This window comes from Halichoeres trimaculatus, unplaced genomic scaffold, assembly GCF_033239565.1.
Source record: "Halichoeres trimaculatus isolate MK-OKI-2021-1 unplaced genomic scaffold, fHalTri1.1 fHalTri1_scaffold_8, whole genome shotgun sequence".
Classification (NCBI taxonomy): Eukaryota; Metazoa; Chordata; class Actinopteri; order Labriformes; family Labridae; genus Halichoeres; species Halichoeres trimaculatus.
The window spans coordinates 24,981,993-25,234,510 of NW_027437186.1; the positions used below are offsets into that span (position 1 = coordinate 24,981,993).

General features: G+C 39.5%; 11 protein-coding genes across 15 annotated transcripts; 5 read left to right on the forward strand and 6 right to left on the reverse strand.

The window, feature by feature from the left end:
• Nucleotides 1-11,684: 11,684 nt before the first annotated feature.
• LOC141795493 (E3 ubiquitin-protein ligase NEURL1-like) lies at nt 11,685-46,836 on the forward strand. The gene is made up of 6 exons (XM_074676396.1): nt 11,685-11,962; nt 18,894-19,135; nt 20,143-20,464; nt 35,839-36,549; nt 42,083-42,256; nt 42,776-46,836. Exons 1-6 carry the CDS (start codon nt 11,929-11,931, stop codon nt 43,018-43,020), a joined length of 1,728 nt encoding a protein of 575 aa, XP_074532497.1. The 5' UTR covers nt 11,685-11,928; the 3' UTR covers nt 43,021-46,836.
• A 4,140-nt stretch (nt 46,837-50,976) lies between these two features.
• LOC141794872 (SH3 and PX domain-containing protein 2A-like) lies at nt 50,977-107,556 on the reverse strand. 2 transcript variants are annotated; one of them, XM_074675452.1, is made up of 14 exons: nt 107,201-107,556; nt 102,457-102,537; nt 95,468-95,543; nt 93,635-93,711; nt 92,660-92,751; nt 85,185-85,216; nt 75,546-75,674; nt 61,702-61,815; nt 58,962-59,045; nt 56,244-56,361; nt 55,806-56,134; nt 55,649-55,698; nt 54,559-54,678; nt 50,977-54,398 (listed from the first exon to the last, which is right to left on the reverse strand). In XM_074675452.1, the coding sequence occupies exons 1-14, from the start codon at nt 107,270-107,272 to the stop codon at nt 52,482-52,484; spliced, it is 3,291 nt and encodes a 1,096-aa protein (XP_074531553.1). In that variant the 5' UTR covers nt 107,273-107,556; the 3' UTR covers nt 50,977-52,481. The 2 variants fall into 2 exon arrangements, with proteins under 2 accessions (XP_074531553.1, XP_074531554.1); XM_074675453.1 differs by lacking the exon at nt 58,962-59,045.
• Nucleotides 107,557-109,906: 2,350 nt separating this feature from the next.
• Nucleotides 109,907-133,072, forward strand: slka (STE20-like kinase a). Of its 2 annotated transcripts, XM_074675449.1 has the most exons (19): nt 109,907-110,529; nt 114,671-114,835; nt 116,610-116,658; nt 117,165-117,314; nt 118,999-119,071; nt 119,410-119,604; nt 119,742-119,823; nt 120,236-120,367; nt 120,508-121,737; nt 121,842-121,972; nt 122,473-122,596; nt 122,861-123,040; nt 126,054-126,125; nt 127,176-127,305; nt 129,179-129,303; nt 129,394-129,588; nt 130,607-130,732; nt 131,205-131,318; nt 131,441-133,072. In XM_074675449.1, exons 1-19 carry the CDS (start codon nt 110,380-110,382, stop codon nt 131,585-131,587), a joined length of 3,570 nt encoding a protein of 1,189 aa, XP_074531550.1. In that variant the 5' UTR covers nt 109,907-110,379; the 3' UTR covers nt 131,588-133,072. The 2 variants fall into 2 exon arrangements, with proteins under 2 accessions (XP_074531550.1, XP_074531551.1); XM_074675450.1 differs by lacking the exon at nt 126,054-126,125 and having other exon boundaries at nt 109,908-110,529.
• On the reverse strand, nt 133,033-158,467 carry LOC141794873 (uncharacterized). Its single transcript, XM_074675454.1, has 56 exons — nt 158,050-158,467; nt 156,727-156,794; nt 153,471-153,518; nt 153,219-153,326; nt 151,070-151,384; nt 150,876-150,932; nt 150,746-150,781; nt 150,579-150,629; nt 148,559-148,690; nt 147,837-148,295; nt 147,658-147,741; nt 147,512-147,574; nt 147,268-147,423; nt 146,754-146,846; nt 146,622-146,666; nt 146,393-146,536; nt 143,946-144,614; nt 143,757-143,798; nt 143,639-143,656; nt 143,496-143,522; nt 143,321-143,383; nt 143,133-143,237; nt 142,994-143,047; nt 142,763-142,798; nt 142,597-142,650; nt 142,466-142,501; nt 142,347-142,382; nt 142,188-142,250; nt 141,595-141,630; nt 141,434-141,505; nt 141,303-141,329; nt 141,065-141,100; nt 140,945-140,980; nt 140,774-140,854; nt 140,612-140,647; nt 140,426-140,518; nt 140,066-140,137; nt 139,071-139,121; nt 138,887-138,946; nt 138,742-138,801; nt 138,624-138,650; nt 138,469-138,519; nt 138,264-138,347; nt 138,099-138,137; nt 137,850-137,957; nt 137,641-137,760; nt 137,443-137,553; nt 137,179-137,313; nt 136,986-137,096; nt 136,707-136,889; nt 136,140-136,289; nt 135,751-135,972; nt 135,005-135,169; nt 134,837-134,917; nt 134,277-134,360; nt 133,033-134,190 (listed from the first exon to the last, which is right to left on the reverse strand). The coding sequence occupies exons 2-56, from the start codon at nt 156,779-156,781 to the stop codon at nt 134,135-134,137; spliced, it is 5,436 nt and encodes a 1,811-aa protein (XP_074531555.1). The 5' UTR covers nt 156,782-156,794; nt 158,050-158,467; the 3' UTR covers nt 133,033-134,134.
• Nucleotides 158,468-162,272: 3,805 nt separating this feature from the next.
• Nucleotides 162,273-163,447, forward strand: sfr1 (SWI5-dependent homologous recombination repair protein 1). Its single transcript, XM_074676454.1, has 3 exons — nt 162,273-162,599; nt 162,764-163,120; nt 163,198-163,447. The coding sequence occupies exons 1-3, from the start codon at nt 162,504-162,506 to the stop codon at nt 163,384-163,386; spliced, it is 642 nt and encodes a 213-aa protein (XP_074532555.1). The 5' UTR covers nt 162,273-162,503; the 3' UTR covers nt 163,387-163,447.
• cfap43 (cilia and flagella associated protein 43) lies at nt 163,447-181,318 on the reverse strand. 2 transcript variants are annotated; one of them, XM_074676453.1, is made up of 38 exons: nt 181,208-181,318; nt 180,791-181,044; nt 180,543-180,639; nt 180,266-180,433; nt 179,939-180,071; nt 179,632-179,776; nt 179,387-179,466; nt 179,134-179,265; nt 178,913-179,026; nt 178,712-178,789; nt 178,424-178,572; nt 178,145-178,248; nt 177,406-177,555; nt 176,446-176,606; nt 176,153-176,317; nt 175,938-176,068; nt 174,028-174,172; nt 173,082-173,192; nt 172,387-172,464; nt 171,734-171,859; nt 171,535-171,639; nt 171,330-171,446; nt 170,626-170,817; nt 170,216-170,422; nt 170,000-170,086; nt 169,729-169,809; nt 167,298-167,426; nt 167,088-167,207; nt 166,840-166,947; nt 166,547-166,633; nt 166,382-166,470; nt 166,086-166,296; nt 165,810-165,922; nt 165,479-165,638; nt 165,183-165,347; nt 164,066-164,146; nt 163,830-163,980; nt 163,447-163,745 (listed from the first exon to the last, which is right to left on the reverse strand). In XM_074676453.1, exons 1-38 carry the CDS (start codon nt 181,234-181,236, stop codon nt 163,582-163,584), a joined length of 4,917 nt encoding a protein of 1,638 aa, XP_074532554.1. In that variant the 5' UTR covers nt 181,237-181,318; the 3' UTR covers nt 163,447-163,581. The 2 variants fall into 2 exon arrangements, with proteins under 2 accessions (XP_074532554.1, XP_074532553.1); XM_074676452.1 differs by having other exon boundaries at nt 179,387-179,469.
• Nucleotides 181,319-181,977: 659 nt separating this feature from the next.
• Nucleotides 181,978-221,424, reverse strand: LOC141794728 (uncharacterized). The gene is made up of 65 exons (XM_074675188.1): nt 221,318-221,424; nt 220,792-220,873; nt 220,376-220,525; nt 219,509-220,290; nt 218,194-218,386; nt 217,107-217,235; nt 216,897-217,016; nt 216,648-216,755; nt 216,354-216,519; nt 216,189-216,277; nt 216,015-216,103; nt 210,710-210,783; nt 210,010-210,056; nt 207,558-207,605; nt 207,306-207,413; nt 205,224-205,526; nt 205,033-205,089; nt 204,907-204,942; nt 204,740-204,790; nt 200,318-200,449; nt 199,461-200,069; nt 199,272-199,355; nt 199,095-199,157; nt 198,851-199,006; nt 198,120-198,164; nt 197,891-198,034; nt 196,902-196,976; nt 194,646-194,663; nt 194,498-194,524; nt 194,323-194,385; nt 194,135-194,239; nt 193,978-194,031; nt 193,754-193,789; nt 193,591-193,644; nt 193,473-193,508; nt 193,354-193,389; nt 193,194-193,256; nt 192,384-192,419; nt 192,223-192,294; nt 192,092-192,118; nt 191,805-191,840; nt 191,685-191,720; nt 191,511-191,564; nt 191,345-191,380; nt 190,975-191,025; nt 190,792-190,851; nt 190,647-190,706; nt 190,530-190,556; nt 190,376-190,426; nt 190,172-190,240; nt 190,007-190,045; nt 189,768-189,845; nt 189,559-189,678; nt 189,361-189,471; nt 189,097-189,231; nt 188,904-189,014; nt 188,596-188,792; nt 187,729-187,839; nt 187,442-187,593; nt 186,932-187,017; nt 183,746-183,967; nt 182,979-183,143; nt 182,811-182,891; nt 182,566-182,649; nt 181,978-182,479 (listed from the first exon to the last, which is right to left on the reverse strand). The coding sequence occupies exons 13-65, from the start codon at nt 210,041-210,043 to the stop codon at nt 182,439-182,441; spliced, it is 4,785 nt and encodes a 1,594-aa protein (XP_074531289.1). The 5' UTR covers nt 210,044-210,056; nt 210,710-210,783; nt 216,015-216,103; nt 216,189-216,277; nt 216,354-216,519; nt 216,648-216,755; nt 216,897-217,016; nt 217,107-217,235; nt 218,194-218,386; nt 219,509-220,290; nt 220,376-220,525; nt 220,792-220,873; nt 221,318-221,424; the 3' UTR covers nt 181,978-182,438.
• A 631-nt stretch (nt 221,425-222,055) lies between these two features.
• LOC141795315 (glutathione S-transferase omega-1-like) lies at nt 222,056-224,705 on the forward strand. Its single transcript, XM_074676150.1, has 6 exons — nt 222,056-222,220; nt 222,933-223,041; nt 223,154-223,376; nt 223,482-223,583; nt 223,760-223,866; nt 224,069-224,705. The coding sequence occupies exons 1-6, from the start codon at nt 222,193-222,195 to the stop codon at nt 224,217-224,219; spliced, it is 720 nt and encodes a 239-aa protein (XP_074532251.1). The 5' UTR covers nt 222,056-222,192; the 3' UTR covers nt 224,220-224,705.
• A 2,838-nt stretch (nt 224,706-227,543) lies between these two features.
• Nucleotides 227,544-232,039, reverse strand: itprip (inositol 1,4,5-trisphosphate receptor interacting protein). The gene is made up of 2 exons (XM_074676149.1): nt 231,905-232,039; nt 227,544-229,951 (listed from the first exon to the last, which is right to left on the reverse strand). Exon 2 carries the CDS (start codon nt 229,886-229,888, stop codon nt 228,284-228,286), a length of 1,605 nt encoding a protein of 534 aa, XP_074532250.1. The 5' UTR covers nt 229,889-229,951; nt 231,905-232,039; the 3' UTR covers nt 227,544-228,283.
• Nucleotides 232,040-233,298: 1,259 nt separating this feature from the next.
• On the forward strand, nt 233,299-234,820 carry LOC141794729 (cholesterol 25-hydroxylase-like protein). Its single transcript, XM_074675189.1, has one exon. It carries the CDS (start codon nt 233,299-233,301, stop codon nt 234,103-234,105), a length of 807 nt encoding a protein of 268 aa, XP_074531290.1. The 3' UTR covers nt 234,106-234,820.
• A 1,066-nt stretch (nt 234,821-235,886) lies between these two features.
• Nucleotides 235,887-241,383, reverse strand: fas (Fas cell surface death receptor). Of its 2 annotated transcripts, XM_074676020.1 has the most exons (10): nt 241,275-241,383; nt 240,742-240,842; nt 239,605-239,739; nt 238,867-238,984; nt 238,706-238,776; nt 238,529-238,624; nt 238,032-238,066; nt 237,851-237,875; nt 237,683-237,701; nt 236,564-236,736 (listed from the first exon to the last, which is right to left on the reverse strand). In XM_074676020.1, the coding sequence occupies exons 1-10, from the start codon at nt 241,340-241,342 to the stop codon at nt 236,703-236,705; spliced, it is 702 nt and encodes a 233-aa protein (XP_074532121.1). In that variant the 5' UTR covers nt 241,343-241,383; the 3' UTR covers nt 236,564-236,702. The 2 variants fall into 2 exon arrangements, with proteins under 2 accessions (XP_074532119.1, XP_074532121.1); XM_074676018.1 differs by lacking the exon at nt 237,851-237,875 and having other exon boundaries at nt 235,887-236,736.
• Between the last annotated feature and the right edge of the window lie 11,135 nt (nt 241,384-252,518).

Here is a 252,518-nt window from a genome sequence, read left to right on the forward strand (position 1 = left end):
TAAACCTTTCATTAAACCTTTCTCTGACAAAATATGACCTTTCTCACAGATATTCTGCCAGCACCACAGCCCCGCCAAGACTCCATCTTTTAACTTTTGCGTACACTGAACCACTGAGTCTTAATATTGCTGTCCCAGTGTGTGATTTGGCAGTGTGGTGAAAACAAAATAGGCCTGACAAAACAAAGAAGGGGTGCAAGCTTCAAAAACATTTGGCACTGTTGCATTCTTTCCTCTCATCAATCTCATCTCAGATCACCTTTGCTTTCTTTAGGAATCAAAATCAATCTGTATATTCCAAGCAAACCATCATCACCAACAAACTTATCTGTCCCTTAAGTTGGGATGCATATACTTTGAGGCACTCAAACTGTGCAAGGTGAAATCACACCATATTTTTATCTGAACCAAACTGTGCAGTCTCTTCTCAAAAAGTTCTGCAATTTTCCAAAGTAAACTGCTTTCAATGGTGCTTGACACTGCCCCTACCATTCCCATTGGTAATGCAAGGTATGATTTGTATCCATAAGGTTTAGTTAATGTGTTGATTCAGTAGTGTACTGAATGCCCTGTATCTATTCAAATCAGATGTAAAGTTAGATTAATGTTCTTACAAAGTTGGTGAGTTGAAACAGAGGAATAACAAGCCCACTAAGTGAAGGCTGCCAACTTGGCCAAAAAAAAAAAAAAAAGAAAGGAGGTTGTTGACTTTTTAATCTTTACAGCTGATGGAAAAACTACCTCCATATAATCCACATTAGGTCTAAAAAAAAGTGAATTAGAGGTTGTTATGGGCTTTGATGAATTTGTAGCCAATCACCTCTTTAACAGCTAGAAGTGACAAAATTTACCAATGTTTCTTTTGCATCACTTCACTTCTATCTCATGGACCGTTTAACCTCAGTGTTGTTGTATTGTAGTTATAATGCCGACTCATTCCAGTAGATGGCGGTAATTCACCAAAACCTGCCACCTGCTTAGATAAACAGCGCTAGTGCAGGGCATTGTGGGAAACAGTATGCCGGGTAGACTGATCCATTGCATACTGAGAAATTTTCCTTGACCAGCAGGACATCCAGGAATTTTTGGTATACTGCAGATTTAGCAAGTTTTCACATTCTACCTACGAAATACTGAATTTCGGTCAAAACAGTAGGCACTACTTGTGTAGTAGATGGTTTGGAAAACAGCCATCATCTTGCTCAGTTTGACTGCTTCCTCTAGTGTCTGGTTGCAGTATAAGTCAGAAAATCCATGTTTCTCACATCCAATTGCTGTGGTGATTTGAAGATATTGTTGGACTGTGTTGTGTTCAAGTCCTCTTTTTTCAGAAAAGTTTTGTTTTTCAGTAGTTATTAGACATTAAAAGCTGGATTTTTGCACCTTATCTAATAATTATTGACAGTCGCTGTTCTTGTGCAATTCTTTTGGGATTAGTAAAATACATCAGAAGGAAGAAGAGATTAGACTCTCAAAAGAAAACAAAATATTATTTTTTGTCATCGAGCTCTATTAGGATTCTCTCAGAGTCCCTCACAGTGCCTGTGAAGAGGCTATTTTGGTTCCAAAACCATAAATACTCATTGGTATAAATAGCGGAGCCATGCTTTCCATTCTATATACAGTCTATCTATCTATGGCAAGGGCCTGGTCACACTGGACATCCGTACGGCGCTGCTGTCACACTGCTCCAATATAAACCAAACTTACACACGATTGCTTCTTGTACATATGTCATCGTATTATAATACAACACAAGCATGGTCCGCCTACGTCATCATGAAGCCTCTGTTTGCAAGCAGCACGGTCTCATCAGAGCCAACATCCTGCTATTGTTTAAGATGACTGTCAGGTCAGCAGTCACAGTGATTATAGTGCTTATGCATGAAGTATGCCACCTCGAAGTAAACCTCTCTGAAGTGTGTCAAAGCCAAGGAAGTGTATGGTGCTGGAGCATAGTACACATCGGCCAAACATACTGAACTTTGGGGTTCAAGTTTGCTTGGGCATGGTATGGATGGCCGTGCTCTAAGGGAGTAATAGTTTCTTCTTGAGACCCATTGGTATAATATAAAAACATAAACAAGGGGTGTTATGCATTCCCATATTTTAACCATTGATGTAGCCTTGCTAAAATGATGAGGCATAACTATCTCCAAATGTTCATGACATCAAGGTCTACACAAAGCTCTGTCACTGACAGGCCTTCAGAGAACAGGCCAATCAGAAAGGAGGGAGTTTGTGGAGCAGGGGTGGCTTAAAGAGACAGCAGCTATTATAAAATGAAGAGTTTCGGATGGTGGCTGAAATGAGGGTTTTTCAGCTGTAAATCATGTAAAGTTATTAGAGGGATGGTGTAAAAACTGACAAAAGCACAGTTCCCTTCTTAAGATAAAAAACTGCATAAAATAGAATTTAAACTGACAACTCATCTGAAGGCACAAAACTTTTATCTGAAAAGGTCAGAAGCTTGCAGTCACAGGTTTAGGCAAAAAAAAGGTCAGCCAAGACAAGCTGCAGGACAGAACATTCACTTGGATCTGTATGCAACAACTGGCCTCTGATATAGTTATGCGGTAAAGCAGAAGTGCATGCTAATACTGACGGCAGGTTTATTAGGTCACTATAGTCACAAAGTCCTTTTGACTGTTTGGTGCAATGGCCTCCAGTGCATGCACACGTCACATCTCAGTATTATAAACCAGTAAGAAAGAAGTCAGAGAGAATAAAATAGTCAACCCCGGGACAGAAATTCAGGATGAAATCTGTCATTTTCTGCTCACTCTAAATCAATCAGAGCTCCAGTGAGTTTTTGAGCAATACCAGGCAAGTCAGCCTCCCCATATCCCAAACTGTTCACGTTAATGGGGCCATCTTTCTAGTCGGACAGAGAAAAAAAACATAAATGTCCATCAAATTTCCCTGAATACCTCATTATTTTCCACACTAACAGTGCGCTGCTGACAGGGTCTGGTGTGACTGCTGGCGCCTTTGAAGACAAAGCATATTCACAGAGGACAAAAGAGGGGATAATGACTGGACCCATGGCGCAATTGTTTGGCTGGAAGCACCTGATTATGGTTCATGAGTCATGTCTGAGAAATGTGATGGACATTTTATGCTGTTTTCGTGGCTGTAAGAGGATGGCTTATTTTGCTCCGGCAGCCTGAGAGAAGGCTGAGATGGAAATGTAGGAGCTAAATCAGTGTGTGTCTGACAGTTATTTGAATGTCACTGTAATTTGGTAAACATGTGGGTGAGAAGATGCAGATACATTTCTTGAACAGTGAGGCAAATTATGAAAAAGAAATAAAAGAATAAAACCAAGTGGGAACTTTTACAGGGCATCAGTCTTGAAATGATTAAAGCAGGGTTTAAGTAATCTAAGTCAACTTAAGTCAAGAGGAGTGATTCAACATTTCCAAAGAAATGTGTGTTTATGTCCGAAGTTGCTATTTAAGCCTCAGATTGAATTTTTTGAACAATGACAAAAAGGCTTTTTGTTTTTTGTTTTTTTGTTTGTCGTTATTGGGCAAATACCAAAAGGTATTCGTTCACTTTTTGTCACATAGCACTGTCAATGTGCACAAAACTCCCACACAAATTGCCAATAATGTAACAATGTATGACACACACAGATTGTGTACATGACTGCATGGCAGCTTGTATCACTTGCACACCAGCCCACTCTTTTTCTCTCACCTCTCCCAGCATAGTGGTGTTTCAGCATGTGTGCAGCTAACTTCTTAGCAAAGATGAGTTTACTTTTAAATGAGATTATCAGCACCAATATAACCTGTTACAGGTTATCTCAAAATGCTATTCCTTAGCTTCCCGATCGGGTTGAGCAGGACCAGATTGGTTTACGGCACATCTAGGTCTCTATGACAATACCACGCCAGCTGACAAAGTTTACAAGTGAAAAGACAGATCTGTGTCTATCTCTGCTTGAAAACGATTTCTGTGATTAATTTTGTAATGATGGTGGACACAGGAGCCTAACTTTTAGACAGAAACAGGACAGAGGAGCAGAAGAAAGCTTAACAGGAGAGTAATAGCGCACAGGCTAAAGGCTAACACAGGGGCTAAATTGTTTGCGATAATGTCCATTCCAACCCATATGCAGCAGTTATTCTGCAGTGGTTTGTTCAAACTTGAGAGTCTATCAATAAAATGAAGAGTGAGTTTACGTTAGCTCTGCTTGGTAGATGACTGGCAGGACATAGCTAACCAGGATTCACTAATGTTACACATAACAGACATGTCTTAGAGCACTTGGCTGCCAGCTGTGCTAAACATAAACAGCTACTAAACTACTTACAAAGTGACAGTGTTAACTTGTTTTCACATTAGCCTACAGATGTGTCGGAGCACCGGGCTGCCAATAGCGCTACATATAGCCAGGTACTACAACGTTTGCTTGATGTCACGTTTCAAACTGTAGCAATGTGTAACTGTACTGATAAATACCTTACCTCAGCCCGTTGTATCCAGTAAAAAGTTGCTTTGAACAAAAAATTTTGTTTCGATCCTTTCTCCATTTAATCCAAAAACAAACACACCTGGCTAAAAGTAATTTATGACAGTGTGTGAGACTCCAGGTCAGAAAGTGGTGAGACAGTCCACTTAAGATTGATCCTCCTCATAGATTCTTTAAATCCCTGCCCAGGTAGATTGTCTTAGTTCAGCTTGATGCATAAGTGCAAAAAGCACTTGGTGTGAATCTTTAGTGTAATGTATCAACATGTGGCAACACCAGGTTTTCCCAAAAACAAATCTGCTCCACAGTCCACATTACAGACAGAACACAGCACACAGTGAAAATAAGGTGGTCAAGTCACAACTCTTTAAGAACTATGCTGGGCTAATGTTTGGGCAAGCTAACACAATGACATTAGTTTGATTATGGGAGTCAACATTGTGCTAGCATATCTGCACCAGAACAACTGAGTAGCTTAATTAGCATTAATGAGGGAATTATAACACTAGCACTGTAGCTAAGCTTAATTTAATACGTTTTTTCGATGCTTATAGAAGAGAAGGCATATGCAGCTCCTATGGCAATTTTAGTTAAGTACATCTAGACAGGTACATCTGGACAGATTGGCAAAATAGAGGACAAATAGCGAGAGAAGATGAAACAAAAACAACACAAGAGGTGATGAACACTCCATGAGTGCCGGCTTGAAATCAACCCAAAAATGTGGCTGGCTGTAGACTGAGTCAACCCTGAGGGATCTTTGATGTTTTATCAGTGAGTTAAATGTGTGTCAGGGTTAGCGGAAGGGGCATGACATCAATTACACAGCTTCATCAGCCAAATCGCTACTGTGCATGACTCAGGATGTGACTGTGCTACAGTCCTTTCTAACGATATGACACATTTAATTGTCTTACAGAGATCCATTTGAACAAACTGTCCCTTTTGTTGGAGAAAATAAAAAAAGCCGACTCTGCCCTGGGGGTTTCAACTGTTGGAATGATCAGGGGGGATCTTTAGCCGCAGAGCTACCACTCTGCCTGAGGCCACACAGTTAACATATAAATGTGCATGTAGCTGTTGCTCCTCCAAAACTGGGTTTTATATGATGTGCAGAGAGTGATGTGAAAGTTATTTCTTCAAAATCCACTAACAAGTAGAACAGCATGAGCAGGCTCTCTTATAAACACTGTGACCAGTCAACATAAACTGTTTTTTTATATTAATATGAAACTTAAAACTTCAGACATGAAGCACTACATTAATTTTTTTCACATCTGAAAAGACTAATTTTGTAAATGACAGCTTCTCTGGAAAGGGTGTCAACAATCAGATAAACTCAACTCTAAATATTTTGACGCCAGGAACCAAGCTCTACCCTGTTGTCCTGCCTCTCAGTTAAAGCTTCATGGAAAACATTTGTCCTGAGTCAGAGGCATCTTGTGGTGTTGGGCACGTTGATCACATGTCATCTGCAATCAGTGTTAGGCAAAAGCAAAGAAACTGTGCGGTGAACTGCTGGTGTTACAGTAAAAGTAAAGAGATGCTTGTTGCTGATGATTTGAGAGATACAGTGAGGTGTTCATTTCCCCGTGAGTTAACACACGATCCCTGATGTCCTTAAACACATCATAATATCAGAGATAGGTCTTTAGTTCCACTCTTGCTGGATCACTGCTCACCATTGAGTGCCAGACTAAATAAAAATCAGACCAAGTTCATAAAGCTGTTATGTTCCTCTTTTAATATCAACAACCTTGAACAACTGTCTGTCAAAGTGCTGGGGTGAAGAAAATTCTGGGATAATGAACCAGAAACGTTACACATACCGATTTGCTCTGTGTAACAACTGAATTTCTGTTTGTTTGTCTGCATATTTTGGCACTGCGTGTGGAGCCCCTGACAACTGTAGTCCAAATTTTTTCTGCGAGCACTTTGCCAATAAATAAACTGTTTCTGGTAGTTTTAGATGAACGCTGTGAATACTTTCAAGCTGCAGTTTGCCTGATGACAAACTCATGATCAATGAACTTTTCCCTACTATCCTTTATCAGTCTACTATCACTTTCAGATGGTATTTAGCAACTTGATTTCACCTCTGATACATGCCTGCCGGGTGGGGTTCCTTCTCTGCAGACGCCCCCCTGTCGAGGATCATATGATGCTCTTGTGTTACTTTGTAATGTTTTGCATATGGCTCCAGGGCCAGGGTCCAAACTCTGAGCTGAATGGTGTTTTTGTTCAGCATGGATCTTCCCCGAAGAGAGAGCTCACGGCTGCCTCAAATGAGGTTGTCAAGATGTTCAAGGAGGCCCAACGCCAGCACACCCCACCAGGCAGCAGCTGCCTGCCAGGAGTCCATTGTCAAATATTCTACAGTAGGAGGAGATGTGAGCCTGTTTCATCAGGTAAACATAGTAGATGTAATAAAAAGGGAAAGGTTTAGAGCTATTACAGAAAACTAGATAATTATATTATTTAAAAGTGCTCAAACTGTAATAGTGTTTGAATTGAAGCATAATAAATCAGCTTTAAAAAGACACGTTTAGTTTATTAAATAGTAGCTGGTAGGGAAAGACTCTGCTGTCTCTGGCCACAGTGTCTGTTCTATGGGATTTCAAGTGTTTCTTACTGGAGAGTTGATTAAATTACTACAAGGAGGAGCAGTTACAACAATAAAACAGAAAATGATAACAGATACAACTGCAAAGCAAAACTAACTTTTAAAGAGACAAAAACAAAAACATAGACAAAGGCATGCAAAACTACTATGCCCTCAAATGTATCCTCTGTGGAGCATGTCCCAAAACTTAATTCACACAAGCTCAGTTGAGAGTAACTGGTTTCAACTCAGTCAAAGAGCTGACCATATAAATTTCTAAGTAGGAAAGGTGTTGAATCTTTGAATGCCACTCAAAGTAATGGGTACAAGTTATGTGACATCAGCTATGCCAGCTATCTAGTGTGGATTGTTTCACATCAGTTGAGCCAATAGGGTCTAAATGACAACAGAAAAGTGTCCATACTTTTTTATAGAGGTATTGGATATCTCAGCCCTGGATGTACATGACCACTGTAAGACACAAAGACATGAAGAATAGTATCAAAGTCACACACAACCAATGGTGCTAAAATGCCTTCTTGGGAGCTGTAATGCACTAGAGGGCCATATTGGGAGCTAAATTAGCACTTAAGTGTCATCTTTGGGGCCATAAAGCAAGCCCAAGTGCCCTCTTGGGAGCCATAACGTGCTAAAATGCCCTCTTGGGGGCCAAACCACCTGGTTGGTGAAACACACAAAACTGCCCCTTTGGCTGGTTTTAACACAATAAAGTGCCATCCTGGGAGGCAAAAAAAACATGTTTAAGTGCCCCTGAAAACACACTAAACTTAGTACCGTCTTCAGTGGTGAGAACTGCTGTATGTGCCTTTTTTTCTCCCTTTTCGCCCCTGCCCTTCAAAAAGTCTGTGCAGATCACAGCACACAACACAAGGAGTTGCTCATTGACACCAAATAAGTACTGCTATTTAACAAAGAAATACACAAAATTTATCATGCATTAAACAATCTGGTTGTTAAAAAAAATCAGGAATATAGAAAACTACCCCAGAACAGAATAAATTCTAAAAAATTGTGCAGTCTGTCTGGATGTATTGTGTGGTTGTCTTGGTTTTATCAGCACACAACTAAATATAATAACAATTATTTTTACAACTAGTTAAATTTACATCATGGTTTTTTTTTTGCGTCACTTGTGCGTAATTATATGATAAAATTAGACCAGAATCTTTGCCTTCCCCTTTCCTATGATTAATATTTCAACCGCTGGATATTTGGCAACCTTGTGCTGTGCATGATTTGAGGCATGCTGCTGAGATGTCACTGTAGGACACAACGCATCATGTTTTATCATTTCACAGGGAACAACACTTCTCCTTGTATTACAGAACAACCAGTCAGAGTTTGACAGCCTGGTGATCAGGTGGCACATCAAAATCCATTAAGCATCACTGTGATAGCTTCAGGGTCCATGCCATAAATCCCAAGTATTTTCTTCACACTTTTGCAATGAAATATTTTATTCATTTCAATCCACTGTGACCAATGAAATCAGTTTGACTGCCCTCCCTCAAAAATCAGCATACAAAACATTGCATAAAAAAGCCCCAGTGGTTCAGCTTTACCCTCATTCAGCAAATTGCTTACAGACAGTCGAGTTAACCGCAATCAGTTTGTGTAAACAGCATGAGAATATAGCTCATGCTACAGAGCCAGTACAGTGTCTCACAGGCCTGGCTGCCGACACCAGTTATGTAAACGCTCAGGCGACGAGGCAGGTCCTGAGAGTTCCCAGCTAAACACCAGGGTCACCGTGCCCATGCAAAAACTTTAACGCCAGACACTTCGGGGAAGCCCTAAAGGTTGTTTCCTAACCAAAAACCTATCCTTTGAGGATATGATATTCATGAAATCAGAACCCAAGCAAATTAACAGTCTGGTCTCCTTCTCCTGGCCCAGCCTCTGACCTCCAGTATCTCAGTGCGCCTGACGCCAGCGGTGACTCCGCCTGGTCATCGTGGCAACTTCACCGCCAAAACAACAAGTCATAGTGCATCAACATCAGTTTATCTTAGAAAGACTTCTATGTAGAGTAAAGGAGATGCTTTTGGATGAATGTAAACCCTCAGCTGTTGGAAGAAACACCCAGTAGAGTTTTATATCTATATTATTTTTCTTCATTTCCTCAAGATGAGGCCTTGAAGTGGATTTCAGCAGGTTTTTGATACACACACACACACACACACACACACACACACACACACACACACACACACACACACACGTATATATATATATATATATATGGAAGACCCTGCTGTCGAAATACATTTCTTCCTACTATTTCGTTTTCCTTTTGTTTTCTTTGAGGGATTATAGGATTATCTGAACTTCTTCAGATGAATGTAAATGCAGCGACACACTCACCAGTGTTTTGAAGGTGACAGAGGCTGTGTGAAAAGTGAAGTGTACAAATCAGTAATCAGGTTTGAACAACCAAGATCTAATTCAAACATATTTAACCAGCTTAAATTCAATTAAATCAAAACCTGTCAGTAAAGTTTTGCTACAGATTAGTTAAAGAGAACAGAATGAGATAATTATCGTGATGGCTTCCCCGCTGAATGCTTTGGTACTCTGGCGGTGCAGTTAGGTAGTACTTGGATCTACACAAGAGAGAATTAAAATCAGTCTGTGTTCAGTGAAACTGGCAGATGAATACTTAACCATATTTTTTCCTAATTAAGGTGATTTCTTCATTTTTGAGCTTTTTGATTTGTCAGAAGTCCATTTTCTGCTTGTATAGCTCTAGCTATAAGTAGCTGCATGACTGACTGTGTGATGCTTAGTTGCTCAGAGACAACTTCAGGAGAACAAACGGATCCTGTCGGTGCAGTGTTGTATAAATTCTGTACAATTAAAATGTTCTTCTGTCTGTTTTCTGACCTTTAGGCTGAACACAGCCCAGTGCATTAGCTGGCACTTGAAGTACTTGGAGCTCAGTCTATAAATGCAGACAGAGCCCTGGATCCTGTTGTTTCTAACCTGACAGGCCTGTGGTTTTAAATGAACTTAACAGCTGATTGTGTTAGAAGGACAGAGTATCTAAGGTCCAGGAACTGACCTCATATTAGTGTCTTTGGTGTTTTTGTTGCAAAAACTATGACATACAGCTACAGATTCATTTTAGCCTTGATATCCGATATGAGAGATTTGAATCCAAATCTACTGATCTTCTGAAATTCATTTTTAATAATGATATTAATGAGCTATAAATTCATACAGCTACTGCTTTGGTAAAACCTGTTTAAATACATTGTAAGAAAATTTCAAGTAGTGTTGATCAGGGATCCTCTTTGCAGGAAATTGTTTGTTATTCTGGGTTGAAGACTGTATTTCCCATAAGCACCCACACCCATGTTTAAGAAAATATTTCTCTTTTTAACCCATGCAGTTTGTTTATTAAGGACAGCGTGATGGTTAGGTTAAACAATGTCTAGAATTGTTATTACAAAAATGATCAACAGACAAGACTTTACATGACTAGTAACTGTTGACTAGCTAACAAAAGATAACCAGATATACTTGAGTACTACTCCCTGTCATAGATTGAGCATCATAATGTGTGCTCCCATGTCCTAACAAATAGCTGATAGACCATAAGAGCAGTGAAGCATTCTCATACAGGTATAAATACAAACTAATTTTGCACCTTTGCCAAGCAAATCTCTGGTTGCAAAGTTGCTGTTGTTGTTGTTTTATGGAAACATTTATTTTTTATGTTTTTATTTTTTGCTAATCCAGTTGCAGTATAAGACATGAGCATAAAATGTAGAAAGTAAACTAACCAAAAAATAGTCTAGTTTTTTTTTTCAATGTAGATAGTCTGACCACAGGCACAGAAATTCAGAATACATATATTTTGAAGAAAATAATCTTCCACCTGTTACCTCATTTTTTGAAGAGGTTGCAAAGAGGGATCACGAGTAGTGAGACTATCTAAAAAGAAAAACGGTCAAAAACTTCTCGGTGCTTTTAAACGGAATGCTGTTTGATATTCTTGGATGACCACATGTGCTGCTTTTCTGTGGTTTAAATATCGATAAATCAAAACTGAGTTTTTGCCTTTTGAACTTAACATGTGATAGATATTTCTGCCTGATGCTGCTGGGAAGTTTTGCTGTCTGTCCAAGATTATCTCTGCCAGTCATGTGAATTCAATACAGCAACAACAAACTGCAGCATGCACATTTCAAAAGTGAAAGCTGAGGGGTAAAGCAAACAGGTTCTTCCTTTCAACAGGTGGGGAGATAGAGAACTACCTCAACCTGTTTGATTGGACTGTCCGATAAGTTACTGGGGTTTTACGAGAAAGGGAGGAGAAAAAATTAGGAAGCAAAACTTTTGTCAGTGAAAAGTCAGACATTAAAAATGGTATGTAATGCAGCTAATTAAGCCCCCCGATGAATTAAATGTAAATGATAGTGGGAGAGAAGAGTCCTCGACGTGTCTATGCTAATATAATGGTAATTTAGTGCATATTGAGACTCTTAAGGACCTCTCTGTGGTAGCTACAGCGTTAATAGTCTCGGCTAGCTCCACCTCCACCACCACCTTTTATGCTAATTTCAGTGTGATCTGTGCACGGACAGGAGGGAGCCGCGGAGCTCTGTCTGTGTGCTGCTGCCTGCTTGACTGCTGCTGAATGTCGATGAAGCTTTTGGACACACACACAAACTCACACTCACTCAACCTGTCTGCTCGGGACTCCTATTTCTGTGAACGTCTCGGTGTAATGTCGCCGCTGCTGGGGATACGCGGCTGAACGTGAATCTCGTGGATCCAGCCGGTGCGTTGAGGAGAGGTGAACGCACCTTGCATCTTAGCCATGGGAGGTCAAATCACCAGGAACACCTTCTACGGTAAGGATAATGGCTTCACGGCTCGGGATTCTTAATTATCAGGGATGGTTGGTGATGGCTAAATTGAAGGATGATATCATGGAGTTGTGAGCGTGCAGCTTTAAGCCCGTGTGCATCAAAATAGTAGGCGTCCTGCATGGCAGCCTGGAATAAATGAGAAGTGAAAGTGTCTGCTTTAGCCAAGTTTTGCCACCTTCTGTAAGTCACGACCAGATTTGCATAAAGGGAAAATTTATGATGAGTATGTTTCCATAAATATTATCACGAAAATACAGCAACATGTCTAAAGTTATTTAAATAAAATGGAGACTGCACATAGAAAGTTAGAATTATAAGAGGAGAGTGGACCAAGTTAGCGCACAACTTTTCATCACATATTTGGCAGCTGTAACCACAACTTTACGTGTATATCACTGTGTGCATAACGTAAAACAACGTAAACATGTATCAGGTGCACAGTACGCTTCAATCTGAAGTAAATCAAATAATTTGTTGCGATATTTTGCCTTTGAAGAACCCAGTTGCCAGAATGGAAACACAATTAAGATTTCCCTACTCTTCCATGTAATATAAATTTACAGCCTATATTTATTAGACACTTTTAGCGTTTCTTTTTCTTCTGTTTTGTTGTTGGTTTGTTTATTTGTATTGTTTACTTCTTATCTTTACGTTTTGTTTACTTAAGAGACAATTCAAAAGTTTCTCCAAGCACACAAACTTTTGTCCAAGAGAGGAGTTTGCAGTTGAATTGCAACACTGGACAATCAGTTGTTTGGTTGACAGCCAGAAAAATCCCCTGCATCTGTTTTAACAATCAGCAAACTGCTTTTTGAGCAATAATGATATTAAAAAAAGACCTTTGGTCCATGTTTAATAAATGGGAGTATTTGCTTCTTTACTCTTGTTTGTAAAGCCATATGAATGATTGAAAGTTATTCATTTTTTGACTGGTGATTTAATAATTTAGTAGTAATATTTAAAGTAAAGTAAAGTTGTTACCTTTGGCTCTTTGTTTTCTGAGCAGCTATTGAAAGTTTTTTACACTCTGTAGTCTAAATACTGAGAAAATCAATGACAAAGTATAATCTCCTGATTAAATCAGACGGTAAACGTTTCTAAATTTGAGCCCTATAAGACACAATTTTACTAATTAATAACTGATGTTTGTGGGTTGATTAATTTGGCCAATGAAGGCATTTTGAAGTAACTGGCACTCTGATTCTTGCATCTACAAGGCTAATTTGAAAAACAATGCCTGCAGACACTGCAGGCAGCCTCATCGGCATGGTTGCTGGTTGCTCTTTAAATGCCGAACCAAATTAGAACAGGTTTTTCTCATCCTAACTGTCAGCACATTAAATCTGAAACAGTCTCTGGCTGAATTTTAATACAAATTTTATGACCATGTGTAGAAGTAAACAAGGTTAAATCATAAGCACAAATTATGTTCTGGAAACTCTAGCACAACCCAACATAGTTTTCTGTATCACAGATTGAATAAAACTAACTCATCTTGTTTATTGGATTTTATATGCGTTAAATATTTGATATAACTATTACGTTCTTGTATTTTGAAGTGCAAAAAACAACAACAACTTTGATGTTCAGTTCATGAATGTGGTGTGGATGGGTGAATGAGACTAGTAGTGTAAAGCGCCTTGAGTGGTCGGAAAGACTAGAAAAGTGCTATATAAGTACTTATCCATTTACCATTCATTAAGTACAAACCATCAACATACCTGCCCTGAAATATCGCCATTATCATTAGCAATTAAAAAACCTGATATTGGTCAACCACTGAATAGGGCTGCACGATTATCGCAATCGCAATCGCAATGTCAGCACATGCAATTATGTAATCGCAAAAGAGGATATCGCAATCGCAATCGCAATGTCAGCACATGCAGTTCAGATTTTTCTCCATGATAACCAAGCAAGTCTGTAGACTCATCATGACACAACTTTTTTTATTAAATCGCGAGCACAATCGCAATCGCAATATTGTCCACCTAATCGCAAATCGCACCTTTTCCCCAAATCGTGCAGCTCTACCACTGAACCATGGTATTCTTAAATGCAGTGTTTGTTGTCAATTGAGGTCCCCATTTGTGTTTTCCTTGTTTTTTTTTCATGTAACCCCTGCTTTACTGTCACATCAATGTATGGTGAAATATTTGTTCATGAAAACACACCAGTGTACATTTAGAAGACAACTTCCTTCTCTCTGAGAAAAGGACAGAATGGGAGGGTAGTAAGGGTTGAAGTTAAACAAGCTGCCTTGCATTGGGCACATGACAAGCTTGGCCACTGATAACTGCACAGGTGAAAGAGACGACGAGCTGCGGGTGATTAAAGTTCTCTCTGAGGTGTGGCCCTGTAGCTTCAATTTGTTTCAGCACATGCTTGACAATAGACTGACAGATGTGTTATCCCCACCCCCTGTTTATTTTAGCCTAAGTCTGTGTTAGAACAATAGACGCATCAAGTAGTTTGGTGTTGTCAATGGACCGAGCCAAGGTCTTGTTTTCATCTAGGACTGAAACGTGCTTCACTTTGGCTTATGGCACTGACTTACGAGAAACACAGCCACAACAAGCAACACTTATCATTCCTTACATTTCACTGTAAGAGCCAATAAGTGATTGTTTTTTTCTGGTTGACTGATTGAAAATTGAGCATCTGTTTGGAAACTTAAATCATCCTTTTTTTCTCAAAAAAAAAAAAAAAAGAAAGATAGAAAAAAAATCTCCTGGGAACAACTCATCAGAATTTAATTGTAGCATTTTGGTCGTCTGTTCTTAATAATTTTAAAAACTTGGATTATCATTACTGTTGGCAAACCTAAAAGCAGGACATTTGAAGACACACCTGAGGCTTTTCAAGTTGTAGCTGACTAATTAAACAACTTCCTAGGCCACAAAACTCTTCATTAGTGGTCAGAGTGTAACCCAGAAAGTTTCTTTAGGACACTTTGTGTGACTTTCAAGGTCCCCAAAGAGCAAAACAAGTTTATTTACAATGTTCCCCTCCAGACCTTCTGTCATGTCAATCACAGAGTGTGGTCCTGTCACTGGAGGTAAAAACTAACCAAAAAGAGTGATCCTCCAAGCATACATATGGGTAAATCTCTTTCATCTGGTTAATTTCATGATAAATCATTTTCCCTTTATTTATGCAGCAAATGTATTGGGCTGACACCAACAGGAAACATATTTTCAGGCCTTACAGATTTACTTATCAAATCCACCAAAGGGGGGACATTTTTGTAACATATCAGACGCACTTTGTTCTATTGGATGTTGTTTGTAAGGGCCTGTCTTGTGAAAGATAACCATCGAAGGCCTGATATGAAGTTGCACTTTTTTTTAAGTGAAGATCAAACAGGAGGCAGGTAAAGAGTTTAGGGGACACTGGACAGGAGTTTTGTTTGTAGCTTTATTTTTTATGACAGCAGAGGCAGTCAATTTGTGTGCAGAGATGCGTAAAGACCTATGACTCGTTAATCATTCCAAGAAAACTTTTTATATGTTTATGACAAAAGAGAAGAAATAAAACAACTTTATTTGACTTACAAAGTGAATCATCAGTGCCCTGCAGAAATGGTGTATCGCCATATTCCACTCTTTCACTTATTAACATGGTCAATGCTAATGATCTCCTTTTATGCCTGTCAGTAAAATCAAACAGATGACAATTATTTCCAAAAGTTTCTGGTTGAAGCTGATGTAATTTTTTGTTTTGTTTTGTTTTGTGTCCAGTTGTTGTTGTTTTTGTTTTTGACTTTCTGCACACATTTCCGCCTGAAGATGACAAAATTAAACCAAAGCGCATTGTTCATTTTTATTACCAGTTTTTTTTTCCTGCTTTGCCTCTCTCTGCTGACACTAGGATGGATTTCTAAGAAGCTGATTGGTAGCATGTCGCCAATAAACCTTTGTGGAGATTTTCACCAACAAATTTCCTCTTTTTTTTTGTTGTTGGTTAAACAGATGTGTAAAATGTGTTTTTTTTTTGTCTGTAAAATCTCACTCTTCACATCTGTCATACTACCTTTCTTTGAATGTGACAGTGCTATTATCATTGTTGACACTGATCTCTACATCTGGTGGTTTCAAAATAGAGTCTAAAATCAGCAGTGTTAGCTGTAACTAGCCCAACATTTGCATTTACTCCAAGTTAAACTTTTTATTTGTCTACAAGTTAACTTCATTCATAGGTTTAAGTAAGCCATTTGTCCTGAATTTAAAGCAATCAGTGCTAATGTAAAACAGAGTAAGAGAATGCAAATTATCAAGGTTTTACATTCTCGGTTCGATTAGATGGTCATAAGTTGTGAATCTGTCCCCAGTGGCTGGAGAGGTGTTGCGTCTGTTTTGTGACCTTGCAGGAAACACTCAATTCAGTCTCAGGCCTGGTTTTGATGGAGTACAATACAGCCCTGTTTTGTTTTCCCGAAGACATCACGTCTGACATGACATCATGTTTGCAATATGGTTGAAGGATTTGTTATGACTTCATTTAAGTCCACTGTTGTGCAAAGAACACAATTCAACATTGTTCTGCAGGGACAAGAGCATGCAAGGGGCCTAACAAATAGACTGCACTGAGCCCAGAACACTTGGCAGAGCCTCTCTTATTGTGAACCACAAGGAAAGACTCTTTCTGCTTTCTGCACAATTAGAGTGTCTACATCCAAGAGGGGTGGAGGCTTCAAACCCACACCTCTGCACTCATATCACAACAATAGTAGCCTGGTGTCAGAGGTCACATGTCAAGTCAGTGTCACGAGTGTTTGATTTGTCTCAGCGTACGTTATAAACCTCTCAACTCCCCAAGGCCACAAAGAGGAGGAAACAATAACCATCTCCAGCGATGTCTTTCTCCCTCACACAAAAACATGAGCAGTTTCTACCGTCCTCCAGATTTAGGTGTGAAAAAACAGGCACTTCTCAAGGACGAGGAAGTGTTAATTAGGCCAAATTTATGTGTTTAGCCTCCAGTCTTGGCACATTTCATACTTTAAGGCCTTTAAATGTCATTGTAGAGGACTCAAGTGCTTTAGTGCTTGATTTGATTACACTCGTACATTTTATCAAATAATTCTGCGTGACCCTGTCCTTAAATGTGATGAGAACTTAATTTGTGTGAGGAAATTCCTTCTCCACACCACCCCAGTGACCTTGGTGTGTGGGAGATGTCTTAAACACAAAGGGGATAGTTAGTCCTGATAAAAAGGAGTGAATCATGACGACTTTAGGCGAATTGTTTTTCAGTCTTAAACCCAAAAAAGACAAATGTGGTGTGAACGAATGATGTTCCGGCTCCATCATGAGATACTGTGGGATAGTGGGAGCAGTCATGATTCACGCATGTTCACATGGGAAAAATATTAAAAACCCTCCTGCACATGGTGAGTCAGATGTTCTCCTTTGGGTCTGCTCTTATTTTGCTGCTTCCTCTGACCGGCTTAGCAAGATTAATGTCTTTAAATCTCATTGAGCGATGGTAATTCTGTTTGGAAGATTTTGTGCTCTCTTTCATTTTCATTTTGACACGGAAGGTGGTTTCCTCTTTACTTGGTAGCATTAATATGAAAGGAATGAAGTAAAGTGATTATGCAAATTAGAATTCTGACAGGGTGAGCAAAAAGTGAAACAGGCAGACTTGTTTCATCCTGAAGGGGATGAAATTTGAAATGTTTTTGAGTATGAATTTAAATGTTAAACTGTGTGTTGACATTTCCTCATTCAGCTCTCTGTTTTCTCAGAGCTTTGCAGTTGCCACACTTAAAAACTAAATGACACAAGTGTCACAACTTTCAGCACTGCTACTTTTCTCACTACAGTTAACTGGTTTGGTAGCACTCAGCAACAAGAGATGCACTGACTTGCTGCTGCTAGACAGGATGTTGCGCTAAATTCCCTATCAGTGATAACTACCAAAACCAGCCTGAGATGATGACTAATGATTTTTCCTCAGTGTTTTTCAAACTAAAATAAAAAACAGGAACAAAAAGGCAGAAGTCCAGTGGCCCAGACGCTTCTCCACAGATTGATTTGATGTGACAAGCAAGACAACAGGATGTCTCCAGTATTGCTCTTACAATTGAGAATTCATGATTATGTTATGGGTTTTGACCAAACAGAATCAAGTATTCAACACAACAGGGTAAATTGTGAGAAGGCCAGATAATTATGAAGAGTATGGACAAGAGTCTGTGAAAACATGAACCACAGCTGGGAGTAACATGTAACAGCCATGCTTGGCTATTAATAGAGAAGCTTGAATAGACTGTATCAACCAGCTGAACATCCTAAGAGATCCAAAAGATTCATCTTTGCTGCACTTAGCTGTTAAGATATCTTTTTTCTTCTTCTTTTTCTTCATTTCCTTCTTTCTACCTGTAATAGTAAAAATGTGATCCTGTTTGGTGAGAAGCAAACTGTCTAAGAAAAACTTCCATCAGGATAAAACAGATATATTGATTATCATCTGAAACTATATCAATTTGCCTCATCCAGTTTCTTTCTTACACAACAAGAAGTATTTCCATCCTTGTCTAGTATGTTCTTTTATTCAAGGACATTTAGCTTGTTATTAACTTTGCACGTAGGTCTTTTGTGTTCACAGTAGGAGGAAGGTTGCACTGTGCTACCTTGGAAACTGGAAACAGGATCCAAAGATTAGATTATTTCAAACCTTTTTTTCTGAATTGGATGTTACAGGAGCTGACAGCAGGTCACATCCTGGAGTTCACCTCATGATGTCTGTGTTTTATTTAAAGTGAAGCTTGCTGTGCGGCACATGAGCTGATCTAATATTCTAATCTAATCTAAAATTTGTTGTTTTTTTCACTCGAAATTGTCAGTAATGTGTTTTCTATTCCCCACCTGTGGTTCAAGATAAGAAACTCCTTTTCTTTTCCACTTAGATTCTCTGAATGGCCCGTTTCCCGTCACATCCCACCGATGCCACCACAAGCCCAAGCGCTGCCTGCCCATCCAACCATGTGGGAGTTTGTCTGCCTTCCCCCTGCTTTTCCACCCCAGCACCAAGGGCTCACAAATCGTCATGGACATGTCTCATAGGACCGTGAAAAGACAAGCCAGCTTCTGTAACGCTATCACCTTCAGCAACAGGCCTATCGCTGTGTATGAGCAGGTTCGGCTGAAGGTAAAAAAAAAAAAAAAAAAAAAAAAAAACACGTCAGACATGTCCCAGTGAAAGCATTCAGAGCATGTTTTGGGGTTGTGATGTGTAAACAGTGAAAAGATAAAAAGAAAAGAAAAGGAAGTCGATCAAAAATCCCAGCATGCTACACAAAAAAAAAAACACTGGGTTAAAAATTGACCCAGTTTGGGTCAATACAGCACTGATGCAATGCTCAGTTCTCTCTGTTTGTTTTTATTTTTCATCTCCCTGTCTCCCTCTCCCTCACTCTATCCCCCGTCTTTGCTTTCCAGCTTTGATTTTCTCTCTTCCCTCTCTGCTCTTGTGTGGGCCAAAGCTGCAGCAGCTTAGAACAAGTTTCCACTTCACCTATCAGGCCATCTATGTCCTGATAGTGAGGGAGCAGGGCAAGCATTGCCATGTGAGGAGTAGTCTTATCTGGCACAGTTCAATGCAGAGTAAATACATGTTTGAAATAAGACAAAAATAGTTTGCAGGTGATAAAAATACCAAGGTTAGTAGTCTTGTTTGTCTGAAAACAGATATTTAGCTATGGAGCCGGATCAGCAACTATGCCATTGCTGGTCTGAATTCATTTACTGGTGATCTGCCAGGGGTTAAATTAAATTGTCTTTATATTTTCATTATTCATGTCATCATTTTATTTGGCACAACTTTTGATGTTCAAATACTTTGTGTAAAGGACCAATTACATATTAAATGAACGATTTCCTTTGGTATATGCTGTCATTTCTGTTTAGTGCTGATTAGCTAATATTAACATGATAATATACCCTAAAGTAACAAAGTTAAAGTTAAAGGAACACTAGCATATGAGCACTGTCATGTATGTGTGCTGACATTAGCATTTAGCTAATAGCTTTACAGCATGGCCCTGCTTTGTCCTTTTCTAGCTAATGTATACATTAGCTAATACATAAGAATGAAGTAAATAATGAATCTTAAGTTTACTGTCATTAACTGAAAATTTGTTACTGCATATTCTCCAGATCACTAAAAAGCAGTGCTGCTGGAGTGGTGCCTTACGTCTTGGTTTTACAACCAAAGACCCATCAAGGATAAACCCTGACACCTTGCCAAAGTACGCCTGTCCCGACCTGGTGTCCCAGAGTGGCTTCTGGGCTAAAGCCCTACCAGAAGAGCTGTCGAATGAGGGGAACATCATCTCCTTCTGGGTGGACAAAAAGGGCCGGGTGTTCTACCGGATCAATGACTCCAGCCCAATGCTGTTCTTCAGCGGGGTGCATGTCTCTGAACCTCTGTGGGCTCTTATTGACGTCTACGGGCTCACCAGAGGAGTCCAGCTGCTAGGTGAGTAATGCGGTCGGAACCTGAATCTTTCTAATGTTTTATTTTAATGTTTGGTTAATTTAATCGGTATTTGAGTCTTAAAAGAAATTATCAATAGTTTTTGATGGATGTCCTTGATGATCTATCGTAATATACTTTATGATCTTTTGATTTTCCATCAAGTGCCCTTAAGAGGTCAAATTTTATTGGTGTATTACTTTGTTCAGTGCTCAGTTAAACTAGTGAAGCTGCAGTCATACTGTCTCTGCAGCACTTTGTGTTCAGCTCTAAAATGCTGAACATGCTAAGCTAACACGTTATACCTAAAATTAAATTTGATCTGCTTTAAAATGCATTACTGTCAATGTACTAAATGAATGTAATCATCAGTTAGTCCCAAAGTCAGTAAGTGTTGTGTTGAATGTTGGCTACTGGTGTTTTTAAACCAATATTGTGCATATTTTATTGATTTTATTTAACTGATCCCACTCAGTTGAAGCTGTGTCAGCCAGTATCCAAATCTAGAAATCAAAATTGACATTGAAAACATAAGAAACTGTTTTGGAGCATCCTATTATACATTCCTGTTAGGACTCAGATCTGAACACTGAAAACAGGATCATTATAGCTTAGACTCTTAGTACAGTCGCTACAATGCTGCACCACTGGAAACTATTCTGCATCTGTTTTTTTTTCTTCATTTAAGTGGTTAAAAGGTGATGTTACACAGCTGCTCTACTTTTCCCACACTCTCCAAATAGCTCTGTGGAAAAAGATGGTGGGAGATTAGGAAGATTGTATAGTTACCACAGTCATTAGTATTAGAGAAATTTCCCTCAGGAGCTGGTTTCAAAATGTCTGAAATTTATTCTAACAAGTTCGCTGTGGTGTTTAAAGGGTCATTACATGAAAGAAATTAAGAGTAAACAGGTCCCCTCCGGTCGTTGGTCGTGGTTTTCTCTGCACTGAATCATCTGAAGTATGTTTGGATTGTAGATTGAGATGCATTCATGAAACACAACGTGTGTTTCAAACAGCTGTCTCCAATTTTTGGAAACAATATAAAACTATGTAAAATAGATAAATAGAAATCCTTGTGGATGCCTTAGCACTTATTTATAACTATTTCCTAGAATTGGATTGCCCCTCTCCAAAGAATAGAGGCTGTCATCACCCTTAATAAAAATAGAAGAGGCTCCCAAGTTGTGTAGATAGTGCCATTTAACCTCATTTCTCGCGGTGTGCTTGACAGCGAGAGGCGTGCTATCTCGTGATGGGCTGTTTGGTATCCAGCACCAGAGTGCAGCTATCTGGGGTTCACTGGCCTTGCAGTGCTGACCAGCACACAGCTCTTGTCGAGGAACAAGAGGGGTGTGCTGGTCACCCGAAGAGGACAGAGGATAGGAGGGATGATGTCAGGTAATGACATGTCCCGGGTGATTTTTCCTTGGCAGTGCAGCCAGAAGAATGTCTTACTCTGTGAATGCAAGTCAGGGTTCTACCTCATTGATCTGATCTCCCTGCGATCACTTCATTCACCTGAGGGGGGCTGTCAGAAAAACTTCTTTAAAAATAACATAATTTTGCCATTTTACCACTAAAAGCAAGATTTTCTTAAATGCAAAGTCAAACCTTGTGTACTTTTTAGCCTGTGAATGAGGCTAGAGTGCTAAATCCCACTGCTCCTTCACTGAGTTTCCCACATTGATCAACTTTATCCCCACATTGATGTCTTAAACCTAAAATCCCTAGCCCTCAGTCAACTGAAGGACCATTTGGCTATCAGCTGTCCTCTGTAGCCTGAGAGCGTCACTGTTTGAGAGTATGGTATATCTCAAAGACTCTGTATTGTCTTGGCTGTTGGCTGCAATTCAGCAAACACTTAGGCTCTGAAATATGGGCGGGTACATCAAAGTCTGCTGTTGTGAACTGGCACATGTGCGTATTTTCCCTTAACAGAGTGGTGCATTTTGATTCTTAATGATGCTTACACTACACTCCAAAATAAATGCTGCACCAGCTGATAAACTGAGCCAAATTTCACCTGTTGTGGCTTTGTTATCACACAATCTGCCCAGGTGGGAATTACAGCCTGCGCTGTTGTTTCTTTTGTCTTTTTGTTTTTTTAATACAGGAATCAAATGGAGCGTGGAGCTGTGAATAAGTGCTGTGAGGGGGTTAGCTGACCTTGATTTGGCTTTGTAGATAAATGCACTGAACACTTCAAATCGAAGGGAAAACAATTTGTCATAAACCCGCTGACCTGGCAAAGTCATGGTTTTTAAAGGAGAACTCTGCCAGTTTTTGCAAATGTCAATAAGCGATGCTACTTACAGAACTTAGGGAACTTACTTGACATATTTTTTTGACTATTTGAAGAAAAATGGACTACACAGCTCACTCCTGCCTGAACAGCACCCACTAGGTGGCCTCTGTAATAACAGGATATTAACATTAGTGTAAAACACTAGTAACCAACATTACAGCAATCCTTTAAGAACATACTAAAGTTATGTTTGCATTAAGAAAGAACATTAATACATTGTTCTAACTTATTTGCATATCCCCTTTTCACTCTTAATTAACACTTTGGGAGTGTAAAATGAGACACTATGTTGGATGCATTTAAAGGAGCCTTGAAAAGAGCTAGCCTTGAAACTTTGCAATTTCTCAACGAATTTGTAAATGCTAAAAATGCATCTTGCCCTCTCACAGTGTGGTCAAGATTCAAGTGTGTTTTGGTAATGGTAGCTAATGTAGCCCAGAGCTTTTAGCCTTAAGCAGAGATAAGAAAGCAACTACCAAAAACAACTGAGCTTGTTTTTATTACTCTAAAATTTATTTCTGTTATTTATTCACGTAATTTTGCCACATTGAAAGCTGACTTCTGCAAAATTGTTCTTAGCAATTTATGAAACTCTATGCTTCCCTATTTGGAAGAAACAGAAGGCAAAATAATTAAATTACCCTTAAGAAATCATGGGGTGATGAAAATGTCATCAGCATCAACTTGATTCGGCCTTGGTGTCCCTGAAATATGGCTGAATTACAACGTTAACCAGCATTTGGAAGATTGAGAAATGTTTGATAAGAGACATATTGATTGGCATCATGGGAAACATAGTATTCATGTAGTATTAATGGAATTGAACCCATATCTTTTAGTCTGGCTCCTGAGTCCCCAAGCTTTATGAAAGCACAGTGGTGGCAAATCACTGGAGTTCCCCCCTATGTTGAGACATACAGTAAATGTGTCATAATAGCAGGTTTCTTCCCTCCAAAACATTTGGCCATTGTTTCTTCAAGCAGAACCATTCTCATGCTGTGACCTCATTCTCCAGCTGACACAGTCATTAGCTCAGACCATACCAGCATTTACTCTCTGCTATTATAAGACCCATGTAGTGGGCATAACTGTGTCTGACTACATCGCCTCAGTGAATAGATGGATAAAAATCTGAATGAAAAAGCTGCTTTTATAAAGTGCAAATGAGGGACCTCCATAAGATTTGTGTCATTGTGGCACCTCCATCTATTCCCTGTCTCGCAGTGTACATGTCTAATCCGTGTTTTTAGATGAAAATCTCATCCTGCTTTCTTTGAACAGTAAAAAAAATCCCTTATGTTGAATCTTTGCTGCAGAAAATGCAACTTAAGGTCAGTTCTGCCGCAGTGTGGGACTCACTGCACATGACATACCTCACAGCAGTGGTTACAAGCATTGAAAATGATCACGTTGAAAGCTCAGATTTTCCCACTGATTGTCTGGTCTGCTCTTGTAAGTCATATAAAAACCCAAGAGCATATGAGTGTTTATAACATCTAAAAACTCTTCAAAGAAGAAAATGTCAGAATGATATGTTGACCTTTTTCCATTCAGTAGCAGTGACCTTCTTTGACATAGATCCAATGTAGCTTTCTGATGTTATTTTAGCCTGTGATAATGCCCATCAAACACATGCTCTACAAGATTCTCATACCGTTGTATCTGTTTGATCTTTAACTGCTCCACATGCTGCATTCAGGACTGAATCAAAGCTGCTTTACATCGCCACCTTCTCACTTGTGCTGTTTGTCAATGCAGCACGCTTTCAAACAATATTCCTATCAGGTCTGACTCTGATGTTTAAGGATCTTTTTAAGAGCGGTGTTGTTTCTTTTCTAAGCTGTTATCAAGGGACTGCAGTGCAGCAGCTAGCCACCCATGCAAGGAGTCAAAGGTGAGCCTGAGATCAGTGAGACTGCTTGAAAGCTGAGATGGCGTTGCGTAAGAGAGGAAGCTAAATTAATCTGCTGAAATCAAACTGAGCCTGAAGGGTTGTCCGCATCAACAATGCAACCCATGCAATTCAAGAAAGATCTGTCACATCACCACATTTATCCTAAACACGCAGCTATCAATAAAGACTGAAGTGCCTTGCTTTGGCTTTGTACTTAACAGCCTGTGCAGTTCAGAAAGTGTGGCATTGTGCTGAGACATACAAGCCCATAGAGAGGCTCTTAAAAGCCTCCAGTTATATTTCTGAAGCAAATTACAGTATTAAAGCACAGTATGTTAACACAGTCCTCTGTATTTATCTAAACAGTGGAATAAAGAATCTGGTTTAGGTCTGAACCATACACTCTGCTTTTTGAAAAAGTAAAGTTTGTGAGGTTTGTTTTCTTATTTTTCAGTAGTTAACTTTCCAGGATTTAAGTTCCATCAAGTTTGTTGTTGTAGGCAGAAATCAGGTCACTAAAAACTTGCAAGTGTTTCCAGTTTCATTTCCCTGAAGTGCGACACATATGGGAACGCCATATCTTTCTGTAGTCAGTAGAAAAGTTAACGGCGTTCCCTTAACACATGTATGGCTGCGGTCTGAACAGAGTTTGTTTGTTTATGAGACCAGTCCCGAGAGACCACACAGCATCCGGTGCTCTGTGCAGGTATGATGGATCTCTTCCAAGTCTGATAAGCAGAGCGAGTCAAAGGCAGCTTTTGATGGATGCAAGATGCTCTACTGGGGGTTTGTTTACTAGAGGTAGATGAGTCACTTAATCACTGACAGAGTGCTAGTGATCCGTGAGACCGGCGTCAGCTAACATCATCTGCTACCTGTCTCTCCAGTCATTACAGAAGAATCCAAAATGGCTGCCAGACTGTCAAGAGGCTGACTAGCTCTCAAGTGATTAAGAGGAGGGAGTTGACATCAATCATCCTGGTACATCACGTTGTGATGCATCAGGCCTGTAGTGCATCACGGTGGGGAAAAGCTCCTGGTGAAACATTTCACTTATGTTCCAGCATCAGATGGTACAGCAATGACAGCTGATGCAGAAACTGAGGCTTTTACAGACATATACAGTTTGCATGGATGTTTTATTCTTTTAACATTCAGAGGCATGGGTCAGTAGCTGTCAGAAATCCAGACCCTTTTAGTGAGTTCAAGTCTGGAATTTATCTCAGTTCCATTTGCAACATCATAAGTTGACAAAGACTTCAACATGACAGTCACATACAAGCCATCTACTCGTAACACAACATCACATCATTGAAGCCTCTCGGTACAGCTGATCTGGGATTAAGCTACATATTCATTCTGGGATTAACCTTTTTGAAACTTTAAACCTTGTCACACCTGTTTTATGGTTTCCTTTTGTACCAACTGCTTGATTGGCCAACCTTTACATCATGTTGTTTTATTGAATCTCTAATCAGCCTGAGTTATTTTTAGATATGCTTTATTTAAATACATTTGCATTGACTTGACTCATAGTTTTAGTGATTCCAGATTTTTTCCATCAATGGCCACAGGCAGGTCAACTTTTTCACTTATCATGTTAAATATCATGAGATCCATTGTCATCATTCGTTCATAGAGCTGTTGAGGTCAGTTGACTGTATTTGTTGACTCAGTGTTATTTGAAACCAACATGTTTCATAGCCAAATGCATGCAAATCACCTGAGACTGTTATCAATTGCAGCTGTGCTTTGTCCAGTGCTAAGAAGCAAAAGCAAAACTGTATGCATGATGTGCTCAAGATCACCATTATCCTAACATCATACTATCTTTATATTTGCATCTTTGCATCCTGTCAGACATTTAATGTAGCTAATATTTTGATTAAAGATGCTGCCCCACACACCCTTGGAAAAACACTGAGGGCCTTACTGTGTTATTTTACATCCTAACTCTATACATTCAATACTAGTACACTCAGTGCTCATGTTGCATAAAAACTGTCATATTAGTTTTAAACCTGCATTTACTTGACCAGTAAAATGTCTGAATTCAAGATATTAAAAGACAAGAATGTCACCTGAAGTACTTGTAAAGTAGAATTTAAATGTAAACTAATGCAATCTCTTTTGGCCCTCGGCCTCACTGCATCAGGCCACTCTCTTAGTGTCCAGATCCCATATGAATGTCCAGTTGTAACATAGATGGGAGCATTTCTTATATTATGCCTATATGGTGTAGCATTAGATCCATGCATTGGCTGACTAACTAATTGTTGCACCATTAAAGTGAGGCAGCTGCAGAATGTTATATGTCTTGAGGGCTTCCTGGAAAACCCCTAACAAATTCAAATTGCACATGCATTTTCCGCATAAACAGGGATAAAAATGAAAAATGTTGCCTCCTAAATCTAAATTTGCTGTTTATCTTGACATCATCATACTTCTTCTATTTGCATGTTTCGTCTTATATGGTATAGCACAAGCACAACGTTGGCCATCTTTAAAGCAGCCTGACAAATGTAATCTTCTGACTGCTTCAGCTCTGTGCAAGCATGCTTTCATTAGCCTCATGCTAACCATACTGGTCTGGTTTTGATAATGTCAACACATCAAATGGATCAGGGATTTTTTGTTGTTGTTTATTTTTGTTTTGTTTTTTGTTTAAAACACATTTTAGTAAAAAACTATGTTTTTAATGCATTGAAAAATGTAGTGTTATCTTAAATTAAATCAAAATGTAATGACCTGTTAATGTAATACTTGTAGTACTTATCATTCTTGAGTTATCAAACTATCTGTCTCAGTTTAAAAAAAATTACTGTAGCTTTCAGCTAGGTGATAGCTTTGATAATGGAAATACCATCACTCTTTGTTTTAGACCTGTCCATTCACTGAGGGACCCAGAGTTGACGTTGGAGCAGACATTTTATGGTATATTCCAAGGGAACATTTGTCTGTCACAGGGAATGTAGATGATTTGTATTCACCATTCAGATTGATCATTTACTAAAATCAATCCTCGTTTGAATCACTAACAAACACCCGTTTTTAAATGCAACTGAAACTGTTTATAAGGAGGTTAAGATCCCTGTACCTTCGACTCATACCTGTTCTGTTTCAAGATAAAAAGATAGACTAGAAATGCTGAAAAGAAAGGTCTCTGCTGCACAAACATGTTGAGTTGTCTGAACCTGATTGTGCTGTACTTTCCTTTCTTTGTGTCTATTTTAGTCTGTGTTCACTCTGTGTACCCAGCACTCACGCTCACTTGCTTCAAATCTCACTTATTGTTTCACTTGTCAACACGGATTATGTGGAGTTTTACAGGGCTTTGATTTGTGGATGAAATGGTTTTATATATATATATAGAGAGAGGGTCAGATAGGTACAGCCTGTCGAGAGTGCTCACATCACAATGACCGTACAGTCAGTGTAGGTGAAATAAGTGATTGTGATAGGATGAGGAGAAAATGAAAGCTGTAAAACATCCAATACGAGTCAAACTTTGGATTTATTTTAAACTGAATCTTTATTAATGCTGCGCTCATTACACCGTGTAGGCGTCGTCCTCTGTTGTTTTCACAGAGCTTCATAAGGGAGCAGAACTAAACCCTTTAGTTGCTTTTGATTGATGGAGACATGTGATAGGCCTGAAGGCTCTGATTACCCCAAAGTACTGCAAATGGATGTTGCACTAATGCGTTCGATTTCTGGTCTGCTGCTTTCAGCCAAATCCTCCAAAAACAATAAACTGGAAATTCAGCATGGTAATAACAATATGCAAAGTCATTAGTCAAAAGTCTGTCCTGAGCCAAAGGCAAACTGTAGACAGTGATGGGGAAATGCAAACAGATATGCTAAATGTCTCCACATTATAAACATTCAGTAATTTCCTTGAGCTGAATTATTTTGGCAGAATTAGTCTAAAATCATGAATCATACTAAAGCCTGTCACCATTATTTCTCTCTTGCCCTCTCTTTCTTAACACAGCCCCTCCCTGTGTGCTGATCAGGCCGATTCATCACATGAAAAGTGATCTTTTTTCAAGGAAGTGGACATTAAAAGCTGATTATAGTCGCATTAAGATTTTGCAAGACTACAGCTCTTATCCCAAGTTCCCCTCTTATGGAAATCAGGGAAGCCTGCAGCTTATGTTCAGGTCCAGCGACCAGCTAGGGCTGATGTTGATACCTTTTTTGGTGAAGTATTTTTAAGGCTGGATTAAGACAGTTGTGGTGCATTGCTTTGATAACCTAGTTCATTTTTTGAGTTAGGACTCTGCTCATCGTGTTTGTTCCTCATGCTGTAACTATAACTTTCTCAGCAACACATCTACCTTCCTCACTATGCCAAAGGCAGCATTACTGTGAATGAATACTAATTTTAGATGCATTTAGGATGAATATGATGAAGAGAAAGTCAAACATTCAAGAAACCTTTTTGACCACAGTTGCAAATAAAAAAAAACTTGGTATAGCAATGCATTAGATAATATCAAGCCAGACTGAGGACCCAATATGTTTTAACAAAGAAATCCTCAAGTGCCTGGTGTCAGTATGGCTATCTTGCTGCTCCAGACCATGTTTGAGCCTCTCAATCCCAAATGTTTAATATTGGACTCAGGCCTTGTTAGAGCCTCGATGTCCAAGAATAACCCAAAATGTAATTCCGTCAGTCAACTCACGTTTCAATTGTTTACTGCAGTAATACATTTAAGTTTGGCGCCCAGGCTCCAGCCTCATCACTCCTAGCAGAGAAGTTTACATAGCAACATTGAGGAGTGATGAGCAAAACATATTTAACACAATCCCTCCCGGAGCCTGCAGGTGGTTGCTGGGATGAAAAAATATGGAGCAACACGAATGCAGGGCATCAGAGGCAGGCAGAGGAAGAGATGGGAGATTATCAGTTCAAATAAACTGCCAAATTTAGAGGCAGAGTACGTGATTGGATGTGGATGTGCAAAGCAGTGCAGTTCAAGTTATCTGCCTGAACTAGCTTGCAGGCTCGCCCCATTAAAAAAAAAATGATAAAACCTAAAACAACTGGTCCAAATTGTAACAAGATGCTAAGCCCAAAACATAAATGTATGCCCAAAATGTAACAACTTATTTCATTTGTCAATGTAACAACCTGTTACATTTAAGGTATTTGATTATATTTTGGGTTCTGTTACATTTTTTATTACATTTTTGATCGTTACAAATTGGGCTCTGACGGGCCTTAATTTGGGAAATACTCAGATGTTGTTTATAGTTTCATTTTTACCAGCATTTACAGCTGTGTACAATGCACAACGTGGTGGTCATACAGAAACTAAATTATAGATCATTAATATTTTTTTTGAATTCTCACTGCTAAACATGCAGCATCTCAAAAAGGAGTTAAGTATTTGTAGATTATGTCAGAGGCACCATAAATGTTTCTAGTTTGTTCAGAATACATCTCTAGTCTGTTGACCTGCTTCCTATCCAGCAGAGCAACTGAAACGTTGAGGAGGCAGAACTCGTTTGGAAGCTGAAGGCTTATGCAAATCAAGTAAATCAAGAAAAAAAGAAGAGCAGAGGACTATCTAATCCCAAAACTTGAAACATCCACAGTTATGATGTTGGCAGCTCACCTTACCCCAGATTATAAGATGTCTTAAAACTCTTCAGCACACTGGCTGCCATCACCTAGATAAAAACAGTAGATGGAGGAAACCATGGTAACGCTGCCTCTGAGGCTGGTGTGAGTCAAGAGCAAAACAAGCCGCCAGGAAATGACTTTAGAAGACAAATAAATATAAGATTTACAGACTTGAGTTAATCTTGTCTTCATGGAATTTTTTTGTACTTACTGGGTCTACAAAACATTTGTTTGCATTCTTATTTGTAAGTTATTCAAGTCTAATTCATTGTGGATCACCCCCCCTAGCTTTGACCCAAAAGTAAACATCTTAGCGTTTGCATATGTCATTTATGTCATATTAAAATATAACTTGATTTTCAATTGGGTTAGTTGGCTATGATGAAATCTGAGACTTTGTTTAAACTCAAAGGCTGTTGAAAACCTTCGACCTAACATCTGCCAGCATGTACACATCAGGATTACAGTCTATGTATTCATAAGAGATCTGTTTCAAGTGATCTCAGGGCCTGGAATTTATTTGATTTGTTGAACCAAAATAAATGCCGCTGCACAAGGCTATTGTGCCTCATCTGGGATTTAATCGGCCCAGATGGAATCGAACAGATTTGTGGAGAAATCAAAATAGGAATCGTAATGAAGCCTGTCAGGTTTGGATCCTGGGAGCTGGCCTGTGCGGGGGGAATCCTTCAGAGAGGAAGCTAATCGCTTTCAGATGACCAGAGAGTCCCAGTGAAGACGGCAATATTTGTACTGAATTTTCTGAGTCTTAGAGAGCAACTGTGTCCATCTGGGTCATATTCAAAGAGGCTCTCTTGGCATGGATTAGTCCAAAACATTGAGATGAATTTATAATTGGAGAAATGTGTTTGGGATCACATCAAAAACACTGAGGGCACAGTGTCAACTGATGGACACTCTATAGATTCTCAAAACAAGAGGTTAAAAAGGGTCGTTGGCTTTAAAGTAGAGCCGTGGTAAACGTGCATTGGCTTTAAAGAAGCTTTCATCACTACAGAAGTGGCTTTTAAGACCTTGGAAACTTTGAGTCCATGTGACATCCCAAAGTGCTGAAGAGCTTGTTTTTAAAACGGCCATTTGTCGCCTCTGCATGTGCCATGTTCTGCATGTGATCATGATCCAAAACTCTAAAACATCTGGCACAAAACCAGAGACTTGATGTCTAAAAAACGCCACACATGTGCTAAGCTCCTGTTGCTCATGGCATCTCAGATACCCAAACTGTAGGGCTGTATCAATATCCAAACACTCTTGGAGCCTATTTAGACCCCACTACTTCACGCTCATGCAACTGTGACAAGGATACCACTCCTCAAAAGCTCATCGTTGTAGATTTCACCCTGCAGCCTGCTCCTTTATTTTTATTTTTTTTTTAACTGAAAGCTTTTCTGTCTCCTTTTTGGGACACACACACACACACACACACACACACACACACACACACACACACACACACACACACACACACACACACACACACCACCTGCCCACCATTCCTCTCCAACCTCCTTTTTCATGACAGATGACTTCACTCATTCTCGACAGAGCCCTAGATAGGCCCCTTAGGCATGCATACTCCAGGCAAATCCCCACACACACTATACACACACACATTCACAATTGGTGCTGCCGACCTTGTATAGAGGTTGCAGCCTTGCTAAACCCCAAAAGCCTCCTAATCCTGTTCCACTGGGGCCAAGGAATAAAGTGAACCCTCCCTCGTCTATTCAGTGCTATGCCTTTGTCAGATTGTGGCTAAAAAAGGCAGAGAATACATAAAACCCCAAAATTTAATGAACATTGTAGATCAGGATCTTCACAGAGTACAGTTACACAGTACATGCAGGCTTCTCTGATGTGCATTTCAAAACGAGGTGGAGCCGCTGTTTGTTTTGGCACTGTTACATCTTCAACGGCTTTTTAACTGCACTATGCTAGCTCTCTATCAGGCAAGTTTTCACAGTTTGAACAGGCTGCCAGTTTTTTTTTCTTTTCAGTTATATCCCGGACATCCTTCTTTGCTCATATCAGGTTTACTTTGCAAGGAACTGGTTTTTCTGGATCGCGCCAATGGTTTCTGTCCCTGAAGTTGTTGTTAAGCTTGTCTAAGGAGGTAAACCTGAAACAGGTGTAGGGATTTTCCAGAGATGTTTGTTTGGGTGTGTTCTTACTTCACAGAGCCAAGACATTCCTCTATTAAGAGTTGAGTAAGTCTGGCTTTTCTTTTAACATTGTAGCTGTGAGGGGGGAAAAATCAGAGCCAAGAGGTCAGCCATTGGCCCTTCAAATAATGTCAGTCTGGTATGTGTTCCTGTATTTAAAAGAGCTTTTCTCCTGAGATTGGGTAGCAGAGGCTATCCAAAGACCACTTACTGTTACAGGGGGAAATGACAGCTGTACGCTGAATCACGTTTTTAATACTTTCAAGCCTGGGAAAATAACTAAAAGTTTGCTCAATATTTAAAACCTGCTCCATCTTGAATTTTGAAATGTCATGACTGAATCGTCCCAGTATTTCTAAATGTTAATCCCAAATAAGTGTTGGATAAAGCTGGCAGTTTTGTTTTTTAAATGTACTGTGTTGAACAACACAACAGAAGAAAGGACAAGACTATACCTGTCTGTGTTTGACTAATATTTAAAGGTGTGAAAAGAAAGAGTTGGCTCTGTGTTAGCTGAATTAACAGAGTGTTTACACCCAACAAAGAGATAATAAGGTTGTTAGTGGTTTTATGTGTACTGTTGGAATAATTTAGGTCAGTGTTTCTGTTCTTTTAGACCTACACACCTTGAGCTCCAGGCATATTGTAACATAATAGATTTGTTCATTTAAAAAACATCAACCAGGGATCATGTAGTCATTGTAATAAGAAAATGATACAGGTAAATGGGAGTGTTAATCACATCAGTTGAGTGGGAAAAGCATTTGTACATCATGCCATCAGCCATTAGCTTTGGCTCTTCTGCCCAATAAGTTACAGTTTTAACCAGTTAGTGGCAACTCAATGCTACTCCGACCATTTGCTTTACAAGCTAATGTTTTACTTATTTATTTTTTAGCTTTAACGATCTCAAACAGTTAGCCCACAACTGTGTCACCGTATGTTGACACTAACCCAAACATCTCACACAGTTAGACATCACTTTTAGCTCAGGTAGCCACACTCAGGTAGCCCTGTGTCCTGAGTCTTAATAGCTATCATTTGCCAGTCATCTTTGTGTTGCTTAGCTTACTCAACTTATCATGCTAACAACACAAGCTGCGTAACATCCGGTAGGCTAGCTGTCATACTGAAAGGAAAGTCCAAAGAGCTCTAGTAGAGTTTCAACTTCCTCCACAAACACAAAACTTAAGCTACTTATGTGACCAAGTATTGTTACGGTCTGGATATTTAGCCATCTTTTGATAACAATTCTATTTCTTTGTCAAAAATGAATCAATCATGGGTGTGTTATGTTGTATAATGTAATTCTAAGTTGGTTTTGTTTTTGTTGACAAGTTGAGGTAACATGTTTTCCATATACCCCAACCACTACAAAGCAGTGCTTGAGAGTTACTGTTGTATAACATATAGCGAGTGTGGACAGGTTTACTGTGACTATTTCAGCCATGTCCCTGCTATGTGTGATGTTATGAGAACAGTTCTTAACCCCCTACATGCAGCCGTGCTGTGAATGTAACTGTACAGACATAAACACGTGTTCATCATAGGACACAGAGGATCACCAGAGGGCCTTGTGTGGTTCAAGCTGTGTAATCTCAATGTTTTACTGTATGTTTGTCATGTTTTCCTGGGGTTTAATGTGTGCTGTTGTATCCCTAAAACCTTTGAGACTAAACCCAGAGAGGGGTCATACATATTTATTTAGCAGCAGTCACTCTTTCAGTCGTTGCTGTTATTCCACCTTTTTGTGAGTGTTTATTTCATCCTTTTTTACATTTTTTATAAAATGGGGAAACTACTTCTGTGTAATGTCACTATTCTCTTCACGGCTTGTTTTGACTGCTGCACCTCTAAGTAGCCGAGAACTGCAGGAAGCCTTAAACACAAGCACAGAGACCATCTCTTGTATCTCAAAGCCAGCTAACTTTGCCTTGAAGATGATAAGGCTGCTAATAATACGAGCCTCATGCTTGGTTGTGGACACTCTTGACTGAGGAAGTAATTAAGTTCAAGCAGTTTATCAGTGGCTGGCCGGAGATGTGCTGTCTCTGTGTGATAAAGGGGAGTGGGTGAGGTATGCCCTTTCTCTCAAGTGTCCACCCCTCCTTCATATTTCATCCTCTTCTCCTCTGCCACACTCCCCTGATTCATCCATTTCCCATGGGGGGAAGCCCAGAGCAGATCGAGGCTAAGAGCCACACAACTCTTCCACCATGTCACCCCCCCACTCAAATGTCCAATCAGGCTAATTTTAGCCAGTGTTAAATTTGGAAGTGTGTCCCCAAGCGTGCCAGGATGTGGATCTAAGCATGTGCATGGAAAGATGTGTGCTCTATGTTTACTTTTTTGCAGTGATGTTCCCGTGTGGCGTCTGTTTTACAGTGAGCATAATTAGAATGCAGAGTGCTATTTGTGGGGAGTTTATAGCAAGGACAGACATGTGATACAGCTCTTAAAACACCTTTCATTGATAAGAAAATCTGCTACATTTACCATCCAGCACAGTTTGAGCGTATAGAGGAAGAATACAGTACATTAAATTAGTGCTGCTGAGACAGTCTCTTGTGTGGGCTCATTACAGCTATATGTGACTTATATACAATTTAAGTGCTTTAGAAAGGGACTGCACTTTCATTTAAGAAGTGCCTTATAAAACACTTATTCTGTACATTTAATAGCTCATACTGTTATCTGCATTTTTACACCCTGGGCTGGAGATTGTGGTGGCTCTCTAAAATGACTTCTAGTGAAATAAGAAAAGGAAAAAGATAAGTAGGTAAATATGGCTCTTATCTCAGGACCCCAAGCGAAAGACAGAGTGGGAGGATTGAACACAGCTGAGCTTTACTGTTTTGGAGCAGCTTCGTGTGCCATCTCTTGAACATTATATAAAGCTGTTATGTCTCTTTTGATTTCACTAGCCTGCAGCTACAGTTGGCCCCACTTAAGGCCCTGATACGTTTCTAAACATGTAAACATTGATGTATTTGTTCATATTGTTGGACGAAAAGCCTTAGTACTGAGGGTGCATTAGATGAATTAGTTATGAAGCAGAAGAGCTGGAAGCGATCATTTGTTTACAGTGACGGGGATGATGAATGAGGAGTGCACAGACAGTAAATGTAAAACAAACCAGTGTTGCAAACGAAAATACACTGAATACCAAGTGGGTTTATGAATTACATTTTGTTCTTTCTACTTGCAAAAATGCAGGAGTTACTGTGTGAGCCAAAGTCCAATAAAGGTATGATGTTATCCAAATAAAACTCACAGGGAAGCAGGTAGTAGGACATGGTGGGTTGATTCAGATTTATATGTTGCGGTTATATAAGAGTCCTTTTTTGTTCTTCTCCACAGACAGTGAGATGGTCCCTCTGGACTGCCTGCGTCCTCATTCTTTTACTGCCGCCCACCGGGCCTCCATTCAGCGAAACAGCGATGACCCTCGTCTCTCCGTCAGCCTGTGTGACCTCAGCCTACAGCAGCAGGAGGCACATCTGGAGGAAGATGATGAGGAAGAGGACCGGCTACAACCCTCCACGTCCTGCCATGTGCCCCAGAACTCTCAAAACTCTCAGCAGTGCTCACTGCTGCCCAGCCATTTGGACACTGATCTGCACTTCCACACGGTGCACGGCATCCATGTCACCACGCTGGATAAGCACACAGTGGCTCGACTCGATCACCGTGGTGATGAGAGGACTCTGGTGTTCACCAGCCGCCCAATGCGCTGCTCAGAGACCGTGTTTGTAAAGGTGAAAGCAGGTGTCACACGGCCTGGTTGTCTCTCTTACGGTGTGACATCATGTGACCCGGCCACCCTGAGGCAGAGTGACCTCCCATCTAACCCGGAGTCTCTGGTTGACCGCAAGGAGTTCTGGGCTGTGTGTCGGGTGGGGATGCCACTGCACAGTGGAGACATCTTGGGCTTTGTAATGAACGCAGAAGGGGAGGTCATGATGAGCCAGAATGGTGTCAGTGCAGGGATGCAGCTGTGTGTGGATAACTCCAGGCCTCTGTGGATGTTCTACGGGCTGCATGGGACCGTCACACAACTCAGGATTTTAGGTTTGTTCAGTTTTCTCTTTTTGTTAAAAATGAAAAATTTTCAAGGTCTTGGATCAGGTGAGAAATGCAAAGACAAGTGCAGTTCTTAAGAATTGTGGGAAAAAAAAGGAAAGAAACAAGGGATGAACTGGAAGAGTTCAAATGATTGTAAACTGTTCAATCTAAGGGGTATCTTCATCCTACTTAGATTCTTATGAGTTATTGTGATTTCAGAAATCCAGTTTCTAAGAAAAACTGGACTGAATCAACACCATCATACAGTAGTTCATTAGTTCACATTTACCAAATCTGAATAGATGTGACTTCTCTTGGTATACTTTGTCCACAAAGGGTGCCAAGGTTCGCACAAGCTGCAAGATCCTTAGATGTCCTTAGGCATTTTATGTTCAATATTAAGAAAAAATTATGTGTCTTTTGGGGGGATTTTTTGCAACCCTTGAGTCCACCTCATCTATGACGTTATTTCATTTTGTACTGGATAACCCTGGTCTTTAGGATCAAAGCTGTTTCAATCATACTCAAAGGTTTTTAGCAACATTAACTTGAGGTTTATCTGGACAAAATCAAGATCGGATTACCCGACTTAACCTTATTTTGTCATTCTTTTTTTCTCCCAACAACCTGATTTGATCCAATCTGATATCTTAATCCAATGTTATAGCTCTAATCCAATCAGATTGCTTGAGAACAACTGGGCCCTGGAGTGTTCTTTTAAATGTCCTGGACGGGAGTGTGAAAACTCATGGCCAAAGAGCCAAACTGAAGATTGAAGCCAAGGACCTTTATGCCGTGAGATCACTGTAATTTCTAACCACTGAGTCACAGTCTTCTTGAAACACAGTCTGTTATTTGACAAATTAAAACCCATCTTTATTTACTTTGAGTTACAAAAATTGCATCAGCAATGGAGGCCCCAGTTAAATGTTAAAAAAGAATCTACACAGTTCAGCAGTCCCTCATCAGCATTTCTGTTAGCAAAAGTTTGAATATTTTATTTAATTGTGGTTCCTGAAATTGGAACACGTTCCACAGATCTTAACAGGACGTGCTCTGGAACTTTCCATTCAGAAGTTAATGCAGTCTGTGATCCTTGAAAGACCTTTGGAGGCTGAATTCCCACTCAGCCGAGTCATGAAATACTTTCTGTCTGGGCTGCTCTGAGTTTTTATCAACTCATATATCGCTTGGGAATTTACATTCTGCCCCCACACTTTGCATATGAATGTTAACTTTGTATCTTCAGTTGAACTGAATTTCTGTCTGCGCCGTCTGATTCCTGCAGATTTCACATGACGATACCGCAGCTTTACCTGAAGGTACCCTGAAGTTAATCACGTCTGGTGTTTGAGATTCTGGCTCCTAGTCTGACTCACAATGAACAGAATTAGAGGATTTAATGGCAAACAGGTTCATGGGCTGGGAAAATTGTGGTTTGAAGCCAAGCAATGGATGAAAGTTTTGGTGTTTGTTTTTTTTTTCCTTTCCAAAACTTTTCTGGGTTAATTTTAAAAGTGAAAGTGAAACCAAGCATGTAAGTTCACCATGCAAATAATGAGGTGATGATCACAGCCCAACAATATGCTGTTAATGTGTGAAGAAATGGGTGACTCAGAGGATGTTAGTTGTCTTTAGAAGCTTTGTGTGGAAGAGATGCTTTTGTTGTTGTGTTCAGGACATTAAAGTATTCATTGAGCATTCAGTAAGTATGTTGAACCACTTTTCACAATGTTTTGAGAGTTTAAAAGACATCGCTGAAGTGGAAAATGTTGCTAAGACTTTATTTTCCAGGACATTTGGCAGCAGACATCTTAAGTTAAGTCTTAAATGAGCTTCACCGCATTTTGTGCAGTTCTGTGTTTGAAATATTTAGCATGACTCACTTAGTTTGAGGAGACCTACAGGTTTTAGAATTTCTATATTTCATTAGATAGATGTCAGACATTGCTTGTGTACTATATTACAGTGTCTATTGAAGATGAAGAAATGTATCATTCCCTATAAACTTATTTCATAGCAGAAACTGATATTCTGTTCACGCAAATTCCCTGACAATGGCAATGTGTTTGAATTTGTTTGTTATAATTTGTTTGTTCTCTAAATTCTGTTTCCTGATCATTCATGGATAACAGTTTCTCAATTTCCTCCCTTTCATGTAGTCAGTCAGATCCAGGCTGGAGAGGTTATTTCTGTCTTGCGTGGGCTCCCAGCAGCCGGCGTTATGTATCAGTAGGGGGGCTGTGATAGATCCTTATGATTCTCTCCATATGCATTATTAAAATGTAATTGCACAGAGGTTAGAGAAGCTGGGTTTTCCACCCACAGCCTGTTCCCCTAACACCAGTCCTTCCATCGCTTTCTGCACTTCATCTCTTCCTCTGCTCCCCGCACGTTCTCTTTCTTAAACCCCCCTCCTCTATGCTGATTCTTTTGGGGTATGAGCGTTCTCCGAGTCATTACCCACTCCAGCTGTGGGGAGTGCATTTGTGACGTCCCTGCTCACCCACTCGCTGCAGACACACGCCACAAGTTGCCATGGCAACATCTAGCCAGTGAGGCAAGTGACAGTTTGTCATGGCTGGGTGTTGCTGAGCTCGTGAAGTGGAACAGATGGGAGTCTGTTGCTCTCACATGGTCATTTTGTCCATGTTCTCGAAGAAACCAGGATTAAATAATTTCATTTTAAGTTTATGAAATCAATACTAGACTACAGCAGTCCTAAATTTCATCATCACCGTGTCTTTCAGTGTGTTAGCATCTGCTGTTTCTGCATGTGCTTAAAGCAGCTTTTGCAATATTATAATCATAAAAAACAACTGATCAGATTACTACGTGTTTGGTACAGGGGGCTGTCTTGGTGACAAGCAGAGAATAATCCCCTACTATGCAGCTTTCTTTAGCTTTAAGTATTAGATAAGATTATTTTCCCACATTTTGATTTACTGTGTACATTTTATATTAGAGCCCAACTGATGTGAGGCTTTTTAGATGGATACAGATACCTGCTCTTGAGGGGGGAACTCATGGATTATTAATACTGTGACAAATAAAGTGTATTAAAATGAAAATATAATTACAAATGCTTTAAGTGGGTACATGACTAGGCTAAGGTACCTCAAACGCCACTGGTTGTTAGAGACAGAGAGAGAGTAATTTAAGGAAGGACAGGGACTGTATAGTAGTTGGGTGTAGTCTCCGATGTTTCTGATGCAGTTTTCTGATGCAAGCCTTTCTTTGTCGGGTGCCATATTGAAAAAGCTTGACAGCTACAGGCTGCCCATCTGTCAGTCAAATCAGCCAGGGACAACAGGTGTGAGCTTGATAGCTCAAAAAATAACGAGTTGTGAAAAAATTTGCACCCCCTTCCTTCCAATATATACTCTAACTGAGCTAAACTGTGGCTCTAGTGTAAATCACTGTTCCCGTTTTGTGGTCTGGATCACCATGTTCAGCTGTTCTACTACATTCAACATGCTGTAGACAATGCTAAAAGTATTGCAATCTTTGGAGGGAGCCTTTTATGTTGATCACACTACTTTTTTGCTTACGGAAAACTGAAGGCTCCATCTGTGAACGGCCTTTATTAGTCACTGATAGCCGATGTGGTCTGGTCAATTCTCACCACTCTCAGGGCTATAGTTTAGGTCTTAAAAGCAGTTGATTTATGTCTTTAAAATAATCCTCTCAGGTCTCACATTAAGCAAGTAGCTGCTGCCCCTAGCGTTAGCTAACTTCTGTAATACCAGTTGTTTCTCCAGAGAGTTCATAAAGACTCATACAGAGTTTAAAGAAAAGAGAAGTTTGTATTAAAAAGAATCCCAACTGGATCATAATGTGTCTGCTGGACATAACAATAAGCACTTTCCCAGCAAGTTTGCCCTAAGGATGATGTTACTGTTGTGTTTTTAGACTCAGCCCTTTACAGGCCAAAAGAAACACAGAGGCTGGAGCAGATATCAGGAGAAAAAGAAAGAGTTTGATTGGGTGTGCTGAGGTTTTCTCTTTCTGATAAACAAGTGTTGAAAGCCACCATTCACATGCTCAACTACAAATAAGCTTCCTGCACAGCCTGCATATCTTAAGGTATTCACATTCTCATTCCTAGTGGTGCAGGCAGCAGTAAATTCATAATACGAGAGAAGATGAAAGGTCCCCTTGATGAAAGGGTACATGAATAGACATGAAGGTTATCCATATTTCCTTATTAGAGTTGACCAAGACATTTACTAACAGCCGGGCTGTCACATAGCTCACGTTAAGTAGGCAATGGAAGGTTGAGTTAATGCTACCCTATGCATTTAAGCCTGTGTATCCACTCTAAAATATGATAATACAAAGAATAAATGAATAGATGACTCTGAAAAAGTGACTGTCTCAGCAAAATGGTATAAACAAATTGATCCCTGCGTCAACCTTAAAAGCAAACTAATTATGGAAAGGTTTTTGTATAGGTTAGCATAAAGCACTTAGTTCTTGCATACTTTTAACTTCTAACTTGTTGCATGACTAAAAAAAGCCACTGCCTGAAACTAAGACAGCAGTGGTTGGAATGGTCTGAGGAAAAAGTATCAGCAGTCAGAGACATTATACATGTAACCTGAGTTATGCAAAAACTGTGTCCATTTTTGTCCCAATGACTGACCACAAATTTTTTCCAACAATTTCACACCATCTGCTGTCCTATTTTTAACTGAAGAGAAATTCAAGTGATCAAATTGTGGGCGAAGATGTAAACCCCGGTTTTAGAGTATTTGAGCCCCTGGGTGGCTGGTTGTGCCAAGTCAGCCACCAGTCTGACAGTGTGGTGTATTTCTGCCATGGTCAGTTGAAGGACAGTTTGTAAACAACAATGCCATGTGCCTGACGGGCTGACGAGATCAGGATTTGTCCATGGAATTGGGGTCAGTATTCTCAATGAGCTGCCAAAATGAAAACCGATGCCAGAGCCGGTGGTTTCGGGGTGTGGATGGGGACGACTTCTATGAGACCGACAAAGGGTAGTCCATGGAAGCATTTAGTACCCTTCCCAGAGGGATTATGAGCTCTGAAAGAAGGACAGACGGGGGTTTGGCATCTCTGATGAGACTCCACCAACTCACAAGCTCACACTCACCCACACACAGACGCTGTGAACACACAAGTCATCTGCTTGGTGATAGAAACGAGTTAATGTGATAGAGAGTGACAGACTGAGACAGTGAGGGATATGCAACAAGACGTCCTCGCACTAATTATCTACTTTGGCTAACTTCTCAGAGATGCAGTGTGAATACTGAAAATATTGGAGGCCCAGTTCCTGAGGCTTTTTATTTCAACCTTTTGAACACAGGAGTATCACAGCGTTGTCCTCAGCCCTTAATTCGACATATATCTATCTGGCTTCTGGTATAATCAGTGTTTTTACTACAGTTTCACTCCATGCTCCACTCCAGGTGTTGGAATCAATTCTAGCAGGAAGAAAAACTGTGTCAGCAGGTTCCTACTCTCGAAGAGAATCTTTATTGAGCTAATGCTTCGGTGTTTACTGTGTCTCCAGGCTCATCTTCACACCTAGACCTTCGAGGCCCGTCGGTTCCCAGCTCTCCATCCTGCACACCCAACACTCCCACGGTGCTTTGCAGCGGAAACTCTGACTCCAACCTCAACATGAACATCAACCTCAACTCAACCCTCAATGCCAACTACAACACAGTCTTTTCTTCATCTACAGGTTTGTCTTCATGATCCAGTTAACCTCCTCTTCTTTTCTGTCCTCTCTTCATCTTTCATCCCCCTGGGTTACCCCAGGGTGTTCTTCTTTTCAGAGAATTATGGTCATGTCATCATCCCAGCATTGTTTAATATATGAATTTGATTAAAGCGCTGACATGCAGGAGAGCAATAATCCAGCCAGAAGCACACAAACACAGACTGAACGCACAGCAAGACGTAAACTCTCAATTCACGTGTTTGCACATGAAGCAAATATTTACCTTGGTGATGTGAAGCAGTGATCCCTGACATCATTGCAGTCTGAAGCTGCAGGCAAAACAACAGGAAAAGTCTTGGCATATAATGTCGAAAGGAGAAGCGAATTGGATTACAGTCATGTAAAAGTTGTAGGACAGCTTGATCCGCAAAGGAAAACAAGAAGCAGGGTATTGACAGTTGATTTTCAAGGGGGGTAGTTTTTCATTTTGTCACTCACTCGAACCCACACCTCTAATGTGATTTTCTTTCACCACCTCAGGTACAACTCCAAGCTCTCCCTTCTCCAGCCAGCCAGAGTCCCCAACTTTTCTGTCCAGCTCTGGCTCTTGGAGTGACGAATGCACCATTTGCTATGAGAATGTGGTGGACACTGTCCTCTACGCCTGTGGACACATGTGTCTCTGCTATGCCTGTGGCCTCAAGCTAAAGAAGATGGCCAATGCATGCTGTCCCATCTGCAGGAGGACAATCAAAGACATTATCAAGACCTACAGGAGCACGTAGGGCTGTGATGAAAAACATGTCAAACAGTCAGGTTAAGCTCAAAAGTTTGTCAAAGCCATTTAGGACTTTTTAAAAGAGGGACACTGCACAAGTGAAACTCATGCTTGTTTCTATGTGCAATCTGGCTCAGGTACTCTACAGCAGGACTTTAACTCCATTATTTGAACATTTTCTATCTGAGGTACATCTTTTAAAGCTCACATTAGTTCCTACCTTTGATTCAGCAATGAGTCATCGGTTCATTAAGAAAACAGTGTGATCATTAGAAACCAAATATGTGCTACTTCAATCATTGCAGAAAGGACCAAACACATCACACTGACCCACTGTAGAATTGTCCAGGGACTTGGGATGTGTGTGTCTGGGAAAAGAGAAAGTAATCCAAAGAGACATTTGACCTACTTAACGCAGAGCAAAGGGATGCTAGCTCATGCACGAATGCCGGCAAATGACCATCGTCCACTGAAGCAAAATTCAGATCTTGTTGTGTCAAATGTTGGCAATGCCAAGTGGGGTCAACAGAAGCTTTACTTTGCAAAGTTTACCAAATTTATAATTTCTTTGTAGCTATTTGATGTTTCTTTGCCTACAGATGCTCATATTTATTGATCCCAGAAGCAAATACTTGCCATTGTTGGTCCCTGAGGAGCACAATTTCTCCAAGGCTGCAATAATAACAATAATACAAAAAAATCAAGGAAATGAATCCAGAGTTTCAATAGTCACTGCTTGTCAGAGATTACTGAGTTTAAGTGTTGTTAAGAGTAAGAACAATGTCTCTCTTGATCTGAAAGACAGCCAAGAAAAGATAGTTTTGTTGGAGTTTTCCTGAATGTTTCCTAAGGGCAATGAAGAATGAATAAAAGGGTAGCAAAGTTAATATTCGTCCCACTTCCAAAATAAACCAGTTTTGAAGGCAGAAAGAACTCGCTCAGACATAAAAATCACAGTAAAATGCCACAACCCGAAAGGGTAACTAAATCCTTAAAGTATGTGAAATAAATGAGGTGTATTTCTTTTTGGGGGGATAACTCGCTGCCTGCTGAGGTAGTTCGGTAAATTTCAAGCAGTGCGAGATTGTGCAAATTGTGAAAAAAAAAAGTGTTGTCACCGTAGAAGGTCACGCTTACAGCTGAATGAGCATGGGAATTAGCAATGAGGGAGCAAGGGAGGAGATCTGGGAGAGGATGTCATATGTTTGGGATGGAGACAGGGGAGGAAGGGCCACCTTTGCTATGCGTCTGCACATTGTTTCACGCAAAGAAAGTGTTGGCTCACTCATGCAAACCAGACACATCAGAGGTTTGTATGAATGCCTGTAAAATGTGAGACTTGAACAGTTTGTAAGTCCTGATTCCTGGCAGACGTCCCAGCTGTCTCTGGATGCTGTAATTGAACAAAAAGCATTGGAATAAACATTGGTGGGCAGAGGGTTATTTTTAAAATGCTGAAAAAGCACACAGGATATGTAATCAACCTTGTTCTCACTGTAAGAAATCCATAAAACAGCAAACCACAGATGGCTTCACATCTTCAGGTTACACACATCTCTTTCAAATGTACACTAAATAAGAATTTCATCTTTCAGTAATGATGTATTTCATTTCACAGTGGAAAATAGCCTGTGTGCAGTCAGCGACAGGGATTTTGTTTGTCATTGTAGGACATTGTGAGTATTTCTCTGCATATCAGTTTCTTAGTGCTGCTCTCTGTCAGTAAAAGCATACTCCAAGGACATTTTCTGTTGACTAATCTCATGCATTATGTACTGCTTTTGAATTGTTAAGAAGATTTTTTCGGGTGTTATTTTGGCCTTGCTGAACATTACGCAGTAATTTGTAAAGTACTACATGCTGATTTGTTATTTTCCAAGGTGTGGAAGCTTGTCATCTCACCACTTTGGAGTTGAAATTATCAGTTATGTTGTAAGTTTGTTTGGGTAACAGTAAGTTTCCGTATGTGCCTTTGAAAAGAGAAGTCTGGCTAAGGTCTGGTCTGCTAGGCTCCTCACTGTGAGAACCAGGACAAACACTGAGGTTAGCAATCAACTAAAAGTCACTCTCATGTGGTCGTGATGTGAGCTGGCATAACCACATAATCTATGTGTCATGTCTGACGATGAAATAAACATTTTTTGTAGCGTTCTGGGATTTTGCTTACTGCTAAGATGAAATGTTAAAGAACTGCCTTGTTCCCTCAGTCACTGCATTTTGTAATACTGGAATTTTGTTGCTCTGCCTTTACAGTAATACACTTTTTTTTTTCTCCGACCAAATCAGACTTGGCTAATGAAAATTGATAGAAAATGGTTTTGATGAGTGTAATATGACCTGTACATTATGAGGTTTATTTATTTTGTCAGTGCTACTATAAAGAAATATCACTGTTTGTTTGTTACTTATGGCTTAGTTAAGTGTCCAAAAAGTAGGACTTTTCTCTATTGTTGCATAGTTAAAGGTTATAGAAATGTTTGTACCCTTAGCGAGTCTGTCAGCTTAAACTTTTCTGAAAGGTTCGACATATTGGAAAATATGAACCATTACCAGCTGGAGGGGAGGGAATGTAACTCATAATTATTATGCTGCGTACAATTAGTTTAAATAGTATTTATTCTGGAAATAATGTAAATAATGTTATAACACATTTTTCTGATGGGAGTATTTTAACTTTTGATAACTTTTGTTGTTTTATGCTAGTAGCCTACTTTTACATTTAAAACACAGGACTTTTAGCCTACTCGTAGTGAAGTATTTTCGTATTGTGGTATAAGTGACGACTTGTACTAAAAGTATTTGATATTTTTATTGTGTTAAGTAACAATTTAATAGCAGTGTGACAATGTTGGGGATGGAGATTTATCGCCTGAACTTGATTCAGAATTCAACTGACACAACTAGCCAACTTAGCTGCGCATCTGCTAGCTAAAGAGCAAGAGAGAGGAGAATTATGACAACCTTAAAAGAGTGAGCTTGAATTCATAAGGCAGGACTGGACAGCAAAAAAGCATTAGTGATGCTTTTTTTCTGCATCATGTGTTGTAAAAATGACTGGTTGCTAAGGAGTAAGGTAAATTAACTTAAAAAGTCAGTGAGTGTCATGTTTGTCCACAAATTTGGTCTGCAAAAATGATCTGTTATTGCAAATAAAAGCTGAATTAGTAATTTTTCTTCTTCCAAACCTTTCACCTTCATATCTTTTTGAGATCTACAAGGCTAAACAGCCAACTTATATTACGTTAATACAAAAAGGTTGTGGTCCTTTATGAGCTTTAAACCAATTTTCCTTTATTTTCTGCTGCCTGTAAAAATCCCTTCATCCATAACTGTTTATTTTCTTAAACTGTTTTTAAAAAGTGAGATACAATATCTAAAAGGCTAACATTTAAAAAAAAATCTTTAGAGTACTCTATAGTGTAACCTTTGAACAATTGCTAGCTGCAACATGTTCATAGGCTTAATGCTAAGCTAGTTTACTGTAGTGACAACAAACTGGGTGAATAAGAGCTTGGTATTTTTTCCAGAAATCCTCCACCAGAAAACAAATAATAATTTATTTCCCAAACATGGTTTTACAAGCTGGTAAAATGTCTTTTGCTAGCATACGATTGCTCAAATTTTATTTGTCCTGCTTGTACATATTTAAATTGATCATGAATTTGTGTGAAGTAGCCTGTTAAGTTTTTTTGTTTGTTTTTAAGCGTAAAACTCTGTTTTTCAAATGTGACCAAATATTTGCAGTCACTGTGTTTGACGGACAAGATAAATTACTTCAAACTCCAGTACCCTGGGCCTTGGATTTATAACAGCTGTTGAAAACTCAAAAAGATTAATAATGTTCAGTTAGTTTAATAAAGTTCAAGTCTGAATCATTCGCTATGTGGCCCTATTGTTTTTTTTTTCACTTGAAATGTTATTTCACACCCAAAAAGCTCTGCCTCAGATGCTGAAGAAGCCTATCCCTTATCTTTTTAGTCTTTTGGCTTAAACTGAATTGAAAAAAGTCAAAACTGGCCATTTCCATTTCAACAGTCATTATGTTTTATGCAAAGTAAGTAACTGAAGTCAATCTGGCACAAACGCTGGAAAACGAGAAAACATTATTGCCATTACCTTTTCCCATAATGTACATTACACAAATGGTTGATGTAGCCTCTTAGGCAAGAAAATTCAAATTGTGCAACAGTTAGAGAACAAAATGTAGCCATCTTTTAGATGCTTAACATCCAACACAATCACTCACCACAGTAGTATACTTGACTAACACTCTGCCATATAGTATATGAATAACAAAGGCAAGGGCTTTTAGTAAACAGCTATAACTCACAGAGAAACTGTTTAGAGTCGCGGTATGTAGACCTGGCCAGCGTGAACATCATCTGTTATTTACTACCCTGCAGGCCTGGCTCTAATGCAGCTCTGTTTAATGCTGCACTCCAATACAGCCTATGACGTGCAGACATGAAACAGGCTGCAGTGGCGGCCGTTCATAGCCAAGTGCTCTTAGAGGTGAGGGGGAAACACACAGCCAGGGCCTGTTTCGGTGACATGAATACAGTATTTCTCTCTGCTGTCTGTGTACACATAGACTTTCCACTCAGACCTCTCAGTGAACCTGGCTGCAGGCCTTCTGAAGGCTTAAAGGCTTGGCAGTCTTGTTTGAGCTGTGTTGTGGTATCTCTTCTAGACAGCTATTTGGTCAAACAGACACTGTCAATTAAGGTATCAAATTTGTATTCCAAAAAAGCCAGACAGTATCGATCTGGAATTTTAACCAGGCATCACACAGTCAGAACTGGAGTTTGTTCCTCTGTTGCAGTTAAGACTTTAAGCTTTTGATGTTCAGCGTGATGTAAAATCTTTTTCTCTGTCAGACTTGCTGTGTCGAGGGACACACTGTGAGAAGGAGTGCAATTATATCAAAAAGTAGAACTTTGTTCATAGTCTCAAACATCAGCTGAGGGATCTCACCCATACACCATCTCATTACTGTGTTGATGGAAACAAAGGTGAAGGTTACTGGGGTGCTGTGCTCTATGTACAATGAGAAGCTGCGTGCTGCTGCCCTCCAGAGGCCATACACAACTACAGCAACTGCTTAACTATGCAAAACCATTAGCAATGTACTTCAACATTTTCAGGCACGTGATGCAGAATGCCCCTTTCAAGGGCTAATCTAATATATTTCTGCTTATTGATAATGCGAATTAAAATAGACATTTGCAGTGGGCAAGTATATCTATTTTAAACCTTTGAAAAGAAAAAAAATGCAGAAAAAAAGATTTGGCCCTAGAATTTCTACTGTTTCCGCACATCAGTATTTCAGACTGGTGTTCTTCTTACATTATTTTTCTTTCAAATTAAAACAACTTTTACACGCAAGAAATACCCACACGTTTACACAGAGCCATTTCGACAAACATGTTGCTACAATGATAAGCAGGCACACAAAACTCTGTTCCAGGCCAGTGAGTGCAGTATCAGTGTCGAGATCCCAGTAGAGGAAACAGCCAGTGGGATGGACATATTTCACATTAAATTCCTCTGGGCTGTATATCTTATTATGTTTCAGGCTCCAAATCTAATATATCAGCAATATGAAGTGTCTGACACAGGAAAACCAACACCAGTTTTTGATATGGTAGTTCTGTGATTATATCTGAAGGGGACAATATTGTTGGCCAATTCTACTCCTTGCTTGTAACAAAAACTTTTGCTTTGTCACTTGATGCTAAATTAAGCAGCCCAGCAACCATGAAATAAAAAGCAATCTAAATCAATGTCAGATGTGCAGATTTTTCCAGAAGCAGAGGCAGCCAATGGAGGCATATTAGAGTGACTCGCATAGATATATGACTGTGCTGTGAGTAAGAAATGAAAGGGATGCTATGCAACCAAGTGTGGCTGAATTTATTTGCCTACCAGCATCAAGCTGGTCAGGCCCTTTAACTGTACTGCATACGCAATAGGGTTGAGTCATAATTTTCAAATATTTGAATAATAACTATAAAAAAGAAAGCAACAGTTTCAACACCATATTTATCCATTCATTTTCTGAACCGCTCATCGCGGGTGGCTGGAGCCTATCCCAGCTGTCATTGGGCGAGAGGCGGCGTAAACCCTGGACTGTTCGCCAGTCAGTCATAGGGCTGACACAGACAGACAGTCAACCATTCACACACACCTACAGACAATTTAGAATGACCCATTAACCTGATGAGCATGTTAGTGGACTGTACGAGGAAGCCAGAGGACCCAGAGAGAACCCACGCATGCACAGGGAGAACATGCAACATGCAAACTCCACACAGAGAGGCCCACCGGCCAAGCTGGGTATGTAACCAGTGACCTTATAGCTGTGAGGCTGCAGCACTGTTGCGCCACTGTGCAGCCCTCAACACCAAATCATTTTTTCCCTCACTATTTTGTTTTACCAGACTTAAATATTGTACAACCGCCACTCGGTAGCGGTGGACTATCTGAAGGTTACCTGAGTAGGCTACTGCCAGTTAATAACAACGAAGAAGAAATTAACGTACCTACCGGTGCAACAGGTGTTGTTCTGCGATTTAGGACCTGTAGAAAGTGTGAAGCCTTTGGCTCTTCCAAACCGGCTACAAAACTAGCAGTGTCCACTGATTTGGTGAATGGTTAGTATGGCTAATAAGTAGTATGTGAAAAATATCTGCAGTATGCCAAAATCCCCCCGATCTCCTACTGATGTCAGAATGCTGCGTAGCAGTCCGCCCGGCATGTTTCCCACACTGGACGGCATTGTTCGTCTTCTTTTTCTGTAGATTGCGGGTAAATCTCGGATTTTTGTGCAATACCGCCACCTACTGGGATAAATCAACTCTACAACTACAATACAACAACACTAACAGTTGAGTCCGCGAGATAGAAGTAAAGTAAGGTGAAAGAAACACCGGTGTAACTGTTCACTTCTAGTGACCATCTCAGGTCACTGTTTACTTCCACAAAAATCATTTAAGTCCACATAAGCTGCTTAAACCTTTCTACATGTGGATTCTATGGGAGCGTTTTTTTTTTCTTCAATAAATGATGTAACTTTTGAGTTAATATTAATATCAAACATGATTACCTCTGCTGTGGTATAATTTTGTGCATTTTCTCATTGTTTTGTTCATAAAACAGGACCTTCCCCAAATTAGCTTTTCTACATGAATTTAAAATGTACTCTAAGCCACTAAAAATAATGAAAACACAAAACTATTACTATTACTATTGCAATTACTATTCTAACACACTAAATTAATTATATAAAATGCCCCATCCATTTATCTTGAATGCCAATATGTACCCATGGTTTGTAAATTTATAATAAAGTTTTTATAAAAAGAAAGAAAAATCCATCAGTTGTACTTCCACTTTCCTGAAACTGAAAACCAACATAGTAAACTACAAAACAGGGCAAAAGAATAGTCATACTACATCTAAAAGTATTAGGCAGTATACAGTTCCCTCTTATTAGCTTTTGCCCTTTTTTACATGTCGAAATAAACTGCCTTCACTGTTATCACTCTGTTGCACTCAGTATTGCTGTAATTTCATTCATACATCCAGAGACATGCTTTGTCGCACGGATATTTGCACTGACATTTTTGCAGACCATGCTAGTTGTGTGTAGAATAACCTCTGGTCCCTTGCTGTTAAACACGTTACCCATTTTGGTGAATTTTGCTGTCTGCGGTGAGGGCCTTCATCTATCTGATAGCACTCTTTTGTGCCAAGTTTCCATTCTATCTTTACATTGTATAAGCTGATAATGCTTTCTTATATCACCAGAGAAGCATCGACAGTAGCCAAGACGCTGCAACATGCTACCTGGATAGGCTAATGGGCTAGCTACCAGCTGAGGCTGAAGTTAGAGACTGGCATCTGGCCCTCCAAAGGGCCATCCTGATGGGTAGGCAACACACAGCTAAAAACAATACCAACGATTGTTCAAAAGTGCATTTATTTAAGTCATTCTTTGGCACTTCAGTTATCATCACTGAACACACGGTAAACATTAAACAAAAGTGAGCATCCCACTAATACTGTCGCTGCAATGTCAAATTTACTGCCCAGCAGAAATTCAATGTGCTTTTGAAATTAACAGAGCAGTTCTTATAAATGTTTAGCCTTTGTTGATAATATATATTTTATTTGTAGATGCCTTAACATGATAATAAAATAAGAGACCATAAGACTTTTACGTCATGAATAAATACAATTTTCACTGTCATCAATGAAATTTCAATATGGACAATTCAGCGTAAATAAAAGCTGGAAGTTTAAGGGGAGATCATTGTTGATTGTTTTTACATATAACCATAATCAGAGATGCTCACAGATTGTTAAGTTTAGATATTATTAAACACTCAAAAGGATAAAATAATTCACATACAGAAGACATACAATATGAAATGATTTTAAACATGCAAAAGACAGCACCAAGATGAGACTAACACAAAGCAGCTTTGGCATAGCTGATAGCCTAGCATTGCCAGACTCAGCCTGCTCATAGTTATTTTCACTGGCAGGTGGGTCTGGATCCGCAGTCATTCTTGACTATGTCCCACTAATCTCAGGTATACCTGAGGAATCAGAGTTTTTATTTAGAAAATAGGCTGGTCACATAGCATGATGCAACAGGAGCTGCATCAGTCTTACATGAGCAACCAAGATTGCAGCTTCTGCCAGGGAAAGGAAACTGAATATGCTATTTCAGCCATTTTAACAACTGTATGATGTACATTCAAACACATGCTGCTGACTGTGAAGATTTTCTACCACTCTGAGGCATGTCACATGCTCTGTGCTTTGATTGTTTGTAGGTCTTTCAAATCACACCCAAAGGCACTTCCACATGCTAATGCCCCTGGTAAAAAAAAAAATGAATAGAATGGATCCAGACCAATTCACCAAGGTGAATGGGTCAGGCAATATCAGGCCAATTAACTGAGATTTTCTGTAAAGAGGAGAAAAAGTTTTTATTTCAACAGCCAAAGGCGTCGTCAGTATAATGAATAATTTTAAACATGCAGTAAGCTTTAAATGCTTAAAAAGTTACAAAAAATACATTATAAACTTAATGAGAAGGGTTCAAGGCATGAACACAAAACAACATCTTAGTTCAAGTTAAAGGTAAGTACTGAAGAATTTTTATTAAATCATTCTTCTGCCCTCTGGTGTTCTCTTTGGCTGTGTCACTAAGTCCCATTATATTGTTCCTAATGCATCATCTCAGGCACTGTATTATGTTGACTCATTTCAACAGATGTCTTATTTCATTTCAAAGTCACAATTTTAACTGTCTGCTCATTTTGGCAAAGGTACCAAGTGGGATTCCAATCCTTCTGTAATGTGTCAGGATTAGCCTTTTTTTTCACAAAAGAAATGCATCTGTTTGAGTAGTCTTTACACGCATGGTTAGAGTTCTGCCAGCTCAACACATGAGTGCTAGTGCTTTCTCTCGAGGTAATTTGAAGGAACCCATCCTTTCCTTGGTCTGCCATTGTCCAGAATCTTACAGTACCACCAACCATTGGGGTTTCTTTCCAGGACCTCAAGACTCGTTCCCTCAGGAAATCCCATGGTTTCCTCATCCCCATGGTAATCTGCTATAGAAACATACACCTCTCTGAGGTTGTTGTGGATGATGTGGGGCTTTGGTTTCACTGTAGATACAGGGATGGCATTCTTCTGAGAGCTAAGGCCAAGAGACTCAGAGCTACCAGTACAAAATCTGTTCTTGATGGGTAGTGCTATGTTGTTTGGTGCCTGGCTGCGTGGTGCTGTGCCAAACGAGGCATTGCGTCGCACTGTGGGGCTTGAACGAGGATGGTCAGTGGAGTTAAGGGACTCGTTTCTTCTGAGAGAGCCCACAGGACTTGGACCATCCCTGATTGGGGCTGATATGAAGACAGACTGAGGTCTGACCACCTGCTGCTGTTTAGTGCTATTTTGCTTCCGTGAACCAAACAAGCCAATGGATTTTGAGAGGCCACCAGGGGGCTTGGAGGGGATGGGTGGGGTGACCTTCTTAAGGCTTTGGTTGATGTTGTTTAGCACCTGCACCCTCTGTTCATTCTTCTCCAGGCTGTTGGACTTGCTAAGGCTTCCAGGTTTGGTCGGGGTACCATCAGATTCAGTCCCTGCCATGTCATCTTGTTGCCTGATGGGCTCCAGGTAATAAGTTGGAGCCCATCCCTCTGCATCCCCCCAGCGGATATACCACCAGCCACTCTCCTGTTTCTCCACCACCTCCACCTCTACTCCAGCAGGGAAGCTGATCTCAGTATCTTGGACTTTCTCATAGGGATCTGTGGTGCGATACAAGCTACAGCCTTCCAGGTCAGAGTCTCCCCGACTGCCTTTTGAATAGATCGAAGACAGGTCAGATGTACTCTGAGAGGAAAAGGAGTCTTCTGAGGAGATGACTGATGCTGTCTCAGAGTCTTCCCCTTTTGTTTTTGTCCCATTCTTCAGCTGCCCTGTTGGCCGCAGCTGTCTTCTCAAGGTGCTGATGTCCATCTTCTCTGCACTGGATGCCTTGGCTAGTTGTGGTTTAGGTCTTACCACCGGCTTTGGTTTAGAAGAAGACTTGGCAGAAGAGGATGACTTGCCCTCGTCTTGGTCTTTCTTTGTTCTGGAGAGATCAGGGGTGGACTCAGTAGAGGCAGATTTGGGACTAGAGGCCTCTTCAGCTTTGGTTGGCAATTGACTCCCATTTAAGTCAATCTTAAACTTATTTCCTGCAGGTCTCCATCCACTTGATGTGGGGCTTGAAGTCTTGCTGGTTTCTGATACGGCACTTGTTTTGGAAGAATTGGAATCCCTGCTGCACTGTCTCTCTGGTGTATCCCTGAAAGGTCTGAAGCCATCATTCTCGTAAATACACTCGTCTTCTGCCTCTGCTTCATGACCATCTTCAAATGACTCACCCATCTTAAAGGAGGCACTGTGAAGTGAAGAAGCTGGAGAAGGCTTGGGAGAAAGATGGGATCCCTTCTCCAAGGAATTGTCCTCATTCTTTGCATCCACCAAGGAGCTTTCTCCCCTCAGAAACTCAAACTCAGACTCTAGATCTAGATCACCAATGGCAGGGACATCATATTCTGGCTCTTCATACACAGGCCTCCCTGGGGACACTGGAGACTCAGGGGCTTCAGACCCAGGGCTGCTGGGAGGTGCAGTCTCCACTGAGTCTTGCTTCTTGACTGGTGGAGCAGGGGGTGGGACTTTTGGACGGCACAGAGTGCTTGTTCTTCTAACCAGATTGGGTTTTTTGCGCTTGTCAATGTAGGAGCAGGGAGCCCAGCCCTCTTTCTCTCCTATTTGAACATACCACCATCCACCAGAGTTCTTCTCAATGACCTAAAACACAATGTCAAACAGCTGTTAATTTGATGACCCTTTAATAATAATTCCCTTTGATTCTGATTTTTCTTTCTGGCCTGAAAAGTAACTGTGATGTGATAAGTTGAAATCTAAGTTTAAGTTTTGTGTAGTTAAAAGGTTTAAAACGAGTTCTTACTTCTGCTTTCTGCCCTCCATTGAATGTAATGCCATCAGATATGCAGGACTGGAAATCTGCAATGGTGTAATACTCTGCTTCAACTGCAGGGGGCTCTGGTGGGGAGGGCAACTGGAAACCCTGAAAATGTGATGTGAAATTATTGCATATTAATTCCAAAAAATATGATCTTGTAAGCAAATAAAGCATGATGATTTCTATTTCTAAAGCCATACAAAGTCTTTAGCAGTGAGCATATATTTGACACTTTTTTCAGTGACATACTCAATCACATGTAAACCATACTAAGACAATACACTCTATGGCACCTAATTATCATCATCATATCTCCCTCTCAGATGTTGTTAAACATGGCCTACTTTTGTACTACTTCATTCCAGTCGCCATGTTCCTCCCTCTGTTACCCCCTTAGTGCTTTAGTGCTAAGTGGCCAATGGCTTCAGGCTTGAAAAGTATACCCATAGATCAGTGGTGGAATAAGTATTAGCATTTACTTTATTCTCCAAACCTCAAATTAGCCTTTGAGTTTTGCCCGAACCTGATGCATGATGTACTTAATCATTATGGACTTGTAAGTTTGTAGTTCAACAATGGGTAAAGATAGTACACACATACTGCTAGGGATGGGTACTAATTCAGGTACTTTTATGGGTAATGACGGAATTCTGTCAAAAGTACTGAGTACCGATTCACGAAAAATCAAAAGGTACCATGTTTAGGTACCAAAATGCATCCTTGTGACTGAGGGAGTGGAAGAGTAGGCAATTTTCCATACTGGACATGAACACAGCATTGCAAGGTTATACACTGAAGAATAAATATCTAAAACTGAAAAAAAAAAAGTTTTATTATGAAACAAATTGGTTATTTTCTACCGCATAAACACCAAAAACTACAAAAAATTGGTACCGTTGAGTACCAATACCGACTGCCAGGTACCAGGCATGGCTACCATATTGTTTCAAATGTGAGAGGTACCCATCCCTACACACTGCAATTTAAAATTTCTCACAGGTTATGTCCCAGCCCCTAGCAATGATAGTCAACCTTCAATTAATGTATTGATGGATAAAATATCACACAGTCCTACCAGGGTTGCATCTCTTCGTGGAGGGGGTTTCTGCCTGAGAACTGGGGAACCTTTAAAACAATCACAGAGGGACAACAATTGTTTTTTTCATATAAAACAGTTTGGTGTGGACTTTTGCAGAGCAACAGATACAAGCATTTACAGTTAAATGATTTACCAATTTCCACCCGATGTGGTGCGATGCGGGCTATAGCTGGTGATGCAGGTTCTACTTTACTTTTTCCCTCCTGTGGAGTACTTGAAGGACTGGATTCAGCACAAGGGATGGGCAAACTGATCTCCTTCTTGGCCACCTGGGGGCTCTCTGGGACACCTTCGGTCTGCATGTCTTTCTCACTGGAGGCTTTCTTGTTGAGCAGGTTACTGATCTCCATGATGTTACCGATGATCTCCACTGGGCCTGTAACGTTCTTCTTGCGGGGAGAGAAGTCATCCTTCATCTTCTTCAGGTAAGAAGCTGGAGCCCAGCCCTCTTTGTCCTGGTACCTTTATAACAAGTTGGAAGAGAAACAAAGAAGAAAGAACAACCTTTCAATTTTAATAATCTTTAGGAAGAAAAAATAACAACATCTGCAGTGAGTGGTCAAAGGCTCACCTGATGAACCACCAGCCTTCCAGATTCTTCTGAATCACCTCCACAATGGCTCCTTTCTCAAAGGCAATTTCATCCTTGCCCTGGCTGATGTATGGCTGCACAGTTACGTACTTCTCCTCTGCAATAGCCAGAGCAGAGAATGAGATTACTGCGGCAGTGAAATCTTTAAGGACGAAAGTATCATTGGAGAGGAAAAAGAGAAGGAAGTGTGTACTCTATAAGTATATATATATATTTTTATTTAACACAGATGGTAACATATCTTCCTTTCAACAGCAACTTGGCTGCCAGATCCTGGATAACATGGACTATAAGTTTAAATGATCTTTGGTACATAAGAGTTATGTGTCATATTTTTTTATAAAATTCATATGGATGTAACTAAACATTTGTTTTTAGAAAACATGTTATTTTCATGATACAAAGGAACCACCTGTCTACACTAGATGCAAAGAGATCTCCTGTTGTGATGTGAGGGACAAAAGGTGTTGTATTTTTAGTCAGAGCCGCCTCTTTTTTTTGTTGCTTTCCTTCACCATAGCCTCTCAAGTAAACAATGAGGAAACATAAAAGAAAGTTTGGACCAAACAGAACAACCCTGGGAGATTCCCTCTTGATTTAGCCGCCCAATACCACATTTACCTCACTGCATTTTACAAGAAACAAACATTGTGGTTTATGTCATTCAACACGCTTGCACTGTAAAAGCTATTGGGGATTTCTTTGTGGTCATGAGGATTGGAGGGAAAAATTAGAACCAATGATGCTTTTGATTCCCCTTTCAACATTAAAGCATTGTGCTCAGAAAACTAAAAGAAGACGTCATCCTTTCAAGTTTGGGACAAACTGTAGCCTGCCAGAGAAACCGGACAAACCAAAAAAAAGACTTCTCAAAACTTTCACTGTCTTTGACAATTGTTAGAGACCATAACAATCAAGGCCAAGGTAAATATGGAATGGTATTTTGGTGATGAGGAAAGTCAAGCAAGGTATATTCCCTCAGTTTTGTTGTCACCAAGAGTGACAGCAAAAAGTTGCTTGCACTGTTTAAATTTGTGAAAAGATACTAGTTTAGTATCAGGTATAAGTGATACATTACGCCTGTTTAGGTTTGTTTTGTGCTTTTGCAACTGATGATATGATATATAAAATCATGTGATTTTATGGTTAAGGTAAATCAAAAACTATTTATCTGAAATAATGAGATAAATAAGTTAAGGTAGTGGGAAAACACCTGAGAATACAGGACAGAGTGATTGAGGTGTAAGTAAACATGTCCACTTAAGGCTTGTGGATGAAATGATGATCATTTACATTTTGACCAAAGACAACTGCAGCACATGGGGCCATCCAGTGTCCTCGGCTTTGTTGCATAACTTATCCTCACTCTTAATAGACAGCAGAGGCTCCATGCTGATTTATACATTCCCAAGAGGCAAAGGGACAGAGCAAAAACACAATTTCCTGTCATTATAGCAATTCCTGTCTAAACACAGCCAGCAGAGGAAGGAGAGGCGTGTTCACATAAAAAGTGCTGTTCTGTTTGCTGTATGCACAAGAATCAACAGTCTGGTGACACATTTTTTCCATTCTGTGTTCCTTACACACGTTTCCACTGTAGTGTAAGAGCTGACCGGGTGTGGGATGGTAATTCCCTTAACTTGCAAAAACTACAGAAGACTCCACGCTAAAGGATATTTCAGAACGCTTTATTTTCCTTTTGCCTGCTTCTTCCGGCCCTTTTTGTGTTGTGGCTGGTAAAACATTTCCCTCTCACCAGCCTCCCCTCAAACAATATCCAGCCGTGCAATGAAGGGAAACTCTGAATCAGATGTTATGTTAACCACAACATGCATCGCCTGCATCAGTGTTATAAATTATTTTTGTGGAGTCAGCAAAATATCTTTTTTTTTCTTCTAACACAAAGCAGGATTTCAGTGCTGGGCTGGAAACAACTCTCTGTCTCCACTCCAGAGAGCAGCATCCACTGCCAAGAGCAAAGTTTGGGCTGAACTCAATAGCCTATCCTCACTCCTCTGTCAGGCATCCAAATGCATCTCCGTGGCCTTTGTCAGGAGAACACGTGCAAGTTTGTGATTAAGAATACGACTTTTTTTCTGATAAATAAGTGAGAGGTTAACAAGGCTATTTGTTTATCTGTCTTTACTGGTTGCTATCTGCATCACAGCAGGCTTTGACCACAGTACTTTGATTGAAAACACACTCATTAAAAATACATACAAGCTTCATTTCCTCATAAAAAACAAGATATGGCTCTAAAATGCAGCATGACGCATTCCAAAGTCTATTACACAACTACTCTCAGATGTGAGGATAGGGTTTTTTTGTGATTCAGGGAGGACTGGTTTTGGCACACAGGGTTTAATTATAACAAAAAAGTGCTTACAAAGAGGAACTTTGTAGCATGCTTTGAGCATGGCATCAATAATTGGTGTGTGTAAAAGTCACTGATTTCACCTTAGCTTTCCATACATGTTTATATCAATGTTAGTTAGTGGTTAGCTGCGTTGGGCTGTGGCGCATGATGAGCACATTTGCTGGAAGATGACACAGGATGACCAAATATGTGCACAGGGAAAAGATCGAGATGAGGGATGAGATAAGAGACGTAAAAAACAGACAGGGTGAGGAGAACAATAACAAAGGAGAGGGAGAAGGAAGAGGAGGGGAGTTGATGCTGCATCTGTCTCTGTTCACCTCGGCTCTGCTGCCTGCTGATGACACCCCCCAACGTCCATCTCCGGTCCAGCCTCTTCAGATGAGCCTTATGTCGCTTAGTAACTGACAGACACATGTGGTGACCAGATGATAAACACACAAACAAACAAACAAAACATGGGAGACATGAAGAGCAGGCACAAAATTTCACACAAACACGCAGCACACAAATGACATGGATCCAGACAGAGAGGCACATTATTAGCTACATGAAGGACACTGAAACAAGGCCGCGAAGCAACATGTTGGACAGTTAGAGTGAATGGATAGATGGAGATTACAGAGGAAGCGTTAAAACCAAGACATCTTCACTGTGGCTTGTAATTAGGATGTCGTTAGAATGGTTTTCCCATCCTGTTGTGTTACAGCATCTGGGGCACACATTGCTGCTACAGGAAGGCTTTCCAATTAATAGAGCAGCTGACAGGGCCTGCTGGCTAGAGCTTTGAGCCTGAGGTCAAGATTTCCTCTGTGTTTTGTAGTTATTACAGTAGAAATGGAAAAGATTTTAGCCAACTGCAAGAACCGATGCGAACAAAACCCTTTTTGTAAGATGAAATACAGTTTTTCAACATCAGGAATACCAAACTAAATCTTTGAGAGAGGTTGAAAACTATTGATGTGTCCATGTGAAAAACTGTGATAAGGAATGCTACCACTGATACAAAACAGGAAACTTAAATTTGACAACTTTTGAAATATATGGTCAAGCATGAAAATAAACGGTACCACCTTTATCTGTGAACATGAAACCACCCTAGTTAGCTTAGTTTAGGAATAACACAAGAAAACAGGTTAAACAACTAGCCTAGTTCTGTCCCAACACCACCAAAGATTTTTATAGTATAATATCATCTCAGCTTAAAGTGCCTGTGAGGTTTAGACTCATTGTGGAAATAATTAAAATGAACTTCAGTGCCTCTTTATAATCTAAAAAGATAAGTTACAGTTCATTACAAACATAAAGTGACAGATGAGCTTCTATCAGTGGCAAAGCTAGCTTGTGTAAGAAAAAAATCATTATCATTTTGGGTATATTCCCATTTATTTCTTGCTTTTAAGGAGTTATCTGACAACACTCAAAAATCTCCTGACAGTCCCAAGATCCCAGCTGGAGAATTAAAAGTCAAAGTAAGTGTTTCCCACCATTTTCTCATGCATAGCTAAGCTAACCAGCTGCTCACATCAGTCTCATATTAGACATAAGAATCTAATCAAACCACTTATTCAACCCTCTACATGAAGGCAATGAGCATATTTCCCAAAACTACAACCACCCCCTGAGCAATGTCTATTTTTGGATCAAATGTGACCGCAGCGTGACACAAAGGGATTTATCAGTGGTTGAACTCACATCTAGGGCTGTCAAAGCTTTTATCATGTTTAATTTAGTATTTTAAAAGAGCCATGATGTCTCCATCAAGATTTTGGGTATTATATTGGCTTCCTGGTGGCACAGAAATCTGAACACCACAGGAGTGAACAAAAGATGCCCTATGAGTTTCATGCCATTCCCATGACTTCCTAGACACATAAACACTAATTACACTGACAGGCTGTCCTTCACTAAAACTCCTGTCTGCAAACAGCTGCTGCAGATAGGTGTGTTTGGTGTGGACATACACATTTAGGTTTGTGTGTGGTCAGTTGAACATAGTTGATAAACTGGGAAAAAATTGCATTTAATGTTTTCAACATAATGTGCAGCAGTGAGAGGGTTTAACCTCATGTTTTTCCTCTCTGTCTATCTTTGAGTCATTATATATACAACATTAAGGGAACCTTGTGTCTCATTGTTGCAGTGTAGCCTTATTGTACAGCAAAGGATGTTTTGGCCAGACAGCTGGAAAGTCTTGATGTTTGTTTGAAAGTGTTACACACAACCTAATGATTTCCGTGCCTCCAGTTGATTGGGTTTTCTTAGATGCAATATTACAAAATAGAACAAAGAAGTTGAACTACCTGTCAACAATTTGAGAAGTCAGAGTATGATGGTATTATAGAAAATTCTTTATGAATTAAAGGATTTGAGTCTCTTTCAAACGGCCTGATAACTATGTCTGACAGGACTATCAACATGATTTCGTGCTTGGAAGTTAGCCTCAGCTTCACATGTGTCTGCATCAGATTCTGGCACAGTGGACTCCATATATGTGTGTTTCCTATCAGCGTGTTGGCTGACTTTCCACAAATATAACATCAACACTGGTCTACTGTACTGCAACTTATCAGAAATTCACAATGATAAGCAGACATTGCGTGAAACAGCATAATTCATGTCAGAGTTAGCTTTTATTTATGATAATCATAATCTAAAGAGCATGACTTGGGATATATTCTCCTGTTTCATCTATTGCTGTGGATCAGAACACATGCCTCTTTCATAAACCTTCTACATGGAGGTCATTTGCTGCATCAGAGGATTACTGTCCAGTACATCACTCCGGTGGTTGCGGTGTGGTCTCTCTCTCAGCTCTCCTTACCCAGGTCTGAATCTGCTCTCTGTTCATGTGTGCTTATGATGGCAGGCAGACACAGAGAGGTGTTCAGAGTAAGCAGGCGCCGGCAGAAGTGAAGCAGAGTGAATTTGCTCCATTTTGTCACAGATCAAAGACTGAGGATGAAGGGCATGGGTGGTACATGTGTGTGGGTGTCTAACAGAGTGTAAGAGGTTGTGTCTGTGTGTGGTCAGGAGCTGGGGAGACTTTCAGTCACTTACCTTCACCACTTTTAGAGGCGCCCAACTCCAAGTCATCGCGTGTGCCACTGTGGGAGTTGAGATAGGTGGCAGGGACCCAACCCTGCTCTTCTGCTGTGCTGACAAACCACCAACCTGTGGAAAAACACAGAGGCTGAAAAACAGAGGCCAAAAACCAACAGGGCGATGGAGGAAAATGATCAAACATTTCCTATTTCCTACAAGAGTTGTTCTCTCACTGTTTACAGTTTGTTGCGTCTTTTTTTTCTGCATCTCCCTCGATCCCACTTTCACAGCAAATCCTTTGAGGCAGACAGCTTCTCACCATGATTCTGGTCCTGGAAGGAAAATTTGTCCTTTCCACTGTTGTTGAATGATTCCAAATGCTAGCTCATGGTGGCTTCATGCTGGGTGTATCTTAATATTGATACTGTGTAGGCCAAGGGTTTGCAACCTGCGGCTTTGGAGCCTCATGCAGCTCGTTGACTCCTTTCTAGTGGCTCCTTGTAGCTTTACAAAAATATCATTGAAATAAATAATTTTAATGTTTCTTACAGAAAGTATTAAAATTATGTGGAATTGCAAATGCATCACCTCTTGAAATAAGGCTTTCAGTTTTTTTTTAAGATTTCTGAAAATTGTTTTAAACTTTGTGCAATTTTTTAATTTCATTTTTTTTTTTCAAATTTGAAAAAAAAATCCAATATTTGGAAGATGCTGCTAATTTCAAATATTTTTTAATTTAAACATTTTTGCAAATTATAAACTACATTTTTTTTCTTTCTTTAAAACTTTGCAATTTTTGGAAAAAAAAAAAAAAACTTTTTACAATTTTTGGATAATTTAGCAACGTATTGAAATTACTTTTTTCGTATTTGCAAATTTATGAAAATTCAAAAAAAAAATTTTTTTAATCTCAGAAGTTTGGGAACTTATTAAAAATATTTTTAAAATGTTAAAAATAAAAAATCAGACCTCACATGTACAATTGTATAAACACAAAAACTCCTCATTAAGATTCACTAGATTTTTGCCAGAATATTACACGCATTTTGTCTTTCTTGTGAAGATAAAGTACATTTTGTTGCTCCCGAATGACTTAAATCTGAGTGAGCTGAGGCAAAATGCCTCTTTAGACAGTAAAGGTCTAGGCCTTCTCTTTTTGTAAAGTTTCACTCCTGCGATGCCCTTAATAAAGCCCTTCATAAAGATTAATGGCTTGATGACAGTGAGAAAGAGCAGGTGTAGACTTTTCAGTTTTTGAAGTTGTATGATGGCTTTTGGAAGTATTTGTGCCTGTCATAGGAAAAAATTATGAACGTTAACCTTTCTGATATCATGATACATCATTTCCTCTGGCTTTTCTCCAGTCATAACACATTTGTGCATCGAGATGAGCTAAAAGGGAACAGAGCGTGAGAAATGTAATTGTTCTCTAATTACAATCAGGGCCCAAAACTTCAGAGCAAACACCGCCTGGCCGTGGCTGGACTAGGAACTTATCAACCTGCGTTTCATCAGGATAAGACAGGATTTCAGTGGCCAGGAAACTGCTGAGATTTATTTTCCAGCCAAAATCTCCATTTGAAATCTAGAAGCTGATTTGAATTGGTTTGTCTTGAGAAGACAGCACATCTCTGAAAAAAAATTGCCTCAGCTGGAGAGGTGCACATGCAAAGAATTGTTTCAGTTTAGAAAAGTCTGATCCCAATAAAGGAAGACGAGAGTGATGCACTGTGTCAGATCCGCAGTAAAAGTCCCACTGAATGTAAAGTACATATGTCAACTCACTTTTTTTTACTCCTGCTAAATCATTTCCACTCACATTTCAAATATGTCATCCCACATTTGAGTAACCTCTCAGCAAATCCTTGCAGGAGACCTGAGTGACAAAGCTGGCACACATCCTGCTCTATGGTATTGCCATATGTAGGCTATTTGTTGTGGTAACAAGGATACAATATGGCTGACAGCTGTCCAGACAGCCCATAAAGACGAGATGAGTGTTCCATCACACTTTCACAGCTGCTCCAAAACACCAGTGTACATTTTCCCTACAGAAAGACTGTGATTTAGGAGTGGTGTAGTCATACATAATTAATGAAAAGAAGCAGAATGATGTAGTGTGATAGACATGAACTGAGAGAAGATGTATAACCTAATTAACGGTGTGGTTAAAGGATGAGGCGAAATGATAGGATGCTAATGTTGAAAAAAACATAGTAGACGCCAGTATTAGGCCATCACTATTCATCTGCATGGAGTGAAATATGATGTAATTAAATTCTCAGTCTTGCAGTCATGCATCTCAATTAGACAGGCAGCAATTACAGTCTGCGACAAATGAGGAGATCTTATGACTGGTGTTTGAGGGAGGCAGTATGAGTACACAAAAGGCCTTTTGCATCAACACTCCAGATATGATGTCCTCTCCTTTGCATCAAATACTTTTTGAACCATTTTTCCCCTTTTTTTTTCTTTTTTTCAATCAGATATCTGAGGAGAGACAGGAAATTAATGGGTGTTGAGAGACGGGGAAGACATGCAGCAATGGTTGAGCAACTGCATCAACAAGGACTGTAGCCTCAACATATGCAACACTTTTACTGTTTTCCAAACTGCCTACCACACTACTTGTGCCTATCGAAATTTAGTATGTAGTAGGCAGTATGAGAAAACTTGCAAAATCTGCAGTTTGTCAAAAATCCTGGGATGTCCTACTGATCCAGGAAAATTTTTCAGCATGCAACAGACCAGTCTACCTGACATACTGTTTCCCACAGTGCATGGCACTAATGCTGTTTGTCAATGTGAGTGGCAGGTTTTGGTCAATTACTGCCATCTACCAGAATGAGTCAGCAGTATAACTACAATACAACAGCACTAACGTGACGGAATGTGAGAGAAAATTGAAGTGATGTGAAAGAAACACCAGTCTTGTCTCTTCTAGATGTAAAAGAAGTGTTAACTTCTACTAATTCATTAAGGCCCATATGAACCACGATTCACTTTTTGTAAACCACATGTGGATTATATCAAACAGATTTTTCCATTGGCTGTAAAAATAAAGACAATTCCTTCCAGATTTATTTTTGATAAACGATATAACTTTAAGAGCAGTATTAAAAATCAAATGTGATGACTCTGTTGTGATTTGACTGTCAAAGTAATTGAAATGTCAAGATCTACCCATAGTTGGTTCTGCCGACAAGCAGTAGGCAATATGCAGTGCCTACTACATACTACATTCACATGTAGCTGTACGTTTATCTGCAAAGTCTGAAATATCTTCATTAAACATTAATACACACAGAGCATATGATGCCGTCTTGCCGCTGCCTACTCTGGATAACTGCCTCACCTTTTTGATGTTGCAATCAAAGACAGCTTTCCCTTTAATCTTAAAGGATGGATCATGGTTGGCTATAAGATCTGTTTCAACAGCAGATTCATAAGCTTGCATGCTTAAATTTTGTTATCTAGGACAGGGATTTAGCTTTATCCTAGGTGTTAAGCAGAAAGTTAAGTTCTGACCAGCTAACTAGTCTCAAGGTAGGAAAACACTAAAAAGATACGATCAAAAATTAAGCATAATTTCTTTAATTAGTCTGCAGATAAACATAGTCAAACTGTTTGCCAAGTGTGGCTAACATTAGCAGAGCTAGCATGACACACCTCTGATCCTACTTTCAGGATGACATCCACATCACTGTGCTGTTATTATATTGCTCTGATCGAGTACTTATCTGCCAGTTTGACCAGATGCAACAAACATGAGTAAGGAAGTAAGAGCTTTACACATGAAACTTCAACCCAATTTTTTTCTCTGCACTCTACTCTGTGCTAACATTCTGGTGCTGACTACTGAGAGTGATGTGTTCAGTTGTTAAGTTGACTACATTCGCACAATTATCCTCTCATTAAAAGTGAGGTATCTTTAAATGCACGTACCTAAAGGGACCTTTAAAATAATAGACAGAACAAGTTCACAATATTTCACCGGACAATTTTCATTAGCTTCATTGATTCAACATGACAAATGTAGAAGAGCAGTTGATCTTTACCGTTGACAGACCAAACTAAATGAATGGCATGCAGAAGAATCTTTGTCAAGGTCTGTCAAGACCTCACTGTGATCCATGTGAGGGGTGATTTATTTCATTAATCAACTTGCTGAGCTGCATGTCATAAATCACGATCAGCTGTACAGAGGAGTATTTTTCACAGTTTGGGTGGGTCCAGAAAGAAGGATGTTGTTATTGTTTGACTCTGAGCAACGTGCTGGTTTTTGCTCTAGTCTGAAAAAAAAAGCATGTAATGTGTGCAGTTTTTATACTCAGCACTGGCTTCAACTAGACCTCATACCAATAAATGAGACAGATGAGCAAAGCACACAAAGATGAGCACAAAGAACCTAAATAGTGGTATGCACAATAATGCCACAAAATGGATTTTAAAGCTTGAGTGAAATCTGTGATTACCCTAATACAAGATTAACTAAACTTTTGTAATATTTCCTCTTGGCTGGAAATAGTAAAATAAATGAAATGAACAAGGTTAACAGACAACAAGCAATATCACCTACCTGAATGGTCTATGAAAGGAAGCTGACTATGACAAAGAAAGGTCAGCACCAACACTTCAGCTGTGAGGAAATGTCGTTTTCACTACAGCTGACCACCCCTTATAGAAATTTCCGTAAATATAAGAGTAAGGGCACGGGAATGTAGTATAATTGAGAGAGCTGGCTGTTAGACATATGGTCATTTTAATAAATCCTGAGTATACAGTGGCATTGAAGTTGAGGAATGCCTTGGCTGTTTTTTTTTAAACATATGGCAGGTGCTTTGGCTGAATTCATTGAACAACAAAAGAGGCAGTAAAATAACCTTTAAAAACATTACGCAAGCGCTGATTTCCTGCACAGTGCAGGTTGTTTATCAGATGGACTGCAACTTTATGAGAATCAGAAGAAAAAAACACTTCAGCACCAAACCTGCTTCATGTCTTTCAATGAATCATTTCAAAGAGCGACCTAAGCCCCAGATCGTTATAACAGCAACACAAAATGACCAAAAAAATAACAAACTCCAGGAAAGCCTGTGTAAGAAATTCTATTAAGTTGATGTGAAGAGATCCTGATTTCAGTTTAACCCCTTCTATCATTTCCCATATTGTAACTTTTGTTTTGAAAATTCCTCAGAATATTTCTCCATATGGGCTGGGAGGGGAGCTCGGTTCTTAACTTTTGGATATTTGACAAGCTTATCATTTGTACATTCTTCATAATAACACAAATCTTCAAGTGTGAGGTCACTGCAAAAGAAAACACCTGTTTTGTTCGCTTGTGCTGCCAAATCAGAACTCTGCTCAAAGTAAATGGTTAAAAGCAACACTGAGTGAATACTGAAGAGTAAAAAGGTATGGATTTATCTGCTGAGAGGTAAAATGACAGATAGTGGAAATTAGATTAGAAGAAAAATGTGTTCCCTCCTGCCTGACTCCTGATGGCCGGGATTATCTGTACTGATGTGGGAGGAACAAATGTGAAAGAAGCATATTTTATGTCAGGAAGTGTGTGTGTGTGTGTGTGTGTGTGTGTGTGTGTGTGTGTGTGTGTGTGTGTGTGTGTGTGTGTGTGTGTGTGTGTGTGTGTGTGTGTGTGTGTGTGTGTGTGTGTGTGTTAGTATGAGAACATATGTGTCCATACATTTTTCAGGTTTGATCATTCCTCTTGTTCAAAATGTACAGACTCACAAAAGCATGCATGCATTGATATCCTTGCTTTTATCTACTTCCTGTTTTTGATCAGCCTGCATCACACGCCTTGAAATCCACCAAAAAAAAGGAATCCTGGAAAGCTGCAGCACTTTCAACCACAATGGGAGAAAACCAAAAAAGAGCCAAAAGCTGACTGGCAATACACTTAACATTATTCAGTATTACGACCAGAGCTACTTAGTCAACATCCTGAGTAAATCATGAAGCTTTTAAAACTTTTAAACAGAGAATACTTTAGTAATTACCACTATTTTGAGGTCGGTGGTTGCATAAGACAATGGCTAAGCCCACAACCCTCTGGTGGAGCTCTCACATAACACCACCATACAGTAGGATCATAACCACAGACTTCAACCTCAAATGTCAGTCTCTGACAGGAAGAAACCAAACAGTCTGCCTTGACAACGCTGTTTTTCTGCTAAAGTGAAATCATGAAAACATGGATGTTTTTTTAAGCGCAGAGGTGCAATACTCAAAGTCAATCGGCTTCTGATTCCTACTGCTATTTTTATGCTGCCTACCTCACCTTCTGCTGAGTGTGATGAGTCAGGAGGTTATTGGTTCCGGTTGCTGGGCTGATTGCGTTCCCATTTCAAATGAACTGATCTGAGGGTTGGATTGAAAACATGCTGAGACCAAGCTGAGATTACTCGGCCTATTTGCTTTGTTCTGCAGCAGAGTTTGATCGTTCAAACAACCTAGGCCAAGGGGGGAAAACACCCCTGTTTTGGAACAACTTCTCCAACGATCCAAATACTAAAGCACCCTGGTTTTCTCATGTGATTGTAGTGGCATGACTGTAGGTTTATTGGTGACAAGCAGAGGCACTGTCCATACCTCACAACTTTCATAGTTACCATAAGCCAGGCACAGGTTTGCAAACTCTAAAACAGACAGCACTTGAGGCTACACAGCTGCACAGAATCTACACATTGTTGTGTTTGCTGAATGTGATGATGTTCTCAGTGCAACTTATATTCTAGATATTGAGGTAATCTTCATGAATGTCTGCATATGGCAATGGCAAGTTAACTATCTAGACTGGAAATAGGTAAAAAGTTGGGCTAAACAATAAGGACAAATTTTAATATCTCAATGTTAATGCCATATATCTCAATATCCATACGATACAATATGACTATGGGTTCAGTGAAAAATGAGCATTTTCCAGAAAAATAAAAAAACATATTATTAAAAGATGTGGAAAGTTCAGCTTTATTGATTAGAACTCACGATCAGTCATCAACACTAACACAAAGCCACCAATAATCAGGCAACTGTCTAGAAACTACTAGTCTGGCTCCATCCAGAGCCATTTAAGCTTGTGTTATTCCTCAGAACTTTCTGGCGTCTTTCCTGGTAGTTTGGCAACTCTTCCAGCCAAAAAAGCCCAATGAAAAATGTCATTTTTGTACTTTGGTATTGGATCAGTAAAAAAACTAATGAAATACACTTCGTTCATTTTGTGCTTAAGGAATGTTACTACTCAGTTTAAATCTAGGAATGCATGAAGCAATGCACTGCTAATCTGGCAGAAAAAGACAACATTTATCAAAAATGTTGATTAAGAAAAAACACAAAGGCAGCTATATTTTGCTCCTATTGTAAGAAAGTGGTACGAGCTGTTTCTCTCTGTTTCTAGTCTTTGTGCTATTCATCCTGTGCTATCGAAGTGGTATCTACCTTGTCTTATAATCTTTAGCCAAAAAAGAACAACTGTTTTTCCAGAAATGAAATACAATCCTTCACCAAGCTCTGAGCATTTATTTCAGAAACCATTTGATTGTGTAATGAAGAAATCAATGCCAGATATTCAAGTTTTAGGTTTGCAGCAATTTTACAACTCCAGATGGAAAAGTGTTTCTGAGATAGACTGTCCTCATGTAAACAGATGCCTGCTGGAAATTTTTAATAGAGCTCTCCTTATAGTCTCACTTAGCCTATATTTTACCTCTGTGGGTGCAGATACAGGGGACAGATGCATGATGAGACTGACTGAGCAGGCTTTCTGATCTCTTTGTGTCTCTCATATTCTATCTGCCATCTGGAAACTCCATCAGTTTTATAAGCTGTGCTTCTTTTTTACTGTAATCAACAACAGATCTTCGGCTGCAACAAGACACTAGATTTATGCCTTTTGAGTGTTTTTTCCTAAGGTGACTGCCTAACCTATAAAACTATAATTCTGCAAGCTATGTGCGCAATCAATCAAGTCTGATGCCTATGCAATGGCATACATGATATAGAGTGACACATTGGTGTTGCTTAATGTTGTGCTCATCCTCATACATTTATCACTAAGAGTTATAGGCCTGGAACTGAACTGAAGCACAAAATCAATGTTGTTTCGAGTGTTGGAGCCACTCTGTAATTCTGTGCTCGACATCCAGCATGAATGCAAGAACCACAGATTCAGCAGCACAGGGAAAACTTTTTTTTTTCTCGTCTTAAAAGGATGAGGAATGCAGCGGCTCAGCAGTCCTGCAGACATCCGACACCACTGTTGAGTGCAGCAGGAGAAAACCCCATTCATTTCTAGCTCCTGTATTCGTATAACAGTGGATCAAGTATGAAAGCACAAGGGGGTATCCAGTCCAATACACACACTTCCAGTTTTCATAAAAACACTGGGTTTCAATTACACAAGTGGGTCTGGTAAGAGAAGGGTGTGGGGGCTGAAAACGGGACAAGATGACTTTCAAGAGCTGATGTTGACCTAAGAAACAACATCGTCTCCCGCCCAGCCTCTGAATGGATCCCCTCATGGTCTGAACGAAGCTGTGTCGCCCACAGTTGGTGTGCTTTCTAGGCTCTACTGATTAGGAGACACAGCAGCCCTTGAGTGTCTGAAAGCCCACCCATTCAAGAGCTGGTAAAACTCAATGGTCAATTCTTCATTCTGTGCGAGAGAGAACGGCACCTATGTGGCTGAACAGGCTGATTCCTCGACACAACTGTTGGCACTATTTGTCTGTATCACTCTGTGACAAAATGCAAAAAAAAGTAGGGGAGCCAGAAGTTGAAGAGCCAGCTCCAAACCTCCCATCTGAGTTTCCATATCTTAAAATACAGGATAAGGTTATTTTCTTGAGACGATCATTAGTACTTCCTTTGGTAAGCTGAAAGAATGCAGAGGATGGGGATTACTACAAGTGGATAATGTGTCCTCCATCTGCTGTTGCTCCATTTCAGCTTAAAAAAGACATTTAACACTTGGAAGGTTTTCTGTATCATGTCTTTTGTGGTTCATCGACAAGAATTATGGGATTTTTCCTCTTTTATAGAAGGAAACGTGTTCTTGTTGAAACTGCACATACCAAAATGGGAAACTGAAACATTGAGACTTTGCAGCCCAAGAAGCTCAATGCTGACCTTGTCTTTAATCCTCCTGAATATCAGTAAAACTCTTGGCTAGTATACACCATGCTAGAGGGAGCTACTGATGCTAAAATCTGCAAAGTAATTCAGCCATTTTTTAACCAATTGGGTATCATTTTCTAGGTACAGAATAGAGTCAAATTACAATAGTCAAACTATAAAACATATTCAGCTAGTATGAGAAATAGTTGAGACCAAAGATGTTCAGAAGCAACTAATTTCTTAGCCATTTAAACAGAAATTTTAACTCTGACTAGAGTACAATAGCACTTATGAAGTGGCTATTAACCAGAGGTACTGACCCAGCTTGTGGTGGGTTTTTGTGCTATATCTTGCACACAGTACAAGACTATTATTTTGGGCTATAACCACTAGTAATCTTTTAAACCAAATAGCAATACAGGTGCCAAGTAGCTAAGGTTATATAGTTCAATAAGAAGTGTAATAAACATGCTTAACAACTTTGAAATATCTTAGTTAAAGCCAAAACAACAACAAATACAAATATTTAGGTGGAGATAGAGATTGGGTCACAGTTTAGTGGGTCATTATGATGCAAATGAATGAGTACAACGTTATCTTTGCCAAATTTCATGGCAGTTCATTGTTCCAACAGTTTTTGGATAAGTCTCTCTTGACCAAAGTTGATAGACCACATGTTATGATGCTAGCATGGCTAAAAACGAAAAATAAAAATAAACAAACAAAAAAAAAGATTGCCTAAAAAGCAAAGTAATTTCTCCTACTAGATACTGATTCCACGAATATAGGCCAGTACAAAGTGTGGTACTAATGTGATAACCAACTGATTGTTAATATTTTTGCTAGCTTTTACTAAAACTGATGCCTCTCTGTTTATATTGTTTAATAATTAACAGGTTATTACCTCATCTAAGGTCACCTCTGCGAACCACTACTCTCCAAAAGTGGTATTGATCTGTAACTGTCGTCAATGTACAATGATATTTAAAACACCATGTTGGATTTAACAAGTGAAATACGTTTCAGAGTATTAACAGATTTGTGCCTTTCAAGTTTAATTTAGAACAACTCAAAGAATCGGCATTCCTAAACGTCCAGTTCCTGCTGAGCTAGGCCCTGAGGAGACACAGCAAAAAATATATAATTTTTCATACGGAAGTAAAGAAGACATCCTGTACATCCATCATGCCATGCCAGGTGCCAGATTTACTTAATCCACCATTATAAAGCCCCAGCAGTATCTGTGGGACCTTGGTGCATCACCCACAGGATACCCCCCTCATCTTTAAGATTTGTCAAACTTGCAAATGAAACTGTTTGCAAAGAGCAAACAACATTTATATAGATAAGATTGCTGTCTCAGTAAGTGACCCCTCGGGCTCTACGTGAGATTTCCCCTAACTCCACCCTGAGCAAAGACGCTGGGTGGCGTGGCAGCAATGCACTGCAAAACGGTGGTGCCAAAGGGTCTTGGGGGACCTGGTGGCAATCTGGTTTCTCCATAACATGCAGGCATTCCTGGATTTTATTTGGCAAACTGTAATTCAAAGAGGCTGACCCCGACTTGGAATGGGAACAAGTTAAACCCTCAGTGGTCCACTGAGAGAGATTTTCTACACAAGACTGGGCACAACACCCCTAACGCTGCCCTTGAGGTGTAGGTAGCTACAGTAAGAACAATATTTCCAGAAGTGACTGCAAATCATTTTCCTCTTCTGACATACTCCTTCATTAAAGGGCACAGTTTAAACCACTGCATGCAGAGCATTTGCACTGACCGACAAGGCTGCTAGCTTAGCTTTGGTTAACGTCTGTCTAATATAGTGTAAACTGAGGAGGCATCCTGGAGGATCCATTAAGCCATTATAATGAACCAACCTCTCTAAACCACTCACTTTGGCAGGAAATGTCTTTTTCCATTTTCTCTCTGAGTTTCTCCCCCTGCACTTCTCCTGCTCTCCCTCTCCTCCTGAGCCAGCATCTCCCCCTGGCAAAATCTCATAAAAAGACAAATAAAGTAGCTGCAGAGGGAGTGAGGACAACATTGATAATTAGAAGATTCATTTTAGTTTTTGTATATATTTAATTATGACTTACACAACTTTTTTCAACTGATGTTTAATTAGTCTTAGCACACAGCTACGCCTGTTTATTTTCAATTGCTGGTAAAGCCCAACATCAAGGGCACATTGACTGATTGATTGTGGATTAGCCACATCCTACGCTTTCTTGAAACCCAACAAAGCAGAAACCAATATAAACTACTGTACAAACTGACACAAAGGACACGACACAGACTGTAATGTCGAGTTAGTGCAATGGAAAATACTGCTGTGGCTGGAGACAGCAGGCTGGAAAAGTGGAGAAAGCTGAGCTCGCTTATAGGTCTGACCTAGATTCACTGCCTTGTCAAAGGCATATATTATCTAATCCAAGGTAAGGAAAAGCTAAAAAAAACTGCACTGGAAAGCAGTCACAGCCACAGTCTTTGGTACAGTAGGTTTAACAGCAGGACTTCATTTTAAAGAGGACACTGAAAGGCAAATAAACTGCAGAGCTGTAGTTTCCATTTCAAGATCTGTCACTCTGATTCTTGAACAGCTTTGAGTAAAAATTAACAGGTAAAAACACAATTCTGATACAAAATCAGAAAGCAACAAGAGAAATTTTTCACTCAGTTAATCCAAAGGCTCTGCAAAAGACCTCATGCTGGGTTTTAAATGTGTCTGTTTTTAAATGAAAATGTGCCACCAAAGCTAAAGCTCAGTAAAAATCCATCCATCCTTTTATCATTACAACTGTGATAGACACCTTTCACTACCACTAATTCAACACAGTCATCGCTCAGCTGCATAATAAATAGTTCACACTGTCAGAAACCATTACAGGGTTTGTACTTATCCTGCAAGTGAACGGATGCTAAATGAAACAGGCTCTGAAATCTTCTTAGCACACACCTGGTCTTGTTAGCATTGGCAAAGGGATATGGGGTGATGTCACCCTGCCAAATGGGGCAGATTTAGCCTAACTTCCATTGCAGGATGTGTTGAGTTTTCAGTTCAGTGCAAGCTGTGCTGCTGGAAACAGTCTCAAAAGCATGATGTAGGGAGGGGAAGGGGGTGTATTTACTTCAGATCTCTGTGAAATTGTCCGACAGTGTATAATAAAACTGTCAAATCGCCTTAAGATGTGTTTTAAGAAGCCTGCAGTCTGCTGCTTTGCTTTAGACGCTCGTGACGAATCAAACCCAACCAGAGAGGAATGAATGAGCCTAACCGAGCGAGGCAACAAAATGTGGGCTGCATCAGAGAGAAGGATGAAACAAAGCAATACTTTTTATGGAAATTTAGCAACAGCAATAACACAGAAGCCTGGAATGATAAATCTGCAATAGGGTAGAAAAAAAGCTTTAGTTTGCATTCTGCATGGATCATCATACAAAGTCTGCAAGGTGGTCAGCTAAAATGCACCGTTAAAGAAAGGGCCTCTACTTAAAAGCACAGAACCATGTCCCTGAAGTTCATGGAGGAAAGCTTTCATAGAAGGCCCCCTCGATAAAAAGACTTCAAGGTGTTGGGATATCCGCCTCACTACGGCTCCCCATTGAGCTGAAATCCTACTAGAGCAAGGAGTGAAAACAAATACACGAACCCAAAAGCAGAGCACGTGACACTTCAAAGCGATCCTGTTCTACGTATGGACTCTCTTCCTTGAGGCCAGTGTGGCATGGCGTTTCACTCACACCCATCATGAAACCCAAGTCCAATCGCCTCCCTGGTCAACTGCTGCCTCCTCCATCCTTCCTTTCCCCATCCTCCCACTGACGAACACATGAGACCCATTACTGTTTTACTGCCTCAGCACGCCATCCCAGCTCAACGTCAGACTCCTGTTACCGGGCCTTTACCCCTCTGGTCACCTCTTGTGCTTTGCATAACAATTTTTTTTCAAAATAAAAGTTACTTGTGCAGGTGCTTTGATGCAGGCGTCTGTGACATTCCCATTACTAGTTTGTTTTCTGAAAATACATGACAGGACACTCAAAGTATTGAAACCAAACATGTGAACTCAGTACAAGAAGCTTTTCTTGTGTGTTATCTAACTAACATAATTTAACTGGATTCTAAAAGTAGATATCATAAATTGTATTTCAAGAAATTTGTACACTTTAGTCTTGATTTGGGGTAATTTTGTGTTTTCTTTCACCCTCAGCAGATGCACCGTCAGCACATCTTCACATAATGATGAGCTTACGCTTTATGTTTCACTGCTAGAACTGGTTAAACACTGAGATTAGTTCAGTTAAACTCCATCAAATATCCATTGCCCTCCTCACTAACTCTTCCCAGAGGTTAAACAGCTGACTAAGGACTCTCTGCAGCTGGCATTTGTAAATCCAGCATGTCTTGCTGGCTTTCCATTAAAGTGAGGTGGAATAATTAATACAAGTCTGGAAGACATTCCTCTTGCTAGAGGCAACATTCTGGCCTGCAGCCTAAACCAACAGTGGGAAAAAACAGGGCTGACTGTGGGCCAAAGCGAGCCTCCAGATGGGGCTAAGTAACAGTTAGCAAGCAGTGGACAAAGGAGGTGAGAGGGGTGAGTTTGGGGAACGTGTTGCATGTTTAAGGATCTATCTGTTTGTGTTTGATGTGTTTAAAACTAGCAAGCCGCCTGCTTCCAGTTGAGCATGTCTTTGTTGTGCGTTAGTTTTGATTACTCACCACTCTCGCTCTTTTCAATGACGTCGACCACCTCGCCTGCTTGAAGGCTGATTTCTGCAGGCTCTTGTTTCTCGTAGCTGGCCACCACCACATACTGTTCCAGGAGCATGGGATCCGAAGCATCCAGACCTGGAGTTGATGGGAAAAAACAAGCTGTCAGCCAGCTGCCAGCCATAGGTCCACGAGAACGACTGCCGGGCACCCGTTGTGCCATAGGCCACTTTGTCTGTAGAGCTCAGCCAATCACAATATTCACAGGGCTCAGTGCATCTTCCTGAGAGTCTAGCCATAGAGCTGCATCCCCCTCCAGCCCAACAGCATGGGCAATGGAGATCCTGAAAGTCTAGGAAAAGAATCTCCCTTTGAAAAGTACAGAATCAAGCAGCCAAGTGCTGAAAATCCATTCTCTGTCACTGAGGAGACCTCATCCTTTTTGTCCAACAAAACTTGGACCGGGTCAGCAGAAACAGGCAGGCACATGAACTTGGCAGAAAGAGGAGAAGCACTAAGAAGAAAAAGCTGTTGTAGTGACAGAAAAGTGAGCTTAAGCCAGCTGAGGACAGGACAGTAGAGTGGGAGAAAGAAATGGTTTCCCTTGGAAAATAAACCATCTGCTAAAAAGCCTCCTTCTCCTCAGTTGGGGCTGGAGCTAGAGGAAGAGTAGGGGGGTTGTGTACACCAATCATAAGAGTCGGCACTGGAGGCCTTAAATAGAACCAGATGAAGGGGCTGGAGCTGTGCTCAGAGGGATGGCCCTCTGTCTCCATGAAACACTAGAGCTCTGACTACAGCGTGCAGCCTGGCCAATGGAAATCTTTCTTTCTGAACTTCACTCAGTTAACCATATAAACACCAGCAGTGACTTAGTTCGTTCACTGTGCCTGCTTTCATAACTTGGTCACATTCATTTCGGTTCACCCTAACTCACTATAGAAATGCATTTTATTGGACGGAGACAGATTTAATTCTAAAAACCTAAAAAGAAAAAAAGTGTGTAATTTGTAATGTATATCCACTCAAGTACGGCTGCAAAAACTCATTCCTCATTGTGAAAAAAATCCCCCAAACAGGCAAAGCTTTCCAACAGGAGCAGATCTAACGGGCATCACCTGGAATCCAGACGCAACTCCAGCTGACTTTCACACATTAACAAGAGCTGCTGCTGACCGCTGAGTTCAAAGCTCCTAACAGAAGGAAGCTACTGTCTGCACACACAAGATCATATCTGTTTATCCTACAGCTACAACAAATACACAATGTACTTGGATGGTGTGTTTGACTAAGAGCAAGAGATCTGCAAACAGTTTAGAGATCAGAATCTGCCTCGACAGAAAGAATTACTGTAGAGAGAGAAAAGCAAAGAAAGCTCAAATAAAAATGCTTCATAAACAGAACCGGGAAGGGGAGCTCTACTTCATCTTCAGAATGGAAAATAAGAAGAATTTTGCCCACTAGATGAAGTTTTGGGGCTTAGATAAAGAATGACTGAGACAACTTAGATTAAGCTGTCATTTCTCCAAAGAGCTGACCTGGCGACACTGCCTCAGACTTAAGATTAGCATTCCTCTATCAGGATAAGACTTTTAGATTCAACTCTGGAGTTACATTTGAAATGTCAAAGAGCCCATAACTTATAAAGATGAACTCAGTACCATTAACATCTTAGATGCTCAAACTGCCAAAGAGTCTGACACTGGATTACTGTGGTCGAGCTGTGGTTTATGAAGCTTCATGTTATTTGTGCAAGATGTTTTGTCAAACCGCAAATCTGGGTGCAGAAAGACTGGAAAGAACGTGTTATTTCAATTCTGGGTATTGCCCTCTTGTTCTTCAAAGTCTAATATGACAGCTATTGCTTTAGTAACGGCAGTGATATTTGTTTTGACGCTATTCTTGGAAACTTGTGGTTGCAGGATTTGTTTTAAGTCATAGATCAATTAAAGACAATCATTACACAATATTGGCTGAAGAAGGACAACAGATGACTCATGGCGTTTCGGCTACTGAATAATAGATAAGTAATGAAAGAGTAATTTTACTATTATTCAGGCTTAATATCGTAATAAACATGTTTCATTTTCACTTTATTTCCAAAAACCTGTCAGATATCACAAATTTGAAACAAGTTTTCAGCTTACTTTAGCTAACTGATGGGTCTTGGCTCTGCTCTGAGGTTTTCCTAGTCCAAATTCCTAAAAAGTAGGGACATGGTGTAAAACTTTGGTAAAATTACTTAAACCCCACAATCAGTTGAAACTAAAGCAAAGAGAACATAGCAAATGTTTAAATTGAAAAATTGAATTGTTTTAGGAATATATATATATATATATGTTTGTTTCAAATTTGAGATTCACTGCCTGTGACATGTTTCAAAAAGATGGTTTATAAAAGGTTAGTAATATGACAGAGTATAAAAAGCACATTCCAAAGAGGCTAAGTCTCTCTGAAATTGGGGATTTCATTTTCACAATAAGTTTTACCATTAAAAGATTAAGACAATCTAGTAAGATTTGGGTAAAGATCTTTGGGCCTTGAGCTGGCACTGCAGTAAAACAGACTTGGCAGCTCTGTAGTGGAAATCACTGCATGGTCTCATAATAAAACCTGCAAGTTAAAACTTTGGAAATAGGAAAAGATATATTAACTTGATCCAAAAACCCTGGTATTTTTACGTGGTCTGCGATCATTTAAGATGGATCGATGCCAAGTGAAAAATTAATCTGATGAATCAAAATTTGACATCCACATCTTTGGCTCCAAACAGAAGAGGAGCCACAGAGATTGTTATCAGCACACCCTTTATAAGCCTGAAACTGTCATAGGATTGGGTTGCATACACATCTGGAAAAACAGGCTCAATGCTGAATGATACACACAAGATTTGGAGCTCTGTTTGCTTCCTTCCAGCCAATGCCTTTTCATGGATGACCTTGCATATTTTAACAATTCAATGGAAGACTACTCTCTGCATGTATAACAACATAATGACTGTGTAGTAGAAGAGTCTGGAAACTTAACTAGCATCCCTGCGCTTGCTCTTGCAGCCTACTGAAAATGGTTGGTCCATCATTAAACAAAATACAACTAAAAAGTCTGATTTGTTATGCAGCTGTTTACAAATCCTATACCAGCCAAGAAAGTTATCAAACGTTTTCAGTTTCCCCATTTTCTCCAAAACATGTCTTCGGCTTCAAATGTTAAGTCAGCATAACTTAATGAAACAATGAAAATTTCCAGTTACAAATTTGATGTTATCTTTGCACCATTTTCAATTAAATGTCAAGTTTAAATGATTTGCAAAGCAACAAATTCTGTTTCACTGACATCTTACAGTGTCTTAACTTCTTGGGACTGGGTTTGTATTCTTTGTGCTTAGTTGATGAAGAATCTTGCACAAAATTTTGATTAATGACCCGTTTACAAGCCAAATATCAAATAAACATGCCAACCACAACTTTGCAAAACACTTTTGTCAACAATATAATTTGAAGGCTAAAAGACATAAGGTCATAATTTCATAAAAACCATAATCTGTCAAATAATGGTTTCTATAAGTCAGCATGTACTACTGCTGTGAGCGAACTGTAAATCTTAGACCTGTGGTGAGTGAGTAAAGACTTTGTCAGCAAAGTCAATAGTCCCTGAAAAACAAAAGCAAATATTTCTGCCTCATTCAGGAAATGAAATGTTTTGCAACAGCAGGAAGACAGAGCCAGAACAAGGAGAATGTGTGTGAGAAAATGGGATGTAAAACAGTCTCGAACAGAATAGGACTGATTCCAATGAACTATTTTTGAAAAGAGCTGAGTATAAAATGAGCTTATAAACTACAGTGTACAAATCATGTTTTCTTACATCCAACAAGCAGTACGGTTTAATAAGTACTATAATTAGCTAAAACCTGAAAAGTCTTGTTTCAAATGACACAGTGATTTCATTTCCTGAGATTGTAAAAAAGCCAAACTATTTTGAAAACAGGATTTGATGGAAATTAGGTTCACATACACATACAGAACCAGTTAAAGGAAAGTGTCTGGGAATTATTAGCAGCTAACCTCAAAGCTTAAATAGTTAGCTACAATTAGATAATGGCTTAATGGTGGAAAACCTACTCAAAACTGAAAAAAAAAAACTAAATATATCTAAGACAAGGTAATAGATCTGACTAAATTCAAGGGCTAAAATGAATAGCTCACAGGTAATGCTATTAAAATAAATCAACGAATGCAAGGTCAAATGGTAATGCTAATGGTTTAAATAGAGTCAACTGTTGAGAGTGTTAGCATGTTAGCTCAAAGGAACTGCTTAATGATTTAAAGTGTTAGCTCAAAGAAATGGTTCAATTGTTGACATAGCTAGCTTAAAATTATGAACAAATGTACTGACAGTTCAAATTCAAGGCCAAATGTTGAAAAGTCTGTAAAAGGTACCTTTTTTATGACTTAATGACTCAGTCGTTAGCTTCAAGACATTGCTACGTGATGGATTTAGCTTAAAATGGTCATTCAAAACCATGGTTAAATCGTAAAATAGCTATCTTTTATGATGACACCAAAGTGCTATTACACAAAAGATGACTTCATAATGTACCCCTTAAAGGTCTACAACAATATGCATATAACACTGCATTATAATTTCAACGAGTACTATGTGTTTGTGTTACACGGTGTACAAAAGTGCATTAAAGCGCTCAAGTATTACAGCAGTGTTTCCCCTGCAATTGTATAAGAGGGGTGGCCTGCCCCCCAAAAGTTAAGTTAATTTTATTGCCCATATCACAGCAGAAGTAATTTAGAGTTATCACTCTCATATATCAGGTACATATCTTGTTTTTTCTTTACTTAACAGATGAAAAAGCCTCATGTTATTTATCTAATTCACATGACAGGATGTCATTTGTACATCATTGCACTACCATTTCTCCTCGTGCTCTTTTGCGTGCAGCGAAGTTCCGCCAACGCGTTCACAGACACACAAACACACATGTACACACACAGAAAAGCACATTCTGTATAGTGGATAGTGAGCTGGGAAAACCACCAAAAGAAACATTTTCCAGTGCCTTCTCTGTGAAGATGCAACACTCACTCTCCTGCCCTAAGCTGTTAACCTAGGGAAAACACTGTACAGGTTTTGAAAAAAAAAAAAAGAAGCATTTTATTGTTGGCTTTCCCCAAAAAGTCCTGTTAGCCACTTTCTGTGTTTATATCTCTCCTCACTCAGATTTATACATGTGCTTCCTGCTCCCACCCTTGTACTCCCAAACGTCCTAACTCCAGCCAACACCCACCCTCAGCCCCTCTCACCTATCATCAGCTCCATCCAAAGATGATGACAGTTAAGAACTCTACAATAATTCATCACCAAGAGGAGGAAAACAGGGAGTCCATGTCTACCCACATAAGCCAAGGAATTCTTCTTCGTTGGAGATTTTCATTTTGGCTCTGGGCTTGATGTTTTGTAGTGCCATATTTTGAACCCCCGGGTAACTTAATGGGAGCAGAAATGGGTTGAGAGGAGTAAATTTTGGCAGAATGAGATGCCTTTGTTTGGCTCATCAGCAGCAGATGTTCAGTTGGATTAGAAAAGGACACAAGACTGCTGTTCAATGTTGTACAGATGTATGCATGTCATTGAATCAGTATGTGGCCCTGAGGGAGAAGGGGCAGACCACAAACAAACAGAGAAACTTTCCCCAAAATCCTATTAAGACGGACTTCACAGGGGTGTTAAAAACTCTTCAATACCTTCATTTGGTTTTGCTTTAGATTATCTTAGTATTTAATGTTCAGATTAAAGAGTAAATGTTAAAAAAAGTTTGAGGAAACAAACATCTATATTCACTTCTGAAGAGTCTTCTGTGGTGTCTTTGTTGCCGCAGCAGCAAACTGTCGATTACAAAAAAATGAACAATCAGAGAAGTGTTTATGTTTTACTGTGCTTGCATGTGCACGTGTAACTCTGTGTACATGCACGTTAAATAAGGAACGTCTTGTAAAAACCTTGCTACACTGTAAATCCACAGGGTACCTTAAAGTTCAGTAGTTACTTTGCACTGCATGTAGCTGATTGAGAGGCTTCCAAAATACTGAATTCACGCTGCTAATTAAACGAGAGGGACTTCAAAACCAGTCCCACACTTCATCAGGTTTTCCAGTTGAAAATCTGATAGCTTTAACTAGGAACAAGTATGCATAGTATACAGGAACTGCAAACAAAAGCATGATTTATCCATTTGAAAGGCATTCTATTTCAAATTACCAACAAACATTTATGACTTCAGTGGTTACATAATATTTTTTTGTGCTACAACATAGTGTCTTTAGCCAAAAGCCTAAGCTCTGTCTCCAGGGTGGAAGTCCACCGTGACAAACGGTCCCTTATCAGAAACAGAGCTCCCAATGCTGCATCTGCACTACTGGAGGAGTGGGTGGAGCTTCTGTCCTACGGGACTTGAGAGGTAACTTGGGGGGAAATGAGAACTGCTTCTTAGCTAATGTAACAGTTGAATCCATGAAATAACTCAATAGCTTTATCAATGCCAGTTATCAACATCTACTGTTCAAATGGATCCTTTCATTTAGGTTTAACACTAAACATGAAACTTCTGTGAGGCTCACTGTGCATGGAGGGGGCACAGTGGTGCAGTTCATTGAGAAAGAAGCAGTTGAAACAGTGTCCGCTTGTTAGAGTGATTAGGAAGTGCTCATTTGCCTTAATGATTTCCTATGCCAGTTTAAAATCTGATCCATCAGCAAACACAAACAAACAGAGACCTCTTGAGCTCACCCACCCTCTAACTTACGAACACATTAACCCTTTTCCTCCGAACAAGCATGCGCACATATACCAGCACTCGGCACAGGAAACACCCACATAGACACAAGCTTGTGCACACATATGCACACATACACACCCTGCAGGCCCCCTGAGACCCACAGCTCAAATAAAGACAGCAAGTCTGCACACATAAACACACTCCCTCAGTCCATGCACAACACTGAAATGGTTTCCACTTGCCACGTAAACCTCCTCTCCAGCTGCTTTTCACATGCACTACACCCCTGAGCACTCTGTTTCTTTTCCTCCTCTGCTAAACCTCTATCTGTCTAACATTTATCACATTCTTCTTAAATACAGATTATCACTAATGCTAAGATGATGATCTAAATCTTAAACATCCCCAAACGTAAGGCACAGCTTATCCTAAAATCTGAGTTAATTTAAATTTTCAGATTGTTTTCCTTTAACTATCAAACAGTTTCACTTGTCTTTCTCTCCTGAGTGTTCGTAAAGTATTACGTATTTCATCATCCTGGAAGTATCTTGTCATAAAGATGTTTCCTGAGGATTTGGTCCAAACCAACTGACAGTGATTTATTCTTACAAGCCCGGTATCAGAAGTCAGTCCTGACAAATCCATTATGCGTCTGTGTTAAAACCTTATCGAGATAGCGGCATGGCTATGATTTAAGCTGCTTCAGCTTCAAAGTGTAGGGCTCTCAAAGTTGAATCCACAGTGGGAAGATAAGAGACACATGGGCTAAAATGCCATCATCCTTAAAGGGATAGTTCAGGTGTGCTGAAGTGGGGTTGTATGAGGCACTCATCAGCATAAAGTGAAATACTTGTGTTAGATAACAGTCAGAACAATCCCATTCAGGAGGAGCTGGTCATAGCTCCAGTATATAAACATATTGAGCTATTTACCACTGTTACTGGGTTCATGAGAAACAGACTTTGGCCACTAAAAGATTTACATTCATAAAAATCTATTAAAGTGCAAGCTGTACTTTTTTAAGTTTTCACCACTTCACCTTGTAAACAATTGCTTCCCCTTCGATTTTTGTTTGACCACACAAACCCCCTCTCTGCTGATCTTTTTCTCACTGGTGCACTAAAGTCAGATGTAGATGGAACATATTCACACATTTAAGACGAGATCATTAAAGATGAGCCCAGCACTAATAGGTCATCTCATTTCTCCTTCCTGCCAGGTACACAGAGCTCTTCATTATACCTCCGACCACATGCAGTTTTGTGGTGCAGGACTACATTCTCCCCAGGCCAGGGACTCAGTACACTCTTATGGGAAACTTGTACCATGTAATTATGGAGACCATAAGCTGCAGCTACAGCACAAATTCACCACAGACCCACAACACTCTATCCGTTGTCCGGCTCTAAAAGAGAAAGATCAATCTTTCAGCAGCATTAACCACTAATGTCCAGCATGGGGAGCGTGGAGAAGGTTAGGAGATCAAGTATGAGAAGGCCTTTACAGTTTGTGCTCCATGATGGCTGTAAAACATAGATCATCATGAGCATGAGTTATAAAGTGTGTGATGATTGTTTGCATTGAAGGAGCTGACTTATCTGAATAAGATACTGACAGCATAAACACAAGGATACCTTAAAGGCTGTATTATTCAGACTGAAGGAGCTGTAGGTGTGCACAAAGCAGCAGGAATAAGACTAACCTTTCAGGTAGTGGAGGTGATTAAAGTTTGAAACCAACTTAATATCTTACACAGCCTGAATTTAAGCTTCTCGACTCACATTCACAGCTGAAAGAGGGACACTTTTCCATTCCGCTATGTATCTGGAATTCCCTGTTACGTAAACCCCCAATACCATGCAGCACATAATGAAATTAGGTAGGGGTTTGATTTCGTTTTGTGGCAGCTCAGGCACAGCTTTTCCTCTGAACTGATCGCTCCAAGAAAATTAACTTATGGGTCATTTATTGCCCGGCTATGTCATACATAATTGTGGCAGATTGCAGGAAAGATGGCCAAAACAGCTTTGTATCTGACTGCAACACTGAGGTGTCATTTAGTTATGCATGTGGGTATTCTGAGATTGCACGCACACACATGTACGCAACACTCACACAGCTGTTCGCTGAACTCCTCTCATACTTTTCCTGCTGCCTCCTACGCCTGTATCCCCCATGCTCAGCTGAGTCACTCAGTCTTCCTGTCTTTTCTCACATACAAGAATATAAACTCAACAGCCAAGCCTGGCAGAAGAAGGACACAACACAGAGGTACAAACAGGTGGCCCTGGCACAGAATTCGGATTTTGAGTTATTTCCACATTATACAAACATGAGAGGTTAGAATGAGTGTTTGAAGAATACAACAAAACATAAAGCACAAGTGTAGCATGCAATTCTAACAGATGTTTTTTACTCATGATGGAAATGTAAATGATTTAAATAAACAAGGCAGAATTTGATAAAGTAATTTTACACAAAGAACCAGGACCGAAACTAATAACTGAACTTATTTGCTATTTTTCAGAAGTTATGGAGGTCCTTTCAATTCTCTTTGTCCAAATAATAAAGAAAAGTTAAAACATAATATAATCTTTATGTAAATATGCAGAAAAAAAACAAGAAATTGATTCATTTTAGAGGCTAGACTCGTACTTTTCTTGATACATTTTGTAATAAAACAATATAGACCAATAATCAAATATCAATACAGCTGACCTGACATTGTTTAAGACTATTAATCAAATCAAGTTTCAAAATCTCACAATGAAATACATTATAGTACTATTTTAGATATAAGAATCAGACAAAAACGTTCAACAAACTCCAAAGATAGAGAGGGAAAATGTTTGTTTATTTACCTGATTTACGTTTCCCAGACCCGCCACAGTCTCTGCAAAAGAAGCAACACCAGAAAATCATGGTGATTATGAGTGTATGGGCAGGAGAGGTCAGAGCATTAATACCATTTGATCAATCGAGAGACTGCTTAAAGCTGAGCCTCTACGGGACCATCCAAAATAAAGTTGGCACACAAGTACCAGCCAAACCCTGGTTGAGAATGTACCCCGAACTTGACCCACTACCACAGGGAGGGAGGGGGAGACAGGGTGGGATACAACACACAGACAGGCGAGGAAGTGTGTCAAGGACAGTAATGACACAAATCACCCCATCTAGAAGCAATCATCGTCCAAATGTGTGTGTGTTTTGTGGTAAACATAGAGAACCCACAGCTGCCTCAGTTTAACAGAACAGCATTCATTTTCTCTACAACAGTATCATCCTCCTTTGATAAGTCTCATTCATGTAAAGATGTCAAAGCGTGTCTGTTCCAAAGTCTAGACTGGAACAAAACACTGAGAGGATGAGCTTCACAGTCGATGATCCAATGAGCAATGAACCATTGGTTGTGTATAAATTTACTGTACAGTTTTTGTGTGAACTCCTTATTCTGGTTCAGGACGGATAATTTGCATATTAGTTAATCTGTCACTGATGCTTGATCTATTCACCCAGATGAAATATTATGCTGTAATTTTAATATGACAAATAATAAAGAAACAAACAGCCATCGGCTCAGTGAGCTCAGCATGAATAAATTTAAATTCATTCATTAAAGAGTTGTCTGTTCAATTTCTGCACACATGCTTCATTTACGATGACGCAGGTATGTAAGTAATGATGCTTCACATAATTCTCCGTATTCATACATCAACCATTTTCCTCTGATGTTACTCTCAGGGCAGGATGCTAGACTGTTATAATGATGTTTTAATCATACAAAGATAGTCTCAATAGCTACTAAATTACTTGGTTCCAAGAAAATAAACAAATGTACTGAGGATGCATTATGATTATTAAATAAATGACTTGCAAATTATGAGTTATCACAGAATTGCTGCCGTGTGATTTAACTGTTATAAAGTATCAGGAAGCTTTGTGAGTTGAGCTGTGATTCTGAACCCTAATGTGGTGCCTCTGGATTTTCATAACCTAAAGCACTTTTAGAATCTGATCCATTACCTGGCTGTGAAATTATATTAAATATCCTGCATTTTTTCTATATTTTATGCTGCTTTTGAATTTAACTATTATTAATTGTACTGTTGTGTTGTTGTTCTTTGTCCCCTCGACATCATTGAAAATGAGGGAACATCCTCTATGATTTTTAGGGATTAAGTAAAGGTTGAATGAATGAATGAAAAAGCTTAAAGACAGACAATGATGGCAGAATAAAGGCAATAAGTTAAAATATTCTGATGTACATTTTGAAGAAGTAAAAATGCATTTTAAAACACTGCAACATTTCTAGATGTCTGCATGTGATTGTTTTTGCATAATGTTGCGTGTTTCAGGGGGCTCTTGCTGACTGTATGTCGTCATCTAGTTGAGTAAGCTGCACACAGAGAGAGTACACTAAGGAGAGGCTGATGTTTGACACAAATGTGAACAGACACCTGGCTCTCCAAGAAGCCAACAGCAGGACTACAGCCACGTCCATTTATGCATATGAGTGCATGTTTGGATAAACCGCGTCCAACATTTGCCAGTTTACAGCCTGTCTGTCAAATTCTCCTGCTTTCACTAATTACAAAGTATGATTTTTAGATATTGTGCAACTTCTTCAGTGGATTAACTTCAACAATAGCAAAGAAAAGACATTTCATATTTAGATTTAAAAGACAATGGAAATGTATAATGATACAGACATGGAAAAATAAAGATTATCAGAGCCTGGCCGACACCACAACTTAGTTCAAACTGCAACGATTCTTGCTTAATCAAAACATTTTTAACAATAACTGTATTCCTTTGTTACTTAGGATAAAGTCACTTTTGGCCACAGACTTCTTTGTTTCCAGATGCTTGAACAGAAAAATGAGCTATGAGACATTTCCAGTCACAGATGTCCTAACTTACAGCTCAGTTCAGCTTAATTAAAAACATAAATGATATACTTACTCAGTTGAAATAAAACAATAAATTCAACTGTGAATGTGCTATTAAATTGGATTGTGACGCTGTTAAAAGAACGTTTATACTGGATCTTCAAGCAATACTCTCACTGTGGAAAAACAATTTTAAACCCAGTTTGAATTTCATAACTTTCATACATGAAATGAGGAGGAGAAAAAACAATAATGTTTAACATTGGTGGTGAGCCAACACAAGCTGGGTTGTAGCTTATTAAAAAAGAATAATAGTGTATGCAGATGGTATCACAGGAGTGGTTCTAAATCCACGACTTAAAGAGAGAAAAGCAAATGTGTAAATTCAAGATTAGAAGTCATAGATGTCACAAGTACAGATTTGATGGTTTGAGGAGCATTTTCTCTTTGCTTTGTTCAGAAATGTCAGGGTGGAGGTACAAAACTGAGAAAAGCACTGTAGAGAGTTGGAGAGTAATGATGGGGATAAAGATGCTTGACCTGCCCTGCTAGCTTGTGACCCTGAGCACAGAGCTGAAAGAATATTCTTCCCAAGAGAAGCCTGAGCACACAGCTTTGGTCTTGTCCCTCTAAAATCTCAAAGATTTGGGGAAGTAATGGAAACAAAAGTATGTCCAAGGACAAGTGAAAGCTTGGTACCTTTGGCTTTTCGTGGGATTTGTAAGTTAACAGTAAATCTGGAGTTTATCTTAACGATTCACACAATTTTGGTTACATTTTCACATTGACTGCATGGGCTGAACCCGTCATAAAATCTCTGACCCTGCAGAATAGCCATCTGTTTGCACATAGCTGCAGTTCACTCTTTGTAGGTGGGCCTATTAGGGATGGAATGTGTGAGACATCAGTCCTTTGCTCACATTTCTCAGCCAGGCCAAAGGACTGAAGTGTCTGTCCTGCTGCATGCATACACTGCACAGACACTCCCGTCTGACCTAAGATTAACCCCGGGAGGAGTAACCTCCAGCTCAGGGGTCGGGAGGTGGACGTCAACGATCAGGAAATCATTCTAATAGAGACGGCTGGTTTGCATGCAGAGAAAGGAGCAGTAGCAGTTTTTTGTTTTATAATCTTATGAAACAATGCTGCTCATATAAATCCTCACAAGGAGCACATTAAACTCCAGTGTACAGAAATTTCCAGCAAAGTTGGGTCCTGATTGCACAATGATGTCAGAGTTAAAGATTGCAAGTTTGATCACAAAACAACGCTTATGACCTCCCTTGTGGCTGAACACTGATGGAAAATCAAGTTTAAGGCTGAAAAGAAAAGGCTCTACAACAATTTTATTATCTCTATATAAAATAAATAAGCACAATTGTGTAGCTGCATTAAAATGTAGTATTTACACATTCCAGATGTTGTTTATTGCCCAGCGTTATGTGACAAAAGTACATTCCCACAAGGTAAACTGGCTATGTTTATTATCCATCCCCCAAAAAAGGTGTCAGCATTTGCTTAAGTCATAAATTCACGAGATACTCTCCATATGCATATGTTAGGAGAGCAAAAGGTGTTATCCTAATGTACGCACATCTGGAGAAGTATTTTTGATGGCAGGTTCTGTTTCAAAAGGATGATCTAGTTTTGAATAGAAGCCATAGATGTGAGACTTGCCTTCATTAAAACTCTTTGACATTGTCAGAGATCACATTGTTTCAGACTGTCATTACAAAAAAAGCTGCTGCATTTTTATAAGAACTAAAAGTACTATTACATTTTTTTTCAGCAACCCTGAAGACACAATTTATTCTTTGAGTGTTGATTAAATTATTTATTTCTTATTAGGGAATAACACATTGTTCATGCCCTGCTCTTTTATTTAGGGATGCACCGATATGAAAATTTTGGCTAATACCGATATCTGATATTAATATTGCTGTTATGCTGTTATACTTATTAGTATCAATATTAGGGGGAAAAAAAACAATCTCAACACGGATGATGTGTTGAGGAAGTTCAAAAAGAAAGAGCGGTGCGATCGTGAGAAAAAATGATGATGGAGAGAATCAAAGGATGGAGCGCCCAAGATTAACGTGATCCAAAAGGTATGTTTTGTCTGTTTCTTGGATCAAAAACAGTAAGAGAGACATAAAAGAAGAGGGTCCATTCTTCTCAGGTAGTTTTGGTGTTTACATAGTCATAGATCACAATATTTTTGGGGTTTTAAAAGATTGTTCAAGATGCTCTGAAAAGGGCTGGCAGCTAATGAGTACATATCGTGCATCCCTATTTTTATCATGTGAAAAATAAACCTATGCTCCTTTGATGTGATATTTCCAAAACCTGACTTACTGACTTACTCGACCTTGAACATGGTTTCAAAATGATGAGATTTAAGGTAAATGCAAAAGGACGCTGACTGTGAAACTAAAACTCACCAAACAATCATCATTATCAGAGTTTGTATAGCACCTATTGTAAATTATCTTGGCTATAGCTGGGTTAAGGTCTTCATGAAAGTCTCTGTTTTATATCTTTCTCTGTGACTTCACAGAATGTGTTGCAGAAAATGTTGCAACTCATCCCGACTTTCTCATGACCATCAGAAGCCGTTGACTTCTTTACAGAAAGAAACTTCTCTCTAACTTGTTTTCCTCTATAGGCATCACTCAAATTACACAGCCTGACATCTATCTATCTATTTTTACTTTGATTTATGACTAAAAGATGTATATTCTCAGTAACATTTTATGAAAAACCTGCCCGCAGTCACAACAGAACAAGTTTTGTAGAGTGATTTTAGGGTGGCTATTATATGGTATCAAATGTGCACCTCCTCATGAGCAAATGACACTTAGGAAGATTGATTCCAGTGGCCTCAAATTAATAGGTTGTGTACACTCAATAGTGCAACATTTAATCTTCATTTTTTTTATTAAGATCTAAACTTTGAGATTGAGGTCTAAATATTTGATGTGTACATTTTATTCTGATTAATCTACTCCTTCATTTGTCCCCAAACAATGACACCATGGACTACATTCACAATTAAAGATTGAGTCTGTTGGAGAGGAAATGAGAAAAAAACAAATCAACATTAAGTCAACATCAATACTAACCTGACCTGAAACTTGACCTTGGGAAAAGTAAAATGTGTTAAAATGGAGATGCCTAACATACACATGTGTGAATTTGAGTCATTAATTATTGAGACATCACCTGTGGCTGAGTTTTCTTGCTTCAGAGCTGCAGACAGACTCCAGACAGTGAGCTGTGGCTCTCTAATAGTCAGGATGTATGAATGTCGAGGACACATTTCCCCACAGGGACTAATATGTTGTCTTCACTAAGGTGCAGAGAAAGTCACATTGCAGCTAGGTCATAAAATAATGTTTTTCAATAAAAAGAAACAACATTGCCTGGCAATGATGTTGCTTATTTTCAGCTAGTACCTCTAAAATAACTGATATAAATTGCCTCACTTTGTTACAAACAACACCAAAGCTCAGTCTCAAATCTGCATAACTATCACACTAATGCTGTAGCGCTGAAGGAATGATGGATGACTAAAATTCCCTTTTTTAATTTCAGACCTCACAAGTGGCTTTCATTACCATAATGGACGTCTTCACCATTAAATATTCTTTGTGTGTACTCTTTCATAAACAGTCATTTGAGGTGCTGATGAGGACCTTAAGATATGAGATTATGAAAAATCTCTCTCTTTTCATGCCCATGTATTAGAATGTCATTTTTTTCATAATTTGTCCCAAAGTTTCCTCTGAAAGTTCCTTTGTCTTGTGAAATATTTATCAGCTTTCAAGCCCCTCAGCCTCTTCAGTACTTTTAAAAGAGGACATCATTACTGTATTTAGAAATAGAGTACTTTATGGTGCAACAGCAGTGTCTAATATTATTGAGTCTTTCATAATTGTGCAGTTTAAGTTATCAACTTTTTAGATTTTCAGCTCATTTCATTCATGTGTTTACCTGGATGCAGCAGCTTTCTTTTTATTGGTGTTAATCCAAACTGACACCAGTCAGGCTATTACAAACAGAAAGAGATGTGTCATTTGTAAATAAATCTGAGCATGAGCTAAAGATGTAAGAATGAACATCAAATGTGCAGTTTATCCTTTAAACCTCTTAAACCAGGCTCAGAGTGAAATCACCTGTCAGCCTTTTGCATGGCTCCCTCTTGTGATGGAGAAACGTCACATCTGCTAACTGTTTTTAACTTGTGCAGTGATCACTAATGTCCAGTAGGTGGCAGTAGCAGATGAGGGCTGGACAAAAATTGGCTTGCTGGTGATACTTCAAAGACTGATTACTGGCAAGAACAAAAGTTAAACAACTCAGAAAATATGTCTAGTGTAACTGTTTTCACAATAATCCTCTTCATGGAGACAGATTTAATTGACTAAGGAAAGTTTAACAGTTTTTTGACACAGTGTAGACTCACTATTTTAGCACCAAAAACAGCAATTACCTTGTTAAACTTTGTCATTACCAGAATAATTCTTCTATTCTGTTTGTACCACAGATATATTATCTTATTTGTCCACATTTTTTGGGAACCCCCCTGCAATTCAACAGAAATACAACCTTATAGATGTAACAATATTTTTCTTCTCTCATATATGAACAGAATTCACTAATTAAATTCTTAATTCCTGGCATTAAATGAACTCCATTAGGCACTTAAACTCATGGTTATACGATTACAACTAACTAGAATTTATACAACCAGTCAGGGTTTCCCAAGAAAAGGATAGGGCAAAAAAAGAATGCTTTAATTGGTGGTTTCTTCTCTGTAAAATTCAAATTTTGGTATACCCTTTCTTTGATTTTTTAAAGGTCAGACAAAAGTGTTTAAGGCCATAAGAATTTTGTCCTCGAGGGTATCTGGGAGGTCGAAGAAACTATAAAAGTTAAAAGTCATATCTAGGGGGTTAAAAATACAATCATATACAGGAAATCAGTCTTAAAGGCAGATTGGATTTCAACAAAAGGCATTCCAGCAGCAGGCCTGTAATTACTCCCACTCTGACTTTGAACTGAGTATGACGAATTACCCGACTCAGAGCTCTATCTGCTCCGAGACTTGAACTCAGCCACACGGGCATGACACCACTGATCCCTTCTCATTTGTTTTGGGGATCAGGTGTCACCTTCCAGAAATCATTATTAATAAAACATGGAGCCTCTCAACCCCCATCCATCCATCAATCATCTGAGAGGCACAGCAAAGCCTCTGGATAAAGACGGGTCATTGCGGGTGAAAGGCGTCTGTCCCAGCTGCAAAGCCACATAAACCGTACTGCAGCAGCCTCTGTTTAAAGCCCCCAAACAGGGCTTGTTTGGAATCTTACAGCCTTTATAACAGAGATGATTCTGATCAAAGGTTGGATTTATAGTCTAATGCAGGGTCAGCTACTTACTCTGTGGGAGGGTTGAGGTCCTCTAACTTTGTCTCAAAGAACTGCAGGACCTCGTCACTTTGTGAAATGTGGGAAGGAAGCTTCATCAGAGCCTGTGGGAAAGAGAAGGGAGGGGCAAACATGTTTATAGTGTGTTGTGACGCTAAAAAAACAGATCCAAAAGGTTGTATGTAGTTTAGTTTAACGACAGTGAGTAACCAGGTCATAACTTTTAGTCACTCTCATCCTACTGACTCTGCAAAGGGTGTGGAGGGTGTGGAGGGGAAGGAAGCCTGTGAGTCCAGAGTGAGGGTTAAAACAAAGGAAACACGTAAAGGTGATACCGTGTAACCACCGCCTGTCTCAGCTGTACACACTCAGAACGAGATGATTCAGCCACTTGAATCAGAAAAGACGTCTTTATATGAGGGATATTAAAAAAGAAGTCTACTGTCGTCATATTTAAGCCCCCCTGCCTTCACAGAAAATCTCCTCTTGTTCCCTTAAATGAAAAACTGCTGCCACACTTGGCAGCACACCTGCCCTACATTCCCGTCACTGACCTAATGAATAGAAGAGGGTCAGGTAGCCAGCTGCACTCACTACTATGCCTCAACTCTGCTGATTCATTCGTATTCCTTTAACTTCAGCTTTACCCTTGGGTGCACCCGTTTCCCTTGCTTCCTTCATATGCTGCCTATTTACATTGGTGACAGGAAATGACCAGGGCAGATAGAGCTGTTTCTTTCCTGTTGAGGCTGGTGGAGGGAGATAAATGTCCAGGCCTACCACGGAAACACTGTGGCAAGGGAGTAAAGCATTGACGGAGTAAATGCTCCTTCAACCGATTTACATAAACTACAAATGAGTAGTCAACATTAACACACCTGAATGATGGCGAATAACCATGAAAGAGTGGGAAAACTAATGCCACGGGCTTTAAAATGTGAGGAAAATATAAACCTGAGATTATATCCTGAAAGAACATTGTCTTACTTTGCAGTAGTTATCGAGGTGCTTTAGCCTTCTCACAGCTACGTCTCTGATGTGACTTCGACGAAACAAGACTTTACCTGGAAAGAAACAGAGCTCAATTAGTACAAAGCATCCTTAAAAAAACACAGTATACCAGACTCACTGATGGTTTAAATGAGTTATTCATATTTTTGTTATTGTAAGCCTTAAAATGCCAGTTACATGTTGTGTCTAAGCTGCAGCGCTGCCATCTATTACTAACTGGGGCTGGAGCAGGAGTCAATAGCGACTAGCTGTAAGGCTTCAGTCTGATTGTAAACAAGCACATGTGACGGATTATGACTCTCATGTACAGTGCATTCACAGGTATGAAGATGTTAACCAGCAAGGAGGTGCTAGCTCTGCTAACCTTAGCCACAGAGCAAACCAATGTCACTCTGTGATCTTATGTTCAGCTGTTTCATAAACTGTGTCATAAACTGCAGTTTAAACATCTGGAACATTAGTCGCTTTGCAAAACCCCTAATCTTCATCAAATATTTAATTTGTATGTTGTCATAGTGGGAATCCCCACTGTGGAGAGAACTTGTGTTTTCCTTAAATTGACATGAAGCACTCAAAAAATGTTTTAAATACATAAATAATACAAGCCCAGATTCTAAAAACAGCAGTACTGAAATAAGATGCCTTGATTACTTAAAATTGATGATAGCAGCTTCAAAGAGGTTCATTCCTTTGAAACTTTCAGAAGATTGATGACTAATCTCTATGTCAAACTGCATGAGGCTCACAGTACAGTAAAGTCCTGCTGTTTGCTGTGTGTAAGAGAAAACGGTTAACCCCAGGTTGGGCTTCATGGAAGATCAAAACAGCATCAGTCAGACTTGAGTAGTTCAGCTTGTCTTACAAAGAATCACTTCACTGCTCTCCTCTGCTCCCACCCACTCTGGCTTTATCAGATTAGAAAAATCCCTCTCTGCTGGCCTCCTACCACCGAGGCAGACCACAAATTGATTCAGCCTGGGTGGAGTATGGCGATTAATCAAACAATGCAGTGTGGTTGGCCCTGCTATGAAGTATGGAAGAGTGCTTACAAACATTGGATGTGTAAGAAAGTGACTGAGGACTTCTCTTTTGCTTGCATGTGCATGGCTCTTAAAACAGCATTCATCACTTTTGACTTTCCACACGTCATCATCTTACATCTGCAGATTAAATCCGATAATTTTGGTTATTCACGTATCAGATCAACACAGGAAAGTATGTCTTGATGTGGTTGCTGCTGAGGGTAAAACATGGCATGCAAACAAATTTCATGTTGGAAAAATATGAAAAGTTATGAGTGTGTTGCAGAGGAAACCATAACCAAGATCATGTGCAACCAATTTCCTTCTGGATTACTTGTGCATGCAACTGATCTCTGCTTTTTGGACCACTCTTTCTTAATAAACAAACTCTTAAGAGCCTTTAAAGTCTGTTGGAATTCCTGTTTGTAACCAGAGTTTTTCTGATACTAATACTGGCACCAGTATCTGCCTCAAATATTGCCTAAAACAAGCTTTCGGGTTGGCAAGATAAAGTGACCAAATGGTGACTTCTGTCAGAGGATTTTCATGTAAACGTAGCAAGAAAGATCAGAGAGATAAGACTGGTCTGAGCTATCTGTGTGCATTTGTAGATTATTTTATCCGAGGCAGTATTTAAAGAGAGCATTTATAGATATAAAGAGTTTTGATTAAATGGTAAAACTGGTTAGGGAATATCTCATGTTTGCAATAATCTGAAATGTAGGAACAAGTTAAGAGGTGAGGAAACTGTAAACTTCAAATTAATTTGACAGATTTTGTTCATCACCTGGTAAAAAAGGAATAATCCTCTTTTTTGGGTCTTTCTGTCCTCCTTCAATCGGAAACTTGTCGAGGATTCGCATCTGCAAAAACAAGAAAAGAAAGAACAATCAAAAAGAAAGGCACAAAATTAACTCAACAACGGAAAAAAGATAAAAGCCAGGCATTATATCTTGACTTTTTAATGTCTAAACCACATGAAGTGTCTGTTATCTACCACACGTTTATCAGTCAGAGTTGAAAGGGCAGGAATCTGGGATTAAAACAGAAGGAAAAAAAAAGGTCACACACTCTCCTTGAACAGTCAACCCCCTTGTTACGGTACATGAGTTCAGCACGGGGGTGTAATTGCATTCATCTAAAAAGCTACTGTGTCATGCAACTACAAACTGTTTCCCTTTGATCCATGGGGCCGCAGACAAAAGTTAGGTCATCCACACTTGTCTGGGGAGAAAAATCAAAAGCTAGTTCCACTTGAGGAGCTGAAAAAAAGCGGATAATTAACACTTTGATGCCGACACTTGATGCATCTGGTCATTTGCAGGATCGATCTTTAAAGAGATAAGGTGACTGAGAGAATGAATGAAGGATGCTGTGTGAAGTCTTTTATGATGACAGCGAATGACTCTTTTTCTGTAACTGCTTCAGCAGGTGTTGACCCTGGATATATTTATGTGTGTATATCCATTTTTGTGAACATGTTTCATGCATGATTTACGAGCATGCTGGGTTGAGTGCTGAGGAGAACCTGCAATGCAAATGTGCTGGCTGTGTCTGTATCACATGCAAGAGTTTCTAGTTTCCGTTTTGAATAAATCACTAAAAGTATTACTAGCATCCTGAAGAACGAGCTGAGCTCCAAATCCAGATGTAGCCCCGCCTTTGCTCACTCAGCCTTGCCTTGTTCCAGATGTGCTCTGTTAAGCAGCAAAAACTGCATACGTCAAGCTAAAGCACACTTGATTGGGGGGAGGAGGAGACCAGGAGACGGGTCTTGGTTAAAACCAAGCCAAAAACAACCAGGTGGACAAACAGAGTCAAGCCTGAAGGGGAGTGTTGGGTCCACTCTGTCTGGGCTTGCAGGAGTTGTTTGTAGGACTTCTCCACTAAGAGGTGGTTTGGTTCCCTCCTCTTGTGGTTCTCTCTTTTCTGCGCTCATCAGTTTTCTGCCTTGGCTGTCTGTATTTCAGAGGCGGGGGGGAGGCTGCCCTAGGAGAAGTTTAGCAAAAAAAGGGATGGTTTCTTTTGATGGGAGCAGCCTTCATTATTGTGGTACAAGGGTGAAATAAAAGAGCTGAGTATAACAGCCTTGGTTAACCACACCTGCGCTCAGACATGCCAAACACACAGTTTCTACTTTAAAGCTAAAGAGAAAAAACATCAGATATGCATATAAACCAGGTTTTCAGGCTTTCTTTAGAACATTATAACAATAGTGTGTGTTAACAACAAGAAGGGCTGTACAGCACAACGGGAAATTCAGGAATAGTATAGCCTGTCTGACACACAAGCTGCACACTCATCATGTTATCAGTCTAACAGCTGGATGCAGCTAGATACTCCCTCACATGATGGAGTGCTCACTCATCACCTTTAGAAACAGACTCAGGCGATGGAGAGGCTCCCCGTCCAGAAGCCATATGACATCAACCCTTGAGGACAGGTGTGAAAGCTGTTTCTATTGCAACAGCTGGGCTTCTTGGAACAAAACTCAGAGTGAAAGAAATTCTCACATTTCATACACGTTAATTTTGAAAGCTTTGGGGACCCAGGATACTGTATTTACTCTATACTGCTCTCTTAAAGTCTGCACAGGATACTCCAAGCCGCAGAGTCAGCCAAGTGTTTTCACTAGGGAAACAAACATGTCCATGTAGCAACAGGTGCGATGATGTAATCACGTTTTCCAGGCTCTTTTCACACACCCCTTAATCAGTGCCGGGATAAATGCCCTGGGAGAAAAGTTCAATAAACACTCAATCTTCAACTATATCTTCATTTAGGTATTACAACATAATAGAGCTGAATTATGGTGGCAGAAGCAACCCAAACGGCTCCTGTACACTCTAATGACAATCATTGGAAGTATTTAAATTTAACTGCACTCACAGGAGTGAACAGGGAGGAACAGACAGAGAGACACTGCACTGTGCAGCGAGACAAAGACTCTGTTCTGAGAGGAATCTCAGACAGAGGGAGTTTGGAGGAATGTTTGAGTGGGGAAACAATCTGATCCCATCCCTCGGTTGTGTTTTGACATTTACTTGACAAGTTGTTTACTGCAGGGAGATTCTGAGGCAACAGTCCTCTTGGTCGGACAGAAATGGTCTCAAATAGAACATGTATGCAGTTTCAAAGTTGCACCATCATCAGAAACAAGTAAGAATTTTTTCTGCCATGCTGCAAATAAAACACAGCAACATTTGAAGCCTTTGACTTTAAGAACTTGAATTTGTGATGCTCCAACAGGCAAGTCTAAAATTAGCTTTCTATGAGAATAAAAGGGTTGAATATAACCTTTGTATGGTTAAGGGTATGGAATCTGTCACTTCAGTTAGAAATCAGAGGTGGAGACTCATCTATGTTTTGGGCTACCAGCTTGAGATGCACAAGCTGCTACAAGCTTTATACACCTGAATCTCAGGCTGTCTACAACTGAGTTGCATTTTAGATAAAGTATTTGGTAGAAAATTGGCAGAACCTCCCATGTCCTACCAAGTAACTACTACAAAAGGAACCATGCAAACTGGTAAGATGAAAACTTGATTAACTGAATTTTGATTATTTTTCATCATTTTCTTTGAGATCATTTAATGTCTTACACATGAAGCTGACCAGAAGTCTATGAACATGATGGCAGCCAGTGAACATTTTGGTGTTGATTCCAGGGATGGGTACCTTTCACATGTACCAATGCCTGGTACCTGGCAATTGGCACCGGTACTCAACGGTACCAATTTACGGTACTTTTTTGTGTTTATGTGGTAAAAAATATTAATTTGTTTATGTGGTAAAAAATATCAATTTGTTTAATAATAACATACAAAACATTTTTAATTTAACAAATTTATTCTTCAATATATAACCTTGCAATGCTGTGTTCATGGCCTGCATGGAAAATCGCCCTCTCTTCCACTCCTTTACTGTCACAAGGATGCATTTAGGTGCCTAAACATGGTACCTTTTGGTTTTTATGTGAATCGGTATCCAGTACTTTTTACAGAATTCAGTCGGTACCTATAAAAGTACCTAATTTGGTACCCATCCCCAGTTAAGTTGTAATGTTAGTGTCACCAACACATGAAATACCCCTGGCTGGTGAACTTTGACTAAATTTAAGGAATAACCTTGATATTATGTATGTGATAAAACAATATGTGATTGTGAAGGATTAGTGCCTGTCCATGATTGATGGTAGTACCGGCACATTCTTTGCACCCATTGCAGTGCTAAAACAAAAGGCATGTGCACCTCATTGAGAGATTCCACTTCATGAAAACCCCAGGTCTACATTATGAAAGTTTTCATGTGAATTCTCAGTGTTTTGTGATGAACCTGGCAAAGCATACAGCAGCAGACACTTGCATCATAAACAGGCTGTACTGCAAAGATGGTCAACTCAAAGACAGACTCACTCACTATCAAAAATGTGTTTATCACTGATCTTACTTTGAGTTTATTTTTTCAAATGCAGGTTATGAAGTGATTAAAGACGGGAGCCCTTTTGATTAAAACTGTAATCTTAGGAAAAGGTGATTATACAACTGCAGCAGATTTAGCCCGTGCCAGTACTGAGGTTTTAAAAGCTTTGACTTCATGCAGGCCTGATTAGTAGATGATTTCTTCATCTTTCTTCAGTTAGGACTAAACTACCTTCTATCTTTTTAAACAATATTCTTGGATTACCTTGGAAAGATATCACTTTAAATTGTACCAGACAGTAAAACTGATGAGGACAGCACCAAATATTTGCTATTAAAATGGTAGATACATACTAAGTGCTGCCTCAGCAACAAAGTGAAGTAAAAAAAATCAGAGGCTAGTGTGATAAGCTCACTGTTATCTACAAAGATTGCACTTCCTGAGTGCTGTTGTTTGTGTTTATCTTTTAAACTCATCGTTAATTTCTCGCCTCAGCAAAAACTGTTGATACTGAATGTAGCTGAAAAATACCCAGTCATCATTCTGGTGTGGTGACATCTGTACTTATTACACGTTGACCAAACTTCACACAGAGATTAAATCCAGACAAAAAGATACAAAGATTTTAATAGTATATTACTTCTTTCTTTGAGGAATATTTTAGAATTTTTTTTTTCAGTTTTAAATCAGAAGAAAGATTTTAGGTTGTACAGTGATAAAACCCTGATCTTGATTCCACCTTAGTAAAATTGTGATTATGTTTTGCTGTATTGCCCACCCCTTCTTGATTAATCTCTTACCTCACATTGTTCTCAGCTTTTGTTTAGTGTTCTTTGCAAAAAAGTGACTTTTTATCTACCAATACAACCTTGTTAAGTTGTATGGTATTTAGTCTTTTGTAGGTCAGGAAAATTACAACACAGGCAGGATGGGGCTGACCCTAGTCCAATTTCCCAATCAAAGAAAATGTTGAGTAAGGGATTTTGTAGAGGTTTCAATCCAAAAGGAAACCAGGACAGCGTGCACACTCCACAATCCCCTTGAGGAATGCTGAACTCTGTCCACTGTGGTTTGAGGGTGTGGGGGGAGGGAGGGGGTGGTTCACTCACTACTCCCAGACAGTAAACTTTGTTTGATACACTGACAACTTGTGCTCATGTCAAAACATTCCCCTCTGACACCAGAAACAGTTAAGGCTCAGCAGTACTCTAAATGAAGAAAAGGGGTGTTAAAAATAAGGGATGAATGTGCTGAGCACTGCATGAGTTTAAAACCAGCCTCACTTTAAGTCAGCAGGAGAGATTCAGAGGGAATCAGATAAAAAGGAGTTGGTGTGGATAATTTATGATTGTTGTGTCCCAGGGGGGCAGTTATGAGTTACGTTGAGTGTGCTGAGAGCTCTGAAACATTAGCAGTGAGTGCACTTTTGGACATCCATCTGACAATGAAAATGGATACTTCATCTTGAAAGACAAACAGCTGATGTGGCTGTTGTGGACAAGTGGGTTTTATACAACCAGCTGTACAATGAAGGCTGATAGAGGACATCAAATGGACAATGGGACACTGCTTGAAAGGCGTTTCTTGTTCTATGACCTGGCCTGGATCTTCTGAATTGTCAATTAATAGTTTTCAGATGAGATCATGGTCACATTTGTTAGCCCAAGGGTGTCAGATGCATTTTTTTCTGTCAGCTTCTGGTGAGAATAAAATGAGCAATTGTGCCACAAAAACAGAGAACAGTGCAGGGATGGAGGGAGACTGTAGGTGTCGGTTGGCAGATTCACAAACACATCTCAGTCTTTGCTTGGAAAAAGACCAATATTTTAGAGGCGGAAAAGAAGTGAGACTATATTGCATAAGGAATCAAAATTACAATTTCTTTAAACTGTAAAGCACTTTCCAAGGAATCCAATGATGCTCTGCATGCCCTTTTAGCATAGGCATCAGAGGAAAAGTGTCTCCTGTACATCTTCACATACAAAGCTCCAAAACTGCCCAACCCCCAACCCTTTCCTGACCACAGCTTCCTCCTCACTCCATCAAATGCTGTGTGAGATTAGTTCTTGCATTTCCTGAACTACATCCTCCTTCTGTTGAAATGGCTGTAATCTTACTAGTGTAAATAAAGAACACATTTCAAAGATAATTTCCTTCTGCTTAAAGTACCGCTCATAAATTGTCTGTAACTACTGATCTGCTCCACTCTTGACACTCAATCTTTTACCTATATGACTTTGTCCATATGGGAAAAAAAAACTTCCCCACTCATTCTGTATGGACAGCTGCAGACTGTTGTTCTTCACGGATTACCGTGGCCAGACAAACACACCCAGGCAGCAGGGATCTATGGACAAGACTAATGTTTGCAGAGACAGGAGAGAAGCTCTATTTCCAACGAGCAGAGCAGGGCAGAATTTTCCTGGCTTTTAACATGAGACCAGAGAACAAAGGGTTTCCTCTGCTGCCTTCAACGCAGCCAGCCCACCAGAGCCACACAGCACTGTAGAGTGCAGTTTTATTAAGAGAGGGTTATCAGAAAGAAGCCAGAGACACTCTTTTACAAGGAAAATCTTAGATAAAAGGGACACTAATTTAGATTTTAACCTCACTCAGTCCTGCCTTGATAGTCTAAATGTTTCAACATGTCTTTAAAAGAGGTCTGAAGGATGTGAGAAAGATATGTCATGTGTGTTTTATTTGTCCATATTCCATATAAATGCTGCATCTGCTTTTCTTCACGTTTTTCCATACCTGCATGTTCCTCTTGAATCCCTCAAAATTAGCTCTGAATTAGCACAATTTCATTTTAGAGTTGCTGATAGCTACCTTGAGCTCTATCTTTTTAGCCAGGGGCATCAAAAGACAAAGAGAACTAAAGAAGATTCTCATTTAAGATTTCTTTTTCACTGACTTTTGCAACATGTTAAATGTGATTTCTCATATTACAAAACAAATGATATTTAGTCCCATGTAGCAAATCTAAAAACTTCAGTCAGGGTAAAAAATGCAGATATTTGACTCCAGGCTACTGTCTATCCTGAACACAATCCTAAGGCTTAACTTTGCCCCATGCTGTATGTTTCATCCAGGCTGAGGTCATGTTTTCTTCCTGCATCTGCTGACTGGATTTCCCCCATTTCCCTTTATTCCAAGCAGCATCCAGTAGACTTACATGAGACCTTTTACTGAACATGCTGTCTCCCAGCTGCTAAACAGAAAGATGTGACTAGAAGGTCAAACTGACCACACAGAGTTAATATGAGGAAGACATCTTCTCATACATAATTCAAGTGTCCCTCAGCCTCAGCTTTTATTGTAAGAAGTGAGATCATTTCAACTCATATAACATACCTGTAGGTCAAAGAATTTGCTGTATCTCCTGTAGATGACATGGGAAGTAGAGTCCGAGTAAGTGACGTTGATGAGGTACACCTAGAGAGAGAGGCACAAACATGAGGCCCATTAAGTCACTTTGTCAAAGACACCACGGCACCACTTTGGCTCCACTTGTCCCAATGACACAAAGTGCATTCCATCCCAACTTAACTTCAAGGGGTCGTAAAAGGTCAGATAAACTCATTAAGTTGGTCTGTTTCCATCACACATTGGAAACCCTTCAGGGGTCAAAGAGAGGGTCTACAGATTTCAAGTGTTATGTCATTAATACCATTTCTGGAAAACAGCATGTTTTCAGAGATACTAAAATGTTTTTATTCCTCAAACACCGCTGATCACAAAAATCTGTTAAGAGTCTATTTGGTTCTTTACGCTGACTGTATATAGAGATGGATGGTGTATGTCTGCTTCCTCTAATTGTACAAAATGGCCAAAATAGCTACCTCCTCAACAGCTGCTGACATCTTGCACTAGGATGTACTTTGGAGTCAAGACATAAAGAGGTCATCTGGCCACTGGAGCCATGAGATTAATGTCCCACCCCTTCCTCTGGTCAAAATATATATTTAACTTCCTTCAGTGTTTGTTAGTTTTACTTTAGCCTTTTCTGCAAACCTGATACAGTGTTACAGGTGCATCAGTAAGCAAAGCTGTCAATCATGACTCTTCCTATAAAGTGACATAAGAAAATAAAAATATGCTTTTGGAGGGAAAAAAGAGAAAAATTCCTTTGATGTGTGTTTTAATTCAAAGTTTGGATCATGTTCCATCAGTTAACATGGAGGAGGCGGGGTTTATGAACTGTATTACGGTCAGTCAAACTATTTTAGTTTCACTTTTGGAAAAGCATTGTTTTGTCCCTCTGGTTATACAGTGGACAGTCCCCTTCACAACTTATGTCCACCTGAGCCAACTGCCCCTGGAAATGAAATGATGCTCTCATAATCTCAACAACTCCCATTATTGTGTCCTTTAAAAGAAAACTGTCACTAAAAAAGTCTTCACTGAGACAGATTTGTTCAGGCAGACATCAGTCCTTCATAGAACAAAACACTGTTGACTTTAGATTCCCCAAAATAAATTCTCTATTCTCCTCAACAATAAAGGACCAACAAACAACCATGCAGGCCCTGAGGTTCGGAAACAGATGGTTGCACCTAATGCATTTCCTACTTAGCGCATGGCATGGCAGTGTGTTCACAAAAGCGGCACTTTCACATATGGCGGTAATCTGCAAGGACATCAGTTGCAAGTCTGAAATGCAGTCTTCAATCTGCACACAGTTCATTATAGAAAGAGTGTGCAGCAAGGCGGAACAAGCTCTCCAGCAGCTCACTAATGAAATACAGGCAACATAACCAGACAGTCTGATTTAGGCAACAGCATGATAGGGCTAAAAAGGTGTGCAAGGGTATGCAAGGGCAAGATACATCCAAAAAGGACCATGAACCCTATCAGAGCTGAATAATGTACATTAAGAAAGGGTAAACAGACAGTTTCAAAAGCTCCAATATAAGTAAAAGACTGGTTGCCTTAATCTGCTGACACATGCAATAATACATTTTACTGCACTAACTAAAGACTTCTCATTGGATCTCATTCCTCTGATCTCCCATCATCCCCCTCTGATTGTGTGTGTAAACAAGGATTAGTTGCCATGCACTCTCTGGCTTCAGCTCCATGAGATCCTGGAAGGAAGTCACACTTGAACAGCAGGGACAAAAGACAAAGGGTTGCTTCTTCCCTCTCTCAAACCGGATAAGCATTTTCAGTTGCTTAGCTCATAGATAATGAGATTTTTTCTTTCTCCGTCTTCTTCCCTCGTGGGGACTTCCCAGTCAGCCCCTCACCTCCGGCTGCAGTCCCGGGGGAAAGTCTGTGCCCTATGTATAGTGGCCTCAGGGAGCCTTTCTCAGCAGGAGATGGATGATGCAATTGATCCTAACTCTCAGGTTAATTAATCCAATTGTACCTGACTCTTTAATTGATTTTTGCAGTCCCACTGAGACATGTCTCGTGGCTCATTGGATTTGATTACTTGAGTCAGTGAGACAACACCAACACTCGACCCTGCAGACAAACAAGACTATGACTTTGCAGGCCACATTAGCAGCTCTGTTAGGCTATGATAACCTTGAAATGCTAACATCATCACTGTCACAATGCTAACATGTTAATGTCAACAAGTGAATTGTTTAATTTGTTTACTGTTTTGGATTAGCATATAAGCCTGGCAAAACAAGCCAAAACCTCAGGTCACATACAAAATGTGACTAAGACACACAGAGGTCATTCTGATGGTTATTGTTCTAGTGGAAAAAAATAAAGGAGAAAAGGTTTATAGATGTTTAAACTAAAGAAGGACTATGAAGAATGGAGAAGGAACTTACTTGCTATTCTTGTTGTTTTTCATTTTAATGTAAATTATATTCTCCTCAAAACCACATCCTAGAAAAAAATCCCAAACAATGGCACTGGGAAAAAGCGCCCATGACAAACAACTCCCTGCCAGATTGCAAGCTGTTGTCTACATCCCAGGCTTCACATCCAAGCCTGAGAGGTGCTTTGCAAAACCTAGGCCAAAGACAGGTTATACATAATGTCATGTGGATCTGTGGGGGCCCCATCACAGGAACAATGACAGGTGTTTCTGAGACACAAAGAACCAACAAACTCCTCCTACTGGAATGACGGAAGTTCAACAACACACTCCAATGGGACTTTAACGATACCATCTTGAACCTCTTCTTAAAGCATCTATTTGGTTTTTGATCAGTGAAATGACGATCAGAAAGTGTGTTGGACAGCAAGCACCGTCTTCCATACTCCGTGTGCTACTCAAATACATATCCACCCTACTGTGGTGGTGGGGGCCTCTTCTTGTCCTCCTACCCTGCTTTGGCCATACACAAGATATCCAAGTCCATTACTTTAATTCCTACTGATTATGTTTACATAATGTGGGATGTGTTTGGCTAAAGAAAATCTGGCACCAAGCATGAAGACTGTATGGTACATTCCCTTCAGCAGATTGAATAAATATGACCCTTGTTTTCTTTAAGAGCTGCTAGTGCAGCACAAATTCCCTCCAGCTGGATCAAATGCACTATGGAAAATAATACATGAGCCCAATCGCAAATGTGGGATCTCAAAGAAACCACCTGTGGACCTTGTTTTCAAGTGGTGAATGAGCTTTTTAACCACTTTGCTCATATCAGACCTGACTTTGAAGCACAGTTCCCCTAAACCTTCCTGGTGGGCATCAAAGAGAGCTCTGACAGAAGTTAATACTTTTGTTTGTTAATGAACTAAAACAGCAAAACAGACCATCCTGAAGAAAAGTGACCTGTGTTATACACCTTTTTAAAATTTTCTCAGCAGATTCAGCCCGACAAAACAATTATGCTCAAAGGATTTACAACAAAACATTCTCTTATTATTCTCTTAGGCAAGTTTCCCCAGTGAGTACTACATTACACAGTTAAAATAAAGCAGAGGATTTTTCATTACAGAACACCAAACACACATGGAGAGAATTGGATCTGCAAAACATAAGGTGTTTGACTTTTTGCCACATGGGGTACCAAAATCAACAGTTTGTTACAGTTGCATAAAGTTCCATTAGACCTTGATTTTCTTCTGTTTGATCTCTTAAGGTCATGCATCCCGAGCAATATTTACAACTAATTGAAGAATTTGAAACCAATTAGGAGACATCAATGTTTAACATTTTATCATTTTGTTAGCAAACACATTAGCTAACGTATGACTGCGAAACCACAAAATCTTTTCCTAAAAACGTTAACTCTCTTGTTTATGGACTTGTTAGTTATAAAAAGCCTTAAAAAATAAGGTCAACCTCTTTCACCAAAAAAAAAAAACAGTAAGTAGAGTCACACAACCCAAGATCGGCCTGCTACACAGTAGAGTCAAGAGCCGCAGACTTCACAAAACATCTGAATTTAGCTTTCCAGCTGAGGTCACGCTGTAATCTAACACAAGAACACAAACATGTCTTGTCCCGTGTGTCATGTTATTGAAAAACAGCCAAGAGGAGGAAAAGACAAACCTAGTGTCAGTTTACAGGTTGGATACTCAGCAACAGAACATTAACCAGCACATTAAAGAAAAAAAACATTTTTGGTACATTGTGGTTTTTGTATTTTGGGAATGTCTGGGTACTGGTGTGGCCTGTGACATCTTCTTCTCTGTGCAGCTCAGTTTGTTGTTTCTTGCAACTCTGACAGGTCTCTGCTGTCTAGCTGATGCCTATCAGACACTAACACACCCCTCTAGCTGCCAAAAGGAGACTTCCTAATTCACTCAACACCTCATGACACTATTTTGTACAATAATGGATAATAATTAATAAAGCAAAAGGGGTGGGATTTTGTGCTTCTAGTGATTTGTGATTGAGAATTAAAAAATAATAATAATCTACCCACCTACCTGTCATTTATAAGTGTAAACCTCATTGAAAGAGAGTAGAGGAATTTAATGAATACCAAGGATTCAGTTTGTTCAGCATGGACAAGTGCTCAAAACACAATACTAAAAGTTTGGTGAGATATTTATGATTGACCAACAACCATAGAGCTATAAGCATGACTGAAATTTAAATACACTTGCAGGCAGCTAACTTTTTATGAGGTTAGAAGTAAACTTAATGAGGCGATAGCAAAATAAAGAGAGAACTCACATAATGTTTGGAGGGATTCCTTCTCTTCTGCACGTCCACAACATGAACGTCGAGCACTGTGCGGAGCTGCATCTTCAAACACCAGTCGGGATAACTACTCTAAGTGTTACAAATTGAAGTGTTCACCCATGGAAACAACGTAGGCTTAAAAAACAAACACAAACTGCCCTGTGAAGGCTGGACAGGGAGGAAAAGTCCGTCAAAAATAGGGGAAAGACTCGCAGCACTCAAGCTTTGGCTGCATCCATGAGCTGGTGGTGTCTGTCACTCTCTAGCTTCTGAACTCCTCGTGAAACATAACAACGCAGTAAAAAGTAGCTTTTCATCAGTCTTCCTCTCCTCCCTCATGAGAGGGGCTGGACTCCGCTGCACAGCACAGGCAGGAGGGGACAGCAGAAACATGTAAATGTAAGGGGCGGCCCTACTTCCCTGGCTGGACGCTGAAGATTAACCTTTGAAGAAGCCCGTTCAGACTGTTTGGACCGGTTTCTTATGTTTGGCTTGTCACGTTTTTGTTTTTGTTTTCTTTTCATCTCTGGAAAATCTTTTTACTGATTAAAAGCAGGCTTTTCTTTCCTAACAAAATGAATGAAAGAAAGAAAGAAAGAAAGAAAGAAAGAAAGAAAGAAAGAAAGAAAGAAAGAAAGAAAGAAAGAAAGAAAGAAAGAAAGAAAGGAGGTAATGGAAAATAGTAGCCTATTGTTGCCTTTAGAGTTAAATCTCATTTCTCCTTATAAACTAAGCTAAACATTTGTGATAAAGTCAAGAATTAAAGCAGAAGGTGAATGTTATATTTCATGAGTACCAGTTCTTATTCAGTTGACTACTTTTTAGTCTTCATCAACTTAAAAAAAAGACTGCTCTAAAATACGTAAGGTGTTTTCTGGCAGTGTGGCAATAACAAAAGAATAAGAATCGCAACAATCTTTTTTTAAAATTACCTCACAACCATACACCGCCTATTTAATGGTTATTTTGGCTATTGATGAATGACTTTGCTGCCATCTAGTGGAGTAGGCATGACGTGGCGTATTTATTCCCCACATCATAATGAATTACAGTGTACGGCTGTACCTTGTGTAGTTTGACAAATATTATGAATTAATTTATTTTTTACAATTATGTGAAGTAGTAAATTATTCCAAGAGATTGCTGAATTTAACTATCAGTATGCAGTGTCCCATATGGGTGCTAGTAACCTTTTACAAAAAAAAAAAAAAAAAAAAAAAAAAAAGGGGGGGGGGGGGGGTTACAGTGAGTGCTTTACGTGTTGTTAAATAAAATCAAATAAGGCCTACATATGCTTTGAAGTGCCTGCTTTAGCAGCGACACAAGAAGCTTCACGATGTCATTATGGGATTTTTTTTTTAGGTATTAACCCACTCATAGACTTACAATTGGTGCGAATTAGCCTATGAAATAAGAACCTATAGGCCTATTAAGTAACCATTAAACTTTTTTTAGTTAAACTATAGGCTCTTAAATAGTCCCAGCTATGACAGTTTCATGACACATGATAAAGTGAACAGGTCTACCAGCCCGCATCATCTGACTCCATGTCTCATAATGTAGGCCTGAAGGGATCTAAACTGTAGAAGAACTCTTTCTATTTTTTCTCCATCATGACGACAGGATCAGAAGAAGCATGCGTAGAAGAGTCCAGGACCTGAGCCGCTGAGCACGTCCTGCCGAGGAGATTCAGGAAACAGATACAGCTAACTAAGTCCATCAAGCTAACGAGTAGGGGAATGACTAATAATGGAAAAAAGGTTTGTAGCCTACAAAATAAAAGCACTAAATTTGGTGCTATTATTATTATTATTATTAATAATAATAATAATAATAATAATAATAATAATAATAATAATAATAATAATAATAATATTTTACCATATCATGTCGCCAGTGTTAAAGCCTTGAAGAAGCCATTTTATAAACATTTTTATAACATTTATGTTTAGCAATAGATTGTAAATGAATAAAAATATATAATAATAATAATAATAATAATAATAATAATAATAATAATAATAATAATGAAATAATAATAATAATAATAATAATAATAATAATAATAATAATAATAATAATAATGATAATAGAATGCCTAACCTCAGGGGCAAGTCATGCTTTTAGGGGCGACTACACGTAAAAATATCAACAACTTACATTAAAGCATCACACATATGTTGTATTTCTGTGCTTGACAGTTCAACTTCAAAAAGTAACACAATTGTGTTAAATGATAAATCTTGAATGTGAAAGGTGAAGTCCAACAGATAAATAACGACACAAAACGCAGCTTACTAAAAACGGAGTTTTTTAGGTTATTCCTTTTCAATGCAAATGTCTTTTAAAACAGATACATTCTAGTTTAACTTGATAGTTGGGTTTCACTCAAGTCCCGCCTTTGACACATAATATAGCAAATCATAGCTTAGTATTTTTGGATGGCACTTGTGGTGGCCAATCACATTGTCTCTAAGAGGCACGGCATCCCAACAAAATCGATTTCCACTTTTTTAAAGTCAGCTCTCTTTACCAACCAGTACTCTAACCAAAGTGAAATACGGCTGACAAACGTTTTTTCTTTGACTTTCCCCTTGTCCACGAATTTTTCACACGTAAACATTTAAGAAACATTGCGAGTTGAAATAGTTTTACATTATCTGGTTTATTTTGAAGGTTTGTAACGGAAGTACAAACGTGAGGCCAGGCGTCTTGACGCTGGTCCGCTAACTTCTGTCTGTGTGGTCATCCAACCGAAGCATGGGATCTTTTTCATTCTCCATTTTAATGCGCTTACAATTAAGGATGAAATTGTCGTATCTGTTTTGAAATTATCGGCGGTCTATATCTCCCATTGTTTTTAAACTGAAACACTAGCCTGGGCGGAAAAGCGAACTCTTCTCGGTCTGTCGTCTGTCGGAGGAGCGTCCTGTGATCTCTGCTAGCTATGATGTGACTATGAATAACCGCCGTCGAGGGAAGTTATAATTGACATTATCATAGCTGAATGGCTACAACAGCAGCCTGTCTGCCCTCAATTGTCGCTTGCATGCTGTTCTTTCGATAGCTATTCCAGCCCCTGCGTCAGGAGGATCCGCTATATTTTCTTGGCGGAAATAACCGAGGAGCCCGCATCAACACCGCGAATACTGTAGTTCTCATCTGGAAAGATGTCTTTCTTCAATTTTCGGAAGATATTCAAACTGGGCCCTGACAAGAAGAAGAAGCAGTATGAGCATGTACACAGAGACGTTAACCCAGAGGAAATCTGGGACATCATTGGAGAACTGGGAGATGGAGCGTTTGGCAAAGTGTTTAAGGTAATGTATTATTACAGCTACCCTTGGGATTTCTAACCTATTTCTTTGAAGACATTTGCTTTCATTGTGTTTGCAGGACACAAGGTGTGAAGTGACAGCAGTGACAGCTCAGTCCTCATGCAGGCCACATCTTCCGGGCCCTCGTTTAAGCATTTTTTGTATAACATGCATTCTCTATTTCACTATAAGGCTCATTAATATCTTCCTGAAGAAGATTTGTGAAGAAAATGTGACTCAGGGCTGTGTTTAGTCAAAACTGGAACTCATGTGCAAGCTCTGCCAAAAGCAATACCCCAATTTGTGGATTTTAGGAAGGACTATTTGGGCTATTTGGGATCAGGAGTAGCTGATAATATTTTAAGTAATGCATTACCAGTAACGATGATATCGCGATATAGTGATTCTGTGATGATAGCTTTGGAGATAAATTGAAAGATCATGTTATCAGGGCCAGTTTAGGAGTAATGAAGTGATATCATGGTGAGAAATACAGGAAAGGAAATCTGCTTTGGACTTAGTAGCATTTTTTAAAATATGATGTTGATGATCGGGACCAATTGTGCCACCCATCAAACTGTGATTTTTATAGCATTAAGGAATTTTACTTTGCTATGCTATTGAGATACAGATGTAGGTCTCAGAGTAAACATGGCCTCCCACATGCATAAGTTGATGGAGTGTAAAGTTGCTTAAAGAGATCAGAGGGCAAAAAGTCAAAAGTCTGTAATGTTTTAGCATAGTGGCTAACAATAAGTTGCTTTAATGTGACTTTTTGCCACAGTTTACGAAACTTAAAGAGAATACATGACTTGCAGCACAAAAACAGATGAATGCAAATCTACTGAAAATGACTGTAACAGGGAAATTCAGAGTGTCAGGAAGGGGGTGTTTCCTCTTTTTGTGAGTGTTTCTAAAGCTGCTGTTTGCTCTGTGAGATTGCTTTGTGTCTTGAAGTATTTGATTTTTTTGTCCTTAAGCTGTAATCTATACTTCTTGATCAGCCTCTCTCTGGGTTATCTTTGTGTGACTACCAAGCTTTGGTCATGCACCAGTAGCATTTATATTTTTAGCGAAGGTTAATAGAGTGCTGTTATCATTCATTACTTACAACCTATTTTCATAAGTTTGACCATTAACCTGCATAATGGCAATCAGAAAAGACTATTTTTTAATGAAGAAATGTAGGTTGTTAAGTCCAGCTGAAAGTTGTGAAGCCCCAAGACTCTTCATTCCGGTTTCTCCCTCCTTTCCTCATTGACTTGTGTTTCCTGTCCTGGAACTCTAGTGATCAAATAATAATGCAGCTAATGGCCTGCAAATCTAAATTTGCCACTTTCTAGGTCTTATTAGCTGGTTTAACCAACTGTGATGAAAGCCAGAAGACTTTCATGGGTTCCTAGACTTAGGTTTAAAAAAAAAAACAAAGAGGATAGGCCTGCCTCTTTCAGGTCACATTACTGTCAAGACAGAACAAATTTTATCAGTTATTTCACAGGCGTTTGAAGGTGGCTGCCTCATTTGGGTGGGGTGAGAAAAGCTTGCCACCGAAGTGTGAACCAGCAGTTAATGTGTCCTGCATTCACATAAACATCAACAGACTGGTTGTGTAGTTTTATTAGAGTAGAGGTGTGTCGCTTTGTTTGGACACAATACAGACTGTACTCATAAATCTGTTTGCACACCCTGTCAGTGCACATTGGCATTAAAAATAATTTCAGACAAAAAAAAGAGCTACGTGTGTTAGTGTTATAACCCTGTTCCATTTAAAAGTTATTTACCTCTTTTAAAGGATCAATGATACGATTTGATTAATGATATGGTGATGAACTTTTTAAAGATGATATTTACAGCTCTCATTTAATCTCTTGAAACAAGGTAGTGCTGAAAATTTTGTACATAATGACTAAAGGCCACAGAACACTTGAACAACTCAACAGCTGTCGAATAATCAGTGCACTCTCTCCATTAGGTTGTGTACTGTATGTATTAGTGAATTGTAGACAGGAGTCAGTACAAAGTGAAAAACAGAGGCAGTGTGTCAGGTCAGTTCTGTGTAAATATAGGGTGTGACACACTCTACAGCAGTTTTTTCTCCTAACACTCCCTCCCTGCTCTTTTTCCTTAACTCCCTGAGATTGTGTCTGTATCCATAAACACTAAATCCACAGCCAGTCTCAAAATAGATTTTTGGCTTCTTGTTGGCCAAATGTTTGGTCATTTTTTTATTACACTCTGCAGAACAGCAGCCTCTTTTGGAGTGGAGGCATTTGGGCATTTGTTGAGGTTGTATACAGTAAGACTGAGCAGAACTTATGTTATGTTGGTTTGTAAAGCAACGCCAAATGTAGAAGGGTCAGCAGAAGACTCTGCTGGTTTCAAAGTAAGACAGACTGCAGGAAACCAGATAACACAATTTAAGCCCATGTGAGTTAAACTCGCAACAATAAGTCCTCAGTATCTTCCCCATTACGTCGTGTTGTTCATGTAGTCAGCTGTGTACCATTTGAGAGTAAGATTGACAAGCGTCAGGGTGTGGCTCCCTTTGATTGACAAGTACGCTGCATTGATCTGTCAGTCAGGATAGAGACTTAGCAATTTGTAAGAACCCTTCAATTCCAACATGCTCATGCCTGACTACAAATCAAGAGACAGGTGGCCAAAACACCAAACTCTGGTCTCTAATCCAATTACTGACAACAGGGCGGCTACACATTTCTTATTTACAGCCGGTAGCAACTATGTGTACTATAACAAGCACCTCAAGCATAAACTTATATGTCATGTACTTGTTTGGTGACATCTCTAAGATTAATTTCACCGAGGCCCATTTAGGAGAGTTTAGGTATCAAGAAAATGAAAGGAAAGATCATGAGGTCTGGGTAAAAAGTGGCAACTGGCAAGTTTGTACATTTTTTAGCAGGAAGTGATAGGACCACAGGCTGTTTATTACACTGGATGCCTGAAGTGTTTACAACTGTAATGCACCAGTTTGGCTCAGGTGATAGAGCATGCGCCCCCTGTATAGAAACAGTAGTCCTCGGTGCTCTGGTAGTAGAAATGACCCCCTGTCCATGGTTTAGTGCATGACATTCCCCCCTCTCTCCCTGAAGCTCCCATCTGTGTCAAGCTTACTTATTAAATAAAGGTTGAGAAAAGCCCAAAAAATGTTTATGAACCCTGTCTGGTTACTGGCTGCAGTATATTAACTGAAAAAAACCTCCATTATCATAGATAAAGCATGGGTATACAAGTGTACATTTTGTTTTGTCAGACTCAAAACAGCAATTAAATACAGAAAAACATAGAGACAGGATACTACTAGGGGTGCAACAGTACACAAAAATCACGGTTCGGTACGTACCTTGGTTTTAGGGTCACGGTTCAGTACATTTTCGGTACAGTATGGAACGATGCAAAACCATTTGCTTGTTTAGCATGTTTATTAAACCAAAAACTTGCCATTATACAGAGAGGGGCGAGGCTTTTCAATCTCCGGTTGGTCGTTAGCAGCAGCCATGATGCACAATTCAGACACAAGCTCCTGTGGCTACGGAAGCTCTTTGATATTCATCTTCTGATTGGCTCATGGTGAGACGTCACGTCCACATGATATGCACATGGTCTCAAAGCACAAATCACAGACCACTTTCCTCATGAATATTAAAACGCCTTCCCTGCTCAGCCAATCATAGACGAGTACTCACGTGAATATTAAAGAGCCATGTGCAGCGGCTAATGTAAACTTGTACCGTTACACCCCTAGATACTACAGTTGTAACATTTTGACCTATGCAGGACTTGTGTCCCTTTTACCCAGAAGACTTTTCCTTTGTTCATATTTAACAACCTATAATCGCATGTGTGGGAAATGGTATTGTCTACATAAGCCATAAGGTACCCAAGTGTTTATCGCTCTCAGTAAAAAATGTCTTTTGTTTTAGCTGAGATCATAAATTTTGATGTACTTCCCCAACACTTGCTGCATGGAAAGCTAATTGTTCTGTTGTTCAGCCAGCAGCGATATAAGAAAATGTATTGAGCTGCATACTCAATTGAAACATTGTTCTCTTTGTGTCTTTATTGGTAATTTTTGTACTGTGAGAATGTAACCAGTTTCTGTTGACGTCAATGTTGCTTTCAGGCTCAGAACAAGCAGAATGGGACGCTCGCTGCTGCCAAGGTTATTGACACAAAGACGGAGGATGAGTTGGAAGACTACATGGTGGAGATTGACATCCTGGCCTCCTGCAACCACCATCACATCGTCAAACTGCTCGATGCTTTTTATTATGAAGGCAAACTATGGGTAAGTTTCTCTCGTTTGTTGCTGTTGATTTGGAGCCAAGGAGACACAGAGGCAGTGAACTAGTCACGCAAAGAGACAGACAAATTCATTACAAGCTTCACTTTGTTATGCTGTTTTCCAAAGGATTCTTATATCATATGATTAAGGGATGAAAGAAGGGTTTTTTCCCATCACTTATAGTGGAAAAGGAGCAACATTTGGTTACTCTTTTGGAATCTCTGTGTCACAAGGCCTGAAGCCTAGTTCAAAGCTCCGGCTGCATGTTCAAGAGCAGGATTGCCTGTCTGCCCACAAGTCACAGGTCATCATCTACAAAGAATCCCAAGTAGAGGATAATTAGCAGCAATAATAAAATCTTCTTAACTTTTTTTTAAATCTTCCATGCCTGTTTTCTTTAAGAGCTCTTTTAAAAGCAGAAAATGAGTCTCTTATTAATCTCTTCATACACGGTCAGTAGATCCCATTCTGTGCGCACTAAGAGGCCCCACAGCAATTAGGTCTAGGCAGGTGGTGTCATGTGACTGTCCCTTGTGGACCGGCCACATCTATGGGATGATAATGGAGTGGTTTTGGTGGCTGGAGAAAGTGCTCGTAAATTATTCAGAGCTACATACAGCCCCCGCCCCCCCACATCAAAGCAGCGTGATGAATGTATAACTTTGTCTGCTTTGCATGTGTTGATTGTTTGGTTTAAGTGTAATAATGGTGTTCCAAGAAAAAATAAAAGCATGTTGCTTTAAGAAATTGAGGATTTCAAGTGGACCAGAGAGTACAACCAGCACTTTAATCTGTGTACTTTACACCCTGCAGAGATCCTCAGTATGTAGATTCCCACAGCACAGTGAGTTATGATGTCGAACAGGAACTACTGCTTAGCTTCTCCTCTTTGTGTGAATAGAGGGTGGTGCTCAGTTGCAGCTTTGATTGATTTTATTTTTTTTTTCATCATCTGATACCACCAGCTGCCAACTCTCAGACAGCATGAATGAAGTGTGATCAGGTGCATTACAACAGCTATTGAGGCTGAGGTCAGGATCTGATCGGTCAACCATTTCAATAACAGGATTAATGTTGCATTGGTGTGTTTGTCTAATGCACTGCAGCTCCACAGAGAAAAGTATGATGAGTTCCCTGAACCACTGAATCCATAGTCCTCTTATATTAGCTCAGTTTAACCTTGTTAGAAACATTATGTCATCTCGAATAAAAATTGCACTGTAGCTTTAAGGTGTATAACTTATTTAAATGTTCATGATAAGAAATGACTGTCTGTGCAGTACACAAGGTCTTTCTCTGAAAAGTATGAGCTGAAGGCCCACCTAAATACTCTGTAACTATCACTTAAATGAGGAAGTAATTTTTTGTCAGAATGTATGATGAAATATCCTGGGTGTGAGTCATGCATGGACTTACACACATTGCATTTACACCCTAAAGTGTTGGGAAATTTTCAAATTTGGCCAACTGTCACAGCCTACTCTGCAGAATTTCTTGCCCTGTCTTCTTGCTTTCAAAGATCCAGGAAAAATATGAACTGCAGTGCTAAGAAAGGATATTCTCAGTGTGGTTGTCCCATGTCAGATCAATAGCCTTCTTGGAATGTCTCCACTGTGTAATCAATAATATAGAGTAAGGGTTGTGAGGTCTTTCCTATAAAGGTCATGTTGCCATGAATAACTCAAGATCTACCTCACAGCAAAAGAAATGTGGTGTTTTAGGAGTTAAATGTGTGATTTTCATTATTATTTATTTGTAATATGTGTCCCTGCTGCAGATTCTGATCGAGTTCTGTGCAGGCGGTGCAGTGGATGCCATCATGCTGGGTAAGTCCCTTTTTCCTGGAGCTTTTTCTTTGCTCCATCCTCCAGTGCCAGCTCTTTTTATTCCATCCTGAAGCCTCCTCTGTGGGATTTTTTTCCCTCTTGCCAGTTAAAGAGGCCACTCCAACTGTGCAATTATTAAAGCTCAGATTTCAAGGAGTGGTGTGTCCACTTTTTTGCAGTTTCTCTCCCTTGTTTTGAAGCGTACAGAAACTCCTTTACACTTTTTCTCTTTTGGGAATTACACTTACAAAAGGGAAACCAATTTATTCCCTGTGCTGCTGAATGTTGATGCTGTAGGCTCTGTGGTCTGACTCAACTGGAACATTTTTTTCCTCCCCATATTTGTCTAGTCATACATGCTGGCCGGTTTCAGGGTAGTTTTGTCTCCCAGTTGCTATTGGATACCGACAGGCTCTCATAGTTGGTGTAATTATATTCAAAAAGACAAGTGTGTGTGTTAAAGAACTGAAACAAAATGACTTCTAACAAGGTTTGTTAATCCACAGAACTGGAGAGACCCCTGACAGAGCCCCAGATCCGTGTGGTGTGTAGGCAGACCCTGGAGGCCTTGTGTTACCTCCATGAGAACAAGGTCATCCACAGAGATTTGAAAGCGGGAAACATTCTTCTCTCTTTGGATGGAGAAGTGAAACTTGGTAAAAATATAAACTTTCTTCTTTCTGCTGCTACATTTACTATCACAATAACTTACCCATGCATTTCTTCTTAAATACTGCACACAACTTCAACTGATCTATCCTGATTCTCTCTCAGATGGCTGTCCTCAGTGGCCACGCTAAACCCTGCTGCAGGGCTGGTGCTAATAGGCCTAAAAAGCTCATTAGCAAAGGCAATTCTCGATCCCTTGGCCATCAGTGCTTTGGCAGCCAGCTGAGCTATGTGACTTCAGGGATACAGAACAGGGATACTATACACAGCATAGTGTTCACATGTGAAGAAACACCCCCACTCATCTGCCTTAATGTTAAAAGTGTGAACTAAGGAACTATATATTTTCATACAGCACTTGTTCACTGGAGTGGCTGTTATGTTGTATTGGTTATGTAATTTTCCAGCAAAGTAGAAGCGACTGTTTTGCTGCTGTAGCATCCGTATCTGCTGGCTCGCTGATGATTCACATTCTGTAGGCAGAGGGTCATGACAGAGCCTGGCAAACAGTAATTATCAGGCAGCCACCAGAGACTTAATGATAGATCTCCTTTTTCCTTGAATGTGTACAAACTGTAAGTGAAGCAAGAAAAGGAGCGGGCTGAAAGTAGCACAGGTAACAGGACTGCTGCTTACACTGCGAAAACTGAAATATATGTGTGTGTTCATGTTTTATTAGCGAAACTGTTTTAATACCTCTGCCAAGGAGGTTATGGTTTTGGGAGGGTTTGTCTGATTGTCTGTGAACAACATAACTCTAAAAGTAACATACAGATCTTGATGAAATTTCCAGGAAATGTTTAAAATGGGATAAGGAAGAAGTTAAATTTTGGAGGTGATCTGGATCACCTTCTGGATCCAGGATTTTTTAAAGGATTCTTTATCATTGTGAGATAGGGCTGTTTTCACCATATGTGTACATAACTCCGCCATAAATGGTCGGATTGCTTTGCAAAACAATACAAGACAGTGTCACCATTATTTCTGACAGATGTAAAAGTACGATCCAGATTCTGCCAATATTCTGGATACTAGGACCTGGAATATGAAATATATACTGGGTCATCATAATTTTCAACACTGCTAGGTAACAATTTATCGAACAAACCTGCATCTCGCACCAAATTGTAGCAGACAGTCTGCTGAAAGGAAGTATAACATTAAAGTAGGACTGAAGTGTTGTGTGACAATCACAATATGCTTGGTGGGGGTCTGTGCTCTCTGAGTGCTGTTCTAGTTAGAATTAATACGAGCCACAGTCACTGGACAAGTCCAGGAAAATGTCTTATTTAAAGAAAAAAATGACACCTGAATTGCTTGTATTGTAAAATTAAATGCTGCCAATGGATAAAAAAAAAATAAACGACACAAGCAGATTTTTTTTCCCTCTGGATAAGCCATTTAGACATTATTTTTGCTTTTACTACCTTTTCTACCTACATTTCTTTAGATAAGTATCTGACTTGAAAAGCAGAAGACTGGGCTTTTCTTTTCACTTTAAGGGGTTTATATTTGAAGCAGTTTAATTCATAGAATAATTTTCTGACAGCTTTGTTGTGTGATGTGTCTATAGATTCTGTCCTGGTTGAGTCAGTGTGTAACACAGGATCTCATTGTGTGGAGAAGTTTCATTCGCTGATGAAAAGTTCAATAACTCATTTTCTCTTTCAGCTGACTTTGGGGTGTCTGCTAAAAATACCAAAACGTTACAGAGAAGAGACTCTTTCATTGGCACTCCGTATTGGTGAGTCATGCTGCCTGCTTACGAGAGGGCATTCACCCCTTTCCATCCGATGATTGTCTTAGCGTGTCCCATAATTGGGGAGATGGCTGTTCTATGCAGTGGTTTGAAAACTAGCGTAAAAAATAGTATAACAAAAAAAGGCTCAATTATAAAATAAATGCACGCAAGATGTCAAGTCTGAAAAGCTTTTTAATTTTAAATTTCTGTGTAAATGCAGCACATATTTTTTTTATGTTTTTCTTTTTAAATAAAGAGAAATTGCATGAAGGAATTAAGGAGATCAAAAAACATCTAGAGCTTAAAGCTCATTACAAACCTACCAATTTCTCATTCTGCAGGATGGCCCCAGAGGTGGTGATGTGCGAAACATCCAAAGACCGTCCATACGACTACAAGGCCGACATCTGGTCCCTCGGGGTAACCCTGATAGAGCTGGCACAGATTGAGCCGCCCAACCACGAGATGAACCCCATGAGGGTGTTGCTGAAAATAGCCAAGTCCGAGCCTCCCACACTCATGCATCCCTCTCGCTGGTGAGATGTTGCTCTGGTGGTGACAAGAGAAGGGGTGCTGGAATGTTTAGATAAGGACATGCTGCCTGTGGGATGTCAGACACAGGGACATTTTTTTCTACTAACAGAAAGATGGTTTTGATTTGTTTTCTTTAAAGGTCACCGGAATTCAAAGATTTCCTTCGGAAAGCGCTTGATAAGAACGTGGACAACAGGTGGAGCTCAGCACAACTCATACAGGTGAGCTGTCCTGCCTAAATTCACTGCCTGCGGTTATGTTAAAACAGATATCTGTTTCACTCAGTCTATTGTTTTAAATGATTCCTTTTTCTGTTTTGAAGTTCGTTCTTGCACATTCCCTCCCAGTAACTTCTAGAAAACTGCTGGACAGCCTGTGTCTGGCATTTTCTAGAGTTGCCTTGTTACACATGTCCTTCCCAGTGGGGGATTCTCCCTGTTAGATTGTGTTGTGGGTGGTTTGGGGGATCTTTAGGAGGCAGAACATGAGGGATGGTGGAAGTCATAGCAAAATGTTTACAAGATGGCAGACAACACAACAGTGTCACACCCTATCGTGACAGTTTTTGCCTTTATATATCAGTAGTAGTGTATCAGTACCCATCCAAACAATTTCTATATTTTGTCTACACAGCATCCTTTTGTCAGCAGTGTAACGGATTGCAAACCCCTCAGAGAGCTCATTGCAGAGGCCAAGGCTGAAGTCACAGAAGAGCTCGAGGATAGCAAAGAGGAAGAGGAGGAGGATGAGCCTGATACACCTCATGTATGTAGTTTCTGTTTTTTTGGTGTATGTATGTAATGTAATCAACTGTCAAAAAAAATATTGCATGATTCTAACAAATGTGCAAGTTTTGGTGCTGTTACTTTTTGTGTCGCTCATTGATGTGTGTATGCTTGCCTTAGGCGGCTCCTGGGCACAAGCGAGCACCATCAGACGTTAGCGTAGCCAGCTCAGAGGATGACAAAGTCCCACCAACTCCATCCACACTGGAATCTGTCACAGAAAAGATGGAGACGGTACCTGTTGAAGACCAAACCACTAATAAGCTCTCTGATGAAGGACTGATAACAAGAGGGGTGGACGAGGCCGAGGAGGAGAAACCCGCTGAGGTGTCCAATGCCAATAATCATCTGGTTTCTGGGCCAGCAGAGCCTACAAAAGACTTGATCGCTCCAGCTCCTTCAGAGCCTAAACCAGAGGATGTCGAAGCTGGGGAGATTCCTGCTAAGCCTGAAGAAAATGGAGAAATTATACAAGAACCTGTCCAAGATGTTCAAAAAGCAGAGGAAGAACAGGAAGAGGTACCACAGGAGAAAACAGAGGAGGCACCTGTCAAAATCATAGAGGACATGGAAAAGGAAGAGGAGGGGAAGGAAGAAGCAGAGGAGAAAGAAAAAGAAGCTGAAGAAGGGGCAGAAGATGTCAAAGAATCACAAGAGCAACCTGATATCAAACAAGAGGAAGCGGAGTCCACACCAGGAGAGGTGGAGAAAGCAGAAGAAGAAAGCAAAGAACCAGAGGTGGAGGTGTCTCAACAAAAAGAGGCAGAGGATAGAATAGAGGACTCAGTTAACGGCACAGATGTAAATACAGACACAGAGAATATTGAAACAAATGTGATGGACTCAAACATAAATGGAGAAACAGATAAGTTGAGTGTGGATGAGACTCCTGCTGAGGTTGTATCAGAGAAGGAGGCCTCAGAGAGTCAGCCGGAAGAGAAACCTGAGGAAGAGGCTCCTGAGGAGGAAGTGCAGCCTGAACCAGATAATCAGAAGGTATCAGAAGAACATGCACCAATCGAATCTATAAATGGAGTCAGTGATGAAGCCAAAGAAACCTCAGAGGATCAAGAAAAAGTGGTCTCATGTGAGGACGTCCCCATAAAGGAGGATGAGGAGAAAGCCATTCCTGCGGATGAGACTACTTCTCAAGACGCCGTCTCTGTCCAGGAGAGTGAAACGGATTCAGAATGCAAGATGGAGCCCGGCAGCCCAGCTGTGATCAAATCAGATTTGGAGAAAGACTCTGACTCGGGAAGTAGCTCTGCTGCTGATAGCAACAGCCTTGACCTCAATCTGTCCATCTCTAGCTTCTTGTCCAAGAGCAAAGAAGGCTCAGTGTCTATGCAGGTGATTTAATCAATGCCACACAAACAACCTCAGCTGTAAAGTATCAGACTTATTTTTCACAGTCGCTCTTAAAACCCTCAAAAACATCCTTTCTTTCTTTGTAGGAGGCAAAGCGGCAGAAGAAAACACTGAAAAAAACTCGCAAGTTTATGGTGGATGGTGTCGAGGTCAGCGTGACGACATCAAAGATTGTGACGGATAATGACACCAAGAGTGAAGAGATGAGGTTCCTGAGGTACGCCTCCGTCCAATCTGACCCCTATACTGTCCAAATATGTTACACGACCTATTTAACATGTCGGCCTGAAATAGTTCTCATTCACTCCTCGACTCCCACAGCTTTTTGCAAATGCCAGATGGGTTTTCTCACGTGATGCATGCTGCAGTATGTTACTGTCATATCTTATGTTGCCTTTTAAAGACACAAAGCATGCAGCTCGAAATGTTTGGACAAGTGCTGCTGGATTATTTTTTTTAAGGGTTCATCACCCTTTGTCAGTACTTGCACTGAGTTAAGGTGTTTATTTAAAGTATGGTGCTTCAATGATGAGGGATCAAAGCAGGAATAAAGTAGCACAAATAAATGATCAATTTAACATAAGGTTTCATACAACACTGTTGGAAAAAGAAGTATTTTTGATTCATAAACTGAGAATTTTTATCAAAAAGTGTCAAATTTGAATTAAGTAAATGTGGCAACACCTGACTGCTTGTTGGTATCTGTGGTTTCCTTAGGCGGCAGGAGTTGAGAGAGCTGCGCCTCCTGCAGAAAGAGGAGCAGCGAGCCCAGCAACAGCTGAGCAACAAACTGCAGCAGCAGAGAGAGCAAATCTACCGGCGCTTTGAACAGGAAACAACTGTGAGTCAGTCTGTTCTCACCACAGTGGTGTGATGTGTTTTTATTTGGCCCACTCCTAGGAAACTAAGATGTTTTAACTCAGTGATCTTAATCTGACATAGAGGCTTTCATGAAACATGAGACATGATCTCTATCACCTTATTAAGAGTCTTTATCGCTGCTGGTTAAAAACACAAATGTTTTTCTCTCCCTGAATTATGTTGAATACAAAGATCTATCTCCAGATCTTCTAAAGCTGATGTACCCATCTTTTCATTTGTGCAGGCTAAGAAGCGTCAGTATGACCAGGAAGTGGAGAACCTCGAGAAGAAGCAGAAGCAGACCATTGAGCGACTGGAGCAGGATCACACCAGTCGGCTCCGAGATGAGGCCAAACGCATCAAAGCGGATCAAGACAAGGAGCTCTCTAAGTTTCAGAACATGCTGAAGAACCGGAAGAAAGAGGTATGGCCGTGCATGACCGTCTCTGCATGGAAGTGCCTTTGTGGGGCTAGGTAACTCCTGGTTTGGGGTTGTGTGATCATTAGGAGCTGTTTAACGATGCATGTGTTTAACAGCTTGGCTGTAATGTATTAATCCCATGGGAGTGGTGATTCTTGCTGCTCTGCGGGGTGCTAGAAGTGCGTGAATGCTAGCCACAGACGCACACTGTGCTATATCTCTCTAGATGCTGCTAGCTCTGTGTTGTAATATCTATTATTCATCTGCCCTGAGGCCTCTGAATGCCTCCTTAGCAACACTTTGCTGCTGAGTCTATTTGTTATCTTAAGAGAACTCCTTAATAAAGGTTCAGTCTCAGGATAAATATAATACCTAATCATGTTGGTGTGCTGGGCTTTCTATAAATATACTGGTTCTTTATTAGTCTCTTTCTGCTTTATAGCCTTAAGTGCTTTTCTGGATGTGTTTTGTTGTGCTCTCAGCTGTGTTTTGCTTTTTATGGCAGTGCTAGTTATTGTTCATTTTGCATTATGGTGGTGCTGCTGCTCATAATTTGCTTTCTGGGCCTTTTAGAGTAAAATATTATTGTGCTGGTTAGCCTAAAGCAATGTTTTTTTCAACAGTTTAAAGGTGTAACCATAAGCTGTCGTTTTTATGATATTTGTTATTTACCATTTTGAATTATTTCATAAATGTTCTGTCATTGTGTGTTAAACTAACCATGTTTCTTGAATGAGTGTGTGAGGTGGCTTTGGTCATGGGATGGCCAACTTTGGAAGATTTTTCCATGAGGTGTTGGGTTCGTTTTGGGAAACAATAATGGAAGCATCAATCAACAGTAACTGAGGTAGAATCATCTTAGACACGTTTGTGTCAAAGGACCTTTAGTGTTTCCAAAAAAGAAAAGCTGCTCAGGTTGCTCTACAAATGACAGTACACAGTTGCTAAAGTGTTACACTATAAATAAATGAGAATGAGTACTAATATGCAAACTTGTGTAAATGGAACAGGAAACAGTGGGTTTGTGGGGAATCTCCCCTATGCCAAGAAGAATAGAAAATTGTTTTACCTGAACATGAAAGCCGCCTTTGAAACTACACAGGCGTGCCTTGAAGTTAGAACATTGTTAAAGTTATAAAGTTGTCCTACACTCTAAACAGAAAATAGGTCTCTGTTCTTTCATAGGAAATGTATACTTTTTAAAGGTGAAGTGTAATTTAGGATTATTTCTAAAGAATAGTCTGGCTCAGTTCTTGGAAAAAGAGACATTTAATGAATAAACCTACAAGATGTAAAGCAAACTTGGCAGAAATTTGAAACACTTAGTGGTCTCCAGATGATCCCAGCTCAGTTACTGATTTTGTTAATCGCTACAGAAGTAATTATCATCTCAGTGGCTGTGGGACTTAATTAAATGCAGAGTAACCCAGTAGGCGCTGATTTTAAACTAACATCTTCTGTCATGTCTCTGTCAAATCTGTCCTTTGAAAAAATCATGACTCTGCTCTGACTTGTGCTGTTAAAATTGTGATCTCATAAAGTACTAATCCAAGGACTGACTGGTTAGAGCTCATACTGTGATGGGAGTAACTGGTATGCATGCTGACTTCAGATCAGTTGGTGTATGGACGCAGAGTCTCTCCTCTCAAGATGGGCCATGCATGTTTTCTACACTGTTGGCCAGCTTTGATAGATTCTCAGAATATTTGAGTGTGAACCAGTCTCTGCACATACTGTAGGCCAAACAGGAGGTTGGACAATCACCCAGAAACATGAGAAAAGAGCTCTTGAAACGCATAAAGGAGGACCTATCGCTCCTTAAGACCGCAGAGGTAACCCTTCACCTGCTGTCTCTTACTCTGTGAAAGAGTAAGATATAATCTCTCATTTCTTTTTAATTTTCCTCCTTCTTCCTCTGTAAAGTCAGTCTTTTCTAAGGTATAGGTGTGCTCAAAAAAATCTGTCTGTAATTGCGCCATTTCACTTTTTACCATCAGAAAGTTAGATTTGATTTAGCGTTGTAAAAATAATACGACGTGTGGAGACAACTTTATTCTACCACAGTGAAAGCTGCCTACAGGGGGCGTATATGACGCCTCTTGTTAGCTGGTCCCAAGGTTACCAGGAGTTTAAATGGTTTATTAATATGCTTAAAATATCAGTCACATGTTGTTTAAAAGGTCTAACCATAGACTGTATAATACCAGCATAGTCTGTGTATGAAAGTCGAAACTATAGTGCAGCCCTCCTCAGAAGCCGCCTTAATACTATCATGCTATAATGCGTTACTACCTGATATCCAATAACACTGCACAGTTTGGCACTATTTCGATAAAGAAAACAGAAATAACACACAACAGTGTCACACTGTGCTAACCAGTCAGATTTAGTGATCGAGTGTGGAGCTGAATCTAGAGCTCACTTTTGGCAGTTTTCAGGGTACCAACGTACTTTGTTTCAGGGTAGCCAGTTGTGAAATTGTAGTAGTTGTAGTTGAAAACATTTACTGTGGTATAGGGTAGGAGAGATGTGATTACAGACACATATTTTGTTTGCACAGTCCAACCAACTCTGAAATCTTTTCCCAACTCTGTTTCCTGTGCATCTTTTATGAATTAGACATGAGACCTGTGGATAGAGTCCTTCTTTTCTGTAAAGGTAACTCTTAGATTATTAACACTACATGAGCCTGTAGCATGAAAAGTAACAAACCTGCTCTGATGCGAGACAGATTTAGCTTTAGTGCTGGAGTTATGAGCCACTCTTAAGCATGAGAAGAAGTTTTTAATAACTTATTAACTGATTTCCTCCTAACATTTATCCTGAGCCGTGCTGTGCCGCTTGAAACTCACACATGATTCCCAAAGTGGAAAAAGGCCATCTCTCACTGAACTTAGGAAGAATCAGAGTGTGTGATGGTGTGTGTGTTTGTGTGTGTGTGAGAGAGAAATCCTCAGCCTTGTGTGTGCTGTTTGTCCCTGATCAGGGCAAGTGCGCTGTGTGCTCTCCTCCGCAGGCAGTGGCCCAGGTTATGATACAGTCTTTTCAGTTGTCCTCATGTGCACTCTTCAACGCTCAGATGCAGGATGTAAGTCCCCCCCTCCCTCCTTCCCCCGCCCTGTTTCTCTCCATCTCTGGCCCATACTTAGATGTGAGCGATGTAAAGCGACAGGCTAGCTTGTGATGGTTCAGGTTTTCACACACATGTAAGCATGGGCTTTGTTTTTATTTTCATTTTTGTTTTTATTTTTTGAGTGTTTTCATCACTGTGTTTGTGCAGTGGTTCTCTTTTCCTCTTCGGCTCAGTTTTTCCCTTCATCAAACCACAGATGTCCCTCATTTTATCCATGTATTTTTTATATTATGATTTACACACTGGGGCTAGTATACTGAGTCTGGGAGTAAACACGATTTCTCAGAAGGTGTTTTCATCGCTTGTCTGGATCCATGTTTGTCTCTGTCAGCCCGAGCTCCAAATATAGTACGACGGCCTCTCGGCATGGATTTAAAAGTCACTCATAATGTACATAATTGGTTATCACACATCACCAACTTGATTTGCAAGATAACACCATAACAGTGATTAAGCTACAATTAAACTTCAAATATGCGGAGTATTGGTCAAATTAAAGACAAAATAACCTATAATTAGCAGAACGCCAGCTTTTAAAAACTGAAGGAATATATTTTTATATATTTTCAGATGATGTGTAAATACAGAAGTAGTATAAACAGATCATAATGTGGCTCATTATTTGATAGGTTATGCATTATGCTGGTCAGCCAGCTCAGGACAATGTGATTGCTGATGTTGTCTCAAGTAGAGCTGAATCTTTACCGAACTGCTAACTTTTCCTTCTCTCTTTCTTCATCTCCATTGTGGATCGTTGCCATCCATGACCTCTGAGTGTCTCTCCCTCTGACTGCAGCTGATGATGTGACATCTTAGTAATTCTGTGTTGTACTGAGCTTGAAGTGCTTCATTGGACTATGTGACTACATTCTAAGCAGATAGATTCGACTTTTTGTTTTTTTGTCACTGTTGTTGTGCCGTCTCTCTCTGCTCTCTGCTGTCCCTCTGTCTGTACCTTCACAGTTTCCTCTCTGCTCACTGCTCCTCTTCTCTCTGGCTCCTCAGGAGCAGGAGTTTCTACAGAAGCAGCAGCAGGAACTGGACGGAGCTCTGAAGAAAATCATCCAGCAGCATAAACTGGAGATCGCCACAATAGAGAGGGACTGCCTCAACCACAAGCAGCAGCTCATGAGAGGTGAGGCATGGCTGTGGCTCAGTGGTGGAGTCAGAAAGATGGGGGTTCAATCCCTGGTCCTGTTGTTTACTTTTTAAATATGGTCAACACTGATGGGTGCTAATGTAGCAGCCTCTACGTTCAGTCTGTGAATGTGGTTGTAAAGGTGAATGTGACGTGTCATGTGAAAGCACCTGTGGTCATAAGATGTTAGAGATACTATAAATACATGGTCTATTTTAGCTACATCTTAACGAACAGCTTAACAACATCAAAGCTTTTCCTGTTTGTTTCCGTTTACTTAAATGTGGTATTTAAATCAGAATTAAGAGACTTGAAGTTTGCTTAATGACATGCAGCCATTCATGGGGAATGTCACTTTGAATTATCTTTTTCTTTTTTTCATTTTCAAAATGAAGCTGTCAAAAACTCGAATTTACTTGACATCTTTGTAGCAGCAATTTCTGTCACCCTTTTAAATTTCACGAAGTGAATTTACATTTGAATGTGGAAATAAACAATAAGCTGTAAAAGTAAATAAGTCATTGAAAGAAAACGTAGAATTAAGCTTTTGCTGCTTTGAAGCTGTTGAGTTTGCTTGATTTGAAAGGGTGGGAATGCACAGCTATCTGACATCCTACAGTCTTCTTTTGGTGTTGTGCTTCTTGTTTTGCGCTGATCTAACTCCCCATCACTTATATAATTAGTACTTTAACTTAAAGTAGTGATACAGTGGGTCAAAATTACCTGGGAATAGGGCCTTAGTTTTTAAACTAATATATCAATATTTAGCTCCAGCATTTCAAAAATTGTGTTTCAACTGTTATGATACAGTGATGTATTGGGCTGAACAATAAATCAAATTTAAACCGACATCCCAATGTAATAGAATTAAATTTTCAAATTGCAAAGGCTGCAATTTAAAATAAGGGTTTAAAGTGCATTTAAAAAGTGCAGTCCACACATTTACATATTTCAGTGGTTAAGATAAAACTTTGTTTTTATTTACATTTCTGCACTTTAATTTGTGTTTTGTTACTGATGAGAGATCAGGAAGATTTTATACATTTGATATGTATGTTCACACAGTTTCTTTTTTGATTTTATTAAAAAAAGTGTACTCCACATGTTGGCATATCTTAATGGTTGAGCCAGAGATTTGGTCTTATTTACATTTCTGCTATTTATTTTGTGTGAGATTCATAGAAGAGAGGATTCATATTTATTTTTCAGATTATTGTTCCTTCCGGGCCTGTTGTTCAGTGCTTTGCTCCTTTCTCTGATTTTATTTAAGGAAATTAATGACAATATTATTAATTGTCTACAGGGCTTGAAGATAAATCAATCAGTCAATATTCTGCCGTGACTATAATAATTAAATAACTATACATTATTTGTGTCAATTCATGCATCAATTCATCTAATTTCATCATAACATGTCGGCCTGGCCTACAGGAAAGAATTCAGTATCCTTTATTGTGTTGGTCATACTATGAAACAGTTTATTGCTTGCGTTAAATGAATAACGTAGAAGATAAACATCCCCCCAAAAGTCTCATACGAAATTGCAATTGCAATATTGGTAAAAAAAATCGCAATTAGATTATTTTCCCAAATCATTCAGCCCTAGTACTGTATTCAATGTATTCCCTCCCAATAGTTCACTTTTACAACTGATGAGTTCATACAATAATCCCTTCTTTCACTTATGATAGAAATGTGTGTCAGAGTGTGACACGCAGACAACTGAGAAGACAGCCGTGTTCTAGCTTGTCTGGCGTGCTTTGTTTCCATTACCTTAATCGTCACTTCTTGACATGCATGAACATGTTTGCCACCTCACACTTAAAAGTGATGTTACTCCATTATTTACTGGTGTGTATTGTACACGTAGCTCGAGAGGCAGCCATGTGGGAGCTGGAGGAGCGCCACCTGCAGGAGAAGCACCAGCAGCTGAAGCAGCAGCTGAAAGACCAGTACTTTCTGCAGAGACACCAGCTGCTGAAGAGACATGAGAAAGTAAGTGCTGTGAAAGTCTACTCAGAGGAATGTGCTCTTGAAATAACGCCACTAGACCCATAAATGTGTGTGTGTCTGTGTTTTTAACAGGAGATGGAGCAGATGCAGCGTTACAACCAGCGGCTGATTGAGGAAATGAAAAACAAACAGACTCAAGAGAGGGTCCGTCTGCCCAAGATCCAGCGCAGCGAGGCCAAGACCCGAATGGCCATGTTCAAAAAGAGCCTTCGCATCACTGCGACTGCATCTGTCACCCCAGAGATGGAGAGGGAGAAGATAAAGCAGGTACAGATGTTATAGACTCCTGCTGCGACTGTTTCAAAGTCACTGTTTGAAAAATTTAAGCAGAAGTAATTTCACATTCAAGGTCTTTATTTAGCAACACTATGTCACTCTGGCATGAAGTCACACCTAATACAAACAAGTCTTTATGATCTTAGCTGGTTTCAACCTCAGACCAGAAACTTTCCAGTCTCTATTTCATGAGCTGTACTAGCTCTGCCATGTTTCTATTATACCTCAGAGAAATGTTAAACATACTTACTTTTTCTCTGCAAAAGAAATCTGCTAAATGTCATTCTTCTCACTGCAGGCTGTGCTCTTCAGAGTGCCGCTGACTCGAATGTTTCCTATTCAGCCAGTAGATTTAATTCAAGCCATTAGTCCATTAACTCCTGTGTCTACTAGCAGCATGTTTTATGTGTGATCAGCGCTCGTGACCTCAATTTCAAAACAGTTCTCAGTGGTATTTATTTCTGTTAGGTTATGAAAGGTGGCTTGTTGCACTTCCACTTCCCTTTATAGTGACTGTTAGCTGTTTTTAAGTTGCACTGTTTAGCTTTTAACTATGTTTTGCAAAAGAAAACAATGGGAAGGAGTCATGTTTTGGCATTAGCATTAACTCTAGACCTGGAATTTATACTCTCATAAAAATGGGTCAGGTTTGTTTGACTTCTGCCAAAGTTGCTGATACCAGAAGTCCTGCCCTTTCTTGATTTTGATTAGTAGGATGGAGAAATGACTGAAATTTAAAAACAAAAAACAAAACAGAAAACCCTTCAAAGACATTCACTAGTTGTACTAAGCACAGTTTCAAAGTGAGCATGCTGCAGACATTATTTACAATTAAGTCATGAAGTTGTTCATCAAAAACACTTTTTAATCATCTCACATTTGGTTGCGTTTCAGAGACAGCCTTCATTGTTCATGTTTGAAATCAGCCACTCCATAAGTAGGCTCCCTCTGTTCTTTGAAAAAGTTGTGTTTTTTTGATGGTTTTGCATTCTTTTGTGTGTTTTTACAGTTTGCCGTCCAAGAAGAGAAAAGGCAGAAAAATGAACGACTTCATCAACACCAGAAACACGAGAACCAGATGAGGGATCTTCAGCTGCAGTGTGACTCAAACATCAGGGAGCTGCAGCAGCTACAGGTGGGCTCACAACGTACACACAGACCCTTATTTAATATGTCCAGTAGCACAGTTATAAAAATTAGGATCATCTGGTCAACATTTATGATAAGGTATTAAGTTCATTCAGTGAAATACATGATATAGATGGAGTTCAGTCACTATCAATGTTGTGTGATTTTTCAACTAGTTTTTAAATTATCTAGGGGTACAGATCACCTAATGGTCAAGTTTACGCCTTCTGTTCATTTTCCGTATTCTCCCTGAAAGTGGAGTTGATGTATCTCACAATATCTTAAAGCAGGAAGTCGGGCTTAACCCTTTTTATTTTCAGTGAACCACAACTATAAAAAAAGAAACAGAGTAAGATCATGATAAAAACAAGTAAAAGTCAGTAGAAATGGATCAAGGCAGAATGTAACATTTTATTCTGGTGCAGTTAAGTAAGAGTGCTCATACTGTCAGTAATTATGCTAAACCCATTTCTTCACAGAACGAGAAGTGCCACCTTCTTATTGAACATGAGACGCAGAAGCTGAAGGAGCTGGATGAGGAGCACAGCCAGGAGATAAAGGAGTGGAGAGAGAAGCTGAGACCAAGGAAAAAGGTAGAATTAACATCCATCCACTCTCTGACATGAAATTAATACATCTCCTCACTTCACAGTCTTATTGCAGAAGAATGAATGCCTGCTCAGTATCAGCTGTTTGTGTCTGCTGCCCTCTGCAGGCACTAGAGGAAGAGTTCACACGGAAGCTCCAGGAGCAGGAGGTCTTTTTCAAGATGAGTGGTGAGTCCGAATGCCTTAACCCCACCACCCAGAGTCGAGTCTCCAAGTTTTACCCGATCCCCAACCTGCACAACTCTGGGTTATAGCCTCACGTCTGCAGGAGCAGGCTGTATTCAACTCGGACCGACTGTTCCTGGTGGAGCGGCATCATTCCTTCAACCGTTACTAATAAAGATGAAAATACATTCACTACTTTGACTCCACCGTTCGTGAGCATGACGTGCCTACACACTGTTTCCTCACTCAGACGATTATTCTCAGCTTGTCAGGAAGTCGGACGGATAATATGCACTTTTGCAAGCATGTTCAAATGTTGAGTCTGCAGTCGGTAGCAAAGGTTAATCATGCTGAACAGATTCATGTTAGCACAGCCAGCTACAGTATGAATGATTTCAGTGCCTCATATGCTCCTTGTTTTTCTTCATATTGGCCCTTTCCTTTGTTATCTCAAGCTTGCAGTAAATACAGAGCTCCCCCTGAATGTCATGCACTTAAATATCTGGTTATCAAAATCACAAGATGTTGAGAGATTATTTTAGTTGTTACACATTAGCTGGACGTTGAAGATCTTGTGTTGGTCGTTCAGGAGAGATGTGCTGATGAGAAAAACATGAATTTTCTTATTCCTAACCTAAAAAAAAAATGCTGTTTTGGGTTCAAAAGAGTTTCAAGAAAAGGAATGTACCTTGCTGAGTAAAATTTTACATATTTGCACCTGGATAAGTCTAATGTGATACCATGAAGATTTAACAGTCTGAAGTGATGAACAAACCTTACATCATTTCATTTCGGTGTTTTTCCACCAAACACGTTTTGCTGTGAATGAGGGAAAAAAAACGGTCTACTTAACAAATTAATTAAATCACTCTACCATCTCAAGGTTAGCTTGAGCAGGAGTCTCACAATCAAATGCTTTGTTGTGAAGTGCTAAAAGAATGTAAAGCTGTTGATTTGCACTGTGTTGCCACATGAGCTAAGTGATAAAATATGCAGTAGTTTACTGTCAAGGTGTTTTTTTGATGGTAAGATCATTTTGTCTCACACAGGCTAGCTCAAACTCCAAACTGAGTCATTTCAATGATTAATTTTTGTTTACTTTTAGTTGTTTTACTCTTATGACCACATCTAATTTTCTGAACATGTATGAGATTTATTAATGCTGTAATCCCCGTTTTGTTCTGTGAGACCAGTGCTGTATGAAAGAGCGATTGATGGCTCACAAACAGAGACTTTAACATTTCTGACTGTCTTGTTTTTGCCACTGCATATCACCAATGCATGTTATAATTTCTATATGCTGACTTTAACATTGATGAGCGTTTCTGTCATGAATGCTGGAATTTTATTGGGGGTCATCAGAGACTGCGTCTTGTGAATTACACCACACGCCCCGTAGATTTCAAATATTTTTTTATTTTGTTAAGTTACAGCATTTTGGATGAGTCTTTAAGTTCCAACACAATGAATCTTCTTAGTATACGCATTTTTGATGTCAGATCAAATGTATTTAAAGTGTCTTTATAAATGGACATTTGCTGTTGTTGTAAATAAAATATTGACTGTTTATTTGACATGAAGTTGCCATGAGTGAAGTCATTTTAGAGATCAATTGAGTCACACAAATATCAAGACTCACAAGTCCAAAAATAGATTTATTTGTGTGTCTTTCAAATAAATTGATCATATGTCGTTAAGATGACTTGTGTAAAACAAAACCTGGGAACATTTTATAATTTAATCTTTTCAACACTTATAAAGGTATAAAGAAAATATATCAGTTTCAGTGCGCTCTTGTACAAAAATATACAATCCAATCAGTCATTTGTTAGTGACTATCTGAGTCCCTGTCTTTCAACCATGTGAGCTTTATTGCCAGCTCCTGCCCACAAACCTTTCAAGTAAATCATATCTGTTACTGTAATCCTCTTCCTAACCCACCCTACGGCACAAATGACCCTCATTCTGAAAGTAAGCTTCTAATATGGAAGACAATAAACTTCTTTATGCATTTAAAACTTAAATTATATTGTTATGTGTGGGATTCATGGAAAACTGTGAAACTGGGTCTCAAAGGCTGGAGGTTGGCTTAATTATTGTGAATGTTGTAGCCCTTTTATGAAACATCTGAATGATTACTTTGACATGACATATACACTTATATAATCCTCAATACAGAATATTCCTCAAGAAACAATGAATACAAAAAATGAACAGTACACCAGACAAAGTTACACAAGCAGTGGGAAATGATGCAAAGTGCAAATAGAGGATCAGCTTCTTATTGCTTGAAATATATATTCTCTAAAACAAAGCTTCCCCTGGGAAGAAAAAAAAGTTTTAATGCAAGCATGTTACTAAGAAAAGTAAACATTTTACACCCACATGTTCGAAAAACATAAAGTCTGTGTTATAAAAACACTGACCAGCAGCGGAATCCAAACCTTTACTGCCTGAAAGCTTTTGTTTCTAAAAGAGACTGATGCATTTTAACGCGCTTTTATTCTCTAAAATCATCTGACTTTTCTACACATGACAACAATAAGGAGCATATTGACTTCTTATAAAGCTACAGCTGAACACCTGAAACAAAAGTGAGTAAAAAAGAAATCTGTTATGATCCAGTAGTTTGTTGTTTAGACGCCAATGGCTCGGCGGCGGCGGTGTTTGTGACGGCCAACCACTTCCGTGTCTGCAATGGATGAAAATAAGGTTTAGAGATGAGTTATTTGTTCATGATGGAGGACAATTTTTGGCTGATCATGTCGTAGAGGTTACCTGCATCCCTCTTCTGTATTTTGTGTGGAATTTGGACGGTGTAAGACCCTGGTAGTCCTGGTAAACCTGGCTGTCCACGGTCACCTGTTAACATGTGAAACGTCACTTTATTGAACGAGTGGTCGTGGATCCGTTGGCAACAATGCCGGATAAGTAGTTGTTTTGTCAGAATTTACACCATAGCCTGGATGAATACTCAAAATGACGGGTTTAAGGGTGTGGATAAACTCCTGATAATAGTTCCTGAATTGAGGCAACAGAAATACTTTTCCAACAAAGCAAAATGCATTTTTAGTGGTTACCTTGAAAAATATGCTGGAGGCAAACCTTGTTACTGTTGATTGTCGGTTCCATGTGAAGCCCTTTTTCAAGATTTATATTTTTGTATTTTTGAGGCTTTTCTTACGTTAACTGAGACATCACTGTGGACCAGCTGCAGACTGGTTCACTCAAACTACTGAGACAGTGTACGATTCAGGGGTTGATTAAAGTCTCCAGTCATTCAAAATTAAGTATTCACCCAGGTGTGAGTGTGTTTCATAAACTCTGTATGTATGTACCCTTTTCTCCTCTGGGTCCTGGGTACCCTCTGTCTCCCTTTACTCCAGGTATTCCCTGAGGACCTGGGATGGTGCCATATCCTGCGGGTGAAATCACAGATTAGAACTTGATCAAACATTTTCCCACCAACTTTACCACACTAGTGAGAAATTACTGCATCTCCTTACTTCTAAAGAACTCCATGAGGTCAGCTGTTACGTTGCCGTATGCTCCGATGACACGGCTCACACCAGCTGGTCCAGGAGGACCAGGTGGACCAGCAGGGCCTTGGATGGCTCTGACATTGGCTCTCCATGAACCATCAACCAAATAATCCTGCAGCAGGCCCTCATCTAGAAGAGGGAGGTAAACCAAAGAGCTGTAGTGACAATCAGATGTTCAACAAAAATAATTTATCCATACTTGTTGACTGGAGATGGGGGATGGAGGTCTTATACTAATAGACTTGAATCTGACATCATCGGTCAAGTATTAGATAAGGCAAAACTTGAGCCCTGTTGTGTTCAACATATTTTACATTTGGCAACATTTAAAGAATAGACACCTTCTTACAGGTAGTTTTTGTTCCACTTTGATAAACAGCCAGCTACCACTGGATTATTTCTTTATTTTAGAACAGTCCAAATTATCCAACTAAAAATGACATGCTGCTCATTGTTCGTCAAACAGTGGATCTTACTTTGAAACATTTTCTGCTCATTTTGGTGTCAATTCTTTCGGAGGAGATATTTTGTATCTTAATTCTAATATTAAAACAGGCAATTTGGCTTTCTACTGCAAAAATCTTCTGAAATGTTTCTTACTAAAGGTCAAAAATGGGCTTGAGTTGCCACCTTAAATGTTAGTTAAATTCAAGAGACATTTGTGATCATATACCTATCAAAAGTTTGACTGACAGCTGTAATGGACTCACTCTTGATATAATCTGTGACTTTCATGGCAACACTTGAGTAATCCAGTCTCTCAGCGAGCCTGCTGAGATCTGTGTCTGAGCGCCTGGAGTTTCCTCGTGAGTCACTGTAGCTCTGACTCTGTGAGTAGGTCTGAACATAGCCTGGTTCTCCACGCTCTCCCTTCTCTCCCCTTGGTCCCTGAGGCCCAGGAGGTCCAATGATAGAGCGACGAACATTGTCACCTGAAAAATAAAAGTTCATCTGTCAAACCTGCATGTGAGCTCCTATGTCCTGCATTACGGTCTTAGTTCCAGATCCAGTAAAAATCCAGGTTGTGGAAGTTAAATCCAGTTTGACACAAACATTGATCTCGTGTGTGTAATTTGTGTGTTGGAGGTGAGAAGCTTACTGGTCAGATACTGTTGAATCTCGGTGCGGATGGTGTCTCGAGGGAGGTTTCCATTATAAGAAATTGTACCAGAGTAACTGCCCGGTGGACCCTGTGGACCTTGAGGACCCTGAGGACCAGGAGGGCCAGGAAGACCTCTGAACCCAGAACCTGAAAGAAATTCAGGATCAGCATTTCTATCGTTCTGTTTTCACAGCAGGATGAAGAGAGCCTCTGCAAACACATGAATGATTATTTGAGAGCCCACAGTAAATAAAAAGGAGGAGAGAAATAAATGACAGTCACAAAGACCGTTAAAGCCTCTGTGAGGAGATCTAGATTGTGTTGATTTTGGTGCCCCCTGTGGACAAAGTGTCACCTCTTGTCTCTTTGCTGTTCTTGTACTGTACATGTTTAAGTTGTGTTTCCTGTGAATAGATTTAATCCTGGGGAAACTCATACCTTCTAAAAAACTTGTTTCTGCTACCCTCCTGTGGTTAAACTGACTTATAAAATGCCTTCTCAGTCAAATCATCATCCTTCACCAGTCTAAACAACACACTGTGTTCACCCTGAGATCAGACTCACTCTGCAGATAACGCTGAATCTCCTCCAAGCTGTGACCTTGAACTCCTCCTGCTCCGTACACTGTGGCAGAGGAGTACCCTGGAGGACCCTGAGGGCCAGGAGGACCTGGCTGTCCTGGCTGTCCTGGGGGACCAGGAGGACCATGTTGTGTGACAGATGATATCCATGAGCGGAAGTCAGAGTCTGAAAAGAGGAAGATAGAAGGACAGTTATGAGCACCAACAGCAAAATCCTTCTGAATCAAACAAACCTCCAATTGAAAAAATAAATAAAACATACTTCTGGCCAGTGCAGCATAATCGATGGTAGCTGTAGTGAAACCAGCTCCTCCTGCACCAGCAGGACCAGGTGGACCAGGAGGCCCAGGTGGGCCTCGAGCAATACCCCTCTCTGAACAGAATACATAATCAAATGAGTACAGAGTGGCCCTCTTTTAGGGTTATTCGTCTCTCCTAAGGTAACCTTTGCTCACCATTCATGATGTTGAAGACGTATCTAGCGATCTCCTCTGTGCTGTAAGTGGCTGAAATTCCTCCTGTTGATCCTGGTGGCCCAGGTGGTCCTTGAGGTCCTGGGGGTCCTGTCAAATATCTCCTCACATCATCTCCTGGATGGATCACATGAGATTTTGTTTAAAGTCAAGTGAAAATAAGAAATGTGGACAAGGACAGTGAAGTCCTGTCCATGTTTTGGTCTTCAGAGTGAATCATTTGAGTATCAAAGGTTTTGTTCTTACTCTGAAGCATGGCAATAAGACCACTGACAGTGAAAGATCCAGAGCTAGCTCCAGGAGGACCAGGTGGACCTGGTGGTCCCTGGACACCAATGCTGAAGGCAGAGCCTGAACCTGGAATTACACAACAGATCTTGGAGGTGCCACCTTTTTACTATAATCACAATGAAGAGCTTACACTGGGGTCAAGAAGATGCTCACGTTGGATGTATGCAATGATGCGAGCAGAGATGTCCTCAATAGAGCCAGAGTAGGATCCAGGGATTCCTGGAGGCCCAGGTGGACCTGGAGGTCCTTGGATACCTGACTGTCTGTGTCTACCTGTGAGGAACGAAATAAACCATGTTCATACTCTTTCCTTTCTCCTTAAAGTCTGAAAGCGTCTGATGTAACCTGATCAAAATTCTTACTCAAATAGTCGGTGATGTACTGGCGCATCTCGCTGGATGAAGAGAAGGAGCCTGGAGGGCCAGGAGGACCAGGAGGACCAGGAGGCCCTGGGGACAGTGAGATTGAGCCTAAGGACAAGAGTGAGGGTTATGAGCTTTGATACGCCTTGTTTAATCAAACTTTAAAACCATTTTAAATAACTTAAGATTTTTTTAAAAAAAGCATTTTGGTTTGAGTAAAAACAGTGGGAGAGAAAAACATTTTTGTACCCCTTGAAGAGCCTGGAATTCCTGGAGCTCCAGTCTCCCCTTAGAAATGATACACAACAACAAAGGTGTTATTTTCATACATCACACACGGGGAGTAGACTCAAACTGAAAAACAGAACAAAAAAACGATGGCATTCATAGATTTCAACGTGTCTGAAGGTTTACCTTTGTATCCCTGTGGTCCTGGAAGTCCAGGAGGCCCTGGAGGACCTGGTGGTCCAGGGATCGAAACCGCTCCAGAGTAAGAGACTATGAGGATGAAATAAAGATACAGTCACGTTTCATCACATTGTGCATTGAGCCCTCTCTCCACTTATATGTGTCTGAAAATAACTGATTTGATTTTGTGGGTCTGTATCTGGGTGCTGACCTCTTTCAGAGCTTCCCGGGGCGCCTGGAGCACCTGGAGTGCCTGGTTCACCTGTGGAACAAACCAGACCAAACATTTACTAATGCTGGAAAGATCAGAGCTGTCTTTATAAAAGTAATCTACAGAACAAAAAATATGAAAATAAAGATAACTACCTTGGTATCCTCTCGGTCCAGGAGCTCCTGAAATAACAACAGAGGTGTCATGATAAAGTCCTCATTCTCTCTTTTTAAAATGGAATTATAGTTAGAAATCTTCACTAAATCTGATCACCTGTTGATCCTTTAGGTCCCTCTGGTCCAGGTGGTCCTGGTGGGCCAGGGTAGTACGTTCCTGTAAGAAGAACAGTGTTCAAATGCTGTTGATAATGCTAAAACCTCATCAGGACTCTTAAGAAGTTTGGGTAAACTGATCATACCAGAGCTGGATGAGAAGCCAGCGTCTCCTTTGTCTCCTTTAGGTCCTGGTCTGCCATAACCTGGAAATTACGATTACAGTTTAAAACCAAGAACAGCTGAACTTCACAACATGAAAAATTTATGAAATTAATGACTTTAGAGTCGACTTCTGGTAAAAAGTATTTGACAAGCTTAGATACTCACCTGGTTCACCTCGAGGCCCTGGTGGTCCTGGAGGTCCTTGTCTTGAATCACCTAATGAAACGATTTTTAAACTGTCAGTAACCCATGAAAACCAAAGCATATAAAGTTAAAGTATTTCATTCTTTCAAGATGATGCTGCTTGAATTTTCTTCATGTCATACTATATACATCTATCATAACTGACTGTCGAAACAGAACAGGATGCATGGGGTGTGGTTCAATATTATGATATAATATGATTTGATATGATATGATATGATATGATATGACATGATATGATATAATATGATATGATATGATATGATATGATATGATATGATATGATATGATATGATATGATATGATATGATATGATATGATATGATATGATATCATATGATATGATATGATATGATATGAAGTATGAAATGATATGGTATGATATATGATATGATGTAACATGACATGATATGATATAAAATGGCATGATATGATATGATATGATATGATATGATATGATATGATATGATATGATATGATATGATATATGATATGATATATATGATATATGATATGATATGATTGGATATAATATGAACTATGAAATGATATGATATGATATATAATATGATATATGATATGATATGATATGATATGATATGATATGATATGATATGATATGATATGATATGATATGATAGGATAGGATAGGATAGGATAGGATATGATATGATATGATAGGATATGATATGATACCATACCATACCATACCATACCATACCATACCATACCATACCATACCATACCATACCATACCATACCATACCATACCATACCAAGCAATATGATATAATATAATACAAAACAGTGCTATATAATACAAAACAACGAGATTTGATCTGCTACAAAACACAATACAAAACAACATAGAATTGGACAATGATCATGAAATGCTGGCATAAAAAATAAATCTTCTGTACTTTCTTTTACAACAGAGCATGTTATATCAAATTTACCTGGGCGTCCTGGTGGGCCAGGTGGACCAGGTGGACCAGGCAGTGCTGTATATCCACCAGAGCTAAATTGACCTGACGCAGACAAACAAAGTCATAAAAAGTCCTCTGGGCGATTGAATGATGATGATTTTTTTTTTAACTGTTTAACTATGGACAATAGAAGCAATGATTGGATCATTCTAATGCCAGAATTCGATTTTTTTTTTTTTTTTTTTTAAATAAGGAAAGAAAGTGTACAATGTCAGTGTTGTTATTGGCATTAGCCACTACTAGCTTCAGTCATTGTGTTTTACTGCTTAGGAATTCAACTTTCAATCACAAGATTATCAAAATGTTTTTTCTATATTTTTCTTGACTTACTGCCAGTGCTGGTTGATCGAACAGTTTCAGACGTCCTCACTGAGATTCCTGCTTCTCCCTGATCGCCCTTATACCCTCTGTCACCCTTAGGACCTGTATAAAGAAAATGCAGAATCTGTAAGACCAAGATGTTAGCGTTACCAATCTAAAATGCTTCCTCTGCAAAAGAAAAGTGTGATGACGTACCAGGTTGGCCAGGCAGACCAGCAGGGCCAATGGGACCTGAGGAGGTAAAGCAAGAGTATGAAACTCTCAGTATAACTGTGGTTAGTTTTATTACCGCTTAAATTAAAACTGGAGATACTGAGGACATCATCTGAATGCTTTTTGAGCTTTTAAGAGTCAAACCTGATAATCCTGGCGGTCCAGCAGGGCCAGGAGGACCGGCAGGTCCTGGTGGTCCTGGGATTCCAACAGAAGTGGAGCCAGCTAGAAAATAAAAGTGATTCAATTATATAATCTTAAATCAAACTATAATAAATAATGTGTGAAAACAAAAATTTCATCATGATGTGTTACCTGCATTGATGATTCTTCCTGCTTCACCAGTCTCACCTGAAAACAGACAGACATGTTTTAGAAGAGGGTTTGAAAAACAGGGTATTTTAGGCAGCAGAAAGTGATCAAGAATAAATGTACCTTTGGCACCAGGTCGTCCTGGATTCCCTGGAATACCTGAAACATACAGAAAATATAGTTTTGAGAGCAAAATAGCGAAAATAAACACATAAAAGCTTTCTAAATTTTATCAACATTAACAGGTCTAGACCAGTTAATGTTTTTTGGAAAAGTGTTTTGAGATAAAGTTTGATCAATTGATTGATTGAGCCGCAGACTTAATACTGTTACTAAAGTGTAGCCTGTTTAAGAGTTTTACCTGGAGGTCCTTGAAGCCCAGGTGTTCCTGCAGGGAATGAGATACTATGAATATATCTTCCTAGGCAACCACTGATAAGAAATATCAATTCTGGATTAAGTTCCATTAAAGTGACATTGGACTCAGTTTACCTGGAATTCCACTATCTCCAGGAGGCCCAGCAGGACCTCTAAGTCCAGGTGGCCCTGCAACTCCCTGATCACCTGAGGAGCAAATGAGAAACATAATTAATAATGACATGAGTCTTGCACTTTAAAGTCATTTAATTTTCACATTCCTGTATTTCATTTACCTCTTGATCCTTTGAGACCATCATGTCCGGCCAATCCTGAGGACATGAAAACAGATACAAAATTGTAAAACACTTAAAAAATAATAATTTTGTTGGAAAAGTTTATCTGCAGGGTTTGGATTGGGTCACCAATTCTTTTAATGAAAAAAAAGAAGAAACACTGGAGGGAAACAGAACATGTAAGAGTAGTCTCTCTCTGCTGCCACCTTGTGGATTGTCTTTTTAATTACACTTCATCTGTCCATATCTTTCTTTTTTTGTCTGCAAAAAAATCCTTGCTCATAGGAAATGTGTAATTGGACTTGTATGACGTTTATGTCATTTTTGTTTTTTATTCATCAGTCAACGTTATCATAATCAGCAGTTTACAGTAAATCAACCGAGAGTCTTGACAGATACAGCCAAGATGTGGTGAGACACAAAATTCAAAACAAGTTGCTCCTTAAAAGATTCAGGCTTTGCGTTTCCAACTGTTTCCATTCATTGTGCCAAGTTAAGCTAAGCTGCTTTTGGGGAGATTTGAGGATGTATTAACTGTGTTGTTTAACTCTAAGAAGCAGTGATCATCGGATACTGGAGGTCCCATTACTCACCCATCGATCCTTTGGGTCCTTTGTCTCCAGGTGGCCCTGGTGGTCCTGGTAAACCAGCCTCACCTGAAGAGTGAGACATGGTGTTCAGAAAAAACATAATCTAGAGTAATTAAAAACAAACAGATGTAAATAGAGTTAAATAGACAGATTTGTACTGACCTTGCAAACCTCTAAGTCCTTTGTCCCCAGATTCACCTGAAAAAATAAACAAATTAAAAATTAGTCAGAAATTTCTGTGAGCAGCTCAAAACATAAAAAGCTGAGAAAATACAACAAACCTTTCTGTCCTTGAAACCCTGGCAGACCTCTGTCACCTGGAGAATGAAAGAAGGATATTTTCTCCTTACAACAACCCTCGACCAACCATGAATTTAACCGTATTACCTAAGCAAATGGTAATGAAACTTACCTTTAAGCCCAGGTAGCCCTGACTCGCCACGGAAACCCTGAGGACCAGGTTGACCTGTACCAAAAAATAATGTAAATAGGGTCAAGAAAGTTTTGATAGTTTTTTAAAGTTACTGAAGGTGTTTTTTGATCACTGATATGCTTCATACAAATGATGAAAGACTCACCTGCAGGCCCAGCAATACCAGGCAGTCCAGGTTCACCTAGAGCACAAATTAACTTTGGTTATTAGAGAAGCATAATCTTAATCTGCATTTCAGGTTATCTGATTCTTTTCTGCCACCTGCTGTTTATTTGTGGTATTGCACTTTCACAAGTTGACTGCAGTTGATTAGTGTATAGTGTTTTTTTTTTTGACCGTGTATTTCCAAAAATATGGAAATGTTCAGTGGTCTTGCCTTTGAGTCCAGCCAGGCCCACAGGTCCAGGAGCCCCAGGCTCTCCAGGAGCACCTGCAAATGCCAGAAATATTACTATCTGTGATGACAGGTACTGTGATTATTAGTATTAAAAATGTGCTACAAATCTCTTTCTCACCTCTGTCACCTTTTGGTCCAACACCTGAAGGTCCAGCTTCACCTCTTGGCCCAGCTGGACCCTCCCTTCCCCTGATTCCTGGTACCCCATCCAGTCCATGATCACCTGATGAAGAATTTCGGATACAGATTATCAGTCCCTGTGGATTATGAGCAGTGTATTGTGTGGTTTGAAGAGTGCTTCCATACCTTGGCTTCCTTTCTGTCCTTTGGGACCTTCAGGGCCAATTAGTCCCTGAGCACCTGGAGCACCTGGAGGTCAAAGGTCAAAGTCAAACTTCAGGATTTCATTAAATGTGCACAAAAGTCAAAAATGTTCCTAAAGATGTGCTGATTAATATCAGACATTGTAAATGTTGCTCACCAATAATTCCAGGAATACCAGGATCTCCTGTGGCCAGTAAAACACACATTTGACAACAATGAGAGAAACAGTCGATGACATTGAAAAAAAAAAGAAATACAGCTAAAAAGAATAAAAAACAAACCAAGGCCTTGCTTACTTACCTTTGGGTCCAGTGTCCCCTGCAAAGAATAAAAATGCATATAATCAGAACACTGGTCATGATGATTGACTTTAAAAGGCATCATAAATTTTAGAGTTTATAAAAGAAAAGGTTTTCACCTTTAGGTCCAGGCACTAACTGCACAGTAGATGCTAGAAGAGCTGTAACAGATAATAATGGTTATTAAATGACTGTTTGTGCCATGTGTGTGTGTGTGTGTGTGTGTGTGTGTGTGTGTGTGTGTGCGTGTGTGTGTGTGTGTGTGTGTGTGTGTGTGTGTAGTTTAAGGCAGCATGAATGTGCCATACCTCTGAATGTCTGTGACTGCATTTCCCTTCTTAACATGTTCTGGATCATCAGCTGAAGAGAAGACGAGTCTACTTGTTCTCCACTCACACCAAGTGTACCAGCGACACTGGAACTGGTACCACCTGCAGTGCCGCTGGAAGTGCCAGAACCTCTAGCACTTGCCGTACCGGATCCACTGGCACCACCAACACCTCCAGCAGTTCCACCTGCAAGGGCAATGTCAATGCCATTTCCACCAGTAGATCCACTGACACCACCACCAGCACCTCCAGCAGTTCCACCTGCAAGGGCAATGTCAATTCTATTTCCACCAGCAGAGCCACCACCACCAGCATCTCCAGCAGTTCCACCTGCAAGGGCAATGTCAATGCCCGTTCCACCAGCAGAGCCAACACCACCACCACCACCAGCACCTCCAGCAGTTCCACCTGCAAGGGCAATGTCAATGCCCGTTCCACCAGCATAGCCACCACCACCAGCACCAGCACCAGCACCAGCACCAGCACCAGCAACTAAGATGTGTGTTCTGCCACCTTCTCCTCCTGCTCCTGCTCCAGCAATGTAGATGTCGTTGCTCGAGCCTGGGCGACGACCGGTGCGAGCAGCAACGACTGAAGACTCAGCCTCTAGGGTCGCCACTCGATTCTTCAGCTTCCTCACGTCCTCAGCTGAAGGAAGAAAGGAGAAAAGTTGTATCAATGTGAGGAGCTCATGTCAGCAGTGATTTAAAGTGAATCTTAATTCTGAACTATCTCTGTTATTTAGCTGCTTTTGTCTGATTTTATTTTCTTTTAAACGTAAAAGTGATGCTTATACACTTTACACAAAGCACTGTGAGTTTCAGATATGCATTAAGACTGTGCATGGACAAAATATGTTTATTTTTTAACATTGATGACAAGGTCTTTTATTCACTGAGTAAACTCTTGTAAGCGAAGTAATAGTAATGCACCATTGTGACTGACTTTGGATAAACTGATTAAAAAAAAATCAGATAATATAAAAAAACATTTATTTAATTTTTTTTTTTTTAATTGAAAATCTGTGAAAAAAACAGATAAACTGAAAAAAAATCTAAAATAAATCTTATATATATATACATATATATCTATATCTATATCTATATCTATATCTATATCTATATATATATATATATATATATATATATATATATATATATATATATATATATATATGTTTGTATATATATATATATATATACATATATATATATATATATATATATATATATATATATATATATATATATATATATAAACATTTGTTATTCACTTTAAATCAAAGTTGTGAATTACTTAATGTGTACTTTTTATGTCTAAGGTTAATGTGAAAGAAAATGTACTGATAGAAAATCGAATCATTAAGTATTTTAAGATTATTTTGCTTCTACTTTTTATCTAAAAAGTTAACAACTGCAATTTCTGTCATAACAGACAACAATAATAACAATTAAATTATTTGAAGACCAACACAGGGCTGCACGGTGGCGCCTCACATGAAGAAGGTCACCAGTTTGATTCCCAGCTTGGCCGGTGGGCCTTTCTGTGTGGATTTTGCATGTTCTCCCGGTGCATGCGTGGGTTTCCTCCGGGTCCTCCAGCTTCCTCCCACAGTCCAAAATGATGCTCATAAGGTTAATTGTAGGTGAGAGTGTGTGTGTGTTTGTCTATGTGTGAGCCCTGTGATTGGCTGGCAGCCAGTCCAGGGTGTACCCTGCCTTTCGCCCTATGACAGCTGGAATAGACTCCAGCCACCTGCTTCAACACTGAACAGGATAAGCGGTTTAGAAAATGAATAAAGAACAACATTTATACATCTATACATTTTTCCAGCTTTCAGTGAAAAATTACATGTGCAGTTTAACCCGTTGACCTCTGAGCACTGTGCCCTGACAGCGGGAGATTTGATTCCCCTGAAGACCTATTACCATCCCTAGTAAGCTTTCTGCACTCTTATTCACCCCTGTGATCAATAACAGATCACTCAAGAACGCCTCAAAACAACGAGTAGCAGGCCTTGGGCAGAGAAGAGTTTACTAGCTTGTTTTTCAGACATTTTTAACCTGAAAATCCTAACACCATTTGTGCTGCAGGAAAACAAGCTGGAGTCCCTGATGTCATCCAGCAACAATTTCTGGAGCTGCTCCACTGACAATGAATGCCAGACTGACTTTATGGCAGCAGGACAGAACCAAGAGATCAAATTTCCAGGGAAAGGAATACATTCACTGTCTCACATCTCTTAGCAACATTGTGAAATAATGCTCACCAGCCTGTAAAAGCTGAGACACTCATTTTATTGGTTTGAACACAGTCCCACCCAGAGCAGCTCTAAAAAAGGATGTCTTAGCTCCTGAAGTTTAATCTTTGCAAATATTTTTGTTTCTCCCAATTAAATCTCATACTGGTGCACAAGTTGATCTTACCCAGAGCAATGAGCCCAAACAGGAGTCCCAGAAGGAGCAGGGAGAGGAGGAGCAGACCCAGCAACCACTTCCACCACGAGCAACAGGAATCAGAGCAGCAGCAGAATCCTCCACCGCCGAAGGCACCGCTGTCCCTGTTGATTTCTAAATACAGGGTGAAATTCCTTACTTTCAAACAACTTTAAGATTTAACATCACATAAAAACAACATTCACGCAAGTAGAAATACCTGCATAGGTGGCTTTGTCTTTCATTACAACTCCTGATGATCCATCTAAAGAAAGCACACAATATGATTCACTCTTATTTATTATTATCAAATGAATTGCAATGCTCATACAGATAATTCATAGGAACTCACAGTAAGAGTTTGCAGTCTCTGTCTTCAGGGGCGCTGCCTCACTGTAGCTCGAAATCAGCTTCTCTTTTTTTATTGAATCTCCTGACAGTGACCCTAATAAGTTAGAAACAGTTCTTTTAATACTTCTTTACTGTGTTTTAACGAGCAGCCGAACAAAGCTCTTAAAAAGCTGGAAGATGCACACAAAATTGAAGTATAATAAACATGACGTATGAATAAATTACAAATCCAGAAAGCTTTAAACAATACAAGACTAGACAGAGAAATCAAAGTTAAATGAGATAAGTAAGACACTGAGAACATGTCTTAAATTTAACGACAGAATTTAAAAAAAGTGCATGTTGATGTTTAAGAGGAACTTGATATGCTTGTAGACTTCTCTTTGGAAGCTTTAACAGGAATCAGTGATCTTAAAAACTCAATTAAGTACTTTCCAAAGAAAGCTGATGAGCCCTTTTATTTAGAAAGAACGTTCAGTGTTTCTCCAGAAGGGGGCGCTAAAATCCCAACTCACCTCCTCCTAAATGAACACTGCTGCTGGTGAACTGCTTCCCGCTGTCTTTGGCCAAAATGAGCACATCTGTGTCTCTCTTTGCTGGAACATTCTCCTTGTCAGTGATGAGGAACTTGTAGTCTTTCTTATAAGAGTCGTCAGGTTGGGATCTAGTGGCTGGTGAAGACAAATGAAACTATCAGAAATTACATACTTCTGTTTGACCTTATCTGATTAGTGAGAACTGAAACTATTGTGGACATACTTGAGGCTACTCCAGTGGTGATGACACCGCTACTATTTGACACGTTCTTCTGCACGCCATAACCTGTAAACACATACATTTATACTGTATTAAATGAAATATATTCGATAAATGTGTCAAGATACTGTGGAATTTCTCATCCGTACCTCCAAGGTTGGCGTTAACATTGGCTCCACTGGTGGTGAGCACACTGCTAGAGGTGGGTGCCAGGTTATTCTGGAAGCCGTAAACTGTAAACAAGAGACAGTGTTTTATTTTTTGAGTGAAATGTAGTCGCAAATTTAAAGAAGGTCAAGGTCTGTCCAACTGGTTCATTTGGTCTCACCTGACAGTGAGGAGGGGGAGGTGAGGCCCACTGGTGATGAACTTCCCCCCATGTTGTTGGTGTTGACCTGGTACGAGTAGCTGCTGGTGCTGCCAGTCGTGGCCCCCATGTTGCCTTGGGCAGGCAGTGTGGAGGTGGACCAAGTGAAGGATGGAAGTATAGCATCCAGCGAGTCATACTGGCCTGTTCTTGCACCAGTGTCATACTGGCCTGACTTCAAGCTGGTGTCATACTGGCCACTCTTCAGGCCAGTATCATACTGACTTGACTTCATAGTCACATCATACTGGCTTGATTTCAAACCAGTATCATACTGACCTGACTTTACAGTGATATCATACTGACTTGATTTTGAACCAGAATCAAACCCGCCATTTGTCAGGCCAGAATCATACAGGGTGGATGTTTGGATGGTGCGGAACCCGCCTGACCTTGAACCAGAGCTCAGTACAGGTGAACCTGTAACAAAGAGAAGATACCAAGATGAAAACCAGTGAAATTTAAAGCTCTCTTTCTTCAAACTTACTCCAGCTTGTACCTCTTAAATTCTATCACAACATGTGGTTCACAGAAGATTTTTTCCCGAAGAATGAAAAACTAAAAGCACCTGGGAATGTTGAACTATGGTTCAAACCATGGAAAATTAAAACCACACATCCTAAAGCTAGAGTCAAAGTATCTGTACATATGAAGTATGTGCATTAAAGTGACGCTGGGCATACCTGACTGAGTGGCAACTGAGATGGTCTTGGTTTCCACAGCAGCCTTTTTAGGTACAGGCAGGGTGGATCGAGTTGGGCTGACACTGCTGGAACGACCCTTCAAAAGCTTCTTCACGTCATCCAGCTCTGTCCCTGCAAAATAACAGAAATAAAGCTTATCAAATACAGTAAGCAGTTCCTCAAGATGGTTTTTGAAGTACGTTTCAACATATTTATTCAAATATTTCTTACTTACTCTATGGGAGACACAATAATCTGAATAATCTGAATTGCACTCAGTTACAGAAAAAAATAATTTGTTTTCTAATTCAGTCACAATAACCTTAAACTGTGTGCAAAATAATACTAATGACAAGAAAGAGTAAAGTTATTTGAATTGTAAAATGAAGACTAAAAATTACTGTTATAGTCCAATTTAGTCTGATTCTCTCAAAATTATTGCTACTGATTTAACCTATCTAAAAAAAATTATGTACATTTTTTTTTAATTGAAAACAGATTTTGTGCTCTTTTGTTTACTACACATGCTATCAAAATGCTATTAGGATTCTCTTTAAATGCTACCTGATATTTTGAGTCTAACAACATAAAATTATCATGTTATTACAAAATTAATTGTACTGATACATCATTAGTTTTAACATTTAAGGTTAGAAATATATAAATGCCGTGTAACTACATCTATTTTAGCAACAACAAAAAAAGTTAGCTAAAATTGCTGCTTAGTTGGTTAGCTAAGAGTTACCTTGTTGGCTAGCTTGACTTGTTGATTTTATCAGCATGTGCCTAAGTACAAAACTGCAATTTTATCAAATAATTATTTTATTTAAAGATAGGCTTTGGAAAAAAATGCTTTGTCTAAGGTGAGATCAGCTATCTCTGTTGCTGCATCTGTTGCTAGTGTTAGCATAACAATGCAGCCAGCACTTTTTCTTTAGCTGTCTGGTTTGAGGCTTTTCTATTCCAGAAAGTACATAACCTGTTTTGGATGTCTTCTACAGAAATATACAGAAATATAACTGCCATAAAGTCAGTTTTATATAAGAAAACCAATAGGTAAAGGGAGCTAGAAATGAAACAGGTTGTTTTTATTATTAAATAAAGAATTAACTAGTAGGCTCTTGTAATTTTTACAATTGAAAGATCATTTATATATATATATATTTGGTACATATCAGCAACAAAGAACTTTTAAATCTTTGAACTGGTTGATAGTTTGCTAATATTTTAATATTAGATTTGTAGCATGAGGTAGATAGGGATAATTTAGGTAGTGATTTTTCAACTACTGTATGACCTTTAACTTTAAACATAGGCTATTACACTTAAAGTACAGGGTGCACTAAAAATAAAGTACCATGTTTTTGCATGCTACTGGATTTTCACTTATGTAATAGTGCTAACTTTTTCCTCAGCTGCTGAGAGTACAGAAAATTCATTAGGAACTTACTGCCCAGTTGAGGTTTGGTGAGCCTGAGGTTGCCCAGATTGACTAAATGTTAGAAAAATGTGGATTAACTAATTGCAGGTTCTAACTTCAACCAGCAGGGGGAGCACTCCTCTGCTTGAGATTTTTGCCTTCTATTTGGTTTCAGACTGCAAACAGTGACTCATTTCTGCCTTTGTTGCCACCACAGATCTGGCCCTTTGCTTCTTCCTCACATGAACACAATGCAAACAAACACGTGATCCTCTCATCAGCCCCACCCTTTTCTTTTTGCTGATGTGCTGTATATCCTCCATCCGTGGGAGCTGCACATGTGTTACGAATCACAATTTCATGGATATAAACATATATGTGAGGAGAGGTGAAGGAGGAGGAATTTCCTACGCTTGCTGTATACAGTATGCAGGGCAAAGTATTTGACAGCAGGATACTTTAAAAAACACACTGCCCTAATGTAACCCCTGAGTACAAAACTCCCTCTATCCAAAGGGCTATTTGTATGAACACTGGAATAAAGATGCTTTATGAGGGATTGCATAACCAATTGGATCAATGTGTCTCAAGTGGTCTTACATCTGCAGGCTGTGGGAGAGGCGCTTTGTAATCTGGCTCTGATCTCGCTCTCTGGAAAGAAATCATTGGAAAAAGGAATCCTGGTTTAGTAATAAAACAGAAAGGCAGGACAATTCAAAGTCAGATGGTGCAGAAATAACGAGGGGAAAAAAACTATTATCGAATACCTCTGCTCTCGCTCCTCCCTCTTGTACTGCCAGAGCCTGAAAAAAACACACACACAAAGAGAGGACACATGAGGATAAATCGTTGTGTAATTAGAGTATTTAGTCCCATACTGCTTTTATTCACACTTACAATAGTTCCCATAATCTTTGCGTGTAAACTCTGGAGAGGAGTTAGCGCTTGAACTTCCTAGAAGAAAACACAATAGCAGCAGATTTAATAACAGCACCCTCATGAACGGGAGTTTCCTTCACTTTTTTTAGCCTCTGCCTCGTGCACCACCTGTTACAAACTGATCTGAGTTTATTTTATTAACAGAATCTCACCGTCATAACCCACTGAGCGGCTTGATATGGTCTTCCTCTCCCGGAAAACTGGCGACAGACCTCCTGATGAGCCAGCAGTCTGAGCACGCCTGGCACCGCCTGATGAGCTGGACCTGACCTTTGACACAGAGCTCACTGTGTAACTGCTACTGGATCTTCCTCCACCAACACCTCCTCCACTTCCTCCCCCAATTCCACCTCCAAACAACTCTCCTTCTATGTAGGTCCCTCCTCCATCTCCTTCACCTGAAGAGCCTCCTCCCAGGAAGACCCCTGACGAGGAGCTGTAGTTGCTGGTGTTCACCCCTGCAGAGGCTAAAGGGAGACACATTCACATGTTATTTTTATTTCCTGTATTTGTATCAGCTCCACAGACACAGGAGCAGAGTTTTCTTAGTTTAACTTGAGTACAAATTTAAGCAATACTTAACATAAGTATTTCCAGTTTATGCTGTATTACAGAAAAATGGAGGTTGAAAATCCATGGAAAGTTTTCGCGAACAATTTTAAAGGGTCTTTGGAATAAGAACAAATCAGAGTTATTTTTTTCATAGAGAAGCAATTTAATTGACTACGACTGAACCAACTGAAGATTTCTTTTTTAAATTTGGAATCTGTAATTTGCATATTTGTTGCATTTTAGGCTTTACTTGCAGACAACTCACAATCAGATTATCTATTTATACCAAAAGTTGAATATTGGAAGTGAAAATTTTTTTGACTGACAACTCTTACAAAAAGCAGCACTGTTCCAAAGAATTTTAGAGCTAAATTTAAACAAGTTTCTTCCCAGGAAATACAAAACACTACTGTATGAGCTGTTCTAGCGACCATATTCAGATTATTTTCTTAAGAGGAAGTATGAAAACCATGCTGAGAAAGGACCAGATTGTAAATATCCTGAAGGAAATGTACCATTTGAGTTGACAATCTATTTAGACAAGATAATGTGATATAAGAGTCAGAGTTCCCAAAACATAATTGTGACCGTTAGGGTCCTAATTATAAAGTAGATTATGTTATTGGATTGTAGAAAATTGGCAGAAATAGACAATTTTACAGCACTGCTGAAAATTTTATCGGATAATTCAATCACTTGTTCACTTTTTTTCAAAAATGGGAAATTCGTAAATAGTTGATAAATGTTGCAGCTGTAATTATCAAAGATATTTTTTCACTGCTTGTTTGGTGTCACTATTGGATAGACTAAATGTTGGTGATAACAATAGGAACAGCTTAAGGATATGACAGCTTTCACTTCTTGACTGTTTGATTTTATATTCACAGTTAAGTTGTGCTTAGCTTGAGCTTTTTTTTCTAACTTTTTAAAGCAATAAGTTTTAGTGTTAGATTCATTTATTTTTTTGCCTTTGAAAAAACAGCAGCGCCGGAAGACAGATTTAATATCTACCCAAAATATTAGACATATGTAAAAAAATAAAATAAAATAAAAAGATAGATAAATAAAAATGAAATCCAAAGATATTTTCCTTCATCCCTATACGGTTTTTATTTTAGCTGAAAGAATTGTAAATTTACAAATAGTGATATGTTTTAGCAAATAATAATTGCAATTTTTAACTATACAACCTCAGTATAGAGTTGGTTGGATTTAATATCACAAGCTTAGTATTTCATAAACTGATCATGAATTTTGCATAGCAGCTCTTTTTTGTGGTTCTTTTGTGTTTTATAAATGCCTCTATCCATGCCTGTCATTAATTTAGAGTAAATAAAGTTACATTATGAGAAAATACTCAGGCAAGATGACTCTAAACTCATGGACTATACTGAAGTAAATAAACTCTTTCATTAATGGCAAGTTCAAAAAACGTTTCAGCACAAGCAAAAGTGTTTTTTACCCCTTATCTTACCCCTGATAGCAATCTAATAAAAGTAATACACAATAGGTCCCGTTCATCCTTCCTGTGTTTCAGTGCCTACTTTTCCTTTTAACACCAAAGGTGTGATTTGTTGTCAACACATGAGTAAGGATATAAACACTTCCTCTATCAGTGCCTGGAAAAACTGTAAGTGAGGTCCAAGGTTAAATCAGGATACATGCTCTCTCCACAGGGGGGTACAAATATACCATGCCGCCTTACACAACTTCCCAATTTCTGTACCACAAGTGGAAATGTGCTCTCACATGAAGAAAAATAAGTTCCACCGCTGTTCTGGGTTAAGACATTCTTCTCCAAGCCCAGCCCTCCAGCACTGCTGGACATATTCCTGTGATTTGATCCGCTGGTTCCCTCTAGCAACAAAAAGACACACAGCAAAACAGAGAGAAGCTGTTACTCATCGGGTACTTCCTACAGAATCGCTTGGCTGTAATTACCATACTACACTTTACTGGCATTAATTAAAGAAAGTCTGTCTGGAAGGAGGAGACACTCACTTGGTGGTAGAGAAGTCAGCCGGGTGGTGGTTATAGTTTCTGTCACAACTGATGGATCATAAAAGAGTAAGAAAATGATTACTCTGTATACACTGAGCAGCTTCTGGCAGTAATGTAAATCAAACTATGTTATTTAAACTTCTGCATGGTAATCCCAGTTGGCAAGTGTTAACTGCAGTGTTGAATGACTGGCATGCAGGAGACTGTTATGCTTTCACAGAAATAATGTGACAGAGATTGATAGACGACATTAAGAGAGCTGGTGCCACTTTTAATGTATGCAGAAGTCTTTATCCTGTCACTTAGGGTCAGATTTATGGATGAATAATATCTCAATAATGCTAAACAAATCAGTTATAAGACAATAATAAAACAAGATTTGAGAAATGTTCCTTGTGAGGTATGTAACTTATCAGAAAAGTGTAAGACTTAAACAACAAATTGAAATAGGCTCTGCAAACCAGGAAACTAATACATCTACTAGATTGTTCTGATTCAGTTTTCAAAACCTGATTCAGGTCAATCATAGTTGGTTGCCTAATAAAGCACAGAGTAACACCAACAAGGTATTCTCCTTCAACCGTGAAATATTTATTCACAACCAATGTGGCGCATACTAGACGCTGTGGGTGATTCCTGCCATCAACGAGCTTCTCAGCTTGTGAGCTAAATTCTTCAGTTTGGGTGTGGTTTTTGTTTTCTGAATGTTCACCTGAGGAATATTTGAGAGGTTTGAATATTTTTGTGACATGTGATAAGTGTTCCAACCTGCAGATTTTGCTTGTTTAGATGATTGGAAACTCACTCAGTCATGTCACATCAATCATCTATGTGTTATGTTAAGCCACATTTTTCTGGAGTTCACTGCTACATATTTCACATTTGGTTGTTCTCATTAGACCCTCTTTTAAAGCTACTGTAAGGAATTTTTGGATGGTCATTAAAAAGACTGAAATTAACAGTGACACCTCTTAATAACATACAAAACCATCAAGGAAAAGATTGGCAATTTTCATTTACTAGTCATGATGTCTGCTACCACTGAAAGGGGGTAGGTGTCAGATAAGAGGATTTGCACCGCGCTTCAAGAACAGTATTTTTTACTTTTTCCACAGCTCAACTTCACAGTGAGCAATACATTTCACTGGTAAAAGATTTCCCAGAAAAGACAAAATCAGCTCAACCAAAAGGTTCCTAACAGGAGCTTTCATATTGTAGCTTGAAGAATAAATAGGATAATAAAACTAACAGTCGCCTATACTTGCTCAGTTAAATGGTTTGGCTCAGAAATGTTATGTTATCAAAAGAGACCCTAAAGCTCCTGTAAAGAACTTTCAACTTGTGTTGATTTTAGCGCCCCCTATGGCCAACTTCCCTTTTCTTATCTTGTGTATGTACTTCCTGACAAAAGATTTCCTCATTCTATTATTTAACATTCAAACATTCGACAGTGTGAATATTTGGTAAATGTAAACTGCTTGCTGTGTTCTTGTCAGACACCTACCAGGTAGCAGCTGAGGCAGAGACATCAAAGTAACCAGAGAGGATTATAAATCTTGTTCCTGACAATTTCTTTTTCACAAGTCACGCAAAGGCCCGTGTTAATATCAATCTGTTTTATAACCAGCTAAAAACTCCTCACAGGAGCTTTAAGTACCACCAAGTTTTTGCTGTTTACTCTTATTAGTGATGTATAACAGATAAAGCATTTATGAATTCTTATCAGCAGTTTAAAACACTGTAACTTGTGTTGACTTAGCACTAAATAAAAGGTATTCAATTAGCGAGTGGCACCAGAATTTCTGTGTTATTTGTCAAGGTCAACGTCAAAATGAAAAAACAACCAAACAAATTGCTTGTGAATCAATAAAAGAAATGCATAAGCATGCCTGGTCCGTCTTTTCTGGGGGTGTCACACTTTGGTTACCATATTGACAAACACATCTGTAGATCAGACCCTACTATTCTGAGTTTCTGGGATGGTTTAGTAATTTAAGAACATAATAAAAATCCAACCACAGTTATGTATACTGTAGAAAGTCTTCAGTAATTGGACCCTTGTGTGTAGCTTTTTTTAAACTAATTCTAGTGATGAAAGTCGGGTCTCTGAAGAGAATTCTCTTCATCTGCCTGTCCTTTAAGATGCAGTTAAAACCTTTGCTGAATGTAAACAAAGCACTCAGACTTGTGCCAATTATATCATGTTTATCATAAACTGTCTGCAGATAGTTAACTCTGTAATTAAACACATCTTCCACTAGGAGGCATCTTGATCTCCACCTGCGACTTGTTGAGTTTTACTGGACTGAGATGTAAAGTAAATTCCATTTCAATTTCATGCTGCTGCCTCCTCCTTGTCCTCCTCATCTTCCTCCCTCCTTGTAGGGAGTTGTGTCTGTTTCAGGGTCAAGGATAAAACTCTAAAGGTGATTTATTTTTTGCTGCTGTTGCTTGTCAACTGTGTAGCGGCCTTAAACAGCGTCTCAAAGGAGCCAAATAAGAGCATGAAAATCTTCATACTCACGTGTTTGGGGCTTTTTAACCGTTTTCTGACTGCGTATTAAATGTTCTAACTCCATAGTCTTGTTCTTCTTTTTCCCCTCTCTCTTATGTAACTACTTCTTGAAAGTGATTTATATATAAACTTTCATTTGGAAGTGACTCACAAAACTAGAGAACTCGAGGAGAACAAAACGGCTGATTATATGTTTGTCTGTGTTTAGTTCCTCCAAGTAATGAGATGTTTTTTTGGCCTCGCCATCTTTAGGCGGCGATGAGTTGTCTTTCTACATTCAGTCATGACTGCTGGAGGAAAACCCCGTGGATGACTTACACCTCTGAGCCCCGAGAGAGCAAGGAACAGAACAGAAACCCGACACCAGTGAACGCAGGCATGATGTTAGTGATAGTGAGCCCCCAGAAAAGACAGACAAAAGGATCACCAGAGGAATAACTAGTGCGTCTTTAAACCCACACTTACACAACACCAATCTAACTTTAAGCTCTTAAATGAGGTCGTATATCTCTGGACACACTACTGCCTGTGAAATGGAAACATTTAACAGTCTCTGCTTGGATTTTGAGAAACTTTCAACCCCACGGCTGAAAGTTAATTTGCCTTAATTGAGTTTACATGGCAGAATGTCAAGACTTTGCAATAAAACCAAAGTTTTCCACAATTCAATGTGTGTATTTTTTGTGTCTTTTTAAAGTTTCTTCTTTTTCAAAACTTTACAAAAAAAGTCAGAAATCTCACCCCTCTCTTCCGCCGAGCCCACTGAGAAGTCCATCAGTCCTATTAACTCCTCCATCCCATCTTATCTGCTGACATGATGATGAAACATTTACCACAGAGTGCCTTTCACTGATACAGAACTCTGTTTATTCCTTGTGTTGAATCTGTGGTTTGATGGCATTTCAGTTAAACATTTGATGGGAAAAGAGCAAAAAATGTCAAAAGTTACGCCCCAAAATATTTTGGTTAAAGAACAGGCCGCTAGTTTGTGCTGTTTGTTTACTGCCTAAATCTTGAATCCCATGCTTCATTAGACAGAAAAATGTGACCACATTGGTCTCATGATGAGACTTTAAAAGCCACGATGTGATATTGTACTGGACACGTGTTTCCCTTTAACTATCCACTGGTTGGGATACAAACAAAAATCCTGTTGTCGTTCCAAGTTCAAGCACGGTTAAGACAACACTTTCACCTATTTACATACTTCTAAAGCACATTTCAAGCTCACTTGAATTGAAAATACCACAAGAAAAGGCTTTCAGATGTTACAAAGCCTCATTTTTATCAGATTTCAATTCATGTTACATTCACGCTTTTGAAGAGCAAACAAATGAACAAAAGATGCCAGTGGATCCCTGCACGGCTCTGAAAGACCATCTTCTCACCACACCCTGCCAACTAAGGACATTTAACATCATGTTCTTTTTATGTTGCGCACAAACTCTCACAGATAAAAAAAATCAAAACAAGCCTTTACAGTACAATGACCACACAACTTTTTCAGTAACCTCTGAGAAAAGTTAAAATTCACTGGAAATCATCATCGCCTGCATTTCTGGACGTACTAACCACTTCCTTTCATCACACTCAAGCTCCAATCTCATTTTTTACAGCCTGTAACTGATCTGAACCGCAAAAAGTCTGCTGACACATAAAGCTGGCGCTAGAGCAAGATCCAGGTCTTGTTGTATATTTAGATGGATGTAAATAGCACAGCAGAAGAGCATGTAAAACTATCCTGAGATCACTAACAGACTAATTTTAAGGATGCATGAAGACAGATGATCCCCCCAAACACCCCCCCCCCCCCCCCCCAAGTGTGTTTTAAAGACATGTTAAGTTGTGTTTTTATTAGGACATATAGAGGACTTTGCACAATTCCTTCAAACATATCCAGAGAAAGGCTGTAAATAAGAACCTGAGAGCCCATCACCAAAGTCCCACAGAGCAGTTAGTGCAGAGATGCAAGGGCAAGGTAGGGGAACACATCAGCAAACATCAGAAAAAAGTTTATCCTCCAAAAAAAAAAAAAAAAACCACTCAAAGTCGTTGAATCCTTACCTTCAGCCAGCTCGATCAAGTATCAATCAAATCCCGATGATCCCCCTCTCGAGATGCAACGTCTGATCCACAGGAATAACGTGCTGGTATGAACTTGACGCGCCGGGGTGGGATGTTCTTAAAGTCCTCCTCCGTCCCTTTTGTGCTTTTTCTCTCAACTTTCCCAGGCAAGTCAAAACAGAGATTTGGGCTCAGGTCCCAGCCGCGCCCATCGGGCTGCAGCTTGGCAGGCAGGTGTAGCAGACGGCACGGAAAGCTGGGTTTGAAAGAAAAGAGGAGAAGAAGAAAAAACAGCGCCTGAGGGAACCAATTAAGCTGTCAGCCTCACCTCATGCAGAGACAGATCAACGAGAGAAGAAGAGGAGTGATGGAGTCTTCTTCTTCTGGTGCTGCTTGAGTCACCACTTTTCGGAAGTGCCTAACTTTTGGGAGGAGGTGGGAAGGAGTGGTCGGTCGGACGGGGAGGTGGGATTTTTTATTCCCTATTTCTGGACTACAGGAGAGCAACCCCGTCTCCTGATCTATTGTGTGCAGCTAACCCCTCTGCTGCAGCTGGAACACATCTGGAGCCCACATTGGGAGCTGAAACAGAACATTTAGCTCGCATGGTTGAAACCACTGTGTTACTGCATAAAAAAACAAGCTCAGCTTTTCCACACAGTTTAATGCAAAAGCTGCACCCAAGCCTTAATATACCTGTGTGTATCTAACTGACCTGCAGGTTTTTGCACTGTTCATGCAGCAGCTTGAGTAAAACATTTCCTGTTTTAAAAATGAAGATATAGATTATGGCAAATGCAGACTTTCTCCACCACAAGCACACCACCACAGGAGCTGTTTTTAACTCATATGATCATAATAAAAGATCTCCATCCATTCATTTGCATTTCTGCAAATTGGGTGTTTTCTTTCTCCATGAGCAGCCACAAAAAATCCCTCACCCACCATCACTACAACCACACCCAGCAGAGACATCCACCCACCCTGCATGAGTCACAGGGAGCATGACTCCAATCTCTCAACAAAAAAAAAATGATGGAAAACAAGTGAACCCCAAGGACAGAGGAGGAGCTTCACCTCCGCTCTTGTCCATGTGCTAGCTTGAATAATGCCAAATCTACTGGAAAGGAAAAGGGGGGCTGGTTTTAAAAAACAACAGAGTCCAGGACGGGGGAGCTGACTGGCTCGTGCAGACTTCATACTGGTGTTTGTTTGAGTAATACAGCTCTTCAAATGTGGATTGGTTGTTTCTCTGGAACAAAGGGGGGCAGCAGTACATGTGCTCATACTATGTTTGAAGATAAGAGAGAAATCTGCTACAGGCTCTATTCTTCTCCAATCAGACAAACTTCTGTTGATTGTTACCCATAAAACATAATATATGAGGAGCTCAACAGACTGGCTCCACTTTGTCAGGGAGATAAAACAGAGACTGATCACACTTTGTTCTGAGTTAAGCTGGGAAAGCCGTCAGATCAGCAGGAAGAGCAGGAGAAGAAAATCTCCCTCATTTTTAAGGGAGAAAGGAGAGACGGTATAAAAGTTTTCGGTTTTAACAGAATACCTGAGGAAGAAATTCATTCTGAGGGGGAAAGCATGAAACAATTCAGATTCAACCTCTTTTAAGTTGTCATTTTTCTTCTTTCACTTACCAATGGGTTTAAAAAAAACAAGGCTAAACTTGTGTTGAAACAGATTCAGTAACTTGACCAAATGCATTTCTACCTCTTCATTGTGGACCCAGCCACGTTTTTGTTCTTCTCATGCTTAGATTACTGTTGTGCTCTTTTCACTGTAATCCCTCCAAATCCAAATTGGTTTTCAACTTACCTTTAAAGCTTTAAATTAGCTTTCTCCCAATTATGTAAGTGATCTTTTTTTAACTACTTGTGTGCCTGCCTGTTGCCTGACATCAGATGATCCAGCTCTGCTAGTTGTACCAAAATCGTGACCTGTAATAACCAAAAGTGAAAGTCCCAGTCGTTGAGTTCCGTCACAATTAAATCTTCTCTCAGTACCCTCTCTTATAGGAAGTTTTTTGTTTTATCTTTCTTTTAACTCCTGTATCTAATTATGTCTTTTTTTACTGTGCTGTTTTATCATCCTTCTTGTTATGGGTGTGCAATATATCTAAAAAAAAATGTAACCTAGATTCACTGATACCTAAATGTTCTGAGGTTCACCGCATAGCATGACACAGGCTTCAATTATTTGTTTTTATGTTGTGAACCAGCACACAAAAAAACACTCAAGAGCTACAGATCCATGCATGTTTTGGCATTGAGTCAGACATGCTGTTATACAACCACTCATCAGTATATTTTCTTAACCTGGAAGATAAGGGTGTGTAATCAGACAAGACGCTGGCACCACAACAAAGGGAAATAAAGTGTTTCACAATAAAAAAGTAAACAGTGTCATCTAAAGAGGGTTCCAAATAACACACTAACCTAAACTTGGAAACACCTTTCACCCAAAGAAAATGTAACATCACTGTATTCTGCCCACACATGAGGCATCCAGCTAAACAGCTGATCCAGAGAGAGACGGGGTCAAAACAAAGTAGGGGATTTGAATTAAGCAATCCCTCTACCTTCAAATATACTTGGCAATTCCACAAGCAAAAATTCAGAATTTGTTCTGGTTTTAAAATAAAGATAGGATGCTTGAGTGCTACTAAAGTTCTGTCTGTGTAGCTTAATCAAACAGAGGAGGCCAAAGCCAAAACATACTTTTGCTCTTTTTACTCTAAAGGCAGAAACCTAAGTCACAGCAGCTAATGGTAAAGCTACAGCATTTCTAATTCTGAGCTGATGTATTGCTAACTCTATAACCGTTAGTTTTAAATATCTGCCTATACTGCTGACTCTTGTAACTCCATAAAACTGAGAGCTCTACGCAGGTGAGGCTATAGATAGTTTTTGTCTAACAGCAGCAAGTGAATGTTTAAATTTAGTCTGGTAGAAAATTGCTAGCTAAGGATAGAGTCTGATTTATACTTTTTCACTTGTTGATCTGAAAAACAATAATATAATGGCGATAAGTCAGATTTCCTGTAGTCTCCCATCTTGTACAATGTCAGGAAAAAAATGGTCACCATGTGATGATACTGAATACCTCCCTGCTTGTCCAAAAAGAGTCTTTTAAGAGGTAAACAGCCTGCTCAAACATGACACAACCACACACACACCTGCTTTTGATGAAAGAACTGGCATCCTCTCTCAGTGTCTCACATAGCCTCTAGATTCTATAAACACATACTAGTTCTGTTACTCCATGTATTGCCGAGGAGCAAGAACAGTATTTCATGTCAACTACTCAAAAGTAAGAGAAAAAAAGCAAAACTGGTTTCTGACTCACACCTAATTAGGTTCAACCCACAGTTCAGCAACATTCAGCCATATAAAATGTTAAAAATCCCCATTCCCTGGGGTGTGTAGTATCAGATTGCCAACTTCTGATGTTCAAGTCTAGGCAGAATCACATTATAATTCACACCTTTCACCCCAAGGCTAGAGAAAACAGTATTACAAAATGTAGGACACATCCATGAGTTTAATTTGATAACAAACCCAACAAGCAATCAACAAATCCGTTTGTACAAGTTTAAAATAATCCTTTAATAGAGGTGCATCATCAGACGAGAGGAGGTGAATCACAAAATGAGTCGACCCTAGTAACACATGGTATCCAAGCTACACAACACTAAACCATTCTTTAAGCATGCGCACAGAGAGAGAAAGAGAGACAGAGAGAGTTGATAACAATTAGATTTCCTGTACTTTGCTGCTGAAATATAATCAGGTGCTGTTAGTGCTGTTCAATCAAGCCATCTCCTTGTCTGTAATAACTTTATCAAAAATCCCCACCAACCCATCTCTTCAGAAATAATTTTTCGCTATCATCTCAGTTATGTTGTGTTATGCTATTACTTTTATCACGAGTTCGAGTGAGTTGAGGTTGAGTTCTTCCGTTTCAGGTTTAGGCCAAGCCATATTTAAGAAAAAAAAACCTACTTGTACAACGAAGATGGAGATAATAGAGCCTTCAGCAGTCAGGTAATGTGCCGTAACATTGAAATTTGAAGGTTAAAATGTGTTTTTTTCAGAGATATCGTATCAACCCTTGTAAGACTACAGTTCCCAGAATGCTATTCGACTTGCGTCATGGAGTTTTATCCAATCGCTGACTTTGGAGGTTTTCTTGAGCCGCTAAAACACGGAAAAACAGAAGCTCACATCGCGTTTGTATCTGACTTGCAATTCATGGTTTATTCGGTACAAGTTTTGAAAAATCGCCGGAGAGAAGCGTAGTGTTAATATCAGTTTAAGTTTCTAAATAGCGTTTTTTTTTACGAATGTTCACTTGCTTGAAAACGTCTAGTTTAGATAGTTTGCCCTTTGCCATACCCAGAGCAAACGCCGTTTTTACATGGGCCAAACTAAGTTTAACATATGGAGATAACTCCTAAAGCAGCCAAAATCAAACCAGTGTCTCCGTCACTTTGTGATTCACTGGAGTCTAGCCCTTCTGGATACAAAGAGGATAAGGTAGGAACAGTACAGTTTGTTACCAGGTGTTAGTTAACGCCTGCTGGCTCACAGTCTGGAAGCATCACACAGAATTACCGTCTTGTTATGTCACTGTTGATTCGACTTTATATAATATCATCTATTATCTCTTGACTGTGAGTCATTCTTTGTCATCTTCACAGCATCAGCGGAAGCTCAGCTCCTCTCTCAGAGAGAGGCTGAAGAGATCAAGACGCTCCTTCACCTCACCCATCTCTGTGGCCAAACGCCTTTGTGTGGATGATGAGGAAGAGGATGGTAGACAAGTTTCAGCAGATTCCCGAGAGACACTTAATAACTCTCCACTGATCAGTCCCAGTGTTGATGTAAACAGGAATGAAGTTAGAACAGGGAGTGAGAAATTTTCTGGACCCATTCCCGAACCAACACCTCCCTCCTCGAAAGACTTTGCACAACATCGAGACCGACTGAAGAAGGAGGTGAAAGACAAGACGGAGACTCTACGCAGACTCAAAATGGTTCAGATGTACAGAAGCAAGGTATCTGCTGTCCTAGCATAGTGTTCCTACAGTAAATGTAACTGGATTGATATGACACCCTCTGTCTCTCTTTCCAGAATGATCTGACACAGCTTCAGACCTTGGTTGACAAGTGGCGGAGCTGTGCTCAGGCTGCCCTGTATGAGCTCCAATCAGAACTCCCCATAGAGGGACGAAAGGCCAGCCTGTCAGAGCTCATCGACCTCTTCGGTCTGGAAGATGGTATTCTGCACTTTGATCGCACAGAGGAGGACTTCACTACTTAATTTATGTTCTATAAAGTGTATTCACCAGTTCACGATGTACTACAGAGGAACAATCGCATGCTGAGATTACTTTTTGTTTTATTTGTTGCTGCTGTTCTGTTTGAATTCACAGCTTGAGTTGTAAATGTATACTTCTAAAAAAATACATAAATAAATGTTATCAGTTGTTGTTATCAGTCTCTTCTCAGGTGGGTTTCAGTTGTTGAGTAAAGGGAAATTCTTTCTCCTTAGACGCTCCACTTCTGCCCAGAGGAAAGTCAGGTCCTCCTCCTGAGCTTTGGCTAAATCCTTCAACCTGGACCTCCGCACAGTTTCCTGGTAGCGCTCCTCTGCTGCGGCTGCATCGCTTTCCTCTGAATCTTAACACCAAAAGATGTGAAATGTAATCAGAAGGTCAAAAACTAGAATATAGAATAACTTACTAAAAATATGTTCTTCCTTACCTATTTTTTCATAGATTTGTCTCCTCTCTGCCACAGCCACCTGCATTTCTGGGAGCTGCTCCACTATTTCAGTGTTCCTCGCTTTGTTTGCTGCCTGCCTTTTAAGCTGTTCGATCTTTTTTTTGCGATGCTGCACGCTCTGCAGATGAGTCTATAAAGAAAAAGATAACATATTTCCTGACCCAAAAAGTAACACACAACACAAATACTGATTAATAAGATCTCATTGATGTTACCTTTTCCTGATAAGCTATAGTTTTCTCCAGACGGGAAATCTGATTTGACACACGCTTGTCTTGATCTGCATTGTCCAAGTACTGCAAAGAAAAGAAAAACAGACATATATGAAGTGACAAACAGGGAGGGATGATTAAGTATCCTGGCAGGGCTCTGTTTGAAGTATCAAGTGTAGACCTTTAGTTGAAAGATCCAACAACTGTAGTGAAAAGAAAAGCTTATCTTTAAATGTTCAGGATGTCATTTTATTTTTTCCAAAGTTTTTCTTCCTCAAGGATTCTGAGGCCTAAACAATAAGAGGAAGCTGCTTGCCACGCCTCAGCTGAGCCACCTGAACTGTTTGCCAGGAAACTGGCATTCATGCCTGAAAACGTGTTTGTGTGTGCCATGTTAAATTGATGATGGATGACTCATTTGATGTTAATTCTTATTTTTCACTACTCAACTATCACCTTTTATTTTCAAATCACTAACTCAACACTTCTTGTGTGTTGTGGCTGGTATTCAAAAATGTAAATGATCCCAATACAGAGAAAAGTGTCTGCTTGTCGAGTTCAGGGGTCTGTGTTTAATTAAATAGTCGAGATTGACATTTGCTATCAGAAAAAAAAAGACGCTTCTTTGTCGACCTAGAAGTTTGAATTTGATTTCAAAATCTTGGCTGATGTGTTACAACATGAATAAAGAAAGCATCCATGTTGTATTTAACCAGTTTCTGCTGAGAAATTTAAAAGACGCAAAGAAAGTGGGTGGGGAGCCTACGTGAATAGGGTGTGTTTGTGATGGAAGATCATCCATCTGTATTCAGGGCTGGTAACAATTTTCTGTTCTGAAAAACATCTGATGCTGCCAAAACCAAAATACCTGCTTTGTATCTCCGACTGAGGCTTGGCCAAGAGTGCAAACAGGGCTCAAGTTTCACCCCAAACGCAGAGACTTCATTGTCATCTGCAGCAGATGCTGAACTTTTGACACACAATTATCTCGTCTGAACTATACTCACAGAATAATCTATTTGCTAAATCAAAGCACTGTTAGCACAATGCATTTGATCCAACTCCCATATCTACATTTGACAACAGCAGACTTAAAAGTGTGTATCACTGCAGAACTTACATCCTGTTGCTCCTTTGTGAGTTTTAACTTCTGAATGTCTCTTTTCTTGTTGTTGAGGTCCTCTATCTGCATCATCATCCTTCTGTGCTCCCACTGCAGCTGGATGATCCCTTTGCGGAAGTCTTTGCACTCCACCATGGAGGCGAGCTTCTGCCCTCCAAGAGTCTGGTGGATCAAAATCACAAAAAAGGCACAAGAGGATTTGACTGATACTTGATTTTGGTTATCTGACTCATAAGAAGTGAACAAGATTTACTTAAAGAATAATGTTTGTGTGTCTGGTGATTCAGGCTGACCCTGATGGTTTTATTAAGGTCCTCAACAACACTCTTTGGGTAAAGCACAGAGTCGGTGTAGTCAGCAGTCACGTCCGTAACAGAAACCTCCACCTGCTCGGATTTGAGCAGCACCTGGACCATGATGTTCATCAGGAAATGGTTCTTCTGTTTATGCAAACTGCAAGGCATCAGAATTAAAAAAAACATACATAATTGTTAATACAAGTTTACAAAAAACCCCACACAGTTTCATATTGAGTGCTAGTTGACCAAGTGCTGTTTTCCCAAGTCTCTTTGAGTATGAGAATGCAAGTATCACCAGCTGCTGATGATCAGAGGGGACTCCTACCGTTCAAGCTCATCAGATAGATGTTTAATTTTTTGATCGGCAGCCTTGTTCTCGTCTCTTCTTTTCTGCAGGAATGCCTTCATCTCAGCAAGAGTCAAAGCACTTAATTTGATCTGCAAACAGCATATAGACAACACAAGACAGTTTATGAGCAGCTCTGGGCATTACATCACATAGAAAACGTGCTGATTGTATATTTGCACAGTGAAAAGCCTCTGTGTGATGCAAGGCTTGTCTGCTCTTCAACGCTTAAACCTTTCCATGTCCTCATTTCACCTTTTGCTCACTCTCTACTTTTGCTCTCCGGACAAGACAAAACTTCTCCCAGATCGAGCGGTTTAAACCCTCTGGCATATTCTCTGGAGCATCCAAATCCTCCATGGCCTTCAGCATTTTACCAAGTGCATCCGGAGCCAGAGAGCCACACAGGCGCTGCTCTCTTAAAGGGTTGGAGTTGCTGTCAGTCTGGGTCCTTATCTTTTGAACCCTGAAATATAAAAGACAGTGTTTTCTACAACTGTCAAATACACAGTATGAAGCCATGCGTTTGTTCACTGATGACTGTCACTGACCTGGGTCTACGTTTGAATAACTTATAGAGTTGATCAACCATGCTGCCAGAAACATTAAAGAACTCCTTCCTGAATTCTTTGTCAAGAACCTTTAATCACATAGAGAGATGCATGAGGACCATCATTAACAGCCAAAATGATTTGATATCAAACTAGCTGGCTTACTTTGTCCTCAGCCACAATGGTATTATAGTTCTCATGAAACAATTCCACTTCTTCTTCATGTTTCTTCAGCTGCTCATCAATTTCATCCTGCCAGAATAACACATGTTAATACGACAAAACTGGCAGTCCTAAAGCATAAACAGATAAATCTGCTGCACGTTAGCTCCTGCAAAACATGCCGGGGCAACGAGGAAGATGTTTTACTTTAATTCACTGAGGTGTCTCACAGGTAACACAATCCAAAGCTGCCTGTCAAAAATTCCTTAAGCCTTACTGTCCACGTGTTTTCTGACCTTGTATGCCACCGTTTTTTCAAGCTTGAACTTGAGCTCCTGCTCCCAATTTCTCATCTCCTCTTCAATGAGGACTGAGTAGGCAAGATAAGTAATCTTAAGCTCTTCCTAGAGAAAGAGAAACGTCAAAATTGGATATCTTTAAAGGTTTCATTTTCTTAAAAGATCATATTTTAATCAGGAGCTGATGATGTTTTTCATCCAGGAATGTGTTTGACATGTTTGGTGAGTGAACTGTACTGGCTCACCTGGTAAACAGCCTTCTCACAGTTCTTTTTCTTCTCAAAGAGCTGTTTCACAGTTTCATCAAACCTCTCTGTGGCTTCCTTGGTGGCTACTTGCAGCGTTTTTATTTCAATTGCCATTGACTATAACAAGAGAGCCCACAAATGATTTAAACTGAAAACTGATGTGACGTCTGTTAAACTTCTGAAATATGAGTGAAATAACCATCACACCTTTCGATATTTCTCCTTCTCCTCAGTCAGGTCTTGGGCTTTCTTTTCATACTCTTTGTAGACTTTCCTCTCCTCTTCAGTCCAGTGGATCGAAGGTTTGTTCAAAACAAACTCAGGCGGAGGTATTTCCTGTGGAGTGGATTCAATAGAAACTATGTGCCCTTTTGTGCTGATTTGACTAATTCAACTGACACTGCTTAGAAAAGAATGAAGTTACAAAAAAAAACCTTATCATTTGCCCACTTGGGGAGGATTAACACTCCTCTGTACTTGTAGTTCATTTGGCTGCAGTGAGATGTCATGATGAAGTATGTCATGGGAAACGACTGCAGGAGGTGGGAATGGTGTTTTTCCTTCTTTTGTTTTTCTGTGATAAAAAGTTATTGAAAACTGCCACTCAAAGTTAATTCCTTAAATTCGGTCTTTTTTTCCGATAAATGTATAGCTGTTTTTCCAAATGAATGACTTAATAAAACTGCAGTCTTAATTATTTCTGCTAACATTACAGTCAGTCAGCTGGTGACTCTTCCACCGAGGTCACTATCTTGCACTACCATGTTTCAAAGATCAGGATCACACTCGTCATGTGCAATATTGCTAAATTATCCCATTTCTACACACTGTACTATCAGCCAATAGATTTTGCTTTCAGTGATCTACAATAACCTTACCAATACGTTCAAAGTGTTTTATTATCCTAGTTTCAACAAAGCTTTTATGGATCTCAAAGCAGAGGTGTCTCAACATTTTCCCTAAGTTTTCCACAGTGTTACGTGCTGTGTAAACATCTTCTAACTCTTGCATCCTCTCAAAACAAAAATGTTCTCCATAAGTGGCTAATATGGAAAAAACATATCAGGATTTTTCTGCGGCAGGATCAGGATCCGGATTTTCTTAGGATTGTTTCTTTCTTTTTTTTTTTCAATCTTAAGATTTTTTTGGCCTGCAAACAATAATTTTAGCACTTATCATGTACAGTGAATATTTTTATGCACCACTTTTTGCAGCATTTCAAATCTTTAATATAGTCTTGTGTCCTCTGATTTGCTTTTTTTTTTAATCCGCTGTTTGTGTGCCTGTGTGTTTCCTGGGTGGGGAGCTGCTGTATATAATTTCAGGGTTGAGCTTTAATAAATTGAAATGCTCGAGCTTAACATTTTTGATGAAACAGGTCTTTTTTTAACTGTAGATATTTAATCAGCTGGTTTTGTTTTTGTATGAGGATTTTATTCTTGCCTGAGATTACATGAGTGTCTAAAAAAATAAGGGCTGACACTGAAAATTTTTCAGTGGCAGGATAAGGATCTGGATTTTATTAGCATATAATAAATATATACATCTAAACATGTAATCTGTAAGAGTCCTTGAGTTTCTGCAGTAGTACAGAGCTTCAACTCCACACAAGCAGTCTATGCACAGTCCAAATGTAGTTTGGTGAGACATTACTAGATATACTTTGGTTTGGTTGGTACACTTGACAGAAAATGTAAATGCACACATAATTTGGAACATGAATTGCATCCATACCAAACTAATACAAATTATTATTATAGTTTTCAATCAGGGCTGTCACTTTAACAGGTTAATTTGATTAATTAATTACACCGCAAATTAACGCATTATAAAAATTAACTCAATTAACTCATTGGCTGTCAGCCGTTTTCAGAGCATCTTGTACAATCTTTGAAGACCCAAATAATATTGTTTTTTATAACTATGATAATACTAAAACTACCTAAGAAGAGTGGACTCTTTTCTTTTTATGTCTCTCCTGCTGTTTTGATCCAAAAAAAGGCGACACATCCTCAGTTAGAGCATGAGCTGCCTGAACTTATCTGACTTGCAGAGTCTCTCTATGCCTCTGTCATCTTATATCTTCGCCTCATATCCATGCTGATCTCTCATCCAAAGAGCACACCGCTCTTACCCAAGTAGTTTACAAGCATGATTTTGATTGACGAGCTCCGCCAGACCCCGCCGCTATAGACATCAATAGCAGCAAACATGGACATTTTAATATTGGCCCGTTGAAAAACCTCTCCTCTTCATGTATTCATTTGATTCGTCATGCACTACAATCTTAATGTCCTAGAATTCAATTTCTTTGTTTGGGGACCTGAAGCAGATATGAGATTAAAATGCAATTAATAAGATTAATTAATTACAAATCCTGTAATTAATTATATTATTTTTTTTTTAATTGCCTGACACCAATGTTATTAATTAATAAGAGCTGGGAGCTGCATGAAACTGGACTTTGGGCCATGACTGGACCCTGGACCTGACTTTGAACATCCCTGTTTTAAAGTGTTTAAAGACACAAATTAAACATGATAAACAAATATTTCATTGGAAAAGAATGTGTAAACTATTCTGTGGATCAACTGATACATTATTTATGGGTTGAATTTTTTTGAAGCTTTTGACCCACCATTTTTAAAATGTTCTCTTTTTTCACTTCAAGCGCTCCATCCATCATATCGTCCAGAGCCCTCTCTCTGAGGTTATCTGCCTGCAAAGCAGAGGGAAAAAACTATCAATACAAAAAAAATCAGCTACTTTTACCAACACACAAGAAAAATAATAAAGGTCTGAGTTATTTACTCAATTCAATATGCAGCTTTTGTATTTGTCAGAGAAAGTTTTGTACAGAACAATAAACATGAGTTAAAAAAACAAAAACATTTATTTCATTCACATACTTTAGCAGCTAGCCGTCTCTGCTCCTCCAATTTCTTCCTCTCCTCCTCTTTTTTCTGTTCTGGGGTGAGAAACTTCTCTGCTTTAATCTGGGGAAGGATAAAGTCACATGTTTCTTTGTGAAAACAAAAAGTGTTCAAACACTGCTGTTGAATGACCATTGTGTTTTTGGAACTAAATGTGAACTCTGTCGACTGTTTTTACAGCAGGTCAGTAACCTCAGAGTCGTCCACAGTGAGCAGTCTCTCTGGCCACTCGCTGATGGTCAGGCTTGGCTCCCACAGTGTCTCTTTCATGTCCAGTTCCAGCATTATCTCTTTGATTTGCCGATTCCTCTCCCTTAGACGGCTGAGCTCCTGCACCTTCTGTTTGTGCACTGCCTCGAAGTCGTTGTTGAACCCGGTCTTGATGCGGTAAATCACATCCTGAGTTTGGATTGAAATTTGACAAGATATCTTTCATCATCTTGATGATAATAACTAGCTTCTTGAATCAATTATATTGTGCCTTTCTCAGTATACTCTGTGCTAGTCATTTCTTCATTGCCTTAGTGTGTGTGCTTTTGAAAAGAACTCTGTAATTTTCACACTTTTAATGGGACTTCACAGCTTTTAAAACAGGTTCCCACCTGTAGCAGAATTATCTGGTTGATCCTCTCTTCAGTGGTATGTAGGCTGAACTGATCGTAAACGTTGGGATTGGAATATCCTAACAGGGCAGAGAAACTTCCTGAAACAGCAGCACTCTTTACCCCGTGACCTTCTTCCCCCTGCTCTTCCTCCTTCACTCCGGGTGTGTTGGAACTTTTCTTTATGTTTCTCTGCCGAGTTAAAGGGTGAGGAGAAAAATGTCGAATGAGAAGACTGACATAAACGGCTACTAAATTATAAACTTTAACCCAATATTACAGTGACAAGAACTATCTTAACAACCTTCCTCTGGCCACAGAGTGATAAATCCTTAACAGTTTCAACAGTGGCGGACTGGCACAGATTCAAGCATTTTAAAAAGTTAGAGCAGTGAAAGGTCACACATGAGACTGTGATGCAAAGCATCAAATTACTTTCCAGCTGTAAACCTGTTTTGACTTGAATGCTTATACCATAAAATATATCACCAGAGAGAAAACTCCCACATGCTGAAGAGGCTACAGTGTCACAGCTTTAAGGAAAAGCTGAATGCGCAGGCAGCACAATGCTGGCTCTCTGTTTCAAATTAAAACAACACTTATATCATCGATAGCTTTCTAACTTTGTACACGTGCTCCTATTTGCCGTGTTGACAGGAATCTAAACCACAGGCTGTTCAGGCCTGTGGATCTGTTTTGCTTACGGTGCAGGCAGCTTTTTCAAACTTCCTTATATCCTGCACCCTACGAAGGTCTTCTATCTCTCTCTGCGTTCTCTCCTTCAGGGGGTAGTTTTTCACCTCGTGGTCTGAGTAGAAGGCCTGTAGGAGAAACCCAGACATATTTAGGAGCCCTTAATGCAGCTAATAACGAACCATAAAAATGAAGTGTTTGTTCCTGACACCTTACCTTAATGGCCTTCCCTTTGATCATCATCGAATCCCAACACTCTTTCTTTATGACATCACGCAGGTAACATTTGGCTAACATCTCCCATTCAATTTCCTCCCTCACCTAAAACACAAATAATGAAATTACAAATCACTTCAGCCGTATCCTTAAGCAAAATTTGAAGTTAATTTCACTCGTGTTTATTCTTGTGGATTACCTTGATAACTTCCTGCTGCACCATCGCCTCTAGTCTCCTCTGCTCCTCAACATCAAGGTTAAATTCATGTAGTTCAAGACGCTCAATGTCTGGTAGAGTCTCATTATCACGAATCATCTCCTGGATCTGAAACAAGAAACAGAATACTGGACAGATGATTTCTTCCTTGAAAAATTAAAAACTCTGCACATTTTAATAAAATGACTGTACTGTAACTGAAACGTGGCTGGAAATTAAACTTATTTAGTACTATTTATTTGTGACGATAGAAACAATTGCAGATCTTTAAGAATGTGTTTTTTTGTGAATACTAATTTAATTAATATTTATCAGAGGAATTTCACATGGAGTTTTTAACCTTTAACTTCTGTTTGTTTTTAACTTTGCGATTACTGTTATTCACTTTTTCTAATTCCCTGTTTGTGTGTCTGTGTGTTTTCTGTGTAGGGAGCTTCAATGTATTTGAGGGTTTTGTCTTAATAGACTGAAAAGCATGATTTTAAAATTTTTGATGAAACAGGTCCTTTTTTTAACCATAGATATTTTATCAGCAGGTTTTGTTTCATTATAAGGATTTTATTCTTGTTTGAGATCTCATGGGTGTTTTTGCAAATAAGGGCTGACATTGAAAAAGAAAACATGATTACACTTACAGTTTCACGTAGCTCTTTGATGGTTTTCCTCATGTTCTTCTTTGTCTCAGAATATTGTTCATTCTCTTCTTTTATAATCTGCACAACATATAAAGATTAAAAACACAATCTCAAAAATTGAACTTTAAAACATAAAATTAAGTTATTACAAATATCACCTTAATTTTTGTGTTCAACTAACTGACTCATCATTCAAATGGTATCTTTATTTTCAACACGATGCAGCTTGACTCAAGAAGCCCCCACAGTTCATGTGAGTCAGATATAAAGCATGTTGGAGCATAAATGCTGAAGTGAAAGTGCCTCTGCCTGTTTCCTATTGTACGACTATCAACCAGGTGTGAAACCCGTGATTCAAAGATCGACACACCCTCAGAATCATTTTATTATTATCAAGATTGTTCATCAGGTGACAAAGTCATAAAGGCTTATCTGCTTTATGGCATATAAGCATCTGCTAATTGCTTTATGGTATCACCATATAATCATAGACAATAGTAAATCAAGGTGTTGCAAATCGTACCCGTGTGCCAAAAGCAACACAGCTGCCTTTTAGAATAACACACAGGTGCAAAGGGTATTTTTATAATGCTCCACCTGCAGTGTAGTACACACAGCAGAGAAGCATCTAAACATAGTTAAGCTTATCCAGATGTCGTGCCACTACCACAAATATTATAGCAGTGGTCACTGACCGCTTCTCGCCTGCTTTCCAACCATGTGAGGTGAGAAGGTGTAGCAGACAGCAGGCTGTCATAACTCTCATCCTGCTCCGTCACATCAACAGACTCTGCTTCAGGGGTGACCTAAACACAACAATAAGAAACAGAGAAAGACAGAAAGAAAGACAGAAAGAAAGACAGAAAGAAAGAAAGAAAGAACGAAAGAAAGAAAGAAAGAAAGAAAGAAAGAAAGAAAGAAAGAAAGAAAGAAAGAAAGAAAGAAAGAAAGAAAGAAAGAAAATGTTTTCACAAGAGCTGAAATGTTAATTCCATTGAGTAATAGAAAAAACATTTGTACCATCAATAAAAAAACATGATTTATGATCTGTTGAATTGTGTAACATTCATACCACATTCAAACCAAAGTGCCTCAATCAATAAAGCAACATGTTTTTGTGTTGCTGAAACAAGTCAACAACAAGTGTCCATCATTATGTACACATTTACTGGAATGTATTAGATTTTTATCACCTAAATGTATTTTTTTTCCTCTACCTTCACATTTCCCCTCTAGAAGTAATAGTAATTCCCCTATCTCTTGATTTATCTGGCTATTTATCTGTTTGTCTAACTAGCAGAGATGATACGGAAAAAAAAGAGATACGGACAAAGTAATATGTTGCTGAGATAAGGATGTCAATAATAGCAGGAGCAGGACATTTGCCAAGGTAAACCTCTTACATAGTTAAAGAATATTTCATAGGCTGTATTTTTTGTGCTTTTGGTTTTCTGTTACGTCATAGTGAAAGATGTGAAATATTTTCTAACTCTTATTTACAAATGCAGTCTACTGAAACAAAGACAACACATGAAACTGCAGGATTATGTAGCTCAAGTTTGCTACTATGTAAATCAAAACTATAAGATACAGTAAAACTACTTAAATGTTAATAAAACAGGATAAAAGATAATCTCTTACCTCAATCCCCTGTGGTTTCTCAGCCCAGTGAGGCATTTCAATGAGAACGTCATTCTCTTCACTGAATGTGTCCTTCAGTAAGTATCTCATAGACTTGCTGTACTGAGTGGCTTCTCTTAGCTTTTCAGAATTTAGCCCTTTATCTCTGTAAACACAATGAAAAAAACATATTCAAAGTTACTTTGGATCCACAAATTCAAACATATATAAATATTTGTCTTTAAAATGATCTTTGAAATTTAGAGGAAACTGCCTCTCCAGTAGCAATGTTTCCTTTAAATACCACATGATCATCTCCACAAAATTAAGTTTTTCTTTGCTACTTTAAAATGGTATTTTTATAGATTGCAATTCCACTCCCAAAAGTCCAGGGGTTGCCCTTACTGAGCCTAAACAAAGTGGTATCACCCAGCCGGACCCCACAGACCCTCCCTGCACCTTACCCTCTTATCAACAGCAGGGGTGCCATATCCTTCTCTGTCTCAAGACAAAAAACAACAACAAAAAACTCAGACCCCACTTGTCTTTACCCTCTCTTTCAATTTGTCCTCATCCTTCTTAAAAATCACTTTAATTGGGTTGATTCTTTTTTTCTTTCACATATTGTTTTTTTGTATTTCTTTTTTCTCTTCATCATATTTTAATATCTGTTTGTTTACTGTCCATGTTTGTATATATTGGTATGTTTAATTTCTGGAACTTATACGGTCTGTCACATGCATAAATAAAAGTGAATTGAGAAAAAAAGGAATTTGTTACTAGAGGCATAAAACACATGACTACTTGATAGGCTACTGTTTTGGAGAACATAAAATAAATTAGATGCATTGGGAGGAAAAAATAAATTATGGTATCACATCAGGTTTTTGAACAGGTTTGTTGGAGGCCTTTTTTGATGTCATGCAGGCATCAGAACACTACCTGTAAAGTCAGCACCTTTCAAAAAGTTTTTGGGAGAATAACTTTGAAATTATCAGACTGTAATCAATCTTTTTTTTCTTTAGATCAGCTTCAAATCCCTTAAACAAAGCAAAATTACAGTGCATTCCTTTGTCTTTGCGACTCCTTACTTCCCTACTTTGTCTTTGGGACTTGGCACCGCACCCTTTTGTACCTACCAACAAAGTGAATCCACGAAGGCTGATCAAAAGTTAATTTTTGATTATTGGAACCGTATCAAGTTAACTCACTGTATTAAAACTATGGTTAATCAGGATTAAAAAATACAGACTGTGTGACTCAGACCTGACTCACTTTAATAAGATGTACATATTACTAATGTGAGTCAGATCATATTGTATGTACATGTTAATCCTGTGAGATTAACTAAAAGAAATGGGAGAGTGAGAACGAAGGGATTAGTTATGTGGGTATTGCAAACAGACACTATTCCTTCGCATTTACTTTATTGTTGGTTTTGTTCTTTTTATGGGGTTTGTTGACAGCAAAACTGAATTTTAGCTGGCAGAACTGGCCTTTTAATTCTCATTTCATCAACACCGACAGAAGCGAGTGGAATACATAAATTTTACATTAAATGTAAAACGATGAGAATTTCTGGATCATCAGAAAAATACAGTTTTGACATGATAAGAAGTGTTTTTTAGACGTCAAGTGCAAGCCTGTGAGAGCAAGTATAAGAAGCAGATGAGTGATCTAAAGAGGATCTGATTCAGTGTGCAGACAACTGTGAAGAGTTTTTGTGGCCATGACTCCACTTTACCAGCACTTAACATGTATTTGTTTAGAAACGTCTCACAGCCAACATTAAGAGAGGAGAAACCCACTTTGAAAAGAAAAAATAACTCTTTCTGTAAACTACACTGAACGGCCTGAGAGTGACATGACACCTGTGAGCAACAGTTCCCTCTGCTGTTCACAGGGATGCATTAAGTAAGAGTGAGATTTACCGGAGATTAGTGCACAGAAGAGAGCCGTCTTTAAAGCCGACAGTGAAGAGCGTCTGACTGTCTGCAGAGAAAGACACACTCCTCACCCCATCGAGGCGGCATGAATGACACTGCAGCTCGATGTACTGCTCCTGTAGGTGCAGGAACAGTTCCATTATCCACACAACAGACAATGAAAACATTCAAACAATTAACAGAATTAAATGAGCTCCCACCATGGAGGCAGTTTCTCTGATACGTAATAAACCGTCTCGGCCCACAGAAGCCAGCCATGATGTGTGAGGAGACAGAGCGACAGAGGCAGGACCAAGGGGATGACCCTTCACTTCCTGCTCTGGTTTTAGTTGGACTACATCTTGACTGGAGAGACTCTCTGTGTCCTTGGCAAAGAAAAGAAGAAGAAATTAGAGCACAGGCTAGAGGTTTCATAAACACACAAGAAATAATGGACAGATATCAAAAGAAAACCAGGGATCACAAAAATCTGATATATGAAGTAACAATAAACCTGTGGCAGCCGAAACCGCTGAAGAGTTTTCCTCTTGTGACAGTAAGCAAAGAGTTCATTGACTCCCAGGACACAGGATTCAAGGGGATAAGGCACTTCATATCTGGACACTTTCAGGATGTTGGAAGACAGACAACCAGATTTGTCTGCACAATCTGGACCTATGAATATGATAAGAGACATTAAAAAATCTATTTAAAAACACTTCCTTTTTTAACCCATGATTAATTAAAGCAAAAGTAATACAAGTCCTGTAGCTGTCATGTCAAGTGTTTTTTCAAGTACCCTGCAGAGATGTTTTTAGCGAGTGTCACAATTCTCAAAGCAGCCACTCCCTGGATTCAGTGTTTGCACTTTTCTCCAGAGCCTGTCTGCCTCATGGTCTCTCTTGTTCAACATAGTTTCCCAGTCTGTATAAACAAAGGGTGTGTCTTTGTGAATTGCTCAGTGGTTTTTCTCTCTTTTTTAAGAGTGGTTGTGACAAAATGTCCAAACATTGAAATAAAAAAGTCCAGTTGAGTGTGATTAATTGTTTTTGCTACTGTCTCTGGCTCTGGCTATGATTATCTCTTTGGAAGAAAAAAAAGTCCACTGTCAAAGGCTTCCTGTGAGAAAATGATGAAGCTCAGTCTTAAAACAATAAAAGAAAGGACAAGGAGAGTATTGAACATAATTTGCTGCCTCAAGATGGTGTAACTGAGTAGTAAAGGAAGCTACATATGACATAGTTAGTGCCATTTTTTGTTTCTATTATGGAGCACATCTGGCTCTTATCTTTTCTGTATATCTGTGTGTACCATGAACTCCCTCTCCCTAAGACTTGGTATGGATCATTTTAGGATGGCTTTTTTTACAAGTCCTTTGCAATTTCTTATTAATCTTAATCTAAAATAAAATAAAATAAAATAAAATAAGACTAAGACAAAACATGGGGTTAACTAATCTCACATAGTATAATACCTGAAAGATCCAGTGTAGGTAGAGACAGCACTGTGAGAAGATTAGCATTGTGATGTCTACCCTCTTGTCCATTGCACAATGCAAGAACTTTCACCTGTTCATAACGTCTGATGTTTTGGGTGGACAGTGATAAAACACCTCCGGAAACCACTGGGGAAAAACAGCAGATGGCAGATGTTGATGCCTCTTTATCATCATATTAATAAACATAATATAAACAGAAACACTGCTCTTTATGGTTAAAGAAAATATTTAAAGAAACAAATTGAATCCTGGAACAAACCAGGATCAACCAATCACAGTCCAGTGACATCATCAGTGTGCTCTTTCATAATTCCCTGGTGCTTCACTGAGTTTTCCACATTAATTTAGCAAAACTGGAAAAGTTCTGAGTGAAGCTGGACTACACTGCATGCTTTAAAGTCTTTTTCTCCCCACAAACCTTCCCAGAGCTTCAGCTCTATGCACTTAACCTGTGTTAGCAGATGAGCTCTTTCAATTGTCAGCAAACACTTTCCCGGTAATGAATATGTGAGTTTTAACTATCAACAACCTGACTTTCTTTGTCAAGGTGTTTTTAAGAAAAAAAAACAAAAACAATCAGGCTCCTGTTTGAAAGATTACCAAGGGATTTTGGATAGATGAAGAGGACATGAGGCTGATGATAATCACAGGGTTGTGATTGGCTGGGATTGTTTAATGTATTAGTTGAGTTGTAACAGTTAAGGAGTGTGTCTACCTGTGTATCCAATGACAGAAAACCCTTTTGATGGCCTTGGATCAAGGACATAGATATTAGAATCTAAAGCACCGATGAAAAGATAGTTTCCTTCTTTATCAAAACTGTAAAGACAAAAACAAAGAATTAAACAATTTTAAGTGTTTGGTGTTTCCTGAGCAGAGGCAGTAATGCAGTTATTAACTTTGTTTTATGAGATAACTTACCCATAAAACAAATGATGAGAATCATAACTAAAGGCACAAGGTTCAAACTCATTAACAGACAGAGAATGCTTACACAAGATGATCCACAGGACAGTGGTACAGGTGAACCTGATGCACCAGGCGAGGTTGCTGTTCCTTGTTCAGATCAATAAACAGGACGTATCCTGAAGATGTTCCTACAGCTGCATATTGTGCAACAGGACAGCAGGCCAGACTTGTCACCTAAATAAACAAATTACAGGCTTTCCTGGTCATTTCAAATTGTTTGGTATCAGTCATATAGTAGTTAACATAGTCAATGCATAGTTACAGAAAAGATTACTTTTTTAAAACTTTTTTTTTTGGGGGGGGGGGGTCTGACCTCAGTCTGAAGCGGCAGGGAACCAAGGCAAAGGCCATCTGAGGACCACAGCTGCAGTTCTCCAGATTCTCTCACTGACTGTAAACAGCAAAATAAAAAAAAACCCACCAACACTCACATCAAAAAGACGAGACAAAACAAAACAAACTAAAAAAAAAAGGCACCAGACTCTCTAAGTCTTGCACAATACAAATGCTTTACCACACAAATGTTGCTCTCAGTATGTGACACAGTCACAGCAACAAAGTTGCCACTCAGGACATCGAGGACCTTCACAATCTCATCTGATGTTGAGTTCAACTTGTAGATTTGACCCTAAAGGATGAGAACAAGAAACCTGTTATGTCCATAATCTTTCATGTCTTCATTTGATAAAATGATGCGTTTTTGTCGAACAGACTGCAGTGCACTGAAGTTCTTACTGTATTAGAGGATAAAAGTAATGTCTCATAGTCTGGTGAGTACATTACAGTTGTGACTGGACCTTCTATTTGCCATGTTTGGGTGATGTTAATCTGAGACTCTTTGAACTGCAGACTGTGCACCACACTCTCCTGAAAAAAAAAAAACATCAGCTTGTTAAAGTTCTTCTGGATAATAAAGATGAATATCTGTTATTATTCATAATGTAATAATTGTTCATAATGTAATGTAGATGCCAAAGTCTTCTTTTACCTTCATTATAGCAGTCAAACCATTCTTGTTGAGGGTTAAACCTTGAAAGCTGATCTGTCTGAGTTCAGGGTTTACATCTGCTGCTGAGAAAATTTTAAATACAGAAATATGACTCAGATGTGTCTCCCCTTCCTGCCAGGAATACTTTAATGAAAGAGTACAAAAACCTAAAACGGTTGTTTTCAAGGCTCTGCTACATCTCTGGTTTCTGGTGTCCGTATGCAAGAGAGTGAGAGTGAGCTTACTTGTTGGGTTGAAGAGGACTGAGACAGAAAGGATCTCTGGATCAACAAGCAACAGAAAGCCTTCAGTGCACCCGACATAAAGCTCTGACTTTGGTGTCCAGCAGATGGCAGCAGGAGTCAGTCTGGCTTTAGTGCAGAGTTTAGTCTGTGTAAACATGTGGAGTTGGGTAGTAGTTTGCATTTTGTCTTTGTTTGTGTGCCCAATAGTAGAAATGTTTTCCTAACAAACACAGATTGGTTAACAAAACAAACATGGTAAAAATGAATCAATTTATAGGTATCTGTGTGAATGACACTTGGATAATACCACAATGCTTTCTGCTTTGTCTCCCTGGAGCCCTGCTATGGCTGATGGAGGCATCTCTGGACCAAAGTAGGTATTAAAGATTGGAGTCCAAGTTTCAACAAAAGATCCATCAGAAGCTGGAAGATTTATCACACTGCAACACATAAAACGTGACATATAAGGATTTGAGTTAGTTTCTCAATTTGTTGTCTGTCTTTTTTAAAGCAAAGGTATAGAATAAATGTTGTGAATGTCCCTAATTTTATCTGTCATCTCTTATTTAATGGACTGAATAACTTCATGTCCGTATGTTATAACCACTGGTTTGTGCAGACCAGTCTGAGTTACCTTGGTCTCAGTTCATGAAAGCTTCCACTCTTCTCGATATTCCACACAGTGAGACCTGCAGTGCTCAAGGCACAAAGCTGGAGCCAGTTAAAGGGGTTAAACAGTAATAAGACAATCTCTTGACCGGCATTTGGGGTTTTACAAACTTGCACAGCATTTTCCCAGTTCCTGTATCAAACACACAACATAACAGGTACATACAGGATCAGTCCACATTGACATGAAATCAAACATTTTGCACACAATGTGAGGGATCTTACAGCCTTTGGTGGCTTACCATACTGTTATGGTGTGCTCTGGTAGAGAAGAACAACAGCCTAAATAAGGACCACTGTCACTCAGTGTCAGAGATGTGTAGTCCAGTTGTGCTCCCCCTGAAAAAGAGTCACTGATAAGCTTTCAGAGATAACAGAAAAAAAATACAATGTTGTTCTGATAACATACAAACATTTAAGGAAAAAAGAACTTACTGACTAGGAGAGTGTAAAAACAGATTCGATTAAGGTTCATTTTGGATTATCTTACCTTTAAGTTCGTTCTTTAAGTGAAGCCCCCGAAAAACGTAAACAAATAAAGATGGACACAGCTTTTGTTCAGAAAAGGCAAAAATCCCATTATTGCCATTGGCTGTGAATGCCCCAACACCTCTGCCAGGACTCTTTAATACACTTTGAGCTTTTGTCCCCAAGTTAAGGAAACAGATATGACTCCCACATGGATAACATACTGTCTCATTGTCGACAAAGGCGATGCTCTTGCCTGTAAAGCCTTGTATCCAACTGACAGGGGTGACACAGATCATATACGGGTTATTGAGGTAGCCTAACCATCACGTAAGTCCAATACAAGCTAGCTTGATCGCTACAAACACGAGTGAAAATGTAGTTTACATGTTTAAAAAAAAACAATGCAGTGAAGTGCTACGATGTCAAGAGGAAATACCTGATTTCTAAACTCCCAGTATCATCCATCTTTCGACAAGAATCCACTGAAACGCGGTAAAATGAAACTTTTAGTCCAACACACCAACAATCCGGCAGGAGAGTTGTTGCGTATCCCTGGCAACAAGAGACCAATGTTGTAACTGTCGTCTTGTGCTATTGGCTGGTGCATTCACGTGATATGTGGAAAATCGGAAAAAATAGTACCCAAATAAGCATAAACTTGGAGGTCAAAATGTCTACTTTGTTACAAGTGTACGGAGGATTCGTTGATCGCAAGTATATTGGCTTGTATCATTCTACCTATACCTATAATTATTGTTGGTGTTATCTTGGGATTGTGAGATTGCCTTTCTCATTATGAGGCCTTACTTTGCTGAATAAAGTAAAATGCTTTTTTTTTCTCCTTGATAATTTCTTGCAATCTAGAAGACAGAGGCTGGCCTCTTCTCTGGGCCAGACTAGGAAGCCCAACTGCTGTCCACGCAAAATAAGTCAGTTAGGCTTACTTTAATTGCCCCCCTGCTCGCCACACCTTCAAGTAAATCATGTCTGTTACTGTAATCCTCTTCCTAACCCCTACAGCACAAATTACCCTCACTCTGAAAGTAAACTTATGGAGAACAATAAACTGCTTTATGCATTTAAAACTTAAATTAAATTTGTGTGGGATTGATGGAAAACTGTGAAACTGGGTCTCAAAGGCTGGATGGAAGGTTGGCTAGTTTATTGATAAACTACATTCACAATTATGAATGTTGTAGCCCTTTTATGAAACATCTGAATGATTACTTTGACATGACATATACACTTATATAATCCTCAATACAGAATATTCCTCAAGAAACAATGAATACAAAAAATGAACAGTACACCAGACAAAGTTACACAAGCAGTGGGAAATGATGCAAAGTGCAAATAGAGGATCAGCTTCTTATTGCTTGAAATAGATATTCTCTGAAACAAAGCTTCCCTTGGGAAGAAAAAAAAGTGTGAATGCAAGCGTGTTACTAAGAAAAGTCAACATTTTACACCCATATGTTTGAAAAACATGAAGTCTGTGTTATAAAAACACGCGCTTTTATTCTCTAAAGTCATCTGAATTTTCTATACATGGCAACAATAAGGAGTATATTGACTTCTTGTATAGCTACAGCTGAACACCTGAAACAAAGGTGAATAAAAAAGAAATCTGTTGTGATCCAGTAGTTTGTTGTTTGGACACCAATGGCTCAGTGGAGGCGGTGTTTTTGACAGCCGACCACTTCCGTGTCTGCAACAGATGAAAATAAGGTTTAGAGATGAGTTATTTGTTCATGATGGAGAACAATTTTTGGCAGATCATTTCGTAGAGGTTACCTGCATCCCTCTTCTGTATTTTGTGTGGAATTTGGACAGCGTAAGACCCCGGTAGTCCTGGTAAACCTGGATGTCCACGGTCACCTGATAACATGTGAAACGTTACTTTATTGAACTGGAGTGATCCTGGATCTGTTGGCAACAATGCCGGACAAGTAGTTGTTTTTCAGAGGTTAATTAAGGTCTCCAGTTATTCAGAATTCACCCAGGTGTGAGTGTGTTTCATAAACTCTGTATGTATGTACCCTTTTCTCCTCTGGGTCCTGGGTACCCTCTGTCTCCCTTTACTCCAGGTATTCCCTGAGGACCTGGGATGGTGCCATATCCTGTGGGTGAAATCACAGATTAGAACTTGATCAAACATTTTCCCACCAACTTTACCACACTTGTGAGAAAATACTGCATATCCTTACTTCTAAAGAACTCCATGAGGTCAGCCGTTACGTTGCCGTGTGCTCCGATGATGCGGCTCACACCAGCTGGTCCAGGAGGACCAGGTGGACCAGCTGGGCCTTGGATGGTTCTGACATTGGCCCTCCATGAACCATCAACCAAATAATCCTGCAGCAGGCCCTCATCTAGAAGAGGGAGGTAAACCAAAGAGCTGTAGTGACAATCAGATGTATAACAAACTTGGCATCCATACTTGTTGACTGGAGATGGGGGACGGAGGTCTGATGCTAAAAGACTTGAATCTGACATCATCGGTCAAGTATTAAATAAGGCAAAACTTGAGCCCTGTTGTGTTCAACATATTTTACATTTGGCAGAATTTAAAGAATAAACACCTTCTTGCAGGTAGTTTTTGTTCCACTTTGATAAACAGCCAGCTACCACTGGATTATTTCTTTATTTTAGAACAGTCCAAATTATCCAACTAAAAAATGACATGCTGCTCATTGTTGGTCAAACAGTGGGTCTTACTTTGAAACATTTTTTGCTCATTTCGGCGTCAATTCTTTCGGAGGAGATATTTTGTATCTTAATTGTAATATTAAAACAGCCAATTTGGCTTTCTACTGCAAAAATCTTCTGAAATGTTAACTACTAAAGGTCAAAAATGGTCTCGAGTGGCCCAGTGTTAGTTATATCATGGATCATTCTGGTAAGTACTCAAGAAACAGTTGTGATTGTATAGGCTACCTATCAAAAGTTTGACTGACAGCTGTAATGGACTCACTCTTGATATAATCTGTGACTTTCATGGCAACACTTGAGTAATCCAGTCTCTCAGCGAGCCTGCTGAGATCTGTGTCTGAGCGCCTGGAGTTTCCTCGTGAGTCACTGTAGCTCTGACTCTGTGAGTAGGTCTGAACATAGCCCTGTTCTCCACGCTCTCCCTTCTCTCCCCTTGGTCCTTGAGGCCCAGGAGGTCCAATGATAGAGCGACGAACATTGTCACCTGAAAAATAAAAGTTCATCTGTCAAACCTGCATGTGAGCTCTTATGTTGTGTATTACTGTCTTTGTTCCACATCTAGTAAAAAAATCTGGGTTGTGGAAGTTAAATCCAGTTTGACACAAACAATGATCATGTGTGTAATCTGTGTGTAGGAGGTGAGACATGGAAGGCCCCTTAAGAAATAAATCATACTTTCTTTTACATTCACCATCAAACTCTAACACAGATCCTAGTCTCTTGCATTTATAATCAAACTCTCACACATCAACTGTCAAATTCTCACACATTAACTATCAAACTCTCACACATACACTAGTACAGTCTCTTAAATTTACTATCAAACTAACACATTTACTATCAAACTCACACATTTACTATCAAACTCACGCATTTACTATCAATCTATCAAACTCTCACACTTTTACTATCAAACTATCAAACTCTCACACTTTTACTATCAAACTATCAAACTCTCACACATTTACTATCAAACTAACACATTTACTATCAAACTCTCACACATCAACTATCAAATTCTCACACATTAACTATCAAACTCTCACACATACACTGGTACAGTCTCTTAAATTTACTATCAAACTAACACATTTACTATCAAACTCTCACACATTTACTATCAAACTCTCACACATTTACTATCAAACTATCACATTTACTATCAAACTCTCACACATTTACTATCAAACTATCACATTTACTATCAAACTCTGTTCAGTGTGTTCACTAGATGGCGCCCTTACTCAATTTATTTTCCTGTTCTGAAATAGGGCTGCAGAGTGCGTGCTGTTAGATACGTCATTACGTTCTGTATACAAAAAAAATGTGTTACGTTTATGTATGAGAGTTCTGACAGAAACACCTGTTGTGAAGGGTCAGACTATTGTGATAAATCCTGCTGCGGTGGCGCTAAATAAACAGGCCAAATGCTAAGGAAAAAGGACCGGGTGGGGTTTTGCTTGTCGTCAATACGCATGAAGATAGCTGCGCACTCCACAATTCCTTAACAAACTCTCACACATTTATTATCAAACTCTCTTACATTTACTGTTAAACTCTCACACATGTACATCAAACTCTTACATTCACTTTCAAACTCTCTTACATTTACTATTAACTGTCTTATATTTACAGTCAATTTCTCTCACATTTACTATCAAACACTCTTACATTTACCACCAAACTCTCTCACATTTACTATCAAACTCACCTACAATTACTATACCTTTTCACATACACTACTATACTCTTTTACATTTATATCAAGCTCGCTTTAATACGATTGATCCACGGCTTGTACCCTGCTGTACAAAATGTTCTTGTACAGCAGGGTAAACCGATACGTATTATAAACATTTAAATTAATGTTATATCAGCTGTCGTTATCATGTGTTTGCCCATTTCTTGCTAAACTAAATTTGCGTTTGTTTACAGCGCGCCAGGATATTGCTCACATATATCGAGGGACTGATCTATACACTTGATTTAATTAAGGCACAACAGTCCAGGAACTATTTGGATTGTCATAAAATAGTAAATGTTCCTAAGCTGAGTATTTCAGCTTCTTGATACCATATTTTTTCCAGGAGCTGCCCTGTTACAGACGAGGATTTAGATTTACTGAGGAGGCAGGTAGGAACACCCATCAGCTACCTTGTCAACAGACCTTCTGTTAAATTCACTGTTAGAGAAAACAAGTACCCCTTGGAAATGGTATGAGCCATCAGGTGAATGAAATGAACTTATAACTGATATTGGATAAGGGATTTATTTTCATAAAAAATCATTTGAGTTCCATACATGAAGTGGTATTTCATACAAGAGTAACAAAAAGAGAAGCAAAAATGTAAATATCTATATATATTAAAATGTACCAAAAGTATCCCCAAGAAAAAAGTAACAAGTTGTCTAAAGATGTTAGTACAATGTATACACAATTCTCTACTGAAGCTCTACCAGTAACTGCTGTTTTTTAAGCCACACAAAATGTATTCAGCTGTAGAGGTCATTCATCATGTCCATTAGACTTTTGGGAATTGTCTAGTTTGCAATCAAAAACTTTCTCTTTTTGTTAATGAATGTTACCTAGTGTAACACTCAGTACATAAAAATATGTATTCACATTTGGCTGTAATCTTTGATGATGTGCTGTTGGAAGTTGGTCAACACACTCCCTACGTACCAGATCTGCCTCTGTAAATGCAAATATGAAAAAACAGTCAGTTAATGACATAATTTTCTCTTTCACAGCTCCCTCTAGTTGAAAACACTACAGAGTCACCACCAGCAAAACAAGCTTGTGAATTCCCAGATTTCCCCTTACCCCCTCAACCATCAAATTTCACTACAGTAATGAGTAAACACAAAATCTCCGTCACTTTGCCACGATCCATTGCCCTAGAGCTTGAGACCAGACAACAGGAGACAAACAATGTCTGGCACCTTGCACGGTCTGCCCGGCTTATTTCCAGCTGTTTCAATAGAATTTGCTCAAGTAAATCAAACTATGAAAGCCTTGCAGTCACCATTAAGACCACAGCTACAGGGCAAGTGTATGAAAGTGCAAGTGCTATGAAAAGAGGGGTACATCTTGAGCCCACTGCAGCAAAGCATTACTGTGAGGTCACGGGAAATGCAGTGCACCCATGTGGATTTGTGGTAAATCCTCATGCTCCTCACCTTGGCACTTCACCTGACAGGAAGAAGTCACAGCCTTTTGGAGATTAAGTGTCCATCAAAGGAGATTTACAAAGAATGTCCTTATCTCGTAAAGCATGCAGGTGGTAAGTCTCAAAAGACTATCACCTACAGCGCATCAATTTTGAAGCAGCAAAATGGGGTGATATGAAAAACAAATAAGACCTGTTTTTCTTTGGATACTTTCTCAGCAGATGCCAACAGTAATGACAAAAAAATACAGCAAACACAGCCTTTGTTAAACGCTTACCATTGTTGGTTTCTCTGACACTGAGATGCGATGCAGCTTCATCAGTTAAATTAAAGGTGGAGGCTTCAGCATAATCACTTCTGATTCTGTGAAAGAATAGTTTTTAGAGTTTAAGTTGCAATGCTGTTTGTTATTACTTATTCATATATTTCACTTCAATACAGTGGAAATTTAAGTTTACTAATATTTGTAATAAAATATATTGTATCATGGATGAATGGTTGGTGGGGGTAGGGTGTGAGCACCAAGGCCTGGTTAACTGACTTTTCTGTGATATTTTACTAATTGCTATTTTAAAGACAAGACCAAAATTAAATGCATTATCGGTTTGACAATCCCAAAATGTGTGTACACATAAATATGTTGTATGAATTAAAACATTACATTTGTCACCTGCAAGACATCAACAGATATTATACACTTACAATATAAAATGCTCTCACATTCAGGCATTTTAGGCGGGGATTTTGATTATTCTCATACATTTGAACTGCACTAAATAACACAAACCTTTTTGCTGGAGGTTTTCTGCTTCCTCCTTGATGTTCCCTCCCCGAGAAAGAAGAAAGAGCAGCCACAGGATTTGGGAACTCAGTTCTCGGTTCTAAGTCGTCCGTCCACAAAATGCTTAAAGATACCAGTATGTCAGAAGTTGTCTCTGTCTGTCATCAGCATTTATTCTGCTCAAATGACACACAATAGCTCAAGTTTTAAGAGAAGAAACCTGCCATTGAGACATCTCTATTTGCTAATGTTATACAACACAGCGCTATGGTTAATGTTAGATAGCACCTTACCTTAGAACCATAGACGCAGGTGTCGTTATTGATTTTGGAGGGATTCAGCTGATCATGCGATCTCCCACACTGCTTAATCCACACCTGGCACCTTTCTTCTTGTGTCTTTGGCTTGGGAAGTGCAAAAAAATCAACACCACCCTCCAAACTTTGCGGATGACAAGTGTCGGGCTCACAAGTCCTTAACGAATACCGTTTTGTTGTCTTCCTCTAGACGCTTGACAGATCTCTCGTGCATAGTTACAGTTGCTAAGGTAGGATTGGACAGCAGCTGTTTTTTGGGAGGGGCTTAGCAGTACTTCCGTTTCAATCAAACTCCCACACATACTACTGTTTTCATTCATTCACATACTATTCTAACTAGTTTACATACTATCATTCTGTCTGATTTGATAATAAATGTAAGAGAGTTTGATAGTAAATGTGAGAGAGTTTAATAGTAAATGTGAGAAAGTTTGATAGTAAATGTGAGAAAGTTTAATAGTAAATGTAAGAGTTTGATAGTAAATGTAAGAGAGTGTGATGGTAAATATGAGAGAGTTTGATATTAAATGTAAGAGAGTTTGAAAGTGAATGTGTGAGAGTTCAACAGTAAATGTAAGAGAGTCTGATAGTTAATGTAAGAGTTTTTTAGAATATGTTAGAGAGTTTAATAGTAAATGTAAGAGTGTTTGATAGTAAATGTAAGAGAGTATATACCGTCTGTGTGAGAGTGAGAGAGTATGATAGTAAATCTCAGAGTTTGATCGTAAATTTAAGAGAGTTTGGGAGTGAATGTTAGAGACTATACAAGGATATGTGTGAGAGTTTGATGGTGAATGTAAAAGAAAGTGTCCTTTGTCAGTCTAAACAAGACACTGTGTGCACCCTGAGATCAGACTCACTCTGCAGATAACGCTGAATCTCCTCCAAGCTGTGACCTTGAACTCCTGCTCCGGACACTGTGGCAGAGGAGCACCCTGGAGGACCCTGAGGGCCAGGAGGACCTGGCTGTCCTGGCTGTCCTGGGGGACCAGGAGGACCATGTTGTGTGACAGATGATATCCATGAGCGGAAGTCAGAGTCTGAAAAGAGAAAGAAAGTAGGACGGTTATGAAAAAGAAGAGCCTGAGCATCAACAGCAAAATCCTTCTGAATCAAACAAACCTCCTGGTGAAAAAATAAATAAAACATACTTCTCGCTAGTACAGCATAATCGATGGTAGCTGTAGTGAAACCAGCTCCTCCTGCACCAGCAGGACCAGGTGGACCAGGAGGCCCAGGTGGGCCTCGAGCAATACCCCTTTCTGAACAGAAGTCACAATCAAATGAGTACAGAGTGGCCCTCTTTTAGGGTTGTAGGTCTCTCCTAAGGTAACCTTTGCTCACCATTCACGATGTTGGAGACGTGAGTGGCGATCTCCTCTGTGCAGTAAGTGGCTGAAATTCCTCCTGTTAATCCTGGTGGCCCAGGTGGTCCTTGAGGTCCTGGGGGTCCTGTCAAATACCTCCTCACATCATCCCCTGGATGGATCACATAAGATTTTGTTTAAAGTCAAGTGAAAATAAGAAATGTGGACAAGGACAGTGAAGTCCTGTCCATATTTTGATCTTCAGAGTGAATCATTTGAGTATCAAAGGTTTTGTTCTTACTCTGAAGCATGGCAATAAGACCACTGACAGTGAAAGATCCACAGCTACCTCCAGGAGGACCAGGTGGACCAGGTGGTCCCTGGACACCAATGCTGAAGGCAGAGCCTGAACCTGGAATCACACAACAGACCTTGGAGGTCCCCCCTTTCTACTATAATCACAATGAAGAGCTTACACTGGGGTCAAGAAGATGCTCACGTTGGATGTATGCAATGATGCGAGCAGAGATGTCCTCAATAGAGCCAGAGTAGGATCCAGGGATTCCTGGAGACCCAGGAGGACCTGGAGGTCCTTGGATACCTGACTGTCTGTGTCTACCTGTGAGGAAAGAAATAAACCATGTTCATACTCTTTCCTTTCTCCTTAAAGTCTGAAAGCGTCTGATGTAACCTGATCAAAATTCTTACTCAAATAGTCGGTGATGTACTGGCGTATCTCGCTGGATGAAGAGAAGGAACCTGGAGGGCCAGGAGGACCAGGAGGCCCTGGGGACAGTGTGATTGAGCCAAAAGACAAGAGTGAGAGTTATGAGGTTTGATAGGCCTTGTTTAATCAAACTTTAAAAACCATTTAAAATAACTTAAGATAAAAAAAAAAACATTTTAGTTTTCAGTAAAAACAGTGTCAGAGAAAAATATTTTTGTACCACTTGAAGAGCCTGGAAGTCCTGGAGCTCCAGTGTCCCCTTAGAAATGATACACAACAACAAAAATGTTATTTTCATACGTCACACGTGGGGAGGAGACTAAAACTGAAAAACAGAACAAAACAACGATGGCAGTCACAGATTTCAACGTGTCTGAAGGTTTACCTTTGTATCCCTGTGGTCCTGGAAGTCCAGGAGGCCCTGGAGGACCTGGTGGTCCAGGGATTGAAACCCCTCCAGAGTAAGAGGCAATGAGGATGAAATAAAGATACAGTCACGTTTCATCACATTGTGCATTGAGCTTCTCTCCACTTATATGGGTCTGAAAATAACTGATTTGATTTTGTGGGTCTGTGTCTGGGTGCCAACCTCTTTCAGAGCTTCCTGGGGCACCTGGAGCACCTGGAGTGCCTGGTTCACCTGTGGAATAAACCAGACCAAACAGTTACTAATGCTGGAAAGATCAGAGCTGTCTTTATAAAAGTTACCTACAGAAAAAAAATACAAAAATAAAGATAACTACCTTGGTATCCTCTCGGTCCAGGAGCTCCTGAAATAACAACAGAGGTGTCATAATAAAGTCCTCATTCTCTCTTTTTAAAATGAAATTACAGTTAGAAATATTCACTAATTTGATCACCTGTTGATCCTTTAGGTCCCTCTGGTCCAGGTGGTCCTGGTGGGCTAGGGTAGTACGTTCCTGTGAGAAGAATAGTGTTAAAATGCTGTTGATAATGCTAAAACCTCATCAGGACTCTTAAGAAGTTGGGGTACACTGATCATACCAGAGCTGGATGAGAAGCCAGTGTCTCCTTTGTCCCCTTTAGGTCCTGGTCTGCCATAACCTAGAAATGACGATTACAGTTAGAAACTCACTCACTTCACTTCACAACAGGAACAATTTATTGGTATTATTGACTTCAGAGTTGACTTCTGAAAAAAAGTATTTGACAAGAATGGATACTCACCTGGTTCACCTGGAGGCCCTGGTGGTCCTGGAGGTCCTTGTCTTGAATCTCCTAATGAAACGTTTATTTAACAGTCAGCAACTTATACTCTTTCAGGATGATGCTGCTTGAAGGAAGCAGCATCATCAGAACTGTACGTATTTTAAAACTTTCTTCACGCCATACTTAATACATCTGTCATAACAGACTGTTGAAACAGCATGGGATGCATGAGGTATGGGGTCAATGACATGACATGACATGGCAGTCCTGAAAAGCTTGCGCTCGACTGCTAATGCAGACAATATAGAGAAAATGCAGCATCTGTAAGACTAAGAAAATAGCGTTGCCAATCCAAAAAGCTCTCTCTGAAAAAAGTGTGATGACGTACCAGGTTGGCCAGGCAGACCAGCAGGGCCAACAGGACCTGAGGAGGTAACGCAAGAAATATGAAGCTCTCTGTGTATCTGTGATTAGTTTTATTCCCACTAAAATCAAAACATGGAGACACTGAGGACATCATCTGAATGTTTTTTTTTTACTTTTAAAAGTCAAACCTGATAATCCTGGCGGTCCAGCAGGGCCAGGAGGACCAGCAGGCCCTGGTGTTCCTGGGATTCCAACAGAAGTGGAGCAAGCCGGAAAATAAAAGTGATTCAATTATACAATTTTTAAATCATGCTATAATAAAAAATGTGTTAGAGTATATATATTTCATCATGATGTGTTACCTGCATCGATGATTCTTCCTGCTTCAACAGTCTCACCTGAAAACAGACAGACATGTTTTAGAAGAGGGTTTGAAAAACAGGGTATTTTAGGCAGCAGAAAGTGATCAAGAATAAATGTACCTTTGGCACAAGGTCGTCCTGGGGTCCCTGGAATACCTGAAAGAAACAAACACAAGATATATTTTAGTGTTAAGAGCAATAAAAGCAGAAGTAAACACATATCTGCTTTTTAAAATTTTATTGACATGAATGGGTCCAGACCCATCAAACTGTCTTATTATGATTTGGCGCTACATATATAAATTAAGATTGATTGTTTGATTGATTGATTGATTGATTGATTGATTGACTGATTGAGTTACAGACTTAATACTTATACTGCAGTGTAGTCTGTTTAAGAGTTGTACCTGGAGGTCCTTGAAGCCCAGGTGTTCCTGCAGGGAAAGAGATCCTATGAATACATCTCCCCCCACAACAACTGACAAGAAATATAAATTCTGGATTAGGTTCCATTCAAGTGGCATCAGACTCAGTTTACCTGGAATTCCACTATCTCCAGGAGGCCCAGCAGGACCTTTAAGTCCAGGTGGCCCTGCGATTCCTTGATCACCTGAGGACCAAATGAGAAACAAAGTTATTTATGATATGAGTCTTTCATTTTGAATTAATTTAATTTTCACATTTCTGAATTTGATTTACCTCTTGATCCTTTGAGACCATCATGTCCAGCCAATCCTGAGGACATGAAAACAGATATAAAATTGTTAGTCACTTAAAAAACTTAATTTTATTGGAAAAGCTAATCTGCAGGGTTTGGGTTGGGTTTCAACTTTTTAATGAAAAAAGAAGAAACACTGGAAGGAAACAGAACATGTAAAAGTAGTGCCCTCTCTGCTGCCACCTTGTGGATTGTCTTACTTATTCAATTTTACTTCCTTATTAGAATTATATCATCATTCAATGATTTATTAACAGTTTTTTTTTGTTTTGTTTTTTTTCAGGAAAAAGGGAGTAATAAGAAATTCAGTCTCTAGATCCTGCTTTAATTGTAGAGTAAATAATGTCAGAATGCGTTTTCCCTCTTTTTTATTTTTCATATATTTTTCAGGTTTAAAACATCTCCTTGTTAAAGAGATCAACTTCTTCACTCCATAGCTGCCCCTTTTTGTCTAAAAAAAAAAAAAAATCCTCACTCATAAGAAATGTGTACTCAGACTCGCATGTTTTTTACATCATTTTTTGTTTTTTATCAATCAGACAAAGTATTCATATACAGCAGTTTAAAGTAAATCAGTAGAGAGTTCTAACAGATACAGCCAAGAAGTGGTGAGAAACAAAATTCAAAACAAGCTAAGCTAAGCTAACTAGCTGCTTCAGGGGAGATTCGAGGATGTTCTAACCATGTTCTATAACTCTAATTAATAAAATACTGTTACAGTAGATAAGAATACAATGAGTAATGTGTCTGAGAACCAGTGATCATCTGATACTGGAGGTCCCATTACTCACCCATTGATCCTTTAGGTCCTTGGTCTCCAGGTCGCCCTGGTGGTCCTGGTAAACCAGCCTCGCCTGAAGAGTGAGACATGGTGCTCAGAAAAAACACAATCTACAGTAATTAAAACACAAAAAGATGTAAATAGAGTTAAATAGACAGATTTGTACTGACCTTGCGGACCTCTAAATCCTTTGTCCCCAGATTCACCTAAAAAAATAAACAAATTTAAAATTAGTCAGATATTTCTGTGAGCAGCACAAAACATAGAAACCTAGGGAAATACAACAAACCTTTCTGTCCTTGAAACCCTGGTAGACCTCTGTCACCTGAGCAGTAAAAGAAGGATATTTTCTCATTACAACAACTCTCGACCAGCCATGAATTGATGGTAATGGTAATGAAACTTACCTTTAAAACCAGGTAGCCCTGACTCGCCACGGAAACCCTGAGGACCAGGTTGACCTGTACCAAAAGTAATGAGAATAGATTTAAGAAAGGTTTGATTTTGTAAAAGTTACTAAAGGTGTTTCTTGATCACTAATATGCTTCATACAAATGATGAAAGACTCACCTGCAGGCCCAGCAATACCAGGCAGTCCAGGTTCACCTGGAGCACAAATTATCTTTGGTTATTGGAGAAGCATCATCTTAATCTGCATTTCAGGTTATCTGATTCTTTTCTGCCATCTGGTGTTTATTTGGGGTATTATGCTTTTACAAGTTGACTGCAGTTGATCAGTGTTGAACGTTTTGACCATGTATTTCCAAAAATATGGAAATGTTCAGTGATCTTGCCTTTGAGTCTGCCCAGGCCCACAGGTCCAGGAGCCCCAGGCTCTCCAGGAGCACCTGCAAATGCCAGAATTATTTCTATCTGTGATGACAGTTACTGTTTTACAATGTTCATGCTGATTATAAGTATTAAAAAATGTGCTACAAATCTCTTTCTCACCTCTGTCACCTTTTGGTCCAACACCTGGAGGTCCAGCTTTACCTCTTGGCCCAGCTGGACCCTCCCTTCCCCTGATTCCTGGTACCCCATCCAGTCCATGATCACCTGATGAAGAATTTCGGATACAGATTATCAGTCCCTGTGGATTATGAGCAGTGTATTGTGTGGTTTGAAGAGTGCTTCCATACCTTGGCTTCCTTTCTGTCCTTTAGGACCTTCAGGGCCAATTAGTCCATGAGCACCTGGAGCACCTGGAGGTCAAAGGTCAAAGTCAAACTTCACGATTTCACTAAATGTGCTCAAAAGTCAAAAATGTTCCTAAAGATGTGCTGATTGATATCAGACTTTGTAAATGTTCCTCACCCATAGTTCCAGGAATACCAGGATCTCCTGTGGCCAGTAAAACACACATTTGACGACAATGAGAAGAAACAGAAGATAACATTGAAAAAAAAGAAATACAACTAAAATTAACAAGAATACAAAACAATAAAGGGCCTTGCTTTCTTACCTTTGGGTCCAGTGCCCCCTTAAAAGAATGAAAATTACACATGATCAGAACACTGCTCATGATGATTGACTTTAAAAGGCATTGTAAACTTTAGAATTCAGAAAAGAAAAGGTTTTCCACTTTAAGTCGAGGCATTAACTGCACAGTAGACGCTAGAAGAGCTGCAGCAGATAACTAGAAAAGCAATTTTTGAAGAACTTGTGCTGTGGATACAGAATGCTGAAGCAGCTAGCGCTGAATTGCTTATGCAGAATGCAGAAAATGAATGACTGAAGATATGTCTGAAAATGGTTGAATTAAGTACTGAAAAGCTTGCGATGAACTGCTAATGCAGAATGCAGAATGCTGAAGAAGAATGACTGAAGATTTGTCTGAAAAGGATTGAATGAAGTCTTGAAAAGCCCCTGAAATGCTGAATGCAGAAATCTGAAAAAGCCTGTCATCAACTCTTGGGATGAAAGGAAATTAATGCATTAATCATTGGAATGTATGGATGAATTTAGATGTTTGAATGAATTCCAGAATTAAAGAAATTAATTCAAAATTGAAGGACAAAGTCTTTGAAATAATGACCTGGCTCAGGGAAGATGGAAGTCTGATCTCTAAAATGCTGTTAAAGTGTGATACTATGTGTCCTGTGTGTGTGAGTTTATTTATGTAAACCTGTTTGCAGAGGCCCATCGGCAGCTTGATGTTGCCATATTGATTATTGTTTACCAACTGCCATCAGAGAGATGGTTCAGACTGATGATTGATGATCCACTGATTGATGATTTAAAGTCCCTTACCACTAAAACCATAGTCTTGAAGAAAGACAAATGAGTGATTCTCCACTGATCTCTGAGAAAACCCCTTACGAATTCATATTGAAATACAATGGTGCTAGAGCTGACTTTTCCTGACAGTTGGCCATTTTGTGGTGAAACAGCCTGCCATGAACTCTTGGATGCGAGGAAATGAATGGATGAATCTATGGAATGGATAAATAAATCAAAGTTTAAATGGCTGCATCTATTCAAAAATTAAAGCAATAAATTATTTTTTTTAAAAACCCAAACATTTATGAAAATAATAACCTGACCAAGGGAAATGGAAGTCTGAACTTGAAAGTACTGTTTAGGTGTGATACAGTGTGTCCTGAGTTTAATCATGTAAGCCTGTCTAGCTTAGGCTCATCTGAAGCCAGATGTTGCCATGGTGATCACTGTTTACCAACTGCCATCACAGAGCTGGTGGAGTCTGTTGATTCCCAACACATTCCCACTAAAATCATACTCTTAAACTGCCTGCAATTCTTACAAAATGTTACAAGCGATCAAAAAAACGAATTAACATACAAATGCTGAGACCCTGAGGAACCTGTCCATGTAAGTTTCATGTCAGTAGAGCCAGAAATGTGGCTGTGATGGCGAGAGACAAATAAGTGATCATCCACCTATCTCCAAGGAAGACCCTCAGGAATTAACATTGCAGGAGATGGAGCAAATATTTTCACTTTTCCTGACAGTATTACTTGGTGGGGCAAAAATTGTTGCCAAGAAGGCAGTTTGTCCAGCAAGTTTCTAAGTTTTGTCTCCCCCTCAGCCCACTCTGTCGTTTGAATCTCCCACTCTGAGCTGAAACATTCCGTGCAATACACACTAATGCTAAAAGGCTTGAAGGGCTGAAATGCATCATGACGTTTGGAGGGTTATTGTGAAGAAACTATGAGTGCTAGAAAGACTTTGTTAATCCGCTGGATGAAGCCAAAGATAGCTGAATAATTTTGAAGTTTTAATGGAGTTTCTAGCTAAATATATGACTGAATGAGAAGGGTTAGAAACAGGCTGAAAAATGTCCTGAAATAATTTTTTTGAAAAATTCTGCATTCAATCTCATTGGGACTGAAAATTGCGAAAAACCAAAATATCACTGAAAGTACTTTTGAAAAGTTCTTGAAAAGTTATAGCATAAATGTCCCAATTAAAACTCACGTTTTAAAGTTTGAATGGTGAACATCGGTTGAAATTTGTAGGAGTAGCAAAGCAACAAACAGGGCGGAAGAAGAATAAAGAATTCCACAACAGAAGAACATACTGTGAATGCATTGCTGAATTCACAGCAATAATGGTTATTAAATGACCATTTGTGTCGTGTGTGTGTGTGTGTGTGTGTGTGTGTGTGTGTGTGTGTGTGTGTGTGTGTGTGTGTGTGTGTGTGTGTGTGTGTGTAGTGGTGTTTAAGGCAGCATATATGTGCCATATAAGTGGCAACAACCAGTGCGAGCAGCAACAACTGAAGTCCCATCCTCCATGGTCTTCATTCGTTTCTTCAGCTCCCTCACCTCCTCAGCTGGAGGAAGAAACAGGAGAAGTTGTATCAATGTGAGGAGCTCATGTCAGTGTGATGTGATGACTTGGTCTTTTATTCACAAAGTGAAGTCTTGTAAGCATTGTAAGCACATTGTTCTGTTTCAACTTTTTACTTAAAAGTTAATAACTGCAATTTCTGAAATTAAAAAGACAAAAACATTTAAATATTGGCAAACTAATAATTATAAATCTAAAAACTTTTCCAGCTTTCATTGAAAATTACATGTGCAGTTTAACCTGTTGATCGCTGAGTACTCTGCGCTAGCAGCAGGGGATTTGATTCCCCTCAAGAGCTGTTTACTGAAGGTAAAATGCAAAAATGGACATCTAGCTTTGGCATTTCCCACCTTGTGTTGTTCTGTGTGCTTTTTGAAACATATTGCCAAATCCTCTGGTTATTACCATCCTTAGTAAGCTTTCTGCACTCTAATTCAGCCCCTGTGATCAATAACAGATAACTCAAGAACGCCACTTAACAATGAGTAGCAGGCCTTGTGCAGAGAACTGGGTGGTTTTTTCAGACATTTTTAACCTGAAAATCCTAACACCATTTGTGCTGCATGAAACAAACTGGAGTCCCTGATGTCATCCAGCAACAATTTCTGAAACTGCTCCACTGACAATGAATGCCAGACTGACGTTATGGCAGTAGGACAGAACCAAGAGATCAAATTTCCAGGGAAGGGAATACATTCACTGTCTTACAGCTCTTGGCAACATTGTGAAATAATGCTCACCAGCCTGTAAAAGCGGAGACACTCATTTTATTGGTTTGAAGACAGTCCCACCCAGAGCAGCTCCAAAAATGGATGTCTCAGCTACTGAAGTTTAATCTTTGCAAATATTTTTGTTTCTCCCAATTAAATCTCATACTGGTGCACAAGTTGATCTTACCCAGAGCAATGAGCCCAAACAGGAGTCCCAGAAGGAGCAGGGAGAGGAGGAGCAGACCCAGCAGCCACTTCCACCACGAGCAACAGGAATCGGAGCAGCAGCAAGATCCTCCACCTCGAAAGGCACCACTGTCCCTGTAGATTTCTAAAAACAGGGTAAAATTCCTTACTTTCAAACAACTTTAAGATTTAACATCACATAAAAACAACATACACGCAAGTAGAAATACCTGCATAGGTGGCTTTGTCTTTCGTTACAACTCCTGATGATCCATCTAAAGAAAGCAAACAATATGATTCACTCTTTTATTCATTATCACCAGAGTTACAATACTCATACTGCTAATTCATAGGAATTCACAGCAAGGGTTTGCAGTGTCTGTCTTCAGGGGCACCGCCTCACTGTAGCTCGAAATCAGCTTCTCTTTTTTTATCGAATCTCCTGACAATGACCGCGGTAAGTTAGAAACTGTTCTTAAACACTACTTTACTCTGTTTTTGCAGCCATACAGAGCAAAGCTGTTAAAAAGCTGGAACTAAAACTAAAACTAAAGTATAATAAACATGATGTATGATTAAATCCAGAAGGCTTTAAACAATACAAGACTAGACAGAGAAATTCAAATCAAATGAGAAAAGTACGACAGTGAGGACATGTCTTAACAGAATGAAAAAAAGTGCATGTAGACGTTTAAGAGGAACTTGATATGCTTGTAGACTTCTCTTGACTCTGATCTAAACTGCACTGAGAGAGTGCAGTTTAAACCGGAGTCAAATTCCTTGTATTCTTGGAAATACTTGGTGAAATAGGGTGATTCTAATTCTTTGAATTTTTTTTAACAAGAACCAGTGATCTTACAAACTCAATAAAATACTTTTACTAAAGAAAGCTGACGAGCCCTTTCATTTAGAAAGAATGTTCAGTGTTTCTCCAGAAGGGGGCGCTAAGATCCCAACTCACCTCCTCTTAAATGAACACTGCTGCTGGTGAACTGCTTCCCGCTGTCTTTGGCCAAAATGAGCACATCTGTGTCTCTCTTTGCTGGAACGTTCTCCTTGTCAGTGATGAGGAACGTATAGTCTTTCTTATAAAAGTCATCAGGTTGGGATCTAGTGGCTAGTGAAGACAAATTAAGTTGTCAGAAATCGCATACTTCTGTTTGACCTTATCTGGTTAGTGAGAACTGAAACTATTGTGAACATACTTGAGGCTACTCCAGTGGTGATGACACCGCTACTATTTGACACGTTCTTCTGCACGCCATAACCTGTAAACACATACATGCAGAAACACATTCATTTACAAAAGCATTATTTATACTTTATTAAATCAAATATATTTGATAAATGTGTCGAGATACTATGGAATTTTTCATCCATACCGCCAAGGTTAGCGTTAACATTGGCTCCACTGGTGGTGAGCACACTGCTAGAGGTGGGTGGCAGGTTATTCTGAAGGCCGTAAACTGTAAACAAGAGACAGTGTTTTATTTTTTGAGTGAAATGTAGTCACAAATTTCAAGAAGGTCAAAGTCTAAATTTGTGTCCAGAACTGGTTCATTTGGTCTCACCTGACGGTGAGGTGAGGCCCACTGGTGATAAATTTCCCCCTATGTTGTTGGTGTTGACCTGGTACGAGTAGCTGCTTGTGCTGCCAGTGGCCCCCACATTGCCTTTGGCAGGCAGAGTGGAGGTGGACCAAGTGAAGGATGGATGTATAGCATCCAGCGAGTCATACTGGCCTGTTTTCACACCAGTGTCATACTGGCCTGTTCTCACACCAGTGTCATACTGGCCTGACTTCAAGCTGGTGTCATACAGGCCTGACTTTAAGCTGGTGTCATACTGGCCTGACTTAAAGCTGGTGTCATACTGGCCTGACTTTAAGCTGGTGTCATACTGGCTTGACTTTAGGCTGGTGTCATTCTGGCCTGACTTTAAACTGGTGTCATACTGGCCACTCTTCAAGCCAGTGTCATACTGACTTGACTTCATAATCACATCGTACTGGCTTGATTTCAAACTACTATCATAATGACCTGAATTTACAGTGATATTATACTGACTTGATTTTGAACCAGAATCAAACCCGCCATTTGTCAGGCCAGAATCATACAGGGTGGATGTTTGGATGGTGCGGAACCCGCCTGACCTTGAACCAGAGCTCAGTACAGGTGAACCTGTAACAAAGAGAAGATACCAAGATGAAAATCAGTGAAATTTAAAGCTCTCTTACTTCAACCTTTCTCTGGTTTGTACCTCTCACAACACGTGGTTCACTGAAGATTTTTTCCTGGAGAATGAAAAACTAAAAGCACCTGGGAATGTTGAACTGTGGTTCAAACATAGGGAAATTCAAACCATCCTAAAGAGAGTCAAAGTGTTTCTGTACATGTGGAGTATGTCATGCACGTGACGCTGAGTATACCTGTCTGAGTGGCAACTGAGAAGGTCTTAGTTTCCACAGCGGCCTTTTCAGGTACAGGCAAGGTGGATCGAGTTGGGCTGACACTTTTGGAACGACCCTTCAGAAGTTTCTTCACATCATCCAGCTCTATCCCTGCAAAATAACAGAAATAAAGCTTATCAAATACAGTAAAGTAAGCAGTCTCTTAAGAGGGTTTTTGAAGTGCATTTTAATATATTTATTCAAATATTTCTTACTTACTCTACTGGATAGATAATAATGTGAATAATCTCAATGACACTCAATCACAGAAAAAAATTAATTTGCTTTGTAATTCAATCACATTAACCTCAAACTGGGCGCAAAATAATTTTAACAAGAAAGAAAGAAAGAAAGAAAGAAAGAAAGAAAGGAAGGAAGAAAAAAAATAAAAAAATAAATAAATAAATAAATAAAGAAAGAAAGAAAGAAAGAAAGAAAGAAAGAAAGAAAGAAAGAAAGAAAGAAAGATTTTTTGATTTTCAACACAACTTTATTTACACATAAATACTTTCAATGTACAAAATTACGTCCATCAATTCATGACGGTCACTATTGAACTCCTCTCAGGCTTTTATAAAATTAGGATTAAAGCACAGCTTCTCATCAACAACAGAACATACAGATGAAGTACAACACCACTGAGACACAAACTCATCCAGATTCCTCATGAAGGAATAAAACTTAAAATCCGCAAGGACTCTGACTCTGACCAACGACACAAAAGTTTTCAGAAGCTCCTCTCCTTGAACACCATCTAAGGCATTCTTTCTGCTTTAGTAAATGGACAGTTTGGCTTGTCCCACAATAAAATTCATTAGTTGCTACTTTTTTGCGTGGTTTTTTTTTTATCATATCCTGCACCACAGATGAAAGCAGCTTCAAACCAGGGCTCACCACAGTTCTCAAAAGCACTCTTCAGTCTGTTAAACAAACCAAGCAGTCTTTTACAGCCCAGAAAACAATAAAAAATAGCCCCTGGTTCCTCACAGAATGAATATGTACTGGACACCACAGGGATGATTTTAGCAATTCACTGCTAACGCCCCCTGCAGTATTCTCCACTGCAGGTCACCTGTCCTTTTGTTTAAAGGTGCCTTATAAACACCCTCCAGACTGGTTTTATGTCCTCAGACACGTTCAATCTCTGTCTCCGGACTGTCCTTCCACCCAGTTTGGTCTCATTTAAGGCCATGACACAGTGCTTGTAGAAAGTTTTTCCTCTCAACATGTGGAGGTCAGCAGCAGCAGATGGCTGAAACAACAATGGTCTTGTTAGATCATACCAGTCCTAAGTAAAACCCAGTTCAGGAAAGGGATTGTTGTTATCAGGAGTCTCTGTTTTATCATAGCAGTCTCACAGCATCTCCAGCTCCCCACTTGTCAGCTTCTTAATCCATACATTTAATAAATCCCTTGTCTTCCTTTTTGACTTTAGTTGTAAAGCAAAGGACACCTCTCCTGTGTTATTAGGCCCTGGGCCTGCAATGTCCACAATATGTTTCAGTTTCACCATCACAGCTGACATCAGGTGCTGGGTGAGCGTAAAAAGTCCATGATAAAAGGGAGGTAGGTTACCTGACAGAATTAAACCACAGTCCATTAAAAACAAAGATGCATTCAAACCCATGCCCGCGATACTCTTTAAAATAGAGTTGGTAACAGGTTTCCAAACGTAATCAGTTTCAGGGAGGTACCTCTGAATAAACTGCAACCTAAAGGCAACATTCTGCTCTCTAGGTGCACCAGTCCCTGACCCCCCTCCTCTTTTGGAAGATATAACACACTCTGTGTGACCCAGTGCCGCTTGTCCCGAAAGAAATTTAACAGTACAGCCTGCACTTTCTGTAGAAGACCAGCAGGGGGGGGGTCCATACAAGCTAATTTGTGCCAAATAGAAGATGCAACCAAATTATTTAAAATCAGGACCCTTTCTCTGAAGGACATTTGAGGCAGCAACCATTGCCACTTAGATGCCTTTTCTTGGTCCAAAGAAACCAGACCAATATCACAGCCCAATGAACCAGAGACCTCAGAAATATCCCTAATTACATTACAATCACATTGTCAACAATGGACCTGTTGGGCACACAATACGTTTGAGTTCGATGGATGACATTGTCCATGACTTTCCTCAATCTGTTGGCAGGCACTTTGGACAGCAGTTTGTAGTCATGTGTAAAATTCAGGTGGAAGTCCATTAATACCAGGTGCTTTCCCCATATTCATACTCAAAAGTGCTGTGAAAAGTTCCTCTAGAGTGAGAGGACCCTCCACCTTTTCACCGACAGCTTTAGGGACCCTTGAAAGCCCACTGCAGAAAGAGTCTCATCCTCAGTGTATTCAGAGGTGTACAGTCTCTCATAAAAATCAACAGCTCTCTGTCGTATGTTACTGGCTGAAGTCAGAAGCTGTCCTGTCGGTGAATGCAGAAGCATGAATAACACAACTTTCCATTCTTCTTTTCAAGACTGAAGAAATACTTTGATGGCGTGTCCATCAGGGTAGCACTCTGAAACTGGGAGCGGACTAGCGCCCCCTGTGCTCTAAGGACGCGGTCACACTGGCCCTCCAAAACGTGCCGTGCTTAAGCACGATTGCCTCCCTGCAGCGCCGATCCCCAGCTGGAGAGTACGGCCGGCGGTCACACTACCCGCGCGCACAGACCGCCTACGTCATCGTGAAGCATTTGATTACATTAAGCGCATCTCATCAGAGTCAGCACAATGAGACACAGAGAGCACTGCTACAACTTTAGAGACTTTTGGACTTATATTAAGTCGTTTTCGCCCGACACAGCCCTCTAACACCCCCGCTTTGTTTAAAATGATTGTCCCGACTTCTTCATCGTGAAGCATGTTTACATGAAGCGCGATGAGACACAGAGAGCACTGCTACAACTTTAGAGACTTTTGGACTTTTATTAAGTCGTTTTCGCCCGACGAAGCCCTCTAACACCCCTGCTTTGTTTAAATAGATTGTCCCGCCTTCTTCATCGTGAAGCATGTTTACATGAAGCGCCATCTCATCTGAGTCAGCACAGTGAGACACAGAGAGCCCTGCTACAACTTTAGAGACTTTTGGACTTATATTAAGTCATTTTCGCCTGACACAGCCCTCTAACACCCCTGCTTTGTTTAAAATGATTGTCGAGAGATGCGCTTGCGGTGATTATACGTAATGGATCGCACGCGCTGTCCGCGTGCTTGTGCTCGTGCATGAAGTAAACCATCCTGAAGCCCACCTCTTCGAAGCGTGCCGAAGCACGGAAGGGAATCGTGCTTAAACACTGAAGCGTGCTTAGGCAAGGCACGATTGGCCAGTGTGACCGCGTCCTGGGAGTGTAGCCTTGACAAAACTGTTTTATCTCAATTTTTCCACGCTCCCACCACTCTTTCAATGAAATATACTCTTCTTTTCTGGATTTAAAAACTTTCCAGAAATAGATAAAAGTGTCTTTAAAATGTTCATTTAAAAGCAAAGCAGTATTTAAGTGCCAATAGGCCGACTTGGGTTTGACTTTACCAATAAAAACATCACCACAAAGATCACCATAGAATGGTCTGAGAAGCCCACGGGTACAATGTTACACTAACACAAACATTAAAATGATGTCTAAAACAATAGAATCTATTAAATCTAGCAATGGATAAATAGTGCTCTTTGCTCTGAGCCCAGGTATACCGCTGAGCAGGACCATGTTTTTCTCTTCATACATCTGTTAGACTGTGTGTTTGAATCAGCTGTTTCAGAGCATGTTTTGAGGCAGCACGAGGTTCCAAGTTGTTCCTGGCCAGACATTCATTTCCAGTACGGTTAAAATCCTCTCCCAAAAATAAAAAATTATCAGGTTCACACTGACTCAAAAATACACTAAGATCATTAAAAAGTTTGACTGTGTCAGGACCATCATTCTGAGCATATACATTAATAAAAACCAAAGTAAAATGCTTATATATAGCCCTGACCACCATTAGTCTGCCTTTAAATACTCCAAAGCAATACTTTCTGAATTTTTCCTCAACTGCTGAGAGTACAGAAAATTCATTAGGAACTTACTGCCCAGTTGAGGTTAATTGACCAAATGCTAGATAAATGTGGATTAACTAAATGCAGGATATCCTCCATCCCTGTGAGCTGCACATGTGTTAAGAATCACAATTTCATAGATATGAACATATATGTGAGGAGAAGTGAATGAGGAGGAATTCCCTACACTTGCTGTAAACAGTATGCAGAGCAAAGTATTTGACTGCAGGATACTCTGAAAATCACACTGCCCTAATGTAATGTAATGTATAAAACTCCCTCTATCCAAAGGGCTATTTGAATGAACTCTGGAATAAAGATGCTTTACGAGGGATTGCATAACCAATTGGATCAATGTGTCTCAAGTGGTCTTACATGTGCAGGGTGTGGGAGAGGCGCTTTGTAATCTGGCTCTGATCTCGCTCTCTGGAAAGAAATCATTGGAAAAAGGAACCCTGGTTTAGTAATAAAACAGAAAGGCAGGACAATTCAAAGTCAGATGGTGCAGAAATAACGAGGGGAAAAAAACTAATATCGAATACCTCTGCTCTCGCTCCTCCCTCTAGTACAGCTAGAGCCTGAAAAAAAAACACAAAGAGAGGACACATGAAGATAGATCTTTGTGTAATCTGAGTTTTAAATCCCATACTGCTTTTATTCACACTTACAATAGTTCCCATAATCTTGTTGTGTAAACTCTTGAGAGGAGTTAGCACTTGAACTTCCTAGAAGAAAAGATGAAAGTAGCAGGTTTAATAACAGCACCCTCATGAACGGGAGTTTCCTTCACTTTTTTTAGCCTCTGCCTCGTGCACCACCTGTTACAAACTGATATGAGTATATTTTAACAGAATCTCACCGTCATAACCCACTGAGCGGCTTGATATGGTCTTCCTCTCCCGAAAAACTGGTGACAGACCTCCTGATGAGCCAGCAGTCTGAGCACGCCTGGCACCGCCTGATGAGCTGGACCTGACCTTTGACACAGAGCTCTCTGTGTAACTGCTACTGGATCTTCCTCCACCAATACTTCCTCCAATTCCACCTCCAAACAATTCTCTGTCTATGTAGGTTCCTTCTCTATATTCTTCATCTGAGGAGCCTCCACCCACGAAGACCCCTGACGAGGAGCTGTAGTTACTGGTGTTCACCCCTGCAGAGGCTAAAGGGAGACACATTCACACATTATTTTTATTTCCTGTATTTGTATCAGCTCTACAGACACAGGAGCAGTCTGAGTTTTCTTAGTCTAACTTGAGTACAAATTTAAGCCAAACTTAAAATGAGTGTTTCCAGTTTATGCTGTTTTACAGAAAACCTGAGGCTGAAAATCTATGGAGAGTTGTCGCTAACAATTTCAAAGGGTCTTTGGAATAAAGAGTGAAGATTTTTTTAACTCAAAATCTGTAATTTGTATATTTGTTGAATTTTAGGGTTTACTTGCAGACAATTCACAACCAGATTATCTATTTATACCAAAAGCCGAATATTGGAAGTGAACATATTATTTGACTGAGCTAAATTTAATTTGGCAATTTTAAGTTTCTTCCCTGGAAATACAAAACACTACTGTATGAGCTGTTCTAGAGACCATATTCAGATTATTTTCTTAAGAAGAAGTACAAAAACCATGCTGGGAAAGGACCAGATTGTAAATATCTTAAAGGAAATGTACCATTTGAGTTGACAATCTATTTAAAGAGGATAATATGATATAGATAATGGGTCAATGTTCCCAGAATAAAAATATGACTGTAAGGGTCCTAACTATAAAGTAGATCATGTTATTGGACTGTAGAAAATTTTGCAGAAATTGACCACTGCTGAAAATTTTATTGGATAATTCAATCACTTGTTATTTTTTCCATTTTGTGTAATTCATAAACAGTTGATGAATGTTTCAATTTAAATCATCATAAGATATAAGATACTGTATGGTCATTGCTCTCAATTTTGTTTTGCTTATTTCATGTCGTCCAAAACTAACTATGTGTAATTTTATTTTATTTTCTTCCAATGCATGCTGCTACCCTTGTACCTGCCCTGTACTGCTGCAATACCTGAATTTCCCCTCTGGGGGTCAATAAAGGATTATCTTATCTTATATTATCTTATGTTTTCACATAGCTTATTTGGTCTCACTAAAGGATAAACTAGATGTTGGTGAGAGGAACAGCTAAAGGATATGACAGCTTGAACTTCTTGACTGTTTGGGTTTACATTCACAGTTAAGTTGTGCTGAGCACCTTGTGCTTTTCTTTTTTTTTTCTTTTTTTTTTACTTTTTAAGCAATACATTTTAGTGTGAGATTTTGTTTATTTTTTCTTGCTCCAGCTATAGTTCCAGACAGAAATGGACTATAGACAGAGGCAAACAAAAAATGTGCTGCCCTTAAAAAAACAAACAACAGCAGTGCTGGAAGACAGATTTAATATCTACCAAAAATATTAAACATTCTTAAAAAAAAAAAAAAAAAAGATCAATAAAGATGAAATCCAAAGATATTTTTCTTATGGTTTTATTTTATCTGAAAGATTTGTAAATTTAAAATAATCAATATCTTTTAGCAAATAATTACTGCCATAACAATTCTGACATTTCAGTTTTTATCAATTTATATATATTCTTAACAATATGACCTCAGTATGAAGTTGGTTGGTTTTAAATATCAAGCTTAGTAGTTCATAAATTGATCATGAATTTTTCATAGAAGCTCTTTTTTTGTGGCACTATTGTATCTTATGCATACCTCTACCCATGCCTGTCATTAATTTAGAGTATATGAAGTTACATAATAAGAAAACACCAAAGATGTGATTTGTTGTCAACACATGAGTAAGGATATAAACACTTCCTCTATCACTGCCTAGAAAAACTGTAAGTGAGGTCCAAGGTTAAATCAGGATACATTTCTGTACCACGAGTGGAAATGTGCTCTCACATGAAGAAAAATAAGTTCCACCGCTGTTCTGGGTTAAGACATTCTTCTCCAAGCCCAGCCCTCCAGCACTGCTAGATATATTCCTGTGATTTAATCCGCTGGTTCCCTCTAGCAATGAAAAGACACACAGCAAAACAGAGAGAAGCTGTTACTCATCGGGTACTTCCTACAGAATCGCTCGGTTGTAATTACCATACTACACTTTGCTGGCATTAATTAAAGAAACTGTGACTGGAAGGAGGAGACACTCACTTGGTGGTAGAGAAGTCAGCCAGGAGGTGGTTATAGTTTCTGTCACAACTGATGGATCATAAAAGAGTAAGAAAATGATTACTCTGTATACACTGAGCAGCTTCTGGCAGTAATGTCAATCAAACTATGTTATTTAAACTTCTGCATGGTAATCCCAGTTGGCAAGTGTTAACTGCAGTGTTGAATGACAGCCATCCAGGAGACTGTTGTGCTTTCACAAAAATAATGTGACAGAGATTGATAGACGACATTAAGAGAGCTGGTGCCACTTTCTAATGTATGCAGAAGTCTTTATCCTGTCTTTATCACTTAGGGTCAAATTTATATATGAAAAATATCGTAATAATGCTAAACAAATCAGTTATTAGAATATAATCAAACAAGAGTTGAGAATTGTTAAATAGATCCTGGTGAGATATGTAATTTATCAGAAAAGTTTAAAAATCAAAAAACACATTGATAGACTCTGCAAAACCAGAAAATAAATAAATCTGCAAGATCTGGCAGTGATTCTGTTTTGATTCAGTTTTCAAAACCTGATTCAGGTCGGACCAATCATAGTTGGTTGCCTAATGAAGCGCAGAGTAACTCCACTGAGGTATTTTCCTTCAACACTGAAGTATTTACTCACAACCATCATGATCATCATTGGCGGTCACTCAGGGCGAGTAAGACTGTCCTTTTCTTGGGGTCAACTACTTATGGGTCCTTAAGTGGGCGTAGAAGCCGATTTGGGATCCACATATTTTTGTGCAGTGTGGGCAGGGGAAAGTGGTGCTGGGTTGTGGTTATGCAGGAGCCTGTTTCTGTCATTATTTGCGGAGTTGTTGCTTAGTTTCTGCGACACGGCGAGGTTCCTCTTCATGATGTCCTGCACCTTCTTGCACTGCTGCCCTCCAGCAGTGCCTGTTCAAGGCGGTGTGCTCCCAGTCCTGGGATGTTATCAGGAATTTCCTCTGGTTGGTCTTGATGTTGTCCTTAAAACATTTCTTTTCCCGCCGGGAGCTCACGGACCTCTCTCCAGTTGGGAGTAGAGCATCTGTTTGGGGAGACGTGTATCGGACATGTGGATGAGATGGCCTGTCCATCAGAGTTGGTGCTGCATTATTAAGGTGGTAATGCTGGGTATTTTGGCTTCCTCCAGAACGCTGATGTTTGTGTGCCTGTCCTCCCATTTGGTCCTGAGTATGATTCTCAAGGTTCTCTGGTGGTGTTGTTGTAGAGCTCTCAGGTGCCTGCTGTATGTTGTCCAGGATTCTGCCCCATACAGCAAGGTGGGGAGGACCACGGCCTTGTAGACCAGGAGCCTGGTGTCAACTTGAAGGTCTTAGTCTTCAAAGACTCTTTTCCGGAGTCTGGCATACGCTCCACTGGCACAGCTCTGGTGATGGTTGACCTCAGAGTCAATGTTTTGGGGGAGAGAAGGCTGCCAAGGTAAGGGAAGTGGTCAACATATTCAAGTGCGGTGTTGTCCACATTTATGATGGGCAGGGTAGATGGCTGGTTGAGAGGGGGTTGATGTAGCACTTGGGTCTTCTTGATGTTCAAGGCCAGACCCAGGGCTCTGTATGCTTTGGCAAAGGCATTCAGGATGCCCAGGAGGTCTTCTGCAGAGTGTGCTGCGATGGCATTATCATTGGCATACTTGAGCTCCATGATGGTGGTGTCTTCTGACCTCAGTTTTGGCTAATGTCAGAGACATCAACGCAACCAGAGAGAGTATTATAAATCTTGTTCCTGACAATTTCTTTTTCCTAAGTCACGCAAAGGCCCCTGTGTTAATATCAGTCTGTTTTATAATCAGCTAAGAACTCATCAGAGGAGCTTTGAGTAACACCCAGTTTTTGCTGTTTACTCTTATTAGTGATGTATAACAGATAAAGCATTAATGAATTCTTATCAGCAGTTTAAAACACCATAACTTGTGATATCTGACACTAAATAAAATATATTTAATTAAAACGTGGCACCAGAATTTCTGTCATTTCTTTGTTTCAATGTCAAAATGAAAAAAATAACCTACATTCAGTCATGGTTGGAGGAAAACCTCATGGGAGAGCAAGGAACAGAACAGAAACCCGATACCAGTGAACGCAGAAATGATGTTAGTGATAGTGAGCCCCCAGAAAAGACAGACAAAAGGATCACCAGAGGAATAACTAGTGCATCTTTAAACCCACACTTACACAACACCAATCTAACTTTAAGCTCTTAAATGAGGTCGTATATCTCTGGACACACTACAGCCTGTGAAATGGAAACATTTAACAGTCTCTGCTTGGATTTGGAGATACTTTCAACCCCACGGCTGAACGTTAATTTGCCCTAATTGGGTTAAGATGGCAGAACGTCAAAACTTTTGTAATAAAACCAAAGTTTTCCATAATTCAGTGTGTGTAGTTTTGTGTCTTTTGGGATTTTGAATTTTACAAAAAAATGTCAGAAATCTCACCCCTCTCTTCCGCCGAGCCCATTGAGAAGTCCATTCTTGTGTTGGATCTGTTGATGGCATTTTAGTTATTTGATGGGAAAAGATTTTAAAAAATGTCAAAAAGTTCCCCCCAAAATATTTTGGTTAAAGAACAGGCCGCTAGTTTGTGCTGTTTTTTTTACTGCCTAAATCTTGACTCCCATGCTTCATTAGACAGAAAAATGTGACCACATTGGTCTCATGATAAGACTTTAAAAGCCACGATGTGATATTGTACTGGACACGTGTTTCCCTTTAACTATCCGCTAGTTGGGATATGGACAAAAATCCTGTTGTCGTTCCAAGTTCAACCACGGTTGAGACGACACTTTCACCAATTCACATACTTCTAAAGCACTTCTCAACCTCACTTGAATTGAATATGCCACAAGAAAAGGCCTTCAATTGTTACAAAGCCTCATTTTATCGGATCAATTCATGTACTGTGGCAACTCGGGGGTGGAATTGGGACAAATTTAGTTTAGCTTGACCACCCAATTTGTCATCCAACATATAAATGCCTGCAACGCCACCTTGGGAATTTTGCCCAAGGAAATAGTTTTAGAGCAAAGAAATTTAAGAAAATTAAAGGTTTGTGCTTTTATGTCAACGTGAGACATGGTTCCAAGTTACAGCAATTACTTTATTTTATCAACAGTATAAGAGATGGATCAAATATTACCACACACACAGGGAAGAAAAACCTTCTTCAGGTGCTGAGGAACACCAGGGACCACCACCGTCAGCTCTCAGCAACTGAAAAATGGTGAAAAACAAAAAGGGGATTAGTGGGCCATGCACAACAAAAAGGTAACCTAAAATACAACTTAAACTAATATCAATTATATGAGGCAATAAGGGTGGCAGCCCCCAGATAACTAATGCAAAATATACATATGCTGCTACATATGCCAAAACCACCAAACCCTTAAATAAACAAAATAGAATAAACCCAAACAATATTCAGTTCAGTAAGTTCAGTAAGCTTCTTCAATTATCAACAAAGAAGAGTTAAATCCAAAGAAAACCCATTTAAATACAGAAGAAGAATGAGAAAGGCAAAGAAATATGAAGTGGTTCAAGATAATTCATGGAAACAAATTTAACCCAAAATATGTTTACCCATGAACTCAAAACAAACCAAATCAACCCAAAATGTCAATATCAAAAGAAGAGATTAGAAAATATAGAACCCCAAAATGCCGATATCAAAAGAAGAGATTAGAAAATATAGAACCTCAAGAAAAGAAAAGAAAAGAAAACAAAAGACAAGAAAGAAAAGAAAAGAAAAGAAAAGAAGAGAAAAGAAATAATTCAGCTACAAAACCAAAATAACCCCACAGATCTCAGTCAGTCATATAGGGTGCGTCTCAATGTGTTAATTTTGTGCCTCCTCTCTCCTCTGTCCTCCGCAGCACTGGAAGTACTTTCTTAGTCGCCATTTTGAAGACTATCCTAAAGTGATAATTGTGCTCGGAGGAGAGAGGAGAGAGGATGGAGGAAACTGATAGGAGGAGCTATGATCGAGGGAACACGAAAGCTGGCTTTGCGGAAGTCTTTTCATTGCCCCCATATGGAATACCACTCTCTGATTGGACGCTGCAGCACTTCAGACTTCTCTACATGAAACTTCACAAACACAACAGAGTTTAATAAGAGAAAAGACAAGCTGAGGACAGGCACATGGGAACGTTCAGCAATGGATCATAAATCTGGTAATAAAGTGTTTGTTGTGAGTTTAAAGCACAAAATACTGAACACAACCATTATGAACTCAATACAACAAAGTCTGTGCGCTGCGGGACCGAGAGATACCGAAGATCGTTCCTCCCTGCAGCCATCAGAGTGTATAATTCTTCAATCGGGAGATGAGCCCAAACAACATGAATTTCCCTTCGGGGATCAATAAAGTATATTTTATACTTATCTTTTATCTTTGTTAATACTGAAAACTGAAATCTATTAAATGATAACAACAAATTGGGTTGTATTAATCAGTTTCAGAGTTCACGATAAGATGCGCTCTCGTTAAATGCAAAACAATTTATAAAATAATCTAACAATTATTATTTTACTGGTAAAGTTATCCGTGAGCTTTTAAACAGCACAAAGAATAAACAGAGAGCAGGTTTTCTTCTTGGTAAAATCTTTGATAAACAGGTTAAAGGAACAGACAAAGCTCTGTTACTGTTTATGTTATATCAGAGTTATAACGGTGCACATCTGCAGACACACAAACAGCTGTTAGAGCTGACTGACAGATGATCCAGAGGTGATCACCTTCTGCCATCATCAATGAAACATGTCAATTGACATGATGCTCCGGAGGTGAGGATGTCCCCATTGCTCTAAAAATGAATCTCCTCCATCCTCTCTCCTCTCTTAATTTCCTCTCTGACACAGTGGTGAAATTAATTTTCAAAGTGTCGAAGCTCTGCTGACACTCTACTGTCCAGGTGTCACTGACTGCACATTCCAATCTCTTCCTGGTTTTGGAGGTTCCAAGCTCAGCAACCAACTTGTGAAGGGGCACAGCCAACCTTGCAATATCCTCCACAAGCCGACAGTAATAGCTCGCAAAACCAAGAAAAGATTGCAGTTCAGAAATAGTAATGGGTGGTTTCCAGTTGGCTACCACTTCGACTTTACTTGGGTCAGTAGAGACCCCCTTGTCGGAAATCACATGCCACAAGTCGTCCACTTGTCGTTGGAAGAAGGCACACTTGGAAAGCTTCACCTTAAGGTTTTCTAACTGCAAATGCTTAAGCACCTCCAATCTCTCCAAGTGATGTTCAATGGTGGAGGAAAAGACAACAATGTTCTCAAGATACAGCAGTAGGGATCGACATTGTTGGTCTCCAAACAGCTGCTGCATGAGCCGCTGGAAGGTGCCAGGAGTGTTGCTGAGTCCAAAGGGCACGGGATTCCATTTGAAAAGGCCTAAGGGAGTGCAGAAGGCAGTTTTGGCACGATCCTTCTCAGCCAAAGGAACCTGATTATACTTACAGGCGAGGTCCAGTGTGAAAAATCATTGGGCATTCATGAGGGCATCACGTGACTCTTCATTGGGTGGAAGGGGTAAAGCATCCTTCCGAGTTTTGTTGTTCAGTAGTCATATAAGCAATGTTCTGTCCTGCTTCCTGACAAGAACAATAGGAGAGGCATAAGGACTGCTGCTTTTACGAAAGATCTGTGCCCTAAGCAACTGGTCAATAGGCTGCTTCACAGCCTCATAGTCTGGTGGAGGAGTACTCCTGTAGCGCTGCCTTACTGGAACATTATCCAGGAGGGGGATGTCATAAGCTATGAGGTTGGCGCATCCCAAGTCTCCATCATGGGCGGGAAAGACAGAAGAGTAGTTACTCAAAAGAGTCCTAACCTTGTCCTGCTCCTCAGCTGACAAGTGAGACAGACCCAAAGACTGTATGTGATCATGTACAAATGTCAAAGCTGACTGGGATGCCACAGTGACTACACCGGGTGGCACCTCTGTGACACCTTTTGGCACACTGACAACGTTCACTTCACTCAAAGTGCCAACAATTGTCCGGGGGTAGAGTGACACGTTAGTAGAGCCAACATTGACGATGGGAATGTATACCGTGCCCCCTACAACTCGCACCAAAGAGGGAGAAGCCAGAAGTCCGGCAGGGAGGCCTGAGTCCAAGGACTCGAAGATTTCTTAAAAAAAATCCAGAGAAAGGCTGTAGATAAGAATCTGAGAGCCAATCACCAAAGTCCCACAGAGCAGTTAGTGCAAAGATGCAAGGGCAAAGTAAGGGAACACATCAGCAAACATCAGAAAAAAAGTTTATCCTAAAAAAAACCACTCAAAGTCGTTGAATCCTTACCTTCAGCCAGCTCGATCAAGTATCAATCAAATCCAAGCATCCAAGATGCTACTTATGATCCACATGCTGGTATGAAGTTGACACGCCGGGGTGGGATGTTTTTAAAGTCCTCCTCCGTCCCTTTTGTGTTTTTTCGCTCAACTTTTCCAAGCAAGTCAAAACAGAGATTTGGGCTCAAGTCCCAGCCGCGCCCATTGGGCTGCATCTTGGCAGGTAAGTGTAGCAGATGGAATGGAAGAAGAAAAAAACAGGGCCTGAGGGAACCAATTACATACCACCAATCAAACTTTGTAAATAAACAAAATGAGTACAGGTCAAGACGTTTTTGTACATCTACGTCTTAAGACATTTTAAGACAAAAATTTGAAGATGCCACAGACGCTTCAGATGTGACCTGGAGTGCACCCAGACAGGTTTTTAAGATATATTTGCTTTGACATTCACATCTTGAGATGGCTCCAGATATGGTCAAGCTGTTTTATTTCAACTATTATTATGATGATGATATAAAAATTGTGTATTTATAATTCACTGTTAAATTATAATCAACTTTAATCATATATATATATATATATATATATATATATATATATTTATACACATGTGGCGGCTGCTGGTCAGTCAAGGAGGGGAAGCTCATTTTTTTCCGGCCTACATCATAAATTTGTTTATTTATTTAAACGTAAATTCTACCTTCCGTGTCAGCTTGTTAGCAGCTTGAGCTGCTACGTGAGACTATGACAGGCTGTAAGTGCGAGTGACGGGGAGAAGCTCTGCAGCTGTAGCTGTAGCTGCATATTGGTGAAAAGAGAGAGAATCTTTAAACACAACGCTAGTCGTTTTTAAGAAAAGTAAACCCGCTGGGGATCGATAAAGCTTCCGGATCAGTCCAGAACAAGTAAATGTAGAACTCAGAAGATGCTCCAGTGGAGGGTTATACTTCAAGATCGCTGACTGGCTCATTTCACTGTCAATCAAAACCAGATTTGGCTTCAGACAGATCATCAAATCATTATGCAGAAGCCCAGCGTCCAGGCCAGCCCACTGCCTCATAGACCCCTAGAGATGCTCAGCGTCCGAGGGCGGGCCAAAGTGAAGCGTTTATCCAATGACCATCCAGTTTCCACAGTGGAACAACTCACTCTACGCTGCCCCGCTGAAGTCAGAAGACAATGAGAGTCCGACTGTGTTAAAGCGCTGAGACGCTGCGCTACAAAAGATGAAGGAATTTTAGTGCATATTTTGTCAATAAAATGTACACAAAGCAGTACATATCAACACTTTTTTGGGGGACATTTTAGGGGAAGCTGAGCTTCCCTTGCAGTCTTAGAGCAATCGCCACTGATATATATGTATATACATACAAGGGGGACTGGATGCTCTAAATTCCCTATGCAACTGACATCTTAAGACTTCTGTTCTTCTCTTTTGTTGATGTTGAAATAATTTTGGAATTCCTAAAAAGATTGGTGGAAGGGAAGGTGGGACATCACACACATTACACAAGACAACACGCCCGCCTGCACCCCCCACCCCCACCCCCCCCAGCACACACACACACACACACACACACACACACACACACACACACACACACTCCTTGAAGTTGTTCCTTTTCGTTTGTTTTGTTAAAAAAATTCATTTAGCATAAATTGTAAGAAAAATTCTTTTGTATTTTAAAGCCATCTGCTGTTATTATTTGACTATACAGTTTTCAACACCTTTTTCATATCCTAGCTGTAGATAAGGCAGTGTTTTTACCGGTTGAATTCAATTGAAAACATGTTGATTTAAAGCTGAGTAGAAATGTCAAGGTTGTTTCAATGCTCCTGATGGTTGAAAAACCATTAAAATACCATCGATCTGCGGTCATAATTTCAATGTTTTTTCAAGATTAAAAAATAGTCCAACATGATCTTGAAACAACATCAGATTTCAACATTGATTCAATGACTAACAGTTGAAAAAACAACATTGATTCAATATAGTTTCAATAACTGCTTGCTGTCTTCGCCTTTTGCTCGCTCTCTACTTTTGCTGTCTGGACAAGACAAAACTTCTCCCAGATCGAGCGGTTTAAACCCTCTGGCATATTCTCTGGAGCATCCAAATCCTCCATGGCCTTCAGCACTTTACCTAGCCCATCCGGAGCCAGAGAGCCACACAGGCACTGCTCTCTTAAAGGGTTGGAGTTGCTGTCAGTCTGGGTCCTTATCTTTTGAACCCTGAAATATAAAAGACAGTGTTTTCTACAAGTGTCAAATACACAGTATGAAGCCATGCGTTTGTCCACTGATGACTGTAACTGACCTGGGTCTACGTTTGAATAACTTATAAAGTTGATCAACCATGCTGCCGGAAACATTGAAGAACTCCTTCCTGAATTCTTTGTCAAGAACCTTTAATCACATAGAGAGATGCATGAGGACCATCATTAACAGCCAAAATGATTTGATATCAAACTAGCTGGCTTACTTTGTCCTAAGCCACAACGGTATTATAGTTCTCGTGAAACAATTCCACTTCTTCTTCATGTTTCTTCAGTTGCTCATTAATTTTATACTGCCAGAGTAGCACGTGTTGATACGACAAAACTGGCAGTCCTAAAGCATAAACAAATAACTCTGCTGCACGTTAGCTCCTGCAAAACATGCCAGGGCAATGAGGAAGATGTATTACTGTAATTCACTGCGGTGTTTCACAGGTAACACAATCAAAAGCTGCCTGTCAAAACATTCCTTAAGCCTTCCTGTCCACGTGTTTTCTGACCTTGTATGCCACCGTTTTTTCAAGCTTGAACTTGAGCTCCTTCTCCCAATTTCTCATCTCCTCTTCGATGAGGACTGAGTAGGCAAGATAAGTAATCTTAAGCTCTTCCTAGAGAAAGAGAAACGTTAAAATTGGATATCTTCAAAGGTTTCATTTTCTTAAAAGATCATATCTTAATCAGGAGCTGATGATGTTTTTCATCCAGGAATGTGTTTGACATGTGTGGGTGAGTGAACTGTACTGGCTCACCTGGTAAACAGCCTTCTCACAATTCTTTTTCTTCTCAAAGAGCTGTTTCACAGTTTCATCAAACCTCTCTGTGGCTTCCTTGTTGGCTTCTTGCAGTGTTTTTATTTCAATTGCCATTGACTGTAACAAGAGAGCCCACAAATGATTTAAACTGAAAACTGATGTGACGTCTGTTAAACTTCTGAAATATGAGTGAAATAACCATCACACCTTTCTATATTTTTCCTTCTTCTCAGTCAGGTCTTGGGCTTTTTTTTCATACTCTTTGTAGACTTTCCTCTCTTCTTCAGTCCAGTGGATTGGAGGTTTGGTCAAAACAGACTCTGGCGGAGGTATTTCCTGTGGAGTGGATTCAATAGAAACTACGTGCCCTTTTGTGCTGATTTGACTAATTCAACTGACACTGCTTCGAAAAGAATGAAGTTACAAAAAACCCTTATTATTTGCCCACTTGGTGAGGATTAACTCTCTTCTGTACTTGTAGTTCATTTGGCTGCAGTGATATGTCATGTTGAAGTATGTCATGGTGCTTTTCCTTCTCTTGTTTTTCTGTAATAAAAAGTTATTGAAAACTGCCACTCAAAGTTAATTCCTTACATTCATTTTTTTGATAAATGTATAGCTGTTTTGCAAAATATATGATTTAATAAAATTGCAGTCTTAATTATTTCTGCTAAAATTACAGTCAGTCAGCTGGTGACCCTTCCACCGAGGTAGCTATCTTGCACTACCATGTTTCAAAGATCAGGATCACACTCGTCATGTGCAATTGTTGTTGTTTTTTTAAGGCTCACTTTGGTGTACTTAGCTCCGTGATTGGTGTAAAAATGCAGACGTAGATTGTACTATAAGACATACCTATTATTCTCCTTGAAGCACAAACACATATTGGCCTTCCCACCTTTCTTGAAACAGCCATCCATCTGCATCCACTTTCCTCTCCCTTGACATTTTGGGATCATTGTTTTATTTCTCAATTCCACTGGTTCGGAAAATGGCACTGATGTGAAAACACTGCAATCTATTGGCCGGATGCCGACACTTCACGGGTAACATAATCAGTAGGTTTTTATTTGAAACATAGTTTGTGGGCAATGGTGGTGCCTTTTGACTTATCTATCATAAGACAGTCAGACCTATTGAGCTTTCGCGGGCCACATAAAATGGCGTGACGGGCAACATTTGGCTCACGGGCCTTGAGTTTGACACACGTGACTTTGTGTGTTTGCTTTTGAAAAGAACTCTGTAATTTTCACACTTTTAATGGGACTTCACAGCTTTTAAAACAGGTTCCCACCTGTAGACGGTTGATCTGGTTGATCCTCTCTTCAGTGGTATGGAGGCTGAACTCGTAAATGTTGGGATTGGAACATCCTAGCAGGGCAGAGAAACTTCCTGAAACAGCAGCACTCTTTGCCCCGTGACCTTCATCCCCCCTGCTCTTCCTCCTTCACTCCAGGTGTGTTGGAACTTTTCTTTAGGTTTCTCTGCTGAGTTAAAAGGTGGGGAGAAAAACGTTGAATGAGAAGGCTGAAATAAACGGCAACTAAATTATAAGTTTAACCCAATATTAAAGTGACAAGAACTATTGAATTGAATTGAATTAAATTGAATTGATTTTTATTTCGGTCATGTCAGCACACTTGTACAACATCACACATTGTCAACAGATGATCACATTGTACATGTCCGAAAGGGAAGACGAGAGAAGCAGAGCTTATCTAGTCCTGTCCCCATTTTCTCAATATTTAGTCTCCTCTTTTTCACATATCATCAGATTATTATAAACTTTTATTCCATTTACAGAAGTATGACATAATTCTTGATTGTCTTTTAGTGTCCATATTTGATCTTTAATGTCCAATCCTTTGTTCCACGTAAGGCATAATTCACGAGTCCATCAATTTTTTTGTTCTTGTACATGTGTTAAACGTGTGACTCGTCGTCACTCTCCTATTCACCCAGGCGTGCTCCTGCACTGTCGTCCCGGGCTCTGCTGCAGTTTTCAGCCATGTGGGCGTTCCTGCCTCCCACTTGGATTTTGTTAAAGGGTGCGCAAGCCATCTTTCTATGACCTCCGGCTCTCTTGATCTCATCGCATGCTTGCAGCATCGCCTCTCTTGTTAGGTCATATAGTTTCAGGATCTTTGCCGCAATAAACAGCTGATTTGTGTGTGCTCTATAGCTTGCGTGGTGAATAATTCTTACTGCTTTTTTTCTGTAGTGTTGATAAACTATCTTTACAACTTTCCTCTGGCCACAGAGTGATAAATCCTTAACGGTTTCAACAGTGGCGGACTGGCACAGATTCAAGCATTTTAAAAAGTTAGAGCAGTGAAGGGTCACACATGAGACTGTGATGCAAAGCATCAAATTACTTTCCAGCTGTAAACCTGTTTCGACTTGAATTCTTATACCATAAAATATATCACTAGAGAGTAAACTCCCACATGCTGAAGAGGCTGCAGTGTCACAGCTTTAACGAAAAGCTGAATGCGCAGGCAGCACAATGCTGGCTCTCTGTTTCAAATTAAAACAACACTTATATCATCGATAGCTTTCTAATTTTGTATACGTGCTCCTATTTGCCGTGTTGACAGGAATCTACTTACCTGCTTACAGTGCAGGCAGCTTTTTCAAATTTCCTTATATCCTGCACCCTATGAAGGTCTTCTATCTCTCTGTGTTCTCTCCTTCAGGAGGTTGTTTTTCACCTCGTGGTCTGAGTAGAAGGCCTGTAGGAGAAATCCAACAGACACTGTTCTTTTGCATTTACTTCATTGTTCGTTTTGATCTTTTCATGGGGTTTGTTGACAGCGAAACTGAATTTGAGCTGGCAAAACTGGCCTTTTAACCCTCATTTCATCAACACCGACAGAAGGGAGTAGATTACATCAATTTTACATTAAATATAAAACGGTGAGAATTTCTGGATCATCAGAAAAATACAGTTTTGACATTATAAGAAATGTTTTTTAAACTTTAAGTGCAAGCCTGTGAGAGCAAGTATAAGATGAGTGATCTAAAGAGCACCTGATTCAGTGTGCAGACAGTTCTGTGAAGAGTTTTTGTGGCCATGACTCCACTTCACATGTATTTGTTTAGAAATGTCTCACAGCCAACATTAAGAGAGGAGGAATCCACTTTGAAAAAAAAAACTCTTCCTGTAAACTACACTGAACGGCCTGAGAATGACATGATGCCTGTGAGCAACAGTTCCCTCTGCTGTTCACAGGGATGCATTAAGTAAGAGTGAGATTTACCGGAGATTAGTGCACAGAATACAGCAGTCTTTAAAGCCGACAGTGAAAGGTGTCTGACTGTCTGCAGAGAAAGACACACTCCTCACCCCATCGAGGCAGCATGAATGACACTGCAGCTTGATGTACTGCTCCTGTAGGTGCAGGGACAGTTTCATTATCCACTCAACAGGCAATGAAAACATTCAAACAATTTAACAGAATTAAATGAGCCCCCACCATGGAGGCAGTTTCTCTGATATGTAATAAAGAAGCCAGCCATGATGTGTGAGGAGACAGAGCGACAGAGGCAGGACTAAGGGGATGACCCTTCACTTCCTGCTCTGGTTTTAGTTGGACTACATCTTGACTGGAGAGACTGTCTGTGTCCTTGGCAAAGAAAAGAAGAAGAAATTAGAGCACAGGCTAAAGGTTTCATAAACACACATAAGAAATAATGGACAGATATCAAAAGGAAACCAGGGATTGCAAAAATCTGATGTATGAAGTAGCAATAAACCTGTGGCACCCAAAACCGCTGAAGAGTTTTTCCCACTTCACACAACATTACAGGTACATATAGGATCAGTCCACGTTGACATGAATCAAACATTTCGCACACAATGTGAGGGATCTTACATCCTTTGGTGGCTTACCATACTGTTATGGTGTGCTCTGGTAGAGAAGAACAACAGCCTAAATAAGGACCACTGTCACTCAGTGTCAATTGATGTTCTTCTGAAAACACACAACTATTTAAGAAAAAAGAACTTATTGACTATGAGAGAGTACAAAGCTCCCGAAAACGTAAACAAATATAGATGGACACAGCTTTTGTTCAGAAAAAGCAAAAATCCCATTATTGCCATTGTCTGGGAATGCCCCAACATCTCTGCCAGGACTCTTTAATACACTTTGAGCTTTTGTTCCCAAGTTAAGGAAACAGATGTGACTCCCACATGGATAACATACTGTTTCATTGTCGACAAAGGCGATGCTCTTGCCTGTAAAGCCTTGTATCCAGCTGACAGGGGTGACACATATCATATACGGGTTATTGAGGTAGCCTAACCATCACTTGAGTTAAATAAAAGCTAGCTTGGTTGCTAAAAACAAGAGTGAAAATGTAGTTCAAATGAAAAAAACAATGCAGTGAAGTGTTACGATGTAAAGATGAAATACCTGATTTCTAAACTTCCAGTATCATCCATCTTTCGATAAGAATACACTCAAACACGGTAAAATGAAACTTTTGGTCCAACTCCAACAAACCAGCTGGAGAGTTGTTGCCTACCCCTGGTGATAAGCGCCCACTGTTGTAACTGTCGCCGTCTGCTATTGGCTAGTTGCATTCATGTGACACTGGGAAAATCGGAAAAAATAGTACCCAAATAAGCATAACCTTGGAAGGCAAAATGTTTCCTCTATTACAAGTGTACGGAGGATTGTTGCTAGCATGTAGTTTGGCTTGTATTATTTTATTTTATTATTATTTCTTTCTAGACCTATAATTATTTTTGATGTTATCATAGGATTGGGAAATTGCCTTTTTCATTAAAAGGCATTACTTTGCTTAGTAATTCAATGCGAATAGCATTTTTTTCAGATTTCTTCTCTTTCTTATCTAGAAGACAGAGGCTGGCCTCTTCCATAGGCCCGACCAGGAAGCCCTACTGCTGTCCATTCGAAAGAAGTCAGTTCGGCTTATTTCTTTGTTTGTATGGTATGTTTAATTCTTCAATTATGTCACAGGTTGCTTTTCTCTTGGAGTTTTTAATTCTATAATCAAAAGAAATACTTTATATTCCATATTCCATGAAATACAATCCAGACATCCAACTACTGCTAACTTAAAGAGCACACTCCTCCTTATGAACTCTGAGAACTCCGAGCATCTAAGCAGCACGTGAAGGCAAGCCGGCAGGCTCGACCTGATGCTCGAAAATGCGGAAGTTGAATACACTTGGACGGAGAACCCAGTGTGCTCTGGTCAACTGTTCACTGTTGTGCCATATTAGCATTATTATTTTTTTAAATCATTACTCCGATCCTTAAACATGTCTACCGAAAAGAGCTTCGCCAAAGGTAAGGAGCAGCTTTTACTGTACAGAAAATGCTGGCTAGCTAAACTGCTACAATTGCAATACTATCACCTTACATTATCCAAATTCAATGCACATTGGAGGTAAAAATATGTTATTTCTTATGAATGTATTCACAGCTTTGTGAGGCGGGGAAGTTTATCGCAAGTAGCAGATACACAACTTAAAAATGCACCGATTAGTGTGTTCTAACTTGCCCCATGCAAGAGAAACTAATTAGATAATTCTGCACAGTCATTGTGAGTTTGCGTTTCCTAACTAGTTCAGGTTACAAACCACCAGAGGAAATGAAACTGCATAAAATTCAGACGATCAGCGATAGTTTTCTTAGCCAGCGTAAACCCTAAATGACTAAATAAGAAAACAATAATAATTTAATTACCTTTCTCTAAAATCTGTTTGGTCAAAAGGAGGAATATTTCAGTCATGTGAAGTTGTGTACTATTTTTTTTACTAGTCTCTGAAAGATGTCCAAGGTGTTTAAAGTACCAGTTTATTGGGATAATGTAAAACGTGAAAAAGAAGTTCTTATCTAAACTCCACAGTCACAGTTGTATTTGTGCAGATAACAGCATGTTTATTAGATCATAATCTCAATTTGATGTTTGATGTTTTTAGTGATTAAAAATGCTTAAAAAAATCAACATATTTGCTTTGTTGCACCTCAATGGTTGTTATTTTTGATTTTCTTTTAGGCAGCCCTGCACCTGGTCCTGTCTCCAAAGACTACATCAGGCTTTACAGCATGAGATTCTGCCCTTTCGCTCACAGGGCCAGACTAGTGCTAAATGCCAAAGGGATCAAGTAATGACACGTTTCATTTTCATTGATCTAAATTCCTACCATCACTTATAGAAATCATGAAAAACTTTTATTCTGTCCATCTCATTACATTTTTAAAATCTGTTTGTTTCAGGCATGAGACAGTCAATATCAATCTGAAAGACAAACCTGACTGGTTCCTTGAAAAGAACCCACTCGGTCTTGTCCCAACACTGGAGAACTCTGATGGTGAAGTGATTTACGAGTCACCCATCACCTGTGAATATCTGGATGAAGTTTACCCAGAAAAGAAGCTCCTTCCTTCTTCTCCTTTTGGTAAAGCTCAGCAAAAGATGATGCTGGAGTGTTTTTCTAAGGTACCTAGACCATCATCTAAATCCTGTTTTTTTTTTTTGTATGCTTGTCAGCTGTCAGAAACATCAAATGATTCAATGACACTTTAATGACACTGTTTTCTGCAGGTAACGCCATACTTCTACAAGATCCCTGCAGGGAGAAGGAATGGTGAGGATGTTTCAGGGCTGGAGGCCGAACTGAAGGACAAGTTTGCCAAGTTAAATGAGGTAGGCTGCAGAGTAAGATCTTTGATATGGTCCTTAGAAATGAACTTATAATGAAATATAACTGTCTGAAATAAAATTAACAGTAATATAAAGTAAATTAGGAGTCCAGTGTTTACTTTGTTAGTTTACATTTTTGTGTTTTAAATTACATTGATGCATTAAATCTTAATATTCAGGACCTTGTTTCCAAGAAGACCAAGTTCTTCGGAGGAGACGCCATCACAATGATTGACTACATGATGTGGCCATTTTTTGAGAGACTTGAGATCTTTGAACTGAAACCGTAAGTTCTGATTCCTGAAAGTGTGTCAAGAAAAACATTTAAGTCATGAATGCTTTTCCAGACTAACATTAGGTATGGTACAAATTAAGTGCAAGGAAGGACGGGAATGCATCATGTAATCTTTGCTTTATAGTATGTGACATTATCTATCAAGTGAATTATACTGGTGGGCCATCATTCAGTCTGAATGGTTTCTTTCCAGCTGCCTTGATGGCACACCTGAGCTGAAGAAGTGGACTGAGCGCATGATGGAGGATCCCGCTGTGAAAGCCACCACTCACAGCTTGGACACCTACAAGGCCTTCTACAAGAGCTACGTGGACGGGAAACCCAACTATGATGAGGGCCTGTAAGAAAAACAGACATCTGAACCATGAGCAGTGCAGTGTTTCCCCTACCATTATATGAGGACGGCACCTGCCCCCCCTGGAAGTCAAGCTAATTGTATTTTCTATATAGTGCCAGATCACAGCATAAGTAATTCAAGATTACCTCTCTTATAGATCAGGGCACTGATTCACAAAGCATCCTTAGGCTAAAAGTGTACAGACGTCACTATTAGAAAAATCTTAGAGTTCCTTGATTTCTAAGATTTTTCTTTCCCTCCGTAACATAAAAAGTATTCAGAATGCATCTTAGGCCTTAAGAGAGTTTCAAAGGTGAAAAACTGTTAGGAGAAGGTAGGAGGACTTTTAACAAGCCTAAGAGTGGCCAGTGATACTGGTGTTGTACTTTTCCCTACATGCTAAACACACTGTCTGCTACCTTTGACAGCTGTGTAGCTGGTGATCCTCTCTCTAAACAGTCCATTAAACTAGCACATGAAATTCTAGAACATTCATACACAGGGCTTGAAGCAGGAAAAAATCCTGTGCCTGAAGGCGGGGGGGGGGGGGGGGGGGGGGGGGGGGGGGTTACTGTGTTTAACATTGTTTTTATTATTAATAATAATAATAACAATAATAATAAAAACAACATTAAACACAGTAACACTAATTTTTTGTTCACACAAATGGTCAGTCAGCGATACAGCATAAGTACCTGTGGCCATCGCTTCCGGTAGGGTCCACAATTTTGTTGTTGGATAATTATGTTTGATATGATCAAGGCGGATGATGAAATGCTAAAGTTTATCTGAAATAGATTTAAAACCTTTTTTTATAAATGACCCCTTTGCACACTCAAATAAAGACTACATAAATCAGGTATTCAGCTCTGAAATGGTTGTGCTCCTTAAATATGAAAATATGCAGACTATTGAAACAAAGTAATTAAAGGAGGAGCATAATATTGCATTCAATGAAAGTTGTGAAGGTTGAAGATTAATTGAAAAAATAAAAACTAAACTGAAAAGCTTTCTAGAAACACTGTCTACTTTAATATTTATTTACAACAGTAATTTTTCACTAATAAACTAAGTACCATACTTTCTGGACAACAAGTCACTTCGTATTACTATCATACGTTTTTTGAGGTCGTATCAGTCAAAAAAAATGCGTCATGAAGACGAAAATAACGTAGGCCTACATAAGTCACACTGGACCATAAGTTTCATTAATTTAGAATGATTTGGTTTGTTTACAGTATTTCCAGAGTGAACTTTTTACATATAACTTTTAAAATGTTTGTTTATTAGGAGGTTTAAATACTGTTCCTACGGCTTCTCATATCTATGATCAGTTTCACTTCTCTACGTGTCCTCCTGTCTTCTCCTCCTCCCCTGCTCTAGGTGAGTGTTACTGGTGAGAACGGTGCACTGTGAGCTTAAATGAGCTCCATCTGATAAATGTCCTCACATTTAACAAGTTACGGAATATTTGGCGCTAGATTGTGACTTAAATCCCGTAATCCGTTTACCATAGAGAGCAAATAAGACGCGAGTGAAGTTTTAAAACACGTTATCAAGCGATTAACACCGGGAGCTGTCACAGTGTCCGAGACGAAGGCTGAAGACCAGCGCGTCTGGGGCGCCTCTCAGTAGAAGACTTTGCGAAGGGATCAATGAGCAAACACTGTGTGCAGGCAGTGCTCGTGGGAGTTGTGGTGTCGTAGTCTCATACTGCAATGGGTTTAGTATTTCAGATGCCGTTTCAGAAAACTACAATTAAATAATTCAACCCGCCGAAGTCGCTAGTAGGAGTGACGGTTTTACTGAAATTCGCATGGATGAAAAATACATCCATGCGCGACAGATTGCGTGATTACAGACTCGCTGGCGGCGCAGTTTTCGAGCGGGTATCCCGATTACGTGGTAAACTTGCTCTCTGAAGCCTTAAAAAGCTTCTTTGTTGTCCAAAAGCATCTCTCAATATCACTGCTTCATTATAAGGGGTTGCTACTCCGCTTCTGCTCTCCGCCTCCGTCATTAATTACTGTCTTCACGAAGCACATTTATCTGACAAATTAGACGGACAGTGCCATATTGGACGATCGTTCTGCCAGTCACACTCATCATAGACCAATACGCATCAAGCCACGGTATGACGTAGCGGATTTGGGCCGCTGCTGCTTGTTTGTGAAAGAGAGGCGGGAGCTGCAGAGAGCAGCTCCCGCCTCTCTTTCCTGACTGGTTCAGTCGGAACTCGATCGAGTGAAATCAACGGAGGGCAGCCAGACCGACCTGCATGATTTCACAATCTGGCAGGTTTGTCTACGCCGGATTTCCGGCACTACGCCGGAGGTCTTCAAGCCCTGCATACAGTTCAATCAAACTGCTTTTTATTAGGATGCCAGCAATAACAGGAAGTCCTGACAGCTGAGTCTGCGCCCACCATTAGTGTCAAACACATTCAGTAGTAAAATTACCAGCATGTAACAGTAAACAGAACAAAAAGCAAATTAATGTAATGGCGTGTGAATGAGGTACGCTCAAACATGTTGAAGCTGTGTCACAATTAGTTCAATTTTTCTGAGTTTCATCATCATGGTGTCAAATTAATGTCATGATTTCACATTTCTCAATAGTCTAAGTTCTATGATCTGTTGATTTTACCACCTATTTCTACATTCATTACTAGGAGCGTGGAGCACTTTTTTTATTTTTTACCTTTTTATAACAACCAAGTACAGCTTTTAGAAGACTGCGTCATACCTAACAACAGTCAACCACACATCTTCACTAAGATAAAAGTTTCTGTCCCCTCCTTGTGCAAAGTTTCTCTCAGAAACTTCCTGAATTACTTTTAAGCTAAGATTTCTTGTTTAGAATTTTAAGGCTAAGTTTAGGAGCTCTACTCTAAAAAGCTTTGTGAATATAGGCCCCTGGTCAGTACCTTGAATCTGCTGTCAGTTTTTTTTTGTTTGTTTTGTTTTTTTCTTTTTCAATCAGTAAGGTGTACTTTAGAGCAAGCCTTAGACATGGCTGACTCAGTAAAACCAAAAACACCAATCAAAGATAAGAGGTACAAACAGAATGTTTTCAGGTCCCTTTATTTACCCAGGGTTTCATCATCAGGTCCTCTTAAAAAGAGAGCTTTGGCTCAACATTTCACTTTTCCTAAAATTAAAAAATATCACATAGTCTACCTCAATCAAGAGGAACAGGTCATCGTAGCAGATTGCAAGGACATGATGCTGATAGGAACATTCATGTGCAAAGTGATGATGTTCTGTGTTTACCAAGTATACATATATGTATATCTATATATATCTATATATATATATACAGAGAGAGAGAGAGAGAGGGAGAGAGAGATTATACAGTGAGTAAACATCTTTTAATTAGAAATCCAGGACGTGAATACAACCGGTCATCCATTCCACTTGGCACTTATTTTTTTAGACTTTTGATGTCTTGTCATGATCTGTCAATTTTCTGTCTGTTACAATAAACAAACAGAAAGATTATTCATGTCTGCCCTGATTTGTTTGCAAGTGAAAAATGGAGCTTAACAAAAGATAGAACCTTAAGGTTGTGGACCTCTACCTGCAAAAAAAAATACAAAAATACACATTTTTTTCTCCTCATATGCAAACACAAAGTATTGAAAATGAAATAATACAATATTTAATAGCTGCCATTACATTTGAAAATATTGGAATACAAACAAAAATCAACTATACTTTGGTACATCAAACCAGTTAGACTGCCATAAAATAAGAGGTATATGGGTGATCTTTCACCTAGCAACATAAGTGCTTTGGTCATCCTTTTGTGAAGACAACTTGTTTCTGTGTATTTAGATGAAGTATCATTGACAAAATGACCCAAAAAATTACCTTTACTTTTACACAGATAATACCATATCTGTAGTACTCATTAGATTTCCAAAGCGACAAAGTTTACCATTAAGAGACTTAGTCTGTTGCTTAGAAGAGGTATTTTGATATGCTTGTTACTCTAGTGAGTTTCAAGGAAGCAGCTGCAGCAGAAACTGCTATGTCAGGCAAAACTAACTCCCGTACGTGCAACCAAAATTCACACACTTTCATCCAGGCTGTGGTGTAAAAAGCCATTTGACAAATGAGGTGTGTACTCTTGTATTAGCACATTAGCATTTTTTAACATCTCTTGAAAATGCCTCACAGCTGCAGCACAAAGCTCTGTCTGCAATACCAGAGATCGCAGCAGGTTGACGGGCTCCGCTGTACGAATGATCTCAGGGACCTGCATACAGTTGGGCACTTTGCTGTTCCCTATAAGAGCATGATAGAGTCTCTTCTCCCGCAGACTCTTGTGCATGAAGCACAGTACGTCTCGAAGTCTGTGCTCCAAGTTTTCAAAGCCCCAAGAAGAGCTGCTTTTATTCAGCAATAAGTGCAACAGAACTGTCTTAAAGTGGTAGTTTGTAAATACACATTTCCCTGTGAGTCCTGTCTGCTTTCTGTGCAGGAAAGTGACAATTTGTAGGCAGTGCAGATGACAAGAATGTTGGGGTAGGCGCTTTGCAAAATATTTCAACATATTCCTCTCATAGACAGCTAAACAGAGGGGCCAGTATGGGTCTGGGGGGCTCTCACAATCTGATGGAAAGTGAGAGACAAAATAAGCATCGGTACCCTCCATCTGAACCACTGGTACAATGTTCATTACGATGACTTTTCCAGAGCGGAACCGGATCTTGAGAGCACCTGCAGTATCCAGGTTGCGAAAAGTGACTTCAAAGTCGTATTTGTGTAAAATGCGTCCCCAAGCTTTGGTTACAGATATCTGAAACCACTTCATTACTTGATCTTTGGCCAAGAAAGGTGTGTTCCTAGAGCACAAGAGCTCTTGAGGACTGCAGTCCACTCTGATGGCATCATTCCTGCTGTGCAACAGACAAAGCATGTCCTCTCCAAGGTTAGCAGAGCCACACAGACACCTCTCCTCAGTCTCCTTGGTTACTTTTATTTTCCCACAGCCCTGCATATCTGGGGGCATGTCACTGGAGGACCTGCACCACAGTTGGAACTGAAAAAAGTGTGGATCTGGGGGTGAGAAAGGTACTAAAAGGTCACACATCAGTGGCTTGCACACATTCCATGACTCAAACATGCTCCCTATCCCAACAAAGTCCCCAACTTCCATGTCTGCCTCCCTGTTACAAACGCTTCGGAGTGACTCCAGCAGGTCATCAGCAAAACCTTCAACAAACTCCCTCACCCTCCAGTTCTCATGGGCTGTCGTGTAAGTGCATTTATCACAAAAGTTGTGCAACACGTCCTTATCTAGCACCATCATCCTGGGGGTAACAGAGCCACTCTCCAAAAAAAAGTCGTCCTCCTCCACAGCACGGACGTCTGCATCAGCAAGGTCCACCCTGCACATCTCAATAGTGATAAAGATGATAAATGACACTGCGCCCCAAAAGTACCAACTGTAACCCTCTGTGATGGTTTCCTCCTGCTTTGACTCCAGTTGTGACAGCTCTTTCTCCAGCCTGACCTGCTCCGTTTTCAGCATCTCCTCATGCTCCTGCATGCGAGTCATCAGCTCCTCATCCTGCTCTGGGAGTGTGGTGTTCTCATGAGGAAACAGTAGGGGGTGGTTTAATATGGCCGCCGCCATAACCATACACACTCGTGCAATGGCCCCTTGCATCTTCAGCTTGTTTCTGTCATAGTTTTCCAAAAAACGTTTGCAGAATTTGATGCAGCTCAGACCCTGAAACCAAAACAGGAAAAATAATTAACAGACAGTATACAAGAAAAGTATACAAGACAAATTTGTGCTACATATAAAACTAGGCTGTTTCTAAAGAGCACTTCACTCTTCACAGCTTTTATCTCTAAATATAGACACAGCAGGCTAAGTGACAAAGTAGTCAAGTATCAGGCTAAAGTCCTTCTCTGATAACCTTATTTAGTTGACAACATCTTGCCTGTTGACATTTACATCCTGTTAAATTTTGTCAAAAATAAAAATGGGAGACGCCTCTTTTACTGGCAAACTTCCAGTGCCCAAATATAATAGAGTGAAAACAATCACACTGACATTATTATCTGCTTCCTGGACGTCACAAGACAGCCAACAAGAAATGCAATATATTGTACGAAAGAGGAAATTACATAAGTCTTGCTTACGTTGCCATGTTTTTGTACTGAGAGAAGACATTGCTTCACGGATGATGGGCTCGAATATCCAAGTTATCATTACACATGCTTGTATCTTGCCCAGTGGGACTTTTTGTGGAAAAAAGATGAGTGAAGAAACAGGGAGTGCACATTTGTGATGACATCACTGTAAGGCCATAAGAGTATTACTGTGTCAGAGGCAAGCCAAAAAAGCATCAGTGCAGTAATGGTGGAGTGTGTGAGGCCACAGAGCTAGAGAAACTTCCCATGACTTACTCACTGGGATGTTTTCCAAAACTTACATGGCTCAGTCCATCCAAACAAACACCAAGCCAGGCTGGGATGGGTGTGCTGTGGCTCAAAAGAATGCATTACAGACCACCTAATGTTCCAGGGCATACAGTTTCTGGAAATTACTCCTTACTTTTTACAAATGTGAATGGGATATGAACTGCCATGTGAAATAACTCAAAACCACCAATAACAGTAAACATGGGGATAGAGTGCCATCAGCTGACTTCATATATTCCCAGAATTGAAGGTAATTTTTAAGATTCACAACATTCACACAAAGTTTAATAGGCTAACAAATCAAAGAGTGACTTTTGAGGGGAGCAACCTGCACCAAAAGTATTTATGTTTTCTGTAGTCACTAATAAACTGTTTTAAAAACGTTTTCAGTGAAACAATGATTGAAAGACTTATATGTCAACTCTTCATCTTTTAAAGTACATTTTTATAGATTGTTGTTTCAGAAAATGTTGTCTGAGTGTGTTTTAAATCTGCTAAATGCTGCTTTCGGTCCTTTTTCAGGCAGTATCACAAGCTTTTTTTCTGTTGGTTTAGCCCTGAGTCTAACCTTTTTTATATACTAGAGGTCTTATTTTCCAAATTTTCCTTTTGTTTGTAAACTGTCATTTTCCTACACACATTTCTTTTTTTACCCCTTTATTTTCACTTGTATTTTGAAAAGCACTTTGTAACCCTGCTTTGAAAAGTGTCAACTAAAGCTGACTTTTTAAAAATTACATAACTGAAAATGTCTCAACTGGCTAATGCTTCAGGGACAAGATTTTAGTTGCTACTTCAATTGTCTACTACTTCAAAACTATATGTCACTTAGCAAATTTGGCTAAAGTTTGTGTGGACTAATAAAAAAATTACCTTATAAGGATGTAACTGTATAGCTGAAACAGTCTCGCATTATGACAACACTCGTGTGACAGGCAAACTGCCAACGGTCACCTCCTCAGTTGTCGTAGCAACAAAATAATGATCCCCCTCATCGCGGAAATGTGGTTTCTGACAAACATTATAGACTGTATAAAACATGAGTCAAGTCAGCACACAGACGATGTATTGTGGGATGCTTAGTAAAACTTCAAACAGAGCCTACAACTAAAACGTCATCGTGCCCAAACCATGTGTACATAGCATTTCAGGCCACTTCGCCAACTGCATGTTGTGGTCCAAAGACAAAAAGTCTCGTTTAACTTGATACACACGGTGAAAAAAAGTTAAGAAAACACAAAAAACGACTTACCTTTGCTCTTTGCCCTAAGGGGGTTCATGGTGACAAAGTCAAGCAGCGGTCTCTCCGGTGGAAACGGACTCCTCAAACTCAGGAAGAAAACGAGGGAACAGCGTCAGTGTACACATTTCCTGACTGTGTGCTCCACCCATAACACAGACACGCCGCCCAGCTCCCTCTGTGCAACCAAAATAGTGAGTTTTCAGCACTAAATGTGGAGTCAATGATGCATTCAGTGACGTCCTCTAGGCCCAGTGTTCACACACGTTTTACCAAACATCTTCAAAGTTCAGGTATTCAAAGCAAAAATGCCAATAGGCTTATAGCAGCCTGTACTATTTTACAACCAAAATCTGAAGCAATGAAGTTTAAATATTTTATAGGCTCCATAGCACTGCTACTCTCTTACCGCTAGCTAATGATCTAGTGACTGTTATCTATCTATCTATCTATCTATCTATCTAGAGTATTACTCAATTTGAGTTTGGAGTTTTGGAGTCTATACTTAACAGCTCAAAAAACTTAAAAAAAAAAAAACTTAAAAAAAAAGTAATAAAAATAAATGATACATAAATAAAAATACTATGCTGGTGTTCTAGAAAACACATATTTCAGCTTTCATCCAAAACACTTTGTTTTAGGCTCCATGCTCCACCATCCTTGTGCCTTCTTTGTGTCATGAACAAGGGATTTCTATGAGTATTTAGTGGTTTGAAAATCTGCACACATTTTGTTTGGACTTCTAGCTTGTTACTTTATAGCCATGTTTGAAATATGAGACAGCATAAACTCCCACTTCAATTCAGTTACCAATTTACATATACACAAACTACTGTGTTACTAAAGGTAAATCCAGAAAGTAAAAATATGTGGTGTGAAAAAAACTGTAACTTCTTGTTCATCCACAAGGTGGCACTTCATGCCTGAACAGAAGTGGTCAAATGTGAAGGAGTCCAGCAAAAAAAGTCAGCTCTTTTTTTGTAATGGGTTACTTCAAATCCAGAAAACCCTTTGACTTCAGAGAAAGAAATCAATTATTTTCTATCATTATTTGATCTTTTATTGAAAGAAAACCCTTGCATTAGTATTTAAGATTTTTATATGGAAACTTTACAGAAAGAAGCCAAAATCCAAGAAATAACCTCTAACTATACTACATATATAAAAATAAGATAACATATAATATAATATACTAGAATATTTACGAGATATAAGGTACAACAGTGTGATGATAAATAGCTTTTACTTGACAGAATAAATTTGTAAAGTTGTTGGTTTCTCTTTTTTTTAGCAGTAAATTATGTTTGGGCATCTTGCACAATGTCTTGACACTTCATCAAACCACTTTCACTACCAGTCATGTTTGATTCAAAAGCTTCAGACAGTCAGGTTTCCTCACTGCAGAGATGACGCACCCAGAGGACACAGAGAGGCTTCTTCTTCAGACTCTTTGGGATTGGTTAAGACATCAGCCCTTCCTCAGATCACCTTTTTTCCCTGTTGTTTTCTCTCTGACTGTTCACCTGGGCTGCTGCTTGCCTTACATTTGCTTGGATTTTTTGGATTACAGATTATCCTTCATTCACCAATTCAAGATCCAGCCTCAAAGCAAGGTGACATGGGAAATGGCTCTGAGATGCTTGTACAAAATTCTCCATAACCACGTGTGTTTTATTTTTCCGTTCTCGGTCTTACACTGGTACTGGAAACCTGTGTCTTCTCCTCTGCTTGCTCCTGATACCTGGTCAGTTTTGAAGGATGTTCTGGCCTGCCTCCTCCTCTTCGACACGCAGTACTTTCTGTGGCACCTGCTGCATCACAAAGTGTCCTTGCTGTACCAAACCTTTCACAAGGAGCACCACCTCTTCACCTCCACTTTCTCCCTGACCACTGAAAACACAAACGCCTGGGAAATGTTGAGTCTCAGTCTCTTCACGACTCTGAACGTTACTCTCCTGGGATGTCATCCTCTCACAGAAATGCTGCTCCATGTCACGAACATGTATCTGTCTGTGGAGGCTCACTCAGGATATGAGTTTCCTTGGTCACCACACAGGTTAGTGCCCTTTAACCTCTATGGAGGAGCGCCGCATCACGACCTTCACCACCTTAAATCCAAAGTGAACTACGCACCCTATTTTACCCACTGGGACAAACTTTTCGGCACCCTTCAAGGAGAATATACACGAAGAAAAACTATAAAGAAGTTTTGATTCTTTTTTTTTCTTCATGTCTGTTAAGCTGCAAATTGATCACTATACTGTTAGACTTTTAACTTCAAGTTTTTTAAGATTTGACATTTTTTTAAGTACATAAACATCATCAGGTCAGGTTTTCAGTCATATTGTGATGAATTAGAAGAGTCAGAACACAGGTGAAACAGTAAATAGATTATGAGGCAGACTGTTCAAAGGCTTCTTATTGTAACTGCTGTTTTAAAAAAGGGATTCACTCCTTTTAATCCTTTGACTTTCACTTTAAATGTAAGGGGTATGAATAATTTTAAACCCTTTAACGTTCCATCCGAGAATTTTTTTTTTTTTTCTGATTTGTTGCGTTGTTTGAGCGCCAAGGTCAGAAAAACAACACAACAAAATCAGAAAAATCATTACATGCTGTAGAGATGACCCAGATTTTCCTCAGCTCAACATATTTCCAATAAGACATAGCGATTCAAGAAATGCTCGACCAAACGACAGAGCAGTAAGTAAAAGGGAAATTAAATAAGAACCTTTAAGAGCCTTGATACATTATAATATGTATTATATTTCAAAATAATGTCATAGGCATGCTGAAATCTTCTTACACTCCTTTCTCTGATGCTCCAGTTAGCTCTGCTTTTAGTTCTGGTTCAGGTTCTGATTCTAGCCTTCTCTGGCATGTAATGCACATTCTGATGCCTGACTCTTTGCACTCCGTCTACTAACACATCCACTGATCAACATCTTGACTTAAATGTGTACATTTTTGTTAATAAATCTTCATTTTATTTACACCAACTCTGGCTTGTCTTCATTTTAACAACAATCTTTGAGTCAGGTTGTGACAAAGTTAAAACTGAAAAACTAAAATCTACACTGGATATTTTTTTCAGTGTGTAAACATACTCTTTAGTTTTGTTTTGTTTTTTTCATTTTTAATGATGAAATTATAGAAGATTGGACTTTTTAGTGCCAATGTTGCAATCATGGGCAGACTGGTGAGAAATGAAAGTAGGTTAACTTAAAATTGGGGGAATCAGTCCAGACTAAACAGATGGTCTTCCTTCCTGTTTGTTGATGGGCACATGGCCATAAATTTAATTCAGTTATATGTGCTTCTAAACTGGTCCCAAAAAACCCCACTGGAATTGCCCTCTAGACATGTTTGCAAATTGTTAGGGGCTTTTCACATAACCAGAACAATTTTGGGTTTAGTGTTCACTTTTGTCTTGGTAGATTGTCTGATTTGTTGTTTGACTTTGGTGTCTTCCTGTCAGTTTATTAGTGAGCCTAATGATAAAAAATTAAAACATCAAAGGTGCTCATTTATATGGGAAAAAAAACGATATCTTCATGTTTTTGACTTTGCCTGGTACTCAGAAGGGTTTTTTTTTAAATCTATCTTTGTGTGTTTTCTGTTGTGGGTCTTCTAATAAACAAGGGATGAGCATACTTCTTGGCACCAACAGTTCAATTGATTATAGCAGGAGAATTGTATGTTTTGCTCAGCCGCTCCGACAGGTGAAAAGGAAAAGTTCTGAATGTCAAACCAGTGTGTTTGAAACACCTTTTTCTCTCTCTTAAACTAAAACCTCAGCATTACCTTTCAACTAGAGTTCAAAACAGTATGTAGAGCTTGGGCTCTGAATTACACTGTTTTCAAAATTCATTAACATTTCATACATTATGAACCTCTTCCTTCTAATAAACACTTAAAATGATTTCATTGGAAAGTGATAGTTTTTTTTACAAACTGTGTGCATTTATTCAAGTATGCTGTACAGTATACCAGCTGTTGCAATCTATATAAAACCCATATGGCACAGGCAGTTAACTTACACACCATTATACAAACACTGAATAAAAGGTGTGATTCAGTGCAACGGAGATCCTCTTGTCATGTTGTGTTGACCAAAGAGGAAGATCGGCCTCACCATGTAACAAAACATTATTATACATTATTTTAATACAACAATATTTAAAAGACTATCACAGATTTAGCAGAGTATTTCATTTTTCAATATGCTAAGTAAACACATCACATGATGCCTTTTACAGTAGCACAGCCCATGCAGTGGAAGAGCAGAAAAAATTGGAAACTCATATTATCTGATTTGTTCATACCCGTTTAAAAATCTGAATCATGCAGAACATTGAATTTGAATGCCTTTTATAAAATACAAATATCTAACAATCAAACAGGACAAACCTTTCCTCTCTAACCTTCATAAATTACCCCCTCCTTCAATGTAGAGCGATGTTTATTCAATCTGAGATATGATTCTATTTCAGTCCCATCCCATAAACATGTCTGCAAACATTTTAAAGATTCTGACAACGGATACATTTAAGCAAGATCTGAAGCAGCTTTCCTTACAATCTCAGCCACTGCTTCTGCTTTGTTCAGCTTGCCACCTTGTTTCAGGAGCTTTATCAGCCTCTCTGGGGCCCCCCTGCCCACCTTTTCCGCCCAGATCTGCAGTAGCTGAATTGTCTGCTCTTCTCTGTCCCCCGGATGATCCTGCTCACAGTTTTCAATTTGTGTCTTTAAAATCCCACTTTGCATGGCAACATTTTTCATATCTTTCCATCCAACAACTGTTGCAATTTCAGGGATAAGAGGCTGGATTCCCACATCTGGAACTGAAGGGACAGAGAAAGTGGATTATTCCAACAAAGCACAACAAAGATCACAAAAGAAAAACTCTGTTTTACAATTAAAGCTAAACTTTAATTGACAGAAAATAAGGAGGCCTGTCATTAAGGTTCTTGTCTTTCAAATCAGCTTTGAGGCTTACAAATTTCTTCTTTTTATATTTAAGCACAGAAGGTCACAGAAGTCCCGCCACAAGACTGACAACGTTATCATTTTTAGTTTTTTCTGCTGGGTTTACATTTCTTTAATTTTATCAGCTTTCAAGAGAAAAGAGACCTCTGTGGTTATTCGTTGAATGTCCTTGAAAGTGTTTTCCCCAACTTTAAGATGTCCTTATCCCTTTCAGAAGTAGAAAAGTGAATTAGTGGAGACTGTGTCTCTATGCAGTCTATGATTAAAATAGACACCACAAGCATTCTCTGACTGTGTAGCCAAGAAAATTAGAGCTCCCCCTGCAGGCTGGCTGGCAGTATGATTGAAAAAAAATTCTAACCCTCTGCCAGGTTAACAGAGGGAACATGGGTCAAACAATAAAATTGGAAAACGTTCAACATGTGGCTCAGCAGTAAAGCAGTCAGGTTGCTAAACTGGCCTGCAGCCCTGACAAGTCGCCTGTTGGAAATATCTACCACTTAAGAAATTAAATATATTACTGAGGAGCCACGAAACTGTTGAACACCTGAAACTCTATATCACCAAAGAGTGGTCTGGTTAACTTCTGAAACCTTTCTCCTTGATTCCCAAACGTTATCAGAGTGTTTTTAAAGAGCAGTTGTGGTTGGTATGCTGTCTTATTTTACTATTTTCAATCAAATAAATACTTCAAATCAGTTGCAAATCATCAAAATTTGTTGTATGAACATTTCACAACATCCCAACTCTTATGGAATTGGTCTTGTGGAAACATAGTAAGTAGAAAATATGATTTCTTACTGTTGAGAAGCGGACTTCCCTGAGAAGCAAAATAAAAATACATATAAATGACAGGTTTAAAACAACACAGTGAATAAAGACACCCAGTGCAGACTTCACACTTACACCATACCACAGAACTACTAACACAAAGCACATTTAGGACATGAACAGTTTTAGAAGACTAACCTTTACCTCCTTCAGAAAGGAGTAGCTATGTCAAAGTTAGAGCAGAGATCAAAATGTTTATCATACATGTAAAACTGGAAATGTGTGAGTGACAAAAAAAGGTTAGAAAGACTTTAAAAACATGGACAAAACAAATATCTTATAACTTCTCAGAGTTACAGAGAAAATAAGAATAACTTACCCCAACTCCTGCATTTCCATCTCTGTTCTGTGTTCCTGATTATTGTGAGATAAAATGTTATATATCAGGTTACAAGATACACAATCATTCAAGTATAAAGCAGAAGATTTTTTTTAAAGAATCAATTCATAATAGTTGTTCTAATTACTGTACTATAGGATTCCCCTGAAAACTCCTGAGCTTTCAGCGCCCTCTGCTGGGGCTTATAATTACAGACACCAAGTCAGTCCTTTCGATTGCAATGTTTCAAGCCAGAGACGGTGACGCAAATTAGACCAATAACATAACCCATTTTCCACCAAGCACCATCATTTGATAAATCTCTGCAACTGTTTGGTAATTTTGAACCAGTTAACCCTTCATTCCCCTGGTGTTAATGTTTACATCACCAAATCAAATTAATATAATAGTAATTAATATGTCTTTTTAAGAGCTACTGAATCTTAACCTCAAGCTACAGAGACTTTATCAAGGTATCCAGTGTTCATAGTACTCACGTCTCTTTTTCCAGAGATACACAGCAACTGCTACGATGGCCAACAATGCAATTATGGCAATAACTATGCCAACTATTTTTCCAGCTTCACCCTTATCTGAAACACAAAAATATGCATTTAACATTTGCATACAATGAAAACGAATATTTAAAGATGATTTCATTTGAAAAACCATACCTTGAATATCTTCATTGCAGACTGTGTTATTTTTGCCTGCACATTGAATTTTGATGCCCTCAGCACCACACCTTCAACCAGACAAACACATTTTTCCATTTTAAAACAAAATTTTACAATTTTTCTTTAAATTGATGCATATTGATTTGAGCAGAACTTACTTCTTACAGGGGTGGCAGAGGTGACAGATATCAGTGCTACTGCTGCAGTAATGGTCTTGTTTACAGCGACACTTGGTGTTCCTGGCAGAGGTGCATTGTTCCTCTACCTCCAGATTTTCTTGAAGATGTAAGAAACAATAAAGCAAAAACAAATGTAATAATTTCTACAAAACTACATAATCTATCAGTTGTCACACATCTATCACAGCTGAATCTTCAATTTTGATATGTTACAGTAATATATGCGACAAAATGTATTATTTTAAGTATCAAATAAATATACTATATTTTGGATCTTGTTGGAAAAAAAAACTATTTAAAAATGTTTCAAATAGTATTTTATTCTTGACTTGATGTTAATCTTTTTTAAAGTAAATTATGCTGTGGCTAAAGTTAATTTCTTTTGGAATCAGTCATGTAAACATTTTTTTCTATGTTTTTGCACGTTTTTGAACTTTGGTTTGCTTTAAGGACAGTTTAGGTGAAAAAGTTTTTCAATAAGGCCTGTTTAAAAGAAACCGGTTAATGTCAGCAACAAAATAAATGAATCTTTATTTATTTATTTATTCATTTATTTGATTAGGACAGTGCATATCAATCAACAATTTCGATAAACACGTCATTGTAAATATGCCGCAATTAGCACAATAGCTAAATTTCATCTGTTGTCCTAAGGCAGGTGATTGATAAAAAAGAAAATGAAATTAACTTAATTGGTATTCACTTAATGACTCTTACCATTGGGATGAGTGCAGGACGTGCAGGGCTCACACTTTCCCTCACTGCTTGGATGACTGCTGAATGTCCCAAGATCACAGGGCTCACATTTTCCGTACTGTAGACGTGTTGTACAGTGCTCTACCAGCTTTAGACCTACAGTATAGTAGAACATAGAGCATCACAAATGCACCAATTTCTGATGTACAGTTTGTTAGCCCAAAAAATATATATGCTAATGTTCTTTATGACAGTCTTCCTGATATCACTTCTGTGTCTTACGATACTAAAGTTAAAATCTACCACAAAATATTCAAGGCGTCATGATATCAATTTCTCATAACTTGTTTTATGTTATATAATTAGAACCAAGGCTGATCAGGTTGGGCATACATTAACAAATTACATCAAAACATACATCCAATACAACTTTACAAGCCCAAATGTGACTGAGAATGGTAAGAATGGAATGGTAAGTTAAGCTGTTCCTATTTAGCTAAAACTTGATAATTGAAAATCTATTTGGAGGTACATCCCACAGTAGTTAAATAGGGAAATGAGGGTATAAAGTTAAGCATATAACTTTTTACACTTTAACCTTTTTCTGGGAGCCTGTCAGCTGAAAATTTGCTCTAGAGCTTATTACAAAGAAGCTTGGATTAATATGCTGTCGATAATACCAGTAAACTGATTCAGGACTTGATTTTAAATCACTGACCGCTGATGTTTTTTGGCTGACGAGCAGCTGAGGTAGAGGTTATCCAAGCAATTAAAAAGCTATACAGTACAGGATACTGGTTGTTTGTAATCAGGTTGAATCTTAAAAAAAAAAGTATTAATTAAATTCTGTTTAAAGAATACAGTGTTAAAAAATCCTTTTACATGTGCCTTTTAGGAAGGATAACATTTGATTTGAGGTGCAGTTAAACAAGTTAGCTGAACTTGAAAAGGCTTTTTGTGTTGTCAGTGAAACGTATAAAATTGGCCTTTAAGTGGAAAACACACCAACAACAACACAAAAAAACAACACAACAAGTTTCTTTTTTATGTTTAATTTTCTTTTTTTCTTTTGGCTTTTCATTTTCGTTTTTGCCGTTGTGTTCTGCGCTTGCAGGCCACCCTATAAAAAGCTCTAGTTGTACAGTCATCGATACATACCGACCCCACACAGGCAGCATTCCCTACCCTCGTGGCTGTAGGTGCCATCGACGCACTGACCTCCAACTCTCACCTCAGTTGGTGAGGAGGGAGGTATAAACCTGAAATCGAAAGTGAAAGTAAATTTGCTTGTTGTCATCACTAGTTTTGAGGAATAAGTTACACACATTTTGTAAATAACCAAATTTAGTGGACATATATTCTGCTTACGCCAATTAAATCGTTTTTTGAAAAAGGTGTTGAGGTGAGTACTATTTCATGTCGATTTAACTCTTGAACCCCACCCAGGTTGCTTCACAGATAACTTCATTCTGTAAGTTTAAGGTTCTATCTTCTCCTAAAGCTTATACTTAAAACTTTACAGTAACAAGTTACCTCGATATATTTTTACTCCTTTAATTATTAACACTGGCCCAGGGACTATGTGGAAACAGTGCATGTTTAACGAATTAAACAGACTTAACCATAACTTATTCAAGACACACAACAACGTTACGACTTATTAACTTTCTTACAATGATGAATTTACTTACACGAGCAGGAAAAACAAAAGTAAGATGATCACCCAAGCTGGTATCTTGCTAATACACGTTCTACTCATTTCGGGAAAATACACGGACTGAAAGTTTACTTCCTCAACGGCAGTTGAGAAAGGCAATGAATGCGCATGCGCACTTTCCGCAGAGCTAGGACGGATTTTTTTCCCGTCTGCTTTACTTTTTTTTTAAGTTTAGTCTATTGTAAAAATATATATCGAAAAGTTTCCATCTAAAGTACCAAACTGAAAAGTGTGACAACGCATGTTTCTACTCGGTTAGTTTTGTAATATGATGTGGTGTCTAGGAAACTCACACCTCTGTATAACCAGCCCGTTGTTTTGAATAACCACAGAGCTGGGACTTTTTCAAACAGTGACAGAAGTCCCCTGTAAACTTCCCTCATGTTCCCCCAGGAAATTCGAGGTGGAGTCTTAAATTCTTTATTATGAACACGTAAAAGAAAAGAATAAGTGAAAAGAACCTACAGACAAACAGAAAGTCAGAGTGGAGAAAACTTTGCAATTTGCTAACATTTATAACCAACATCTTATCCTAAAAAAATGCTGAATTTCTTTAACATTAACTAAACTGCTATATTATTTATTTTTTGACCAATTTGACCATTTATTCGGTATTTGAAGGGTTATTTTAATGATCGCAAAACTGATTAAAACATCAATATTAGTCATTGGCCAATTGGTCATTGGTCGATGTGTGTGTGTAGGTGTCCTGTATATGCTGTGTGTATAACACTTGTGTTGATTTGGAATACATGCAGTCAATGCACTAAAAGTCCGGTTCTCCATGCCTGCAAGAGAGACTTTTACTGTGAAGGGCACAGTACTGTCAGGCTTCAAAGCCCCACCAACAAACAAAGTGAAATATGAAGTGGAATTTTCTTTTTTTTGTGTGTGTGAAAACTTGCACAAAATACACAAAAAGAAAACACGATCCGTTTCCTGTTTTTTTTTTTTTTTTTTTTTTTTTTTTTTTTTTTTTTAGTGGATTAATGTTACATACATTACATTCATGTCTCTTTTTATTATTATTATTATTATTATTATTATTATTATTATTATTATTATTATTATTATTATTATTATTATTATTTTACTATTTTATTTATTTATTTATTTTTATTTTACAACTGAACTGATAGTTTTAGATATAAGTAAACATTTGTTCTGAACCCAAAGGACCAGTTACCTTTATATACATGCTTTTCTGTACTTATATATGCCCATAGATATAGCTCCTTAATCTATATTAATAGTTATACACCCAACACAGATACACAAATGCATAAATTTACAAATATGTACAGCATATTTGACAAGGACTAATGCAAAACCCAGAAATGTTTGACTTCAATGGTGCCACTAGATGGTGCAATTGCGCTTTGTTTGTAAAAGGACTTGTAATGACGTATGAAAAGTGTGTTTAGAAACAAAACAGAAACCATTCGACTAATCTTCGATATCATTTAGCTTTATTTTGTCAATAAATAAATAGATAAAAAAATAAAATAAATAAATAAATAAATAAATAAATAAATAAATAAATAATGCAGTCCTTTTACAGCACCACTTTCTTTTTATTTACAGGAACTGTAGTTTGACTTATTTTTCAATATAAGTATATTATACATTATTCCTCTGTTCATGAGCAAGTCAAAATTTAATCAGAAGACATCACGATCAGCCAATAGCAGAATGTCTTTGCCCTGATGCCAACTGTGACTTAAACCTTCTGTGTTTGATTCATAAGCATGATGTAAACTAATAAAATATTTAATTAATGAAGCAATAATTTTAGCAACAAAAAAACTATGTTTGTATGAGCCAGGTTGAATTTAGATTACAGACTCTTGATCTTTAGAAAAAAAAAAGTGAAGAAATAGTTATTAGAGAAATAAGAAACCAAAAGTTGCACAAGCAAGCATGTAAAATGTCAGCCCAGTGTAGTACCAGTGTCGGGTTACTTTGTCAGCATGTGAACCATTGTTATTGTCTCTTATAAAAATGACCACTTTAATACTTTGTAATGGTTTCATTTTATTCTCAGAGGATAATGAACTTTAAATTTCTCTAACTTTTGGACCATGAGGCCACTGCAGTTCAATTTTGTTGGACTAAAACTATAAAAGCTAATAGACTGTGCTCGATCTGAAAAAAAAGAGGTTTTTTTTTTTTAGATCGAGTAAGAAATTGTGAAAGAAAAAAGGATGGTGATTCATTCATTTAAATGCAAGAAAAAGAGCTGCCAGCTTTAAGAATACATCAAAGGATGATTTGCACTCATTCCTGTGTTCAGACACATTCATTGTGTTGCCTCATTCTCTGTTTTTACTGGACTAAAGCTTAATGTAATAACAGCATATAAAACTGTCACTAATAGGCCGCTAGAATGGCATTACTCGCCCAATTCTGCTGTGCTTCAACAAAACCGAATAGCTGCAAAACTGCCACCAGAGATGTGCAATGCGCAGATTTTAGCACTGTGGAAAGACATTATCATCCACGGTCAAAGTGTTCCGCCTCCCATCGCCCTCAGGTCATATGCAGAATAAGGCAGAGTAATAGCTTCATTGAGATGAAGAAAAAACAGTGAGACAATGTTTTTTGTTGTTTAGTAGAAGCTGCTGGAAGGGACTGTGTTGCAAAGCGTCCCCAGAGACGCAGAGGTAGAGGGATGAGACGAAGAAGAAGCAGTAGGTACCAGCTCTTCTCTTTGGGTAAAATAAGCACCAGAAGGAAACAGAGGAGCTTTCACTGCTTGTCATGCTTCTGCACACTGAAGTTCATTAATACTGCATGGAGCTCTACATGGATGTAGTTAACGACTGTCACGGTGCAATTGTCTTTTTTTGGAAATTGGGTCAAAACAAGCAAAGCAACAAGTTTTTCCTGAAATTTAATTGCATGCATATCAGTGGCACCTTTTATGTCAGCTGAAATATTCCCCTTGAAGTATACTTTGTATTTGCTAATTTAAAATTTCATGCATGTTGTGGAAGAGTATTTCACATTGAATTCCTTGAGGTATAGCTTCTTCTTGAACTTGAGTTGCAGCACTTCTTTTATGGAGCTTGTCCTTTTGGCCTGCAGGTAGAAATCTAAGTCCACAATTCACAGAGAGTGAAGGTGATTTGCTTTGACTTTCTACTTTAAATTCAGAATAGCTATACTTCTGCAAATCATGACATTTAAACAAAACCAGTTTCCCTTTTTTGCATTCACCTTAAAAAAAGAAGGAACAGAGGAGCCTAGAGGTTTTTATTTGGTGCTTTTGTTGACATGCTTATGCTGACATCTTGAAGGCACTGAGGGTAAAAATGAAATAACTACATACACAAGGCAAAAACGTATTCAGATCAGCTTTTCTGCCTTGTGACCTTTGTCTAGTAAAGTGACTGAAGCCAGGACTTCTGACTCCCGATGCTTCTTAACACGCAGAACAGGAAGAGGGTCATGCTGCTCTTCAACTACAGGAAATAACCTCTGTGCTGATGACGCAGGTCTCAAGGGAACACTCGGCAACTTTTGTAGATCTGAAGTGTACTGTACACTCAGAGACTACATAATCGGCAGGGCTCTGCAAAGCAGTGCAACATGTTGCAGCACTGACACACACACTGACACAGAGAGTTGTTGTGTGTCATACATTAAAAATAAATCATCAAAACAAACCACGATATCTCTGTGACTTTCTCTTCCTCAGCAAAGGCTTACACACGGACGAGATTAAAAGACGTAAATCTGTGAAGCTGCCACTAGACGATATGTCTGTGCACAGAGATTTCCCCTCACAACATGTCCAGCGGTCTGCCTAATTAGAGCCAAGCATATCTGTGGGCAAGGGAGTCTGTGTCTGCACATGGAAGGGGGGGATTTGATCGAGAGCATTCATTCACTGTGCTGTCTGGTGGGGAGGACAATGAGAGGAGTGCAGATTGGATGTCTTGATCCAAACTGTGCCGAGTGCTTCCTCCGGCACATGGAAATGACAAGAATAATGCTGGGTGAATATCCCATAGAGATGGATTTATTGGGACTATTGGAATTGGAAAAATCCGGTTAGGGACTTAGTCAAAGCACAGGCAGCAGGGAGGGACTGAGCTGAGCCTGCAGGCCTGGCCAAACTGATATCAGCACTGCCTGTCCTGTCCTTTACCTGTCTCCTCTGTCCTCGTAGTGTATCCAAACCAATTGCGTGTCATTTGTCTTTGATATGAGCTTCAGATGGAAAGAGAAAGGCAGCCCATTGACTCTTCTGACCAAAAGTGAAATTCTTTATAAGATTTCACAACTTCTTTCTTAGATTAAAAAAACAAACAAACAAACAAAAGAAAAACTCAACAAACCAATAAATATTATGTGGCACTTTCTGTTAAGGAAGTCAGTTTTCTAACAACCAAGCCACTTTTACATGAAACCTCTCCCATCGCCCACACAGAAAACACACACAAATGGGTAATCAAATGCACACACATTTCACACACACACACACACACACACACACACACACACACACACACACACACACACACACACACACACACACACAAGAACACACAAAGCTATCACCTCCCACCCACCAGCCTGGAAAATATTAACCTTTTCATCTCATGTCACCTTTTCCTCTAACTCTGTGCATCACGCTTGCATGCCTACAGACACATGCAACACTGCACACATGCACAGTAAGAACGGGTGTAACTACACACACACACACACTCACACAGACTCGTACATGCAGAAACTTGAGCGACTGCAGATATCTCAGAGGAAACTTCAGAGAATTTAGGGAGTGGAGAGTCATTTGCTAAAAGAGAGGACCAAAGTGCAGGAAATGAGAATCATTGACCCTCCCTTGTGACTGAATTTACAATCTGTGCCTGAAATCAGTTAGAAGAAGAAAGAAAACAGAGAAAGTTAGCTGGAGAAGGAAATATTTCAGCGTCTATAAATAGATGTTTGAAATGATCCTGAAAGGCATGCAGTCATTTGTTATTCAGCTCTTATTGCTACATGTTTGTCACTTTGAAACATACAAACTTCATAGAAGAAAGGATTTAAAACATGACTGGCTGCACTGATTCTTATGAACATGTAATGTGTTCAGGCCCAACATTACAATATTACAAACTTAAAGTAGTGCTGTCACATACAGGGAAACATAACTACTGCTTTAATTTATAAGATACTGTATTAACCACAAAGTTGCTGACATGCAAAGCATATAAAACGAGGGGCCTTCTTTCAACACAAAACAGTCTTATTGTATTAGAACAGCACCTACTGTACATGCCATCTGCTTTGTGTGGTGCTCGACTGTCCTCAAACAAAGGAGGATTGTAGAAAATGCCCCCCTAACACCGTCCTCACCTTTATTTAAGATTTTTAGCACAACCAACAATGAAGACAGGATGTTACGTTTGAGTGTAAGGCATTAATGAAAACAAACAGCATATTGGGAGCATGAAGAGAAGGAGTCTTTTTGCATTGAAGAGGTGCACGGGGCCTCATTCATAATTCAGAGGCGTCGCAGCGATATGAGAGAGGAGGACGCATCTGTCTGCATTACGCCAGCATTGCCTCTGCGTTGCATCACCCTCCTGGGTGGTTCGTTTTCTAGAGTTTTATACTCTCCCTATCAGTTGCACGCTGGCTGTGGCTAATTTCAGCCTCAGATAAGAGCCTTTATTTGTCACCCAGCTCCTTTGGCCTGTCACACAGACTGAAAGTGCCTCCTCTGTCTGAAATCTTGAAAAGAGTGCTGACTGGATGAGCCGCTGTTGTCTTTATTTTACTTGTGCAGCATCACAAGTGAGGATATTATAAACCCTCAGTGCTAACTCAAAACCCATCCCCCATATGCACATGTATAGCTGTCTCCCCACACAAAGAGAGGCGCATGTGCCTTATTACACTCACACACGCGCGCACACACACACACACAGCTGGCTGCTGGTCTGTCTGACCTAGTTTATTTCTGTAGGCTGCTCTAATGGAGGGAGCTTGTATGGCGTATTATCTGACTGCATCTGATTTGCATTTCTGCCCTGTCACTGGCAGATGGCACCAGAGGTTGAGAGGAGAACTTTTTTGAGGCCCTCTCACACACACACACACAGCATAAACGCACAGCACATACACTAACACATCCAGAAAACACTCACACAATTAACACTTACGTTATTATAAAAGCTTCCATACAACGTTTACAATAAACTCTGTGTTAAATAAAAGAAAGTACTTTGTGTGTTACAGAAACTTGAAGGAGTGTTGCTGACAGACACACACTCACACACTCACATATGCTGTACGTATAGTGCATGTGTGCAAAGGGGTGGGGAGCCTGGTGTGCTGAACGTTTGGTTGACACCCTCTGCTCTTGCGCTGTTCATGCTTAATAGGAAGGAAGTGATGAATCACGCTCACTTATTTGTGGTAGCGTTGAGTGTTCAAGTACAGATAGGGCCTCTGACGCTTTTTTCTATCACACAGACACAGACACTCACACACACACACGAACACATGCATGCACTGACACTCTCTAGAAAATCACAGAGGAAGTGAGAAGACATAAAACCTCAGCACTTTCTATCTGATAGAAGTCATGGCTGAATAAACTAGATTTAATTGTGACATAAATGGCATGCAAATGTTCAAAATCAGGACAAAAGACTACGTCACAGATGAGACTTGATTCTGTGAAAATTTGGCTGTGTGCATCACAAAATAAAAGCACAATGGCGTGACATCTCAAACTATTTTGCCAAACATTGCATACAAAGAAACAGATTTTATGACCTCAGGTAATAAAAAAAACTAGTTTTTCTAAAGAAAGACAGTAGTAACACATGCAAATATAAACATCATATGAATATTCATTATTCATATTATTCATTCACTAACATTATCAGTCAACAGAGGTTCAGAGCATCTTTAAAGGCACTGTAAGGAATTTAAAACAGATTTTGAAATAATGTCATTCTTATTTTCTTTATGACCTACATAGAAAATTAGGTGATGAATCACACTATAAGGCACTTCTTATACTGAATTTTTGTGCTTGCGTTCAGGTTGAGTTTTCTGCATAACAGTCCAGTCAAGGACCCCCCGCAACTCCATGAAGTGGCCAAATTCTCCAGTGTTGTCAAAGGTCACAGGGTGGCTCTGTATTTGGTGGACCCTCCATGCAAACACTATAAACCGATGGTGGTTTGTCAGGTAACCTTTTGTTAGCTAACCAAAGGTATTAAATTTAGAGATCACAAAGTTTTGACAGTTTATAATTTCATGCAGCACAAATCAATGAATTGTGTTACCAGTTGGAGCCTTTCCTTTTAAGAAGAGGGCCTCATGGGAAATATGTGTGTGACGTAACCATTGCTGTGATTACTTTCAGAAGAAGTTGTATGTGCTTCCTCCGCAAGTTGAATGAGAAGTAGAAATAAATTAGAAAAAAGTGTTGATTAAAAGAACAAGAAGTCAAAGTTCTACTTCCTGCCGAAACACATCTCTTCTACTTCTTTCCTGTGAGTGAGATGAGCCCAAACTACCAGTGACCAGAATGAGCTAAGCTGAGCTAGTAAGACTTAGCTATGGTGCCAGTGGCGCCACACAGTCAAGAGCCACGGAGCTGGGAAGGAAACAACTAGCCACGTATACATGGACCCAAATATTCCACTTGCTTTCGGTTTATTTGCTCAAACGGAAAGAATTTAACCTTTGTATACACCTCATTCGGAAAGAAAAGTGCCAATCCGAATAGACATTTAATCAGTTTCACGGGGAGGAATATTCCTTTCCCTTAACAGATTGAGGTATCATGTATCCACTCAAATGGAAAGTTGTAAGGGTGCGTTCTTTCAGCGCATGCTCAGATATGATGGAAGACGCAACTAGACCAGTTCTTTGATAAATCACGTGATGTTTACGTTTTTCTGCGCACGCCCCATTCACTATTCTGTTTGATTATAGCGACGTATGTAGACCGGAGATTGGAATATTCCTTTCCATGTATACTACTGTTTTTGGAAAAGTCATTCAGAAAGATTTCATTCGGAAAGACGAAAAACTCCTCATGTAACCCTGGCTACTGTTCCATCATTCTCCATCCTACTGACAGATGCCTCAAACACGGATAAATGCACACTTTGGAAAACACCACAGTGTCACTTGTTGGCTGCTGACATTTATTAACGTCAATTCTATCACAGCCATTGGCTGCCAATGACGTCTGTGAACGCCAATTATGTTTTTAAAGTAGAGGGCTGGGGGACTATCTAGACAGCTAGATGGTGTGGCCGAGCTTGTCCATCAATATCAGGCTTGTAAACTAGTGTACTGACAAACAGACTCCTGGTGACCACGGCGCTCTCTTTGGATGAGAGATTAGCACAGATTATGAGAGGAAGATGCAAGCTTGTTGTATTTGCTGGGGGGGTCAAAAACAGGTATTTTTGATAAAACTAGCCAGTGTTCTTCTGCTGATTACTAAAGACTGGGAAAAGGTAGGAACAAACTTCTTTTTTTTCCTGAAGAAAGAAGAAAGTGTAGTCTTTCTTCTGGAAGCTTTGTTGTTTACATGAAAGTCAAAGAAAAATATATTCTTTGGGTCTAGAAAGATCAGTCTAAATGCTCTAAAAGCCAATGAGTCATCATGAGGGGGAGGTGGTGCTCATGGGAAATGTAGTCTTTGTTCTGGAGCATAACCGATTTTGTCCAAAGGGGTCGCCAGAATCACCACGACATAAAAGTTCCTCACAGTGCCTTTAATGTTTAATGCCTGTAAAGTTTGGGAAGTACTTTGCCATCTTAAAATAAATAAATAAGATTGATCACATAATTTGAATGAGTTTATAGGTAATCCAACATCACATTTATCTTCCATACAGAATTAGATTTTCACATTGGATCTTGTTATTTTTATGAACCATATATTCTTCTGTTATGGTTCAAAATATAGCTGAGTGTGTGCAAAAGTGAAATAAATGTCAGCAGTAGTGTGTGTGTCCCGAATACACATGAATGCATCGTGAATAGTGTAAAAAATATCATCAGCATCAACATTTCCATTGCACAGAAATTTGTACCTTACATTCTCATACTGTATCTGTGCACACATGCACATGCACACACAAAGCATCAGTCTTTATTAAGCGACAGGAAGCATCAGGGTGTGCTGTTACTCTATTTACCTCTTTCTCTCTACACCACACACACACACACACACACACACGCACACACACACACACACACACACACACACACACACACACACACACACACACACACACACACACACACACACACACACACACACACACACACACAGATATACACACTGCAGTAACCGTTATTTAAGGGTGTGGGGACATTTTCCATGCGGTTTGAGTGGTTTAGCTTCGCAATTGTAAAGAGTGAAAATAAAATCTGCCAGATCTGCACCACGCGAGGACACAACTGGCTGAAGAGAAGAGGGTGTGAGACTTATTAGTCCAAGGCTTCTTGACGAGTTGGGTAAAAACTGGCAACCCATCTTGTTGCTTTTTAAAAAAATATTTTTAACAATTCCTCTCATGGCCTTGTCACGCCAGAGGATAACTTTTCCATGAGCTCTGGCGAGGTGACGAGGCTAACTGAGGAAGCATGACATTTGTATAATTTTATTCCCCAAGTTCAAACAGAATACTTCTTGTGCCTGAGAATCCCCCGTCTTCCTTCTTTTGTTTTTTTTTTGCTCTCACAATTTTCTTTGACATGGCCACCTCCTCTCTGACTCATCCTTCAGGTCTCTGGTGTATTGTGGCGAACCGCTGCCCAATCACTCCTCTTTTGTATCCTTTTTCTCTCCTGCATCTTACTTTCTCTCATTTCCGCTTGCTATCTGTAGCAGAGGTTAAGTTGGAGTTCAATGAATATCATCTCCTCTTTCACTTAAATTTGGATGTGCAGAATCTTTTGAGCCAGAGTAGCTCAATACTCTTACAGATGTGCCGAAAATGGCAGAAAGACGTTTTTTTCTGCAGCCCTCTCTGAGGGTTCAAGTGAAAGACAAGACTTGTCACCAACTTACATTGAGCTAAGTGTGTGGTTAGTGCTCTAGTTAAAAAGAGACAAAGGAAAAATGTGTGTATTTTGAGTCAGCGTCTTAGTAACAGGTAACACGTCCAGGAGGTCAGCAGCAGAGGAGCTGAGCTACTGTTGAACTTTTCTCTGTGATCAATTATGCGTCAGCAGCTCTTGAACGCACCACAGAAACATCATCTTCACTTTATGTGGTTTCAGTGACAGTCTGAGGAAAGGCCGCATTATGAGCCGTCTCTTCACTCCAGCACTTGTGTCATTTTTACCTCAAAAACCTGTTAGCTACGCAACAGTTTGGGCTTCTGGTGTCTTGCTTAATAGCCTGAAATGGATGCAAGTGGAACTGACATAAGCCTGTGTGTTTATCTGTTATTGTGTGCAGCTGGGAGCATGAGCTTAGGGTGTGTGTGTGTGTTCACTGTCATGTATGTGCTTTGGATGGTGTGAGTGGGTCTCGTGGATGTGCATGCCATGGATGAGGACAATATGTGTGAGTGCTTGCTGTGTGTTCTCATTTACTCCCAGTGTTTGTTTGGGGTTAAAAGCCCCTGTCTCTGAGGGTGTTAGTGGGGGTCATCTAAACCAGATCTGCAGCCGAATCGCTTGAGAGGCAGAGGAATAATCTGCGGCTGGCTTTGTGCTCCCAGATTAAAGTGATGATGTTTTAAACCTTTCTCACGGCCGCAATATGCCTTTGCTTCCCTAGCTGCTACCCACAGTGTGACGAGAGCTCCACACGGCCGGGTTCAAGAAAAGGACACCTTCCTCGCTATTTATGAAGCGGGGAGCTTTAGCACATTATCTGAGTCGACGCACGCATGTTCTATTCATCTATTAATTTGCCATCAGCATGGTGTAGCTATAGCATATCTTCTCCAGTGTTTGAGGGGAAACAGCTGCTAATCCTAATCCCCCCGTCTCCCCCCACGGGATTCTGTCAAATCACAGGCCCTTTAAAAAGCTCTGGCTGGCTGGTTCCCGGGCTGGTTGAGTGGCTGGCTGACTGGCAGGCTCTAAATGAGAGGACAGACCACACTTAACACTCCTGTGAGTGACATCCACGAGGCCTCTTGAAAGTATGTCACTTGTTTGTACAAGTATGTTCATAAAGGGGGTACAATCTGCACTGCATAGTGCTTCT

Excerpts from the sequence above, each read along its gene's own strand:
- LOC141795493 (XM_074676396.1), top strand. The coding sequence starts at position 11,929 with ATGGGAGGTCAAATCACCAGGAACACCTTCTACG. Across the intron at positions 11,963-18,893 it reads CACCAGGAACACCTTCTACG|ATTCTCTGAATGGCCCGTTT; the intron begins GTAAGGATAATG and ends TTTTCCACTTAG. Across the intron at positions 42,257-42,775 it reads AGTCTTTTCTTCATCTACAG|GTACAACTCCAAGCTCTCCC; the intron begins GTTTGTCTTCAT and ends TCACCACCTCAG.
- LOC141794872 (XM_074675452.1), bottom strand. The coding sequence starts at position 107,272 with ATGCAGCTCCGCACAGTGCTCGACGTTCATGTTGTGGACGTGCAGAAG. Across the intron at positions 92,752-93,634 it reads ACCTCGATAACTACTGCAAA|GCTCTGATGAAGCTTCCTTC; the intron begins GTAAGACAATGT and ends TCTTTCCCACAG. Across the intron at positions 54,679-55,648 it reads CACGAAGAGATGCAACCCTG|GGTTTCCAGTTGCCCTCCCC; the intron begins GTAGGACTGTGT and ends TCACATTTTCAG.
- slka (XM_074675449.1), top strand. The coding sequence starts at position 110,380 with ATGTCTTTCTTCAATTTTCGGAAGATATTCAAACTGGGCCCTGACAAG. Across the intron at positions 116,659-117,164 it reads AGTGGATGCCATCATGCTGG|AACTGGAGAGACCCCTGACA; the intron begins GTAAGTCCCTTT and ends GTTAATCCACAG. Across the intron at positions 129,589-130,606 it reads AGAGGGAGAAGATAAAGCAG|TTTGCCGTCCAAGAAGAGAA; the intron begins GTACAGATGTTA and ends GTGTTTTTACAG.
- LOC141794873 (XM_074675454.1), bottom strand. The coding sequence starts at position 156,781 with ATGGAGGAGTTAATAGGACTGATGGACTTCTCAGTGGGCTCGGCGGAA. Across the intron at positions 150,933-151,069 it reads CCGCTCAGTGGGTTATGACG|GAAGTTCAAGCGCTAACTCC; the intron begins GTGAGATTCTGT and ends GTTTTCTTCTAG. Across the intron at positions 137,314-137,442 it reads TCTTATTGCCATGCTTCAGA|GAGATGATGTGAGGAGATAT; the intron begins GTAAGAACAAAA and ends TGATCCATCCAG.
- sfr1 (XM_074676454.1), top strand. The coding sequence starts at position 162,504 with ATGGAGATAACTCCTAAAGCAGCCAAAATCAAACCAGTGTCTCCGTCA. Across the intron at positions 162,600-162,763 it reads CTGGATACAAAGAGGATAAG|CATCAGCGGAAGCTCAGCTC; the intron begins GTAGGAACAGTA and ends TCATCTTCACAG. Across the intron at positions 163,121-163,197 it reads TTCAGATGTACAGAAGCAAG|AATGATCTGACACAGCTTCA; the intron begins GTATCTGCTGTC and ends CTCTCTTTCCAG.
- cfap43 (XM_074676452.1), bottom strand. The coding sequence starts at position 181,236 with ATGGATGATACTGGGAGTTTAGAAATCAG. Across the intron at positions 178,573-178,711 it reads CCCTGCCGCTTCAGACTGAG|GTGACAAGTCTGGCCTGCTG; the intron begins GTCAGACCCCCC and ends TTGTTTATTTAG. Across the intron at positions 172,465-173,081 it reads TGGAAAGCAGGCGAGAAGCG|ATTATAAAAGAAGAGAATGA; the intron begins GTCAGTGACCAC and ends TATGTTGTGCAG.
- LOC141794728 (XM_074675188.1), bottom strand. The coding sequence starts at position 210,043 with ATGGACTTCTCAATGGGCTCGGCGGAAGAGAGGG. Across the intron at positions 187,018-187,441 it reads AGAAAACCTCCAGCAAAAAG|AATCAGAAGTGATTATGCTG; the intron begins GTTTGTGTTATT and ends ATTCTTTCACAG. Across the intron at positions 182,892-182,978 it reads CCTCATGGAGTTCTTTAGAA|GATATGGCACCATCCCAGGT; the intron begins GTAAGGATATGC and ends TTTCACCCACAG.
- LOC141795315 (XM_074676150.1), top strand. The coding sequence starts at position 222,193 with ATGTCTACCGAAAAGAGCTTCGCCAAAG. Across the intron at positions 223,377-223,481 it reads TGCTGGAGTGTTTTTCTAAG|GTAACGCCATACTTCTACAA; the intron begins GTACCTAGACCA and ends TGTTTTCTGCAG. Across the intron at positions 223,867-224,068 it reads GAGATCTTTGAACTGAAACC|CTGCCTTGATGGCACACCTG; the intron begins GTAAGTTCTGAT and ends GTTTCTTTCCAG.
- itprip (XM_074676149.1), bottom strand. The coding sequence starts at position 229,888 with ATGCAAGGGGCCATTGCACGAGTGTGTATGGTTATGGCGGCGGCCATA.
- LOC141794729 (XM_074675189.1), top strand. The coding sequence starts at position 233,299 with ATGACGCACCCAGAGGACACAGAGAGGCTTCTTCTTCAGACTCTTTGG.
- fas (XM_074676018.1), bottom strand. The coding sequence starts at position 241,342 with ATGAGTAGAACGTGTATTAGCAAGATACCAGCTTGGGTGATCATCTTA. Across the intron at positions 239,740-240,741 it reads ATGCTGCCTGTGTGGGGTCG|GTCTAAAGCTGGTAGAGCAC; the intron begins GTATGTATCGAT and ends ACTATACTGTAG. Across the intron at positions 238,067-238,528 it reads GTATCTCTGGAAAAAGAGAC|GAACACAGAACAGAGATGGA; the intron begins GTGAGTACTATG and ends CACAATAATCAG.